General features: G+C 37.7%; 11 protein-coding genes across 23 annotated transcripts; 7 read left to right on the top strand and 4 right to left on the bottom strand.

Moving 5' to 3' along the window:
• The first annotated feature begins 367 nt into the window (after positions 1 to 367).
• Positions 368 to 5,007, top strand: LOC100890844 (tripartite motif-containing protein 45). Its single transcript, XM_003726588.3, has 2 exons — positions 368 to 778; positions 2,483 to 5,007. The coding sequence occupies exon 2, from the start codon at positions 2,498 to 2,500 to the stop codon at positions 4,382 to 4,384; it is 1,887 nt and encodes a 628-aa protein (XP_003726636.2). The 5' UTR covers positions 368 to 778; positions 2,483 to 2,497; the 3' UTR covers positions 4,385 to 5,007.
• A 4,209-nt stretch (positions 5,008 to 9,216) lies between these two features.
• On the top strand, positions 9,217 to 10,323 carry LOC100891513 (E3 ubiquitin-protein ligase TRIM56-like). Its single transcript, XM_031000446.1, has one exon. It carries the CDS (start codon positions 9,217 to 9,219, stop codon positions 10,321 to 10,323), a length of 1,107 nt encoding a protein of 368 aa, XP_030856306.1.
• Positions 10,324 to 15,411: 5,088 nt separating this feature from the next.
• LOC115930045 (E3 ubiquitin-protein ligase TRIM56-like) lies at positions 15,412 to 17,338 on the top strand. Its single transcript, XM_031000439.1, has 2 exons — positions 15,412 to 16,530; positions 17,123 to 17,338. Exons 1-2 carry the CDS (start codon positions 15,412 to 15,414, stop codon positions 17,336 to 17,338), a joined length of 1,335 nt encoding a protein of 444 aa, XP_030856299.1.
• A 3,965-nt stretch (positions 17,339 to 21,303) lies between these two features.
• On the top strand, positions 21,304 to 24,748 carry LOC115919188 (tripartite motif-containing protein 2-like). Its single transcript, XM_030972341.1, has 2 exons — positions 21,304 to 21,378; positions 23,508 to 24,748. The coding sequence occupies exon 2, from the start codon at positions 23,520 to 23,522 to the stop codon at positions 24,657 to 24,659; it is 1,140 nt and encodes a 379-aa protein (XP_030828201.1). The 5' UTR covers positions 21,304 to 21,378; positions 23,508 to 23,519; the 3' UTR covers positions 24,660 to 24,748.
• A 2,118-nt stretch (positions 24,749 to 26,866) lies between these two features.
• On the top strand, positions 26,867 to 33,263 carry LOC105439506 (tripartite motif-containing protein 2-like). The gene is made up of 2 exons (XM_011668591.2): positions 26,867 to 27,133; positions 31,618 to 33,263. Exon 2 carries the CDS (start codon positions 31,630 to 31,632, stop codon positions 32,992 to 32,994), a length of 1,365 nt encoding a protein of 454 aa, XP_011666893.2. The 5' UTR covers positions 26,867 to 27,133; positions 31,618 to 31,629; the 3' UTR covers positions 32,995 to 33,263.
• An 8,447-nt stretch (positions 33,264 to 41,710) lies between these two features.
• Positions 41,711 to 52,013, bottom strand: LOC115930042 (nucleolar protein 58-like; the record flags this gene model as incomplete). The annotated part of the gene is made up of 3 exons (XM_031000431.1): positions 52,000 to 52,013; positions 46,917 to 46,992; positions 41,711 to 41,785 (listed from the first exon to the last, which is right to left on the bottom strand). Coding segments are annotated over exons 1-3 (165 nt in total), but the record flags the coding sequence as incomplete, so codon positions are not given.
• A 52,478-nt stretch (positions 52,014 to 104,491) lies between these two features.
• On the bottom strand, positions 104,492 to 106,231 carry LOC115930039 (5-hydroxytryptamine receptor 1A-like). Its single transcript, XM_031000421.1, has 2 exons — positions 105,034 to 106,231; positions 104,492 to 104,499 (listed from the first exon to the last, which is right to left on the bottom strand). The coding sequence occupies exons 1-2, from the start codon at positions 106,133 to 106,135 to the stop codon at positions 104,492 to 104,494; spliced, it is 1,110 nt and encodes a 369-aa protein (XP_030856281.1). The 5' UTR covers positions 106,136 to 106,231.
• A 4,228-nt stretch (positions 106,232 to 110,459) lies between these two features.
• On the top strand, positions 110,460 to 170,593 carry LOC593418 (neurofibromin). Its single transcript, XM_030972198.1, has 56 exons — positions 110,460 to 110,581; positions 121,222 to 121,365; positions 122,734 to 122,817; positions 124,686 to 124,873; positions 127,577 to 127,683; positions 128,149 to 128,216; positions 128,725 to 128,800; positions 129,303 to 129,448; positions 130,328 to 130,567; positions 131,137 to 131,325; positions 132,330 to 132,449; positions 133,747 to 133,878; positions 134,873 to 135,069; positions 135,820 to 136,003; positions 136,478 to 136,664; positions 137,279 to 137,352; positions 137,836 to 137,997; positions 138,897 to 138,970; positions 139,338 to 139,433; positions 139,883 to 139,940; positions 140,525 to 140,784; positions 141,429 to 141,510; positions 141,809 to 141,942; positions 142,345 to 142,461; positions 143,263 to 143,444; positions 144,108 to 144,319; positions 145,198 to 145,281; positions 146,026 to 146,303; positions 146,948 to 147,072; positions 149,374 to 149,545; positions 149,947 to 150,093; positions 150,585 to 150,683; positions 151,154 to 151,321; positions 151,812 to 151,935; positions 152,523 to 152,657; positions 153,297 to 153,467; positions 153,807 to 153,908; positions 154,187 to 154,321; positions 154,973 to 155,038; positions 155,424 to 155,627; positions 156,686 to 156,783; positions 157,453 to 157,627; positions 158,311 to 158,427; positions 158,781 to 158,898; positions 159,394 to 159,534; positions 160,138 to 160,343; positions 160,637 to 160,698; positions 161,061 to 161,298; positions 161,934 to 162,074; positions 162,535 to 162,661; positions 163,137 to 163,224; positions 163,792 to 164,383; positions 165,090 to 165,187; positions 166,097 to 166,233; positions 166,663 to 166,709; positions 167,068 to 170,593. The coding sequence occupies exons 1-56, from the start codon at positions 110,522 to 110,524 to the stop codon at positions 167,437 to 167,439; spliced, it is 8,340 nt and encodes a 2,779-aa protein (XP_030828058.1). The 5' UTR covers positions 110,460 to 110,521; the 3' UTR covers positions 167,440 to 170,593.
• Positions 170,594 to 171,936: 1,343 nt separating this feature from the next.
• Positions 171,937 to 178,070, bottom strand: LOC100888450. Its single transcript, XM_030972188.1, has 7 exons — positions 177,926 to 178,070; positions 176,775 to 176,814; positions 175,835 to 175,943; positions 175,159 to 175,230; positions 173,275 to 173,350; positions 172,747 to 172,823; positions 171,937 to 172,076 (listed from the first exon to the last, which is right to left on the bottom strand). The coding sequence occupies exons 1-7, from the start codon at positions 178,046 to 178,048 to the stop codon at positions 171,998 to 172,000; spliced, it is 576 nt and encodes a 191-aa protein (XP_030828048.1). The 5' UTR covers positions 178,049 to 178,070; the 3' UTR covers positions 171,937 to 171,997.
• Positions 178,071 to 192,179: 14,109 nt separating this feature from the next.
• LOC756760 (ADP-ribose pyrophosphatase, mitochondrial) lies at positions 192,180 to 221,935 on the top strand. Its single transcript, XM_011675095.2, has 8 exons — positions 192,180 to 192,383; positions 205,701 to 206,323; positions 215,468 to 215,725; positions 216,366 to 216,464; positions 216,998 to 217,084; positions 217,555 to 217,666; positions 220,502 to 220,645; positions 221,493 to 221,935. The coding sequence occupies exons 2-8, from the start codon at positions 205,716 to 205,718 to the stop codon at positions 221,721 to 221,723; spliced, it is 1,539 nt and encodes a 512-aa protein (XP_011673397.2). The 5' UTR covers positions 192,180 to 192,383; positions 205,701 to 205,715; the 3' UTR covers positions 221,724 to 221,935.
• A 7,765-nt stretch (positions 221,936 to 229,700) lies between these two features.
• LOC105436972 (RNA-binding protein cabeza-like) lies at positions 229,701 to 250,366 on the bottom strand. 13 transcript variants are annotated; one of them, XM_030972108.1, is made up of 16 exons: positions 250,244 to 250,366; positions 247,231 to 247,261; positions 246,570 to 246,663; positions 245,838 to 246,021; positions 244,710 to 244,904; positions 243,270 to 243,326; positions 242,420 to 242,491; positions 241,805 to 241,873; positions 241,312 to 241,444; positions 236,668 to 236,708; positions 234,164 to 234,244; positions 233,656 to 233,759; positions 232,966 to 233,095; positions 231,817 to 232,054; positions 231,132 to 231,205; positions 229,701 to 230,816 (listed from the first exon to the last, which is right to left on the bottom strand). In XM_030972108.1, exons 1-16 carry the CDS (start codon positions 250,257 to 250,259, stop codon positions 230,548 to 230,550), a joined length of 1,788 nt encoding a protein of 595 aa, XP_030827968.1. In that variant the 5' UTR covers positions 250,260 to 250,366; the 3' UTR covers positions 229,701 to 230,547. The 13 variants fall into 13 exon arrangements, with proteins under 13 accessions (XP_030827968.1, XP_030827974.1, XP_030827984.1 ...); XM_030972114.1 differs by having other exon boundaries at positions 242,420 to 242,488; XM_030972124.1 differs by lacking the exon at positions 241,805 to 241,873.
• Positions 250,367 to 265,738: the final 15,372 nt, after the last annotated feature.

Genomic DNA, 265,738 nt, shown 5'->3' with positions numbered 1-265,738 from the left:
AGCTAAATCAACAAACCTCTTTGGCTTTCAGGGCGAAGTTCGAAATACTGGTTTTGAATCACAATGAGTATATACGGATCAACTCACATTCGACACACTATATTTTTGTATTGAAAAAAACCTTTCAAAAACTTTGAAAACTCGAGTTGAATTCAATGACATACGCAGCATGTAGATATGGAGACATTATACGCATACATATCTAGATGAGGGGGTGTGAGAGAGAGAGAGAGAGAGAGAGAGAGAGAGAGAGAGAGTAAAAGAGTGAGAGGTGTAATGGTGGAACAACGAGTGTTCGTGGGGGAAACCGAGCACGCAATCCCAGAGAGAGAGAGAGAAAGAAAAAAAAGAGTCAGAAAGAGAGAGAGAGAGAGAGAGAGAGAGAGAGAGAGAGAGGCGGAGAAACGACCAGAGTTCGTGGGGAAAACCCAGCAATCCCAACGTGTAAGAAGAACCCGGGGGGTCCGAAGTTCAATAACGTACATGTTTGCATACAGCTTTGATATGTACTGCCGATTGCACTCATGTGGAATCTCACTTTAGGGTGATAATAAATGGTATTATCATGTGACAACTACAGAACAAGTGCTTACTTTTACAATAGACTGTTTATCGTTTTGTATTTCGATATCTCGCCTTTGGACCTCTGTGCTTATTATAGCTAGCTGTAGCAAAGTTGCCTGTTCATAATTATGCACACGTTGATAACGAAGGGAAGCATTTTGAGAACTGCGATAGCTAAACAGCTGAACGTTCCTTAGACACTTCTTTACACACTGTGAGTATTAAACAGGATATGTTGCTGGCTTCTTGCTAAACTTAGGTGCCATTTTTAGGTCAATGTTGTACGGGAGAACATACGTGACGTACCAACAAGATAATCATGAATGGTTCGTTAATGCGGGGAACTATGTAGTGCAGGGAGTGTGTGCAATTACATAGCATGGTAGTATCCACGTCCCACGTATTCACTTCCATAGTGATAGAAGTACGGCCTCCTGCTTACCAATAGTTGGTCATCTTTCTGGTTATTAATCACTTACTCTGAATTGACATTGAACTGACATTGAACTGACATTTATTTCCATCATCATGACAATATAATTATACAACGATAACGGATCGAACATCATATCAGAAAGTGTAAGTGGAAAATGGTGCATCTGCATGTAAAAGCCAATAAGGCTTTACAATCGAATGCATCAACAACTAATAATAACGAATTAAAAGGGGGGGGTTGCATTTAGGTATGAGAGATGTGGTCTTTAAATAAATTATGCCGTATGAAGAGAGAGAAGATGTTTCTTGTAAAACCTTTAAAATGAATTGTTAAATCGAACAGACCACTAAAAAGCAGGTAGGGAATTCCAATGTTGCATTCCAATGATGGAATTTATCAGCATTTCTTGTGAAATGGGAATGGACCGCATTGACTAAATAGGGGCACAAGGTTTTTGAAGGTAGGGCGTTTGAGAAGAATCGTTGCATCAATGACACAATTTTTAATTTATTCATATCAAAAATAATTATGTAAAGTATTGAATCTTCTAAAATAATACAGGATATGAGGAAGCTATGGAAAGGGGATCTGAGCAAAGGTGTATTGCCTTTTTTTTGTTTAAGTCTCTGTAATTTGAGTAACTAAGAGGGATGTCTCGTCGCCAAAACAGAATTGCAATAGCCTATATAATGTATGGCAAAATAAATGCATTGTATAACATGAATAAAACACGGAGTGGTATAACAAGTTTTAAGTGAATATAATACCGACGCTCTGTGAAACCTTTTTTGGAATAGGACTATAATTAATAAGGTAATTCAAAACTCTACACTGTTCAATTAATTCATTGTTGATAGAAATGATAGACATTGTCATATATAGGACTAAGGTTTCAAGCAAAGTTGAGAATAACAAATTTAGTCTTGTAAACATTCAAAGACAGCTTATTGCAAAACTAGCAGTCTTATACATACTGTCATGTTCAGATTCAGTTCATGGATTAAAAGATCAAACTTTTTATCTGAACCAAGAATGGTCGTATTGTGTGCAAAAAGTGTGAATTTACAGAAAGTGAAACAATTTACAATATCATAGATGTAAATCAAAAATAACAGAGGCCCCAAAATAGAGCCCTGTGGAACGCCATATGATATTGGATTAAAAAGAGAATTATGGGAATTTACAGATGTAAATTGCTTTCTTTCTGCAAAATAACGATATATTGATGCAACATTATCATAATTCTCAATAGAAACAATCCAGTGAAAAATGTAAGTTTATTATCTGATCAAGTATTCTATATTTCGACGTGATTCAGAGATTTCTGTATTCCATTCACAGTTGGGTGAATCAGAGTCATTAGATTTTTGTGTAATTATTATATTACCCGGCCAAAGAAATTGTTTAATTAACAGACTTTATTGACAGGGAAAAGTCGTTGGCACATTTGCTCATTTCAAGGATTTCTTTGTTTCTTACCAGACACATATCAGCATAATGGCCTCTGCAAGGCAACATCTAACAGACAGTCTGCAATGTCCAATCTGCAAGGATCTTCTCACCAAGCCGAAGCTCCTACCTTGCTCACACACATTCTGTGAAGGTTGTCTGACGCAACTCCACTCAACTCAAGTTCTGGGTAATCGGATAATGTGCGCTGTGTGTCGCTCTGTTGCACCTCTGTCCAACAATAACGTATCCAATTTTCCAACCAATCAAATTGTCCAGTCCCTTGCAGAAGATTTCAAAGAGAGATCGGACAAGAAGAGAGCAACCGATTCAACGGATGGCGCTTCTTCCGGCCAACGTTGCACTTTGTGTGATGCTGATGATCAAGGACTTGCTACCTTCTACTGTCAGCATTGTTCAGAATTCCTTTGCGACTATTGTCTAGAGCAGCACAATAGGTTTACGCAGAATGGCCATCACGAGCTCGTTAGTGCTAGAGACATTGCGTCAGGGGAAATCAGAACACAACTTGCGTGTATAGAACATCCCAGAGAACTGCAGCAGTTTGTGTGTATCACATGTCTGGTTCGCATCTGTTGTAGGTGTTTGGAAGTGGGTCATCAGCCTGACAGGCATGAGGTCATCGGAATTGAAGAGTATGAAGAGAGCCACAAAGCAGCAGTTGATCTTTTGCAGGAAAAGATAGAACAGAAAACTGCTGTGATACAAAGCCATTCGTCCTTTGTGAAGGAGAAGATTGGCATGGTTGAAAATATTATCGGCCAACAAAGGCAAGAAATCGAGAATGTCTTTGAGGGTGCTGTCGAACGAATACGACGAAGGAAAGATCAACTGCTTGAAGAGTGCAACATCTATCAGAGATCGCTCTGCGAAGATCTAGAAGGTATCATCGAGTTCCACGAAGACTTCCTTGAGAACCTATCAACCAAGGTTTCTGTGGTCACCGAAGAGTCTACTGCTCAATGTGGAGACCAGTCATTGACCGAGCGCGCTGCACGAGTAGGTGAAATTGAGGCTCTCGTGAAAGGAGACAACCTTGATGCATCTCTTCCTGAATCTATAGCACTCCGTGCAGAATTCCTGACCTTCCAACAAGCTGCAGAGTCCAAGGGTCTTGACCTTGGAACTGTTCAGGTCAAGGAGTGGGAGCTTAGAGAAACGGTGAGTTTTGATGGAGGTGTGACCTGTTTGGCAGCGACGCCTAATGGACAATTGGCTATTGCAACAAGGAATGGAGACATCAAGTTCTTTTCGACCGAGGGACAATTGCTACAGACTACAGTTATGGAAGGTGTTCGCGGATTAGGTTTCTTAAAGGATGGAAGTTGCATTGTCCGCCAAACAAATAATAAAGTCACAGTGTACTCTCTACAGTGGGAGGAACTCGATGGACGATTCGAAACTCTGAGCAAAGAAGAAGATGGGGTCGGTGGGATCTCAGTAGACATTCATGATCGCATCTACCTAGACTACAAGAAGGGCAGGAAGATACAGATGTTCTCACCAGGAGGTGGGCAAGCAGAGAAGGAGATCCCATGCGACGGGTATGAACCATGGTATGTATCTGTCATAGGATCAGGCACCAGAGTCCTAGCTCTTACTCACAGCAACTCGGTAAGGATCATTGATGATGCGGGGGATAAGAAACACTTCATCACAAAGGAAGTGGGTTCTCACATCCACCCTTCTGTTTGCCAGGATGGTACCATTCTCTTGGCCTGTATGAATCACAGTAAGGCCGTGTTTAGTATCGAGCGGTACACTAGTGAGCTCGAGTACACACAGACCCTTGTAGCTGATCAGAAGATGGAGAAACCAGATGGAAAATGGTGCTTCTTGCAGGAAGTCATGAGTGGAAAGGTCGTCCTTTGTACTCCAGATAAGCTATACATTTACAGCAAACTGTTTTGGTGAAGATATGCTTACTATTTGATAGTCCCTCCATGTCACTCTTTGTATCTACTATTCGAAGTTTAAATTTGATCGTTTTGTTTTATAGTTGGAATATGCATGTAAGAATAAATGGTATCAAATGTTATCGTAATTGCATGTACATTCCCTGCATATCCCTCAAATTCGTCACTCATCTAAAAATTCCAACCATAGTATTGCTGCCAGATCTATGGGTTTGTACATGTACATGTTGACGTACACGGATCATTCAATGTTTTGTGCAAAGTTGCAGTTTTACCTGGCGTGGAATCGTGCATAAGTCTATTCCAACATTATTACTGTGGTAACACTCCGTAAAGCATATTTCTTTTAGTGTTTTTTTTTTCATTTAGTGATTGTTTCTGTAGTATCGAGATTTCTCCACTTAGGTTATGACCTGGTTTTGCACAGGAATTTTGTCATTATTCTCATTTAATGAATATCACTTATGAATGCAAAATAACAGCGTTCAAATTATATTAAGAGCAATAGACTTTTGCCTCAACATTTGTTTATTCATTATAGAATGCATTTTTGTAAAGTAACGTCAAAATGAGGTGTCACATAATTTGAAGCAAGAGCGGTTTAATTTATCTGGAAACACTGATATTAATTACCATTTGTACCATCGTACCATATTTTTTCAGTTGATATTTTTACTCTACACGATTATGTCACATAACAAACAGTATGTTGAATGAAATGTAAATTGTAAAATGTATCACTCGAATTATATTATACTCTATTTTATTGTAGGAAATGATCACACATCTATTTGTATTTATTATAGGACAATTGTATATACTTTCTTGTAATAGCTGTCTTTTCCCAAATGAAATGAAAAAGGCTTTTTTTCTATTAATACTCATAATGTCATAATATATTGCTTGTTTATTCATAATTATTTCAAACTATCATAATGGTATAATGATTCAAACTAATAATAATATCAATACAAATAATAATAATAATAATATTGATATTGATAATGATAATAGTAATAATGAGTACAATGTTATATTGTTTAAGTAATTACTCTGGATATAGGAACAATTATTGTCAATAATTTAAATTCAGAGAAAATATCTATATAATAAGAATGTTAAAGTGATATTTTTCTCTATATACTCGTTTTTATGTTGTATGTTTCATGTCACATGTACATGTTATCTATTTTCCCTGTGAATAATGCATGTAATAGGACAAATTTCCTTTTGGACCAACAAAGTTTGAATTTGAATTGAATTTATACATGTACTTTCAAAATTGGGAATGCAAAAAGTTCATGAATCAAACAGTTTTTATGTAAACATGAATAACAAAAACTTTGAATACACAGTGCCACTCTTTCGAACGTCAGTTTGATTTCTATGGATGTTGTCATTTATGATAATTGCGAAGTCTGTTCAAAGTTGAAAAATCAAGATTTAAATGCAAACACTGGGGATTCGATAAAGTTCAGTGTGGTATCATTTGAATCATGTGATATGATAAGTTAAGGCAAAAACACTCGTCCGCTGTTTGTGTGGGACAACAGTCATATAATATACCTATATTCGCATGATAAGCTATGTAAGTACATGTGTATGCTAAGGGTGGTTTAGAAGATAGCGTCAAATAACTTTCAAAGGTCACTTCATAAAGATTAGTGCAATGTTAAATAACCCCAAATAGAACACACCGTTCGATTCCAACAAGTTTACTTGTTCTCACTCGATTTCATATCGTGCCGACGGGCCAGACAGGAACATCTTTTAATATTAATGTGTGAATAATAATACTGTGAGGGATGAAAAACGGAACTTCGCACCGAGAAATCCATCGGTTTTTCATGAGCATCGTTCAAAAATAAAAAGTTCGTTCCTCTAGAAATTGAAACCCACTATCCCCAGTCACACCGCCAATCAGATTACAAACCGGCTTAAATCAGACAGATTTCAAGCCTTTCAGGGTAATACAATTGTTCGTTTGTCTTTTGACGGTGTTGTCAATGTAACTGGGCTAGTTGAAATAGGACGATCACCTTTTATCTTGTGACTGTCTGGTGTCATTCTTGTTGGTACTACCGATGATGGTGATAGGAATCGGTTATTCACCTGCATGCATCGCGCAACACATTTGTGCACGTATTTGACCGCGGGCAATTAAAATACGTCAATAAAGTAAAATCTCAAGGCACGAATGTACTGTTTTGAAGAATACTGAACTGAGATATCTAGCCTAAGTAAGAGATGGATTGTTCGTAAATGATAAGAGTTCGATGTAATGCATGCATGTAAAATATGATTATTGGTAGCATATTTATTATCTTCTACAAAGCAAATATCTGCATGTATTATAGCCTTTCTCGAAACCATATTTTGGGCTGATAGTCTCTCTTTCTCTTTCCCCGTCTCTCTGTCCCTGTTTTCCTTTATTTCAATACTATCACAATACGATTAGAAATGATATAATGATTGTATATTATATACCACAGATATACATTTCTTGTTTATATTGGTATTAAGGTAGATTTTACCTACCCCACTTTTTTCAGTACAGTTCAAATGTTCGAATGTATTTCATCATGATTTGTAGTTTTCATTAGCCTGGCTTGATTTCATGTTCAAGCTTTTCTGATTATACAAAACTGATTATTATAAATTGTACATCCATATGTATTACACTACAATATATTCAAATCTCAGTGCTTTCAGTGTTGGTCTTATTTCTTTATTGCTTGTGGGAGAAACTATTTCCCCCATTCTTTTCAAATGATGGATGATTTATTCTACCTACTTGTCAAATATCATAATCTTCGGAAGGTATCCAGGATTATGCATGCCCATGGTATAATGAATAAGGATGTACATTATAGTATTTTGTAGCTTAGATATCGGCTGGATCAATTCACATTCGACACAACTATATTTTTCGTTAAAAAAAATCCTGTCAAAAACTCGAGTTGTTATCAATGACCTACGCAACGGGTAGCGATGGAGACGTTAATAGAGAGAGAGAGAGAACAAAAACAGAGAGAAAAAGAGGGACGAAGAGAGACAACAAGTGTTCGTGGGGAAAACCCAGCGAACAATTCCAGAGATAGAGAGGGAAAGAGACACAGGTATAAAAGAGAAAGGTGGAGAGACAATGAGTGTTCTTTGGTAAAACCCAGCTGACAATCCCAGAGATAAAGATATAAGAGAGAAATGGAGAGACAATGAGCGTTCGTTTGGAAAAAGCCATCGAGGGAGGGTAAGAGGGAGAGAAATGGAGAGACAATGAGTGTTCGTTGGTAAAACCCAGCTGACAATCCCAGAGATAAAGATATAAGAGAGAGATGGAGAGGCAATGAATGTTCGTTTGGAAAAAGCCAATGAGGGAGGGTAAGAGGGAGAGAAATGGAGAGACAATGAGCGTTCGTTTGGAAAAAGCCATCGAGGGAGGGTAAGAGAGAGAGAAATGGAGAGACAATGAGTGTTCGTGGGGAAAACCCAGCGGACAATCCAAGCGTTGAACGATATCGAAATGGTACAATAAAGTCGGAGTTCGATGACGTACATGTATGACAGAAAATGGTATCATCGTGGGACAACTACAGATCAAGCGGCTGAGTTTTACAATAGACTGCGTACCGTTTTGCCAAAATAATTTTTATATTTCTATATCTTGCCTTTGGATCCTTTGTTCCTACAGCTAGCTGGAGTTAATTAGAAATGAAAATGTTACTTGATCATAATTAGGCACACGGTGATAACGAAGTGATTTTTTGAAGATTGAGATAGCTAAGCCGTTGAACTCCACTACATGGTTCCTCAGACACTGCACATGCCGTGAGTATAATGTTACTGACTTCCTGCTAAATATTAGGTGCCATGTTTTAGGTCAATGTTGTAAGGATGAACATAGGTTGACGTACCAACAATATATATCATAAATGTATTGTTAATGCGTGGGACTATGTAGTGCAGGGATTATCCAAATACATATTCTCCACGTCCCAAGACACCTTAAAGGGGTGTAAATTGACGAGAATATGTGCTATTCCGTGGCCTGACTCGGGGCCAATCGGGTATCAATTTAGACACGTGTGCAAACAGTGTGAATTTACAGAAAGTGACAAAATTTACAATATCATTGATGTGATTAAAAAATAACAGAGGCCCCCCAAATAGAGCACCGTGGGACGCAATATGATATTGGATTAAAAAGAGAATTATGAGAATTTACAGATGTAAATTCCTTCCAGCATAATACAAATATTGATGGATTATCATCATAATGCTAAATAGAAATTACCTAGTGAAAAATGGAAGACTAGTGTATCATTTTACAGAGATAACTCTTATCCAGTGGCGTACGCATGATTTTTTCAAGATGGGGGGGGGGGAGTTTAAAATCGGGCCCGAAAAATTTGCTCCCGAAAATGTGAAAATCGCGCCGGCCGAAAAGTCGCTCAGTGGGGGGGGGGGGGGGGGGGGGGGTAAGAGGACACTTTTTTTGGTCTCGAAATTTGAAAAATTGACATTTTGTTCCGTTGGGGGGGGGGGGTAAGGTCACCTTTTTTTTAGGCCTGCCATTGGTATAATTTTTCACAAAAAACCAAACACAAAACATATACATAAAAAACTCAAGGGGGGTTTAACCCCAAACTCCCCCCCCCCCCCCCCCCTGCGTACGCGCCTGCTCTTATCTATTTACTGTTATGTAAATTAGAGTCATTTGATTGATTGATTTATTGTTACATTAACAAACTTTATTGACAAGGATATGTCGTTGGCACAGTCGCTCATTTCAGGGATTTCTTTGTTTCTTACCAGACACATGTCAACATAATGGCCTCTACAAGGCAACATCTGACAGACAGTCTACAATGTCCAATCTGCAAGGATCTTCTCACCAAGCCGAAGCTTCTACCTTGCTCACACACATTCTGTGAAGGTTGTCTAACCCAAGTCCACTCAACTCAAGCTTGGCGTGATCAGATACCGTGCCCTGTGTGTCGCTCTGTTGCCCACGTGTCCAACAACAACGTATCATACTTTCCAACCAATCAAATTGCCAAGTCCCTTGTAGAAGATATCAAAGAGAGATCGGACAAGAAGAGATCGACAGACTCAACATCCTCTGGCCAACGTTGCACCGTGTGTGATGATGATGATGATCAAGGACTTGCTACCTTTTACTGTCAGCATTGTTCAGAATTTCTCTGCGACTCTTGTCTTGAGCAGCACAATAGGTTTAGGAAGAATGTCTTCCACAAGCTCGTTAGTGCTAGAGACATCGCATCAGGAGAAATCAGAATACAACTTGCGTGTCCAGAACATCCTCGAGAACTGCAGCAGTTCGCGTGTATCACATGTTTGGTTCGCACCTGCTGTAGGTGTTTGGAAGTGGGTCATCAGCATGACGGGCATGAGATCGTCGGAATTGAACAGTGTGACAAGTGGCTCAAAGAAGTAGTTGATTCTTTGCCGGAAGAAGTAGAACAGAAAACTGCTCTGATACAGAGCCATTCGTCATTTGTGAAGGAGCAGATTGGCATTGTTCAAAATATTATCGGTCAACAAAGGCAAGAAATGAAGAATTTCTATGAGGGCGCTCACAAACATTTACGAGAATGGAAAGACCATATGGTTAAAGAGTGCGACACCTATGAAAGATCGCTCTGCAAATCTCTTGAAGATATCATCCAATGTCAGGATGACTTACTTGATAACTTGCAAGCCAAGGTTTCTGTAGTCACCGAAGAGTGTACTTCTCAACGTAAAGACCCGCCGTTGTCTGAGCGTGTCGCACGAGTTAAAGAGCTTCAGGCTCTCGTGGTAAGAGCCAATCCTGATGCATCTCCTGCTGAATCTATAACACTCCGTGCAAAATCTCTGACCTTCCACCAAGTTCAAACCGTGTTTTGGCTGCCAGATCGATGGGTTCGTGAATGATGACGTACACAGATCATTCAATGTTTGTGCAAAGCTGTAGTTTTTCCTGGAGTAGAATCGTGTATAGGTCTATTCCAACACTATTACTGTGATAACACTCCGTAAAGGGTATCTCTTGAAGCAGGCACGGATCCAGGATTTCATAGGGGAGGGGGCCAACATTTCTTTATTTTTTTCGCTCCCGAAAATTTGAAAATCGCGCCGGTCTAAAATTCGCTCAATGGGGGTGGGGGGAGGGGGGGGGGGGGGTAGTGAGCACATTTTTTTTGGGGGGGGGTCCTTGAAAATTTACAATTTTGTACCCCCCCCCCCTCCCTTTGAGCGCCAGGGGGGCCCAACCCCCCAAAAAGGTAAAAATCACGTGTTTTTACATGATTTTTTTCTCAAGGGGGAGGGGGCGGGCCCCCTGGGCCTCCCCCCCCCCCCTGGGTCCGCCACTGTCTTGAAGTGAATTTTCATTTAGAGTTCGTTTCTGTAGTATCAAGATTTATCCACGTAGGTAAGGTCCTGATTTTGCACAGGATTTTTTATATTATTCTTATTTGATAAATATCACTTTTTAATGCAAAATAACAGCGTTCCGATTATATTAAGAGCGATATACTTTTGCCTCAATTGTTGTTGTATTCATTTAAGAATGCACGCTGGTATAATAACGTAATAAAGAGGTGTCACATAATTTGTTGCAAGAGCGGAATTCTAGAAATACTGATATTAATGACCATTTGTACCATATTACCATAATTGTTCAGTTGATATTTTTATTCTATACGATTATGTCACATAACAAACAGTATTCATACATGTGATTTCAACAGTAGGAATGCAAAAAGTTCATTAGTTATATAGTTTTTTATGTGAACATGAATAACAATTGTAGAGGTGTCGTGGACGAGTGGATATGTCACCGGACTGTGGATCACAAGGTCTGCGGTTCAAGTCCCACCGCGGCACTAATGTCCTTTGGCAAGACATTGATCTACATTTGCCACTCTCCACCCAGGTGTTAAATGGGTACCCGGTAGGATGCGAAAGCTAATGTTCTTAGATTAGCAAGTGTGCGCTTGTAAAAATGATGCACTGGCTGGAATGCTCCCCAGGGAGTGGAAAATGTGCATACATTGTGTGCGGGTAAGCCTGAATCCGATGACTGGGGTAATAATATGATTTCCCTCAGGGAGAACAGTACGAATACTGATGAGGCTACCCTGGGTAAACAAGACTATAATACACAGTGCCTCTTTTTCTAACTTCCTTTTGATTTCTATGGAAGTTGTCATTGATGATAATTGCAAAGCCTGATGAGCAAAGTTCAAATAATATATGTTTGCTATAAAAAGAAATACTCGTCCGCTGTTTGTTTTATGTTTGTGTGGAACAACAATCATGTAATGAACCACTTACAAGTCCCGCGTTCTCGGAAATTATGCAACATTTGCTCAGGGTGGCTTGGAAGAAAGTGTCAAATAACTTTCAAAGGTCCTTTGATAAAGATTAGTGCATTATTAAATAACCCCAAGAATGGAACATACCGTTCGATTCCAACAAGTTTACCTGTTCTTACTCGATTTCGTATCGGCCGTCTGTCCGAAATCGTTTAATATTGATGTGTAAATAATAATACTGGAATGGATGAAAAACAGAACTTTACACCGAGAAATCAATCGGTATCAATCAAGCATCGTTCAAAATAAAAAGTTCGTTCCTCAAGAAATTGAAACCCACTATCCCCAGTCACACCGCCAATCAGATTACAAGAACCGGCTTAAATCAGACAGATTTCAAGCCTTTCAGGGTAATACAATAGTTCGTTTGTCTTTTGACGGTGTTGTCAATGTAACTGGGCTAGTTGAAATAGGACGATCACCTTTTATCTTGTGACTGTCTGGTGTCATTCTTGTTGGTACTACCGATGATGGTGATAGGAATCGGTTATTCACCTGCATGCATCGCGCAACACATTTGTGCACGTATTTGACCGCGGGCAATTAAAATACGTCAATAAAGTAAAATCTCAAGGCACGAATGTACTGTTTTGAAGAATACTGAACTGAGATATCTAGCCTAAGTAAGAGATGGATTGTTCGTAAATGATAAGAGTTCGATGTAATGCATGCATGTAAAATATGATTATTGGTAGCATATTTATTATCTTCTACAAAGCAAATATCTGCATGTATTATAGCCTTTCTCGAAACCATATTTTGGGCTGATAGTCTCTCTTTCTCTTTCCCCGTCTCTCTGTCCCTGTTTTCCTTTATTTCAATACTATCACAATACGATTAGAAATGATATAAATAATTGTATATTATATACCACAGATATACATTTCTTGTTTATATTGGTATTAAGGTAGATTTTACCTACCCCACTTTTTTCAGTACAGTTCAAATGTTCGAATGTATTTCATCATGATTTGTAATTTTCATTAGCCTGGCTTGATTTCATGTTCAAGCTTTTCTGATTATACAAAACTGATTATTATAAATTGTACATCCATATGTATTACACTACAATATATTCAAATCTCAGTGCTTTCAGTGTTGGTCTTATTGCTTTATTGCTTGTGGGAGAAACTATTTCCCCCATTCTTTTCAAATAATGGATGATTTATTCTACCTACTTGTCAAATATCATAATCTTCGGAAGGTATCCAGGATTATGCATGCCCATGGTATAATGAATAAGGATGTACATTATTGTATTTTGTAGCTTAGATATCGGCTGGATCAATTCACATTCGACACAACTATATTTTTCGTTAAAAAAAAATCCTGTCAAAAACTCGAGTTGTTATCAATGACCTACCCAACGGGTAGCGATGGAGACGTTAATAGAGAGAGAACAAAAACAGAGATAAAAAGAGGGACGAAGAGAGACAACAAGTGTTCGTGGGGAAAACCCAGCGAACAATTCCGGAGATAGAGAGGGAAAGAGACACAGGTATAAAAGAGAAAGGTGGAGAGACAATGAGTGTTCTTTGGTAAAACCCAGCTGACAATCCCAGAGATAAAGATATAAGAGAGAAATGGAGAGACAATGAGTGTTCTTTGGTAAAACCCAGCTGACAATCCCAGAGATAAGATATAAGAGAGAATGGAGAGGCAATGAGTGTTCTTTGGTAAAACCCAGCTGACAATCCCAGAGATAAAGATATAAGAGAGAAATGGAGAGACAATGAGTGTTCTTTGGTAAAACCCAGCTGACAATCCCAGAGATAAAGATATAAGAGAGAGATGGAGAGGCAATGAGTGTTCGTTTGGAACAAGCCAATGAGGGAGGGTAAGAGGGAGAGAAATGGAGAGACAATGAGTGTTCGTTGGGAAAACCCAGCTGACAATCCAGAGATAAAGATATAAGAGAGAGATGGAGAGGCAATGAGTGTTCGTTTGGAAAAAGCCAATGAGGGAGGGTAAGAGGGAGAGAAATGGAGAGACAATGAGCGTTCGTTTGGAGAAAGCCATCGAGGGAGGGTAAGAGAGAGAGAAATGGAGAGACAATGAGTGTTCGTGGGGAAAACCCAGCGGACAATCCAAGCGTTGAACGATATCGAAATGGTACAATAAAGTCGGAGTTCGATGACGAACATGTATATATATGACAGAAAATGGTATCATCGTGGGACAACTACAGATCAAGCGGCTGAGTTTTACAATAGACTGCGTACCGTTTTGCCAAAATAATTTTTATATTTCTATATCTTGCCTTTGGATCCTTTGTTCCTACAGCTAGCTGGAGTTAATTAGAAATGAAAATTTTACTTGATCATAATTAGGCACACGGTGATACCGAAGTGATTTTTTGAAGATTGAGATAGCTAAGCCGTTGAACTCCACTACATGGTTCCTCAGACACTGCACATGCCGTGAGTATAATGTTACTGACTTCCTGCTAAATATTAGGTGCCATGTTTTAGGTCAATGTTGTAAGGATGAACATAGGTTGACGTACCAACAATATATGTCATAAATGTATTGTTAATGCGTGGGACTATGTAGTGCCGGGATTATATCCAAATACATATTCTCCACGTCCCACGACACCTTAAAGGAGTGTAAACTGACGAGAATATGTGCTATTCCGTGGCCTGACTCGAGGCCAATCGGGTATCAATTTAGACACGTGTGCAAAAAGTGTGAATTTACAGAAAGTGACAAAATTTACAATATCATTGATGTGATTAAAAAATAACAGAGGCCCCCCCCCCCAAATAGAGCCCCGTGGGACGCAATATGATATTGGATTAAAAAGAGAATTAGGAGAATTTACAGATGTAAATTCCTTCCAGCATAATACAAATATTGATGGATTATCATCATAATGCTAAATAGAAATTACCTAGTGAAAATGGAAGACTAGTGTATCATTTTACAGAGATAACTCTTATCCAGTGGCGTACGCATGATTTTTTTCAAGGAGGGGGGGGGGGGGTTAAAATCGGGCTCGAAAAATTTGCTCCCGAAAATTTGAAAATCGCGCCGGCCGAAAAGTCGCTCAGTGGGGAGGGGGAGGGGGGGGGGAAGCGGACACTTTTTTTTTTTTTTTTGGAGTCCAAAAAAATCGCAACGACTCAGCCAGCCAATAAGTCGCTCAGTGGGGGGGGGGGGGGGGGGGGGGGGGGGGGGTTATAAAAGGACACTTTTGTTTGGGGTAGGGGGAGTCCAAAAAAAATCGCAACGACTCAGCCAGCCGAAAAGTTGCTCAGTGGGGGGGGGGGGGGGGGGTAAGAGGCCTTTTTTTTTTTTTTGGACTCGAAATTTGAAAAATTGACATTTTGTTCCGTTGGGGGGGGGGGGTAAGGTCACCTTCTTTTTTAGGTCAGCCCTTGGTATAATTTTTCACAAAAAACCATACACAAAACGTATACATAAAAAACTCAAGAGGGGGTTTAACCCCACCCCCCCCCCCCCCCCCCCCCCCCCCCCTGCGTACGCGCCTGCTCTTATCTATTTACTGTTAGGAAAATTAGAGTCATTTGATTGATTGATTTATTGTTACATTAACAAACTTTATTGACAAGGATATGACGTTGGCACAGTCGCTCATTTCAGGGATTTCTTTGTTTCTTACCAGACACATGTCAACATAATGGCCTCTACAAGGCAACATCTGACAGACAGTCTACAATGTCCAATCTGCAAAGATCTTCTCACCAAGCCGAAGCTTCTACCTTGCTCACACACATTCTGTGAAGGTTGTCTAACCAAACTCCACTCAACTCAAGCTCTGGGTGATCGAATAACGTGCGCTGTCTGTCGCTCTATTGCACCTGTGTTAAACAATAACGTATCCAACTTTCCAACCAATCAAATTGCTAAGTCCCTTGCAGAAGATTTCAAAGATAGATCGGACAAGAAGAGAGCGACCAATACAGCGGGTGGCGCTTCCTCTGACCAACGTTGTACCGTGTGTGATGCTGTTGATCAAGGGATTGCTACATTCTACTGTCAGCATTGTTCAGAATTCCTCTGCGATTATTGTCTTAAGCAGCACAAAAGGTTTAAGAAGAATGTCTTCCACGAGCTCGTTAGTGCTAGAGACATCGCATCAGGGGAAATCAGAATCCAACTTGCGTGTCCAGAACATCCTCAAGAACTGCAGCAGTTTGTGTGTATCACATGTCTGGTTGGCATCTGTTGTAGGTGTTTGGAAGTGGGTCATCAGCCTGAAAGGCATGAGGTCATCGGAATTGAAGAGTATGAAGAGAGCCACAAAGCAGCAGTTGATCTTTTGCAGCAAAAGATAGAACAGAAAACTGCTGTGATACAAAGCCATTCGTCCTTTGTGAAGGAGCAGATTGGCATGGTTGAAAATATTATCGGTCAACAAAGGCAAGAAATCAAGAATGTCTTTGAGGGCGCTGTCGAACGAATACGACGAAGGAAAGATCAACTGCTTGAAGAGTGCAACACCTATCAGAGATCGCTCTGCGAAGATCTGGAAGGAATCATCCAGTGCCACGATGACTTCCTTGAAAACCTATCAGCCAATGCTTCTGTAGTCACTGAAGAGTGTACTTCTCGACGCTCAGACCAGTCGTTGTCTGAGCGTGTCGCACGAGTTGGTGAGCTTGAGGCTCTCGTGAAAAGAGACAACCCGGATGCATCTCTTGCTGAATCTATAGCACGCCGTGCTAAACTCCTGACCTTCCACCTAGCTGCCGAGGGTCTTGAGCTTGGAACTGTTCGGGTCAAGAACTGGGAGCTTGTGAGATTTTATGAAGGTGTGACATGTTTGGCCGCGCGCCTGTGGCAGCTTTTGCGTGTGATCTCTCGATTACTTGCTAAATTTGTACTTTTTATTAGGTGGTCTGTCTTCGACGGAATACCTATTGTTTTTGTTCAAATTTTCTTTCTTTATTTCTTTATTTTTATTTCTTCCACTTTTTTGTTCCGACGATAACTCAAGATCCGTCCAGTCAATTTCTTTCAATTTTAGCACAGTCATAGGTCATTGCCATAAGACGTGACAGGAACCTTTTCAAGGTCATCAAGTTTTCATGACGTCATCCAGGCGCCATTTTGTGTTTTTTTTTGGAAAATCTCAAATGATCATAACTTCATAACTGAAAGCCCTTTCTCATTCATATTTACCATGATCAAGGTCAATATCAGTCCGGTCAATTTCAGGTCAAAAAACGCGCGCGTACGCGTACGTCCGCGCGACAGTGCGCGCGCAAATTTCAAAATGCTCCAAATCGCCTCAAATTCATTTTGGATACGTTTCAGGCCATTTTAAGCATTTCATACACTTCATCACCAAGGAAGTAGGTTCTCACATTCACCCTTCTGTTTGCCAGGATGGTACCATACTCTTGGCCTGTATGGATCACAGTAAGGCAGTGTTTAGTATCGAGCGGTACACGAGTGAGCTCGAGTACACACAGACCCTTGTAGCTGATCAGAAGATGGAGAAACCAGATGGGAAATGGTGCTTCTTGCAGAAAGTAACGGGAGGAAAGGTCGTCCTTTGTACTCTAGATAAGCTGTACATTTACAGTAAACTGTTTTGGTGAAGATATGCATATTATTTGATAGTACCTCCATGTCACTCTTCGTATCTACTATTCAAAGTTTAAATTCGATCGTTTTTTTTATAGTCGGAATTTGCATGTGAGAATATATGGCATCAATTGTATTAATATTTCATGTATATTCCCTGAATATCACTTGAATTATAATTTGTTACTCATCTAAAAATTCCTTCCATAGTATTGCTCCCAGATCTATGGGGTTGTACATGTTGACGTACACGGATCATTCAATGTAATGTCAAAATGAGGTGTCACATAATTTGGAGCAAGAGCGGTTTAATTATCTAGAAATACTGATATTAATTACCATTTGTACCATAGTACCATATTTGTTCAGTTGATATGCTTACTCTACACGATTATGTCACGATTATGTCACATAACAAACAGTATGTTGAATAAAATGTAAAATGTAAAATCTATCACTCAAATTATATTCTTTTATATTTTATTGTAGAAAATGATCACACATCTATTTGTATTTATTATAGGACAATTGTATATACTTTCTTGTAATAGCTGTCTTTTCCCAAATGAAATGAAAAAGGCTTTTTTTCTATTAATACTCATAATGTCATAATATATTGCTTGTTTATTCATAATTATTTCAAACTATCATAATGGTATAATGATTCAAACTAATAATAATATCAATACAAATAATAATAATAATAAAATTGATATTGATAATGATAATAGTAATAATGAGTACAATGTTATATTGTTTAAGTAATTACTCTAGATATAGGAACAATTATTGTCAATAATTTAAATTCAGAGAAAATATCTATATAATAAGAATGTTAAAGTAATATTTTTTTCTGTATACTCGTTTTATGTTGTATGTTTCATGTCACATGTACATGTTATCTATTTTCCCTGTGAATAATGCATGTAATAGGACAAATTTCCTTTTGGACCAATTAAGTTTGAATTTGAATTGAATTTATACATGTACTTTCAAAATTGGGAATGCAAAAAGTTCATGAATCAAACAGTTTTTATGTAAACATGAATAACAAAAACTTTATTTGAATACACAGTGCCACTTTTTTGAACGTAAGATTGATTTCTTTGGATGTTGTCATTTATGATGATTGCAAAGCCTGTTCAAAGTTGAAATCATATGTATTTGCTATGAAGATAAGAAAAGTCTATCATTATATTAAAAAGATCCTTTTGTAGTAGTAGTAAAATCAAGATTTAAATGCAAACACTGGGGATTCGATAAAGTTCAGTGTGGTATCATTCGAATCATGTGATATGATAAGTTAAGGCAAAAACACTCGTCCGCTGTTTGTGTGGGACAACAGTCATATAATATACCTATATTCGCATGATAAGCTATGTAAGTACATGTGTATGCTAAGGGTGGTTTAGAAAATAGCGTCAAATAACTTTCAAAGGTCACTTCATAAGATTAGTGCAATGTTAAATAACCCCAAGAAGAACACACCGTTCGATTCCAAGTTTACTTGTTCTCACTCGATTTCATATCGTGCAGACGGGCCAAACAGGAACATCTTTTAATATTAATGTGTGAATAATAATACTGTGAGGGATGAAAAACAGAACTTCGCACCGAGAAATCATCGGTTTTTCATAAGTATCGTTCAAAATAAAAAGTTCGTTCCTCTAGAAATTGAAACCCACTATCCCCAGTCACACCGCCAATCAGATTATAAACCGGCTCAAATCAGACAGATTTCAAGCCTTTCAGGGTGATACAATTGTTCGTTTGTCTTTTGACGGTGTTGTCAATGTGACTGGGCTAGTTCAAATAGGACGATCACCTTTTATCTTGTGACTGTCTGGTGTCATTCTTGTTGGTACTACCGATGATGGTGATAGGAATCGGTTATTCACCGGCATGCATCGCGCAACACATTTGTGCACGTATTTGACCGCGGGCAATTAAAATACGTCAATAAAGTAAAATCTCAAGGCACGAATGTACTGTTTTGAAGATTGCTGTACTGAGATATCCCCTGCCCCCCCCCCCCCCACTCCGGGGTCGGAATGACCGCATGCGTGTTACCAAAATATCCGGTAAAGGGGTACTTTTCACGCACCAAAGTCCGGCTCGTACATACACAAAATTGACTTTACACAACGGGGGTGTTTTCAAAAGGAGGGAACACGTATATGCATACCCTAAATAACACTGAGTGGGGGGCGGGGAGATATCTAGCCTTAGTAAGAGACAGATTGCTGGTAAATGGTAAGCGTTTACTGTAATGCATGCATATATGCAATATGATTATCGGTAGTATATCTATTATCTTCCACAAAATAAGTATCTCTACTATAGCCTTGTCTAAACTATATGTTGGGCTGATGGTCTCTCTTTCTCTTTCTCCCCTATCTCTCTCTCTCCCCCTATATATATATATATATATATATATATATCCTGATTTCCTTTCTTTCAATACTATCACAAATATACGATTAAAAGTGATACTATGATTGTATATTATATACATATCAAAGATATAAATTTCCTGTTTGATATTGGTAATAAAGTAAATTCTACCTACCCCACTTTTTTAGTTTTGGCTCTTATGTTGTGAATATCTTCCCTTTGTATTAAACGGATCAATTCACATTCGACACAACTATATTTGCCCATTGAAAAAAGACACCTGTCAACAAATTCGAAAACTCAATGACATACGCAACGTGAAGATATGGAGACGTAAAAGAGAAGGGAGAGAGAGAGAGAGAGAGAGAGTAAGAAAGACGGAGAGACAACGAGTCTTCTTTTGGAAAACCGAGTGCTTAATCTAAGAGATAGAAAGAGAGAAAGATAGAATTTGACAGACAAGACTAGTGTTTGTTTGAAAAGCGCACAATCCCAGCGTTTAATGAAATCGGCTGTTAAGCTATGGTCACAAATCAGAGCAGCGACCGACCGATCAGTAGCCTGCTCGGTCGCTGCTGGAATTAGGCATCGCCCAGCGATTAGGTCGGTGCCCGGGCGGCGACCGCCCAGGCACCGAGCGTATTTTGGGCGGCGAGTGAAAAGTGAGCAGGCGCCGCCCAAATTTTAACTCCGCGCTAAAACTTCAGCGGCGACCGAGCGATGCCCTAAAAACGAGCGGTGCCTGGGCGGCCGCTGCTCGGTGGCCGGGCAGCCGCCGGGCAGAATTGGTTAAAAACTCGCCGCTCGGCCGCCGAGCAGACTACTTTTGGGTAATGTGACCATAGCATTAGGTACGGTCAAGGAGTTTTAAGAGCCTGAGTCCAGACTGGCAAAAAATTATTTCAAGCAGCTGCCGTTTTCTAAGGTTGCACGATAGAATCTACAGGTTTGCTGTTATTTTGCTCCATTTCACTTTGCTTGCCTCCTATAAAGGTAAGCCCTGCGTAATGCTCGTAATATCAGACGAGTAGCAGCGAAAGGTAATTATCATTACAAAAGCATATTTCCCTCTGAAAATGGCCGTTAGTTTGCAGCTAGGCAAGAATCTTTTGTCTAAGTATCTACATAAAGATCCAGATAAACACATGCCTGAAATATTTCTCCTGGCGGCATCGAAGATAGTACAAAGGGAATGAGCTCGATATGACTCCATCTCTTAGAACTCCTTGTTACGATAAGTCGGAGGTTCAATGACGTACCTTTGCATGCATATCTTCCGTGATGATAAATGGTATTATCATGTGAATACTACAGATCAAGTGGCTACTTTTATCGTTTTGCCAAAACGATGTTTATATTTCTATATCTCGCCTTTGGACCCTTTGTGCTAATAGCTAGCTGGGGTTAATTGCTTGATCATAATAATGCACACGGTGATAACAAAGAGAGCGTTTTGAGAACTGAGATAGCTACAGCTACGGTCACAAAGGTTCGTATGAACGAGAAATTCGTACGAATCTCCCTGTTTTTCCATTGTCTTCCCGAATTTCCATTGTCTGAAATTGTTCGTACGGCGTTCGTAGCAGTTCTTAATGGCATTTGTGACCGAGGCTTAAACCGGTGAACTCCACTACATGGTTCATCAGACACTGCACAAGCTGTGAGTATAATAGAATAATGTTGCTGATTACCTGTTAAATACTGGATGCCATGTTTAGGTCAATGTTGTACAGGAGAACATACGTTGACGTACCAACAATGTATATATATATCATACATGTATTCTTATTGCGTGGGACTATTTTGTAATACGTAGTCTCCTCATCCCATGGCAGCCTAGTTTAATGTCACTTCAATAATGATAGACGTATTGTCTAGGCAGGCTATCACACCCTTTACTACCGGGAAAGGGGAGGGGAGGGTGATTATGCAATACGTTGTTCATCTCTATGATATTTTTCTGATTAGTATTCATTTAATTTGAATTGATTGAACTGAAATATATTTCCATCGTCAAGACAATATGTACAAAGATAACCTATGGAACATCACAATACTATTTAGCTTTTATATAGCGCTTAATACAATATCTCTAAGCGCTTTACAAATATACTATTACCCCGGTCAATGGATTCAGTGCTTGCCCGCACACACTGTGTGTACACAATCTCCACTCCCTGGGGAGCATTCCAGCCAGGCGTTACTTGACCCTCTGTTTGACCAACAATGACGGTCGCATCCTACCGGGTACCCATTTTACACCTGGGGAGAGAGAAGCAAATGCAGGTTAATATCTTGCCAAAGGATATTAGTGCCGTGTCGGGATTCGAACCATCGACCTTCGCGTCTCCAGTCAAGCGCCTTGGTCGAGACCACTCGACCACGACACGGGAAACAATATCAAATTTACATATAAATTGACGTAATAACTTTCAAAGTATAAAGAACATATGGAGTATATACCATAATATATACAAGTGACACTAAATGGAGCATCCGTTAAATATATAATCAAAAAGGTAGGGGGTTGCATTTAGGTATAAGAGATATAGTCTATAAATAAGTTATGCATTATAAAGAGAGAGAAGATGATTCTTGTAGTTATGTCTTGTTAAGTCTTGTTAATGAATTATTAATTAGAACAGACTGTAAAAATGATAGGGAATTCCAAATTTATGAACAATATTTTATTTATTTATCTCGCTTCTCCTCTTCACATTCTCCACAATCATACATCCCCCACATACACACACATAACCCACACCCACGTGTCCCCAAATACGTGAGTCCATTAGTCAATAGTTGTCGCTTTCTATGCAAATTTGTAAGGGCCTACTCGAAGACGTACCGCATGCGTTTTTTGACGAAGCTTAACCCATATGTATTCGTGGTATTTGACCAGATCCTTTATCTACATAAATTGAAAGTATTGGCTTAAACGGTGCAAATTTTTCTTGAAATGGAAATAATTTATGAGTCAAAATAATGCTACGTTTGATTTGTACATCACGTCTAAATGAGGGTGCTTGTCCAAAAAGCGGGTTCATTAAAGGACAAATCCCGCTCTCTCAATCTGTTTTTCCTTTTCCCCATTTCAAGTAATATAGTCAAGGGAATAATGTCTCCATCTAGCATAATAATTGTATAGAGAAAATGCCCAAAGAAAGTGTTTAATGGACTGAGATTTAAAATAAAATTGAGAATAGACGTTTTCGTAGAGTGATGTGTAAACAAAATCTCACCGGTCGTTTATCTAGGGCACACATATGATCAAATGTCTTCTTGGAGAGCTGGCTCACAAAAAAAATCACAGAGAAACCGATCTGTGTTTTATCATAACCAAAAAATTTTACAGTTCGCATAATACCTTAAATTTATAATAATATCTTATAGAATTTTAAGTTTTGTTATTATATGTATATATAAAACATTTTGACACGAAGTTTATATTATTGTTTGTTTATTTTGTATTATGCCTAATACATTTTTTTTATTCACTTATAAAATTTGGAAAAATGAAGAATTCAAATCAAATCAAATCAACGATGATTATAAATTGTTGTTATAGTATCATTTCAAATGATATTGTCAACACTTTGCGATGCAAAAGATGAGATCCATAGCGTTCCCAATATCTTTTGAATTGAACGAAATCAATATAACCAATTTAATTCGTTTGATTTTTGTGTTCAGCATTGTAAATGCACCAGTGGAATATACAATTCAAATTGCATCCATATCAGAGATTGGTTAACAATAAGATTCTCAATTCTCCTTTTCTTTATCTAGGATCGGATTTAGATGCACAAGATGGCTGCGACCAAGCAACTATCAGATAGTCTGCAATGTCCAATATGCACGGAGTTACTCAGCAAGCCGAAGCTTCTACCATGCTCACATTCCTTCTGCGGAAGTTGTTTATACCAACTTCACTCTTTTAAAGGATTCACTGTCACAATATCTTGCCCAGTGTGCCGTCAGGTTGCTCATGTACCGAGGAATAACGTGTGCAATTTTCCGACTAATCAAATTGCAAAGTCTCTTGCCGAAGATTTCAAAAAGCAATCAGATACGAAAGCAAGGAGTGGTAAAAGGCATGGGGCATGTAGTGGCCAACCTTGCACCGTTTGCGATGGTGATGATCGAGACATTGCCACCTACTACTGCCAGAACTGTTCAGAATTTCTTTGCGATCATTGCTTACAACAGCATAAGAAATATAAGCGGAATACCTTACATGAAGTGGTAAAAGCAAGAGACATTCAGTCAGGGTTTGTCAAAATGAAATTCGCGTGTCCTGAACATCCACAAGAATTGCAGCAGTTCGTGTGTATTACATGTTTGGATCGCATCTGTTGTAGGTGTCTGGAAGTCACCCATAGGGCTGACGGGCATGGAGTCATCGGGATGACCGAATATGAAGAAAGTCAACAACAGACATTTGAGTTTTTGCTGCAGAAAACAGAACAAAGATCTGTGATTATTCAGAATCACTTATCTTTTGTAAAGGAAAAGCTTCAAACTGTGAAAAATAGTGTCAGTCAACGACAGCAAGAAATTAAGAATACATACGATGTTGCAGCTGAGCAATTGCGAAGGAGGAAATGTGAATTGCTCGATGAATGTAATACCTATAGAAACACGTTTTGTCATAAATTGGAAGATATAATCGACAGCCATAATGACTTTCTAGAAACTATATCTGACAAGGCTTCACTTGTAAACGAGGGAGTCAAAAGGCCACACCACCCAGACCTATCAATATCTGAGCATGCTGCGCGAGTCGATGGCCTTGAAACCATTCTCAAAGGAGGAGAAGAAGCCCTCTCCGCACTTATTCCTGAGTCGACATACATAGCTCACCAAGCGAAGTTACTGACCTTCAATCGCGCTGCTACCACCAGTGCTCTTGATCTTGGTAGGCTTCATGTTAAGGAATAAGAGCTTGAAGAAGAACCAGAGGGAAGTGGTAGAGAAACGACCTGCTTGACCCCGATAAAGGATAGAAAAGTAAGATGTGTTTCTATGAATGAACAAATCAAGTGGCCTTCTTTCCAGAGTTTGTCCCTGCCGCCTCGAGCAAGTGACAGGGCTCCTGTGTTCGCTATCTTTGCAGGTCTCTTCAAACGACTGAAGCGTCTTGGAACTGAAAAGTCAGTGGCAGTTGATCATATATAAGTGTTTCAAATTATCTTGAACAATTAACCAAATATTTGAACTAGTCACAATACGGTTGTGAATGATTTGTAAAATGAGGAATGGGCCAGCAAGACAGACAGCCCACAAGACCTACACTGTCAGTGGCATTGTAGGAGAATAGGGAGACCGACAGCCCACAAGACATTTAATATAACTGAAATGATTAGTTGTCAGAAGGCAACTTTGCCTTCCTCTTTGGCTGTCTGTCTCATAGCCTGTTGTCCACTATTATTTTTTCTACAGTAGTCTTTATGGACACTCTTATTTTGTCTACACTAGTCTTTGAGGACACTCTCATTTTGCCACAGTATATCATGAAATCATAATCATACTATTTGCAGATGTACGAGTTTATTAATCACTTTAAAACAATAATTGTTGTAGTAACCTAGAGTATGTGTTGAAAAAACAGCAATCATGATTACTCATTAGGAGAAGAAGCAGTAGTAAATTAAATTTTTAAAAAATATGTTTCATATTTTCTAAGTTACTTTCAACTGGTTTCTACTTTTTTTTCAATTTCTATGATTTCCTATTTCAAGGTTAGTTTCTAAAGTCATTTTAAATTTTCAATTTGTGTACACTTTTTTCTCATGTGCATTTTCAATGCACCTGTTCGACCTTACTGGCTTTGGCGTGCTTTTCATGCACGTGGGAAATGAAAATAAACTTTATGAAGGAAAAACCTGTCAAAACATGAAAGGAAGTTTTCCTCGAAATGTTTTCCTACATAATGTTTAATAATTCCCGTAACCTAAAAAAATGTTTATCTTATATTGGTTATTGTATGAGTGTCGTTATTACCGATGCTGCAGATAACAATCGGTTTTTCACCTGCATGCAACACATTTGTGCATGTATGTGACCGCGGGAAATAAAAATGCATCAATAACGTAAAATCTCAAGACACGAATGTACTGTTGATGATTATTGAACTGAGGTATTTAGCCAAAGTAAAAGACAACTGCTCAATAATGATAAGGGTTTAATGTAGTGCATGCATGTACAATATGGTTATCGGTAGTATATATATATTATCTTCCACAAACCAAGTATCTCTACTTTAACCTTTCTCTAAACTATATGTTGGGCTGATGGTCTCTCCTTCTCTTTCTTTTTCTCCCCTATCTCTCTCTCTCTCTCTCTCTCTCCCTATATATATATATATATATATATATATATATATATATTTATCTCTCTCTCTCTCTCTCTCCCTATATATATATATATATATATATATATATATATATATATATATATTTATCTCTCTCTCTCTCTCTATCTCTCCTAATTTCCTTTCTTTCAATACTATCACAAATATACGATTAGAAGTGATATTATGATTGTGTATACATATATATCAAAGATAATAATAATAATAATAGGCATTTCTATAGCGCCGTCTATCTAGATATACATTTTCTTGTTTGATACTGGTAATAATGTAGATTTTACCTACCCCACTTTTGTCAGTTTTGGATCTTGTGTTGTGAATATCTCCCCTTTGCATTAAACGGATCAATTCATATTCGACACAACTACATTTGCCCATTGAAAAAAGACACATGTCGACAAATTCGAAAAGTCAATGACATACGCCACGTGTAGATAGAGAACGGGAGAGAGAGAGAGCGAGAGAGAGAGTCTTCTTTTGGAAAACCGAGTGCTTAATCAAAGAGATAGACAGAAGGAAAGATAGAAGAGTTATAGAAATAGAGAGAGATAGAGAGAAGGGGGATATGGAGAGAGTTCGTTGGGAAAAACCCAGTGAGGGAGGGTGAGAAAGAGGTAGAAAGAGAAATAGAAAAATTTGAGAGACAATAGGTTTTCGTGGGGAAAACCCAGCGCACAATCACAGTGTATAATCAGGGAGGTGTTTCCTGGTATGATGAAATCGAGTGTTCGGTACGACAAAGTCGGACGTTCAATGACGTACATTATGTACGTGCATTTCTTCCATGATAATAAATGGTATTATCCTGTGAAAACTACTGATCAAGTGGCAACTTTTACAATACACTGCTTGTCGTTTGGCCAAAACAATGTTTTTATTTCTATATCTCGCCTTTGGACCCTTTGTGCCTATAACTAGCTGGAGATAATTAGGAATAAACTAGGTGCATGATCATAACGAAAGGAGCTTTTTGAGAACTGAGATAGCTAATACTTTGAACTCCACTACATGGTTCCTCGGAGGTTCGGACACTGCACATGCTGTGAGTATAATGGGATGTTGTACGGGAGAACATACGATGTCGTACCAACAATATATTTCATAAATTTTATTTGATTTGATTTTATTTGATTTATTTATTTCTGTTTGATTTTCTTTTTCTTTTGCATTTTTACAAATATATAACAAACAAATATTGCAAATTTACACATGACAAAAGAATATATGTAGAATAAAGTAAGGCTGGTATTCAATGGTATTTGGCCAGATCCTTTGTCGACATATACATTTTCAATATTGGCCTAAATGGTGCAATTTTTCTCTTAAAACGGAATTCATTTGTGAGTTAAAATAATGCTAAGGTTGATTTGTACATCACGTCTGAGTGAGGGTGCTTGTCCCCAAAGCGAGTTCATTAAAAGGACACAATTTAATTTCTAGGAAATTGCTTTTCTTAGCTCCATCTCATGCATTATGGGCAAGAGAATGAAGTCTACATGTAGGATACTACTTGCGTACAGAGAATGCCTAAACAGATGAGTGAATGTACTGAAAGATTTGGGTTTTTTACTTTTAATTAAGAATAGATGTTTTCCCAGAGTGAAGTGTTAAAAATCTTATCAATAAAGGGCACAGATATGATAAAGTAAAATCTTTGAGAGCTGGCTTACAAGGGAGATCGAAGAGAAACCAATGAGTGTTTGAACCCTTTCTCATTTTCGGAATTATGAACCCTTTTTTCATTTTTGGAATTATGAACCTTCGGAAATAAGAACCTTCGGAAAAAAGAATGCCCCACGATTTGTCAATGAGTAAAGAGTGCCTAAATGTAATTCTTTTATATTAGCCGTAACAAAATAATGAATTAAAATTTGTTTATTTACTAGTTGCCCAACAAGACTATTAATGAGAATGACTGTGCCATATTGAATATTAATTCCAGGTTTGATGTATGGATATATCAGAAAGTCTTTTTGGCTTGTGATATCATTGTACACGACGCCACTTTTATGCCATTATTTCCAGGTAAATTATTTGTTCGATGGTGACAGAAGTAATTACAGCATAGAATATTATTGGGTTATCTTATCTTAAGAAAATAGATTTCTTTTTCAATAATATATGAAATACAGCAGAATTCAATTGACATGGCTAACATGGTTAAATGCATTATTAAATTCTTGTTCAGAGAGAGAGAGAGAGAAGGGGTGGGAAGTGGAGACACAACTGGATTTTGAGTGGGCAGGTGACTCGCAAATATTGTGCATAGTAACAAAAAACATAGCTCTTTGTTTTGGGGATTTGGAGAATTGGGAGTTCAAAGTCCCTGATTACTTTGCATGCACGACTGCCATGTGAAATATAAAACGTGCCTTTAATAACGCGGAAAGGGTCGTTTACATGGCAAGGACAAATTTAACGACGCTTCTAAATATATGGTGGTTATAATTTCAACTGATATTGTCAACAAATATGCTACGATGTAATGTTTGAGAAGGGTGAGGGCAAAGCGCAAGATGCCACCTCTCCCTCAAATAAAGTTCACAACACACCACATTGCTTTGTCTAAGATGTTCTGTCCATGTCTTATGAGTACCTTCGATTAATTGGTTAACCACAAATGTTACATAACTTTTCTCTTATTTTAAATCACCTTTGAATGATCCTAGAAAAAAGTTCTTATACGATTGTCCAAGAATTTATATTATTCTTACAACATAGAAAATAATAAAAGTAACAATAATTTATTATGGAAAACTGTAAAGGAACTCTTAAGCAAGAAAAATACAGAAAGTAATAAATGTTTCTTAATTAATGAAAAACAAATAACAGATCCAATTAAAATTTCAAAAGCTTTTAATAAGTATTATATAGATGTAGGCCCTAATTTAGCAGCTAATATTGATTCAGGTGACATGGACTACAATAAGTCCTTGAATTTCCCACGTGAAAATTCCTTATTTCTTACTCTAACCAACGATTATGAAATTATTAATGTAGTTCAACCCCTTAATTCTACAAAGTCTAATGGCCATGATAGTATAAGTGTTCACTTATTGAAACAAATAATCTTTAATATCGTAACCCCCCCCCCCTGATATATGTATTTAATTTATCAATTTCAACGGGTGTATGCTCACATTTGCTTAAAATCGCTAAAGTGATTCCTATTTATAAAAAGGACGATTCCTCAGTAATAAGTAATTATAGGCCAATTTCATTATTACCAAATATCTCTAAAATTCTCGAAAAAATAATATATAAAAGACTTAACACTTTCTTACAAAAAAATAATTCATTGATTCCTAACCAGTTCGGATTTAGAATTGGTCATTCTACCGATTACGCAATATTGCATATGTATGATAAAATAATTGAGGCTTTTGCGAACAGTGACATATTTTGTTGGAGTATTTATGGACTTGTCAAAAGCTTTTGATACGATTGATCATAAAATATTAATTCATAAATTACAATACTATGGCGTAAGAGGTCAAGCTCTTTCATGGTTTACTAATTATTTACAAAACAGACAACAATAGGTATCTTTTCAAAACCATGAATCAACAACATTAACAATTAAATGTGGAGTACCGCAAGGATCTATATTGGGTCCATTGATATTTATTATTTATATAAATGATATTATTAAAACCTCTTCACTTTTAAATTTTAACATCTTTGCTGATGATACGAGTATTTCCTATTCCCATAAAAACTTTGATACGCTCATAACGCGGTTAAACTGTGAATTAATGAAAATTTCAAGGTGGTTTAAATCTAATAAATTGTCATTAAATCTTAGTAAAACAAATTTCATTTATTTTAAACAGACCAACGTACATGATATAAGAAATTGTAAAATTGAGATTGATGGCTTGCGTCTCGTTGAAAAACAATCTGTTACATTTTTAGGAGTCACTATTGACTCTCATCTAAATTTTAATGAGCATATACGTAATATACATACATCAATATCAAGGAATATTGGAATACTGTATAAGTTAAACAAAATTCTTTCTGAAAGATCTATGATTATATTATACAATTCTCTAATTTCATCACATGTGATATATTGTAATATCGTGTGGGGTAATTGTAGTTTAACAAGAATTAATTCCTTATTTTTGCTTCAAAAGAGAGCGATTCACTAAATCGCATTATATAGCACACACGGAACCTTTATTTCAGCGTTTAAAAACATTAAAAATACAAGATATTCACATTGTTCAGACATGCATTTTTATGTATAAATATTCTCATATTCAACTACCATCCCTATTTCACAATATTTACAGTTTAAACTCAAACATTCACACATACCCCACACGTTGTTCAACAAATTATCACTTAGAAAATCCTAAAATACTTTTAGCACAAAAGTCAGTAAGACATCATAAACCAGATGTTTGGAACTCCTTACCAAATTCAATAAGGCATTGTTCATCTCTCTATTCTTTTAAACCATCTCTCAAAAAACTCTTATATCGAAGTATCAACATAACTGATTTCAACATGCAGTAGGTAATTGTCAAATTTTTGCTCACATTGCAACTCAATTTTGCAAATTTTGTTTTCTATTTCGTATTCTTAGTTTCCTTTATTGTAAAGGCTGTATTTGTTTCCACTCCACTATACCACACAGAGCTACGTGCACTTCCACTATTCGTTACAAACACATACAAACACGTACGCTCGCGTGCACACGCACACACACACACGCACACACACGCACACACGCGCGCGCACACACACACACACATATATATATATATATTTACACTTGCACAACACACTCACCAACTCATACACAAAGATCGTTTAAACACTTTTTCATTTTAAGTTTTACCTTAAGATTTTTTGTTTTTGTTTTTGAGGCCGCCATTCTTGTCAAGCTCTGCTTATGATTGCGGTCTCCTGCACTTTTCCGATAGAATAGTTCGGATAATAAATTTATGATAATATGTTATGGAAATAATAAGTTTCGTTATTATGTACATATATTATGTAAAAAAAAACATTTTGACATGAAGAAATTATTGTTTGTTTATGTTGTATTATACTTTACATTTATATGTTCTTTGTTATTCAGTTATATTTTATTTGGAAAAAATGCAGAAATAAAATCAAATCAAATAAAATTAAAAAATGCGACATTTGTTCTGTGCTCTATTTGATAAGAATAGGAGTTGCCATTTTAGGTATTCACTTAAATTTGTGGAGTTAGAGTTTTCATTTAGCGTGAGGTTTAGGGTAAAAGTCAGAAATTTCCTTAGTGTAGCTATTCCGTAGAGGTATGGTCACCGGGGAATGTGTTGTATCGCTTTATATGGAGACTTTGCGATGCAAAAGATGAGATCTATAGCGTTCTCAATTTCTTTTGAATAGAAAAAATATAACCAATTTCGTACTGTTTTTGTTTATTTCCAGCATTGTAAATTCACCAGTGGAATATTTAATTCCAATGTTATCTATATTAACGATTGATTAACAATAAGATTCTCAATTCTCCTTTTCTTTGTTTAGGATCGGATTTAGATGCACAATATGGCAACGGCAAAGCAACTGTCAGATAGTCTGCAATGTCCAATCTGCCAGGACTTACTGAGCAAGCCGAAGCTTCTACCATGCTCACATTCCTTCTGCGAAAGTTGTTTAAACCAACTTCACTCTATTAGAAAATTCCCTGTGAATATATCTTGCCCAGTGTGCCGTGAGGTTGCTCATGTACCAGGGAATAAGGTGTCCAATTTTCCGACTAATCAAATTGCAAAGTCTCTTGCCGAAGATTTCAAAAAGAAATCAGATGCGAAAGCAAGGCGTGATAAAAGGCATGGGGCATTCAGTGGCCAATCTTGCACCGTTTGCGATGGTGATGATCGAGACAGGGCAACCTTCTACTGCCAGAACTGTTCAGAATTCCTTTGCGATCATTGCTTGCAACAGCATAAGAAATATAAGCGGAATACCTTACATGAAGTGGTAAAAGCAAGAGACATTCAGACAGGGATTGTAAAAATGCAATTCGCGTGTCCTGAACATCCACAGGAATTGCAGCAGTTCGTGTGTATTACATGTCTGGATCGCATCTGTTGTAGGTGTCTGGAAGGCAACCATAGGGCTGACGAGCATGAAATTATCGGGATGACCGACTATAAAGAAAGTCAACAACAGACATTACAGTTGTTGCGGCAGAGAACAGAACAAAAATCTGTGGATATTCAGAATCGCTCATCTTTTGTGAAGGAGAAGCTTCGAATAGTAAAAAATACTATCAGGCAACGAAAGCAAGACATTGAGAAATCTTATGATGTTTCAGCAAAGAAATTGCGTATGAGGAAAAAGGAATTGCTCGACGAATGCAATGCCTATGGAAACACGTTATGTCATGAATTGGAAGATATGATCGAGTGCCATAATGACTTTCTAGAAATTATGTCTGACAAGACCACACTTGTTAACGAGGGAGTAAAGAGGCTACACAAACCAGACCTATCATTATCCGAGCATGGTGCACAAATTGATGGCCTTGAAACCATTCTCCAAAGAGAAGCCGTCTCCTCACTTCTTCCTGAATCAACATACATAGCTCACCGAGCGGAGTTACTGACCTTCCATCGCGCTGCTACCACCAATGCTCTTGATCTTGGTAGGCTTCATGTCAAGGAATATGAGCTTGAAGAAGAAACAGAAGGAACTGGTGGAGAAACGACCTGCTTGACCCCGACAGAGGATACGAAAGTAAGATTTGTTTCTAAGAATGAACAAATCAAGTGGCCTTCTGTTCAGAGTTTGTCGCTGCAGCCTCGAGCAAGTGACAGGGCTCATGGGTACGGTATCTTTGCAGATTTCTTCAGACGACCGAAGCGTCGTGGCACTGAAAAGTCCGTGGCAGTTGAATGATCTCTCTTTATTTAAGTGTTTAAATTTTTCTTGAACAATGAACAAAATATTTGAAAAAGTCACAATACGGTTGTAAATGAGTTGTAAAATGGGGAATGGGCCAGCAAGACAGACAGCCCACAAGACCTACAATGTCAGTGGCATTGAAGGAGAATGGGGAGACCGACAGCCCACAAGACATAAAATATAACCGACATGAATTGTTGTCAGAAGATTCACGGGACTGAATTTGTCTTCCTCTTTAGCTGTCTGCCTCATAGGCTGTTGCATCAGGCGCGTACACAGGGGGTTGGGGGTTAACCCCCCCCCTTTGGTAATTTTGTGTGTGTAAACCCCCCCTTAATTTCTCTAAACCCCCCACCCCCTTTTGGATTGACCTCTTACCCCCCCCCCCCCCCGCTCTTATTCAGCGGCTGGCTGAGTCGTTGCGAAATTTTCGGCCCGATTTAGAAAATGTTAACCCCCCCCCCCCTTGAAAAAATCCTGCGTACGCGCCTGTGTTGCATACTACTATTTTGTCTACACTAGTCTTTGAGAACACCCTTATTTTGACACAATATATCATGAAATCATAATCATACTATTTGCAAATGTACGAGTTTATTATTCATTTTAAAAAAAATAACTTTGTAGTAACCTACGAATATGGGTTGTAGGAACAGCAGTAGTTTTTCATTAAGAGAAGTAGCATTAATAACATTATAATAGTAGTTGTAGAAGTAGTGATAATAACAATGATAAAGATGATGATGATGATAATAATAATAATTATAACAATAATTATGATGATAAATTCAACACTGTTGACCATAAAGTTGGAATAAATTTAATTTCTATCGTCATTTTCAGTTTACAATTTGTGTACAATTTTTCTGCCATTGTATTTTACTTGGATGTGTTTTTATTCCCTCTGTAAATTGTATATGATTTTTAAATATGAAGTTTCAGTAGCAATTCAACCGTGCAGGTAGCGAGTATTGAATGGAAGATATCTTGAATCTTGAAACAATGGGATAGATCAGAATATATACAAATATGTGAGGTTCTGATTGAAACTATGGGCAAGAGGTGACTCCAATAGTACTACTTACTGAGGAAGCAAATGGTACTATTGGAGTCCCCGAGTCAAATAGTTTCAACCAGTACCTCGAAAAGAAAGCAGTCTGCATTTGTTTTTGTTATATCCTGCATCAACAACAACAAAATTCGAAATAAAACAATCACAAAAAATTGTATTGATATATACATTTTTGAACATTTTAAACATTTCGAATTTCAATCAAATCTAATCAGTTTTTTAGCAATATCAAAACAAATTCAGACAAAATTTAACATTTTCCAGATTTAAAAACAATTTTGCTAGCCCTTTTTGCAAAATATTGTTTTTATTTATCACGTGAAGAGCTCTCAACCAATCAAAAACCAATAAATTGTTTATGCAGGAAATAAAGGCAATAATATGGTAACTTGATTAGATGTACAAGTTTACAATACATGAAAATCTGTAATAATAGCGTTGCTCTTGTTAGACACAAACACCAGCCGAGAGGATTCCTACATGTATACCTACAGACGTACAGACTTAATAAAAAAAGAACTGCCTTTATCATTTTGTAACGATTTTACTCTAAATAGAAACATTCATAACTACCCAACCAGACATTCTTCTGATTCCATTTGTTTACACCAATGAGTGCTTTAGCCCACAGATCAATTCAATATGTAGGTTCTGACATTTGGAACGCTTTGCCATAGGAAATACGAACTTGCAATAATCTTTTGTTATTTAACAAAAAAACTAAAGGAATTATTTCTCTCCAAATATGCTTGATAACTTTTGAGGTACATTATGTCAGTGCTATTTTTTTGTCAAGAAGAGGTTCATTAAGTGCATGATTTTGTATTTTGTTTTATTTTGTAATTACAGAATGTCTTATTTTAAACCTAATAATTACCAGGACGTTGCGCTTCAAACATTTTTTGTTTATGCATTGTTCCTACTATGTATTATTATTATATATTGTAACCGAATTTTATCATCTGTAAACAGTTATTTTACATGGTGAATAAATAAAACAAACAAACAAACAAACATACACAATTATTACATTATCTGAACAGTACGAAAGTTCCACGCCAAGGAACCCCACATGAGTGCCTTGGCGCGAACACGATAGTTTGAGTGACATGATGATGTGGGCGTGTCTCCCAAACAATTGATATTTAAGATTCAAGGTGGTAAAGATTGATCAAGTACATAATAATAACAATGTATTCTCTCCGCCAGTTAGACGCTCACTGCGCAAATGTAGATCGTTTATTGCTCTTTATAAAAAAAAATGTGATAGAAAACATCAATCATGGACAAAAGCGTGAAGCTATTCAGATTGATATGTGTCCCAAGCGATTTATTCTTTCTTTTGAGGGGAGGAGGGGGTCTTTGTGAGTTAGTGTCAGTGTTGTGCGAGATTACCAGTTCCCATGAATAGAACTGTTTCTTCCATTTGAAAAACCAGTTCGTCATGTTATGTTGTATAGAGCATTGTCATCGGGCAATTGCACTTTGTTCCCTTTCATCGCGTCAGGTCATATTTTGGCGGGAACTTGAGACAAAAAGGAAATTGAATCTATTTAAAAAGCAGACGACGATAACAGTTTAAGAACGCATCTGTATAGGGGATCGATCATGGTCGCTTAGACTCGCTCATGTGTTGAACGTGTCGTATGTTTGCTGACGCGACGTAATGATAGAATAGTCACGTTCGCTTTAGATTTGTAGCCCTTCTTATTCCGAAGAGCAGAGAAAAAGCCGTGCGTTCAAATCGTTTTGGCTGTCTTTTGATGTTTTTCTAAACGTCGTTCAAGAAATTACCGGTCATGAAAAGTATGTATTTTATTTAGAAAATAAATGAGACTCAAGTTTAGCTATCAGTATGATATTATTTTGTATAGCTTGAGCTAAACTGCGAGCCAGGGGCGAAGGAGCGTCTTTACAAGTGAGGGGGGGGGGGGGGCGCCAACAAAAAAGTGCACCTTCTGGGGAAAAGGGGCTTACAAAGGGAAACCTCAAAGCGAAAATATGCGATATTTTAGACATTGGTATATAACCCTACATTGTGATTATTAGGGATGATTTAAAGTTTGTTTCTCTCTTTACATGGTCCAAGATACTAATTAAGCATTATACTTTGCAGTTGGGTGTGATGGTCAAAACATTTATTTGCGAGCGAGCGAAGAAAGCGAACAGAAATTTGAAGATTACATATTCGACATATTATTTTAAAGAAAAAAACCCAGTCCTAATGGGGATTTTAAGCACAATCTAATCATGAAAGACTGAAAAGATCTTTAGTCAGAAACAAAATGATATATCAACATAAAATGCGAGAGAGCCTAGCGAGCGAGATTTGGGTTAAATTAAAGAAAAAGTTGCTCCTAGTCGCTTTATATTAGGAACACAATTTATGGTGAAAGGAAGAGGGGGCACTTATCCAAAAGAAAAAAGATGCTTATATTGCTCATAATTATATTGCTCTTGTGAAGTGATAGATGCATGTTTTTAGTATCAAGCAGTTATGTTTTTAAATTAATTCTCATTTAGAAGGGAGATTTTCAACTACTATTCTATTTTGTTGACTTTGCTTCACTTTTTAAAGCATCTGGTGTCGAAATCCTTGTCTTTCACATTTTTCAAGTTATTTAAAGGAAACAAAGCAAAAGCTTCTTGATAGAGCTACACGTAAATTATTCTTAGTTTCACTGTTTCCATAAAGATGTGGGTTTCTTTTGTGCATGTCTGTGTGTCTGTGTGTGTGTGTGTGTTGGTGCGTGTGTGTGGGTGCGTTTGCGTATTACTCCACATAAAGACAGCAAAATGATATTAATATTTCCGCTCTTTTTCTTTAATACAATGCTTGAATGCTGGTTGTATGAAAATAAAGTTTTCACAGATCTCACATAACCTTTATAATTAAATAAATTAAAATGTATTAAAGTTATTAAAACTTACGTTCGAGTACAAGATTGGAGTTTGTTATTGTGCTTTTATTGAAGTTGTTAATACTCATTGATTTGATAAATAAAGGGTTAGAGAAAGAGCTCTCCACGCCAACTTTGTAGACGCCAGTTGAAGTCTTAACACTCAAACACACAAGAATGGTCAAGAATCCGGCGTCGATCTTTCCGTGAAATTCAATATTCCTTTTAAATTAAATTGGCTGAATAGGCATTCACGCTTTGCCCTCATTGGGGATCTAACTTACCGGTTTCTTTTTCAAATTAGCTGAGAAGCCATCCGGTTATTTGATTCCCTTTTATTGCATTGAAGAAAAATAAAGTTTGCCTACGTCCGGGAAAGTCCCATATAATATGGCTGAGAATAGATGCATATACATTCCTTTTCAATCACTTGTTCTTCCTCGAGTCCATTATTAGGCCTACTTGCAAAATTATGCTATACTTTGATTTTCTTTTATACTGATTACTAAAGCAATTCGTCATATCCATTTCATGTAGTATTGTAGATGTCAGGATAACAAACAGAAGAAAGAAAAATTAATTAACAAAGAGTAGCACAGAACTAGATTAACACAGAACAATATCTAGCCACTTACATTTTGGTTTGAAAGTATACTAATTTTAGACATGTTACCCTCACATCTCTCTCAATTCCTATTCACACGAAATCAGATTCATGTACCTGTTTTCTACCGCTTTTACATGGCAAGAGTGGCCTGTTATCAAGGTAAACCTTCCCTCTATGTATTGAATCTCGAGGAAGAGAAGTAAAGATACAGCCACTGTAATTGATATCAAGAACTAGACTCAAGAATGCATGTGGAAAATGGCAATACAGTGTATGTATAGCCCTGGAGAAATGTTACGCAGTGGATATAAATAGTAAGTGCTTTCCTCAAACCTATTTTCTACTGTGGATTCAATAGTTGCCACATATTTTATTCATTCTTATAGCGAAGATCCACTTCCTGTTTCAAGCATTTGCCACAAAATATAATGCTTTTTGCTGAAAAAGAATAAACAACATCCCTTGGAATTTGTGAGTCATAGGTACACATATGATTTAACAAGTTTTCTGAAAGGGTGCCAATTCTGGAGGCGATTCTGAGGAGCTTGAATGACAAGAAATAGAAATGGTTTTTATTAAAAAGATCATCGCAGCCAATGGCTGAATTGCGATCCATTTCACAAGGTTATATACAATACAATTGCAATTCAAATTGAAATAACACAACATATGACATAAATCAATAATCAAACATATAGACATTTCATAAACATTCATTGATCAGATTCAAATTTTTGTTAAAAAAAGAAAGAGATAGGGAGAGGTGTAGGAGAGGGAGAGTTGGAGTGATGACAAAGAGAGAGAAGGAGAGAAAGAAAGAGAAAGGGGACGGGAGAGAAAGACGGAAAGAGAGAGAGGGTTGAAGAGAGGAAGAGACAGACAAAGGGTACCTTATCATTACAGATGAGGGGAGATGGCAAGAAATATTCAGTATTGCAGAAAATTAAGATAAAAACTATCAAAATTCATTCACATATTTCAATCATGGACTGTGAAATTCTAAAAATATTGATATTACATTTTATTCAAAAGATTTATAAAGTAAGGAAGAGAGCTACACTGGAAGCGTTTTGTTTTACATTGGTATTGTTTAAACTTTGATTGAGATCTTAGAGAATAAGTGCTTTGTTGTCTAAGAGGTAAACATTCTTTAAATTGTGGGTGTTTGACAAGTGCATTTGCAAAGTCTATACATAACTGCTTACGTCTTGCTTCTAATGAACATAGATTGCACGTTTCCAATGCTGCTTCATAATTTTCCTACTGACGTCCTAAAATGATTTTGCAAGCTCTTTTCTGAATACGTTCTAAAATATATACATGAGTTTTTGTTAAATTACCATTAAAAACCGGTACCCCATAATCTAAAATCGAACGAATGTATCCTTTATATATTAGTAAAAGGTCATCTACAGGCAATCCATACTTCTTAAGGCAACGAAACATAAATAACTTCCTATTACACCTTTTTGTGAGATCGGATACATGACTATCCCACTTTAGGTTTGATTGTAAAATAATTCCGAGGACTTTGGCTTGATGAACATAAATTAATTCTTTGTCGCCAATGAACATTGAAGTTTGTTCAAGTTTGACGAGTGTGTGGGCCCTCTAGCGGCAAAACCAGGACCATGGCTTTCCGGGTAAGCCTCCTCCGCTGTTAACTAGGACAGACTCCTCGGAGATATCACCTCATTCAACACCCCCCCCCCCCCCCCCCCCCAACCTCAAAAAAAATATCTGCTCTACTTTTTTTTATTTGCCTATGATCGATGAACGAAGCTCCAGGTTCCATGTTTTAGAGATATCGATGTCCTGGTTCCAGTAAACACTTCTTGCTTCATGTGCAGTGATAGGAAACATTCCTGCAGGGTTACTATGAAGATGATATAATGAAAAGGTGGGGATGGGTCAAGGGAGGTCGTTTAATCTAGGAACGGTTATATGGGAGAGAGAAAATAAAATATTTCCCGACTATTTGAGTCTATTTCAATACTTTTTGCCCTATCAATAAACATAGAATCATAGTAGATTTGATTTGTGGGTGGGGGGGGGGTACACCAAGCAGGTTTTAAACGTTGCATTTTGTTCCCCTTTCGTTTATGTGAAGTAGATCATGCATTGATTGGCTACAAAAAAACACATTCATCTCGTGATTCATGATTTCATTTCAGAAAAATTCTGCAAAAGGTCTGCAAATACGAAGACAGCTACGACCTTCACCTTCCTAAGCATAGGCATAGATTTATATAGGCAGGATGAGGAGTTGCGGCACTAATAATGATTAAATAAAGACTATTCAGCCGACGCCCACCTCATATTTTAACTAGATGGGACTTCGACTGCGCGCAGTCGAAATGATGCCTCCGTCATAAAGCAATTTTACAAACCAAAACAGAAGAAATTGTTCAAATTCAAGTTCAATTGTAATCCATTAACAGGTTCTCAGAATATCGTGATTACAAGCAATTTCTCAAATACATATATGACCCTTTGATCTTTGACCACATGACCCTAACATCTACTCAGTTCATTGGCTCTGCAAGATGTCCCGAGTTAAATAGTAATCCATCTGTCAGTTCTGAGAAAGCGTTCACAAGCTATTTTTGCATACATAATGAGCCGCATGACCTTTGACCTTGACCTCATGACCCCAAAATTTAATCAGTTCATCGGCTCTGCAAGTAACATACATGACCTAAGTTTGGCAGGAATCCATCAATCGGTTCTTGAGATAACGCGATCACGAGCTGTTTCAGCATACATAATGAGCCCTGTGACCTTTGACCTTTGACCTTTGACCTCGTGACCCCAAAATCTAATTAGTTCATCGTCTCTGCAAGATACATACATGACCTAAGTTTGGCAGGAATCCATCAATCGGTTCTTGAGATAACGCGATCACGAGCTGTTTCAGCATACATAATGAGCCCTGTGACCTTTGACCTTTGACCTCGTGACCCCAAAATCTAATCAGTTCATCGGCTCTGCAAGATACATACATGACCAAAGTTTGGCAGGAATCCATCCATCGGTTCTTCAGATAACGCGATCACAGAACGGGACGTACGGACGGACAACCCGAAAACATAATGCCTCCGGCTACTTCGTAACGGAGGCATAAAAATTGGGCGATTTCTCAGTAATTTTTCTATAAATCTTATTTTGTATTTTAAGACTAAATTGATAATTTAATAAGCAACGCCACCCCCCCCCCCCCCCCCCCCCCCCCCCCCTCGAGGCCTTGAGGCCAAGATTTTTTTTTTCCTGTGTTTAATCAATGATGTAGGATTTTTGTATGCCTAAGCTCATTGGTTTGATGTACTATCCTCTTGTTTGTATGGTGGCCCTGAAGGGACATCGCGAATAGACTAAATCGTGAAAAATATGCGATAAAATTCACGATATCGTCAATTTTATCGCATATTTTTCACGAAGAAATTCACGAAATTGACGATATCGTGAACTTTATCGTGAACTTTTCACGATGAAATTGACGATATCGTGAATTTTATCGTGAAAAGTTCACGATATAAAGTTCACGATATCGTCAATTTTATCGTGTACTCTATCGTGTACTCTATCGTGTACTCTCCTGACGGGCGCTTCGTAAACAAAACCAGCCCTAGCTGGGGAGACAGAGAGAAGGAAAAAATGGAAAGGGAAAGAGAAGATAAAAGGAAAGAAAGAATAATAAGAAGAAAAGAGGGAAACGGGGGGGGGGGGCGAAGGGCTCTTGCCTCCTCCTCACTCCCCCCCCCCCCCGCCAAAAAATAAATAAGGAGAGAGAGAAGGGAAAGGGAAAGGGAATAAAAAAGGAAAGGAAGAAGAATAAGAAGAAAAGAGGGGCTCTTGCCTCCTCCCCCCCTCCCGCGCCAACAAATAAATAGGAGAGAGAGAGAGAGATAGAGAGAAGGGAAAGGGAAAGGGAAAGGAAATATAAAAGGAAAGAAAGAAGAAGAAGACGGAAAGAGGGAAACGGGGGAAGGGCGAAAGGCTCTTACCTCCCCCTCCCCCCTCCCGCCATAAAGGTAAAGAGAAGGGAGAGGGAAAGAAAATATAAAAGGAAAGAAAGAAGAGGAAAAAGAATAAGAAAAGAGGGAAACAGGGGCGAAGGGCTCTTGCCTCCTTTCTTTTCTTTCTTTTCCTTTCTTTCCTATTCTCCCTCTTTTTCGTTTTTCTCTTTCTTTCTTCTCTTTCCCTTTCCTTCTCTCTCTCTCTCTTATTTATTTTTTGGCGGGGGGATGCAAGAGCCCTTCGCCCCCGTTTCCCTCTTTTCTTCTTCTTCTTCCTCTTCTTTCTTTCCTTTTATCTTCTCTTTCCCTTTCCCTTTCCCTTCTCTCTCTCTCTCTGATTTATTTTTTGGCGGGGGGGGAGGGGGGCAAGAATCCTTCGCCCTTCCCCCGTTTTCCTCTTTTCTTCTTCTTCCTCTTCTTTCTTTCCTTTTATCTTCTCTTTCCCTTTCCCTTACCCTTCTCTCTCTCTCTCTGATTTAATTTTTGGCGGGGAGGGGGGGGAGCCTGGAGGAGGAGGCAAGAGCCCTTCGCCCCCCCCCCCCGTTTCCCTCTTTTCTTCTTATTATTCTTTCTTTCCTTTTATCTTCTCTTTCCCTTTCCCTTTTTTCCTTCTCTCTGTCTCCCCCAGCTAGGGCTGGTTTTGTTTACGAAGCGCCCGTCAGAAGAGTACACGATAGAGTACACGATAGAGTACACGATAGAGTACACGATAAAATTGACGATATCGTGAACTTTATATCGTGAACTTTTCACGATAAAATTCACGATATCGTCAATTTCATCGTGAAAAGTTCACGATAAAGTTCACGATATCGTCAATTTCGTGAATTTCTTCGTGAAAAATATGCGATAAAATTGACGATATCGTGAATTTTATCGCATATTTTTCACGATTTAGTCTATTCGCGATGTCCCTTCAGGGCCACCATATGTTTGCATTTCTTTTCCAAAATGTTTCGAGTTATATATTCAAGTAAATTGGCTGTCTGCCAGTTTTTTTTCCCCCTTTGTGATAATCAACACAGTGTTCGCTAGAGGTTTTGTAAACCGTTACACTGACCCATATATCAGGTTACGTTAATTAAATTGGCTATTGAAGTGGAACGCTGTAAATTGAAGTCTTGGTGTTTTCCCAAAAAAATATTGAAGTGCAAAATGTGCAAACAAAAATAGCTACTACTGTGCAACTTAAAACCCATGCGAAGGTGAAGTTAGGCAATATCACATATGACTGAAGATATCGGCTAATTATTCCCTTGTGACTAATATTCGACGCCATCTCATAGGAAGAATAATGTCGAAATGTGAAGAATCGTTCACAGAAATTCGTCGCGCTCTTAACATTACAAAAAGTCATTAGCAATTAATATTTGACAGACTATCTTGATAGTACCCTATCGAGACTTTATCTCTTTACACGAATGTAACATTGATTGATGAATATTGAAAATGGAAAACTTTTTAATTATTCATTTGATTGGTCCCCATATCCCAATTGACACCTACACGGCGGCTATGAAGCACTCTTTAAGATATTCATCACCAAATATTCACGATTATGGTCGAGATATAAAGTAAGATTTGGTGACAAGCCAAAGCCATTGATACGAATCGTAGCTCTTATCACCCACGCTTAACATACTTACAGTTAATCGATTTTCGATGTGTTTTTGTTATTATTCTCATTTTTGTAATTTCCATTATTAATGAGTGTACAATTTCCCTGGGAATTGTATAATGTATTGAAGAGTATTACACAACAGACGCATCTAAACTAGTGGCTACTAGAGATTTCATGATATCCAATATTTAACATCCAAATTATAACTTTGATATCATTAATTTACCGCAGTTAGAATGCGCTATCGAAAATGACGTATGGTTAAACAGTGTGAAACAGTGTTGAAATATTCTGACAGACTATTTGCATGTTCATCACCCATTCAAGACCAACTTTTGTTGAATGGGCTACTCTGGCGAAATACAAATAAATTAATAAATTCAATATGTTGGACAAGCTGTATTACGTAGCCCATCTGATTATCTATGGGTTCTAATGATGTTTAAAGTTTGTCGCCACAATATGAATACAGTGTGTTTAAAGTACCAACACTATGGGAGTATTTCATTTTTTCTATCCCTTTTTTTTTCTTTCTTTCTCTCTCTCTCTCTCTCTCTCCCCCTCTATCTCTCTACATCTCTCTCTCACACACAACCTCTCTCTCCCTCTCTCTCCCTCTCTCTCTGTTATGTGATGAGTAAACAATACAATTTTCTACCGTGTACACTGTCACTTTGTTTTTGTATTTTCAACTCTTTGATATTTTACCTATTTACCTCGCGGTCATGTTGTTGTTAACACTTTCCTTTCCGACATTATTGATTATTTCAAGTACTACTCAAAAAGCATAGTTGTGATATGAAATTTATGCTAATTATTACCATTTTACAGTACTTGCAAAGGCCTACGATCAACAGTACACGATGACCGCTATCTCTATCTCATTTACTTACATTTTTTGTTGATGGATGGAAATAGGTTTGGGTGAATCTGATAATGTTTTGATTTCCATGAGAGTTTCTTCGTCGACTCTATTTCGTACACGCCTCAAGATTTAACCATTTTCAGGACCACATTATGTTTCAATACTACAATCGATATAAGTGGTACCTGCGCACACCTTTCCCTATTACTCCCCCTCAGTTAGGATACTGTACAAACGAGGAAAGAGAAATGGAACGAATTGTAATCTCAGCCACTGCAAAAGGGGCATTATTGCGATAAACATGATATCAATATCATAAGTATTATTCTGCGCTCAAGTCATATGGGAAATGATCATATAGGATATACCCAATTTTAGTTGCGTTCGAAAGGTTGTCATGCGTTGACGTAACGTAGGAGGGAGTGGGGCAAGTGGGCTGCAGCTCCTAAGAATTTTGAAATCACCCATTAAAATTCGGGCTTTCCCCTTTTTTTAAAAATTATAATATCTTCTTTCGTCCATTTTGATGAAATGTTATAAATTGTTACAGTACAATAATTCAATTCAATTCAATTCAATTTATTAATGTTTCCACAAAACATTACAAATCAATTATAAATATTTACAACAATGTAGAAATACATATTGGAAACAGAGGGGTCCACTAAAAAGCAATAATTCTGGTCGGCTGCCTCGCTTCTCTAGCAAAATTTCAAAACAGGAAAGGTCATAATGGAGCAAGAGATGTTTTTAGCCCGTAGGAGAAAAAAATAGGCCCTTACTCAAATGAGATCTTTACGCTAGAAGTTCAAAACATTGGACATCGAGGACAGAGGCAGTGATAGCACAACAAGGCGAAGGAAACACACATTTGGATGATGGAAAGGAGTTTCTTAAACCGATCTAGATTTTTTTTTATCTGCCCTGATTCTTTCTGCATAGTCAAGATAGGCCTATAATGCCATCTAGTTCTCATAAATTATTAATGGACGAGTTACTTGATGCTATCTAACTACGTCTGACGTTTTATTGGTGGCAAATCAGCTTAAAATAGGCATTTAATGTGGCCAACAGCACCCGGGAAAAAATAAAAGGACACCGCCATGTGGCACCTGCTGTATGGCACGTCGCCTGATTAGCGAGAAGGGAAAATATAAATAAGAGGGAGGGAGAGGGGAAGACAATGATAGAAACTGAGAAAAGGAGAAAATGTAAGAGGGAAAATATATATATATCTAGAGAGAGAGAGAGGACAAGGAAAGAGAAGGAGTGAGAATAATTCTTTTATCTAGGAAAGTTCGGGGAGATGGGCATAATCGAGTGTTTATCTTTGAATAATACATCTTTTAAAAGACCGCTTTTTGTAGAGGATAACAACGTGGAGAGTAGACAGGATTCTATTTCAAGCACCTGACTTTCATCATTGGCACTGGAGCACGTGTAGGGACCTCGTGCAATGTCGTTAGGATTTCTATGTTTGATATAGCAAGGATTTATGAAAAATGATATGTCGCAAATGAAGTTGTTAGGCGCTGTCAACTCCCGTTAGTGCCGTTATAGCCATTGTCTTCGGGCCTTTGATGCAGGATAAAGATTCACCTCATACCCTTGTTGAGCATCTAACGAGCGGGAGAGGACTGCTGCGCCTCCCTGGGAGTCATGCATCACCTGCTCGAGATCAAAAACCGGTCAGTTCAACCGATCATTAGGGAGGTGTCAATTAGATTAGAGCGAACTAGGTAGCAAACATGATCTCTTAATGTGGCCTGGTCTACCTGGAGCTCACACGTGCCGCTTATTACTTAGCCCCAATGTAATATTGAGTCAGTAGCGAATGTAATGTACCGACAATGCACACATGCTGCGGCAATATTCCATCTTTGCTTAAGAGCATTCCAACAACTTAAGTTATCAATTATCCCTAACTAATCTAATTCAAGGCGACCTAGATACATCGTTTAGTGCTACTTATTTACACCGCCAAACCGACTCCATACCGACTCCAAACCCACCGAGGTCGGTCTCCTTGGAGAAGATGGGGTATTACTTAGGGTTAACACCAGAACAAACAATGAACGGGTGCCCTTTGTAACTTCTGTATTTATCTAAAATGAGAAGGGTTTGTCTAACATCTATTTTTTTTAATATGTTCGTATAAGATCAAAGAATTATGGTTCTTATATTTGTCTAGTTCCCAGTTTATGACATATATAGAGCTCGAATGTAAAAGATTATTATCGTTTCGCATCTCTAATTCTCAGAAAAAAACATGGGTTATCATGAAATTCCCAAGATTTCCCTCAAATATATTCAAACGGTATGATTTTAATAAATGTTTGATAATAATAATAATAATAATAATAATAGCTCACATTTATAATGCGCCTAATACTTTGTTTTTAGGCGAGGAACATATTATTACCCCGGTCATGATGATTAAAGCACTTAATAATTACCTTTGTGTTTAGTGTGTGTTTGTTGTTGCATGTGGCGAAGGTATTTAAGAGCTCTTCACTACACATCGCCAAGATGTTGCATGATTATCACTTTTAAAGAACCTTCAAGGAGTCTACTTCAATAATCGACTTCGTATATATACATATTTGACACAGATTCGTACAGTGGTGGAAACAAATGGCATTGGTATAACAAGCGCATAAATTCCATTTGGGGGTCAACTAACTTATGTAGATAGAAAGATAGATAGATAGATAAATGATAGATTCAAAATCATCGACTGTCCTAAAACTATCAATTTCTTCTTATCATTGTGGTTCCTTTGTTCTTCTTCGTCTTCTTCCTCCTTCTCTGTTTCATCATCATTTCTTCTTCTTTATCTTCATTTCTTATTCTTCTTGTTTTTGTTTCTCTTTCTCGTTCCTTCTCTTCCTTTTTTTCATCATCTTCTCTTCTCCATCATCTTGTTCTTTTGCTCCTTCTTCGTTTCGTCTTCTTCTTCATCTCCATATCTTCTTCTTTTATTATTATTACTACCCTTCTCCTTCTTCTTCTTCATTTTATTCCACTTCTTCTTCCTCCTCTTCTTCTTCTTCTTCTTCCTCTTCTTCGTCTTCTTCTTCTTCTTCTTCTTCTTCTTCTTCTTCTTCTTTCTCCTCGATAGGTCCGCTCTTCATTGAAATTCATAGACTCTTGATCCTCATTTTCACCAATGCATTAGTGCATTCCCCCTCCAGGAGAAAGTGCCATCAATTACCGATGCCATCGTGTGCAGGAGAAAGCTTGAATAACAAATTACATGTGAGGTGTTGTGAGGGTTGTCTAAGGCGAGGTAAACTTACGAACATCCCTATTCAGGAAACTCGAAAATAGGTTAGGCGTTGATGAAGAAAAACAAATTAAGTTGTATATTGAGATGTTTTAACATCCTTGCATGTTGTTCTATGTTATTAATTAAGATGCCTGGGTAAGGAGTGGTCTTGGTAATTGATTGTGTGAATCTGAAGTGAGTAAAGGGGTGACCAACAGGTCATCGTGATTGAGTCTTTCACTGCTCTTTAATGATTGACTCTAGCAAAGAGTAATTTGTCAGACAATTTCCGCTCTGTACAGATTCCATCTTCTGAAGAAAGACCAGGGAATGTATGTAATAAGATATAATAGTGAAAATGAACAGCCAGAAATAGGAACTCTTGTCATTTATATTTTCGTAACGCATTGGATCTTCATCTTTTATTACTCGACATGCTCGATGAGTTACATGTAGATTGGTCAAATATTGATCACAAAATCAGGAAAGTAAACTATGGTTGTCATAGTTCGTGGAATAACGAGATTTTAAAAGTAATTCTCTATTAAAAGAACATAGCCCAAATAATTCCCTGAAGTATCGTTCGTTTACTTCTGAAATCAAAATGAGATCATACCTCTTCTGAAACGAATGGCTCATTATTTAGGATGAAGTATATAAAACGTTAAAGTATTTGTCAATTATGATTTGTGTCGATTGTAAATATGATCGCTGCAATAACATTTATGAGAAGGCAATCGCATGAATAGCATCTGGGTGAAGTGTGGGTGTGGGAGGGAGTGTGTGTGCTTTTGGGGAGGTTGGGGAAAGTAACGTGTGTGGGACTATACGAGTTTGAGATGAGGGAGAGAGGGAGAGAGAGAGAGAGCAAGACATTGATCGAGTGGGAAATATGGAGCCTGATATAGAGGGCAGGGGCAGGGGCATTTTAAAAAAAATCAATCGAGTAAATGATAATGATATGGTCTCATTTACCTAGATTAGCCTCAGCATTAGTAATAGAGTTCTACCTAATGGCGTCTCAATTACCATTAACCCAAGCAATGCCAGGTACCCATTGAATCAAATAAAGATATGACATACTGGGGGGGGGGGGAATGGGTTTGCAATGTCAGACAATAGAGTAGTTGTACCTGCCCAGATAAACATTTACAGAGGTAAACCTCAGCTAAAATGTTATACGTATAATCGATGTGAAATAAAGTGTATCTAAATCATGTTTGATGATAAATCCCAATGCTATGATCTTCTCTTGAAATGGTTGGTTGTTAATTATATTGAACTGATAATGATGAATACTTCTTTTTCCCCCTTTTCGTTTCCCTTTTGTCCTTGCCCTATCAACTGGTCCATTAAGTGGTACCATATCCCGATAAATAATATCCACCGAGAAGTCTAAAAATTTGAGGACATGTTTTCTCCCTAACTACATGACTATCATAAAATGTACCCTTCTGTTGACTCAGCTTTACACTTGGTAGCATAGACACGTTCATGAGACAATGTTATGATCGGTATGTTGTGTTGCGATCATTAATGGTTTCCGTAAAATACCCTTTTCAACACTTCTCGTTTGGCGAGAGACCGTGTCCTCCATTCTAAAGAGTTCTCTGTGGATATCAATTACCAGGACATGCATGGTTCAGGATGATTCGATGCGGGTTGAAGTTTTCCCAGGTGCTCAGAAAGCAATTAACAAATTAATCAGTGAAAACACAAATGAAAATGTGTTTCCGTACAACACAATGCAAAGGAACCATAGTTCGAAATACATTGTGCAATTCCGTCCTGATCGGCATAGTAAAATAGTATACCAAGCAAGGTCACTAGAATTTTCTGTACAGCAAAACGCAAAGCTTATAAAGGATAGAAAGAATGAGACGACAGTTCTACTTGGTATGTTAGGATGTCGGATTTTATTTCAATTTATTCCATCAAGTGTATACTGATTAGAAATCACAACTTATTTCTCAAATGAATCCCGAGAGCTGCCACAGTTATTTTACAATTCGACAGTTAGAAGTGGACTTTCTGATTCGAACTTATCCCTTTCTTTTCTTTCGTGTACTTTTATGGTTTCTTGTATATATATATATATATATATATATATATATATATATATATATATATATATATAAAACCTCGACGCGTGAATGCGCTTTACCACCACCTTATATGATGACTGCAGTTATGATTCCACGAATCTCCACAAATATTGGTATGTCCTTTTTTTTTTTTTTTTCCCTTTCTTACTTTTCCTCTTTCTCTTTTTCTTATTTGTTTTTTTTTTGTTGGCCAAACGCTGTTCCATTATGTATTGTTCACATGTTATGTACATATATTGTGTGAACATATAGTACTTTTAGCTTTGGTTATGACGAATCTTTTTTCTTTGTATGATTTTATGTGACCATTTTAAATAATTCATATATTTGTGATCATATGGAAAATAAACGAACATCAATAAATCAATAAATTGATAAATAATCAATTCATTAAACAAATCAAGATACAAACAAGTAGATAAATATATTATAATAGAAAAATGAATGAATGAATTAATTAATTGATTAATAATTGATCGATCGAAACACACACATTAATCAGTAAATAAACAAGTAAGTAAACAAATAGATAACCAAATAAACAAGTTAGTAAAGAAATAAATAATAGAATGTACAAACAAACGAATAAATAAATAAATGTTAAGCAATTAAGTAAAGCTACTTATATATCAAATAAATAAATGAATTAACAGATCAAACAATCAATCAATTAATTAAACAATCAGTCAATCTACCATTCAATCAAACAATCATCCAGTCAATCAAAAAATTAATCAACCAACCAATCAACCAATCAATCAATCAATCAATCAACTAACCAACCAATCAATTAGTAAATCAATCAATCAATCAGTCAATAATTCAATCAATAAATAAACAAATCAACCAACCAACCAACCAACAAATCAATCAATCAAACAAACAATCAACCAACCAATCAATCAATCAATCAATCAACCAACCAATCAATTAACTAACCAACCAACCAATTAGTAAATCAATCAATCAATAATTCAATCAATAAATAAATGAATCAAACAAACAATCAATCAATCAATCAACTAACCCACCAATCAATTAGTAAATCAATCAATCAATCAATAATTCAATCAATAAATAAACAAATCAACCAACCAACCAACCAACAAATCAATCAATCAATCAATCAACTAACCCACCAATCAATTAGTAAATCAATCAATCAATCAATAATTCAATCAATAAATAAACAAATCAAACAAACAATCAGTCAATCAATCAATCAATCAATCATTGGATGACTAGGCCCTTTTACTTTGATTTTTAGTTGTTGATGTTTTATTTGAATAGTTGCTTAGCTTTAAATTCAATTCACTTAAATAAAATTGAAATTCTGACGTAAGTCAATCGATGCTTCTTGGTCAAATACCTCATTTCACCATGTTTAAGTTCGAGTGGATTTGTAATGTGAACTTACACAGATCTCTCATCTAAGACATTACCCGGCATAAATCTCTCAAATTACAAGCTGTCTGATTCACTAAAGCTTTTCCATCCCGACCGTCTTATAGCATGTGAAACTTATATTAATATTCTGCAATGTCTTGTTCTCTGTTACTGAAAAACAATGTCAAACTCATGACAAACTCGCGACCATTCTCCTTCATTTTCATTATATTTGTCAGTATGTATCACTGATAGCTAAAAGGTACTATGTCCTATTTGCAGTAAGTAATAGTCTGATTTCCAGACCATTGTACCGAATGGTCATACGTTTAATACTGCGCAAAGATTCAACCAGTTTAATTTTGGCCATTACAAGAAGTGGGTTATTGATGTAGACAAATGCTCATGTTCCCTTTACAGCTCATTTTATGTATGTTATTACCAAAGAAGAATAAAAAGCCAGTCAGTCACCCAATAGTGTCTGACAGTGAAGTCTAGCAAGTAAACGGGTTTCTTTGCATCATTTGAATATTAGGACACTGCTAACGTTTACATTTCACAGATAGGACATACATGACATATTCATAATTTCTGCAAAGTTCTACAGATTTTGATGTTGGCTGCAAAAGGGGCATAGTATCTTTAATGTGGCCCGTTTTCATGATTTTGGTTCATACAAACAGGCGCGGATCCACGTGGCGATTTTCCGGCCTGCCCCCCCCCCCCCTAGCCCCCTTAAACTGTTAATAAAATACGATAATAACGTAAATTTAACCTTTTTTTACAAAAGAAACAAAAGCAGGCCCCCCCCCCCCCCAAAAAAAAAAAAAAAAAAAAAAGAAAAAAGAAAAAGAAAAAAAGTGGTTCTCCTTTCAATGGCCGGCTGATTCGGCGCTAAATTTTTTTCTCAAGATTTGGGCCCCGCCCCCCCCCCCCCCCTTGTCGCCGGCTGGATCCGCCCCTGCCTACAAACAATTCTTCGATTACAGAACTGCACAGGAAAAATTGGTGGGCTAAGCTGCCTTGCGTGGCATAATTATGTCAGCTGAACCCACCGATTTTCTAGTATTCGGTCATACCTGATCATAATACACAACTAGCTGCCTCTCAACAATTCAAAGAATGGAGAAGAAATTTGTAACCAAAGAGACCCACTTACCTACGGCTTGTCATCTTACACGTATAGATAACAAGCTATTTGAAGTACACCTTGGTTGTTAATATCAGACGTCGCTAATTGTAACCATACAAAAACGCGAAACGTTGTTGGGACGTAACTAAACATACTCTAAACAATCAAAGTTCTAAAGACGTTTTGCAATTGCATTGAGAACGTTGTGTGACTGCTGGAAAATGCCACGGCTGAAGGAATGTGTTCACTGAACTCAAATATGCTTGGAAATAATCAAACAATTTCAGACTAGAATTGTAATGTCAATCATGTCACCCATGATTTAAAGCTCTACATGCAACATATTGTGATAGAAGATGTGTATTTACATAATCACAATGTTTTTGTGGGCTTAATACCAATCCCTTGGTTATTGTAGCTGAATAAACCATGAAGAGCATGGGACAATTGACGTCATGCCCATCTAGATAAGATTTATGTGCTTTAATATTAACAACAAAATAATACTGAATCTGACATAAGTTTCGTGTTCTCAATATCTTACAACAAAATGTTTTTGGTTAAATAGTTATTAAGATGTGTTAAATGTTACGAGAGACTCAGATAATTTAGCCTGTTGAATACTGTATCATCCCTTTATCATAGATTTAATATAGGAAAATTGTTATTGGTTACGAGGAAAGGAATATATTTTGTATTCACCTGCATGTTCACAATCCTCCCTTAGGCTAACCCTTCACTTGCTCATATTTCATCTCGGTCAGTATATAGATCAGGATATTAAAATCAATATATAATTGTAACGACTTCTTTCAAAGAAAACTGTGTAGTTGAGTGGCTTGAAGTCCGCACGCCAAGAATAATGAGGGTCATGGGTTCTTGCGCTGGCAGGTTTTTACGACCCCTTTGTAGGACAATATGATATAATATTTGAACTGAGTTTTGTTTCACTCGACTTTCGCGCGGGTCTACTGCGTCAGTGCTTTGCAGCGCTAAGGGCCCTTTTGTCGCGTCGCGGCCCATATAATATGTCTATGAAAGATTGAAAATTAGGATGTACATGTAACATGTTCATGCGTTTAACATACAAAAAAAAATCAATCACTTAAGATGGAAGGGGTTGTTTTCTTCTCCAGTAATGCCGCAAGACCGAATCCAAACCGGAAGTTAACCGACGGATTCGGTGTAGTTGGCGGTTTGGTGTCGGTTTAAATGGGGGTTTTAATTATTCAAAGTTTTTCCTAAGCCGTGATCATTGATTCCAAGGTCTATAATGAATAACATTCGCTGAATATACCAAGAAGAAGCCGCAATATGTGTAGTGGTACACTCATAAGATAACTGTTATGACTTTGAAAGAGGAGAGAGGGGGAACTAGAGAGAAACAGAGAGAGGGGAGAGAGAGAGACAGAGAGAGGGGAGAGAGAGAGATAGAGAGAGAGAGAGAGAGAGAGAGAAGGAGAGAGTGGGGGGATAGAAGGTATATGAAGGTGGGTGAGTATGTGTGTGTGTGTGCGTGTGTGAGTGCGTATGAAGTAGAGAGATTGAGAAAGAGAGTAAAAGAGACGTAGAGAGGATGAAATAGAGAATAGAGACAGAGAAACACACATCCAAGGAGAGAGAGACAGACAGTGATAATAGATATGAGTTTGACAGATTCGAAGAGAGATAGTACATACATGGAATATATGAAAAAAGAGATTCCTGTATAAGAGAAGAAAGGGAGAGGGGTAGAGCACAAGAGAGGGAAGAAAGATAGACAGACAGACTAATAAACAGGGTAAGAGCAAGCATAAAATTATGATATACGTGGCATGCAACAGGCGCATTATTTTGTTCAAACTTAGTCATTTATTTCAAGTGAGAGAAAAAAAAGAAGAAGTTGGAATTCACAACTTTTTCATTTCCTTTCTTTCTTTATTTTTTCTCGTGAAAACGCCTTCAGGACCGGATTTGCAACCGGATTTGCAATGTTTTCTCAGTTACATTCGTTAATTTTTCCCTAGAGGGTACGGTTTTATAATAAAGTAATTAATATAAATTACAAAAATAAACACCCACAGACATTTACAATGCAATAATCTTTACGGATAAGTGCTAGAAAGTTGGTCGATCAATCTACGATGAATTGAAATGGATAATACCATCAAATCGTGCTTTATTCTGAGCAAACATATTATAAAAGTTCTTAGTATAAAAATGTGAATAATATAAATAAAATAAAAAGACACCCACAGGAATTTACAATGCAATAATCTTTACGGATAAGTGCTAGAAAATCGGCCGATTAATCTAAGATGATTTAAAATGGATAAAACCATGAAATCGAACTTTATTCTGAGTAAATATATCTTAACAGTTCTTAGTAAAGTATAGGATTTCCCGACCAAATTCGCGAGTTTGTCATTCAAATTAATTTGTCTTGCGTTCAAATTCGACGGTTTTAGTGCAGTCAGGTATATCTCGGGTTTTATTACCTTTTCTAGTTTTCAAATCTATGGAATTTTTGTTAGAATCTACGTATGTTTCATTCAAATTAATGAACAATGTGCTTCTTTCGCTATTTGGTCATTCGATTTGGCGCAACACGATTTTCTGACAACGCGACAATGTACTTTTAGCATTCTAATTCATTTGTAGCATTCAAATTAGCACTTTGTGCACTTAAATTGATGGTCAATAGACATTTCTCGTTTATTACACACTTTTTATAGCTCATTCTTTTTCTTTCAAGATTGTTTTTTTCATGTGAATTTCATCATATTTCATTTTCTTGCATTTATACACTTATACTTTATTTATCTGATATACATCAGCATTTAAGTTTGATTGTTAAGAATAAAAAAACGACTTGCATCTACGGACGTGATGGTCTCAGTATATTTGTAAATGTTCATGTAAGGAAGTTGTTTGTCTTATGTTTTATCATAAATTTATCATAATTTCATCATAATTTCATTATGAAGAAGGGTACAATATTGTGACTGGGGTAGGGACTAGAGTTAACAATTTGAACATGATTCATTATTTAGCCGTGTCTTTAGCCTTCGATCTGCTGGCGGGCAAGTAATCTATGAAACTCTTTAAGAAAACTGAGGGTTGTGCTGGGTATAAGAGACGATGTGAATTACTTTTGTAAAATTCCGAGTCTGTAGTAAAAAGGGGCGATTGAGGGTACCCCCACCTTTCCCGGGTATATGAACATGTCCGTACAGAAATGCCATATCCCTTGATTTCGCCCCTTCTTTACTTTATGTCTGACTACACCCATCTGCATTGTCGTGAAAATAAATAAATGGAATAACAGCTTAGACCCCAATGGTAAATCAAGCGTTTTAACTGCATTATTTAAAAACTGTACAAGTTTGTTGCAATTCTTCCCCCTAACATTTCTAACTTGAATAAAAATATTACGAATACGAATGACAGGTGTTAATTTGAATGATAAAAATTACGCTTCGACAAGTGAATATTAATTTGAATGCTAGTTGAGCAGTTTCTAAATTGAATGACAGATCTATATGAAACCCTTCGACCAAAATCCTAAATTAAATACAAAAACTGGAAAATTGACTGATAATTGGCATGGCAAAGCCGATCTGCGCTAACTTAAATGCAAAGTAAATGAATTCGAATGACAAACACGCGAATTTTGCCGGGAAATCCTATACTACCCACGACGTAGCATCATGAAAATGACATTTATAGTCTGTAGACAAAAGTAGGGCATACGTGCTAAGGTTGTCAATATGGGAAAAATCAAATAGTGTGATAACATGTAAGAGAAAACACAGACTTGATAATTTATTTCTGTATCGTCCTGAAAAGTACTTTCTCCTAAATGTCAAATTTACTTTGCTGTGATAGTTTCCCCTTCATAATCCGAGGAAGGTGTGTGAGCTCATGGCCTCACTAAAAACAAAACCACGAATGATCTCTATCCTGATCGAAACATATAGTTACAGCTCATTTAGAACTTACCAGATACCAGTCTGAACCAACTATCAACGAATCTCTGACAAGCCATCAATGTGTCATACTCTAACATACTGCTAACATACTGCTACGTGGCAGATCCATGGCCCTCTGGCTGGGGGAGGGGCGTACAAGTATCGCGCAGGGGCTATCAGTTTATGTTCAATTTTATTCAGAAATTCTCTATTGAATTCGGCAAAATGGTGCACATACTTCACTTCTCAAGATGTCTTTGTGGTTGTACAAATTCCTACTTGACGAGGGGGAGTGGGAGGGGAGGCTAATAATAGGGCATGTTTTTGTTCTACTTAACCCTAAAAAGGCCGGGCTATTTGAAGTCTTAGTACGGCCAGGGGGGGGGGGGGGGCATTATGGCCCCCCTTAAGATCTCGGCCGCGAAGAGGCCGATCGCCGCGAAAATTTGCACGCATGTCAAGTGAAGTGTATAGAATAATATGATAATTTTTAATTTTTAGAAAAAATCACTCATTTGCATATTTATGGTAATTTATGCAAATAAAGTCATAAAATCACATTTTTACCCATAAATCATATATTATTCATATTTAAGCATTCTTTTTCACTACATATATTCATTAGACCATTCTGAATAATAATATGACAAAAAATTTGGAAGAGCAAGCTTATTCCTTATGTTATCCCTTGTTTTGATAATTTCTTATGTATTTCACTGTTTTTTAAACTTATATATTTCATTGTTTTTGTTGTTTTATTGCATGTCTTACTACAATTCAACTATTTTGACTCCCAAAACAACCACCTAAACTTTAAACAAGACCCAATAACCCATGTTTGATCTGTTTTTAGGAAAAATGACTTTTCTATATGTTTGGTACACAAATAACGAAAATGAGCGATTTTCGGGCTGACATGCAAAGACAAAAGGTCACGTGACCTTGTAACCGTAGATCCGATTTTCAAAAAATTCTTTTAAAAGTTACGCAAGACCTAAAAAAAAAAGTCAGCGAGCGGCGGGGCGCCATCCATATGCGTTCCCGAGCAATCGGAAAAATCGTGGAGGGGGGAGCCATAATGCCCCCCCCCCCGGCCTTATTAGGGTTAATGTGTAATTAAGTTCTGTCGGATTTTGATTTGCTGGGCAACGAAACCTCGTACCCATTGGCCATCTTGAAAAACTCTATTATCCTTCAACTGATGTTCGCTTTTTCCATTAAAAGCCCAAATGCTCCTTACTTTTTTTTCAATCAATAGAGGGTGCATGTCATGTATTTGACATTAAGGTAGAACCCGAAATGCCCTGGAATGCCCTGGAAACAAAATAGCTCCTGTCACAAACACATTCACCTCAGGATGATTGAGTTACCAAATCATGTTTCTTCTCAAAGTCATGACTTAATCAAATGTCAACCCTTTTCTTTCTTCGACTTCAAATCGAGCTAGAAGGAAAAGAGTACTAACCTGTAAGCGATATAAGGTCCACCTACGTCTACAAAACTATCTCATTCGATTTGAGCAAGATTTGAGTGCATCGACTCTTTAGAGTGTGTCCATACTGGGTTTCTCAACCAATATCAGTGCACCAATGCTCAGAACGAGTCCATACTGAGACATCATTTAACATTCGTGCATCGATTGTAAGAATGAGTACATACGGAAATTCAATTATCTGATGTAATATTCGTGATTTGACTGCCAGAGCGCGTCTATAAAGCAATTTCGACTCTTTCATTTTATGTCCATTCATTAAAGGGCAATCCAACCCTTGAAATAAGTTGATTTGCATGCAAATAGAACAATAACGGAAACAGAATGACAAACATTTGAAATGAGTCGGACCGATAGTAAGGAAGTTATGAATGTTTGGCGTCTGTGGCGTCTATGGATGGATGTGGCTCTTGATAATAAACGTTCGGAGACAAAACGAAGCAGTAACAAATGAGCATCACCTCTTTAATTCCGTTTTAATATCCAATTCAATCTCTAGCTGAACTGGCACGAAAAAGTCTTTGTCGTACATTAATGAACAGAAGAACTAGACAAACAGAGGAACGTTGTTTATTTTAGGTATGTAACATGAACCGATGTGTGTTGAGGAAAACCAGCGGGGTGATGTCCCCAGGAGGTAACAGCCGTCAACAGCGTGCATGTTGATTGGGCAACATTCGCGGGTTTTTTTTCTTCTTTCTGTTCTTCGCGTGAATTTACGACTTATTATCAACAATTTTCTTCTCGCTTGTGATCTCAGTCGTACCATGGAGAGTAATATATTACACGCCAGATTCCATTTGCTTTCTGCCCAGGATTGTGGGTGAAAATGCTTTGGATTGGAGCGATCTATAAAGCAGTTGGGGTAAAAATTAAACATTTGCTCTATAGTGCTAGAGCATTTTCAGGTCAACCCCCCCCCCCTCTCTCTCTCTCTCTCTCTCTCTCTCTCTCTGTTTTCACTTTCAATTTTTCTTATCAAATCTTCGACCCTTGCCAATCTTCGTTATTTGAATGTCTCTTCTTCAAAATAAGTACTATTAGGCGGAATATAAATGAAATGAGAAGGAGTGTGCGTTCGAAAGTACAGAGGTAGATCTAGAGAAGGGAGAGGTAAAGAAAAGGAGGGACGGGTTACAGACAGAAAGGTGAATAATGAGGATGTGTGTGTGGGTGTGCGTGTTATCGTGAGTGTTTTTGGATTTGTGTGCATGTAGGTTCTGGCGTTTAGGATGTGTGTGTGTGGATGTGCGTGTGAGCGTGAGTTAGTGTGGATTTGTGTGCGTGTGTGTTTGTGTGTGTGGTTTGTAAGTGCGAGAACATGGAAAAAAGAGGGGAAATGTTAAATGTGGCAAGCATACAGATAGTGCTAAAGAACATTTCTTCCAACGAATCCAATCCAAAAGATATTTGATATAGCGCCTTTTCCTTGCAGTTACAAAGCGCTGCAAACACGAAGACCCTTCGAAATGTAATTAGCCGTATTCAAAGAAGACTGCTTTTCAGTCCTTTTCCTTCCCGTGTTCGTTATCAGTTTAGAAAATAAATGTTTGTTTTTAATGACGCAGACCTTGTTTTTTCCCCTACCCAGACGCGTCATAGTCCGACCTTCATTAAAAGAAAAGGAAAAAAAAGGTTGGAGTGAATTTTGAAACTGTATATTAAACAAACCAAACAAATATTGACACAAAAATTCCCGTCCGGAATTCCTTAATATCTAGCGACACTAATTAATAACATTATAGGACTTTCATAGAACAATTACCAACAAATATAGGGGACGGGAAACCACTCTATGAAATGAATAATTAAATTTACCCCAAAACCTTTGTTTAATGAGCCATGGGGCCCCTGGTAGCTTATCAACAAAATTGTTCGCCTAATTGCTATCTTAACCAGCCATCAGGTATAACAAACAATTATCCATCCAAACAATCATCCAAACAATCCATCCCCACCACCACTACCATCATCATTATCATCATCATCGTCACCAACATCATCGTCGTCGTCGTCGTCGTCATCACCCTATTACCATTATCATTACTATTATCATCACCATCATCATCACCAACATCACCATCACCAACATAATCATCACCAACATAATCATCACCAACATCATCATCATCATCATTACCATCACCATCGTCGTCGTCATCATCATCATTACCATCATCATCATCGTCGTCGTCGTCATCATCATCTTCGCCATCAACAACAACAACCATACATCTATAACTAATCCCATCCCTGTTTTATTCTGGTCACCGCTTAACCCTGATCATAGTCATGATAAGGGCGCTGAAGTGTTGCTTGTTTTTATCTTTCTCGTCAAAGACTCTCCATAATGAGGAACCACTGCATAAATCATCAGAAAGTACTTGTTATCCAGATTCACCCTACAGCATTGCCGAGGTGTTAATGATTCATTGCTCTGGTAAGTGTGTGCTGAGGGCGTTGCTACCTTGTACCAGAATCGATCTTCCGCTTTTTTTTCTGTCATCTCTAATTCTATCAAATTGAAGGGTAAAGGAAAATTTTCTGTATAAATCACTGCAAAAAACATGCTACTTAGAGATTCTGCCCTTGGGTATGTTAACAGCAAGGACCCTTTTACGTTAATAAGTTTAAATAGAACCGCGAACGATCCATCATGCATAATAAATCTATACTACATGGTTTATTCGTCCGAGCCTATAGAGTGTGGTCAGTTTAACGGAAATGGCAAGGTTTTCACATGCTTTAAGCAGTCTTCGACGATTCATCTTTAGTAAACATCGGCTTGGAAATTCGCATGACCGTTGAGAATTGTAGTTGTATATATAGAATATCAGAAGAAAACCGGGTAGAGGGCAACAACCCGTTTCTTTTGAGAGAAAATGAGAGAGAGAGAGAGAGAGAGAGGGGGGAGAAAGGGAGACACACGGGTTAAGAAAGGGAGAGAGAGAGAGAGAGGGGGAGGGAGAGAGAGAGACACACACATAGGGTTACAGATAGAGAGAGAGAGAGAGAGAGAGAAAAGGACCGGATGAGAGAGAGAGAAAAGAAGGAAGGCTTCCACGGTATCTGATGTGTATATTTCTCCCAATGTCCAATAACTTTTACTTCCCACTATCTATATGTACACAATTTCTTTTTTATATTACGAAACGTTCAGTTAAAGAGAAGGTTGAGTTCTGGGAAGAGGTGAAAAATAATTTGTGAACTTTATCATTCTTATTATGCAAGTGTGGAAGAACATCAGATAAGACATGTTCACTGAAAAGCATGGCTCTTCAAATGCCTTCATATTCTAAATATGTCATGTAACATCGTAAAACTCAGGGGGTAGGTTTTTTACGCCACGTGTTCGTGTAGTCCCATATACATCTTTCTGTGTACAGTGTTTGTAACTTTACCAAGACCTGGCCAAAGTTCTTATCATTTTGATGATTCCAGAACCTTGCAATGCACACGAATTCTTATATGCTAGATGATCAACCTTTTCTGGTTGATTCCACATCGTTTCTTTCACAATGCAATCGCATGACCAGAACTCAATTTCATCTTTAATGTTACATTTGTTGCTGTCATTTTATAGTTCTTGAAATCAAGAAACGGTGATTAACTTCACCCCCGACTTACTTTCAATATAATACCTGAACAAAATTGAACAGCAAAGTTTCTTCAGGGATACTGTTCTGGTTTCCCCTAAATCAAAGCTATTCAATTAAGGTAAAGGTATTTTCTTTTAAGAAACAGACATACTGACACATAATACCTCTCCGCTCACAAGAGGCCGTCTTTTAACCATTCAGTAATATTCGATAGATGCAAGAAATGTAATTGTCTGGAAATTTAATTGCTAACTGAAGGAAGAGACCTTGTTGAAATGGTTGTTTCATAAAATTGTACTAATGGTCACCATTTCCTGTCGCTACTTACAATCTTCGTCTTCAAGGATGCCTCTGTTTGCAGACAGTTATATATCAAAATGTTCCAGAATGCATATATCGATTAGCGCAGCGATTGCCGACATTTTGGAATGTTCTTAATTTTCTCAGTATTTATTTCGGGGTCACGGAGAATTGGATTTGCAGAGTGCATGCAATGGCGCGGGTGAGATTCTGAGATGTTCCAAGTAAATCTGATTAGATTTTGCTTTTAACATGTCCATGTGCTTATGCTTGTGAAGGAGTTTTATATATTCCAAGTAAATCTGATTACAGTTTATTGAGACGTATCTGGAAGCCCAGGTTGTTGTAAGATTCTAAGATTTTTTCCAAGTAAATTGGATTGTTTTTTGTTTTCAAAATGTTCACATCTTCATGAGATTGGTTTTCTCCCGGAAAATGAAAAATGATATGGAATGATTGATTTTTATTTTTTCCATTATCACTCTGATATGAAAGATGCACATATCTAGGTCTTCTTCCTTCGAACTACTCCCCTTATCAATCTGTTCAACCCTCCACTCTCTCTCTCTCTCTCTCTCTCTCTCTCTCCCTCTCTCCACTCTCTATCTCTCGTTCATTCTTCCCTTAACCATTCACCCTGTCCATCTCTGTATCTCCTTCTCTATCCATCCGCCCGTTTGTCTCTCGATTTTTTTTTATCTCAAATCATCTGTCATTCCCCCATTGTCATTCCCTCATTATCTGATATATTTTCTTTAACTGTTTAGAAAGGATAACTAGCCCTTGAAAATTTATGCTTGGAAAGAAATCTCCTTAAGTGTTTTTGAAAAGCGAGATTATAATGTGCGGTTTTCTATTTTGAAGGACATGGATATATGACATTCATCTTCAAATATCAGATGCGGATTCCGGGTCATGTGGATGAGGAAGGAGCAAGTATACTAGTACAATTAGGTGTCTGAGTATATCTTACAAACAACAACACAAAAAGGAGGGGAAGGGAAGGGGCAATTTCAATATCAAAATAGCATTTTGACTTTTATGTGTCCAGCTTTGATTTTCCCTTTATCCTTGCTCTGAAATTTAGAATTTATGAGGATACTGGGAGCACCCCTTGGTGTGAATATAAGACGTTTGCCAAAACTTTTTGATGCTATGAATGTTATTTTAACCAAAGGACACTAAAACATTCAGCACTCCTGAGAGTAAGATATTCATTACATCGAGATAATGCCATCTCTCCTCAAGAGGATAAATAGTAGAATCTGATTTTGTTGTTCCTTCATTCGATTAAAACAACCTTAGTGAAACAGTCTCGTTATACAATTGGGGGAAATTACGAACATCGCAATCCAGGCTGTCTACGGTGACTATTTAAGAGCCACGAGCCCGCCAAAATGATCTATAAAATCTTGAATGATTTTGCAATTGCCTTACTGTCACCATCTTGATTTATGTGTCAAGCAGATTGTAGCGGCTGTCTTGATACGGCTGCCCCCAAATCGCGCTCCAAATCAATGTCATCCTCAATAATAATATTAATAATAATAATAATATCGAATATTTAGGAGCGCTAAAAGCAATAAGTACCATAGCGCTTACAAATACAAATATATGAAAAGAGGACAAGAAAGTACAGTACAGGAAGTATATCACATAGATCATTGGGGAAAAAGGTGAGTTATGAGGGATCTTTTGAAGGTGGCAAGACAGGTAATTTCCCTTATGGAAAGAGGGATGCTGTTCCAAGTCTTTGATGCAGCTACTGCAAAACGTTTTTCATCTGCTGAGAGTCTAGATTTGGGAACGTTAGGTTTACATGTGTCGGTTGCTGAACGAAGATTACGAGTTGGTGTATATATTTGGAGGGTGTCATTAAGATATTCATTAATCCTGTCCTAGACCTAGGCGTCATAGTTACTGCATTCAAGAAACAAGCACTTGTAATATGTCAATTATAATTGATATCACGTAATTCAAATTAATTCAAAAGATTGATACGATATGTTAACTGGTTGGAATAGATACCGGTCCGGAAGAAGGAAATGACCATGTTAAATACTTTAATAAGATACATTCTAGAATGTCAGTTTGGGATTGTATTCCGCTCAATATCTTTTGTTCATGTTATCTAAAAACAAGAAATGTGTTTGATAAATTATTCAGACTTAGCGGAATAGCCTGCAAACAAGTTGTTCACAAGGGATTTAATTGAATCCAGCATCGGATGTCAGGCGAAGGTACGAATTCCGTCATTAATATTAAATTAAACATTACATTTTGAGCTGTTGCTTGAGGGCAACATAGAAAAAGTACAAAATTATTGGAACCGAAAGATACGCAGAGCGATAACTCTAAAATGTATTTATAAACACAATGCTTAAATCTGTAATTGTTGTTATTGCGATATTTAACATTTTTTTGTTTGAGAAATATTATACATTTATAATTTGCATACTGCTAGCTACCATTTTTGGAGAATTATGACGTATAAGGAGGCGCGATAGCTCAGTCGATAGAGCAGTGGTCTCGTATTCCGGTGACCCGGGTTCGAAACCAAGTCGATGCGCTAGTGCCCTTTACAGGTCCCTCGGAGAGTACCTAAAGCCGTCGGCCGTCTGGTTGTTTTAATAATAACAAGCATTTATGCTTAACACATTTAGAACCGATCCAGTTTGCGCTTAGGCCTCCGAAACTAGGCATGTGGTAAATCTTATTCGTATATTCTAAGTAGATGAAATGTCATCTAACGTAGATTGTAAAATACTCTCGTTTACTAAATTTTACAAGGAGAAAGTTTTGAAGAATGGCATAACAAGTTTTTGAGGCTATTAAAGAGTTACGGATCACAGGGTATTTTGTTATACACGGAGCACTTTATAAATACGTTGCATTGGTATAAGCAGGCAGGCGCGTACGCAGGGGGGGGGGGGGGGGGGGGGGGGGGGTATGGGGTTAAACCCTCTCCCCCCCCCCCTTTATTTTTTTTTATGTGTGTAATTTTTAGCAAACCCCCCCCCCTCCCCCTTTGGCGTTTTTTTTTTTTTAATTAAATAAATAAAATTAAAAATTAAAAAATTATGCCAATGGCTGACCTAAAAAAAAGTGACCTTACCCCCCCCCCCCCCCTACGGAGCAAAATGACAAATTTTCAAATTTCGAGACCAAAAAAAAAGTGTCCTCTTACCCCCCCCCCCCCCCCCCCCCCCCTTTTTTTTTTTTTTCTTGTAAACAAAACCGACAATGTCTAATATGAAATGTGAGGTATGAAAACAAATCGAACTGAGAATCCAACGTATTGGGGAACGTAGTTAACTGAGGTGATATACATCTTACGAATAATAATATTGTGATAGAATGGTCAAAAAGATGAATTTCATGAAAAGAGCTTCTTTTTTTTAATGAAAAATTGATGGATTAGAAAAGTTTACTTGTTTGCGTTTTTTAGTCGCGTCATACAACTTCCTTATGCTCGATAGCAAGATGACATTTCTTTCTTTTCATTCTCACGAAGCAGATCGTTTCTTGTAGCTCTACCAGCCCAGCCACTAGCAAACCGAAGCAAACCAACATTTTGCCGAATGGTCTATGCAGGTGTGTTTTATGAAAAAGCCTCCAACACCACTGTCACTGGAAATTGATCAGCATCCTCTAAAGAAATCCACGTCTATCAAATTGTTAGGAGTCCATATCCGCTGTGATTTAAAATGGAGTGATCATGTGGATTTCATGATAAAACGTGCAAATGGAAGAATACACCTCATTAGGATCCTGAAAGGTCACGGACTGCCGATCGAAGATCTCTGTACCATCTACACTGGTTTCCTCAGACCCCTCGTAGAGTATGCCTCGCCGGTGTGGAATGGAGGCCTAACTAAAGAACAAGTAGATCGACTAGAAAGGGTGCAGAAAAGAACTCTGAAAATAATCTTGGGACCTAATTACCAGCCATATGAGACAGCACTGAATCTAATGAATCTGTCTTCTTTGGCTGACAGAAGGAAGGAACTGTGTTTGAGTTTTGCAGAGAAACTGATATCAAACGAGAAGGTATCTTACCTCATACCTCCTTGTAAGAACATTAGAAGCCTACGCAAATCAAATACCAGAGAACAGTTAAAATGTAAAACCAAACGATTTCGTAACAGTCCAGTTCCCTACCTTATTGACTGCTAAATTCACAGTAGTGATCATGCACTTTGTCCACATTATTTTGTATAACATGTAAACTTATCCCCATAGTGACGAGGTAGAGGTGCTGTAGAATTATTTTATTTTATGTGAAATAGTATATAACTTTTTAACTAAGACGATTGTACAACCTTGATGATTGATTAATGAAAATGATAATATAATACGGTAAATCAAGATTACCATTGTTAACTTATGTAATGATTGAAACATACTTGCCACATATTTATCACAAGAAAAATCTCAAAATTACCATATTTCATGTCTCTCATCTGATTGCATACCTACCGGTCAATTTACAATACATGTTATCCATAACTCACCAATGAAAATGTAAAATGTAATTTATTAATTTTTACAACCAGTATTCTCTCTGTCGAAATTGTACTTTTTACCTTATTTTCGATATGTCTGATATACACTCTCATCCTCAGCATTATCTTTTATATATATCTCGCTTTGTCTCTCTTTCTATCTCCCTCTCTCCCTTTTTCTCTTTCTCTCCCTCTCTCTCTGTCTCTATCTCACACTTTTCCTGGGTCTCCCGTGCTGTCTGCACTATTATCCTCCCTACCTCTCTTCTATATTTCCCTCCAGCCCTATGATGATTGTGGAATAGAATGTTAAGCGAATTTTATGAATTGTATTAATTTGTATATATATATATATATATATATATATATATATATATATATATATATATATATATATATGTGTGTGTGTGTGTGTGTACACTGATTTGTTTAATTCATTCACTGCGTGATACAATGTATGTCTAAATACGTTTTATGTTTGTATAAATATTTATGTTTTTACAATGTACAAAGTTCTGCAATTCAACCATCTGGCTGCAAATGATTTTTTAATAAAACCATTACCATTACCATTACCATCAGGGAATTATGGAAATCAAGGAATTTCTCCTGACAGCGCGCAGGAAAGATGTCCGATCTGTGAAGATCAATAGAGATCGGGACAACACGAAGTTCAAGGTTCGTTACAGTCGCCATCTCAACACCCTAGTCATCTAGAAGGCTCATAAGCTCAAGAAATCTGTCCCTCCTAGTCTTCAAGTGAAGAATATCAAGTGTACTGCGCATGAGAACGATTCCTGTAAAATATAATGTATGGCATAGGGCAAAAGGCATTTTGAATCGAGCACACATACTGAACTACATACATTTCACGTATTTCATTTTTTATTTCCGAAAATGGGATAATTTTACAGAGAACAGTGATACAAAAATTAAACTACACTGCATAGTTACTATAACTATTGGTATTGTTTCTTTTCCTTCCCTCACATGCATTGACACTGGGTTGGGAAGAGGGAGAGGGAAGATGGGAATGGGGTGTATGCATTAGGTGCTGTGCTATGTGTATGCATGAGGGGTAGAAAGACGGGGTGTCTTTGTGTGTATTTCGGGGTCATTTTGTTTTTGTTTTGTCTGTTAAGTTCTTTGTTGGTTGATTTTAATAACGATTCCCTATACCCAGGGGTAGTACTATGTGTTTTATTTAAAGATTATTATAATTTTATGTACAACGTTATTAGAGTTTGATTTATTTTTTTATATATTTTTTTTGTAATAAATATATTAAAAAGTATGAACATTTTGAATATTGCTCTTTTGTATGTTGTTTTGAATGAAAAAGCAAATACACAAATTAAATTTTGACTTGTATCTCATTTCAAATGATGTAATTTGTATTTTACTGTGTTTTATTTTGCACTATTTTTATTACTGATGATCTTTGTAGGATTCTTACTGACAGCCTATTTTGGCAAATTATGCATACGATGCATGATAATGAAATATCTAACGCAGATATTAAAGTACTGACGTATGACTATAAGGCAATAAAAATATGTATAACTGAATAGAAGCAAAAGTTTGTTTGACTTTTTCATTAAAGTAACATATCTAAAGTAGATGTAATTACTCTCATGATAGATGTTGTTATTCCATCATCGTAATATTGATTACTGCAGTTACCTATGAGTATGGTATATGCCTCATGTAAGTCACTTTAAGCTTTCAATTTTCAGCTATTTCGCTTCCTCCAATTTCTATTCTTTCTACGACTAGCACTCCTAAGGCTAGTAATAACGGTGGTCTCTCTCTCTCCCCCAGGGATCATGGTCGCCTCCTTTCCAATCAGAAATATTTAGAAATTTGATCGACGATGAAATTCGATCATTTAATATATCTAAAGGACTTCGTAACAAAGGTGGAAGAAGTGAGGCTGAACATCTGTTAGAAAACATTGTCGCTAAAGTGGAAGCTTTGGTTAAACTTGTAATGACCATAGATGGTTGAGTATTCATCGACTCATTTTCATCTATGCGGTTGATATCTTGTCTTCCATTAAAGAGTGAAGAGTTTTGTAGAGTTCAGAAGAAACTGGAACGAATGGAGAGCTTAGGAGCTAACATGGACAACTATATTCAAGTTCGACAAACTCTCTCCCATCATTTTCTCGTTGGTGCCCCCCCCCCCCTTCTCTATCTCTCTGTAGAGGTGGGAAAAAAACATTATCAATAGTGTCTGAATATATACAATTTCGCCTATATTGAGAAAATCGTGTAATATATTGCGGGTGCATGTTCTGGGAGTGTTGACAAAATAGTTTAGTCTTTCTTCCTTAATCTCCATATTTTTTACAGACATAACACAAAGAATCAAATTAAATCGTAATAGTGCAATGCACTATTGCTTAGACAAGTATTCAAAGTTACACAAAACTCAAAGGGTAGCGAAAACTGCTGTTGCATGGCAAAGAATGCATACCAACCGAAAGAAAACACTGCTGTGCAAAATATGTCAGAGTATTACCTTGCACATGGGAAAAGATTAAGATTTTGAGCTGGGCATATCTCATGTAGGAAATGTTTCGAGACATATTTCTCCCGGGAATGGACCGTTACATTTCTTGCATTCCATCTAATGACCTACCGATTAATAGAAGTCTTTTTCTCGAACCCAGACACATTACATCGGTACCGCCCCGCACGCCTGTTTAGTTTTCTTCCATCTATAAATCAATTACATGTGGACCAAGAGATTCCTAAAAAAAAAGGGGGGATGGCAAAAAAAAAATCATAAGGTTAATACGTACATAGTACCCGTTTTGATTCATTTATGTATTGTTTGTCTCATTCATAATTATTGCACCCTCGAAAAGAATATTTTTTACACTTGTGAGCAAACTAAACACAAGGCTTCGCAAAAAGTTGTCCTCTCTTTGTCTCCTCCCCGAACACCTCCACTCCACCCACCCCCCCCCCACACACACACACACACACACTTACACACCGGGATAGCCAAATTTAAGCCAAAGTTAATTTATTATGGTTTTTCTAGTGAATACGTCTTCTGCGTATACATGTTTTTCAAAGATATTTGGTAGCCCATAGGAAATTTATATTAAAATGCGATATGTGCTAATAATAATTATAGATATAAAAGTGTCATACAATACTGCCTGTACTAACTTGGAGGATGATCTAAGCTTACCTGTTCCTTTCTACGTTAAAGTGCATTCTAATCAAATTCTAGACTCCACATAATCCACCGAAATGGAATTCAATAAGCATTACTGTTGAAATTTTTAGATTTTTGTCACGTCTTGCTAACTGCGAAGGCGTATCTGGAAATCCATTTGTGCGGTTAAACAACCACCACGCTCCTCACTTCTTGGTATATATTACCCGTACTCATCGTTCTTCTACAATTCCCTTTTTTCCTTTTCGCTATTCCCCCTATTCCTATTCCTATGAGTCTATACAGCAATCTTACATTGCTTTAATCCTCTAGGAATGGAAGCATTGATATTAGTATTTACACAGAAATCCAATGAATGCGGATTCACTGACTCAACTGAAAGGCAACACTGTGCAGTAGAATAAATAATTTTCCTACAGTAAACTTGAGAAACAATCGAACTTATAATGTATTTCAAAGTATATTTCCTCATACGTTCAGCTACCACCATATTACATTCCAACTACAATTTAGCTATAACATAGTTGAAAGAAACTAAAACATTTCTAAACAAACTATTCAATGGCGTAAACTTTATCAGGCAACGTTGCGGGAGGACCCTCCTGCATACACTCCTAGGACAAATGAAAGACATTTAAGTAAGAAATATACAACAGGCAATCAAATTGTGACGGTACTTATTCAACTCCACTCCCCCCCCCCCCCTACACTGCACCAAAATGGGAATACATCGGGTAAAGGAATGCGTGTAAAAGTATGTAAAAAACTTACGAAAAGAGAGTTACCTAATACAAACTTTACAGTGCACTAAATGACAACTTGAAACTATCCAGTATATATTTGAGTAAATATATTTTACCTTTAATGCATAGCAAGTCGTTTGGCCGGCCAGACGCAGTGGGCTGTATTACCATCATCTAAACTATTTCGGTAGACCAAGACAAGAACAATATATTTGCTGATGTCACAACCTATATCATAGCTGGGTATTAGGTTGAATAATGTGTTTCTATTTTGCGCACATGCGTACAAATTCTCATGTCACTCCGTCGCATGTCAGGCATCTTTCATATTTCAACTGTTTTTTTTTTTGCGAGGACGCAATCACTATCTATCAGTCAAGCAAAAACGTTCGTCTATTTTAGGTGACTTGGAGACAAGAGGATGTTAATGTATAAAGAGCGACATACAATGTACATGCATGGCCAATAAATAAAAGATCCCAGCGATTTTTTTCAAGAAACATGTGTTGTTAAATCATTTACAAAATTACCAAAAGATATTTCATATAATTGTAGTAGTAATGAAACGTCTTGATATCAGAGAAGAACCTTTTTTTAATTCTACAAAGGAATATCTTTTTAATTATACATTTCACCTATTTTAATTTTTGTATACTTGTTGTAAAAAATGTAAAAATGGTAATTTATAACCAAAACTTAGGTGAACCAGCGTAGTCTTAGTATCGAAATCCCACTTTAAAAAAAAAAGACTCTCTGTAAAAACGCAAGTTTCTGAATGACCCCTTTTGTATACTCACGAAACCCTGTTTACATATTTTACGAAGATACTCATTGATAACTTCGGTAAAGACCATTGCATATCATAATGAGCGTGCCTTTCGTATCAACCTGCACGAAAGACTACCTGTCTATACCTTTCTTGTACCTCCTGTATTTTATTTTTATTTTTCAATTGAAGCATGTACTAAAACCGTTTTTTCTTGACTCCTATGTTTCCCTGAACATTTCCGATTTTCAAAGATTCTTAGCATGGAATAAGGCGCTTTAAATCAGGAGAGCACTTTAATCAATGCATCAGAAAAACTGAATACAAAGCTAACGAGTAAGAACTTATATTAACAATTCTATCTCCTCTTTCCTTTCCCTATTTCTTGAATAATGTGCGAGGAAAATGACTTTATCCTGGAATTTATCGAATGAGAATCGGAATAAATCTGACTTTATCTTGTCTAAGATTGTAACATACCGAATGATTTATCATCAAAGAAGTAACATCTTTAGAATATTGAAGATTCAAACTAAGATCGATCAGTACATGTTCCATACCGTACAATTTATCAAAGATGACAAGTCTTGAGAATATTTTTGATGTCATGGTTTCTATCAAGCGTAAGGCGATGATGCAGAATACCCCAACCTTGAAATTGAAGATGCAGCCAGTAAATAACTCCAGTGCAGCAAACTTTCTATTTTTCTTCTTCTTATTCACGTTTTGTCTCTTCCTCTCACTATGTATACTCATGGTCTTACTTGTTCAGTCTTTACCCGATGAAAAGTTGATACCTAAAGGTGACAAGTTTGTCTTTCAATGATTTTTAACTTTTTTCTCTCTCTCTTGTGACCGGTGCTGTCATCAAACTTCCACATCTCCGCCTCCCCCACCCCCCTCTCTCTCTCTCTCTCTCTCTCTCTCTCTCTCTCTCTCCCTTTCTCTCAATTTCTCTATCTATCGTTACCTCTCTATCTTTATATCTCTCTCTCCCACACACACATATACTCACATACACGTGCACACACAGTCTCTTTTTCTCTTTTTTTTTGTTATCTGTGATTCTCTCTATCATGTAATTCCTTTTATCTCCTCTTTTCTATAAACAAATATCACAAACACCGTTTCGTCTTTGGCATTATTCTATATTAATTTTGAAGAAGAAAAAAATATAAACTTAGAAACGCATACTTTTGGAACACCAAGGTTCCCTCGAAAGTATCCAATTAAAAGTCTAAATCCACCATGTTGCTACTATAATTGACTTTATTCATAAGCCTATTTTCCTACTCTCTTACTGTATTTGTTGTGGCATACTAAGTCTAAATTTCTGCCATCGGTTTATATCCCACAAATTATGTCATCAGAGAATGCTTTCCTTGCCGTCCTTCCCCTTATACATTCATGAGGGAGGTTAATCTAATCAATTCCCCCTCACATCACGAATCCGATTATTTTGGTAACAATAGCCATTATAACGAAGCAATGAAGCATTAATCAAAGGCAAACAGCACTTTTGATTAAATGATATCGTCGACGTGCAACTATTCGACACCTTAAAGACCCTACGATATAATTAAGGCAGTTCATATTTAATTTGCAAACTCTGAGGTTGCTATTCATGGTTGTCGCCTGAAGCTGACCGCTTGACCTTTTGTAAAGTACCTACCTCCTCCTCCTACTCTGTCCAATCAGGGAGGGGGTCCAATAGGGACTTTTAGAATTGTCGAACGACAACGTGGATTGCTACGATCGACGTACTTGTAATGCACTGCCTTGAATGGACGTCACACGTATCAGTCCACGCAAATCTAAAAGTCCCTAATGATCACCGTGTGACCACTACATCCAAACGAGGCATCATTTCTAATGCACCATTCAAGTACATACAGACACGTTAATATACATGTACATAATTATATACAATCACCCGCAAAAAAAAAAGCACACATCTGCGCACACATACAAAGACACAGGCGCATATGTTATAAAAGCTCAAAATTATCCCAGACTTCTAATCATCATTGTTCTGTAATTAATAGTTTCAGGCAGTTGATATCACTTGGTAGTCCATAGTTTGTGATTTAAGTCAACGCAACACGATTCAATAACATCTGTCCAATCAATGCAATTGTTCTGATCTTGAAAAAAAATCTTTACATTACGAATTGTAGTATTCACAATCTCTCATTACCGGGGCGTATCCTTGTTTTTGAAAGGGGCACAATCTGAAAAAAAGTTTATGACAAGACGACACAGTTATCACAGTTTATGTGAAATACAAATTTGAATATCTAGACATCCAGTCTTATGATTATCAAAAGAAGTTCATCTGCTAGGGCTTATTTACCATACTTTATTCACAGACTCGTAAAAAGCGTTTACATATCTAAATACATCACGTTAATAAAAAAATTGGCCCATACCTTAATTATTTGCGTCAAATCTAATTATTGTACCAGCGAAAACAGGAATGTTATAGATTCAATTACATCTGTCCAATCAATGAAATTGTTCTGATTTTGAAGAAAAAAAATCCTTTACATTACGAATTGTATTATTCACAATCTCTCATTAAAAGTTAGCCGATGAAATATGGAGCATAAAGCTATGAGTCCCCGGGATACCTATGTCGGCTGCTCCCAATCAATTATTGGCGGGAACCTCAAAGGCCACATTCCGCTTACATAGCAACCTGTTGAGAGCAGACGATCAGGCAAAGAGGCGCCACCAGACGACTCCATTTCATTCATATCTCAGGATTAGTCTGCTTCTACAGACAGTGTTTATTATTGTCCCGCGCAATTTTCTCAAAATCATTTTATGACTCAAAATGTTTTAAAAAGTACAAAGAATTATGAACAAAAACAAAATCGTCACAAAGATTGTTAAAAATGCACAATGTTTAAAAGTAGCGATCCAATAATGTCTATTAAAAATGGTAGAAACAGCGCACGGAATAATCACATTTATCGAAATTTGATCATTTAAGTCACCTACTCATTAATCCTCGGTGACGCATGAGAGTTTATGAGATTATCAATTTAAGGTTTCATGAGCTCTGTTCCAATAAAAGGAGAGAAAATGAGGTGGGTGTAACGTAAATCAGAACACGTGGGAATAATGCGGTTTCTTCAATTGAAATTGGTCTGAAACCGAATATCGCGAAATGAAGCCGCCGAATAAAATTAAAGGAAAAACACGCCCTTGGGATTATAGTCGTAGTGGACATCGCCGGTATGTTCGATCAGGGACCCACCTCCCTGGTTCGATGTAAAGGTTAAAGGCTATCACCCACCTGTATGCCCGCTGTACCAGGGGCGTAAATCCGTACCGAGGAGTGGGGGGGGGGGGGTGATCGGCGATAGCCATCACATACTAGCACGAGCACACGCCCACACTAATTTACGCAAGCGCGCGCGATCGCGCACGCACAAACACAACACACACACACACACACACAAACGCACACGCACATACGCACACACGCACACACACACACACGCACTATTAGAGAAAGAAGACGATTCGTTGTACCGTTCTCGAAAATAATCCTCCTCTAAATTCAGTTCCCCCCCCCCCCCCTCCCGCGCGAAGCGCGGAAGCTTTTACGTTTCATAAAATCATTAGAGAAGGAAGACGATTCGTTGTACCGTTCTCGACTCTTAATCCTCGTCTGAATTCAGACCCCCCCCCCCCCCCCTCCCGCGCGAAGCGCGGAAGCTTTTACGTTTCATTAAATCATTAGAGAAAGAAGACGATTCGTTGTTCCGTTCTCGACTCTTAATCCTCGTCTGAATTCAGTTCCCCCCCCCCCCCCCCCCCCTCCCCTCCCGCGCGAAGCGCGGAAGCTTTTACGTTTCATTAAATCATTAGAGAAAGAAGACGATTCGTTGTACCGTTCTCGACTTTTAATCCTCATCTGAATTCAGTTTTTCCCTTCCCCCCACCCGCGCGAAGCGCGGAAGCTTTTACGTTTCGTTAAATCATTAGAGAAAGAAGACGATTCGTTGTACCGTTCTCGACTCCTAATCCTCATCTGAATTCAGTTCCCCACCCCCCTCCCGCGCGAAGCGCGGAAGCTTTTACGTTTCATTAAATCATTAGAGAAAGAAGACGATTTGTTGTACCGTTCTCGACTTTTAATCCTCATCTGAATTCAGTTTTTCCCTTCCCCCGCCCGCGCAAAGCGCGGAAGCTTTTACGTTTCATTAAATCATTAGAGAAAGAAGACGTTTCGTTGTACCATTCTCGACTCTTAATTTCTTTTAAGAGGGGGTGGGTTTTTTTTCTCTGTCTCTTTGGACTCCTGAGAAATGTAAAAAAGAGGTTATAAAATATCTTGAATATCATAGAAAAATTGATCAAATCCCGGGATCAAATTCCTGAAATTCCTGCTAGCTCATTCAGGATTATTTCATTTTGAAAAGTAAAAGCATTGGCCCCCAGTCCCCCTCGATCGACTAGAGCTCACCTGAAATTGGGGGGGGGGGGGGTGTGGTTCATTTAGCAGTGTTCCGGATTTTTTTTGGGGGGGAGGGGGGGGTCTCCAGGAAAAGCCAGCGAAAAGCCGGCGAAAGGGGGATTCAGAAATGTTGGCAGTCCTGAGATAGGATGGGGGGGTGCTTTCAAAGGGAAGGAACGAGCATACGCGTACCCTACATAACACTAAGTGGGGGAGCCGGGCATCTACTGTTATGATTGCACTTTTTAAGCGCTCGCGCGCTGGCGCACTTTACGTCTGGGCTATAATAATACCTTGCAAAATAACGAACAATTATTCTGAAGTTTATGAAGTGCTTGTTCGCGCACGTCGCGAAACTACTCTTAATGATCGTGACATACTGTATACGTGTAGGCTATACAGTTATACATACATACAAAAACTTAACTAATTTCTCATGCATTATGCTGAAATTGAAACAATCACATTTTTTTTCCTTCTTCTTCCTTTTTTCTCTCTTTGTTTTGTAATATCAGGGGGGGGGGATGATTGTACAGGCCACCCCCCCCCTACTTCAAGCCAGGGGGGATGCAGCCCCCCCCCCCACCCCCCCCCCCCCCCCGGGATTTACGCCCCTGCGCTGTACACTACACGAAGCATAATCTCTGTTGCGTTATTATGGAGGCCTGTGGAGGCACTTTGTAGTTGCGCCAGTTATTCATTATTATTAGGACTGTTTTAATTTAGGCATACACTTTGTACAAAGTCTCTCTGGTGCCCATAACACATCAAGAGTCATTGTAATTGCGCTATTACCTACGCTTAAAACAAATCAACATTGATCAAGCCAAGGCAGTTCGCACATGCGTCAGTTATTCAACACAATATTCGCACTGCGTATTGAGCTTACAAGTATGTACGAGATCGCTCTAGAATGCCTGTTACACGCGAGGCGTCATCTTGATTGCGCTATTACCTACGTTAATCCAACGTATGAAGGCAGCTTGTGTATGCGTCAGTATTCAACCCAACACTGTTTGCAATAATCATACACTTTGTTTGCAAAGTGACTCTCACATAGCGTGCCTAAAGGCAAGGCGAGTCATTGACGGAGGCTTACGTCAGCAATTAACACATCTTGACCATCTGGTATGTGAACGATAATTCAGTACTTGATTATTCATTTTACCATCGCAAAAAAAAGTTACATATCTCTTCTTTATTGAGTTCATTTCAAATACAGAACGTAACCGATCCGTGTTCGACTTTTTTTTTTTAATTCGATTTCCTCTTTATTTTTAAGAAACGCGAATCATATTACATTTTAAGCAGTGATGGTGGTTTAGATAATCCTTTTAAGGCATCTTTTAATCTATTTCAAATCAATTTAGATTCCATTACAACATAGCAAAAGCCTTATACAAGAGTTGTTGATTTGGCAGGTTTAAGTGTTTCTTTAGACTACAAAATTGCGTTTCGCAAACAAAGTAATTGGTGAGGATACTTGGTCTGTTCTTTTTATTCAGCATGTAATAAAGGAGTTTTTCATTACTCAAGAAGATGTGGCTGGAGGAGGATGCGGTCAGTGAAAGTTGATATTAATCTGGCTAATGCGACAATGGTAGCACATTTGTATCAACTTTCTTCAAGTAGTATTGATCGAAGAAGAACGTGCCTAGGGAAATGTTACATGTAGAAATGCAAGTATTCTATCTCCCCCCCCCCCCCCTTTCCTGCCCCCCCCCCCTCTCTCTCTCTCTCTCTCTCTCTTTTTCTCTCTATCTCTCTCTCTATCTCTCTATCTCTATCTCTCTATCTCTCCCTCTCTATCTCTCTATCTCTCTCTCTCTATCTCTCTCTCTCTCTCTCTCTCTCTATCTCTCTATCTCTCTCTTTATTCTTTATCTCTCTCTCTCTCTATCTATCTTTCTCTCTCTCTCTCTATCTCTCTATCTCTCTATCTCTCTCTCTCTCTCTCTATCTCTCTCTCTCTATCTCTCTATCTCTCTCTATCTCTCTATCTCTCTCTATCTCTCTCTTTCTATCTCTCTCTCTATCTCTCTATCTCTCTCTCTCTTTCTACCTCTCTCTCTCTATCTCTCTATCTCTCTATCTCTCTCTCTCTATCTCTCTATCTCTCTCTCTCTCTCTTTCTATCTCTCTCTCTCTATCTCTCTATCTCTCTCTATCTCTCTATCTCTCTCTCTCTCTCTCTCTCTCTTTCTATCTCTCTCTCTATCTATCTCTCTATCTCTCTCTATCTCTCTATCTCTCTATCTCTCTCTATCTCTCTATCTCTCTCTATCTCTCTATCTCTCTCTCTCTCTCTCTCTCTCTCTCTCTCTTTCTATCTCTCTCTCTATCTCTCTATCTCTCTCTCTCTACGTCTCATAAATGATTTGCAGCTCATTAATCAAACATCGATCAGGAAATCTGTTAATCCGATTTAAAGCTTTAATTCCCTGCTAGAAGTGCATCTACTAAGTAATACTCAGAAATAGCATTGTGATCGTTTTCCTTTTATGAAATATAATACAGGGCGGCTATATAGGCCTATAATTATTTAATCGAAGTCACTATTGCTAAATGTCATTATAGACTAGAGGCAAGATTTAGTTGCCTAGCAACGCATCTTTAGACGTAGGCAGTAAGTTGTCCTTGTGTCTGGGTGTTCCAAGCCTTTAATAAAGCACTTAAAAGAAATGAAGGCAAGATAAAGAGAAAGTAATTACATACCAAGTGGGTTTATTGTTATCATAGAAGGATCAGAGGAGACATCAATTCAATAAATGTGTTTATGACTTGTAAAGGTTAAGAAGTCTTCATACATACAAGCAGTAGGAGGAGATAAGACAATGAGTATGGTTGAGAAGAAATAAGAACGATGAAAATGTGATGAAAAATGGAGAAGGAATAAGGGAAGCTAAAAATGGCTGCCTTCTTGCTCAAGGACATTACATAATGACTTCATGTTGTGATTTAGGGGGTCGTGGTGAATAATTCAAATATGAGAGTGAGAACGGTGATGACAATCATTATAGCAATGGTGGTGATGACAAAACGACGACGATGATGATAACGATGTTGGTGACTACGTGATGGCGGAGATGCTGCTGCTGCTCCTGAACAAAGTGGTTTTGATAAAGCAGGTGATACGGAGACGGGGATTGTTCTATTCATTTTAAATTATCACATATTTGCCAAGAAGAGTATACATATACGTTCGTTTAAAAAAAAAGAATGCCAGTAAGATGGTGATGTCTTGAGGGGCGGTTCCAGTCGGCGGCAGGGGAGGTGGCCTAATTCGTGAGAAAATATTTGGCGGCTAAACAGCCGGCCGATAATTCGCTCAGTGTGAGGGGGGTGGGTGGGAGTGAGCACTAATTTCTTCTCCCCCCCCCCCCCCCCCTTGAGCGCCAGGGGAGGGATCCCATCTCCAAAAAAAAAGTAAATTAACGTTTTTTCCCCAGGGATGGGGCCCGCCCCCCCCCCCCCCCTGGATCCGCCACTGGATGTCTTCTCCATTCCACACTCGTCCTGATGGCGATTACGAATATTGACTTCATGAGATCAGACCCAGGGAATCGATGAGCACCTTGAGTCAACGCCCCAACCATTGTCATTAATCTTCGTCTAGTCTGCATTGCTGGAGGTGAATAAACACCATAGGAGAGCATTTGTAAGGATGAGAAACATGTTTGGCCATGGACATCGATCTTTATGGGACGATGAGGGTAACGAAGAATGAAACGGGCGAAGCAAAGCATAATTGAATTGTATTAAAGGCATAAATACGTGATGTAATGAAACTTAATTACTAATTCTCAAAAAGATATATATATATATATATATATATATATATATATATATACATACATAAATTGTTACATTATACAAATTACGCATATAAGAAATGGTATTTTTTAGTGGAGCATATAAGATTTTAATCCAGAAAGGTTCCTTAAAATGCATCATCCTTTTTACCTCTTCACAAGGATGCGAATCTAAACCAATATACAAAACTATGTTTCAATTTTGTGCAATTCGGAAAAGGTATATATATATATATATATATTATTATTACTCTGTTCAACAGCTTTTATGCTGTCAAGGTAAGTGAATTCGCGAAGAAGAGAGAACACCTGTGATTTGGTCTTCTCGTGTATCTATCGGATCTTCTTCTTCTTCTTGATTTGATTTTGTTTGGCAATCAGTCACAGTTGACTATTTTTGCCACACACTATTTTATGAATTATTTTATATATATATATATATATATATATATATATATATATATATATACATATGTACAATTTCATGTCATAAATGACTATTTTTTAGGATTCTTTCTCTTTCTATCCCCTTTCCTTCCGCTTATTTTCTTTTTAGACCCTAGACTATATATATTTTTTTTATAGAGAAAATTCAATTAATTAATAAATTTGGAAAGAGATGGCCAAGCCTAGCAAGTTGTACGTTGCACCTCTGTATGCACATGTTATGGGGGTTATTATCCTCACTCCAAGGCGTCATTGAGATGACAATGATACTCCTACTTTACATACACCTTGCAAGAAAGCTAGATCGAGAAGAGGTGACGCAAGGGGGAGGCAGTCCTCGTAGAATAGGGCGACGAATGGCATGTTAATATAATTCTCTGAAAGTATAGTGACATTTTGAAAATGACAACATAATTACGCACACATGTGAATCACATGAATGTAGTCGCTATTATTGTTTGATTGTTTTTGTTGGTATTTATTTCCCTATTCAAAAACCTGAACAGTAAACATAATGGAATTTAAAATTTATAGATTTCACCTGCAATGCCGAAAAAGAGCCTTTCTTACAAGAACATGCATAAATATTCATGATGCATTTTACGACGCTAAATCAGCATTTGCTTTAGCAACAAAATATAGCATTTGTATACAACAAAAATAGACACGAACATCTGAAAATCGTATAAGTCGGGTATCATATGAAGTAGGACGGTATTCGGTGTTGGTTTTATTCCCATGTTTGCATGTTGTACCTAGATAATCCATTAACCATTATACGGAGCGACATCGGTATCTCTCTGATGGTAATGCTCCAGGCCATCATTATCGTGATATTATTCCGATCCTCAGGATGATACGGAAATCGACTGCAATTTACTACCAAACTGGATTTACTTGAATCCCAAAGCGCTTTATCCGGGTCTATCACACTAACACATATATTGCAAAATGTGGAGAGCGCAAATAAAGGTAGAAGGATGTCTTTTTACAAAGATAGCAAAAACAACTTCGTTAACAAGAGATTTGATTATAGTTACAAATGTCATCGAACTAAAAGAATATGACGAACCTGATAAAAGGGAAGGAAATTTCATTAATGTGTTTGCCTGCTTTTTTAATACTTTAATCTGTCAAGTGGGATTATTCCATTTGGAGACCAAACTTCAAAGTCACGATTCCAAGGTGGGGTTCGAAACCTGGATCCGTTGTAGGAAAGAGAAGATTCGACCGCTAGACCAACTCACATCCCCTTTTCAAAGCTTATAATCATATCTGCTCAAACTTTCATGATCGATAGTATTTAGAGTTTGTAGGTGGTGATGATAATCGGCACATTGCTTGAATCAATGCCAAACACTGAAATCGGTAAATTCGTGATTTTTCTTGACTACAATCCTTAACAAAATTAGGATGAAATAACGGTGATGCCAGGAGAATAAAAATGCTGCAAATAAAAGTTGAGGCATCGTTGTACAAGATGAAAAAGATGACGTCAGCAGCACCACGTGATAATGATGAAAACAAGTGGCGTATCAAGCCTAGAGTGGAGCTGGTGTTTGTGCCCTCTCCCATTGGGGGGGGGGGGGCTAGAAAAAAACGATCAACTTTACACTGGGCATGGTTTGCAGTAGGTTCATGCAACGAGTCTATAGAATGTGGCAATTTCCAGTTTATCTCTCTTTACCTTCTAAAAATACATGTATGTTTCAATTCTGTTTGCGACATTGCGAGCATGCCTGCGGCTTATGTTCCGACATTCGCTCAAGGATGATTGCAAAATCTTCGAGAAAAGACGATAAATTTCGGAAGCTCCCTCGGCTTCTTTGCACTCATTTAAATGACAGTCATGACAACCGATCAATAACCTTTTGCTTGAATCAAGAAGATGTTGGGATTGCAGTCATTCAGAGATAGTGTTAACGAGACTCAAATGCAAACAACACCTTGTAAAGTCAATGCGGCGCCATCGATTTAAAGTTCATAAAATTAAGCCAGGCACTTCTGAAATTATGACACTTTTGTCTGTGAAAAGCTTCAACTTGAGTTTAATGAAAATCTCAACTAACCTTCCATCTCATCAACCGTTGTCTGGCAGGTTCTCTTCGACAGAATTCTAGTTCATCTGATATTATATTTAAAAATATAAAAATATACTATATACAATGCGCACGGTTAAAGTCATATTGTTGCTTAGGTATCATCCATCGACATATATCTTGGTCGCCTCTCGAGAATAGGTCACGCAGTTTTTTTTTCAGGGGAGTAAATTACGAGATCTCGTCAAACGAATCTTTATTATGCAACATTCATCATGTGGCTGAGCAAGGCGAAGTATTTGTGTTTTTTAATTGGGGATATAAAATGATGATTCCAGGATAATGATAACTCCCATTCTTCTCAAATGAATACGACCAACAATGTGTATATTATAAGCCCGTACTTGACCCGGTTTTAATCCAGTGATTCCTGTAGCCGTTTGATAAATGTCATATCAAACTAAGGCGTTGTCATAGCAACAAGGGCACTACTTGTCAGTCTACCTGTATATTTATTTTCACTGAAGACACGATTTGATCTGACTTTTAAAGTGAATGCTCTTTGTACTATTTCATTATTATGTTGATGGCTATAGATTTATTCGAGAAGCTCCACTTGTGAACAAACTGCAGACAATACTTAACAATAATTACTTGCTGTAGTATTGTCTTGATATTCCCAATGCATAGAAATACGCACACTGCTTTTCGCTGTAATCATGGTAATCAGAACCGGTACATTACCTTTTATTTGTATTTGTCATAATATCTTTTATGTCTGTTGTAAACATCTCCCTGATTAAAAAAAATCCATACAACAAATGTTTTATACAAATTTCTCGATATGATTATATTTCCACAACCCTGCAAACTGGATTTTATCTTTTTAAGTTGTGAGCATGATCGTATTAATAGATGTAATGATGGCCATCGTGAATGATGAGCGTGGTATCAAGAAGATCTCTTTATGTCAAAAAACTTAATTGTTGCACGCAAAGCATGTATGTTTCCATGACGACGAAGAGATGTTATATATTTTGTATTTGTATCCCTGCTCTCATTATGACTATCATGTGAATGCTACATGTATGTACTAATTCTTTACACGCACTAGCTTGGAGTCAGTTCGATTGATCGATTTTCTAACCGTATAACAATGTATGTGTCTTCCAATTATGATTCCTCTCCATCAGGAGTCAGCACTGAGAATTAGCTTGGCCGGGATGAGACATTAGGTACTTTTCGTTTTACACGACGAGAGCGTGGACTGCCGCGTGTGCCATTGTGTGAAGGCACTGGGCCGTGCCCGGCAGTGCCTTAAAAGGAAGTCACATTACCTTAAAAGGATGTCACACGTGGCGGTCCACGTTCTCGTCGTGTAAAACGAAAATTCCCTAATTTCTCTCCATGAGAAAACCGACTGATTAGACTTCTGGTTTACATGATGTTATCAAGGTCTTGTTGTCTCGTTGTAAAAGTTCAAGTTTCGCCTTTTGTTGAGCTTATTTCATCGCGATTGCAACAAAACTAGAATGATTGAGAGAGACTGGGAAAAACATGTGGAGAAAATGAGCAATTGGAAGAATCGTGGGGTTTGGAATAAGAATATCCATTTGAAGGATAAACCACATGACCGACAATCATGAATAATATAGGGTAAAATATATCGTCGATTAACCGAGATAATGTTTCTGTCTAATTCCCATGGAAACATGAATCATGAAACAAGTGTGAATATTATGGATTGTTGTCATGGTGATAATGAGCCCCATTGACTTGATGAGGTGATAGCAAAAGTTATGAAAGATTACTCTTTTTCTTTGCAATATTAACACGAAAATTGTTTTTTGTAATGCTTTTTATGCTTTCTGATGGGAGATGAGATTAGAAAGTGAAGTAAATATGAAGACTACGGTTACATAATAGGGAGCCGGGTAAAATGCAATTTCGAAAGAATCTTAGTAAACCTGAACAAGCATTCAAATATATGATTAAATTAGACAATGAAACCTAATCACCTCTTACTCCAATTCACGTATATCAAACAACTTATACCATGAACAATATTGTGAGATAATCTTTAAAGATAAACTTAAACCTAAATAAAGAGGCGAAATGTAGCGCAGATATACTGACGTACACCCATAGCTTCGTTACCTTCTTATATCAATACTTTTTCTATGTGATTTGTATTGTTCATTCATGATTTAAACGATGTTTTTGTTTTAAAAAAAACAGAATATTTTTAGGTACATGTATCAAAGATTATGGGAAACTTTGGGGAAAAATCCCGCAACAAAGGATTTGGTAAGATGCGAGCAATTACTGCTAGTGCTTTTGAAACACTAATGCAATTATCTGTGCTGGTTCTGGACATTCGCAGCTGCAGGCTGCACTGGGAGTGTGGTTATAACACACCTGCCACAGGAATCCCATAATGTTATTGATTTGATCTGTTTATAGTGTGTAACGTGAATGAATCGATGCATGCAGGGTGTTACCCCGTCTTTGATGATGTTAGTCAATACCCTTCTGGCTCTTCACTCTGGCTATTAGAGTCTTTCTTACTTCAGGTGTTCCTCGTCACTAAAATTATTCGTGTTTCAATTACTGCCGTCGTGTGAATCTTAAAATGTATGAGTCTCTTTTACAACGAATTATTGTGTTTACCTTTGAATTGTAAACGTTGTGTCAAAGCAGCCTCATTCATATCATAAATCAACAAGAGTGTCGAAATATTTGACAGAGGGGGTATAAGAATAAACGAATGAGCGAGTAAACAAGCCAAATTTATACTCCGAATAATTTTTCCAGTGCCAGAAAGGCAATTCAGGGGCGTATCAAGATATTGATAAGCCGATGGGATGGAAGTCTCTGCACAGGGCAGCCTAACATGACGGATATGGCTACTGCCAAAGAGACAGTCAGGCAGAGAGACCGACATGTCGGTCTCGCGAGCCTTCGGAAAAGTTACGTAAGGGTTCATCAGACCAAAGGTCCATGAGACTGACTGACACGACACTGACAAGTCGGTCTCGTGGTCCTACTCGTGGACCTACTGGCAAATTTTCTGCGGATTCACCAGACCGATACTGTTGGTTTGTCTGGTTGGTACTTGGTCTCGTGGACTGTCAGCTCAAAAGGATATCCCGGACATTGTTTTAATGCTAGTATTCATACTTTTCTAGGAATCTTCACAAATAGTATCATTTTGTAAAGCTGGGCCCGGTCTCTTTCTGGGAATGGGTGCAGCACATCACTTCGTTTGTACACCACTGTCTGTTCATGTACTTCTATTCCGCAAATTACAAGCTCTGCTTGTCAGTGGACCTTTACATTACACAGAATATAGATCAAGTTTCATTTATAGTTAGTCAACTTTTTCTGCTTAAAGGGTATTAATTTTTGTATTGATTTTTCTTACTTCAAATATAACAATGTATTGTATAATTCTTTCATTATCTTTATTAATATGATATTTGTATTTTGTCAGGAATGAAAATGACTTAAATTGAATGAAATCAAATATGGCATCCTTTCCTGGATACGCCGCTGAAACGTGACATTAAACATTATATAGCTTGAATGGTAAAAACGTGTTTTGACATGCTGATGTGTGTTGGAGGGTGAAAGCCAAGTCCATTGGATTACTGGAACTGATCCATGATCAAGTCACCGTTAAACCTTTGTCCTTGACTGTTATCAATGAAGTCGTGACTGATCTTCAGTTCGATGATGAGCATGAGAAGTAATTAAATTTAGATATCATATGAATACATCATTTTAATCTATAATGATGATCAGGATAGCATTTATCTGTAAAGCGCTTTAAGAAATCTAACATGACATTCATACAAATAGAGAATATTATCAATCGACATTTCTTCATTACTTATTATTCCTTATTCGGAGGGGGGGGGAGACGTGACGAAGAAATCTTTTCCGGTTAAAGCAAAGAAATAATGGGTAAAACAGTTTTTTTAAAACGCGATTTCTTACAGGTATTTTTATGCATGTTTAGGTGTTGATGACTAACTTTCTACACGAAGGAAAATGACTCTTTGCCAAAATGAACATGCTAAACTTTATTCATGAAGTTATTTGAATCCTTGCAATTTTACAATGATACGACTACGAAGCAATGGGTCCATATTTGAAAAAGCCGTTTTGCGATAACCATATTCTTATTATCTTAATATCGTTTGGGGTCAGACGGAGGGGGGGGGGGGGCAGAATGGAATGTAAAAGGACATCATGATGTCATAAGGTCCATCCATACATGCGTGTCTAGCTGCGTGATAACTGAACCCAGTTATAGACCTAAACGAATCCCATGTGATTAGACTTGGCGGAATCCTTCATCAAAAGAGAATCTCAAGATAATGTAAAATCGTGAGATGGACATGAAGATGAGAAGACATCTGGATCATCCAATAGGATTTACTCTCAATTCTCCGTGGGATCAAGTTTTGACGAAGTCTGGTAAAACTGCTTAAATGCTTGCTCGTTCGCGTGGTGATGCTTCATTTAGGGTTATAACAAAATCTGAGCCCTTACTAGGCCGGAAAGAAGTATTAATATTGAACTGGCCACAATGAGGAATATAAGACCAAAATACTATTATTAATTATAAGAACGGGTTCTTGTTTTCTCGAAGTGTTTTGTAAAAGCGTCGCTGGCCAAATCTGACATTACTCAAGTTCTCCCATGTTATTTAACATTTGTCATCTATTGATGCACAATCTCCTGAATTAAATTTTACTTGATGGAAATGTAATTAGGCCAAAAACTTTTCACGTTATAAGTAATTTTCATTTTCTTCTTGGCTGTTCTAATGAGGGCGAAAAGGGTTTGATATGACGATGATCAGTATGTGATACCCACGAATATATCTGAATTTCGGACATCATGCTCGCATAAATGTATATTTGGTTTGATTGATAAGATAGACAGGTAATGAGAAGGCTTTATAGAGCCTACCATGTTCGATCCTAGCGTTGGAACCATCAATCAGGATTATGATAGTTGGTCGGCAGGGGATGGTGTTGTCCGCTTAGCTAGAGCCATGTTTAAATCACATGTCATGAGAGATGGGTCGAACAGTTAATGAGAGGAGGATTTCTGGATCTAACTATAGATCATTCAAGAGCCAACCGGTATTCATCGATGGGTGGTGGAACCAGGGAACAAGGGACGCAACCCCCCCCCCCCCAAATGATGGCATAATACCCTACCTCCTGTGATAACAAGTGCACTATCTCCAAAGAAGCAAATTCCCTCCACCCTTGCGATGGAATCAGTGCCCTTCCCGAGGTGAAAAAAAAAATCGTTTCGGCGTAAGGAAATATTCCTCTCGTCATGGAAGTGGTGCCCCTTCTGACGTGTAAATCAGTTCTTTGTCACCCAATGTGTCATGAGTTTACAATCCATTTCTTCCTTTTGAAATTCCAACAGCAGAACCTGTGTGAGTGTCCATGGTTCTGTGATGTTTTCCTCTTCTCTTGAGTCAATGTCATTCGAAGAATAATAAAGACCTGCTTTTTGCAATATGTCCTTTCCTGTAAAAATGGGCCTGTTCTGTACATTTTCAACATTTCGCTGTATATGTATTGATAACTCAGCTGAGTCAACAATGAGAGCCAACAATTCACTGACTATGCTGAAAAATCTCAGTACAAGTGAATTTGCTGTGAGAGGGGAAGGAGACAGGGATGGAGGGAGGGGGACAGAGAGTGAATAAAGAGGAAAAAAGAGGAGAGAGAGAAATGGAGGGGAAAATGTATATCGAGATATAGGAAGAGATATAGAGAGAGAGAGATAGAGAGAAAGAGAGGAGAGAGAAAGACAGAGAGAGAAAGACAGAAAGAGGGAGAGAGAGAAAGAGAGAGAGAGAGAGAGAGTGGGAAAGAAGATGAAGGAGAAGAAGAAGAAGAAGAAGGAGAACAGGAGAAGGCAATCGGAAGGGCTTCTCAAGAGGTGTGATAATGACATCTCGCCTGTCATCATCACGAGCTCTCTCATCAGTTATCAATCTGTAGCACGTCACATGGCCAAGTCTCAGCCAATCACATTTTACTCATGTCAAGAAGTTGTACGTGAATAGTGGCGTCGATTTCTAGAAGATTCCCTTCTTTCTTTTTGATCGAAGCCTTTCATGATCAAACCCTGAGGTATATCGAAGATTGCTTTTAATCAAAAACTCGGCTTTATCTTGGCTTTGCGTCTCTTCTTGAAACTCCATCATTTATAGAAGCAGCAAAATCTGACATAGAAATATCAACGGCTGATTCAAACTACATCGTAAATTACTTTTATATAAACATTGGATTCCGCAGGCTGTTTTCCATGTGCCTCTATAACCCTATCTTAACATGGTTGAAAATTTGATTATTTATCGTGCTGATTAGATTCCATATACGAAGATGTACCGAAGACGGTTGGGTTTAATATTTCTCATAGATAAGAATTTGATGTCGGTTTCATGTACAAGACATGTACCTCAGTGAACTTAAACTTTATGATAAACAAGGGGGAAGGGAAAAACAGACGCTTTAGACTAAAAATAGACCTTATCCTGGCGAAAAAAAGTGATTAGTGCAACACGACTTGATTATTTCGTGGAGCGAAAATACAGCGATCGTGAGGCCTATTTCACCTTTTTATTGCCGATTAAACACAATTAACTTCTACTTCGACGTCACAATGACGTCATCTGTTGACATAGCATGTGCAGCGTTTGTATCATTACAAGAGAGAAGGTAACAGGTTTAATTATCGAGATTAGGTAGGATTGCACGCCATTACGCTATAAAAATGTATAATGACTGAGAGTGAGGCGTAATAAATATTTTGGAAAATTATAATGACATTAAATAGGGGGTGTGGTGTATGGCGTTAGAACATATATCCTAATCTGTGAAACAAACTACAGCATTGGAAATATACCTGTATATGTATGGATGAGATGCTAACAGTTAGGTTACTCAAATTGTAATGATTAAGAATACTATGAAATTCGAAGACTAAACCAAAGAAAAGAAAACAGATGCTACATGATTGTAGGCTGATTAGGGGGTTCACGTCCTGCTTTTTCCTGTAATAAGTTCGTTGCGATAACGATAACTTTAACTTTATCTATGACTTAATGTGTACGACCTGCCTCTTGATTTGGGTAAAGGTAAGCATAACGTGGTCTAATGCCAGAGTGCTTGAAAATAATACGTTCGAACGATTAAACCATTAGGATCATTGTTTCCTAAATTAAAAGAAAAATCAGCATGTAATGTATGTTTAATTTCTGAAAGCGTTTCGTAAACTTTCTCGGGAAGAAACGACTCCCGACCGTGTCGATGGACCTACAAAGAGCATTTCAGTTCAATATATATATCACTAGATGTTCGTTGTTTACTAGATATCTTATTTTCAAAGCACTTTGGAGGGATTATGGTAGGGGGCAGTTTCCATAAATAAAAAAAAAAAACAGAAAATGCAATAAATTTTCAATAATTTTTTGCATTTTACCCCGGTCCCCAACATAACAAAATCCTCTGGACGGCCATGCATTATGGCTCAAGGCATGGGCACACAGAAGATTTTTTTATGTTGGGAACCGGGGTAAAATGCCATAAATTATTGAAAATTTATTGCATTTTCTGGGGTTTTTTTAATTTATGGAAACTGCCCCCTACCCTAGCCCCCGCTGCGTACAGTCATGGTTCAGTGACAAAGCAATGGCCTCGTAACTGTGAGGCCCCAGGATCAAAACCGTGTCGATGTGCTATATTAGTGCCCTTTTGTGGGGCATTAACCCTCATTACTGTCATTTATGACTTGAGGGCGTAGGTCCCCTAGTTGATAAGCATAGTAGCATACACATGCTTTAGCAGTCCCGCAAAACACACGTTGGCAATTATTATTCAATAAAATTTGAGAATGTATACTATTATCTAGATCTATTATTTTTAAATTATTTTTAAAATAATTCCATAAATTGGGATTAAAAAAAATATTCCACCCTTATGAGCGACAGTGTATATAGTATAAGAGAGAGAAAGAGTGAGCGTGTGTATGATTGTGTGTGTGGCGAGTGCGGTGGGCGTCTGAGTGCTTGTGTATGTGTATGTGCGCGTTTGTGTGCGTGTGTGTGTGTGTGTGTTGTGTGCGTAAGAGAAAGAGAGAGAGAGAGAGAGATTTTATCAATTTAAACTTCTATAAAGAAACGATATAATAATGCGATCCCTACTCATTGACCCATGTGTTCATACCGAGCTCGTACCAATACTTCAAGTGACTAATAATTTGTCTCTGAAAACTCGCATCAAGATGACACTAAGAGGATTATTAATTAAGCCTCATTTTCCTTGACCCGTCGAGGTCTTTAGGTGATGTATTTTCATGGTTCGCTTCGTCTTTCTTCCTTCAATTAGTAGCCGATGACACATGGGAGCAGCCATCTTGAGAACCACACTCTCCAAGGCGCCACAACCTCGCGTTGCATTTGTGTGCGATCACATATGGTACTTTCAAAAGTCGCAACACCAAAATGAAACACTGTCATAATCATGAAGATAACATATTATTCATATAGAATAATGAATTCGAATATTGTGTGACCCCTTTTGAATAACAAGATTTTATTTGACACATATATCTGAGTCAAATTAATCTATGTCAATGATCTAAAATTGTATGACTGAAGCATGTTGTGAAATAGAGATATTTAATGCGAAAAACTAGGAGAGTACCAAATATAAACAATTTTGTTGACGAAACGGTAAACAAATAATTCAAGTAATACTATGCACTGCTTATTCGACAATGAGCTTTTTTTCCTTTCACTGCATGGCTTTCTTAAACTAAATATACTTATACATCTATCTATGCCTTCTGCCTTTTCTATTTTGTTGCATTTTATTCTCTCAAACATGAAGAATATGAACTTTGAAAGAGCCAAATTCCCCTTAAATTCGACTATGAAATTCATGACATTGGGGTTTTTTCTTCTAATAAAGCAACGTATAAGAACATCACACAGGAAAATTTTGATTGCATACCCTCTTGTTCATCGTTCATCGCGGTCAAATCAATTTCTGTCATTATGATCATAATCAATATTTATTTTATGAAATTGATTTACTTATTATTATTATCAACGGATTTTAAGTGATTCTATTTTTAGACAGTTGATATTTTTTTTGCTGTATACTTACGGTGGGAACACGAGGTCAATAGCCACCTGCCGCCCACTACTTTAATTTTCGTACAATGTCTTTGAAATTGACACTTTCTCATCGTAAAGAATAGACACCTTCTTATCTCATAGAGAGATGTAAGTTGGTCTACTGGTACGTTCAATTCCATGGTCACCTCTCTCTCTCTTCGCCTACAAATTGACTCAGACGGACCTTGGTTCGAAACTGAGTCACGTCTTTCAGATAGTGACGTTAAAGGTTCACCCCCATACGTAAACAATGATCATATCTGATTGATACACGTCTGTAAAAACCCAATTAGACACACACACGCACACACACGCACGCACATACACACACGCACACATCTTAAAAGCGTTCTGTTTGAGTTCTGGTAAAGGTGTAAAGAAAATCTGAACTTTTTCATTCTATTTATTCGAAGGTCGAAGAATATCCTAAAGCAGTGTCCCGTAAAAAGAGCTGCTTTTGAAATGTTATCCCGTATTTCAGATACGACTGGCATTGTCAGGAAAAGTTTCAAATTAGGGACCGAATTTGATGACATCTGTCTTTTGCAAAGTGTATGATCGGTGCTTATTATTGTTTGTGATTATCAGCAAGAGTCGATCACCTTCATAAATGTTGATGATTCTAAAATCGCAGAAGACACACAAACAAAACATAATTAGTCATGTGGTCACTTCCAGACACTTTCTTCTGCAATCAAATTGCAAGACTCGAAGTCACCTTTAAAGACAGCGCTGTATGCAAATATCTCGATTCCAGTCAGATTTTTAGTTCGAGGTTTTCTTCTCTAAATTGGGTATCGATGTTGAACACCTGCTCCCAGTCTGCTAATGTGACATCACATTTTCAACATGGGATGTACCAAAAAGTGACTTACGATGAGAAAAAAAATATCGACATATTGCGTTGTATAGAGTTTGATGCCTTATGTCATCAAGTAGAAAGGCCTAGAAGTTACAACATTTTCAATATGGAAGATTTACACTCTTCATTAAGTGGATCCGACACCATAACGGTTTAGTCCAGCGTGTTACAAGAGTCATCTATAATAATAATAATAATACAGCATTTATTATGCGCCATCGATCTAGTAAACTATTCTGAGGCGCAGAGGGATAGAATTAGAATGAGATACATAGAGAAATGAGACAGGGGAAGAAAAAAAAGAAGGAAAAAAAAATTAAAAACACTAACAAGATGTAGTCATTCCTCGATCGATCCTATTGAATGTTGATTTAAACATTGAACTTTTCGAGTGAACAATCCAGACAAAAGAACATTCAATTTGCTGCGCATTTAAGAAGGATTGGGTCCACTTTATATTCAAAATGAGACGGTAGGTCGGAATCATGGCGAATTTATTCTAGATGTTTTCAATCATGCAAAGTCATGTAGTGAAAATAATCACGCCTCACCGAGTGTTAAAAAACATTGCGGTTACAGAATGGTTCACGCTGTTTTGAGTCGGCCAATGTCCATGGTGTGGTAGGTCCATGGTATAAGGCAGACAAGGGAAATATAGGGCGTCGATTCACGGTGCAGTTACCCTCTTCATCCCCCTCCCGAAAAATTATTATAATAATAGCGTATTCAGAGTTTTCACAGCGAATCTGCACAAGAAAAACACTGAATAAAACACATTTGTGTTCGAAATCTAGACCGTCAATTCACGGTCGTTTTGGGAGTAACTTTCACTTCAATCAAGTTTGGTTTTATTTCAATAAGTTCAATAAAAAAATTTAAAAATAGGAATAATCATTTAAATACAAACTAGAAAATTACTAAAGAAATAACGGAAATCAATATGTGTTGGAAATATGAAGGCCAATTGACCTATCAAAGGTCACCCCCCCCCCCCACACACACACACACACACACACACACACACACACACACAAAGAAAAAGTCCAATGTAAAAATAAAAAAATTAAAATTAAAATAGAACAATCCCATTCTTCATCAAAAGAATCAAACTTCCTATATTATAGGTGATCATAAAAAAAGATAAAATGAATCGAACGCTCAATATCTCTAATCTAGTCGGAGTGTTGTTCGTGTCCAAATGGTGTTTGTCATTTCCCCCATTGATTAAAGGTGTTAAGTGCATGCCCCTTCTCCCCTTCCCCAATCCTGAAAATGGATCGAAGCCTCCTGGCTTATCGACAATGTTCCCGACATGTTTGCTATAGCATGTCTTAATACTAATGAAGGGTTTGGGGTGAAGGAAGACCGGAAATAGCTCGTTAGACATTGGATGACACCTGCACCTAGCCATAATTAATGTTTTTCGTATTTCACGAAAAGCTTCGTTTCAGAGGGTTTTGAAACACATTCAGCTAATCTTTAGTTTTGACAACGGAATTGAATTTCGGAGTAGGCTTGCTGGTATTAATTTTGAGTTGTTTATTACACACGATATGAGTTGCTTGGAAAAAAAGCTATACAAGAAAACGATGTATTTGACATGTTGGATGGAAATTACATTAATTGAAAAGTTTCCAAAGAGATCGCATACATATGCGTCCAAACTACACTAGCTGGATATCCATGTCTCTCTCAAGGCATACTCATTACCGAACTCAGTTTTTTCTTCTATATTTCTGCAAAAATCCTTTTAAGAGATTGCAATTGTAATCTTGAACATTAAATATAAGTTCTGTTGCCAGCTGGAATTTGTTTGGTTTGGTTTGCAACTGCCAGGAGACGGTGGAATGTAAATGATAAGTTAGGACTCTTCTGACTCTCAACAGAATGTCTTATCAGGTTGGGTCGAAAATACATTCAGAAAATTTAAGGGCGAAATGCGTCAAACGAGAATGCTTTTCATCTATAACGAAAGATGTATAATGAAAGGTAGGATACTCTTAAATCGTCAAGCCCCTCAACTCTGATACCTGTTTTTTGTTTATCCTGTCATTGCGTTTTGGTCTCGTTTGGCTTTCTCTTTTTCAAATTTGTTTGTTTGTTTGTTTTCTTTTTGTTTATGTAGTTGGTTTACTCATTTGGGTGGGGATGAACTCACGCAGAATTGCATGCGAATCGACATTATCTCAAGTAACTTTAACCAAAATGCAATGAAAAATTGTATAAATGATAATGTCAAGTTCCTGATTACATTAGAAATGTCAGATATGTGACGTCTCATCGAATTGAAAGGATATTGACCATCCGCGAAGTTGGAAGGTTCAAGAACTTTGGAAAGTCATCAGTTGTGATTTTTTCAGAACATAGACGAATATCGAGTGTTCCTATTGGAATCGTGCTAACCCATATGCCATTTTAGCAGTCTGGAGTTATTCTAGGAAAGAAATGGAGCGGGAAATGAAAATGTCTTCCTGTATCATTTTTCAAATGTTAAGTAATGAAGAATAAGAAGGGGTCGAAGAAAGAGTGAGGGCGAGAGACTGAGAGAGGAAGAGAATGGGAGGGGAAGAAAGAGTGAGGGCGAGAGACTGAGAGAGGAAGAGAGACTGAGAGAGGAAGAGAGTGGGAGGGGTAGAGAGGGAGACAGAGATAGATACAGACAGACTCAGAAAGAGAAGAATAAAAGAGAAAGAAAAATAGGTAGAGAAATGAAGGGGGCGAAATAAAGAGAGTGAGGGAGATGGTGAGTAGATGAGTTAATGAGAGAGTAACACAGAGAGAGAGAGAGAGAGAGAGAGATAGAACGAAGCGATCACGGGATGAGAGCGGGATGGGAGACATACGGAGGGACGGAGACGGTGGCACCTCTAATGGATGGTAATCTCGAGGGCCATTATTCTGTCAGCTCAGATATCGATATAACGTAATGACATCAAATGACACCACATTCGTCTCGAGACACAAAGAAAATACATGATAGCAAAGAATATGACAACTTCTTCAGGTTATCTACCCTTTCCCACATTAATGGGGCACGTTCCCGCCAGTGTAGTTATCGGAACATGCCATCTGCGTAAAAGCCGTATTCTGTTGGTGTCAATAGGCAGCTATATCACCGTCCGCCAGCGCGTACGTATTTTGAACGCCCTCTGAAATACGGAGAACATGCCCCTTTAAGATCATTTTGAACAATCCCTCACAATCCCTTCCCCTTTGTTTTTCTACCCTTGCGGGTTCTTTGCTCGACTCATGGAAGAATCTCTTCATTCTCATCTCATCTAGTCATGTGAAGATGCGATCCATTGGGCATGGAATCATCCGATGTAAAACGATATGACTGTCATCTGATAGGGATTGTATGACTGCTCACATGTCGTTGAATATTGTTTACTTTTACCCGGAGGTGAAGAATGTAATAAGACAGTTTCAAATTCTGCAACATTCTTTCAATCAAAGAAGATGAAATTCGTATTGACATTGGTGTCGACATTTCTCTGGCTCGTCGCGTTAAGTCTTATTGGTGGCCCAAGGCTGATCCAGGGGTAGACAAAAGACGGCCAGGGAGCGATTAGGGGTAGCACCCAGTTGATGATAGGATGCTCAGAGACCTTTATACAGCCTCTTTATACTGTTATCATGATTATTAGGACATGATAACTATGAACTTGCAATAAAATCGCCATTTGTACAGTATTCCGGGCAAGATGGACAAACTCCCTTCTCATCATTTCAATAAATTACTATTTTACAAATTAAAAGTACAATATACTTGACAGAAAGACTATGCAACACCATGATGAAACGAATTTACATGATAATCTAGTTTCATTTAAGAAAAGAAAGAAATAGGCTACACACCTTCGAGATCCCTAACCATGAACATGAAGGGCAAGGGGGTTATGGTCGTGACAATGTGTAGGCTTGCTATCCTATCTAGAAAAGCCGTTTTATTTTTATTTTATAGCAATGGCAATAAAACCATTGCAATCATCTCATCGTTGCAAAAATAACCTTTGTTCCCTCCCCAAGCGAGGTTGACAAAAAGCACAATTTCTAACTCTGGCATTAAATTAACACCGCAATTCTAAGTTATTCAGAAAAGAGAATGACAATTAGAAATTGGCTAGACAGGCTCTTTTTATTGAGTAAAAATGTAATGAATATCGATATTGAAATGTTTGTTTTGGGCGCGTCTAGTGTAGATCCTCTTACATGAATGTGTCTGGTCTGTAAACGATTTCTTTTTCTTTTTCTTCCGTTTTTTTTTTTACTCGTTCTAAGTTTAATCAAGTCCGATATCACTTTCAGGGTCGAGCAATGGTCACATGACAGAGGTTCAAGGACATGGTCACGTGACAATTGGCTGTCAATCTTCATGATTGGTGTTCAGGAGTACTACACAACAAACAGACTTCCTCTCTCTCTCTCTCTCTCTCTCTCTCTCTCTCTTTATGTCTCTTGTTAGTTTATTCTTCGATATCTCGCTTTCCCTTGTATTTTGTCGCCACCAAATTATTCATGTAGTAGCTTGCTATTTTGCTGATCATTCACAAAATCATCGTTGTATAATTTTCATTCCTTTGTAAAAAATTTAATTTTAGAATTGACTCTATCAATCTAAAACATACACACACAATTTTACGGATATGAGCGTCATTTTCACTCGTACTTGAAAGAAATGGCCCCTGTGTTTAGCCTATGATAATGAGATTATCTAGAAATAAGCGTGTTAACCTGCTGTCAGCAATTGCTGTTTTATTGATTAATAAAATCAAAGAAAGAAAAACCAAAGAGAAAAACGAGATCATGATAGCTAAGATTGTTGATCATAGCCATTCAAATATATCATAGACTGGGTACGGACGCAGCCTCTTGACGTAGAGGTGCACTGGCCTTGCGTCAAGCCCACAAGTACATGATGCGTTATTTTGCTGACGCAAGGCTGTGGCATCTATTTGGATGGTCTCTGATGCGTCATACGAATGTGACAATGCAAACAAAAGTGAAAGCTTAATTAATCAGTGAGTGAAAACGCAGCGCTGAAGTGCTGGCGTGGATGGGATATTTAACTTCACGGACTTCATTAGCGCAGCTAATCAAGTAACGAACGGTAAAGGTAAAGGACGGTTCGTGTGTAACAGGTAAGGTTTTGGTGTTAGTCCAGAAAGCGGTGTTGACGGGACGATGACCTCGTAAGTCAGAGAACCTTCCAAATCAAACTGCACACCGAACAAACCAAATATTGTGGCGGAAAACGTGGTTTGGGTTTGTGGGTGAGATGATGATGTGTAGCTGTCGATACGTAACTAGAACATGGGGCGAGTTTGCGGTGTGATAGAATCACAGGGGCGAACCTGGATATCGCATCGCATCTCATTCCATCGCCCTCATGGCAAACCGTTTTGCTATTTAAAACTATTTTTTGATATCACTAATTTCATTTCGTGATATCCCGAATTCGAATTTTTGATATCACGAAATGGAATTAGTGATATCAAAATATTATTTTAAATAGCAAAAACGGCTTGCCTTACGTCGTCATGTTTCCGTTCTCACACACTCCCCTTTTCCCGTTTTTGGTAGCAACAGTGGGCAGGAGATTAGTGAATTATAATTTATTATACGACTTTATGTTACTCCACAATGAGGATAATGAGACAATGGTTTATGGATAGCGACAGTATGCATAGGTTTCCATTGTCTAAGATTTAGAAATCCCTTTTATTGTTAACTTTCCTTTTGCTCTTGGGCTCATGTCACCTAGGGACAGTATGCAGAGTGGAGGTCTGAAAGTAAAGGGGTTAAACCAATGAAAATGAAAACTGTCCCTCCACTCTCGAAAGAGGGCTTCGTGCTTTAAATTGCATTCCGTCACAATATTTAAAGTAATCTTTATAATTATGTTTACCGTTTACTTTCCATGAATTCTTTTGAATTAAAGAACGATTGGTGCTTAACGTCTCTTGTGTAGCTGGCATCGACGTAATAAAAAAAAATGTAAGATCTTCATTTCTATCAAACCTTATACATCGGGGACGTCACACCAATCAACTCAAAACCACAACCTCCTCTCCAAAAATTAGGATGCATCAATGAATAATTATTTCTTCCTTGTTCATTACCTTACGTATACATTTCCTTCTTTGAAGGAACGAAACACAAATGAACGTGTACCTCCCGCAGCGAGCTAGCGATCACCGACCTCCTGCTTGTTTTCCCGCCATGATAAGTATTCCTGTAACCAACTGTCGCCTGTAATTGTTCTCCCCGAGCCAATCGCTTCTCTCTCCGCTCTCTTCCCCATCTTATTAATCTTATCTCGGTCCCTCGCTTCGTCTGGACTCCGTCATATCGATGTCACTTAAAGCCAGTATCACTGTCTTGTGAGTGTGTATTATCCGCCACTTATTCTTCTTTAGACTCTCTGATCAATCACATTAACCATCCCTTCGTCTTATCATCAGCCCTCTACAACAGGGCAGGTCTTGATGACGTATATTCAATTAGCGTTATATAACGTTTATTACCCAATAGTCATTGTGCTGTCATTCTGGGGGGGGGGGGGAGTTTCATGAAAAAATTAGTCGGTGGTTTTCACCGACTAATATCATGTTCACTGACAATTCTTTTGTCACCGACTATTTTCCAGGACTGTGATTGGTCAAATGTAGTCAGCACTGACTAAATTGTCGGTGAACATGATATTAGTCGGTGAAAACCACTGACTAATTGTTTCATGAAACGCCCCCTAGAGCATACCTCGCAGGGTCGCATGTAGCAGGGTTACCACACTTGTTTCATTTTCTGAAGAATGAGATGGGTCCTCGGAGAGGGGGGTGATGAGCAAGTAAGGCCTAGATCCGGTAGTTTGCTTATCTTCATGTCTTTTATCTTTTTCCCTGTTCTTAGTTGTCCGTATTCCTATCCTAACTAGTCGTCGTCCCGTCTGACGCCATCGTGTGTAAATGTTCTACTTATCAGCCTATAAAAATACGCAACTACTAAATTTATAAATTATGGAGTCCTCGGCCGCCCGTGGCCGGGTGTTGAAGCCAGGCGCGGATCCAGGATTTCTTAGGGGGGGGGGGGCAAATTTGAAATTGTGCGAGCCAAATATTGGTAGGTAATGGTGACCAGCAGTGCGTAAATGGAGGTGGGTGCAGGGAGGGGCGGGTTTTTCCCCTCCCTCCTCTGCGGAGCGCGGAAGCTTTGACATTTCAATACATTATTAGAGAAAGAAGACAATTCGTTGTACCGTTCCCAAAAATAATCCTCGTCTGAATTATGTTTCCCCCCCTCCCGCGCAAAGCGCGGAAGCTTTTACGTTTCATTAAATCATTAGAAAAAGAAGACGATTCGTTGTGTCGTTATCGACTCTTAATCCTTGTCTAAATTCAATTTCCCCAGGTCCAGTGTATGTATAAACTCTGTGAACAAAAACCCTACGGAGCGGATTCTTAAAATAATACAGAATAATGAAATTATAAAGATAATAGGCAGAGTACCGCATAAAGATTCATATATTGTTAATGTATCGAAATACCTAGCTTGTACATTAGATAAATATATATAAGAAACGGGCACAAATATCAAAACAGCTCCATAAAAGAAATATGGTCGTGTATCTTCATATGTTTGATACAGAGAGAGGCTTGATTAAAACATTGGCAACTGTTTTTAAACCAGATTCTGTTCACAAGTTGCTTACAGAATAGACACTCATGTCTTTGAGCACGGCGATTATTCATAAAGTCAGAATACTGTCTGTGATGTTATGTGTAAGGGTGCGTGTGAGACAAGGGGGGGGGGGGTCAGAGAAAAACAATGGGAGAGGAGAGGGGGTTGACAGAGGCCAAGGAGAAGAGGAAGAGAAAGAAAAGAGAAAGGGGGAGGGGAGAGAGCAAGATGAAAAGCTTCCACAGTGAAATATAAAGACAAAATATGCATGGGCATGTATTTATGGATGGAGACAGAGAGTGCCATTGCATAGGAAAGTCATTACATCAGTAGTAAACAAATTGTTATTTGAATATATCACCCAGTGAGTGAGTGTACATTGAACAGAGATTATACAGCGCTCATATTGAAGTCATCAGGAAAATGCTCAACTGAAACTTGATCCTAATTTTGAAATCATACACCACTGCTTGCATCTGAGATGAATGCCATTTTCTTTCAAGAGGAGAAACAGGTAAACATCAGATGAGAAAAATAAGAAAATCCAATGGAAGAGGGAAGGTATACAACTGGATATAATTTAAAATTGGACACGATATTGAACCACGCAACCTTTTATATCATGAAACATGGAAGAAAATAAGAGTCGATTTTCTGGTGATGTTTATAGATTATTTGCATTGACAGATAATGTAGTATTCTACCAATATAGCCAACGTCGGCAAAATAATGATTGGTTTCTTATTGTATTATATATATTGATAAAGTAACTCGGACAAACAAGATTCTACCGCCTATAAGGTCTGGGAGAAATACCAATAAAAGAAAATAGCATTATAATAGAGATGACCCGGGTTGCACAATATTGTCAACCTGTGCTTGCTTGAACACAACGAGGCTCACTTTATTTCTAATTCAAAGTTAATGAAGCTCATTTTATTCATCAAAATCATTACTACGTCTATTTTTAAGTTTTGACCTTCTCCATATTTCTGTTCTATTCACTTTGGATTTAAAAAAACTGCGGGGGAAGGGGGACACAAACACAAGTTTGTGCAATTTCTTCGCCGATTTTGCATAATGTTTCTTAGCCCCCCCCCCCCCTTTCTCTCCCTCTCTCTCTCTCTCTCTCCCTCCTCATATCTTTCTCCCTCTCTCTTACTTTTTGTTATCTCATTTACTCACTAATCGTTATTTTCTGGCTATACTGGTGCGTACGTTCCCCAATATCCCTTAACAACTCCACTGTTTTTCACTGCACAAGCTACATCAGGTGAGGTTGCACGAAACATGTTCAAATAAAAAGACATTCGCAAACATTCGAAAATATTCGCAATCTATCACTATCGTGCAAGCAATCCGATCTCTTATTTGGAGACGAACTCAAGACCTCATCCACCCCAATCCACTTTATGTCAGCACATCCATCTACTCTTCCTCTTTCTCTCTCTCTCTCTCTCTCTCTCTCTCTCTCTCTCTCTCTCTCTATCTCTCTCTCTCTCTCTCTCTCTCTCTCTTAATGGGGACTATAGGTCATTAGACACAAACATCGAAAGATAGTGATCAGTATGATGGGGTTGGTATTAATATGCTCAACTGACAAAAGAAGCATCCACATTTTGTTTTGCTATAACAGAGACGTCGCGCAGAGACGTCCAAATATGAACTACCAGATTGCATGCAGACGAGAGGGAAGCTTAGGCAGTTAACAGACTTCAACAAGACAGATATCTCAGGAAGTTAGAAGTCCGACCGATATTTATAAATGGGTAATCCTAAGGCATTCTAAAAGCAGAGTGATTCATCTAAACAGACTGGCGTAAATTCGTAGAGCTCTCCGAGTACATCGAGACACTCGGTGAAAAATAAGGATAGCAGATATAATATGTGGCCAATCCGCCCTTAATGAAAGCATCAGACATCAGAGGGGTTTGTTATTCTGACTTCGAAGTTCGTTCATTGCTTATAGCCGTAGAATGATGAATGGGTAAGGAACAGTGGCATGGAATAGGGATGTGTGGGGTCGCGTGTGCCCCCCCCCCCCCCCATCGAATAGGAAAGAAAACTGACAAATTGAAGGGAAGGAGGTAAGAGGGTAAAGGTAACGTAAAAAGGTGATATGATCCTTTCCTTCATCCTCCCCCAATCGATGGCCTTCTTCATTCACATTCATCCACCAAATAAAAGAAGCCCATTACCCCCCCCCCCCCCCCTCCCCTCCCCACATCGAGTCAGTGCATCCTTGATGTCTGGTCCTACGCTACGCCACTGCGGACTCAAGACATCCTTATCAAACCGTATGTGAAGCATCAGGGGTTTATTGTTCCAATATCTACATAAAGAGCATGCATGGCTCTTGGCTGTTGGATAATGAATGTGTTAGGGTAGGCCATCAGGCTATGGTGTCTGATTATTTTATTACACTTCAATCTCTTAAATCATAAAATGTATGCATTGCAAATGTTTTTCGTTTTCACCCCTATCATTACCCATGTACCATTTTCTACGTCATTTTTAATGCAAAATAAATCGAAGACACGGCTAAATTACGTTTAAATAGCCGGATAAAATGTGAGTATAACTCCTTCCGAAAAAGAAAAAAATTAGTGTCTTTTATCACAAAAGGTCACCCAAAACATATAGCACCGTCTCTCGCTTTCAGGGGCTTAGAATCACCATAAAGAAACGGGCATTAGGTTATAGATACATTTTTAAAATTTCTATTTCCAATATCTGATTCAGTCTCAATCTGTGATTCATACAATACTTCCATAGAAATTTTAGTAAATTCTGAAGCTTTGGAAGCATGTGGTTTGCACATGGTCCCATTATTTTTAGGTTAATGAGATGACATATGGTGACAGCCGAGAGTAATCATTGTACATCACGTGATGGATGAATGATTGTCCTCGCAAACAGGGTGTGTGGATTGATTCAGAAACATGGAGAGATAGAAAGGAAATATAAGGGGGAAGAAGGAATAGAGAGAAAGAAAAAAACGAAACACAAAATAAAAACAGAATTTTCCAATGATCGAAATATGATTATCTGTTAAAAACAAAAACAAACAGATGTGACAGTAACAGTACAATTAATACTAGTAATAGCAGTAGAAGTAGTAGTAGTAGTAGTAGTAGTAGTAGTAGTAGTATAGTAGCAGCAGCAACTGTTTACAGTAAAATTAGTAGTAGTATAGTAGTAATTGTATCAGTAGCAGCAGCAGCAACAGTAAAATTAGTAGTAATAATAATAGTAATAGTAGTAGTAGTTGTAGTGTAGTAGTAGTAGTAGTAGTAGTAGTAGTTGGAGTAGTAGCAACAGTAGTAGCATCAGCAACAACAGCACATCGGCGATAGTAGTAGAAATTGAAGGATGAATATTACGAAAAGAAGACCGATCATCAACACATAATGAAAAAAACTTACTCCTGTTTGGGTAATACTTTAAATTCATAATAATATGTTATAGAAATATCAAGTTTCGTTAAATTATATGTACATTTTTTTTTTTTAAATGACATGAAGTTATCTCATAATTTGTTTGTATATCTTATATTATACCTTATGTTTATATGTTCTTTGTTATTCTGTTATTATATTTGGAAAAATGCAGAAATAAAATAAAATCAAATATCTAATATTTGCAATGCTTGTGTGTATCATGATTGTGGCATATCCAGACGGAGCTAGGATTTTGAATCCCCCCCCCCCCTCCCCCTCCCCTTCCGAATCCCCTTATCGGAGAATCTTGGTTCCCACCCTTGGTATAAAATTACCTTGAATCGTGTTTCATAATAATCACGTGATTACACAGTACTGCTTCAGTAGATGTGAACCTGTTATAATGATGATGTCTTGTTGAGATGTGATTACGTCACCATTCACAACTTATTTGAAATGGAAATTAGTTTTCATGGAATCTCGCACTCGAACGTACACCTACGTGGCTAGACCTATAATCTATTGAAAGCCATGATGACTTTAAAGCCAGTTATTTAATTGTATATCTAATGACAATTTGTCCCGCAGCCGTAAAACTGGATTGTAGTCCCTCAAACAATTACAGATGAAAATAAATCCATATACAATAACACGTAACGTGAGCAAAACAACATACTTAAGATGATAAAACTGTATGCAATTAGGCATGGTAAAGATGACTTAAGTACGTTTCTCCTCCAATAATTGTCTCATTTTCCGCCCGAATGAAAAGAGAGAAAGAAAAAGAATAGCCAGTGACGTAGTGTTTGTCCATCCACGGACTCGATTTGGGGGGGGGGGGGGGGAGGAGGGGCATTGATGGAATCGTGGACGTAAGTCTTGAAAGGCAAATGAAATGAGAATGGACAATACTTTCGGGTAGAGTGAGTGTGTAAACGGGTATGAATCACAGGGTTTTACCGCTATAGCCCTTTCTTTCTCTTTATTCTCTCAGGTTTCTCTTCGTTTACAATGTTAACTTTATTTCGCTGTTCGACTAGGAAACATAATACCCCTTCCCCCCCCCCCACCATTAGTTACGCGACAAATGATATCAGTTACAACTGCATATGATGAATAATAACAAGAAATCTGGCGGACTAGGTACATGTAACTGATGCACGAAGTTACATCACATTGAGTTAGCTGAGAAGATTAAAGGAAGCATCACCTTAACGATCCTGCTCATTATGGCCCGAATTCACAAAGGAGGTTTGTCGACAAACCGAGGTTTATGTGCGTCATACGACCCGTTTTTACAAACCTTGGTTTGTAAAAAAACAAAAGGAGGTTTGTCGACAAACCTCATTTGTGAATTCGGGCCTATATGTCTATTCAGTCTCTCAATCTATCACTCAATACAATCAATCGTTTAAATAAGCCGTTTGCTCGTGTGACATTTTCTAGTGTGACATATCTACAGCTCGAAGAGGGAGCAGTGATACAAACAAACATGTTTTGCTCATTAGCGTTAGCCTGAAATGTTTGAGGGTGATTTAATTGCTACGATCAATTAGGTTAGAGATTGTTGTTGAGATTCAACGCGTTGTTATTTGTATACAGAGAAACGAAAAGAAAGCACTTAATTGTGATGCTTGGATTTGTTACCGAAATATTTATTTAAAAAATGATGACTAGACTACTGTAGATAATGGGTTAGTGATTTCGGTTTTACTCAATAAGAACCGTATGAGTATACGATGCAACTGAAGAAAAATTAAACTATTATTTACATTCTTTATATATTTGTATTTTTTCTCTGTACCTCAGTCTCTCTCTCTCTCTCTCTCTCTCTCTCTCTATTTTTTCTCTCTGTCTCTCTGTCTGTCTGTCTCTTTCTCTCTCTCCTTCTCTCTGCAATTCTCTCTCCTTCCCTCTCTTTCCGTCTCTATCCCACAAATGATCTTAAGAAGAAAAAAAGTCATGATAAAGAAACGTTATCCGTGTCCTTCGAATTGAAGTTGGCTCTTAACATGCTAAAAACGGGAAAATAATTGCAAGGGTGTATAGTATTGCGTAATTAATACAGAGAACACAAAACTGTCCCAAGGCATAATGCAACCTGGTTATTTTTTTATCCCCCGTCTAGTGGTGATCGATGTCGTCTGTTTATGCTCAGCCTGATGAGTAATATAAATTCGATGATCTTCCAGTACTCACAAGGTGACAGCGGTGGGATATGATCCAGTGCCCTCACTTTGACTGATGGCTCAAATATCAGCTAATCACAGTAATAACAATGATGTCGTGTTATATGTTTCCAATACGACATAGGTGGTTTATCATGTTTTTATCCAAAAGCAATCATGAAACGAAATAAACATGATATGGCAATTTGAATAAGACGGTGGTGTTACCAGAATAAATCATTTAATTACTAAGTTGGCATATCAAGAGGCTTTCATTTTGAATGATATAAATAAGACCTGACTGGCATACAAGATATTATTGCAAGAAATTAGTACTAAGTAAGTGCTCTGAATAATGCAAGAATGACCTTGATAACTTACCTAAAGTTTTGACCGTCTTGACCTCAGTAAACCTCTTCTTGTTGTCACATCGCCCTTGTGGATGGAATGTAAATATCGAGGTTCGTACTCTCCGTAACACTGGTTTAGTCACTTGCACATCCTCAGGTTTCGAATATCCTGTGCAAGCAACCTCAGCAGATGCCGCTACTGTTGAGTTTGCCCTTCCGGTACAACGTGAATTGTGTTCCATCCTGTATAGGTCTGGTCGCCTTCTTGAAGGGGGGCAAGAATGGACCTGGTCGTAGTGGGTGCGTGTTTGATAGAGAGACTGGTTATTGATCTTTTGTTGATTTTGTTGGTGGTGGTCATTTAGTTGGGGGGCAGAGTTTCGCCTGAATTCGGCGCCTCGTCGAGACACTTGGTAAATCCTAGTGTAGACAATCACCATGACTAGAAGTGGTATAAAGAATGATCCACACGACGAGTACACAACGTAGAGTTTGTCGACATCATACTCACAGAGTTGCGCTGATCGATTTCGGGAATGTGGCCATCCGATGAGGGGAGGACACGCAATCAAGAAAGATGTTATCCAGACCAAAACGATCATGACCGCTGCTCGACGAAAGGTCTGTTTCCTGACGTAATGGAGCGGAGACGTGATCGAGCGACAGCGGTTGATTCCTATGGTACACAGATGTAGGATTGATGCAGTACAACAAGCAACATCGGTGAAGATAAAGAGATCACAAACTCGAGGCCCAAGATCCCATTTTCCGCCTGATAGCTCTACCCGAACAGACAACGGGAGAACCAACATAGCAATGGACAAGTCAGCAATTGCAAGCGAAGCGAAGAAGAAGTTTTCAAAGGTCCTTAGCTTCTTTTCCAAACACACTGCTAGGACCACGAGAGAGTTTCCCAGCGTGGTTAAAGCAATCATCAAACACAAGATGGCTCCTTCAAAGATCTGCTCGGCCGTATCCAGCGAGGTCCATTCTGATCCTGTGTCATTGTCGGATCTGGCTGTGGTGATGTCCAGTGTGATATCTGACATGTCTGACCATAGAGCCTCGGTGTAGGAGACCGCTAGGCCAGGCTTATTGGTGACGGCCAACAGGGTGGGTGAATCCATTGCCATGATTGACGATCATGCGTTACTTGAGGAAGGTAGTAATGGATGGAGCAATAACTAAACATGTACAGAGGTCATCGTGAAGGAATCATCAATATTATCCCTTTGAGATAGACTCGGGTGGCTAAGAAAATTAAATGTCAACAGCACTTCTCTATTCTGATCACAATCTATTCCATCTACATTACGTTATGTTTAAAAGAAGTAATCATGGTATCAAATACCAGGAAGATTGGACTATACTATAAGATCTTTTCCACCTCCATTTACAAAAGCACTACTTTACTAGATAATTGTAAACAAACAACACAAACCATTTTCCTTGGTATTATGAAGACGATCTGAGTAGGATATGAAAAGATTTGATCTCCTCCGAACACATCACATCAGTATTTCGATTAATTAGTCTAGGCTGCACTTCAATATAAGAATATATGAAGATAAGTACTGGCATTAACTCCGAAATGACTCGACCTAATGGCAATGGACCTCAAATGTTAATCATCCACAGTAAAATTGATGATTATAGCGAACGAATCACGGATGAACACAGTTAGTCGTTTTATTCCTTTTGTATGTCCTGCAATAAATATCTACACAGTAGATTAACATTAATGTTCCTCTCTTAAGACTGTAGATAAATCAATTCGTGAAGATGGATGTATATTCTGGCGCCAAGGAGAATGCTAAATCTAAAAATACGCTTTCTGGATAACTTTTGTCACGAAAGACTGAGCGGACCTCGTTTCACAATGATGAGGAAGTTTTGATGCTGTTTTTGTTTGGTTCCTATTCACAAGTCATGTAACTCATCCGTCTTGACTTATCGACTGACTAGCGTACGTGGTTGGTCAGACATCTCGTTGATATGACGACCAAATACCTACCTCCTTCTCCTCCTCCTCCTCCTCCTTCTCCTCACTCCGCATCATTGATAAGCATGAATGACATTATACACTGCGGATCGAGCAGACGATGAAGCCGAGATTTATTTTATGCAAGAAAAACTACAGCGTGTTGACCCGCTCTAGGCAAGGACCACCATAAGTGTTAAGATCTATCCAGCGCCCTCTTTTGAAAGCAAAAACACAATTATATGTGGGAAAGAAAACTTTTTAAAAAGGCGTTTTATAATCCATAATCTGATTTAAAATTATCGATGATTTCGTTTCCTCTTGCTTATTTTGCATTTCCCTCCTTCTGTAGTAATTGCGGTCTGTTAAACCGTCTTTCTGCGAGCTGTCTGTTTTCCCTCGGGGGAGTGGGGGGGGGGGACGATGTTTCTGTCTCCCCCGTAGTGGATAATAGTCCCTTTGTGGCAAGGTGTATTTTCATCATCATTAATTGAACACTCTCTTCTTCACCACCACCATCTTCATCATAATCTTTACCATCATTACCTTCATTATCATCATCATCATCATCATCATCGCTTTCATTATCAATATCACCATCATCATAAGCATCATCGTCATCATCATCACCGTTATCAACGTCACCATCATTATCACCATCATTGTCTTCATCATCATCACCATCAACGCAATCATCATCGTCATCATCATCATCGTTATCACCATCACCCTCATTATTCCCATCATTATCATCATTATAATCATCATCATATTCCTTATAACCATGATCATTATAGTCGCCATTATATTCCCGTCGTTCAACCGATCAGGCTTTGCATTGAGACATTTTTAGTCGTATCATCCCTCTATCAGAAACTGGTTTAGAAAGAGGATGACTGCGGGAGATTGCGGGAGGCAGGTCCGTCACTTTGGCATCCTTAAAGACTTCGGAGCAGGTATAACAACAGGTGAAAATGTTAAAATATCAAAGAGAGAGGGGGGGGGCGGGTCTTCATTATAGGATGTGAGTAGCAGAGTAATAATCATTCTATGTTCCCTTTAGCAACACCTTTAGTGACAGGGATAGTGTTTTTTTTTAACCCGCTCATAGATTTATTTCCTTTTCTGAAATCAACATAATCGCAAAGACAAATTGAAATGAATTGTTGCCTTTAAGTCTTCCTTAAATCACAGTTAAGCCCACTTTTCAATAATTATAGATAAGTATTATGGTTCAAGGCATGCATGGCCACACAGATGATTTTTTTTCTGTTGGGGACCGGGGGAAAAGGACGTAGGTCCCCTAGTTGGTAGACATATAGTAGCATACACATGCTTTAGCAGTCACACAAAATAAACACTCGCCAATTATAATTTAATAGAATCTGAGAAGGTATACTTTTATCTAGATCTTTTAGGAATAAATCATTGTCAAAATTATTCCATAAAATTGGGATAAAAAACACAATTTCACCTTGATAACCAACAGTGTATATAAATGATATTGCTACTTTTAAGAGCACGACACATTTGACCAAGAGATGGCGACATTCACCGAACATATAATTGTCATTACAGACCCTCTGTCAGTGAATCGAACGACAAACAGGGTTTTTTTTATTGATCAGAGGGGCGACTAGAATTTGAGTGTTAAGAAAAAGGACGGAAAGGACATGTATCTTAGAAATACGCCATAATTAGCTTAATGTAATGATATCGCACTCAACTATAAATCTGTTAATTCATTTTAAGTGTATTCTTTTATGTCATGAATATTTTAAAGAATGCTCTTATTTCATTATTTTTGGTTATTAATTCATGCTTCGAGATTCCTCAAGATTCCATCAACATTCATTTCCTTCTTATAATCCAACTGAAAATAGAATAAAATGTATATTTACAATTTTAGAAGGAGTTTTTTTAATTTCTTTATTCATTTTATTTCCATTTATGTTGTTCTTTCTTTTTGGGTCGATTACCAATGTGTGAATAGATTTTGAATTGCTAATCATCCATTGTCGTTGTTACGTGTGTATTAATATATAATAACAACAACAAATAATCAAGAAAAGAAAGAAGGAAAAAAGAAAGAGAAGATAAGAAAAGATGGGGTGCCTCGTAAGGTAGATTGGCTAGGCCCCGCCGCCTGTTTTTTTTTTTGGGGGGGGGGGCACCAGTGGCATTGGGGCCCTGGTCCCGACTGGTCTCACTCGATGGATAAAGATAACAAGGCTGGTGATTGAATGTGGGGATTTACTTTACCTTCCCCTAGCCCTCCCGCCCCTAAGCGAAAACTATATTTATAGGGAAATTTGAATAAAATACTATGCTCGAAAAAAATCATTGATTACAAGCTCTTACTCAGATTTTATTGAAGTCAGGATGGACTTTTATTATTATTATTATTTTCTCAATTGAAGTCTGTTTTTAACCAAAATCGACATAGAGACGTAGACATAGAGGCATGTTTCTAAACTGATAGCCACCAACGTAACATATACTGTTTGCAAGCCCGAACTTGTTGAATGTAAAACATGGGAAGCAAGTTAGCTACCGTAGCTAAAGGACGTACCCCAGTGGCTAGTTTCTTCTTCTTCTTCTTCTTCTTCTTCTTCTTCTTCTTCTTCTTCTTCTTCTTCTTCTTCTTCTTCTTCTTCTTCTTCTTCAATACTGAAGATTCTTGCAGATGCCGTGTACTCGGCCTGTTTGGGGTATGCAGGTGGACCATTACACCGGGGTTTCCCCCTACTCTTACACGAATAGTGCAATGGGTTCTTAACGTGCAAGGGTGGTGACTCTCCTGTACACGGGGCCTCCATTTAACGTCCTATCCGAGGGTCGGAGTGTTTTCCACTTGACATAACCTGCATCTATGAACAAGGGAAGGGGCACGTTAACACACAACGCAGGCTTCAGTCATCCGCCTGGGTGGGAGTCGAACCCGGGATCTTTGGTTTCGACAGGCAGACGCTTTACCGACTTAGAAACATGATTAAATAATATATTAACCACCAGGACGTAATATATTATACCCTATTTTCATAATATGTTCGTGGTATAGACTACAGGCCCGTAGCCACGGAGGGGGGGGGGGGCAAAAAAAAATTCCAAAATCGGTTGAACTTTTTTAGACCCCTCCCCAGGGCGTCGATCAATTACATGTATGTGCCTGGCCCATCCACTCCTATTCAACATTTTGGGACTTATTGACAAATAAATTACAAACTGAATTATGGCTGGGTCCACGGAGGGGGAGGGGTGGGGTGGGAGGTATGTATCTCCACCATTTAAATTTGTTTATTTAGGTTCCTTTTTTTTCTTTTTCAGAGAACATTCATTTTCGCTCTTTGCACTTCCCCTATAATCTTTTATTAGGCAAAATCGATTTCTCAAAAGTTTCAAGATCAAGTCAGGATTTCACTTCCGAATACGATTCCACTTTCAATCACAGAGGGCGCTTTATTCTAAAAATAATTTTTCTGAATGAAATCACCGCTGCGCTGTCGCCCATGTAGAAATTCGTCAAAATTACCACAGAATGGCCGCCCAAAGGCCGATAGATTGGGTGGCACTGCTCATTCTACGTTTTGAAGATCAGGTAAGATGATTGATTGTATTTATAGTTTGATTTAAGGGTACATTGGAAAACTGATTTTATGTTAATTTAGTCGACATCTTTTTCAGCTACCAATTTGCATTGGACATTGCATTGCCAGTGCAATGAATGGATAGCATCTGCATTGAGATTGTGCACAATCCTGGTCGAACTGACTACACATCATGACATGGACCGTGCAGTGCAGTGCTAGTGCTCTACTCCTGGCTGTAGATCTAGTAAAAGTAATGTTTCAGCTTGCTATGTACAGGGTAAATTCTGCTGCTGGAGTCTGCAGACCAATAAGTCAATGAATGTTAATTGTAAATGACAATGACAATCATTTGATTTGAGTGTGAGTGCAGTGCAGAGAGTGAGAGTCATGATGAGTATGAGAGTTCACGCGTCCTGGGCCGGCATAATCAAACGTGTAAAATCAGACGATTAATTTAGATTCAGAATCCTTCTTTGCTCCTTGAAAAGTATAAAATTATTGGCATTCTAATGAAATTAGCCACCCATCATCGACTCTGTACAGTAAAAATTCTGTGCATGCAACTATATTGTAAGCTTACAACACACAGTTCCATGCTACACGCAAAACGACATGACTAAATTATCTTTTTTTTTGCATTGCTGTGAGCAAGGGAAGAACATTAACCTTCTTTTTAATGCCAAGCTTTCATGTAGCTTAAAGCTACTTTCCCTGAATATGTAATGTCGGATGTTTCGTCAATTATTTTTAGACAAACATTACAAAACGGCAAGTGTGCTTGCAATTGAGCGAGCAAAAAAAGAAATTAAAACTAGGGTGTCTGAACGATTTTTCAATTTTCAATTTGGGATCGTTTTTCACCATTTTTGTTTGATATTTGAATTAAAAATGTAATCAGAATAATACATTTCAAATTTCAAGTCTCGCCGATGTTTCTATCAAAAGATACAGCCCCTTCAAAACGCTGAAATATTCATAGCATTTTGCTCAGAATCGACGAAAAAGACGTACATGCAGAGTTATGTTGTTTTGCTAAATTTAGCCAAACAGCTGTATCGCGCGATATGCAAGCGTATGCATATCGTACGCAAGTTGCTCAGCCAATGCGCGACTTGCAAGCTTGAGCTACGCTGTCTCCGCGACACGTGCCATTGACTAGTATGGTTAGCGTTCGTCGCACAAAAAACCCGGAAGTGAATGCACGTTATAGTCAATGGCAATATCGCGGAGATGTCTCCGCGATATTGCCATTGACTACAACGTGTATTCACTTCCGGGGTTTATAGTGGGAACGGCCATCCATACTTTCATTCACTATAAGCGCACATGTTACGCGATGTAACCATGGTTTGGACTGAGCGGAGCTCACGCCTCCCTAATTAGCTGATTCCAAAAATGTGGGAGGGTATTTTCAAACTGTTATAACAAATGATCCCTTGGGGCTAGCAAAAAAAAAAGCATCTGGATATTATCCTTACGTCTAGCCCTGCTTAAGCCGCGGGGCGGCAGCTCAGGAAAGTGGCAAATTTTGGAGCTAGGATGCAAACAACATTTCAATCGCTATTTTGACCAAGATATTTTTAGAATTCTGGGGGTGGCCCCCGATGGGGAATATGGAGAAAAACCTGCTCTTTCATATGACACCTCATTTATTGAGTTTCACCTTCAGGATCATTTGTTATAAAGGTTTGAATTTCAAATTTTTTCATAAAATCATTGACCAATTTTGGATGGTCGCGCAATGCACGTAGACCACATAGGGAAGCGTACAATCTCTATGGGAAGGGTTTTAGCACACAACATTGGGTGCGCGATCAGACACCCTATTAAAACATTTTATCAAGATTATATGGTTTGGTTTCTTTTCCTCACCTCTTTGCACAGTCTTCTCATTTGCAATGTGTACTTTTGAACAAAACACTGGACACTCGAGTAGGCCTACGATTTCTCGTACTCAAATACTCGGCCGCCATTTTTTTTTCTCGCCCGTACACCTGGCACTGTCCAGGCCAACGCTTACCCATGCCCAGCGCCCAGGTGAGCGCCGGCATGGTACCGTGGGTAAAAATGTTTCTCAGCTCAATCACTGTCAACTCACCACTCAGAAACTGGGACCAAATGTCAGGATTTCTGTTTGGACTCGGAGGAAAATGGGTTATTCCGTCATCTTTAGTTTTTAAAACAGCATTGTTTACTATTATTATTGTCATTAAAGTACATGTAGATATTCATTGATTCAACAAGCTTTTCAAAATTCAATGCTTGGAAACATTCGAAGTAATGATTATTATAGCATATTTAACTCTACTCATTTACTCATATTTACTCGTATTTTACTCTACTCTACTCTACTCTACTCATTTTACTGTAGCATATTTAACTCTACTCTTGATCTTTTTTTCGTTAATTCTTGACTTTGACATAACCCCCTTTATCCCTTTTCTTTTTTCTTCTTCTTTCCAATCTGTACATATTCCTACTTGACCTCTGCACTCAGAGAGCAATAACTCATTGATGTCTCGACTTGGTGTCAGCTTGGGTTTGTCCACATTAGATCGCCCTCTAATGGGTGGGTTGGTTTTTTGCACATAATTTTCACACACATGGTGAGCTTGTTAGCTCACCCGGTGTGATGGGGATGTGCGCATCTTCAGGTATACTTGTTGTTGTCATCCATGCTGTGGTCAATGCATCGTTGGGTAGTTGTTCTCTGAGATTTTTTTTTTAAATAGTTTTATATATTCCATATTTGTTGTTGTATTCATGAATAAGTTATCTTTGTCACATCATATGAGGGGGCCTTCATAACAAGCTGTGCTTCAACCAAGGTCTCCTCGTCTTCCTTTATTCTACATTGTACTGTTATGATTATACTCTATTATATTTTGTTACATGTGTTTTCTGGAAGACAAATAAACTTGATACTTGATACTTGATACTTGATTATAAATTACAAAACGCTTAAATAACAGTTTTTAGTGATACATTAGTTGACATATTTGTGATTTTCTTTGAATTCTACCTTTACAATCAGCGCCTTCAACTACAAATCGAAGTAAATCGCGTGAGTTTTCGGAGACGGACCTGGGATACTGCTGCCCTAGTATGGTGGTGGCAAAAAAAACCCCAAAAAACATGGCGTCCGAGTATTCAAGTATTCGCCTGTAAGCCTGGGAATGTACTCGAGTACCTCATTACATGACATGCACAGCCTTAATTAAAATAGTGTGCAAAATAACCTATTTCCAGCCTTGTTTCGCTCTATGACAACCTTTTTAAAACCGTATAGAAATCTTCCATTGGAAATAATTAAATTATCCTGAAGCCTTTGGTATCTAGGTTATAATGAATATGAAGTGACACAGGGACATTATTTGTGTGGCATTCAACTAAGTTTACTAGAGCTGATGTTGGCCAAAATGTTTCGTCATATTGAGAAGAAAAAAATCTTTCTCCTTGTCATGCTAGACATTGATGTGTGCATGGCTCAGATACATTTACTACAGTGTAGGTATCTTCTTTATAGAAACAAAATAAGTCTCCTGCACATAAAAACCATGACATGAAATGGTGAAAAATACTTGTCTACTTTGACCATCTTTTTCAAATTGTGAAGAATGAGGGTGATTTGAAAAAAAAAAAAAATGTTAGTCTCCTTGTCTCTTTTCTTGTGGAGTTGTTGTTGGTATGATTTATAGGTATTATGAGAGCAATGGTAATGGCTTTCTCAGAGTAAAAAAGAAATCTTTGCAATTCAATATTTTCATACAGAAGTAAACCTCACACGAAAAGAGAGAACACTCTGTGAACACTAATAGTGTCTGAGGAGAAAAAATATCATGATCAATAGCAGCACTGTTTTATAAGATATTTAGTCCCAGGTGTTGGGAAATGTGTTTGGAAATAAAGGTCTGCAAAACAACTACAAAACAGTTGTTGTGAATTGAATCAGAAAGTAACTAAAAGAAGATTTTTGACCGACCGCTTTTTAGTGTCCCATTGTCCAATTTGTTATGATTGAATTCCTGATAAAAGAACATCTCCAATATTACAAATTCAAACCTAAGTTACAAGAGCAATGAGCATGAATGAAAATCATCGCAATGTCCTACCTGTACATCCGGGAGTTATGAGCATATCCAAAGTCCATGTTATCAACAAAATTCAAAGGAAAGCAGATTTGCCCATTCTTTGGGGTCAATGTGGAAGATTTAGTACATGTAATGTACATTGTAGTCAGCAAAGTTTTTTTCTCCTGATATACATGTAAGTACAGGTCTATGTGAAGTAATCAAAATAAATGACAAGAACATTTAAGAGGACACCAAGTTATTAGCATGTCAATATAAGTGAAAAGTTTAGTTAGGAGAACATTATAACTATTTGTACCTTTGTAATGCAAGGCACTACAGGTTTGAAATTCATGTGCGAATCCTTTGGAGCACACCTGTACATGCTGCTCTTTGGCAGATAATTTTGTATACTCTACTACATGTATATGAACTTCAAATTTAACCTAATATCTTGTTGTCCTACCTGTACTATAATAATCACTTTGAAATACAGCAAATTTTGTTTCATCTGTAAATGTAATGTTTGCAAGTTACTTGTGAGCAAGTTAAAGTGTTGATAGGGTGTCTGAAGGCACCTTCAAAGATCCAACATGCACAGTGGGAACTGACATCCTGCATAAATGTACATACTAAGGCTGCGACGAGTTCAAAGGTCAAAGGTCACAGGGCTCATTATGTATGCAAAAATAGCTTGTGATCACACTATCATTAGAAGTTTAGAAGTAATGGACAGGTTACTTTCAAACTCAAGACATGTATGTATCTTGCAGAGCCAATGAATTGATTAGATGTTGGGGTCATGAGGTCAAATTTCAAAGGTCATGGGCTCATTATGTACATGCAAAATGGATTACAATCAAACTTGAATTTTAAAAATTGCTTCTATTTTGGTTTGTAAAATTGCTCCATGGCAGAGGCATCATTTTTGACTACGCGCAGTTGAAGGTCCATCTAGTTAATGTTTGGTTTGCCCTTCATAGGGCTCTTGACTTGACTTGACTTGACTGACTTAAGTGCACAGGACGGAGTGTCCCCTTGTGCTCCTACTGGTGGTCTGCCTCCATTCATTTCTGTCCTGGGCTTGGTGTTGGGCAGCCTCCAGGCTTAATCCAGAGTCTTGGCGGATTTGGTCTTTCCACCTCAGGGGAGGACGTCCTGGTGGCCGTGGCACAGTAAAATCATTGGTGTGGACTTGTATTGGTAGGCGTCCCTGTAGCATATGCACCACATGTCCAAACCATTTCAGGCGGCGGTTGGATATTTCCTCATTTATTGTCTTGGAGATCTTCAATGACATTCTGATGTCTACGCTTCTAATTTTATCTAGAAGATGGACTCCTGCTATTGTTCGCAGACATCTCATCTCAAAGGTCTCCAGTTTATCCTGGTCAGTTTTCCTTAGCGTCCACGTCTCTGACCCGTAGGTGGCTATAAGACGAATGAGGGCTTTTTAAATCCTGACCTTCAGGGCTCTTGAAATATCTTGGTTGGTCCATATTGTTTCTTAGTCCGCCAAATGCCCAGGAAGCTAGATTTGTGCGTCTCTTGCCATCTTTGGTAACCGAGGGGACTACATTTCCAAGGAAGACAAAGTCTCCTATCTTCTCTATAGGGTTGCCATATATTGAAGTTTCCTCATCGTCGTTTGTCGTGATTCTGCATTTAGCTGTGTTGATTTTCATTCCCCATTTACCACAGACTTCCACCATCTTGTTTGTTGATATTTGGAGTTTGTCATAGATGAGTTCGAGTAGAGTGGTGTCATCTGCATAGCGGATGTTGTTAATGCGTATGCCACCCATCTGAACTCCACTGTCTAGGTTTTTGACATCTGCCATCACGAACTCTAGGAAGATGTTGAACAGACTTGGGAAAAGAAGACAGCCTTGCCTGATATACATACTTAATGAGGTCAATCAAGTTCTTCTCAACTCCTATTGAAAGAAGGCACTTCCATAAAGCACCCCTCCAGACAGTATCAAATGCTGCTTTAAAGTCCACAAAGTTCAGGAGTCCATAAAGTCCATAAGGCTCTTGAATTATCTCAATGTATAATGCAAAATTTGTGAAAGGATATTTTCTTTGGAGATGCACAGTTTCTGGTTCTACAGTATTATTAACGGCCTAGTTTTCTCATTATTAGTACAGTATACAATTTGCTTACCATTAACCTGTAAGGAGGCAGTGGATTCACTGAACTATTTATGTTTACATGTAGTAAATCTCCTTGTATAAGGCGCACCTGTGTATAAGGCGCACCCCTATTTTTGAAGACACAAACAAAAAAAACAAACAAGAAAAATTGGGGGAAAAAGAAAAAAAATTCTGGAAAAAAAAATTCTGTCATCTTTAGTTTAAAAAAAAATATTATTACTAGGTCTAACTTAGTTCACAATTACTTCAACTGTGCCTCGTAATAAAATGAAAGTATTTTTGAACACTGAAATGAGAGCCGATCTGATCTGGTTAACTAAAAGCCAAAAAAGCCACTCAAAAGCTTTTGGGGCTGTTTTGGCTTTTTGTTAACCAGATCAGATCCGCTCTCATTTCAGTGTTCGAAAATAGTTTCATTTTATTACGAGGCACAGTTGAAGTGTTTGTGAACTAAGTTAGACGTAGTAACAATGTTGATTTTAAAACTAAAGATGACAGAAAAATATTTCTCGCGAGTCCAAACAGAAATTTGGACAGGCTAGTTTTCATGAGTGAGCTGCATGATACAGGTGAGTGAGCTGAAGACACGGGAGAGCTTCGGCCGGCAAAGTGCTTTGTGAAGGGGCATAATTTATCGTGACTGAAAAAAAAAAAAAAAAAAAAAAACTCTCTTCCCTTCAAATTAGGAACGTACTTTAACTTCAAATAGTAGATCCTATTCTTTATTTGCATTATGTAATTCATGTTGAGACACAGAGTTTCTCGAGAACCATTAAAAAGTGGCATTTTGAAGACTCTAAATATTCTGTACCTGTGTATATGGCGCACCCCTGACTTTTGATTTTTGCCGACGGAAAAAAAGTGCGCCTTATACACAGAGATTTACGGTACATGTACATGTACATAATGGTATGTACAGTGTAGGCCTAAATATGTTTATACATGTGGGCTAATATGAAGGCCTTTTAAGGACTTTAAGTTTGCAACACATTATTATTAACTATAAAATATCCTGCATCATACTGTATTTAAACATGTTACTTTCCTTCATAGTACTCACAATCTATTATCCATTTCAACATCATTTCATCCTTCCTCTCTACTCTCTCATTCTGTCTCTCCTCTCTCTCTCTCTCTCTCTCTCTCTCTTTCTATCTCTCTCTCTCTCTCATCCTCAATCTCCCCCTCTCTCACTCTTTCTGTCTTTCCCTCTATCTCTAAATCTCTCTCCTTCTCATCATTCCTCAATATTGCTACTGCTTCTGAATCTATTAATCATCTCATTATCCCTTCATCCTCCTTCTCCCTCCCTTCCTCCCTCCCCCTCTCTCTTTCTCTCTCTCTCTCTCACTCCCTCTCTCCCCCAGATCTCTCTCTCTCTCTCTCTTCCTTGGACTGCACATTTCCCACAGAGCCTGTCAATTGACAGTCGTTAGCATTTGTGTAAACATCCGGCAAATGTCACGTATTGTCCTCTGCGACGACCCATTTCCGCTCTGTATTCCACCCACACGCATGTTCCAATGTTTCGCCCACTTGAAATTAACTACATGGTAACCGGTCCTCTTGCGTATAGCATATACTATGTGCATATAGATATAATGCACTTGCATGCTGTGTGCAATGACTGTATCGAGCAGCATTTTGTACAGAACATAATACAGAAGTTATTAACTTATTATTTTACAGAAATCCACTTGAACAGATTTGCAGCTGGACACAGATATTACTGGATTTACGTAAATGTTAAATGTCCACTAACATTCTGTATCTACTCGCAGATCTATGTAAATGATTGTGTAGCATCTCGTTCACAGTTCTTGTGCCCTTGCAAACTGCATTTAGGTGAACAGTTACAAAAAAAGAGAAATGTCTATATCGGGAATGCACTTGTACAAATTGTAGTATGAGTTCATTAATGTACAATATGCATCAGCGGTGCTTGTTTAGTAGCATCTACAGTGTATAAGCTAATTTACGAAGCCCCCTTCCATATTTTAATTCAGTAATTAGATCTACTAGGTCCTATATTGTTAAAGTCAATCAAAACTACATTTGCTTCAGTCCATTACATGAACATGTAATACATTGCAGATATTATTTTTGATCTTTATCATATTACTAGGTTTTAAATTCAGTAAATTGATATCGAATGCATGTTTCCTTTAGGGAATAACAAATCATAGTCATGTACATATGTACAGTACAGTATGTAGCCTATATTTGAATGTACATGTGTAAAGTATGTTCTGCACATGGTTTGTAGATTGACCTGCTTCAATTTTTCTTGGCCAATTATCATATAAATACATGCACATACAAAGATGATAATCGAACATTTTGTAAATGAAATAGTAATAAGTTAAATTTATCATCTGTACGATGCGCATTGAGGTGAACTTGATCATGTCGTTTTCATTGAGCTTGGCTAAAGGTACATGGGTGAATAAATAGCGCACTTCCCGTGTCCTTGGGGGATTGACGATGCCATGAGGGAGAGGGAGAAAGAGAGGGGGAGTGAGAGAGAGAGAGAGAGAGGGAGAGAGAGAGAGAGAGAGAGAGAGAGAGAGGAGGGGCGCTTGGATCATGACAATAATAGTGCAACTGTTACCCCCCTGTGGGAGCCGGAAAGCCACATCAATGGAATACCTTGTTGCAGCTGTATTATGCCAGGAATTTGAGCCATGATCACAAGTCAGGTCAATGAACTCTGTCACCTCTCCCGATGGCAATATACTGTAGCACTTGAGTGTTTTGGGTCACGGTGATGTGATACATGTATGTTGTACATCAATATGCTTTGATTATATATACATGTACAGTATGTTGATTGTTTAACATACATGTACATTAGATGTCTTTTGTACGTTACACAATGGTCATAAATACATGTATAACATGTTATTATTCTGAGTCCCACCTTCATCTCCCTTATGTGATAAGATATGGTTCATGTAATTTAATAGTGCATGAGAGTCTTCATTCAAACTGTTTTTTTAAAGAATTTAAAGCCACTTTTTATACAGATGATTATACTCTGTACATTTTCTCCAAATGAGGTTTATGCATGTACATAGTACATGTGTACATTATGCTTAAAAGATCTAGTGCTTGTTATTACATTTTGAAATTTTTGTTATTTTGCATTATGAAGTTTGAGCATCCAGTAGGACAGTCATAAATTGCACACAAACTGAGAATATTGTATTTGTTTTAGAATATTAAATATAATTTCAGTTTAATTTTGGCCCTCCCTCCCCCCCCCCCCCCTCCCCTCCTCTCAACAAAATGGAAGAAAAAAATAAAGGGAAAGATAAGAAAGGGAGAGAAACAAGACAGTAAAGAAATGATATCACACTTGTGTACCTTTGCCGAAATATCATAATCCATTCATTTCTGATCTACTATTGGGCTTCTGTACATATACATGTATGTAGTTCTGTTTTTGTCATTCCTACTGCGTAATTTAATTGATTACGGTATGGATCATACAATGTCAGTTGTAAGTCTGCTTTTAAGATGACGTGCAATAGACATGGGGCCAGTTTCTCGAAACCGTCATCAGTCTAAGTTTGTGGAAATCCCATACATGTAAGATTGCATGTTTGTTTAATAACACACGTTTCAATGGGATGTCCAAGAAGTTAGACTTATAATGGTTTGGATAAACGGCTGTTGATTACTAATTGATACATTCGTCTTGAACAAAGATTTTCTTTGACAACTCAAAAGCTTGCCAGGTATAGTGACAGCTATTGTTTACAAAGTGGATTCCATCTATAGAGATGCCAGTACCAAAGGTTGCTGGTACTAAACAACAGAGCCTGTGCATGAGGTTTACCATGAACTCATTCAAGCAACAGACTGGAGCAGGGCAAATTCAATGTGTGGATCTGGTGTGATCACCACACCATTGTTTAAGCACGAAATAGTTTGGACCAGCATCCTTGACAACTTGGCTAGTAAGACGTCACACTTTGGTACTCTATACATGTAGCAGGTGAATTAACAAGTTTATAACCAGGGGGTTCTTGAGAGAAACATGCATATAAACACATTAGTAAACAAGTTTCGATAGAAATACTAGATTGTAGAGGTGTCGTGGTCGAGTGGAAACGTCGCTGGACTGTCTATCACAAGTTATGTGGTTCGAGTCCCACCGCGGCACTAATGTCCTTTGGCAAGACATCGATCTACATTTGCCACACTCCACCCAGATGAAGTAAATGGGAACCTGGTAGGGACCTTGAAAAGCAGCACGCGTGACAGCTGCGATGCTACAGCCAGGGTCATTATGCTGCATTGTTGTAGAGCGCTTATAGACTTCTGATAAAGTAAGCGTTAGGTGCTATATAAAGCAAATATAATTATTATTAATGATTTAACAAATTTCTTCCACTCTACATATATTTTCTCTTTAGCTTCCCGGTCGTCCTGGGGGTCAGGCAAGCCATGCCAGACAGGACTTGGAACGTAACAAAGAATGTCTGATCAGAGTCAGCAAGAATCTCTTTTCTCAGGTCATCAGTGGCCTTGCAAACATCCTCAAGAACCTCGCTTCCATTGTAAGTTCACAATCTTTGCATAGAACTCTTGTAGTAGTCATTGGTAGGATGTGTATTCAATGGGATAGATGAGGGATGGGGAAATGAAAAAGGTTTAGGATGTGACAAAAAGAGCTAGATCAAGATGATAATCAGCAAGAATCTCTTCTCCTGGTCATCAGTGGCCTTGCAAACATCCTCAAGAACCTCGCTTCCATTGTAAGTTCACAATCTTTGCATAGAACTCTTGTAGTAGTCATTGGTAGGATGTGTATTTAATGGGATAGATGAGGGATGGGGAAATGAAAAAGGTTTAGGATGTGACAAAAAGAGATAGATCAAGATGAGAATCAGCAAGAATCTCTTCTCCTGGTCATCAGTGGCCTTGCAAACATCCTCAAGAACCTGGCTTCCATTGTAAGTAGACAATCTTTTAATAATAATAATAATAATAATAATATTCCGCTTTTTCCACTTCCGGCTGCTATCGACTCAAGCATTCTTGCTTATGATAATTGGCCTCTGCATTTATCTTGATTATTTTTACTTACCTCCATACTTTCAAGCTTTCAATTATGCATTTTTTTATATTTGTGTGTATTTCAGTTGTCACTCTTTATGTTAATCAATTATATTATATTCTATTATTGTTATTTGAATGTTTTATATTTGATTTATCAATAAATGCAGAAACATCTGCTAAAAAAAAAATATTTCAACAAAAATTTGGCGCCCAATACATCGATACAACGATGTGCCTAAGCGCTTTACAGATATATTATTACCCGGTCATCGGATTCAGGCTTACCTGCACACAATGTATGCAAATGTTCCAGTCCCTGGGGAGCATATTAGCCAGTAGCCATATTACAAGCGCACACTTGCTTATTCAACCACATGAACTTTTGCATCCTACCTTCATAGAACTCTTTTATTTTAGTCATTGGTAGGATGTGTATTTAATGGCATAGATAAGGGATGGGGAATGAAAAAGGGTTTAGGATGTGACAAAAAGAGCGTGATCAAGAGTATCCCTAAGTATCCCATCTGCTGTAAGTTAACAATTCCTCTTTGTCAGGGAAAGAACAGTCCACTATGTGGTATTCTCTCATTGCTTCAATAGAATTGGTGTGCTAGCACTAAAGTTCCAGTTTATGAAATCTGCAATACACAATGATGCACACATACTGTAGATATACAGTACAAGTGTGTCATGCACAAACATGTAGATTCTTCAAAATCCATTTTTTTTCCTCCTCTAAAATATGCTAGTAAATGTTTAACAAAGTTTTTATGTATGTACACTGTTTAGGTAATGTACCCTCTTTATCTGTACATGAAAGCTATAATTCTCATTTTTCTCTCTTTGTTGTGTTTTTGATATTGCAGAAGGGGCTTAATCCAGACCAAGAGAAATGCCTTTTTCAGTCGCAGCTCATCATTCTGGATACACTGGAAAAATGTCTCTCAGCTGTAAGTTCTCATTTCCAGTATATCATTTTACCACAGTGTACTCTTGCCCCTTGTCCCTCCGTCTTCTGCCCTCCCATCTTCTCCTCCTCCCTCTCCCTTTCTGCCCCCCCCCCCCTTTCCTCCCCTCCCTCTTCCTTCCCCTCCTCTCTCCTTCCCCTCCCTTCCTCCATCTCTTACCCTCCCCTCTCCTCCCAGATCCCTTCCCCTCCCCGTCTCTTCTAATTAAACCCACAACCAATGACCCTCTCATTAATTTCCCCAGTTTTTACTCAGTTCATTAGTAGCATTAATTTGGAAACATTATTCAGAAGTATAAGTTTTCAAAAACTCTCAATATACTGTAGTATAATCTTGCACTTACAATATGCACCATGTATTATGCTTATATTGTTTTATGATAATTCAGATTCATGATCTATTTTAGGCAATAAACTGGTAATTATCTTATATGGGGCACTTAAAACTAAGAATTCAAATATTGACATAACTATCTTTGGAAATACATAACATATAAAGTTAGCGATAATACATCAAGCTTCTGTTGACAAATAATACAAGTCATTCTTTCCTTGTTCCCTGCTTGCAGAATGCATTCAAATGTAGTAACTAATCAAACTCATTGCATCAGTGATAAGTGATTGTAATCAGAGAATGGGAGGGAATAAATTGATAGATGATGAGTAATCTGTGACCTTGAATCAACAGTGTACAAAGTTTTACAAAGTGAAACTTAGAATACTGGGAATTCCCCCTTTGCTCAATAATGTACTTTACCATGGCGCCATACTCTTAAACCAATAAACATAACCACAATAATTGCACACAACTCACTACGAAAAGGAAACTATTATTTATTTGAAATATGATAATAGCACCGAGTGTTATAATTTGAATATCAATTGATACTCGCTTTGTAAACAGACTTTGTACAACAGTTTTGTATTGATCTAACCTATTAAAATGTATGTGTACATATAGAAATATACAGAAAATAATTCTTGTGATATTTCATTTAAACTTGTGAATAAAAGCAGCATGTTATTGGTCTTAGTTGCTCAAGAAAATATATCATTTATTGAAGAAGAAAAAAATGTTTTTCAGTCTCATTTCGTTCCACTATTATTGCCACCATAAAGACACTTGGCAATAGATGTACATGAATACGTATGTAAATTGTGGAGTTTATGAATTGAGATTTGAAAAAGTCAAAATATTATTTCTGCTTCCCCTCCCTTTTCTGCATTTTTCCATTCTTTGCATCTGTTCCCCTTTCTTACATGTATATTCCTTTTATTTACAATTGTAATCAAATTATTTTATCTACCTCCGTAATGGAATAGAAGAGAAAAAATGAAATCCATCCCCAATTTGTTTTGTATACGGTAACACCTGCTTTAGCCACATTTCTCATTTTCCTTGATCATGCTCTTACTGAATATAGCTGAACATACGTGTCAAGACCATCAGCTCTTAAAGACTGCTTTTCTAGTCTATCTACAGGTTTGACTGTATCTTGTATCCTATAGCAACCCAAAGATGCATCCATCCCAGAAGAAACTATGATGATCAAGACCCTTCTGCCCAAAATCTACATTTATGGCTTGTGGTATCTTTATTTCTATCTAACACCAGTAGTGCCATTATGAAAACGCTCTTTTGGAATAAATGTAAACGTAAATTATTGTCATTTCTTATTGAACCTATAGCAACCCAAAAAGACATTGCGTTCAGACGAGACAATAATAGACAAGTCCCTTTTATCTGTATTTTCTGCGACTCCCGTACATCAGTCTTTCTATGTTAAGTTATAAAAAACACTTTTGCGTATAAATGTTAATCGTTCTCATCGATTCTAATTAAACCTACAGCAACCCAAAGACACATCCCGTTCGGACGAGACAATGCTGGTCAAATCCCTTCTACCAGAAATCTGTCAGCTTCTGAATGTTATCTCCGAGAATCCTCTAACACATCAGCTTCGGACATCTGCTTCTAGGGTCCTGTTTGCCCTCAGTCTCAACAACTTCAATGCAGTCTTCAGCAGGATATCAGCTAGGTATGTAGAACTTAAATTTGCTTTAGAAATCACCTGTTTAAAAAGGCCATTCTTTTTGTCACCCTTAAAGATAAAGTTGAGTTCTGGTCATGCGATTGCATTGTGAAAGAAACGGTGTGGAATCGATTATAAAAAGTTGACCATGTAGCAAATAATTATTGGTGTGAATTGCAAGGTTCTTGAATCATCAAAATGATAAGAAATTTGGCCCAGTCTTGGTAAAAGTAACAAGTACTCTACACAGAAAGATGTGGCATAAAAAAATGAGACCCACATTTTTAAACTGTTACATGTCATATTTAATTATGAAAGCATTTGAAGAGCCATGCCTTTCAGGGAACATTTTTTCTCTGATGTTCTTCCACTTGCATAATATACAATAAAAACGCTCACAATTTTTGTTGTTGATAAAAACTCATAACCCAGTTTAGCTACATGTTATTATTCCCATTCAAGTACATAACCATCAATACTGTTATTATGAAGCACGGAGAGTGAGAAGGAAATGGATTGACTTGTATTGCGATCATGTTGCTTGTGTATTCGTAATGATACGATACTGTGACTGTGAATAGATACTGATGTTTATTATGAAATTTAATATTTCCTTTCTGCACAAGCTCAATGTCAATAACTAGTATTACTCATATTCTAAATGGAAATGGAACTATATATACATGTACATGTATCTCTCCTCTAATGATTTTGGCAGATAAAAAAAATTGACCAGATGCTTTATTTAATATCACCCATTTATTAGTAAAAAAGAAAAGAAATAATTAAATATATGTGATATCAGGTGGAACCTAACAGTCAGTTCTTTTATATTTTCAATGCAATGAGATACATGAAAGGCAGTTATAATTGTGAAAAAAATGAAGGCTTTGTATCGAAACATGAGTTATAGATAGAGAATGACATAGAGAGAAAGAGGGGTGAGAGAGAAAGAGGCCTCTCAAACATCTTGGCAACGTTCTGTTTAGATATCTGGTCTTCCTGGTAACAGGGAGGTAACTGTCCACTTTGAGGAGCAGTGGATATATACTTGGAAGGCTAGTAAGGGTAATGCCTGATTGATTTGGGAAGCTTTCATTTATTGTCAGGAAGGAATCAATGACCGATGATGGTGATTTTATGAGCAGATCATGAGAGGTTTTAGGATGTGCGCTTAGAGCGCTAAATCAATGACCGATGATGATGATTTTATGAGCAGATCATGAGAGCTTTTAGGATGTGCGCTGAGAGCGCTGAATCAATGACCGATGATGGTGATTTTATGAGCAGATCATGAGAGCTTTTAGGATGTGCGCTGAGAGTGATGTCAACTCTCATTATCATGTTCTAATTTGTAATCATGATAAGTTGATATCTTATATCTGTATGTGAAATTGTGTAGGGTTGTTCAAGTTGTTATTCAGGACACTAAAAAAGAGTTATAGGAGTAGAGATTGATTTTGTTGTGGAAAGCTCACTCCCCTCCCCACCCCAAAAAAACTGAACGATTTTAATAAAGAGGGGGGAGGAGGGAATCAAATTGTAAATGTGTTTGTTGATTTTGTTCATGTTACATATGGGAGCTCTCGTATTCTAAATAGAGATAATTTTTTTCCGTCCATTATAAAAACATTCAAAGATTGTGACAACTGTACACATACACATATCGTCCTTGTTTTCACGAAGTGACGGTAGTGAGGAAAATCGTAACGCAAAGTGAATGCAATTTTTTTTCACTACCGTCACTTCGTGAAAACAATATGATGTGCATGAAGGAAACAATGCATATAATTATTAATGCATTATAATACATGTAGGCATGGAATTTAATCAGAAGGAAGGAACAAATGAATACCGGTACATTTAAAATTCTGAAAACAAGTTTGAATACATGTGGTTTTGATGGAAGTGTTTTGTTGATGAAAAGGAAGGAAACAATGGCCTACTTTAATGCTTGGTTTATTGATAAATTCTCTAAACCTGTGGTAGAATTAGGGATGCTTAGGGGATGATCTCATAGGTTTATATCTGATACAGGCACTTCCTCTTTCATGGTTAGAGTATTCATTTTGTGCATTCTTTGTTACAATACAACACACAAAGATATACATGAAAATGCAATGAATATAATATGTACATGTAAACAAATAACCCTTAGGACTAGAAGTTTATGAGTTTATATTAAATAAAATAGCATACCGATAGCTGTGTATAAAACTCCATAAACATGTGAAACTAATGAACAAACATTCTTATTATTTTATGAAATATATTGTGTCAGAATTAAGTTTTGTCCTTATTGTTTGAGTTTTGTTCAACACATTCCAATCAGTTTGGTTACATACATTTTCTTTTGAAAAAATAAAATTAATGTGGTCATGACAATGTGTATTGTTAAGTTAATATGAATTTGAATTCATTGCCTTGAAATCTCCACTCATAAAATATGTCTTTATGAAATTAAATATGGTAATTAAATGTCTTTATGAAATTAAATATGAAATTAAATATTTATGAAATTAAATATGGTAACTTTTTAGAGGGTAATTGTTGTTTGCATACAAAATCAGTGATGTGGATGTAAAGTTTTAAAATGATTAGATTTTATCGTACCATTTGAAAATTGTGTTTTTAAATCCTTTTCTTGAGATATATAATTTGTTTCCCCAAATCTCTATTTTCTTTTCTTTGCCTATTGATTTCCTATAGATTGGATGCATTGAGTAAATCCAGTGATGAAACATGTGATGAGAGTGATATAGAGTTGATACAGCACATCAATGTAGATTGTGCCAGACTCACAAGGCTACTCAATGGTAAATATACTCCAAACCTACTTTTTTTTTTCCATTTTGAAAATTTGAATGCACTTTAAGATAAAAAATAATACATATTGAGATAAAACGATGGTAAAAAATATAAATGAACAAAATCAGTTTCAAGTTGAAATTGGAATATACATGTACATATTTGGTATGCATATTCATTTTGGAGAGAGCCCACAGCAAGATGTTCCAAGAGTCTTTGATGAATGGCACCCAACATATAATGAATAAAAAAGTATATACAGTACTGTATAGACAAGTGCTATTGTAAAGGTGTCTATTCTATTAAGTCAATTCAGATCTTTCATTGAACAAGATATTACAAAATAGTTTCATGATGTGATGATTACAATATTTATCTCTGGTAAAATGCTCAATATGTTTGTATTTTCATTATTTCAAAGTATCAAGTGATCATTGTAGTTTTTATTGTTTTGTGTGTTTTGTTTTATCCAGAAATCATCAGTAAATTCCACACTTTGAAGAGAAATGCTATGACTGTATTAGCACAGAGCCTTGAAAAGGTAATCCATCATCAATCATTTCTTTGGTATTTGCTACTTGTGTAATATTAAAGAGTAAATGTTTGTAGATACTGGCATGGAATACTTTGATTTAAATGAAAAGAACTTACTAAGGAGGATTTATTCATGTGAAATTCTATTTCTCTTATATTTGTTAATGGTACTGTTTATTGGGCAAAAACAAAATCATGAAAGCAGTAAATACAAAAATGTTAAGTTAAAGAGAGTTATAATAATGCAGGGAATAGAAATGGATTAAATAAAGTTAATCCAAAAGTCTTCTTTACGAACCTTGACACTAGACATATCAACACTGACAGCTGTAGTTTTGTTCAGTCTCCCTCCCCGTCCCGCTTATTTATACATTTATTTTATGCTTCCCATAATTCTGCATTCATTTCTTGTTGTATAATTATGAGTGATTAACAAAATAGGAAGGGGTATTTTTGTTGATGATGTGAAAACATTTTCTTTTATATTGGTTTGTTTGTCTTATTACATGGTACAGGCCATCTGGAATTGGATGGACAACTATCCTGTGGAATTCATGCAACTTCAAAGGTACCAACACAGAGACAGTGATGGTAAGAATCATCTTTTATACAGTGAAACCTGTCTATAAAGGTTACCTAAGAGAGACAAGAAAAGTGGTCTTTGTAGACAGGTGATCACTAAATCAGGTTTGACCGTAGATGTATATTATGAAGTGTAGGGTAAATGATTGATGTAAGTAAGTGAGTGAGATGATTGTAATTAAGGCACCATTGTTTTCTTTAAATGAAGAAAAAAAAATGATTGTTATTAGATTGAGTATCATTGACAGTACCTGAAATTAATGTATCAGTTATTATTTGCGTATAATGGTAGAAAGTAGAGAAGGAAAACAAATTAATTGGGAAGAGAGATACTTAAACATGAAAGCAATTTTTCTATTTCATGTATATTACCCCTGCTTATATTAAATTTTGTAATGTAGTCTTAATCCATTAAATTATCGTTTGAAATAAAACAACAAAATTAGTAGAATAGACCTAAGAAATGTAAATTCTCAATTTTCCTTTTTGATTTGCTTCATTGATCTTACAGGTGTGAACTCTCGGCTTGGACTTACCCCACACCACTGTGCAGAGTGCTGTGAGAAACTCTTTGACTTAGCAGAGAGTCAACAGGAATCAGCCAAACGAAAGAGCTCTATGCTTCTCCTACAGGTTATGCTGCTAGTATTATGCCCTGTAAGTAATACTCACAATTCTCATCAGTTCTCTAACGCATGCTCTGGAAGCTGTTGCTCTGCTTTCAATTTCCTGGACTAACTGAATTCCTAAATGTCTATCCTTGGCCCAACTCTACACCTAACCCTTGACCTAAACATTACCTGACCTGACCTGACCTGACCAATCACAAGCATAAACCCATACCTGTTTCCTGCTGAAAGTTTGCTCAGAACAAGTTGCTGGAGGGAAGGTCCCATTACCATCTTTTTTTTTAGAAAGATCAGTTGTTTGCATATGAAACACAAACTTTAGTTGACTATGTTGATATTAACAATCTTTCCAATAGAATCTAACACTTTCTGATACTAAACAATTTTATTTGAAGGAGTAATCACATTTAATGACACTGACAGAGAGGGAAAGAGTGATTTCAGTGATATTCCTGCAGTCTATTCTAATGGGTGCTTCTGTCGATGAAATGCGTCTGTTGATGAAGTGCTTCTGTTTTTCTTTGTTCAAAGCTCTTCTATAAAGTAGTATTTCATGCATGCCACTTTTCATGTAAGATCCTTAATTTCTGGCCCTTGCAAGTGTTTTCATGTTGTATTTAAGGCCTTTCTATAGTATAAGAATGGTCATTGTAGATGATTTCCAGGCCCTCTAATTACTTTTGTAGATTGCTTTAAAAATGTCCTCCAAACTTATTTGCTCAAAGCGGCTTTCCAGTAGATTTACTTTCACTTTGTTGTTTCTTCATTTTTTGTGTATTTTCGTGTGCTTGTACTTTATCTTCTCCATTGCGCCTCAAACACATTAGTTATGTGGGGTTGGCGCATTACAAATACTCTATATTATTATTATTTATTATTATTCTCTTTCCTCTTCTCTCACTTTCAGGGTCCATTAGCTGAAATCCTCCATTCAAATCACTTGAACCTATCACCGAAGCAAATGCAGAAGAAGCAGTTGCTTGACTCTTTACGTCGCTGGCTTGAGTCTCCTAGCAGCAGCAACAGACAGCAGATGGAATGGGCTGTGGTGGCGTGTGTCAAGCTCTGTAAGGCTGCATCCTATCTGCAGAACTCTGAAGGGAACGCACTCTATGATTGGGTGCTCAAGATGCTCACAGATCTAAATGTTAGTAGATGCAATTAAGGATGTACCTTTTGAGAAATGCCAGAGGATATAGACCTACTTTCTAGCATTTTTAAAGAACAGTTTAATCCTGTTATAAAAAAAAAAAATGTTTTTAGTTATGCCAATGAGTTTTAAAATTTAGGAACCAAATGACCGTTTAGGGTCCCATTCAGTGAAAAAATATATATATATTACGGGGTCTCCATTTCCAATGTTTTGTAAATTTCAGGGGCTACTCTTTTCAGGGGCTACTTTTTTCATAAAGCTTCTTCTCAATAACAAAGGCTAAAGTTATACAACAAATTTGCTGTCAGCCAATACAATGCAGTGATTTCTGTAGCTTATAACTGTGATTGATAAAAAGAAATTATGAAACAGGGACATGGTCCAGGTTTCCAGATTTCTAAAGGAAATTATTATCCACTGTATTTGATTAAATCATGCAGTTAATTATTTACTCTGTGTTTGCTGTTAAATTGTACTTGTGTATCATTGAATAGATGTTAATCTTTTTGTTTGAATCAAAGAAAGCGCATTGACAATTCACCCTCTCTCTCTCTCTCTTACAGCTCCAACTGTTCTGCCCGTCACGTCCCCTACGCTCTCAGGTAGATGTTGAGCTGCTGATAGACAGTGCTGTAGCTTGTTACAGACTAAGACCATCGGTACCGGAACATTTCAGGACCTGTCTCCAGGCTCAATCACCTACTGTATTCCATCTGGTTCTGGTCCAGTCTCTTCATACTATTGTAACAAAGGTATTTATGCCAGCTTATTTAACTTTCAAAGGCTGTGCTTGTATATAGATGAGGTGTCAAATCACACTAGACTCTTGTTGGTAAATTTTAGATAAAGTGTTCATAAATCTGGTGGAAAAGGGTTAATTTGGAGAACCAGCAATATTCAAAAAGTTTAATGATCAAAGTATAAGAAAAGCATTCGCTTCCTTAAACATAGTTGAAACTTGAAGGTTATTCATAGATTTTGTATGACCGTTGTAGACCGTATTAAGAGTTAAAGATAAATTTGAGTTCTGGTCATGCGATTGCATTGTGAAAGAAGCGTTGTGGAATCGATCAGAAAAGGTTGATCATCTAGCATATAAGTATTGGTGTGTACTGAAAGGTTCTGGAATTTTCAAAATGATGAGGCCCAGTCTTGGTAAAGTTACAAGCTCTTGGGGGTGTTTCACAAAGCTTTTAAGTCGAACTTAATTCTGAGTTGGACTTAAAAATTATGGAAAGCCGTTAACATCTTTGAAAATATTTTTTTAAATTCATTTTAAAAGGCATAAAATGTTGATTCATAATTTTCTATTATCAAGGAATTTTTATGTTCTTGATGTAGAATTTATGAAAAGTCGAAAATACTTGAATGTTTGCTTTTGAATAAATTATATTTTAAGGCTACAAATGGATCTCCATAATATTGAAGTCCAACTTAGAGTTAAGTTCGACTTAGGGTCTTTGTGAAATACCCCCCTGGACACATAAAGATGAATTTTAGACTACACGAACATGTGGCATAAAAATCTGTACCGATTTTTATGATGTTACATGTTATATTTAGAACATTAAGGCATTTGAAGAGCCATGCTTTTCAGGGAACATTTTTTATCTGATGTTCTTCCACACTTGCATAATACAATGATAACGCTCACAATTTTGTTTAACCTCTTCCTAGAACTCAACCTTCTCTTTAACTCAACAGTTTAGAATTGATGACACTTTTCTTGTATGTTTGTTGTTTTATCTTTGCCTAGTCTCACATGCCTTGGTGGCCCAAGATTGCTCAGCTCTACTGCTTCTCTGAGAACCTGAGAAGATTGTTTGAACACTATCGCAAATGCAACCAGAACCACAACACTGCAGTCAGGAACCCGGTAAGTCCCTTCAGAACTAAACTAGTCTTAGGGAGTGTTTCACAAAGACTAAGATCAACTTTAAGTTGGACTTAACTATGGCAGGCTGTTAATACCACTAATTGCTCTCACTATTGGTCTCTCAATTATGATCTTTAGATAATATTTTTTCCTACAATAATGAACTATCAAAAAATGTAAATCCTGTAGATTTCTGACCACGATTGGGATGTCCCTTGATAAACCAATGCCAATAATAATAAGAGAAAAAAGTGGTATGAACAGCTTACCATAGTTAAGTCCAACTTAAAGTCAATTTTATTCTTTGTGAAACTCTCTCCTGGGGATACAATCAACAGTGGTGGTGGATGTGAGGTTGCAAAGGCAAGAAGATGCAGATTGGGATGAGTAGAGTTTAATAAGCTGGCCTCGATCCTAGCTGCAAAAATAAAAGGCAAGATCTAAAAAGCTTGTGTTAGAACAGGGATGGTGTATGGTTCAGAAACGTTGAATGTGAAGACAGATGAAGAAAGTATCTTGGGGAGAACAGAAAGAGCCATTGGAGAAAAAGAGAGAAATTTTGAAAGGTGTCAGACGAGATCAAGCCAATGATATAAATATGTAGTATGTTCACTTCCAAAGAAAAATAAGCTCATAGGAGCAAAATATGGAGCACCCTGCCGGTGAACATTATATGATGTTTTTAGGAATCAAGGAAGCAGATGACATACTGACATGCATATTGTATCTTTGCCACATACATGTACATGTATGAAGATATTGAGATAGTGGGTAGCCATGCTCTATATAGCTCCTTAAACTGCTTAAAATTTTATACATATTCAAACTATTTGATATGGGCAGAAAAAGGATGACTAGATGCATCTATTATCTCTTATATATCAATTAAAGAATTTTGAACAGCTTGTATGGTCTGTATGACATGTTATTGTCAGAATTCCTCAACCACGTAAATGACCCACTTTGATTGACTTCCCTATCAAAAAATGAGTAACCACATTTGCTGATTTTTAAAAAAACACATACATTGCTCCATATGGAGGCATTTTATCTATGCTGTACATGATCTAATATTGTAAGTATGTATTTTATTTTATGTATTTTCAGATGTTTGGCATTTGTGAAGAAATAAATTGAATTGAATTGAATTGAATTGAATTGAATTGAATTGAAATTGAAATTGAAATTGAAATTGAAATTGAATTGAATTGAATTGAATTGAATTGAATTGAATTGAATTGAATTGAATTGAAATTGAAATAGAATTGTCTTTCCTATATTATTGTACCTGTTACAGCCAAGCTTGACAACACTGAAATCCAAGATGCCAGGATGGAAGTCAAGAGACAAGTCAAGTGAAGACTTCCCCAGCGCTGTCTTACTCTGGCTTGTCAAACTAGTCCATGCTGATCCAAAACTCATGCTGCATGTAAGTCATATGGTTAGACTGATAGATGGGTGGAGATTGGCAAAGGTAGACAGCAGCTTGCCAAAGGACTTTGGTTAGTGGTTATTTTACCTGACTGCTAAGAAAGTATAAATGCTTGTAAGTGAGCAACCAGACGGCCAACGGCTTTAGGTCCTCTCCGAGGGACGTGGTAATGAGGATTAATGCCTTACCAAAGGACACTAGCGCACGACTTGGCTTCGAACCTGGGTCACCAGATTAAGACATTACTGCTCTACCGACTGAGCTATTTAGTAATAGCTACCTTAAAACTTCATGATAACTGAAATTAAGAATGTTGGCTTTTAATTGTTTTTAGTGGTGTATGCTGAAATGAGGAGAAAACAATTGCCAGTTGATGATATTTCCTTTTTTGTGTTGCAAAGTTTTGTGACGACTGCAAAGTGCAAGAAATTCCTGTTGCAATGAATTTATCGAGACCATGACCTTACAAAACGTTTTGTTATAAGTGAAGTGTAAATTAATAGGATCCACCTTTGGATTAGTGGTAAATATCACTCCGAGAAACATTGATTTCCCTTTGAGAATGTGGGATATTGAAAGAGGATGGGGGAGTGAAAGAGAAGGAGCAAAGAAACAGAGGCAGGAACAAAATAGGGAGTCATGAGGCCAGATATTATACAATGAATCTGGTGGTGAGTTATACAGGATGATATTCCAGTATACCCGATATTCACAAGGCAATGAGCATAACGTGTCCATATCCACTAATATCCTTTGGCAAGACATTAATCTACATTTGATATACTCTACCCAGGTGAGGTAAATGGGTACCTGGTAGGAAGAAATTCCTTGAATGCTTGAGCACCTTTTAATGGTAGCTCGGTTATAGCCGGTGTAATAATATGATTGCAGAGCCCTCGGGAGAACAGTATGAATACTGATGAAGCTACCCTGGGTTAACAAGACATACATGTATTATTATTATTATAATTATTATAACCTCCTTCTACAGAGCCATGGATCAGCAGGACATGTCATCCAGAACAACACATACCAGCTGATCACAGGACTAGTAACTCTCATGTGCCAGTATTCAACCATTCCTGACATCTCAGTAGAAGCTATGAAAGCTCTCCTTACACTCCATCAACCTGGCAATGTAGAGCTATGGAACCCTGAGGCACCCATCGCAACGTTCTGGGACATTAGGTGAGTTGTCTCTCCTTTTTAATTATTCTAAACTTGTAGTAGAAGCTATGAAAGCTCTCCTTACACTCCATCAACCTGGCAACATTGAGCTCCGGAACCCTGAGGCACCCATCGCAATGTTCTGGGACATTAGGTGAGTTGTCTCTCCTTTTTAATTATTCTAAACTTGTAGTAGAAGCTATGAAAGCTCTCCTTACACTCCATCAACCTGGCAACATTGAGCTCCGGAACCCTGAGGCACCCATCGCAACGTTCTGGGACATTAGGTAAGTTGATTCTTAGTAAATGTTCCAGTAGAAGCCAGGAAGGGTCTTCTTACGCTCCATCAACCTGGCAACTTAAAGCTCTGGAACCCTGAAGCACGCATTGCAACGTTCTGGGACATTAGGTAAGTTGTCTCTCCTTTGTAACTTTTCTAAACCTGTAGTAGAAGCTATGAAAGCTCTCCTTACAGTCCATCAACCTGGCAATGTAGAGCTTTGGAACCCTGAAGCACCCATTGCAACATTCTGGGACTTTAGGTAAGATGTCTCTCCTTTGTAACTACACATATCTACATTAATATCAACCTCATTTGCCATCCGTCAATCAAGTTTTTGGTTCAAAGTAAATTTTTTTGTTGGTCATTGAATTCATATTTTGAAGTAGATGGGTGTCACCAAAGTATAATCATGCAACAATAACCAATACTATAACCTTCTGAAGAAGCTTTACACCAATGTGTTTATGTTGCTGATTGTCTTGTTGCAGCTCTTCAGTGTTGTTCTCAGTGGCCCAGAAGCTTCTCACCCAGCAGATAATCAACACCACTGAGGTTCTCAAGTGGCTCAGTGAGGTGCTCTCCTTGAGAAACAGATTCCTCAACAAATACAAGGACCATGCGACAGTAGATTCAAACATTCCAAGAACAAGAGAGGCACAGAACAAGCTAGAGGTATGTTATATTGAAATTGGTTAAATGGCAGGCAAGCAGTAAGGAGTTTGAATTTCACTTCAGACTAGTATTTTGGCATCACGATTCTAACCAATATCACTCTGATTTTCCTCGATCGGGAAGTAACTGGACTTAAGGAGGAAACATTCAATGGTTTTCTTTTATCAGGAGGGGGGGGGGGGGTCAAATACAGAGCAGCTTTGCCAAAGACCTGTTGAGTGTTTATAACAAGCTTCCATTGGTCTCTTACTGCTCATTGATTGTCATGCCCAGTCATGTTATCCCTTTATTTCATACTTTTTCCTTATTGTTTGTCAAGCCCACTGTCCTTCTTTGTACCAGCATCTCTGTCACCAACTCTCTTACTGATTCTCTCTCTGACGCCGTTTTTATTTTCTCATGATTAATATGTTTGTGTTTGTAAATGTACCTATGTTAATATGTCACTGTCTTTCCTTCTGTTTGTCTTGATAGTGTGTATTCATCATGAACCTGTGGAGCTGCGACCAGGAGGCTACATCCACTGCCCTGTCCTGCCTGGGCCAGCTGTGTGAGGAGGCAGAGATATGCTGTGGTACCGATGACTATGCCCTCACTCAGGTCGTACCAAACTATGGTGTCTACACAGAACTAGCGCGCCTCCCACAAATAGGACCACAGGGTAATGATGTGGTAGGGGGAAAATGGTGGAGAGGATGATGATGATAGTAATGGTGATGATGATGATGAAGATGGTGATGATGATGATGATGATGGTGGTGATGGTGGTGGTGATGATGATGATGATGATGATGATGATGGTGGTGGTGATGACGATTATAATGATGATGATGGGGATGATGATGATGATGATGATGATGATGATGATGATGATGATGATGATGGGGATGATCATGATGATGATAATAGTGATGATGATGATGATGATAATAATGATGATGATGATAATAATAATAGTGATGATGATGATGATGATAATAATGATGATGGGGATAAAGACGATAGTGATGATGACGATTATTATGATGACGACGCTGATGATGATGACGACGATGATGGTGATGATGATGATGATGGTGAAGATGATTAAGGTGATGATGACGAAGATTACGATGATGATGATGACGATGATTGCGATGATGATAACAATGATGATGGGGATGAAGACAATAGTGATGATGTTGATTAAAATAATGACAATGATTGCAATCATAATCACCATGGTGATGATATTATGACTAACTTTCACTCTCCTCTTTTTCCTCTCTTTTGCAGAAAAAGGAGCTCAGAGGAAAAGAATATTTGCATCTTTGAGGAAGATTGAGTATGTAACCGATGGCAACAGTCAGGTAATTTATGTTGGATGTTCTTTTGCTTGAAAAAAAATCACCAAATTCCTTTGTTTCTTCCGTCTTTAATGTTTAATATAAATATTTATTATAATTTCATATTGAAAAACTAATCACATATGTGCACCTTGGTTTAATCGTATAAAATTGTACACTGTAGAGCATCTGAAGTTTTAAACCAAAGTCAAATTTAACAGTAATTGTAGAGATGTCTGTAAATTCCATCATATACTATTAAAGTACATTGAGACAAGAGACTGAGATTGCAGAGGTTGAGTTCTGCCTGTAAAATAACAACAAGGAAGTCAAGTAATCTAGTTTGTCTCATCTTCAAATGAAGTTTATAATGGAATTGTACCTTTTTTGTTGATACAGTTATCGAGAATGAAAAAGTTCTCTAATCATTAACATATTGAGTTAGGTTTGTATTATGGTATTAACAAATCTAAAACCTAAAATGAATTTTTAAAATTCTTTTGACAGGCGTGGGATGAGACATATTCCCTTTGGGAGACCTCGACCAGATCCTTAGGATTGTACAAGGGTAAAGGAGAGGACAGTGCATCACTGGATAGTAAGAGGAACATGAGACGGGATGGGAAGGCATCACACATTGTGCCACAGCCAAGAGAACAAGAGTTTGATGTAAGCCATCCATTGGTCGTGTACCATCATTGTGTTCTCATTCAACAAAAACATGTTATGGTGACCGTGCCTTTTCATCGATAGCCCCCGCCCTCTGGAACAAACGTCCACCCCATTTTCAAAATGCCACATCCATTAAATCATCCAAAACCCTTCTCAAAACCCACGTTTTTAATCAGTTATAGTAAACTGGAGGGGCACACAAGTAATTAGTTCCATTCAACTGAATTGTATTGTATTAGTAATATTTTATTCTATTTTGTTCCTTTTAAGCTATTGAACATGTTGAATAATTATACTAAGTTAGATAGCACCACCTGTGCGCTTAGAAACGCCTGTATAAAGCACCCTATAAATGTAATTATTATTATTAATATAAGAGTGCTGACAATAGCATTGAATAGTGACAATTCATGAGTAAATCACATTTTTAAAATTCAGCCAGAAAAATACTTTTTGTATCTATTACATAATTGCTGGTTCCACATTACCATTTTTTGTGTGCATATTGCATTTATTGTCTAAAACCATAATTTTAAGATGGCTGCAATTTTTCTATTCAATGGGATAGCATTCATAGATATTGAGACTGGATTACATGAATCCCAATGAATAGTCATTGGTACACAAAACTTTCCAATTAATGTGCTGTATCATTTTTTATCGTGACAGTAAAACACAAACTTTGCAACATTGGCGTTGAAATTCATAGCTATGACTAAACCCAAAACATACACATAGTTACTCTTTAAAATGGCAAAAGGTTTATGTTTGAATTCTGATATAATGTGGTAGAAGTAGGAAAGCAATTATATGCTTCTTTGATGCGAATGCTACGATCATTTTGAACCATTTAAGGTTAAAGTTGTGTTCCTGACAACTTCTGGTTATTGTTACAGGAATGGAAGAACATGACTGGTTTCCTGTGTGCATCTGGTGGTATGTGTCTCAAGTCAAGGAACAGAAGACCAAGGTATGTATCTTCATTCTACTGTGTAAAGATATGATTCGAGAATGAAATTATTGAATTGTGAAAATTGTTGAACAAAAAGTACTGCTAACATTTACTCCTGTGGGGAGCATTCTAGCCATTAGGCATTTTCAAGGCAGGCAGAAGCAAATTCAATCACACTAACATTTGTATTAAGTTACTAGTTTGACATGTGAATGAAAAAGGCAATATTGATAGAATGCCTTTCTTATGGACAAAATTTCCCATTACCTCTACATCCAGAGAAAAATGTAAAATGATCAGAACTTTATTCTATGACAACTCTTTGATGATTTATAATTCAATAGGCATCATTTTTTTCACCGTTGCCATCTGTATTTTTTCTTAGGTTTGATTCACCATGTGAAGCTGGTCCAAGGCACATAGGAGCCCCAGTCCTCTCATCATCTCCAGTCACTGAGGAACCTACAGATCAACTCAAGAAGTGAGTCAAATTATTTGATTTTTGTTGTTGTATTGTTGTTGAATTTTCTCAGGCATGCCAAATGGTGTTCTTATAAGTTTCATTGCTCAAGAAAGAAGTGAATAAATTTCACCAAAGAAAGTACTTTGCATGCCAGTGTTTTTTAAGTCAGTCTGTGGTTCAAGCAGTGCTATTAGATTTCATTTACACAGCTGGAGAATGTGGGTAAACAAAAAGTGCACATAGGAAAACATGTGCTATGAAGTATTGCTTTCAATGATATCCCTTGCAACCTGGTTAAAAGTACAATTTCTTACAACAAGGTGTTTGATGTGTTTCATTTGTTTCATTTAAATGCATTTGAAGGTGATTCCCTGTATAAAAGCTTGGGCCCGGGTTTCCTACCGGTTTTGTTTGTTTAATTCAATCTAATGAGTTTTAACCCAATTCATACCTTTTTCTTTCTTCAGCTTCATGGCCAGTCTTCTGAGATTACTTGTGTGCAATAATGAGAAGCATGGTGCTAAGGTAAGCCATCTAAACACCTTACTTAGTTTCCCTTTTCTGTCCTCCGTCTACCTCCCATTGTGGTTAGACTCACTCTTTCCCTTTTCAGTTCAATCTGTACCTCTGCCTCTTTTTGTTTTGTTGGGCTTTGTGACTCATCTTCATCTGTCTCCTTGTGTTTCCTCACCTTGATGACATTTGTTTGTTTTTAAATACATTGCAATTAATGAATAATTGGCTGTCAGCCATCATATCAATGTCATGCATATGGAATATATATAGAGTACAAAAGCTGTGACATCATAAAAATCTATTTTTACAATTTCTCAATTTGAACTTCATTTTCCGAAAAAGCATGAAATATAATGTCCAAATGTCGAAAAACATTTGAATATGCTAAGTATTGGCTGAGATTTGACCATTCAAATAAATAGAGTTCAATAGGAAATCACTGTTATTTTGCCCTGGTTCATAACATTACAAACTGTTGAATGTATTTTTTTTTCTCACCTGTTTGGTCGTTTGTATGATGTCATGGTCTTCACACTTGATGGTAATCTTATCTACATCACTCAACCTCATATTTGTTATTATCCTTAATCTAGGCTAGAGACTGTGTGAAGGAGATGATAGGAGAGGAGCTTGATCCAGCGCTCTATCCTCAACTCTTCCAGCAGATCAAGGAATATGTGGATAAATTCTTTGACAGTAATGGGCAGGTTGAGACAACAGAGATAAATACATTGTTCATCAAGCATGTGATTCAGGTGCTACGTCAGGTCCTTGAGAATGGTCATGAAGAAGAAGAGGTGGCTGAACATCTAGGCATCGTCAGTATAGAGGGTCTTATACTCTCTATCACAAGGTATTACTGGATGGTAGTCATGTTAATGATAATGATGATGGTGATACTGGTGATCTTATTGCTGATGACTGTGATGATGATGATGATGAGGATTATGACAGTGATGATTGTGATAATGATGGTTATGATAACGGTGACAGGGATGACAATGGTAGTGATGGTGGTGATGATGATACACTGATATAAGTTATGTTTAATAATAATAATAATAATAATAGTGGGTTCTTGTATAGCGCTCATGTTTGTCAGACTTGACACTCCTGGCGCTCCCGATTAGGAGGATGATTGCAATGAGGATTGTGATGATGATTACAATGAGGATTGTGAGGATGATTACAATGAGGATTGTGATGATGATTACAATGAGGATTGTGATGATGATTACAATGAGGATTGTGATGATGATGTTAATGAGGAGGGAGAGGAAGCTAAAAGGGAGAGAGTGGGTGAGGAGGGGAAGGGGGAAGGGGATTGGTCATGATTGGATGTGGTTATTCTAAAATTGAATCTTATTTGATAATGGTAGTACTGTTATATCGAGGTGATTTCACTTTGATTAAAATAGTTAGTGTGAAAATTTGATTTATAACATTCTTTAACCCAGAGTTTTCAAAATAGATTAATATATCTTTGTCATCATGCAGGTATGTGAGGAGACTAGACCCAAGCACTGCCAATGAGAATGTAGTACAGATCAAAGTCCAGCTATGCAAGCTTCTGTCCATGGTGAGTATATATGTATATACCTAGATAGCATTTTAAATTCTTTTTTATTGACTGGATGGCCACATATTTTTATTGAATTATTCTATGCAAATCACATTTCAACTGTCATTACAAAGAAGACTGTATTCATGGGCTTTGTGATTTATGGTCATATCAATTCCATCCAGGTGCACTCTCCAGGCTATTGTACTCACAGATTTATTTTATCTGACAAACTTGATGAATTATTCATGATGACAAGAATATGATGTAGATACCATCAAATGATTTTGTAAATTTCTTTGATTGTCTTTAATAGATGATGAAGAGGAGAGATTGTTTATCCTTCAGGCAAGAGATCCGTTTTAGGAACAAGCTTGTAGACTATCTCTCTGATTGGATCTTAGGCTTCTCAAATGATGGTGCCACAGATGAAATCAAGTCACTCACAAGGTAGGTGTCTTCCGTTTGTAGATCCGTTTATGGTACTGGGACTATGCAGATAGTGACAAAACTATTCAAGGATTTTCATATTAAGTAGATTTGTAATTAATTCTTTGAATGGATGTCAATTTTGCTTAATACGGATTATCGTCTCTAAGTGCTTTACAGATATTTTTATCCAGGTCATTGGATTCAATTATGTACAATGTGCACCATCTCTACTACCTGGGGAGTATTCCTACCATATGGTCACTGTGCGGGTATAGGCAATTACTTACACAAATGCTTTCATCATCCTACCGGGTCCCCATTTTTCTCTTGGGTAGTGAGTGGCAAATGTAGATGAATGCCTTTATTACAATAGCAATCAATCAGGAATGAACATGATTTGATATTTTTTGATGTTTGCAGAGAACTTGATGAAGCTAGCATGGAGGCCATGGCGGCTTTATTAGTAGCACTCCCTCTACAGCCAGAAGAAGGAGATGCCGGTGATATCATGGAAGCCAAATCAAAACTATTTCTGAAGTAAGTTTAAAGTCTAATTTGAAAGTGATTCCCTTTTGCCAGATCAATTAATAATAAAATCCAATATATGCGAACTTGTTTTAACTCATGAACTTGACATTTTATGTATCACAGAGGTTATTTTAGCGCTTAGAGACTTCAGAGGAAAGGGCTTTATGAGCACCATTTTATTATTATTATAATTTTTATAACACATACTTTTAATACATAACATTAGTAGCTTGTCTGAGATGTATGTGTTTGTTAGGTCAGTGTATCAGAAACAGTTTAGTACTTTCAATGCAATTGCCTGTTTTACTGAAATTCATTTCACATGGTTGCCTACAAATGTTCACAGTTGTAGGGCTGTATGAAATCAAACTGTAGAAAATTATATACTCTCTGATACCACACACTTTTGCATCCATGCATATTTGATTTTCGAAAATCCCTGAGTGGTCAAGATTCACAAAAGTTTCATGCCATTTACTATCTGAAACAAAACACTGATTTGTTGAACAATTTGTGATTATTTTTTTTTAAACAGTACTTCTCTCATAATCCTGATAACTGTAGAGAGTCATATTGTATGGATATTATTTGGACAGTGATACTTTGCATTGTATATCGATAAGGGGCACCAAATCATTTTTATCTGCTAATAGCCATTATGATAACAATTACGGTTCCATTTCTTTGCCAGATATTTCACATTATTCATGAAGCTACTGAATGATGTGATGGATAAGGGTTTCAAACATGTTGGTTTATTGAGTCATAGCTATAATAATGTTCAACACCTTTTCTTTCTATCCTTGGCAGATATTTCACATTATTCATGAAGCTGCTGAATGATGTGATGGATCGAGAGGAAGAGAAGAGCGTTGAATCAACAAGGTCTCCTACTGAGACTAACAATCAATCATCACTCAGGAAATGTACTATACAAGCTATGTCCAATCTGCTCAGTGCCAACATAGACAGTGGTCTTAGACATTCCATAGGTAAACCCATCCACCTTTCTCATCATTTTAATATCCATGTAAGGTTGAAATATGTACATTTACTGTCTTCTCGATTTTCCTGTAATGCTGTTTTCTCTCTTGTTCTTTTTTTCTATCTGTGCGTAGATTTTAAACTGTTGTGTTTATCAATTCTTCTGTGAGTGATGACGACTTGCAGTGCTTTAGATAGAGAGCAAAGGCTTTTAAACTCAGAATGTTCACCTCAAATTTGTTTTTAAAGTCTTCTTTACTTAGTGATCATGATGGTTATGGATGTTGGAAGGAGGAGTAGGGGTAGAAGGAGGATACTTTGGATGGACAGTCTGCAGAAATTGTTGGAAGAGAGAAGAGTGAAAGAACTGGGAGTGGTGGTAATAGCGATGGGTAGGAATCGAGGGTTGTGAAACAGCATGATCGCCAAAGTCAATCGATATGGCACTTAGAGAGAGAGATGGATGTTGTATGACTACAAATATTCAATGTGTTTCATTTGTGAGATTGAAAACTACTGTGATGAAATATGCAGTTGTCTTACCTGTCTGCAACTCACTCGCAAACATAATATACAACATATTTGTACATTAATTTCTGTGTACCGGTACTTGTACAATATGTGCTTTCCATATATCTACTGCATCCTCTTTCCATTGTATGTTCCCTTAGAACTGGGCTATCACCCTGATGTCCAGACGAGGGCAGCATTCATCGAAGTCCTGACCAAGATACTCCAGCAAGGGACAGAGTTTGATACCCTAGCTGAGACTGTTCTAGCTGATCGGTTTGAGAGGCTAGTGGGTCTCATGACCATGCTGGGTGACAAGGGGGAACTCCCCATCGCCATGGCCCTGGCTAATGTCATTGCTTCATCACAGATGGTAATGTTCTATCTTCCCCACACAAAAATTAGTTTAAAAAAACTCACTTTAGATATCAGATTATTATTGATAACTAGCAGTACTTGTAAGAAGAGTCCCACATTTAAATGGTTTGATGCTGCTCAGATGATTTTGTAAGTCTTTATTGTAATATTTCTTTCTGCTTCTTTAAAAAAAAAGTTAAATAATAAAACATCTCTATGACATTAAACTAAAGAACTTTATCGAGCGCACAATTTTGGAATGTTTAGATGTATACTTGTATTGGAGAAAGGTAAGATTGCATGGTGAAGAAAGGGACTGGATCTTCTCCCTTTAACATTTATTGACATGTCGGACAGGTACATGTATGTGGCAGTGGCTGGAAGAAATAGGGATGAAAATCATCCTTAATGATCAGATTCATACTTTCTTCTGTCCTCAGTTGATGAGAGTTTATCTAATCCGTTTTCAAACTGTTTACAATCAAACCTGCTTTAGCGACCCCTGTCTACAAAGGCCACATTCTTTTTGCCCTTGAAACTATAGGCACCTGTACATAAAGACCACCTGCCTTTAGAGACCACTTTTCTTGTCTCCCTTAGGTCTTTTTAGACAAGTTTCACTGTATTAAGATCCCATGTTAAAGAGCTACCTTTATCTATTTGTAGGATGAGCTAGCCAGGGTTTATGTGACTCTGTTTGATGCTAAACACTTGTTAAAGAGCTACCTTTATCTATTCATAGGATGAGCTAGCCAGGGTTTATGTGACTCTGTTTGATGCTAAACACTTGTTAAAGAGCTACCTTTATCTATTCATAGGATGAGCTAGCCAGGGTTTATGTGACTCTGTTTGATGCTAAACACTTGTTAAAGAGCTACCTTTATCTATTCATAGGATGAGCTAGCCAGGGTTTATGTGACTCTGTTTGATGCTAAACACTTGCTCTACCAGCTTCTCTGGAATATGTTCTCAAAAGAGGTAAAGGTATATACTTGATGTTGAATGGAACTAACTCAGGTTGAGTATTACATGTTCAATGTGCATGAATGTTGGGTAACTAGAGGAGCCCTTAGGGAGGAGGGGGACGGTGAAGGGGGAGAGGGGGAGGGGCATTTCATGATAGCATAAGAATTGAGCAAGGAATATGGCATTTATAGAGACTGCTCTCCTCTAGATTTCTCCTAGTAGCCATTTATGAATCTCAACACATTTGATGTAACTCAAATTCTATGTTTCTGATATACATGTTCATTTTCCTACATCCAATACCTCTTTCAAAACCCACCAAAAAAAAAAGACAAAACCTAACTAATTTGACTGAAGGGTAGGTTTCCTGGAGGTTATTAATAGCATTGAGTGAATGAAGGGAACCTGTACTTGTATTTGATAGTGATTGTATTGTGTATATATGTGCGTTGTTAAGGTTGTAGAGCATAATAGCTGGAGGGGGGGGGGGGGGGGTAAGGCCTACAATCAAATAGATTGCAACAGTTGTACCTAGATTGCATGCAAATGTGAATACTTGTGTAGTGTTTGTTTTGAAGAGAAATTATCAAGAAGTGAATATGACATTTGGATTTCACTTTTGATATTTTCTTTTAAATAATTACTCAGTGAAATCAGACGAAGACATTTCTCATCCCACTTCTTGATAATACCTCTGACAATCCAACCTACTTCTGAGCACATTTAATGATACATAACTCACCCACCATCGTGCAGGTTGAGCTAGCAGACTGCATGCAGACCTTATTCCGAGGCAACAGCCTAGCGTCCAAGATCATGGCGGCTTGCTTCAAGATGTACGGTCAGAACTACCTCAAGCTTCTACTGCATCCCTTGGTCCAGGAGATGATGACCGGTCCAACCAGTCACGTCCGCTACGAGGTCGACACCGCTCGTATGGAAGCTCATGAAGAGGAGAACCTTCCTGAGTACCAGGCGAGCCTCATGCAACTGGCCAAGAAGTTCTTCAAGGCCATTATAAATTCTGTTGATCAGTAAGTGTGGAGTTGAGGAAACTTGAAATATTAAAACAATGAAAAGATATACGCATCTTTTCAGAGCGTGAAAGGTATTAACACTATTATGTGAGTTACTTCGCATCAGGCCTCAATCATATGAAATATTAGAACCTTATGAAAACGTCTGACTTACTCAAAGGATTAACCCAGATGAATTAAATGATTTCTGGTAGGAAGACATTCATTGACTATCATGATGCCTTTTTAGGGCAGCAGAGCTATAACCATTTTGGCAGAACATTTCTATAGAGATATATGATATAATGATGCAAGAACAGAATAATGTTGTTTTGTTTTTATTTGAGGAATCACTGTTCTATACTTCTATAAACAAGTGGGAAGATATATTCTGCAACCTCTAACACATCTCTGATTTCAGTCATTCAAATGATTGAGTTTCTACAATCAAACCTGCTTTAGTGACCACCTGTCTACAAAGACCACGTCTTGTGTTTCCCTTGGGCAGTAGCTATAGACAGATTTGACTGTAGTAGCTTTGATTTCTAAAATTCTTGTCAGACCATTATAAGATTACCTTACAGTATTATTAAAAACTACAAGTTGTGTCCCATACCTGTGTAACAGTAATTTTGACTGATCATGTTATCATCCTTCAATAGGTTTCCACCACAGCTGCGTAGTGTATGCCATTGCCTGAATGAAGTCGTAGCTCAGAGGTTTCCAATGAACTCCTTGGGAGCTGTGGGAAGTGCAATATTCCTCAGGTTCATCAATCCAGCCATTGGTACGTTACCCTGTCCTGGGGGTTGTTTCATAAAGCTGAGCGTAAAGTTACGAATGACTTAACAAATTATTTGAATATGAAGAGCCAAACGGGATGCCCAAAGTTTTTCCTGACATTTTCACAAAGTGTGACTGTATTTCCCATAATCTCAATTAAATTGTAGCCCAAAATACACTTTGCATTAAAATGTTTTGTTAATAATCATAAGGTTAATCTACATCTGCATATTTGAACTTTAGCTTATGCAATTAAAAGGATTTGAGAATTCCATTAAGCTCTTCATATTCAAGTCATTAGTAAAGTCATGCGCAACCTTACACACAGCTTTATGAAACTTGTCCTGTTCGCTTTGTGTGTACCTGTCTGGGTATAGGAAGATAAAGATTTATAAGTATGATCTATTTAATAACAGATTCATCTTTTGTTAAAGTTGATACTCTAAGACAATCCCAAATACTGAGATAATTACATAAATAGAAAGCTTTTAACCTCCATAATAACATCAAATGGTGTCCACCCGACAAAACAAGTTTAGAATAATGAATTTATTCGAGTAAACTCTACCAAAATATCTAAGTCTGAAACCCGGAAGTGCACGTAGAGTCGGGCCTCTATCCGTGACGTCACGAACGGGAGTCATGGGCTCAGTGAGAGTGAATGGCAGTGATATCCCTACGTAAATGCTATCCTGTCAGAGCTTAGATTTGTTGTTGTTACGGAGTATATTTGATGGATTTTCTGTTTTCATTTGAATGAAGAATAACGAAGCAACATTTTCCAGTCGCTGATTTTTTTTTATATCCTCATATTCACCTATTTGGTAGAGATTTAAGACGAGTTTACTGCTTAGGAATTAAAGTTAAATCGTGCACTTATGAATAGGCGGATGCATTATATTGTCATCAGATGTACATGAGCAGTTTTGTAAAACGAATATGTCTAGAACTATGATAGTACTTATCATAGATGTGTGTGACTGCCTCAAAAAGGATACAGTACCAGTTAAACATTTTATGTTGTAAAATATCAAACTTGAACGAGATCATGCAAGCGCGCTTCCTCTATAATATTTTGGCGAGTGATGCGGCTCTTGCATGAACGTTCGTGGAGCGAGCAGAATCGGGAGGTAAGACCAAGCCGCTGCTCTAGGCGCTGCTTGCTTGTGATGGAACGTACGTGCGCTAGTTATATGTTTATCGGCAATTGCAAGAGAATGAAAGCGACGTTGCCAGCTAAGAAAAACAACTAACAAAGACTTGCTCCTGACAACCGGTGTCAGAATTGGTAGATGAAGGATGTTCAGGGCCAAGGAAGGCGAAAGACATGGGAAAAAGGAAGAAGAAACCATCGGGAGATCGCTGTAGTGTATGGTAATGAACTGTGCATGGGTAGACAGCTACTGTTTACTCCGTGCCTGGGCCGATTTCAACACCAAAACAAAAATTACATTGTGAAAATATCGACTAATAGCACATCGTTGGCATGTATATGTCATAATTTTTAAAAGGGGAATTGATATTAATACTATGAAGTACTAGGGGAAGGTAAAGAATTGTACATAGAATTATGATTTATTAGACTTTTCAGCCTTTGAAACAAAAATATGCAGAAAATCGTATCACTCTGCACATGTTTGCTATGGAACATCCGGGTACGTGAATATACTCTCTCCCGGACGTGAGGTCATAAAAAGTAGACCAGCGTCGTGACTGATTTTCTATGCAAAGAGAGGCGGATATTTTAGACATTTCAATTGAGGATTTCGAGTAGACAGAATTTTTTGTGATATACTAAGTAATTGAAAAACTTAAAAATAACATATACTTGCCGTAGGTAACAAATTAAGGGACATTTATTTGCTTAGAGTATCAACTTTAAGCAGGTGTTTGATAAGATGTATTTTATGCTTGAAATCTGATAATCCAACGTTTGCTCAAGGGTTTGATTCATCAAAGCAATGAGGTAAGGGTAAACGTTGCAATGGTTAGGGTTAGGTGTAGTGTCCAAGAATTTGAATTACATGTATGTCAGAATTTCACCGAGCAAATGTCATCAGAGCATGGGGGTGTTTCATAAAGCCTTCTTTCAATGACAAATGACAAAAATCAGTGACAAATCTGCTGATAACCAATCAGAAGCAAGGATTTCACTTGCTTATAACAAGAACTGTCATTTGTCACTGATGACAAGTTTTGTGAAACATCCTCCATGTGTCACACTTTCATACAGTCCATACATTTTGTTTGAATGTTGTATAACTTGTTTTGATTTATATTTTTGTTTGTATTGTTCATTCCCCAGTATCTCCCTATGAGCATGGGATTGTAAACATGAAGCCATCGTTGAAGGTCCAGAGAGGTCTGAAGCTGGTCTCTAAGATCATGCAGAATGTTGCCAATCAGGTCCAGTTCAAGGAACAGCATATGATGCACTTCAACAAGTTTCTCAGTGAGAACGCTGGTAGGGCGATCAGGTAAGCTGTGATCCACTGCAACAATGCTTTTAGTTATTCAGAGTTCATCAACAATTATGAGAAGTGCATGTAGAATGTAACAAATAGTTTAATGTGGGCAGGTAAATAGGCCCATGAGATAGACAAAGCCTGCAATAAATATAGTTACTGCAATAACTTGTGGTGTTTGTCGCTGATGCTGCTGCTGCTGCTGCTGTTTTCATTGTTGATGTTGTTAATGTTGATTTGTCATGGCCTGGGATGGGAAAAGGGACCTTATTCAATGTGACCCTCGGTCTCTCTTGAGGGGTAATGAGACCAACATTTTCGATCTTGTGGGCTATTATTTCTCTACAGTGTTCCCAAGCAGGACAAATCAACAACTATTTGTTTTCATGTTTAATCATTTTGTTCTCCTACAGATTCTTTCAGGACATAGCTTCTGACTGTCACACCATTGAGAATGTAAGCAACACCCCTTCCTACATCTCTGATGCCAACGTTCTTGCCCTTCATAGATTACTATGGAATCATCAAGAGAAGATGGGTGCATTCCTCTCCAGTAGCAGGTAAGAATCCGTTAAGAAATCACTTAAGACTCTTAAGACTTTTAATCTCTAAACAAGAACTAAACTATCAAAATGTCGTTCTAACATCTTTGTGTCAATAATTACAGATGTATTTATTTCATTAGTGTATGTTTAGTCATTTTAAGTTGCATACATGAAAGAACGAAATAAAGAAAGAAATTGTTTTAATTCCTTTAATAAGATCATTACTCTCTTTGCTTACACTTGCATTTGCCCTTCTAAACATACTAGATTTCAGATAAAGTGTTTTGTGGTTGTGCCTGATATTTTGTACATCATTATAATTTCCTTGTTTTATGCAGAGATCATAAAGCAGCAGGACAAAGACTTTTTTATAAAATAATTGCTCTCTTGCCGTACACTTAAATTTATCCTCCTGGACATACCAAATTTTTGGAGAGAAAGTGTTTAATGATGGTCCTGATATATGTTGTAATCCATATTCATTTTCCTTTGATTGTTACATGCAGAGATCATCGAGCAGTGGGACGGAGACCGTTTGATAAGATGATCACCCTCCTGGCTTACATTGGTCCTCCAGAACATTCCAGACTGGTCCTTGACTCACAGTAAGTCTGTCATCAGGGCCCCATTTCACAAAACTTGTCATCAGTGACAAATGACTGTTTTTGTTATAAGCTACTGAAATCCTTGCTTTTGATTGGTTATCCGCAGATTTGTCACTGATTTTCGTCATTTGTCATTGAAAAAACGCTTTGTGAAACAGGCCCATGAAGGATAACATTGTAACAATGGATGTTACAAGTAGAGTTGAAAAGGACAAAATGAAAATTTTTCAGAGCTTACACTGGAATAGAGAAAGATTTGATAAAGATGTGGTGGAAGACAGAGCATTACATAGCCACTCTATTTCATATCCAATGTAATACCTTGTAGGTACTCACTGATTTATATTATAAATTTTAAGAAGGAAGGGCTTCATAATAAATTGTAATAGCTGAAGCAATCTGAGCCAATCATATGTCTATACCAATGTACTCCATCTCAAAACTGTAACTGTCATATGTTTAATTATCAGTTTTGGGAGCATGGACCTGACAAGTAGCAGCTTTGAGGAGATGATGGCAAGAAGGAACATCTTCAACGAGGAAGACTTTAAGCGTCTTAAATCTCTCAACATCTTCTATCAAGATGGCATCTCAAGAGCAGGCAATCCGGTCTTCTACTATGTAGCAAGGAAATACAAGTGAGTACTGTAAAAGTAGAAATATTTGCAGTACATTTATTTTCGCGGATTTTGCGCTAAATCGGCAAGCGCAAATTTTAGAACTCGCAAAAAATATAAGCAAGACTTCTTATGTGTGTTATAAACGGGCTGAGGGTCGCTCAACGCAAAAGTAACAGTGTTTACAGTACTCAATCTTATCATTTGAGCAAAGTATACCTTTTCTCTTCCCTCCCTCTCTCTTTCTCTTGTTCTCATGCCCTCACTCACTCTGTCTTTCTTGCCCTCCATATACATGTACATGTTTTTTGCTCTCTGTCTCTCTCACTCTATCTCTCTCTCTCTCTCTCTCTCTCCCCCCTCTCTCTCTCTCTCTTTCTCTCACTCCCTCACAAATAAATAGTTTGCAGGTTGTATATTTGCTTTATATGTAGGATATTTATATCAAACCATGTTGAATTCTCTTAACTTCTGACAATTCTGCATTGTTTTTCTTTTCTCATCAATGCAGGTGTTCTGAGATAGACTTTGAGCAGCTCATGTATCATATCCTCCTCACTCTCAAGCCGTTTGATAAGAATCCATTTGAGGTCGTTCTGGATTGCACCAACTTTGGTCCTGACAACCGCTTCAAGGTACGTCATGGATTGAGATTAATCATAATGATCGTAATATCAAGTTCTTGTATAGAGCTCATGTCTGACATGATGCCACACCTGGTGCTCCATTATTAGTAAGCGGCTTTACCAAGGCAGCCATTACTGATTACAGCGCTCAAGCATCTTACCTTGTTAACTTATAATTATCCCAATCCCATAGACTTAACAAAGGAACCACTCCGTTCCAGGATGCAATGGGTTCAGAAAGAGTATCATGAAAATAAAGCATGTTCACATATTCCATGCTAAACTAATACATTTTTATATTTTTTTTTTTTAAATAATTGTTTGTACTAAATGAATGGCAAGTGGGGATTAAAAAAGCTGCATTCATATGAAGAAAATTCATTGAGGACTTTAAAAACATACATGTGCATTTAAGACATACATGTACAATGACTGCACATGAGAACTGCATAAAGATTGGTGTTAGTGTTCATATGGAGGTGATTGTATTGAAAGAACAGGGTTATTCCATATTTCTCATCAAGATTTTATTAATTTTTGTGTCATTTTAGTATCATACAAAGGTTTAATAATTGATATCTTGCTCGTCTCTCCAGCCTCAAGTGCTCTCCCGTGGTGTGCGTTTCCCAGAGCATGTCACTCAGAACCTGTCTGCTGTATATGTCTACAACTGTAACTCAAGACTCAAGGAATACATCAAGAGAAATGAAAGGGTCTTCGTCCTCCTCAAGGTAAATGTTTACTATATAATAATAATAATAATAATAGGCATTTCTATAGCGCCGTCTATCTAGAAATTCTATTCCGGGGCGCATTTATTATTACCCCGGCTTTAGCTTAGCTGCCATTACAGCGCTCCAGCATTTCAATGAATTAATTTCTGCCAGGCACCCATTTACATCACCTGGGTTGAGTGTGGCAAACGTAGATCAATGTCTTGCCAAAGGACATTCGATCCACTCGACCACGACACCTCTACATGGTAACAACAAATTGAAATTGGCTACATTTGTTTTGTCTATATATCCATCCCAGGGGATGCTCAAGGTGCCTTATTACCCTGGCTTCAGTTCAGCTGGAAGCATTCAAGATATTTTTCATTTAATATCAGATGATTTTATCCATATGATTATGTGTTTGAGACAGTTATCACTAAGTCCTATTATCAGTAATAGCACTGAAAACATTATGTTCACACTCATCCTGCCTTTGGTTAAAATCAGAAGATTTAGAATCAACTGGTGTTATAATATCTTTGTGATATACTGAAGTTGAATGTAATATTTAATCTGATTTTTTTCAGTAACTGACTATACAGATTATTTCATACAATGCATTATTAAAACTGTCATATTATTGTATTTTCATAGGGTACTCGTCGGATCATTTTCATTGAGTCAGTAGCTAAGCTGGGTGAATACATAGAGCCTGATCAACAGAGGTTACACAAAGCTACACTAGGATTGGATGAAGATCTGAAAGTATTCAACAATGCTCTCAAACTATCAGACTCACATAAGGATATCAAAGTAGCCATCAAGGTAAGGAGAAGACAATGTTTGGTCTTGTTTTTATATATTAGCAGTGCATGATTATCCCCTTTGTTATGGATCAGTTTATACAAGCCTTCTGTTGAGAGGTAGAAAGATGTTAACCCTTTGCAAATTTGACTCCAAGCAGATGATACAAGCATACAGGTGGATGACAGATGTGAGTTGGCTGTGGAATAATAATAATAATGAATCATTGATAAAGCATTCACATCAACTTGATGAGGCTACATGACATGCACTTTGCCATGAAGGTCTTTTACAACATTGTTTTAGCCTCTAAGAAAAGAATTGACTGTATTTATAATGATGATCTATTTGTTTTATCAGGTTGGATCCAGTGCAATCCATGTGACATGTATGGAGAAGACGAAGATCCTTGTCCAGCCTGTCTTACTCAATGACATCTATCTAGCTTCAGAGATTGATGAGGTAAGCACTATACAATGCTAATGGATTTCTTGCAGTAAAAAGCGAGTTGATAAAGCAGCATGATAAATTCTACTTGTGCTATATGATTTTACAATTGTAAATTTCATCATGACCTTTGTATAGTTATCTGTATACTACAATTCCAAAACCTCATCTTCACCTTTAAACAAGAAAAGTGTTGAAATTAATTGATGAATCAGGTACCCTTGTTGATTTGTATGGACAAATGAATGTAACTTATCCTGTGGTCTCTATTCTTTCAATCAATGTATTGATAGGTTGCTTTGGTGGATGAGAACCAGTTCACAGTGACGCTGCAAGAAGGTCGTCTTTTATCCTTCATGCATCAGGAGTGTGAAGAGGTCGCTAAAGCCATCCAGCATATCAGAACAAGATGGGAGAGATCACAACCAGTAAGACGAGAATTCAGTTCATGCAGAATGAATGAAATAATATATTATCTATTACTGTACAATATTAGATATCATTATATGTCGAAAGGGACAGCTGCGCCTCAGCAAACATTAGTTATGAAGTAGAATTATCACAACCAGTAAGACGAGAAATCACTTCATGCAGAATGAATGAATGAAATAATATATTATCTATTACTGTACAATATTAGATATCATTATATGTCGAAAGGGACAGATGCGCTTCAGCAAACATTAGTTATGAAGTAGAATTATCCCATTGGTATCTTTTATTTATCAAATGTGAAAAGTTAAAGTACTCATTTACGTAATTTTTTTATACAAGTTCACTCTGCATTGATGCTACACAAATGTACTCTATAATTCTGTATATTAACCTACGGAGCATTAATCCTGAAAGAACTCTGGTTTGATTCTATTGAAAATGTGCGTTTTCTCCTAATCAAATAATGTTCAACATGAAATATAAACTATTCAGACACAAACAAAACACATGTATATTTAAATACCCATGCAACAAGATTGTGAAAGCTTGGATGATGTCATCACTTTAGAAATATTATTTGAAGACACCATTGTGGTTTCTTGTATGTGACGAACATTCTTTGTTACATTTTGTCATTCTTACAGCAAGAGACAGTAGCAGTACATTCCAAGATCAAACCCATGGATGTTCCTGGCACCCTCCTCAATATGGTATGTCAACAGTATTTCAATTTTAGAAACGGTCAAACCTCATAAATTGTACATGGACTTTTATAAACAGTAATACCCTGTTCTCAAATCTGATTGATTGTTGTCATGCTTATTTTTGTATAATCTTGTGTTTATGTGTAGTCATTTAAACTTTATAGACATGGGCTTAGTGTTATCAGTCATAGGGGGTTTAGAATGATTTTACTTTTATGATCTTAGTTTGGACATGAGCAAAGTCATATTGTTTGCATTGTGTAAAAAATGAATTTCGGGAAAAAGCATTTTGTTGTTAAGAGCCAAAATACTTTCTGAGAAGTCTTATTTAAAGAAGTAATTTCTTTTCCATATTACCTTATTAATATTTTGTCATCATGTTTACGTATAGGCCTTACTGAACCTCGGTAGCAATGACCCCTGTCTGAGGTCAGCTGCCTACAACCTGCTGTGTGCTCTGACGGCAACCTTTAACCTCAAGATCGAAGGTCAGCTGCTAGAGACGTCTGGTCTATGCATCCCTGCAAACAACACCATCTTCATTGTGTCTATCAGTAAGACACTGGCTGCTAATGAACCTCATCTCACACTAGAGGTAGGTCTAAACTCCGTCCAGATTACATGTTGCATTTAGAAATACTAATTGTCATCTTGTTTTCCAATTTTTGAGCCCTCCAAAGGCTATTTATTAATAATCTTCACACAAACAAACAAATCAAATATATCTCCATTTTTAAACAAATGCAAAATAATCTTTCTACACAAACAACAATTGTACTTGTAGCAACTGCCACTTTACAGCAAAATGTCTTTCCATTCCAGATAGACATACAATATATTTTTCATCTTTATAATATTGTTAAACTTTCTTTTTCAACATATCAAAAAGCGGAACAAATACAAATTATGCCTTGAAATGTTGAATATTTGTTATGCTGCAAGTCTCTCTCGTAGTCTTCTCTGCCATGAACATATCAGTTATAAGGCTCTCTGAAGCAGTTGTTAGCAGTATGACAGTGAAATTTCAGGTGTTGGTATTCATATTGTTTAAGTGTCATATTCAAGGGTTCTCGACTACAGGATCATATTAAAAGTATGTTTGAGTCCATTTTATTCAGAGAATGATGAATGACTGTTTACCCCGGCCCCCCCACTCAGAGGTCGGAATGACCGCATGCGTGTTGCCAAAATGTCCGGTAAAGGGGTTCTTGCGACAAAGTCCGGCCCGAGAATTGTAAAAAAAGGGGTGTATTTGACTTTTCACCCGGAGATTTCTTTAAAAAGGGGGCGTTTTTTCTTTTTTTCTCTCATCTCTTTGGACTCCTGAGAAATTATTCTGAATTTAGGGGGGTACATTGAGCATTTTTCCTGATTTAGGGGGGTCTCCAAGGCAGGAAAAGCCTGCGAATTGCCCGCGAAAGGGGAGTTCGGAAATATTGGCAGTCCTCAGATAGGGGGTGCTTTCAAAAAGAGGGAATGAGCATATGCGTACCCTAAATTACATTGAGTGGGGGGGGGGGCCGGGCTGTTTACAAGACGAATGATTTTAAAAGAAAGCTCTGACATGTTCCTATTTCTTATTTTATGTATTCCTGTACGTACATATACATGTATGGATCTTTGATCATTACATTGTTATTCTATTTGTTACAGTTCTTGCAAGAGTGCATCACAGGATTCAGTAAGATCAGCATAGAACTGAAGCATCTGTGTCTGGAATACATGACACCATGGCTACCAAACCTTACAAGGTAAAGCTCTATTCTGTAGGTTGAAGTTTATGTGTAGTAGCCAAGAAGTGTGCTCATTGGAGGGAGGCTAGCTTTTCAAGGCATTTCACAAAGCCTTTTTTCAATGACAAATGACAAAAGTCAGTAACAAATCTGCTAATAACCAATCAGAAGCAAGAATTTCAGTAGCTTATTACAAAAAAAAACGTCATTTGTCATTGATGACAAGTTTTGAGAGACGCCCTCCAGGAAAAGCATTGCAAGATGGAAATTTTACAAGAGATCTTCCTATTTCAATGATATTTTTCAAACATGTAAATGTATTTTTATAATGGCCATGTTGATATAATAAAGAAAAGACAATTGTGAAAAATCCCCTCTGGTAAGATTTATGGTATTTGTGACATAGAGAGTATCATGAAATATTTATGAGATTAGAATTATACACATGTGAGGATCAGTAGGCAATGTAATACCTCTTCATTTATCTTTAATACTTGGAATACTTCGAAGCATGTTGCAGGGATGCCAGTTTTCAGGCAATAGCCTGAACTCTGGCCCTGGCAAGTTATTTTCAGACCATAGTTTAGGCTTTTTGGGGTACAAAGTAGCACATTCAGGCCCTCTGATCAATTCTACCTGGAATCCCTGATGTTGATTATCGTGTCCTTTGCACTTTTCTTCTTCCAGATTCAGCAAGAGATCTGATGAGTCTAAGAGATACAAACTGACTGTTGTCCTAGACAAGCTGATCCATATGACTATCACAGAGAAGCAGATGTATCCATCTATCCAAGCCAAGGTTTGGGGAAACATCGGCCAGGTTGAAGATCTCATTGATTGCGTCCTGGATAGTTTCATCAAGGTAAGTACATGATTGTACATCAATTAATATACACAGTGTGTGTGTAAATGGGTTTTTACAGACGTGTATCAATCAGATATGATTATTTACATCTGGGGACCGACCTTTAACGTCACCATCCGAAAGACGTGACTCAGTTTTGAGCTTGCGTCCTCGGCTGAATCAGTTTGTAACTTCCATTTTTAGCTGGATTACAGGCGCACGCCACAACGCCCCGTTAACAGTTGGTTAACAGTTTATTTTTATATGTACCTGACTGCTAAGAAAGCAGCATTACCTTAGTCAAATGGACTCCACACCAGCCGATTTTTGGATACTAGTGGTAATGCAATTTTTAGTTTGATCTGTTGTTATTGTGACTGGGGTGTAAATGTGTAGGTAAGGTTGTTGTTGTTGTTGTTGTTTGGTATTATCAGCATTTCATTCTTTTTTAGAAATATTGACGCTGATCTCTTTTAATAGGAGTTTCATTTGATTGATTGCAACTCTTCCAATAAATCACAAATGAGTAAGAATTAGTAAGTCATTGAAATTAGCTCTATGCTATCAGAAAACAAATGTTGCATGATACATTCTGTTTTGACATATTGCTTATCCAAAATGAATACTTGTTTCTTTGTATTATCAAAATCACTTTGAATTGTTATTTATTTATGTTTTGTTTTTGTTTGTTTGTGTTTCAGACGAGTGTGTCAGGTGGAGGTCTACCCAGAGCAGAGGTGATGGCTGACACAGCAGTGGCGCTAGCATCGGCCAATGTCAAACTAGTATCTGCCAAGGTCATTGAGAGGCTATGCAATGTAAGAACAATTACCAATTGTTATGAAGCTTCATTGTTCTTGCGTACGTTTTTTTTCTTCAAAATGTAATCAATCAAAACTTCCTGGGATATACATTGTCATGTGGTTACAGAGGAGAAGGAGCAGTTCATTTATTGTGTGTTTTATGGCAAAGTTCTCCAGTACAATGAAATTGATATCCATTTTCATAACATGACATGACATCAACTAAAGGTTTTAGAGCTGTAGATGGAACCCGTTACAGAAATACAATCTGTGATTGAGCTGTGCCTCCCTTCACTATAAAGATTATGTGTCCTTGCACTACTGAACTTATAACTTATGTCCTTGGTGCTTAACCTTATATTACTCAGATCCTAGAGAAGACATCCCTGTCACCCACAGCAACCCTTGAGAAACATCTAATGTGGGATGATATTGCCATCTTGACTCGTTACCTTCTCATGCTTTCCTTCGACAACTGCTTGGATGGTGAGATATTCAACCATTCTTTCCCTCTTTTATTTTATGGGAATTTGAAAAGATTTAAACATGTTCAAATCTGTTTCAGTGTTGATAGATATGAAAGTGGATAAGGGTGTTTGTGCCCTTGGGTTTTCACAGATGTGTATCAATCAGACAAGTTTATTTACATCCCTAAATAGGCGTTTAAAGTCACAAGACGTATATATAGTGATATAACCCTGGCTGGAAGGCCAAAGAGTTGACCTCTTGACCAACTCACATCTATTGAGAGACATTGTTTGCATTTATATACCTCCAACAGAAAGCAACAACCCAGGCAAAACAAAACAAAGACTGGAGTTTGACAAGAATTATTTTTTTAAAGCTTTTCATTATTTTGTGTGTGGTGCATTTCTGTATTTGAATAAGCAAATGCAGTTTATCTTTGCACAATGTTTGAATTGCCCTCATTCAAATCTAGGTTAAAACATATTGTATAAATCTCTCCTTTTTTTTCTTCAGTTGCCAACAACCTACCAGCTCTGTTCCACATCATCACCATGCTGGTTTCAACTGGACCACTAGCCCTGAGAGCCTCCATCCATGGGCTAGTCATTAACATCATCCACTCTCTCTGTACATGCTCACAACTCAAGTTCAGTGGTACGTAATACCAGTACGGTAATCCAAACCGAATCTACTGTAGAGTAGGGTTGGCATTTTCTGTTCATTTTTAATATTTCAAAACCATGTGTGTTGTAAGACTCAAATGTGTAGCATGTAAACCAATATTCCAGATGAAACATATTACAGCAATTTATTGGAGTATTAGCATTTATTCTTCATGTTTAGTATTCAAAACAAAGGTATGGTGTATGGCTTGGTGCACACAAAACTTGCTTTGTTATCACAAAATTGGCAAAATATTGTCCACTTTTAAGTCCAAAAGCTCTATTTTCCTGCATGCAAGGGCATTGGTGTCTGAACCATGACAAAGTTGAAATCCTAGTCTCTCCTCCCTGAATGAATATGGCTTGGATGAACAAGTGTATCTTTGATTGCCATACACTTTGTTTTAATGGGGATTTTCCCTAACTAAGGACTTCATTTAACATGTCATGTTATCGCACATGCATGTACTTACAATTTAGAACTTTGAGTTCATGTTTAGCATTACGATCAAAGTCCGTAAATGCACCTTACTTGAAACCGATCAGGGTTAAAGATTTGAAGTAATGTTAATGATTTATTTGTTTATTCTTGCAGAGGAGACGCAGAAGGTTCTCCATCTCGCTCTTACTGAGTTCTCTCTTACACGCTTCAAGAAGATGTTTGGTATCAGCAAGGTCAAATCAGCTACCGTAGCAGCCTTCAGGTCGAGCTACAGGGAAAGACCTTCAGGACAGCAGACAGAGATCATGCCTCTGAGTAGCTTGGAAGCCATCACTGATGCTCTGCTAGAGATCATGGAGGTGAGTTAGAAGAGGGGTTGAAGGGAGGAAGAGAGAGGGGAGGGGGAAGGGAGGGGAAGAAAGAGATGTTGTACAGTAGGTGGGAGTTGTTCAGGACTTAGGGAGGTAGGGTGTAAAAGGGGAAGAGGAACAAAGGAGAGAACACTTGAAAGCTGACAGAGAGCATGAAGGCTCAGTAGTGTGGAAGCCATTACTTACAGTATATACTACTAGATGCACTTTTATATATCATCATCGTGATTCTTTGACATACCCAGTAATGACTTTGAATTTCTTTCCCTTGGTTTGTGCAGTCTTGTACGAAGGATATCCCAACGTGTGAGTGGCTGAAAGAATGGACAGAACTCACCAGAAAGTAAGTATGATTATGATTTATGTAACATACATGTATTCATTTGTAAGGTGCACAAAATATACCATTCACAATATCGGTATCATTATTTTGTAAGTCTATAAGGGTAAAAGTAACATGTCTCCTGAACTAGGTATAAATTGATTTATATTCAGAAAGTGACTTTGAACCCCTTCTATGCCTACCAGTCTTTGATCTGTTGTCATAAATTAACTTTTGATATGCAATGCCACATTTCATTGCTAAATTTGGCATTAGATTACCTCCATTGAAACAAAATTCTCAGTTTGCCATTGCCCATATTAAAGGGGTTAATCAACTCTACCAATCATTTGAAACTCTTGTATGTTTCTCCATCCTACCAGGTTTGCATTCCAGAACAACCCAGCTCTTCAGCCCCGAGCCATGGTAGTCTTTGGTTGTATCAACAAGTCAACATCACCTAAAGAGATGCGTAGTCTCCTGCTCTTCCTGGCTCATGCTGTACATAATGCCATCAATCAGAAGGATTGCTACGGGACGGGGATTCAGCAGAATAGCTCGCTGCTCTACATTGAGTCTATCGTCATTGCTATGACCAGGTTGCAACCTCTGCTAGAGAAGGTAAGATTGATTTACTCATCTTTAAATACAGCATTGTTCATACATCACATTGTAAACTGCCTTTTTAAAAAAAAGCCTCAACAAATGTCATAATTAACATGTACAGTCAAGTCACTTCATAAGCAAGAGAAGTGGAGAAAGAGATTATCTTAATTAAATTAGATCGGTCTGATAGATGGTGGGTTTTTTCAAAAGTACTGAACTCCAACCAATGGTCCATTGGTAAAGTCTATTCATTTTATAATCTCGATACAGGATATTGTGAAACATGTGGTGGCCGTAAATCTCTGATATAACCCTGAAGATTAAAATCGTTTCTGTTGCTTCTCTGTTGATTTTACAAACACAATTATTCACATTGAGTACTTTCAATCAAACTGGGCACTTAATATAACAAATTACAAAGTTTTGCTTTAAAGGCCGTATGTACTAGTTTGGCCAGGAGGGATGAGACCACACATCAAAGTCACTGACAGGTGGTTATCTCATCAACTCAGCTCTCAATTAACATTAGAAAAAGAGGATCATGGGGGACCAACAGGCACTGATTAGGAATTGTTTTCTATATAGAGGGAGCAAGTAGCTACAAGTACAGTGGGGCTTTAATGTATGATTATTTGATATGTTCTGTTCAGGATTCTCCAATGCACAAGCTACTGTTCTGGGTATCCATAGCCGTTCTTCAGCTAGAGGAAGCAGCTCTGTATGCAGCTGGTATGGCCATGTTGGAGCAGAACCTTCACTGTCTAGATGAACAAGGACTGTTTGAAGACACGGTAAGCTCTCTTTCGAGTCAAACTCTGACCTTGAAACATAGGAAATTTAGTCAATTAATCTTTTTCTTTCTTGCATGTGAGGTAATATTTTAACTTGTCAAATAATATGTGATATAAGGACTTTCGACTTAAGGGTCAAGTAGAGATGAAAACACATATAGCATGAATTATAGTCAGATTGAAACGTAACAAAATGTTAGTTATTTTATATTCCCATTCTTTAAAAGAATTTGTTGGAGGTTTGTCTTACATATTTTTAGTCTAGTAGCAATGATAACTTTTGGTATTAGAAACTTATACCCTTTTTCTTTATCAGCTTCTATATAGAGTTGTATCATCCCTTCTTCTCTCACTTAACTTAATTTTAACTGTCAAGATGAAATCAGGTGTAAAGAAGTGTTGATAGTTCTTGATGGTTAACAAATGATGACTTAGTTTACTCATTTATGTCTTTAAACAGAGTCCAGAAGTAGTCCTGATGGCTGTTAGAGAACCTCTTGATTTCCAGTTCAAGCAGATGGATCTAGCAGTTGGTCTTAGCTTCAAGTATAACTTCAACTTTGCTCTAGTTGGGCATCTACTAAAAGGTATGCAACATCAGTTTACCCCATTCCCGTGTATGAAAGAAAAGTTATCAGACTGATGCTTGACACATAAAAGCAAACGTGTATAGCATTTCTTTGATAGCCATTGAAGCATCTGTTGATTGCTTTGAAAATCTTGCCATGAACGTGCCTGGAATTGGCATTAAGAAAACAATGGATGATGTTAAATCACAGAAGAATGATGGATTGTTCACCGAATTGATTTTTTTTTCTTTCAGGACAACTGCATCCTTGACTACCATCACTCTTCCCTAAAAACAATTAAAACGTATATGCTACAATTATAAGTGATTTGGATAAGTTATGTATTGCATAGATCTTGGAATTTGGGGTAATATATTTAATGAAATTATCTTGGAATTTTTGATAATGTATGTAATGAATATATCTTGATAGATCTTGATTTAATAATGAAAAATCGTTTCTACTATGTTTCTCATTTCACATTGTGCTCTAGGTTTCAGGCATCCTACCAGCGCTACAGTGTCAAGGACAATACGCATCCTCAACCTGATGCTAGACATCGTTTGCAAGCACAGAAATTGGTAAGAACCTGTATGTAGTTTTGACTTATCTGTGTGACCTTGCAGACAATAATGATAATAATAATATACATATATAAAGCACAGAAACGATGCAAATATATTCTACTGTGCTAGCAAGAGCACCTGGGCCCCGTCTTATAAAGAGTTGAGATTGATCCAAATCAATTGCAAGTCCTCCAATCAATCACAAGTTTGCAGTCTCCTATCTCTCATGTGCGTAGTTGCCATTGATATCAATCACAAATAAGTTGCGATGTATATCAATTCTTTATAAGATGAGGCCCTAATGTCCATAAAGTTAAATGAATAGATTTGTTGTTAGAGAGTGGCATTGGAATTTACCTTTTGCCTTTCTGTTAGGTAAAGGTATGATTTTTAGGGTTTTTGAGATATAATTAATTTATATTCAGTTCCTAGCAAATGAACATAAGATGGCCTGCATGATATTGCCATCAAACTATCATGAAAACAATATAAAACTATTGAAATAGATTCTCATTTTCCAGCATAGGTTTGCTCACTTGTAATTGGTCTTTCTATTTGATGTAATATTGATTCCTCCCCTAGTGACAAGTTTGATGTGAACATGGAATCAGTGGCCTACCTAGCAGCCCTCTTACCTGTATCCGAGGAGGTGAGAAGCCGCTGCAGCATGCGTCGTAACTACCCTAACCTATCACCAGAGGCTCTGGAGCTAGACAACTCCGTCTTCGTCCAAGTCCAGTACGTCTACCATCCAACGCAACAACAGAGATCGCCCTCCAAGAAGCTACGCTCCCCGCACAAGACTCCAGGCATCACGAATGCTGCCGTCAAGACGCAGCGGAGCCTGGATTCAGCGCTGAGGCAGCAGCAAGGGACGGTAACGATTGACAAGTCGCCGTTGAAACAATACAAGAGCTTGGATCTGCCGCCCCACAGCACTGGCAGAGGGGTGCGCAGTCCTGAGGTGGTGGTCAGTGGGGCGTCGTCAGGAGGTAGTGGTGAGGGAGGGGTAGGAGAGAGGAGAACGAGGCATGAGAGGCGGACCAGTGGGACAGGGATGACCATCCCTCAACCTAGGAAGGAGCGGAAGGTCTCCACACCATCAGAGAATGTGCTTCTCAATGATGAGGTACTCACCGAGTCAGGTGTACAAGCTCTGCTTCTAACGGTTCTGGTAAGTACATGTATTTAGTAATTACATAAGTCATAGCACATAATATTTGCTTTACTTGTATCTCCCCAAAAAACATTCATTGTGTTAACCCTTTAGCAACTAAACCGCTCTTAACCGCCCCTCCTTTTACTCACTGAACTGCCGGAGACAGCTCTTTCGTTTTCGTCCGCTTTCAACGCGCTGTAGTATCATAATATTGTCCGTGCGTAATCCTTACGATATCTACAGTAGGATTCTGCATACAAAAATAGCGCATGTTTCATATTGTTCAGAACAATGTCAAAATGAGAGCAATACTGCAACATCTTCCAGTGAGTAATAGGCCATTTTTACAAAATCTCTAGTTGCTAACGGGTTAAAGATGGATAGTTTCAATTTGCAAGCCTACATGTATGTGAGCCATAATACATACCAGCGCATTCTTTTTACTGATTCCATTCTAAAAACAAAGAATGAGGCCAATCTTTTTCATTGTCTTTGTTAATTATATTGTATTTTAACTGGTATTATTTGAAACAATTGCGAAAGAAATATGATATGTTTTTAATTGTAAATTGTCATGCAATTCAGCCCAGGCTGCGAAATGATGATATTAATAAACTGAACTGAACTGAATAAAATCTTGTTTCTATTTCTTATTAGTTCAGACATTATTTGTTTCAACTTTGTTTAATCACCACACTGCTTATGTTCTTACCCCTCATAGGCTACCCTTGTACGTAACATGAATGGAGGAGGAGTGGGGATCCTCTATGAGTACTTAGCTGAAGCAAGCCAAGTCTTCCCACAAGTGTTTCCAACTGTGTAAGTATAAAGAAGATGTGCTTCTTACGTATCTATACCCCAGTCATACCACCAGACGCACTGCAAAGACACCAATAACTGACAATATGATGGCCATTTAGAGTAATTCAATTAAATTTATCAATTAATTTCATAAAATACAAAGATATAATTTATAATAAAATTGTGCCTGGGAAATCAAATACAGAATATAAACAAAACACAAAACGAGACGAAAATCATTATCATATTACAAACATTAAACAAGTAAAAAAAAAAAAAACATTAAAAAAACATTTATAAATTAATATATATTGTCAACGATGGAAAAAATTTAGAAATATAGTAATCATTGGTTCATTCCATTGTCATTTTAGTGTCATTGCGTTATTGTCTCATTGATGTGACTGGTGTATTGGTATTGGAATATGGTGTACTGTGTGTACTCTATTTATAATGAAGTGAACCTGCAATAAACCATGTCTGCATTTTGAGCTGATGAATAGATCCATGTAGATTTCCTCATGTACTTCATCATTGCTATGATAAGGTTTCTTTATATTTCAAATGATACCAAGAATGATTGACAAAATTTCACCTTACTTGACAGTGATTCTACCCGGGAAAGCTTTAAAAAGTACTAAAACTGAAAAGGTGCTCCAGACATAATTTTTGTTGTTAACGGAGGCAAGATGATTGGTCGAAAAGGTAGCTCAGTCTGAGGCAAAAACTATATGCATCCCGTTGAGCAACATACCTAGGATTCCTATGTTTCTCTAAAATTTAGTTTGTCCGATATACAGTTGGAGCCTTATGACTCTCATATATTGAGAGTCATAAGGAAGTGATTTATTAGCATTTTACATAAAGTTAACACCATTTTGGAACTAAGCAGATTATTTAATACATGATTTCGATATGTCATTTTAGGTATTCGCTACTAGACTCCAAGATCAGCCATGTTTTGAGAACATGTGACAACCAAGCCATGTTGGCAGCTGTACAGAGTATAATCCAGAACACATTAGCCAGTGAAGAAGGCCAACAACAACCTACGAATCTACAAGGTAAACCTCTTAACACAGTATAAGGAATTCTTTGATGGGCAGGGGAAGGGGTAGGGCAGATAAAAAGTTCTGTGTGGATGTAAGGGATGTATCACCCAGAACAACTTGGCTAGTGAAGAAGGCCAACAGCAACCTCTGATCCTACAATGTAAACCTCAGTATAAGAGATTGCTGTGATAGGCTAGGGTAAGGGGGTAGGGTACGAGTCAGCGATGTAAGGGATTTAAGGGATGTATCCAGTACACATTGGCTAGTGAAGAGTGCCAACAACAACCTACTACTCAACAATATAAACTTGACTGTAAGATATTCTTTGGTAGGCTAGGGAAAGTTGTTCGTATGAGATCACTATTTTAAAGTTCTTTCAATTAACTAATATGTGTTTAAATTTATACATCTTTTTCCTTTTTTTTTTTTTTTTTTGGACAGGCATTGGCTTTGGAGGCTTGTGGCGCTTCAGCAGTCAGTTTCCACAGGTGAGTAACATGCATGTACATTAAGCTTCATAGAAAAATATAAATTATCATCACCATATAAAATAAGGTATCCACAAGACATTTGAATCCTATTAAATAACTTTTGATGTCACATGCAGGGGCATAAAAATAAAAAAAAATTGACGACAGGAAATACTAGTAGTACATCTTTACGACTGATTTACTTGAATTAGACTGTATTTTTAGCTTGAGCTATACTGCTATAGAAGACACAATTATTTGTAATTATCTACATTGTATGCAATGATTTTTATAAGTGATTAATAATTTTCTCCTGCAGTGTTTCTTGGCACCTGATGTAAACTTTTCTCATTAATTCCCACTTTTTTATTTCCAGAAATCTGAGATCCGAGGTACATCTGATCACTTTGTGAAGCTGTTACAGGCCATGGCTGAGCAGTGTCGTACAGGAGATGACAGTGATTGGCTGTCTGTACCAACCCTTGAGTTCTTCTCTCTAACCACACCCTCGGTGATAGGTAACCTCTCAAACTCCATGTCATCTCTCTGCTCCTCACACTCTGCATCAGACGTAGAGCAGCTCTCATCATCTCACAGTGCTCAGCTCTTTGCAGTGCCAACCCAGCGGCTACGGCACTGCTCTGACCATCAGACCATGCTGACCTCTACCAGCTTGACCGGGAACGTCCAAGCCAGGCCTCATCATCGGAGCAGCTTCAAGAGAAAGAAGCAACCTTCCAACAGGTAGCACTCATCTAGCACCAGATGTCTATATTTATTCAAATCATTTCCCTATTTAAAGACGTGTAGATATGCTTCTGCACCTATTACAATTTACAATTCTAATGAATCTAGGATTTCAATGAATCAAATGACATATATATATAAGAAAATTTATTTAAAATTACAGGAAGATTAATGGAAGCTCTCCATAGCAGTGCACTGTGGTAATGTGAAAAAGAAGTGAGCTTTATTTTTAAAAGACATCAAGAGTATGGCGTAATTATGTATTCCAGTAATGACGAGGAGAATGGAAAATGTGTGTGTTGAAAGCAGGATTTTATTCATTGTACTTATCTGCTAGATTAATTTTGTATTACTTTTGCAAAAGTTTGTTCTGAGTTACAACCTAGTTCCCTTTTGTAGTAGATGGTATGCAAGCCAAGATATAACAAGCCATTACATCGGAAGTACAGAAATTACCAATTGAATGGGGTAATGAGAATTGGGAGTCTTGCTTACATGAAAATAAATTGCATAGGTCTGTGGTCTGAACAAAGTAGCTTACCACAGAGGGGAACTTCATTTTCTGTTTGTATTAAAAATACATATTCTAGCAATCATAACACAACTGCAACCTGTATGTTCCCCAGGGGGGTCACTCCCAACATGACTTGCTAAGCACCCGTGTCCAGAAAAAGCGGCGAAAGGGTGTCATTTTCAGCTATAGGGCGGCGTTGTCAACATTTTCATTTAAAAGGGGTCGTTTTTCATGCACTGATCGCACAAAAAACAAATAAAGGGTACTTTTTCAGGTTCACAGGTGTTGATGCTTTCTTAAAAAAGGGATCATTTTAGAAATAATGTGATATGCCATTAGGGTCCATTTCAGATGTTTATGGACACAGGTGGGTAGCATTTGTGTATGAGAGTGACCCCCTGGGGTATGAACATGTACATTCAGTCTTACAATGCAGGCTTATTTCATCAGTAGATTTCAATCATTGTTACAGTAATAAGTTTAATGACCACTGCTGGATTATGGTGCTTGCATTTATTTGCTCTTATTTTGTGAATTTCATATTATACTGCCCGACACTTATACTGCTTCTATTTGAAATCATGACTGCCTTCCTGTTTATCAGAACAGGGTTTTATTTTAAAACGGTGTACAGTAGGTTGAGAAAGATAGAAATGTTTGGATGAGCTTAGATGGTCCAGAAAAACCTTCCAAGTAATCCTAGCATTATACATCATTCCACTAGAATGGCAGGAGCTCAGTAGCACCTACATTTAACAACTAAATTATTCATACTCTGACCAATTTTGTAATTTTTTCTGATTGTGTTAAAAATTTGATTTGGCCGATTTATGTTTCCTGATAATATGACAAATTAAAGCTTACATCTATTAGAAATTATTCAACAAAGTCCTTAATTCAACTGGTCCACTTGTCATTCTTGAGTTATGAAAGACACAAGAAACCTCAAATTTACAAGGGGTATGAATAATTAAGTTGTTAATTGTAAATGTGTTCGGACCCACAGAACTGATAACCCATGCCTTAAACACATAAATGATAGGATAATAGCAGAGAATATGAACTTATGCTGTATGAACACACTTTTTTCTTTCTTCTTTTTTCTTTTTCTTATTTTTGGTTACAAAATAAGAGAACGCACATAGGATTTAGAGAAATTGAAATATTATGTTTTGGTATGATACAGAGTGAGATGACTTTTTTTCTTTCTCCAGATGTACATGTAGTGAAGATACTTAATGGAAGTACATGAAGAAGCCCATCTGCACTGTAGACCTTTGACCTTTGTTAGATTGTAGGATACATGTATGTACAAGGTTGTAGAAAATGTATTGTACAAAATGTGAATATATATATTTATGTACAGGGCCATTGCTACTGGTTCAGAATCTTCATTGTACAATTTATTGTATATACTTGTAGAATTGAAAATGAATTAGAAGACAGGAAAGGAAAGAAATTGATAATTTGTACAACTTGCCAGAACTATATACCTACAGTATCGTTATGTATTTTTAAAATGTTTAATATGAATATGCTTTGTTTGATATGCAAGAGTGTGGATTAATTGTATGGGTCCTTGATAATGTGTTGAAGCTACATGTATTTGTATAAGGTAGACACGTATTGTAATTTCTCAGCACTAAATAACCTGTCCGATCAATGCTTTCCTGCTTGTGTAACTTTTCTCCAATCGCAGATTCCTTCATTCGATGTACAACCTATGATTCAATCTCAAGTCATATATTAGTTTGTCTTATATTGGTTTCTGTGACTCATTTTTGGTTCAAGTGTTCAATTTCTTCACATTTTCATTCTTGTTCAAGACATCGAGATTCTGTGTGACAGAGCTGTGACTGCCTTTAATCATGTTATTGATTTAAATTTATCAAAATTACAAACCAAATCCTGAAAATTGAAAGTCATATGGACAGAGAAATGCAGGAGTGAAAAGAGGCAGGCTTCATTCAAATCCTTTCAATTCATTACCCCCACACCTATGGATTAAACATCCTGCATTTCTAAGAAATATTACTTCACTTAACTTCTTCATAAACAGCTGAAAACATACCTCTACAATTCTTTATAGAATAGAGGACAGCACCTTGTTTCCTCTGGAAAAGGTGCATCGTAATTCCAATTATTATTAATAACTACAAATTTACTTCATGGTTAAAAGCTTTGGAAATTCAGTTATGGGTGTCAGATTAAAAAAATCATGCTCAAATTATTTTGAAATCTAAGTTTTCTTTCATCGATATCGTGCTGTGGTATTTTTCAGTTATAACTCACTTCATCAGTCTCTTCCTGTTCAAAATCATTTAAATTTGATAAACCAATTACATGTACATTTATTTTGATTGTAGCACTCATCTCTTGGAAGATCAGTTAATGTATTGGTGATTCACCTCTTAAATGCCAATGAGATGACTAGTGTATAAATCCTTAGTATTTATACAGGATAATCAATATCCTATTCATTTTGATTTTACTTGTGATCATATACCTGTTGTATAATGTCTTGTTAATTGTACACAATTCAATGACAACTCCCACACAAACTGTCCACTTTGTCAATTATGATTATATATGAAAATGGCATATATATTTTGTGCTTATTAAATGAAAAACAAAACTAAAATGTTTTCTTGCTCGTTGCTCTAATGTTTTGTGTGTCCGTTTGTCTGTTTAAAACTTCAAGTGTGAGATTTTGATTCTTAATGTTTGGGAGTTTCAGAGGATGTAGCAAGGGTCTTGATATTAGGAGGTCAATGGTTCAAACCAAATAATGTTTGCGAACATCCCTAAAAATTGAAGTGCCACCACCAAGGAGTCGGGTTTCTAGTAAAACCCAATCTGACATATACCTTAAGTACACCTGAAAATATGGTAAACCTCTCTTTAAGTTTCTCTTTCATCTTTATTTATCTCCGTGTCTCTTGTTTCTCTCTTCTTTTTATCTTTTGGATTAGAGAATATTTGGACTCCCTCTATCAATACTGAACTAAAAATGGTACTATAATGAAGCCTTGGCGTTATTTATTTTTAAGTTTAAAAATTTTCCTAATCAATCGGTCAATTTCATTGCATTTACATGCACATATTCATAACCTTTTTTTTGGTAAGATTTTGGTAAAACCCTTTGAGGGTTGGAGCCATCTCTCTGCTTAATAATTTTTTCAACTTAAAAAAACATCTACAGAAAAAAAAGACTGAATGACACCAACATCAGTGAAATGTATCAAACACAGAGGACTTCATTATTTGAATGTACAGTCTTATATTTTAATATACAAAATCTACACATAATACAATACAATTCACAGAGACATGGACATTTGTACATTATTCACAAAGCAGGATGAAAGAAAATGCCATGCAATTGCAGGTCATCATATTTACATTTTAGTTTGCTTAAATTATTTTCCTTTACTTCTATTTTAGTTTTTACATTTTATTTCAAACAAGTCTACATTCCTAAAATACTTCTTGTGACAGTCTGTGGCATAGCAGTGTTTGAGGGGGGGGGGGGTTAGGGAAGGAATGACAAAACAAAGAAAGAAAGAAATCAGTAATAAGGGGAGAGAGAGAGAGAGAGAGAGAGAGAGAGAGAGAGAGATAGAGAGAGGGGGAGAGAGAAAGGGGGTAGAGGAGGAGTTCAAAAGGGGAAGGGGGGAGAAAGGGAGAGGGGGAGGAATGAGAAAAGAAGATGCTGTAATACTCCCCTCCTCCATCTAAGCAGTATCCCTGTATAATCCCATTCATGCATCTACCGTGACCAGAGAACATCCTGTGAGAGAATTTAAATTAACTACATATCTACGCCTGTCAAATCTGTTGTGACCCATTTTTATCATTCCACCATCAATTACTGATCGTTTGTGTTTATACATGTATATGTAGTATGTACTGATATATATTACTTTGTTAATACAAGTTTTTCAAGTCATGTGACCTACATGTATGAATTTCTATTTTTTAAACTTTGTGCTCATAGGTATTTAAATATTAGTTTTAGAATGTTAAACATAAACTCTGTAACATATCATAATTGGGACTTTTTCTTTGTTTTGCTGGCAGCTTTTTCAAGTTCCTCCAAGATTTCTTCCTTTTCTTGCACTGTCCTGTAAGTGAGAGAGGAGGGGAAAAGAAGAGACAGAGAGAAAAGAACAGAGATAGAAAATTAAAACAATTGTAGCAATAATCAAATTCATGGCATAATAACTTTCCTTTATATTTTTAGAAATGTACATGTATATGACCAAGCCAAAGTAGCACACAATACGACTGCATTCACTGTCAATACCTGAAATACAGTAATTTTCTTAAATTTCCCTCATACAAAGCCTCTCTCTGACACATTCCAAGCTTGTTATCTACCATTTCTCACAGTAGTTCCTCCCTCCCAAGCCTGTCTGGGTTTATACAGTCAAACTTGCTTTAGTGACCACCTGTCTACAAAGACCACATTTTTAGTTTCCCTTGAAAATGGTTTCTTATTGAAACATGTACTAAAGGAGCCTGCATACAAAGACTACTTGTTTAAGTTCCCTTGGGCCGTTGCTATAGACAGGTTTGACTGTATATCTATTTTCTTACTTTGCCATTTGTTTTACCATTTATTTCTGAAAGTCGCTCCTTGAAATGTGATGTGTCTACACCCCCTACCACCCCTCTCATACGCCTTTTGTTGTTAACCCATTGCCTATGGAAACTGGGAGGTCCCTATATTAAGCCTATGGTAATCACAGAATTCAGTAGTCAAGGGGTTAATATCCTTGTCCTGCTTCTTACCTTGTCATCTGTTCCACCATCTCTGATAATTGTTCCTCTTGGTTCAATGCTTCTACCACTTCACTCTCTAACTTTTGCTACAAGAAATACAAAATACCAAGAAGCATGAAAAAAAAGCAATAGTATTGAATGGCTGGACTACTGAAACAGTAGATAATGGATAACTATGGAATGATGAGAACTGCTACAGAACCATTAATGTCTGGAACAATAGAAGCAATCATGTTGGCTAATCCAAAAACGTGAAACATAAATGCGAAGTTTAACACAGCTTACTACACCTTCAATATGTGTATTTCATATGGTAGTACACATCAGGCCATTACTAGAATTAATCGCTAAATCAAAGGAAAAATTCATTAATGTTTAACTACATCTAAAATAATGACATAATTCAAATTCATAAAGTAGGGGTCTATAGCTAGATCAACACTCTCTTGTTAGCATTTATCCCTAGCTAAAACTGGAGACATTTGAAAACTCAATCAAGATAAACAAAATAGTCAATAAAGATAGCATGAAACTCACACAAGCGGCCTCCAGTGTGTTGAATTTAGGGCGTTTAGTTGCAGGGGCCTTCAGATTCCTGGACTTGTCCAGTATCCTGTAATAATAATAATAATAATAATAATAGATCACATTTATAAAGCGCCTAATACATTGTTTCTAGGCGCAGAGGTGCTGTTGTCCCAGCAGCCATTAAGTGAAGCAATGTCCTTACACAAAATAAAGCCGGGACGACAGCACCACGAATACACAATATTATTTAGTAAACTAGATGGAATTCGACTGCGCGCAGTCGAAAATGATGCCTCCGTCATAGAGCAATTTTACAAACCAAAACAGAAGAAATTTTTCGAATTCAAGTTCAATTGTAATCCATTGACAGGTTCTCAGAAAATCGTGATTACAAGCAATTTCTCATATACATATATGACCCTTTGATCTTTGACCTCATGACCCTAAAATCTACTCAGTTCATTGGCTCTGCAAGATGTCCTGAGTTAAATAGTAATCCATCTGTCAGTTCTAATGAGAATGCGTTCACAAGCTATTTTTGCATACATAATGAGCCCATGACCTTTGACCTTTGACCTTATGAACCAAGAATCTACTCAGTTCATTGGCTCTGCAAGTAACATACATGACCTAATTTTGGCAGGAATCCATCAATCGCTTCTTGAGATAACGCGGTCACGAGCTGTTTTTGCATACATAATGTGCGCTTTGGCCTTTGACCTTTGACCTCATGACCCCTAAATCTAATCAGTTCATCGGCTCTGCAAGTAACATACATGACCTAAGTTTGGCAGCAATCCATCAATCGATTCTTGAGATAACGCGATCACGAGCTGTTTTCGCATACATAATGAGCCCTGTGACCTTTGACCTTTAACCTCGTGACCCCAAAATCTAATCAGTTCATTGGCTTTGCAAGAGACATACATGACCAAAGTTTGGCAGGAATCCATCAATCGGTTCTTCAGATAACGCGATCACGAGCTGTTTTTGCATACCTAATGAGCCCTGTGACCTTTGACCTTTGACCTCGTGACCCCAAAATCTAATCAGTTCATCGGCTCTGCAAGATACATACATTACCAAAGTTTGGCAGGAATCCATCAATCGGTTCTTTAGATAACGCGATCACAAGAACGGGACGTACGTACAGACGTACGTACAGACGTACGGACGGACGGACGGACGGACAACCCGAAAACATAATGCCTCCGGCTACTTCGTAACGGAGGCTCTGCAAGATACATACATTACCAAAGTTTGGCAGGAATCCATCAATCGGTTCTTTAGATAACGCGATCACAAGAACGGGACGTACGTACAGACGTACGTACAGACGTACGGACGGACGGACGGACGGACAACCCGAAAACATAATGCCTCCGGCTACTTCGTAACGGAGGCATAAAAATTACAGTAGGCCTATGTTACGCCATGTTACGTTAAAAAAATCAAAATTACAGAAATTATAAAAGCAAAATTCCAGTCATCTAATCTAAGGTTGTAAGGAACTATGAAAAAGGCAATCCACCCTTAATAGCAACTTGACTAATACGTTTTTTTATAACTGAAAGATCTATGGGTCTGAATAATCTCAAACAATATTTGAGCTATCCATGATATATCATTGGGTATATCTCTCAAGAAAAGAGAAGAAAAAAAATCATATTTTGGTATGAGGCAAATCTGAAAGTTGTTCTTGATCAAGTCAGTTGAGGTTCACATATGTATGTTTAGAACTATCAACTTCAATCATAACAAACTTTCTCTTTTTTGTCCAATTTTGTTTGGTATAGTCTTGTTCAATCTTTTTCACCAACCTATTTATTTTTTATTTTTTCCTTTTCATCCAGTTTCCTAGCATTGATATGGTGTAGTTGTTTCTTTCCTTACCTTTTCTTCAGATTATTTAGAACATCTCGCACATCTGAATATGCCACAGAGCTTGTCTCAGAAAGCACCGATCTGAAAGGTATTAAGATTTTCAAATGTTATTACAAGGATAGACAGCTGTTACATGAGAATTAAGAATTATGTTACCCTAAAAAGGGTGAAATTTTCCTTTGGTGTTTGGAATTCAGGTACACCATGAAAGAGTTGAATAAAGTTCTCTTTGAGCCGAGACCTAAACCTGTAAGCTTAATTGTTGTTTTTCTGTGACAACAGCAACGTTGCATGGGGGGATTGGGGATTGCTTTAAAGACCCCAACAAAGTCAAAAGAGGAAATATAATTTTAATTTTTTTTTTTTAAAGGATATTGAGTTATAAAAATGCTTTAGAAGGACTTGCATTAAATTCAATTTTAGGCTAAATTACCCCCCCCCCCCCCCTCTGCTAATAAAATCAATCATTTATTCTTTTTGACTATCAGACAAAGACAAACACTATAAGACAAAGGTTGTGATGAGAATTATAATGATGATAATAAAAGTGATAACTTATACGACAGTGATGCACAATGATAATGAGAAATGATACTGGCGAAATAGAAAATACAACAAATTGCTGCAGAAAGAAAAACACTTTAATCTGCCAGTAAATTGTGTTGAGTCCCCTAGCTATACTCACATGATGGCGCTGTCGATTGTTTGAACAAGTAAAGCCTGAGATGATTTAGTGATGGGTTTCCAATGTGAGAAGGTCCTTGCAGATACTGTACGCTCCTTGAACATTTCATCTGAATAAATTTTTTTATTAAGAAAAAGAAATCATAGATGATAATCATTTCATTCTTTTTTCAATTAAAAAAAGAAAAATCATTTCAATTTTTCTCCAGTAAAAAAAAAAATCATTCCATTCTGTATTTGTATGTTTTAAATTTGTATAAATAGTGTTGAATAAACTTTGAATTTGAATTTTTATATATACAATATATATATATTTTGTTGAAGTTAGAACTGAACTCCCGTCAATGGCATATAGTGGAACATGCCCCTACATCAAATGGTAAACATAGGTTAAGAGATAACAGTAGAAAGAAGTAAGAGGGAGAAGGCAACATGAAAATAAAATAAAATCCTTGTATATCTTCCTTGAACATGTCACCCGAATGATTGCCGAAAATCAGAAGGATGTTGATTCAAGACAGTGAATTCTTACAACTGGCTAATGCAATACGTCCACCCAATAAATAAGATTGCCGCCCCCCCCCCCTCCCCCACACACACACACACACAACCTGCCATTAAACAGGAAATGCAATTTTCTTCTTCTGCTGCAGTGCTGCCTGTCTTGAGCTTTGACTGATCATAATTGATATCAGGGCCCCGTCTTACGAAGCTTGATATTGATATCAATATCAAGCTTGGTCCTCCAATCAATTGTAAACTTACAAACCCATATCTCTTTAATACACACAAGCGATAGATTTTTGAAGTTGCAATGGATTCTAATCACTGACAACTCTTAATAAGACAGGCCTTGTAAAGACAAAAAAAAAGTAAAGCATACTGCAGGTATAGCTCTAAGAAGGAGGAGTTTTGAGAAGATCTAGCTTCAAGGGACTTACCATCACCGCTTCGTGCTTTCTTTCTTTTTGGTTTGGAAATCTGTACAATGGGAGAGAAAAAAAAGGAAACATGTCACTGTTGTCACATCATCTTCACAAAATGAAAAATTCTCACTTGCACTTTATCATGACCATAGGCATGCAAGGACACAGTGGAATGTCTGCATAAAATGTGTGACCCCCCCCCCCCCCCCCTCCCCTAAAAAAAAATCATTCCAATCACCAGAGCTGCCAACCTTGTGCGACCAAAAAAAGGAATCATGATGGCAAAAAAAAGGAATTTCAAGCCAAAAAAAGGAATTCATAAAAAGAACCTTACAACCACGCGCGACACACTTCCAATGCAGAAATGTTTATTCATCATGCTGTTTTTTCCATACAAGCAGGTAATTTTTTTGGTGGTTATTTTGGTATTATCGGCATTTATTTTCTTTTGAGAATATTTTTCTCTTCAAGTATGTTTTAAAATAAGTTTTCTATTGAATTCGTGATCAAATCACCATTTAAGGGCAGTTGTTTGACGTGTGGTATGTAAAAATAAAAAATTTAAAATTTTTTTTTTTTTAAATCAAAAATTAAAAAATTATTAAAAAATTATTAAAAAACGTATTTTATGAAGAAAAAACGTAGTACCGTAATTTGGAGGAAAAAACGGAGTAATTCCGGCACAAACGGAATGGTTGGCAGCTCTGAATCACCCGTCTCTTACACTCAATTATCTATATTACACTATAACTTTGAAATGTGTTAACTAATGTACAAAAATTGAGAATGATCCTATCTGTTTGGATTGAAATCAATAAAGTTTGAATTCTAATTTGAATTTTATTAAACGATTCTCGTTTTGTAGATTCATATTTAGTTGAAACATTGACCACATGTCAATAAAAAAATAGTTTTTTATTAAAAAATGTATTAAAGGCACTTGTACAATAGTTAAATAGTAGCAGAAATAGTAGTAGTGATAGTAGTAGTACAGAAGCGGCAGCAAAAGTAGTAGCAGCAGGAGCAGTAGTAGTAGATCTTTCTTAGATAATTTGCTTAGCAACAAAGCGTATCTGTTACAAGGTCCAAAAAGAGGAACTGCCCCAAAACAAGACCACTTTCCATCTCCCTTGTGTAATTTTTATCTCTGAAATAAAATGTATTACCTGGCTGACATTAACAGCTGTCCTAACGATAGGACTGTCACTGCGATTGCGTGATCTTGACGTTGAAGCCTTCTGATGGGATTTCTTGCCTGTGCTTGTTGTCTTCTTAATAACCTTAGGCATCTTGACAACAATGTTCTTCCTTTCTTCTGAGACAGAAATCTAATGAAGATTTACAAAGGCATCTATGAAAGGAGAGATAAAGAATAGGATATCTTCTGTTATTAATAGAAATTAATCATTTTCTCATAAATGCATTCATACATGTGACCGAGCCAGACTCAACACAGCATATTTCCAAATGAAACAGACTTAATAGCCCATGTCTGCGATACAAGCATTATCAAGATCTTCCTTTGTAAAGTGAACGAGGCACTAGTTTTTTGTTTGTTTCCTTTTTTGCTACCCAATTTTGAATAGTCTACCTGCACATAGAGAGGAGTAGACTATGAACTACCGTCAGTTTCAGCAAGAGTTCGTGCACAAATATACTGAACAGAGCTCAGTTCATGAGATGTGGAACTGTTTCAAGATCAGCCTGCTAAACATGATGGACAGTCACGTACCAGCGAAAATGACATCCACTCGCTTTAGTCAGCCATGGGTCACAAGGTCGGTGAAACGGTCATCAAGGAGGATAAGGCGGGCCTTCAATCATGCCTTAGCGACTGACAGACAGGAGGATTTCAACAGATACCGTGAGATCAAGAAATCAACTCAAGCAGCCTGCAAACAAGCTTACAGTGAATACATCAACAACATCATCAGCCCCGACTCCAAGGCAAACCCCAAGCGATTCTGGAGTTTCATCAACAGTAAGAGGAACGACCGTACTGGAGTAGCCCCACTGAAAGACACCAATGGGATTACACATTCAGGCAGCAAGGAGAAGGCCAACATGCTGAATCACCAGTTTGCATCAGTGTTTAACAGGAATGAGGACATGTCAACCATGAAGGATAAAGGACCAAGTCCATTCCGGGACATTGATGAAATCCAGATCTCACCAGCTGGTGTCTACAAACTGCTTTCCTCTCTCCAGGTACATAAAGCTACTAGGCCAGACAAACTGCCTGCACAACTACTGAAGACGCTGTCATTGGAAATAACTCCAGTGTTGACTATGCTTTTTCAAGCTTCACTGAATCAAGGAGACGTTCCAGAGGACTGGAAGAAGGCAGACGGAGTTCCCATCTTTAAGAAGGGAGAGCGGTGCCAAGCAGTCAACTACAGGCCAGTGTCACTGACATCTATTATCTGCAAGACACTGGAACACATCGTATGTAGCAGTATCCTTGAGCACCTTGATGACTTAAACATTCTGTCAAATGCTCAACATGGATTCCGGAAGAGACGGTCTTGCACATCCCAACTTCTCCTCACTATTCAAGATCTTTCCAGTGGAATTGACTCGAGAAACCAGATAGATGTAATCCTGTTGGACCTATCAAAGGCTTTTGATAAGGTTCCGCATGGAAGACTCCTCCATAAGATCCACTACTATGGAATCCGAGGTAGTACCCATAACTGGGTTGAGGAATTCCTTACAAGACGCTCACAGAGGGTATTGCTTGATGGATGCACTTCTCACACCTCTCCCGTCCTGTCGGGCGTTCCCCAAGGCAGTGTAGTCGGGCCTCTTCTCTTCCTGCTGTTCATCAATGATCTTCCTGACTGCATATCAGTGAAGTCTATGGTTAAATTGTTTGCAGATGACTGCATATTGTACAGGAAGGTGTCTAGTGCAGATGATGAAGAAATGCAGAATGCCTGCAGAAGGACTTAGATGCACTCCAAGAATGGGAAGCAGACTGGCTAATGCAATTCCACCCTCAAAAATGCCAGGTTATGCATGTCTCTAGTAAAAGGCAGACATCCAAAGCCTCCTTTCCTTACTTCATCCATGGAGAGCAGCTACATGTAACAGAAACTGCAAAGCACTTGGGGGTCCACATCCAGAGCAACCTGAAATGGAATCACCATGTAAACGTCACCGCCAAAAAAGCCAACTCTGTACGGTGCTTTCTGCAAAGAAACATGGGGGCCTGCCCACAGAAGACCAAGGAGTTGCTGTGCAAGACATTAGTACGCCCTGTGATGGAGTATGCTGCAATAGTGTGGGACCCGTCCACCCAGGAGAACATCAGAAAGGTGGAAATGGTGCAACGCCGTTGTGCACGCTTCGTCCTGGGTGACTATCGGCGCACAAGCAGCGTCTCAGCCATGCTGAATCAACTTAAATGGGCAAGTCTGCAGAAAAGAAGGGCTCAGCAGAAAGTAGGCATGGTTTACAGCATACTCCATGGCCAGGTTGATCTTCCAGTCACCTACATGTACTTCATACCAGTTGTTGGTCCCAGCACCCGTGGAAATCCACAGAAGTTCCATGTCCCCTTTGCCCGAACTCTGCTATTCCAAACCACATTCTACCCAGATACTATCCGACTGTGGAACTCCTTAGACCTTACCATCTGCTGTCATTGATTGCACCTCTTTGGAACTTTTCAAGCAGAAGGTGCAACACATCAAGCTCCGTTTAGCTTCAGACTGTTTTCAGCTGCACATAGAATTCTTGTAGAGCCTTTTTACTTGCACTGTACACTCGGCACTTGCGAGCACAAGGTACGATAATACGCCATCCGCGGACAGTACTATAGACCACACATAGGAGCATCACTATCCTGGCTGTGTAGTAAAATCTGTGCTTTGATTCTCAACATTTCAAACACCACTGTACAAAACTCAACTGATTTCACTCAAAATCGGTAATTTAGTGACAATTGATGACACCTAAATAGCAGTAAAATACATTTTTTTCAACTTATGGCGGTGTGACCAAAGTTCGCGCGTGACCAAAGTTCGCTTTCTCAAAAAATCGGTAAGATTTCGAAAATCTGATATCACCAATGGAAAGAGGGTCTTAAAATTACCCAAAAACGAAATTTTCTTTAGAATTGGTTGCGAAATTGTGAAAATATTGACAAAAGATCAGCAAATTTTGCAGTTATTTGCGTCCGTTCCGAAAAATTATCAACTTACCGATAAGGGTCTGGAAATCTTCATTTTGAGATCAGAAATCCTGAAAATTGTAAGTAAAGAGTGGTACGAACTGATTGTACGATATCTTGCCTTGCAAATTTTGATATTACCTTATTTTTGATGGATCACACTTTTTGATAAATCAACTGTAAACCACCGTGCGTGAAGTTAGGTCTCATTGTTTTTATGACTTTTTCAGATGCAGCGCGCACGCACGATCGGACATCGAATTTTTGGATCGCGATATCTCCGAAATCCTTTGACGGTAAATTTTTCTAGTTAAACAAATCTGTAGTAAAAAACTTTGCCGTCCATTTGGTAATAATTGAAATAAATAAAGTTGTGTAGAATGTGAGAAATCACAGATCGAATATCACATTTTTTAATATGTTCTCAAATATCCGCGAACTTTGGTCACCCCTTCATACTGATGTTAAAAAGGATAATTTAAAAATTCAAATTGTAAGTCTAGTAGTATCAAACTTTGCTTACAGCTGCATCGACATGATTGTGTACAGTCTATGCGATATTGTGTGGTATGTGTATTTGTGTGTAAACTAATAAAATAACCTCTTGCCAATCAATCATACACCAATCTTCCAAATCACTGCCCAACTCACAAGTCCTCTCTCCTACTAGTACTATAAAATCTCTCCTACCTCATGCCCACAGAGCTCTAAAAATAACACGTCTGACCCAGTATAAGTCCTGTCCAGCTCTGTCTCAGTTTTATTTAACCCAGGCTGTACATGTGCCTCCATGCAAATTATATTCAAATATAGCACAATAGAATGTAAGGATAAAACTGAATATTTATAAGAACAAGGAGAAGAGAACCAATGATAAGTAAGAAGTGGAAATATGCAAATGAGAAGAGAACATACCACCTGTTCTAGCTTGAAGAGTTGGTATGTGGTGGAGATGAATGGTGGAGATGAATGGTTGAGATGAATGGTGGAGATGAATAGATAAAATGCAAATGATGTGAAATGGATATGTATGGGAAGAAGAGACTAGAGAAACAAATAGTAATCGTGACAAATAAAAGTAGGGAATGAGTCTAATGTTAACTCTTACATAAACTTCCCTTTCAACTAAAAATGTCCTCATCTTTTGTAAAGAGCCAATACATCAACATTTAACACCAAATATACAATCTTAATCTACACAGATTCCCTGTGTCATGTACCTGAGGTACATGCATCATAACAGATAACCAGAGAATATTGTTTAAAAAAATTCTTTTTTTAAATTGTTTCTTTTCTCCATGAGCCTGGTTCTTTATAACGGCTCTCCATCCGAAACTTCTATCCTCAAAATTTGGAATTACATGCTTTAAAAAAAAATTAGTCTTTCAAAATCAGTCTATCAACTTTTCCGAGTCTCCATTATCTGAACTACAGTGTATACCTGTATAAAACAGAAAGAGAAAAAAAAATTGTCATGAATTACTGGGAATGCTATCCCGCATACACTTGTAAAATACACATTGTCATAAATATACTTCCGTAGGTCAAATTCAAATCCCCAACTTTGTGTTGTTGTTTTTTTTCTCTAACCAAATGAAGAAGAAAAAAAAAATTTCTTTTCTCGTCTTCCTCTATTGTTTGAACATAATCATGCTTTTTGTTCTTGTCTGAAGATTCCAATACCTTTTCCTGTGGTGATTTGTTTTCAAATAGAAACATAATAAACCCAACCAACAATACCGACAACTGTTGGCCTATTTCCAATACATAGGAATTTCTTACTGTTGGCATTAACCATAAAATAACAAAAGTGCATCTGTCAATGACAAAAAGTATATAAAATTGATCTTATACGGTACTCATTTCCGTTACCGATAATAAATCCATCTTCTCTTTCCTTGCGCTGTTGAATGATCAACACCACAAATTTAAATCAAATCCAATAGACAGGAGTTGCATCTCAACAACAACAAAATGTCCACTCCATAGCTTTGTGTTATAAAAATCTAAAAAAATACATACTGGAACTATTTTTGTTGTTGACAGTACCAATTTTGTTAAATATAAATCGTTATACAAGGGCAAATTAACATTTCCGCACAAATTGTTGACCTGTTGCCAATTTACAGATCTATACCTAGCTCAGTGTTTGGAAAAATACTAATCCTTTGTGACCAAACATCATGAATCAATAAAAATAAAAAAATAAATAAATATAGCTTTTTTTTTCTCCATGTCTTTAAAATATCTTTCCTTATCATTATCAATATTATTGGTGCTAAAGATTCCACAATCCGTGTAAATACTCTGCATATGTGCAGAACATGATAAGTCACACGGAAATGAAACTGACAAAAATCAGTTTTTTTCTTCTTTTCTTTTTGTCTTTCCTCCCAATGCTGGTTTTCAGTATACCCAAAATCGATATTCAGACATAACAATTTAATTTCTAACACAAGAAATACACACTTAATGATGAACAATGTCAGCTTTATAGAGACATCAAATTTGCACTTTTAAACATAGGAGCCATTGTATATATTTTCTTCCTACAATTTGAGGTAAGCCCTGTCTATTTAAAATAAATCATCCTCTTTTGTGATTCAGTTCCAGTTGAACTATCTTGAACATATTAACATTATCAATCCAAATAAAACTAGTAATAAAAATTAACATACTGGCTCTATGAAAAGTACTGCAAACTCATTGCCCTACAAACATCATTCAGATACAAAATCGCGATACTTGGAAGGTCTCTGAACTAGGCGACCAGATCTCGTTCTCAACTGTGGCTGGCCTTCTCTGTCAGGGGGTAAAGCATCTCCGTCCGGGGGTAGAGCATCTCCGTCCGGGGGTAGAGCATCTCCGTCCGGGGGTAGAGCATCTCCGTCCGGGGGTAGAGCATCTCCGTCCGGGGGCAGAGCATCTCCGTCCGGGGGCAGAGCATCTCCGTCCGGGGGCAGAGCATCTCCGTCCGGGGGTAGAGCATCTCCATCAGGGGGTAGAGCATCTCTGTCAGGGGGTAGAACATCTCCGTCAGGGGGTAGAGCATCTCCATCAGGGGGTAGAGCATCTCCGTCCGGGGGTAGAGCATCTCCGTCCGGGGGTAGAGCATCTCCGTCCGGGGGTAGAGCATCTCCGTCCGGGGGTAGCTGAAGTCCCTCGGGATGGTGATTCAACTGGCCTCCACTCCATAATGGTGGGAGGGAGCCAGACAAAGGCGTGACGAAAGGATGAGAGGTCCCAACATTATCTTGTTGAGTGAAGGTAGGATGCCTATTTGACAGATATGGGTATTTGGTGTGAGGATGATCATTTGACAGATGAGGATACTGGAAGTGAGGCAGACCATATGAGTTGGGTGTTTGCTGGTTCCACTCAGATCGATATGGTTTGATGCGGTTTTTGTGCACTACCATCTCTTTCCTGTCGTCGTCAAACAGACTTTGAATCTTGACTGTGAGCTGAGATGGTGCTGAAGAAAGAACTCTGTAGGGCCCTCTCCAATTAGGCGCCAACTTGCTTCTGCTCATAGCTGGATTGTTGACCCAGATCAGATCTCCTGGTTGGTACTGTACATCTCGTTCTTTCCTGTCGTACGTTGCCTTCTGTTTGGCTCGAGCCTTATCGTTACATGAGGTAGCATGCTGGAAGGCTCGATGTAACCGGGAACGTAGGTCTTGGACATACTGGTAAGGAGTGTTAGCTGATCTCAAGTCACGGTGAGGTAGAGAGTGAGGCAGACGTGCTTCTCTTCCATATAGCATGAAGAAGGGAGTATACCCAGTTGACGAGTGTACTGTTGTATTGTATGCCAACTCGACCTGTTTGAGATGTTGATCCCATTCACCTCCTCTTTCCACCATGTATTTAGCAAGCTGGTCTTTGATGACACGATTGGTCCTCTCCACTATACCAGCACCTTGGGGGTGATATGGAGATGAGCGAGTTTTCTTGATACCAAGCTGTTTGCAAAGTTGGTGAACAAGAGTAGACTCAAATTGACGGCCCTGATCGGTATGCAGCACGTCTGGTAGTCCATGTTCTCTGACATAGTCTTCAAACAGGTGTTTTGACACAGTTGCAGCTGTTTGATCCTTCATGGCATACATATTGATGAATTTTGTAAAGTGGTCCACCACCACAAGGATGTAGCGAAAGCCACTAGAAGAAGGAGGGAGCATTGCAATGTCAGCATACACCATCTGGAATGGGTAGGATGTGGAGACGCTTTGCAGGGGTGCTTGGTGACCTGGTGTTGGATTTCTGAACGATTCGCAAGCTGTGCATGTCTCACAGTGGTCCATAACATCCCGATGCATGAATGGCCAGTACATATCATTCTCAGCTCTGGAAAGTGTTCTCTGTGCACTGAAATGGCCAGAAGTAGGGTGACTGTGGAGCAGTTGGAGAACTTCATGTACCAAACTTTGAGGGATAACTGCTTGGTACAAAGTGGTTGACTTCTGTCTGTCTGTCTTTGTGCGATAGAGGATGCCATCTTGTGTGGTAAACCGATTCAATTGCCATAAGAAGCGTCGCATTCTTGGTGAGTGCCGACGAATTTCTTTGGGACTGAGTCTGACGTTCTTCTCCACCATGTGTTTGATGGCCTGTATATCCTCATCTTGTTGTTGGCGATGAAGAATCTTGGGTAGTAGACCCTCATGAGCAACGCCTGACGTTGAAGTAGGAAGGGATGGTACATTGACAGAACTTGCTGAGTTCGAGGATTCTGGCTCACGTCTCGTTGACTCGGTTTGTGTACTAGTGGAACTTGTACATGTAGGTCCAGTGGCAATCAGGGAGCACAGATGCGGAGATATCGAAGAAGGGAGATGTGCGTCACCATCAGAAGGTGATGGATGACGGGACAATGCATCTGCGTTAGTGTGAGATCTGCCACGGCGATGTATGATCGAAAATGAGTATGAGTGCAGTTCCACCATCCAGCGAGCTCTTCTTCCAGTTGTGTCATCTTGGATGGAAAGTTTCCTGTAGCTTAGCAGGGGTTGGTGGTCTGTGACAACAGTGAAGTGCTGACCTCGAAGGTAATGTCTAAAATGCCGGACAGCCGAGACAATGGCCCATAGCTCACGATCAAATGTTGACCATCTTCTTTGTGTCTGAGTGAGTGTAGAACTATAGTAAGCAATTACTCTCTCTCTGTTGTCGTGGACTTGTGATAGGATGGCCCCAACAGCGTCACTTGAAGCATCAGTAGCTAGTCTGAATTCCTTCCCAAAGTCTGGGTAGGCGAGGAGTGGTGGACTGACTAGAGCCAACTTGAGCTGGTGAAAGGACTTTTCACAGGCATCAGACCAGACGAAGGGAGTATTCTTCTGAGTTAGTCTGTTAAGTGGTGCGGCAACTTGCGAAAATCCAGTAATGAATCGTCTGTAATACGACGCTAAACCCAAAAAGGCTCGAACTTGTGTTGCTGTCCTGGGTGTAGGCCAGTTCTGGACTTTTGCTGTGTTGCTCGGGGCAGGTAGAAGACCATCTGGATTGATGCAGTGGCCAAGGTAAGTGACCTCCTTGCTGAAGAACTGACATTTACTTGGCTTGAGCTTCAGTCCAGCCAAGCGGAAACGCTCTAGGACTTCTACTAGGTTCTTCAGGTGTTCATCGAAATCTCTGCCGGTGACAATGCAGTCATCAAGGTAAATGAGACATTTCGACCAATGTAGGCCATGCAGGGCGACTTCCATTAGCCTCTGGAAGGTCATCGGTGCATTTACCAGTCCAAATGGCATCACATTAAAATGATAAAGGCTGGTTCCTGTTGTAAAAGCAGTTTTCTCCTTGTCATTTGGGTGGAGAGGAACTTGCCAATAACCACTAGAAAGGTCCATCACACTGAAGAAGGAAGATGAATTCAAGGCATCTAAGGAGTCATCTTGTCTTGGAATAGGGTGAGAGTCCCTTATCGTAATAGCGTTGAGCTTCCGATAGTCGATACAGAAACGAAAGGTGTTGTCTTTCTTGCGGACCAGTACAATAGGACTTGACCACGGGCTGTGGCTCTCCTCGATTATGTTTCTGCCAAGCAAGTCATCCACTTGGCGTTGAATCTCAACCTTAGTAGCAGGTGATGTACGGTACGCCCGTTGTCGTATCGGAGTCTCAGTACTCGTGATGATGCGATGATAAGCTAAGTGTGTGCTACCAATATCATCAGAAGAGGTGCTGAACACGTCAGAATAATCCGAAAGTATCTGTTCTGCTCGTCGATACTGTTCCTGTGTAAGATCAGAAGAAGGGAGAAGGTCAGTGACCTTGTATGGAGCACTGGATGCTGAAGCCACTACTGGTTCAATCAGTTGGTATTCTTCTTGGTGCTTGCCTGTCACAGAATGAAATTGGCCCAAATGTGAATCCGCTGGGAGTTGAACACTGTCTCCTGATGGATTAATGAGACAGACCATGATATGTCCATTCTGAACAGTACATAAGGACCTCGCAGCAGCAGCAGAAAGATGCTCTCGAAGTTGGGGCTCAAACAGTCCTTCGTAACCATCGGGAGTAAAACCATGTTGAGAAAATATTCGAGCTTGAACATTAATCTCACACATCGGTGGAATGGTTACACTGTCAACTAGTAATGCATTGCATCGTAGTGGGGTTGCAGCTGCCTTGTCTACCAATGGAATTGACGTTCCAGGCATGTCAAAAGTTGCTGTCACTGATGATATAGAAGCCTGATGTTGCCAAAAGAAATCCCAACCTATGATGAGTGAGTGACTTACATTTCTTGCCACATGGAATTGATGCTGAACGCTTCTGTTGCCAAGATGGAGGGAGAGTGATGCAAGTCCCACTATGTCAATGCTCTCTCTTGTTACAGAAGTCGCTGCGTAGAGGATAGTCTGAATAGGTCCTCGTTGAGTATTGGGTATATCAGACCAAAGTTGATGGCTGATGAGTGAAATGAAAGAACCGGTATCAAGGCAGGCCATGGTGTAATTGGACTCCACGATGACCGGGATGTAAGGAAGAATCTCAGTCTTGGGTTGAACTCGGCCTTGCACATTAATTGGAGCAGGTGGAGGTGGAGAAGTTGGTGGTCGCCCCTTGTCACCAACTAGTAGCGGTTTTCCTGATCCTGGGAGAAATGTACTCTGCGAGGATCATAGGAGCTGGGGAAGGAGGGAGAATCAGACCGTGAATTATCGACTCCTGCGGGGTAATGGGACCTCCTGTCTGGGCTTGGCGATCGCCGGCGGTAACCGTCAGCATAGCGTTGCGACATATCGTGCCTGTAGTCCGGACTTGGCGAATCAGGACGAGGACGATGTGGTGAATGATTGCGCCATGTATCTCGTCTACGTTCTGGGGTAGGTGAACGATGTCGAGAAGAAGGGCGTTGCCATGTATCTTGTCGACGTTCTGGGGTAGGTGAGCGATGTCGAGAAGAAGGGTGTTGCCATGTGTCCTGTCGACGTTCAGGGGTAGGTGAACTATGTCGAGAAGAAGGGTTTTGCCATGTGTCTTGTCGACGTTCTGGGGTAGGTGAACGATGTCGAGAAGAAGGGTTTCGCCATCCATCGTATCGCTGGTCTGAGGTAGGTGAACGAGAGCGAGAGGGAGAAGGATGAAGATGGATGGTTTTAAATGTCTTCTCCATTTCGTCCAGTCGAAGAAGGATGCGCTCCAGCACATCTGACCCCTGAACAGCGGCAACCGTAGCTGGCGAAGTCAAAGCTTGGGTGGTCTGCCCCATGACATGAGCTCTTTCAACCCGTATAGCAATGTCAACTGCTTCCTGAAATGCCTTGGCCCCTAACTCGTGAACGCGAACTTGAAGAAAAGGACTTAAGCCCGCGACAAACCTCCTAAACTTCTCTCCTTCCTTGGCAGAGCTGCCATAAGAAGGGAATGCCTCCTCCACCAATGTCGTGATGGCAGCAGCATACACTGCAATTGGCTCCTCTGGCTTTCTCGGTCTAGCATTAATACATGTCTGAAAAGATGCCAGATAATCCGACCGACCAAATACCGCACACAGCTTCGTCTTCATTGACTGAAAATCCTTCTGCTCACTAGGGGGGAGACTCTCCCAAACCGTGAAGGCTGAGCCGGATAATCGGGACGGCAATAGAATATGCAGCTTGTCCGCAACACTGGAATCCGCTGCAGCAGCTATCTCAAACCTTTTGACCCATTGGCCAAAGTCTTTCCCATCCTCCCCAGTAAAAAGTTCGGGCAATTCAATGCGGAACATTGCGAAGCAAGTAACATGAAAACAGGCGAAACAAAAAAATGAAGGAGGGTAATACAGTACTAGCTCGGGTATCTCGCACTGGGGAAAAAAACAACAACAGCAAAATCCGTTCACACAACTGAACTACCGTAGCTGAAAATGAAGGAGGGGACTATCACAGCAAATTGCAGTAGAAACAGCACAAATACAATCTACCAATTGACGTAGGGCAAAACAGGGTATAAACTGACAGACCTACAACGATGGAGGGAAACCACCAGGAAGTAGCAGGTAGTAACAATGAACAGCACTCAGCAGAGCTAACTCAACAACCGATGTAATACAGCTGTACTGTACTGTACCTATCGAACACAACAATCACACCATAAAAAAACAGCAATGTCGAACTCGAACTTGAAGGGAGACAGTAGTCAGAAATAGCTAAAAAATATCACAACAGCAGAACTCACTCACCAAAGAATGAAGGGCGATACAGTTAAACTGATATGTACATGTAACTATGCTGACTACGAAGGAGAGGTGAAGAAGGACGAAATGAAGCTTGCAAATTCACACCTAGTAGACCGAGGGGAATACAGATGAAGGGCGAAAGCAAAGAGGCAGTGAAACAAGTGCAAGGGTGTGCAGCAAGAAAATCAAAGATGGCGAAGGTGAATCAAAATTCCTGGGTAGAACACAGAAACACCGCTGCCACCAGTGTAAACTAATAAAATAACCTCTTGCCAATCAATCATACACCAATCTTCCAAATCACTGCCCAACTCACAAGTCCTCTCTCCTACTAGTACTATAAAATCTCTCCTACCTCATGCCCACAGAGCTCTAAAAATAACACGTCTGACCCAGTATAAGTCCTGTCCAGCTCTGTCTCAGTTTTATTTAACCCAGGCTGTACATGTGCCTCCATGCAAATTATATTCAAATATAGCACAATAGAATGTAAGGATAAAACTGAATATTTATAAGAACAAGGAGAAGAGAACCAATGATAAGTAAGAAGTGGAAATATGCAAATGAGAAGAGAACATACCACCTGTTCTAGCTTGAAGAGTTGGTATGTGGTGGAGATGAATGGTGGAGATGAATGGTTGAGATGAATGGTGGAGATGAATAGATAAAATGCAAATGATGTGAAATGGATATGTATGGGAAGAAGAGACTAGAGAAACAAATAGTAATCGTGACAAATAAAAGTAGGGAATGAGTCTAATGTTAACTCTTACATGTGTATAGACTTCTAGGTCCCTGCCTCACAGCATGTATGCAGTGCTAGAGGTCAATACGCATTGGCATTGACTCTCTGTGCTTTGCTGGAGTGCTATAGACTACTGGAAGAAGAAGAACTATAAATATTATGGCCGATGCTGACAAGGTGACATACATGTATGGTATTGGTTAACTGCCCGTCTATGCCTTATGGCCTAGGCTAATGGCCCCAAACTTAGACCAGGGTCTTTCGGGTCTCATCTCTACAGGTTTTTTAAATTGGGTAGACTCTAGGCCTAGCCCTAGGGCCTAGGCCATACCCACTCCAGCAAAGCATAGAGAGTCAAAGCTGTCCGTATTGACCTTTAGCACTGCATCTATGCTGTGAGGCAGGGACCTAGAAGTCTATACACAAATATACACACCACACAAAACTGCATAGACTGTATGAAGGGGTGACCAAAGTTCGCGGACATTTTAGAACAGCTTACAAAATGTGATATTCGATCTATGATTTCTCACATTCTACACAAGTTTATTTATTTCAATTATTACCAAATGGACAGCAAAGTTTTTTTACTACAGATTGGTTCAACTAGAAAAATTTACCGTCGAAGGATTTCGGAGATATCGCGATCTAAAAATTCGATGTCCGATCGTGCGTGCGCGCTGCATCTAAAAAAGTCATAAAAACAATGAGACCTAACTTCACGCACGGTGGTTTACAGTTGATTTATCAAAAAATGCGATCCATCAAAAATAAGGTAATATCATAATTTGCAAGGCAAGATATCGTACAATCAGTTAGTACCACTCTTTACTTACAATTTTTAGGATTTCTGATCTCAAAATGAAGATTTCCAGACCCTTATCGGTAAGTTCATGCTGGGTAAGTTGATAATTTTTCGGAACGGACGAAAATAACTGCAAAATTTGCCGATCTTTTGTCAATATTTTCACAATTTCGCACCCAATTCTAAAGAAAATTTCGTTTCAGGGTAATTTTATGACCCTCTTTCCATTGGTGATATCAGATTTTCGAAATCTTACCGATTTTTTGAGAAAGCGAACTTTGGTCACGCGCGAACTTTGGTCACACCGCCATACACAATCATGTCGATGCAGCTGTAAGCAAAATTTGACACTAGAGTCTAGACTTACAATTTTAATTTTTAAGTTATTCTTTTTAACATCAGTAAGTTGAAAAAAATGTATTTTACTGCTATTTTTTATTTACAATTACAGGTCTAGGTGTCATCAATTGTCAATAAAGTACCGATTTTGAGTGAAATTAGTTGAGTTTTGTACAGTGGTGTTTGAAATGTTGAGAATCAAAAGCATAGCTTTTACTAGTAATACTACACAGCCAGGATAGTGATGCTCCTATGTGTGGGCCCTACCCTAGTACTAGTAGTAGTAGTGAAAAAAGGAATAGGCTAGGCCTAGATCTAGACTAGATCTAGATCTAGACCCTAATCTGATAATAATAAAAAAGAAATGCATCATCACAATCACACTCATAATCATAGATCTACTCACCGCTTACAAAGATCTGTTGTCTTGTGTTGAAAATGAGATGAAAATGAACTTCTTCTTCAATTCTTCTTCTTGTTGAATTCCTCCAAATTAGCTTGGCCTGGCGAAGAACCGAGCTGTGCGCTGTGTGGGAACTAACGGGAATCGCAAGCTAGGGGCCCGGGGCGCGACGGGGGATCGGAACGGGCTAGTTCCGCGTGTTAGCAACAACATCACTGCATATATAATATCTGTGTAGATTCGTTTTCGGCGCCGCTGTTAAAATGATTTGTCGCCCTCATGCGCCAGATACATTGCAGCAAATGTTTGTTGGACCGCCCATTTGGAGTTTCTCTGAATCCAAGGAATTAATCAAATTACCCTTTTTCATTTACGAGGCACTAACGTCTGATATTTTAAATACGTATACAGTATTCGAGCTTGAAAAACCCCAATTTTGACGACAACCTGACCGCCAGATCAGCATCATTAGTTCCTTAAAAAGGTAGGTACCTCGATCAGTGTGTGTGAAACCTGAAAGTGAGTTTCCGTTTGCATCAACCTGATGAATGAATGGTAAGCGCAGCGGATCAAACAGCGAGCTGGAGCTGGAGCCAGGCCAACCGATTAGGCCAGCGCAGGCCACAGTTGTGGTCATGCTCATGACATGGCAGCTGGCCGTGCTGGCAGGCTATACGTTTAGTACTTTAAGAGAGTAGATTTGTAGCCAAAGGTCTAGGGCTAGGGCTAGTCATAAATTAGCTTTTCCACATTGCCCATGATGTACTAGTTTTGCTATATCTGACGTAGACTATTGCCATTTATGGAGAAATCAAATTAGATTCTATTATTTTATTAATATTAGTCTATTTAGATCTAGTCTATGGACAGTGACAGTAAAAATGATGGTGTATGATTGGCATTGGGTGACAAAAGTTCACAGATATTTTTAAAGATATTAGGTCTAGTCTAGACCTAGATCTACTCGTACTTTAAGTAGACCCTATTAGGAAATGTGATATTTGATCCATGATTTCTCATATTCTACACAAAATTTAGTTCAATTATTAGTATATTACCAAATTGACTGCAAGTGCAAGGTTTTTATTACAAATCGGTGCAAATAGAAAATTTATCTTCAAAGAAATTTCGAAGATATCGCGATCTCAAAATTTGATGTCAGATCAGAATGCGCTGCATTTTTAGAAAAATTCATGAAAAAAAGAAGACCTTGATTCACGGCGTTTCGCACACTGAAGTTTACATCTGATTTATCACACAAAGTGATATATTTAAGACTTGAAGATAAAGACCAGGGGCCCGTTCCTAGAAACCGTCATAAGTCTAACTTCTTGACTATCCCATTGAAACGTGTGTTATAGAATTAACACGCGTTTCAATGGGATAGTCAAGAAGTTAGACTTATGACGGTTTCTAGGAACCCGCCCCAGTTATGGTCATGCGATTGCATTGTGAAAGAAACGTTGTGGAATCGATCAGAAAAGGTTGATCATCTACATGTAGCATATAAGTATTGGTCTGTACTGCAAGGTTCTGGAATCATCAAAATGATAAGAAATTTGGCTCAGTCTTCGGAAAGTTACAAGCACTGTACACAGAATATGGGACACGCCGATTATCTCTCACATCCCAATAAATAAACTAATTTACCAAATATATCAATTAGTTGGTGGTTTCCCGGCAAAATTTTATCGTCATGTATTAGTCAAAACATATTCTTTCACATGATTGGTAAATGGTAATAAGAACTTCCATTTCATTTTTTGAAATTGGGGCGTTTCCAATACTGGTCTTTACCTTTAAGATAATTGCATATTTTGCAAGGCGAACTATACAATGAGTTGGTACCACTTTTTTCATGACATCTGCTCTCAAAAAGATTTCCAGACCCTTGTCGGTAGGTTCATATTTTTTTCGGGACGGACGCAAAAGACTGCAAAATTCACCATATTTTCATAATTTCACACCCGATTCCTTAGAACATTTTGTCGCTAGGTAATATTATTGTTAGGTATCTCTTTCCAATGATGGTTTCAGATTTTGTGAGAGAGCGAAGCAAGGTCAAGCTCAAACTATGGTCGCACATCACACTCATTGTCACACCACCAATACCGTACTTACTAGAGTCATAATTAGTAATGTTGTTGTAACAAAGTACTATTATATTTATTTACTTTTACTTGTTTTGTTTAGATCTACTGTATATTACTTATGAGGTCTTGTAGATCTACAAATATAGTGACTGTTTTTTTGGACACAATTTTTTTTCTGCTACAAGTTTAAGCCTTTATTTTGATTTTCATTGTAGATCTAACGTTACAGTGAGCGGCATCACAGACTTTGCAATCCTTGATATTGGCTTTGGCTTTATTAAGGTTCATACAGTACATGTAACTTCATACTCATTTACTGACTTGATTTTCCAAATCATTTTAGATCTACATTTGATCTAATCTATTTTGTTTGTACAGTAGATTATTATCTAGCAATTTCAATCAGACAACATTTTTATCAATTTTCTTGTTCTTCTTCTTCTTTGATATAAATACAGGCCACCGCCAGGTGTATTCTCGTATACTCTGTAACTTGCTTTGTTTTAACTGATAATTTTATCTTGAAATTCCTGCTCATGGAAAGTTATAAAAGGTCACCCTTAGGATTTTACATCCGCAGTGGCCTATTGAACATAATGGGTTTTATTAAAACACAAAACTCATTTAAAAGAAAATCTGGAAGTGATTACCGGTACTCATTGGTATGAAAATTTGAATGGTGCCCTTGTCATTGCAGTACGTGTCAGTGTTGAATGTTGATACAGTATAATTATGATGTCAATCTTTGTGTATTGAATTGCCACCTGTGTGTGTGCATGTACATGTATGGCTATCTCATTAGACGTTGGAACAGGAATATTAGTTAAACCAGTTATGAGAGATGTACATGTATGAGAGCTACACCTAGAGGGAGACATTGATCTTCACAATGACAATGAAATCTATTAATGCATAAGATGTGCCCATGGTTTGTGCTAAATTTATTGTGTGGGGGATGTGAATAATCCACATTGTACAATGTATGTACATGTACGTAAACAAAAGCATGATGACCAAATAAAGGAAATCCTTAGTGAACTATTTCTTCTCCTCCAAAAAAGAAGAAAGATGGTAATTAGATTTTGTTGAACTAGTTTTAAAGCATATTTGTATTTACCATTTAAAAAGTCATAAATTCTCCTTGGAATTTATGTATTCACAATTTCTTGATCAATTTTCTTCAGTGTACAATTACACAATTGATATTTCACTTTTGGAAATGGCTGTGAGAAGAACTGTTCTTGAATGGAAAATTTCCTGATCTACTTAATTTTTGTTTTATAGGTTTCTATCTGAGTGTTGGTAAAATGCAAATACAGTACATGTACTGTACTTGTAGTTTCTACCTGGAAAGGATCCATAAAACGCTTCAATATGAGGCCAAACTACTATTTTTATATACACTGTATGTGTACATACATTGTACAAGCAACATAAAATGAGAAAGTCATTAAAACTGCAATGTATATACAGTGTACATTGTACATACATGTACATGTAAAGGTGTACTTTCATGTCAAGTAAAATATTTGAAAATCAAACAGTATATAGTACAAAGCTCAGCTTCATGTACTGAGCTAGCCTGAACATGACTGAACCACTTTATATTTTTGGAATTGGGAGGACTTGCTCTATATTTTCTGTTTAATTCCTGTAGAGGGCAAATTCAATGTTTAGCACAAAATGGTTTGGAACCAGCATCCTTGGCATCTTGGCTAATATGACGTCACACTTTGGTACTCTATACTTATGATGTCATGAGGGAAGCAATAGTTAGCAGGATGTGCTCGTCTTTGACGTCATCAAACTTTAAAGAACTTGCTCTCTATTTTCTGTGTAATTTCTGTAGAGGGCAGCCTAACACAGATATGGTACGAGAATGTCCAAATTAGGCACTCTGTTTCAAGATGATGTCATGAGGGAAGCCTGGTTAGCAGACAGGATGTACTTCTTTTTGACGTCATCATACTTTGACGTAATCAGTGGCGATGACTCGAATAGACTTTGTTAAATGATGTCATTTTTCAAAACGTATCATGATGTCATACAGAGGGGCTTCCTATTTATGAAGCAGTGTTGGATTGACGTCATAGCATGAGGAAGTTTTTGGTTATAAGTTAACCACCCTGCTCAAAACTGTCTGTGTGAATGTTGGAAGTGCTAATAAGGTTAACACTGCTACTCTCTGCTCAAGGCTTAAACTCTGTCCTTTAAAGTTTTTTAAAGTTTTAAAGCTCAATATTGCCGTTCTTCGACTTACAGCTTCAGATATTCAGAGTGAAGTCAGTGCATGTAAATAAAGCAGCAAGATTGAAGTGACTGCTTTCTTTACTATTGTCAAGTGTGAGTATATTGAATGACTGGATATTTTCTTATTTTATGGAACAAATCACATGTATATAGAAGTAACTGGTATATACCGGTACTACAGTGTTAAGAAACAAAATCATCCCAAAGTTCATGATACTATCAAGCAGTTAAAAAGGATTAATGGGCATACATGTAACTGGGAAAATGATTTTAAGTATCATCTGTTGAGAGCCAGAAGGGTGTTAAGTCTCTGTTAAAGTGTAGGAGTTAATGCCCTTCTGGCTCCATGCAGAATATCAAGGGCACCATGGAAGTGAACTCACAGCCAACTTCTATGCAGTCACATGGAAAAGTGCACCAACTTCTTTACACACAAAGACATAGTTTGTGTAGCTTAAACACCTTTACTGGTAATTAAAAACATCCAACTTCCGATCTACGTCATCTTCTTCAGATGGTTAAAAAATTCTTATTTTAATCATTGAAATCTTGGAGAATTAGTTTTTAAAAATTCATCATTGCTCCTCCTACAACTCACTCAAAGATCACATAACGAACTTGTCTGACTCTGCAGCCTGCAGGGAGGTGCGTAAACAGTATCCTGTTTCGATGTGCTCTTGTGGGATCTAATCATGAATACCATTTAATAGTTTAATAGAAAATTGTCGCTAGGTTGTGGTGTTGTTTACAGGGGCCATAGCTATCTGTTTTCACTGGATGTTTTAGTCTGCACTCTGCAAGCATTAAAAGAGTTGGTGATGGAGTACTTTGACTGTCAGTCAATAAGATGATGTTGTACCAATAGTTCCTCCTCTTCTTGAGCTCTACTATTCCAAGGGAAATCCCCCATCAAACTCAATTTTCTGGAGGTCACTGAACTTCTGAAGAAAAAAGTGTATGGTTTAGTCAATCATTTTCCAACTGTTTTGTCCAGTCTGGTGTGTACATGTATGTGCATACATGTACATGTATTGTGAACTGGGAGTAGATTGGTAGAGGGATAGAGATTTGTCTGCTAGTGACAGTTACCAACAGTTTCCTGTTTTTCAAACTGCCTAAAATACCAGACTATACTGAGTTGTATTGTTTTTGAAATGTTATCTGTATGATGGGTTAATAGAGAAGTCACATGACCGATCAGGAGGGCCAGGAAGAGGGAAAGTGATGTCATGACCCCAATCACGTTGAGTATCAGTTGTCAAACCTTTAGTCTCATATTTCAGATAGGTTTCCATCATTGTGGACTATTTGCGCTGAGAAATTAATGTTGTCTTTGGCAAGTTATGTTTTATTTATAATCCGAATTAGTTTGGTATACATGTACGTTTCGGCCTACATATGAAATACTTTTTTTCCCCCTTAGTTGAAACCGAATCAGTAAGCTGCCTTGGCCTTCCTTTCTTTAATTTCAACGCTTTGGTCTAGTTGATCTTATCGAGCTCCAAACTTCTATCAAGCGTCTTAAATTCCAGTAGTGCTTAGACTATTTGGGTGTCTGCCAGGCCAGCATGCATCCCGCCTGGATCATGTCTATCATATTGTCATTCCTCCCTGCCTGAGATATCTCATACCAGTATATGTCAAGGTAACGATCACATGCATCGACATAAACTGTTCTGGAGTTCGGTTTAGTTGTGATACGCAATACAACAGTCAAGTACATCTGTCTGCGGTGTATGGAAACATGCATACATGAATCACATTCGGATGAAAGCTGTTTTGTAACTACTGTACATACAGGAAGATTTACATTCTGTTTTGGCTGGCGTTGACATTTATACAGTCGAAACCTGGTTTTACTGTGATGTTCTAGTGAATGAAAGTCTTATTTCTGAGGAGAACATTGCACTTTGGAGAACTTGTGTCAAGTTGATTGGAAGTTTTTCAAGGACATAGTGGAGTTTGTAAAGTGGCAGGAGTTTCTTGGATCATCATAAAACCAAACATCATGGGATGGTGAGTTCAGATCAGTCTTGACTAGTTGACATCTTTAGAGCAGAACATGTACTAACAGTCAAATGTTTCTTGCTGGATATAACTCGTGATGCTTGGCTGCCCCAGACCTCCACTCTCATGCATGTGCTTCTCCATCTTGCATTCTTGGATAATTTTTGTGTGCTTGCACAGTGTTGGTATGTTATTGGTAATATGGCCGTTATTTGGTGAAAATATACTTCTCCTTTGTGTTTAATGATGAGTGACCAAACTTTTATAAAGTATTGTCATCCTTTGCAGTTTGCATCCTATATCCTTGTTTTAACATTACTTTGAAATTTTATCATTAGAAATGAAAAGTGTTAAACTGTGAATTGTAACTTTGAAAACAATTTCCATGAGTTATTGGTAATTTATATACATTATGCTGGTACATTGTATTAACTTCCAGAACATGTGATGTGACATCAATACCCTCTGGGTGTACCTGAACATGAACTATGTATAGATAGTTAAATGAAGGTTTCAAGCAGTTAATATCCTGTGTCTCAAGGGCACTTCAGCTTTGTAAGGAGGGAGAAAGTACTGGAATTTAATTTTTCCGCTTGCAGGATCAATGATGGTCAGGTTTCTAAGCTTTTTCAAATACCGGTAATCGCCTGCGGATAGTGTATTGAACTCTGAATATCTGATTGTACTATTTTTGAGATATGGTCCAGAAATGTATGCTTTCTTTCAAGTTTCTTTGAATACATATTTACTGTAGGTGGCTTCAGGTTATTAAAAGAGTATTTTAATATGATTTCAGGTGTTAATTATTTCCATTGTTCATTTGATCTACATGTAAATTCATCCTTCCCATTCCAATTTTGTGTAGATTGCAGTTACATGTACATTGATGTGTATTTCAAGTTTTTATTAGATTATTTCATGCCCATCAATAAGAACAGCTGTAGTAGACTAGGAAGTTCATGTACAGTATAAGATATGCATATTCAGTATTACTATTAGACCTTGATGAAAATAGAAGTCACTGGCATAAAAAGCTCACATCGGAGTTTCAGAAAATTGATTGGCATACCAGTGCAAATTAACCAAACAAGTCAATCATCATGCACAGCTGCTACCACAGTGTAAACTGAATATGAGAGAGAGAGGGGGGCAGAGACATTGAAGTTGTTTACATTATCAACCATCAACATCTTGAATTTCAATAGGAGGAAAAAAACATTTACTGTGTAGGCGACTAGGCGTAAACTCACCAAACAAAATTCTTTTGAACTTGAATCACACATTCCAGTGTACTGGTTGGCTTAAACTCCTACATGTACATGCCTACTGAAAGCTAGAATGGCATCAACTATGTCAAAGAATGGGCCTACACACCCACCTGTCACACCCACCCACCTGTCACACCCACCTGTCTCTCATCTGTAGTTGGCATTCCTTTTTAATCCAATTTGCCTAATCCATTTACATGTAAATGTCCAATGTACCTACATGTATCAGGCTATCAATCATCTGTTTATTCTATTTTATTCTTTTTGAACTATTTTAGGGGCTGTGGGTTGTAGAAAGGGCTGCATGTGCAAGATTGTGTGTAATATTTTAAGCGTACCTTATACATGCATGCAGATGAGAGTCTCGACTCTCAAGTATTGAATCGTGAATACTTTCACTCAGTTTGGCCCATGATAAGGCTCTCAGGTCTTCTCTAGCCTAAATCTGTTGAATAATACTGATGTATCTGTTTTGAGTATTAAAGCAGTGAGCTCAAGGTTGTACACTGTGTGCAGGAATCAGGACTGTACGTTTTTCCTTTTTACATGTCAGGCCTATGACTGGTATGTACAATGTAACTCTGATGGCAGTTTGGTCAGGAGATCATGTCTTGTTGGCTTGTCTTGTACATCATCAAAAGTTTAACTTTGCACTGGTGATATTTTGACTTGTGAATTAGTTTCCCATCTTGCTCTGACTCTGAGTTCATTGTGATGATCCTACAGTGTATTTGTTCAGTGAAGCTTCTTTGTAGTCTGTTACATGTACTTACGTGTACATCGAGGGACCACCCTTAGCAACAGGCAGCCATCTAGCTTCCAGAATTTCTTTAAAACTACAAAAAGTTTGAGTAAACTGACTTACTCAAAACTGACAACTTGGTGTTTGAAGGTGTTCTTGAAAATCGTTTGACTCTTTCTTTACTCAGTGTGTAACTGTATAAAGTACATATTGATATGATGCATCATTTTAGTATAGATCTAATGTACATGCAGCCATACATACAAAATGTAACAATGTGTGTAATACATACATGTACAATTGTACATGTACATTACAAGCCTTGTAATACCCAGCGGCAGTAAATTTGATAGCTCATATGAGTATATACATGTATTACTCCATAGGCATTACATCCCAGGCATCAAGATTGTATCATGTTACAGGGAGCGTTGTATCATCATGTAGGCATGCATTGAGTAAAGTATGTCCTCAAGTGACATGTATTACATGTAGGCTCACATTGTGTACAATGTACAATGTACCGTGTAATTGTTCATGTAGGTGAAGGTGGGGCCTATTGACTTTGGGTGTTATTAAAGGCACTGTGGTATTTTTCTTCTAAGAAAAATAAGTAATGTTTATTATGGGAATAGAAATACCGTACACCCCTGTATTTACTTTACTAACAATGGCACAAATTTTGCTCATAATATACTGTCTGTACTATTGAGGGTCATAAGGGCATCACCTTTGTGTTCAAGTATGCATGGCTCTCGACAGACTTCAGATAGCTCTGGGCCCCGTCTTATAAAAGAGTTGATATCAATCGTAACTTATTTGCGATTAATATCAACTACATGTACATGTATGTACATACTGTACATGTATGTAAGAGATAAAAGACTGCAAACTAGCGATTCGGAATAAAGGACTTATGATTGATGTGGTTCAATCGCCACTCTTCATTAGAAAGGGGCCCTGGTATCTTCCTCTGTTTTGTTTCGTATAAAGGTGCACATGTTGGTTGCTAATCATACATGTATGCCTAAAAGAAATAATACAACATCCACAGTGGGTAATTAATTTCATTGTTTTCCTTTGAAAGCGATACATATTCTTGCAAATGTGTCTCAGTAAAAGGAGTAGTAATTTGAAAGGAAATCGTTGGAAATCATAAAATCATGTTTTTTATTACATTTTTGGCATTTGTGTGTTTCTTCAAATATTAACTTCATTTAATAGTACCATCAAATGCAAGGCGTTTGACTCTCCATGTACCTGTACATTGTAAGCCTATGTACCGGTATGCATAAAATATTGGAAAGTGAGGGGGGCTGGTTTTTATTGACACCACTACTTAAATTGGTCCTACCTGGCTTCACAAAAGGACTTTTGTTCAATCTAAATATCAAACATTTGCTTTCCAGGCTTCCAGCACATCACTCATGTGGTATTGTATAGATTGTATTGATCACTAGAATTATGAACATTGATTGCACGGTATCTACCGAATGAAAAATAAACACAAGGCATTCAGATGCAGATGAAGGCATTATTCAATTTACTAGCAAAACACAGCTCATGTTATTTATACAGGTGTACATTTGCTTTTAGAAGATTTTATGAGTTACCATAGTGTGTCCTGTATGACATAACGCTATGCGTTTTATCCATACATGATTTTATTCAAATATAAAATCACTAGATATAACTTTTGAAATAAAGTTTTTTTTCTGGTATCACTACATGAACTGTACCACAAGTCAGTACTCATACATGTATGAAGAGAATTTTCATTTCCATATGAAATAAATGGATCAAGGTCATATGAAATATCATACCATAGGACATACATGTATGTACATGTACTGCATGAAATCGACCCTTTCAATGAAAATGTGACAAAGATTATTGAGAAGATTCATCCCATCTAATTTTTGATGCAGAACTTAAGTACTGCTCTGAGGCCACCTTTTTTTTTAAAGGTATTTTATTTCAATCTTTTCAGATTTGCTATTTTGAAAGCAGAGATTTTCCAGAGCTCTTTTAGGAAGTGCCAGAAATAAAGTTGTCTTGCAGTTGCAGTTCTCTCAGTCCTGTTTTATGTTTTTTTTTCTTCACTTGGCACATATACAGTTTTGTTAAACAAGGACAGTTTTTTCAGAAGCTTTTGAATATTTTTGGTAGAATTTTTTTTCTTCAACACAGCAAAGTAGAATATATTTATGTACATATAGTTGATTCACTATGTTTTTTTTAATTTCCATGTAACTATTATTATTATTATTATATGCAGGCCTGTATGCCAATGTTAAGAGATCTGCCCATATAATACTACTGTAGACATGTTGCACATGATACCAACCAGCATATTGATTTTATAATCAATCACTGGTTCATACACAGAATCATTGTGGTTCTTATTTCATACATTTTTCAATGATCAATCAATGTTGGGGCGTAGTTTCCATCTACTTACATCTACATACACGTATTTCAATAAAGACACAAAGAGTGGAAGCCTACACCAGTACATATCGTCGCTGTTTTCACGAAGTGACGGTAGTGAAAAAAAATAGCATTCACTTTGCGTTACGATTTTCCTCACTACCGTCACTTCGTGAAAACAAGGACGATATAGCTGCTCTTCAAAGCTCCAAGTATCTCTGTTTATGGGTAAATACTTCTTTTTTCATTACTTTTATAAATCTGTGAGTATTATAAAAAGTCATGTTGAACTTAAATATAGACAATAAAACAGTATTTTTAGATTTCCAGTTTTCATTCTTTGTAATGTACATGTAGCTGAAGTAAATGTTTGTGAAGAACTTACTCTGTGGGTAATTTATACCATTGACCCTAAAAAATGGCAGCATTTATCATTTATTACTTCTGTTTGTATGATCTGGGCCCAGTCTTGTAAAGAGTTACGATTCATTCCAATCAATTGCAAGTTTGTAGTCTCCTATATCTTATGTACATAGTTGCGATTGATATCAACTCTAATAAGATGGGACCCAGGTAGTGACAGATTGAAGTACATGTACAATGTACATACCTGTGCATGTGTATCATGCATCAAAATAGTAAGCAAATATTAATCGACTACGAGGGTAATGGTATAGTATTAATGACTGCTTTGAGAGAAATAGTTGTTTTATTACGCTCAAGGGAAGGTTAGAATTGTGCTATTCCCCGAGGCTTGCCGAGGGGAATAGCCCAATTGTAACCTTCCCGAGAGCGTATGAAAACAACTATTTCTCGAATATTAAAGCAGTCATTAATACTTTTATATGCCGAAAAAAAATAGACTAAAAAATAAAAAATAAAAAATAATTTTTTTTTTGTCGAAGGTGAGAGTCGAACTCTCGCGTACACTGAGTGATGAATCTTACACCAACGCCTTACACCACTCGGCCATCGCGCGCTGTTCACGAGCTTGGCAGTTTTGTACAATATATACATTAAAGTGGATTGAAACCGGCTTCGGCGTGATGAATGCTTCGCAAAAGCACCCTTCTTTTACTTTTGCAATGCATATTGGCACGAACTTAGATCAAGATCTATCGGCAGATGTTGTTTTTTTGTTTTTGGAACTTTATTTTCGTCTTCATGTCAACAATGCAAGATAAAATTGTCGGTAAGATCGATCGAGATTCAATTGTATTGAAATTACCGACCAATCCTTCGCACACATACGGTATCCTCGATCGCTCAAACCATTTTTTAACATGTAAACCTATGGGGTAACCATGGAGGCTGACCTATTTTTTTAATAACCATGGTTATTAAAAATAGTAAATGTTTTATGCATGGTTACCGGGAATTTTACAGGAACAGTTGAAGTTTATGAATGCAATTCGACCAATCAGATGGCTGGATTTCTTAAGTGAGGTATATAATACAAACTATCATCGTCTAGGTGATCTCGGGGCTACTATCTTCGCGAGCCGCAATGAGATGGTAGCCCCGAGATCACCAAGGCAATAAGGTCTATTTAAAGTGAATTTTACATAATAATAACTGATTCTGCAGACAGTTTAGCTTCAGCTAGATTTTACAAAGCACAACATGCATACTGTACATGACATACAGTCGATGCGCGCTCATTTGACTTTGACATTTCGCGTAACCTACTTTGCTATGCGTATTCAACGGGCAAGGGTGGGCAAGTGGGGTAGCAGCAAAAAATTACTTTACAAAAAGACCTATCTCAGGTAGATAGTACTTATCTATACCTTTTTTGTGCTCTGTACAATCGCAATGCAAACAACTATACATGAGGGATATAACAAATATTAGATGAGAACCTACATTTTGCATAGCGGCATCTTGTGTACATGTAGAATTTTCTCATGATATAGGCCTATACATGTACATAACATAGATTGTATAAAAATAATTATGATATATATGAACACAGCTTATTTTATTTTTGTAGAGGTGGCAGTGATGTGTATATTTCTAGAACAATACAAAACAACAGGAAATATTTGTGAAGAGCAAGCAAATCTCAGAGTTTGGTGAATAATTTCAATATTTTTATTGTCAGGTGACTAATTCATGTGATTTCCTTTGTGAAAGCTTTGCCATTGTATTTGAGCAAGAATAATAGGCACGGGTTGGGGTTATTTCCTTTTCTTGAAGAACACAATAAGGGTGGGTAAAATGTAATATTTTAATTTCAGAAATGACCTGTGAACAAGAACAAAGGAGTACACAATAGTTTATGTTTATATTCATTTAGGAGAATGTTTTCGGATCAAAATCAAAATACATTAGAAAACTGCAAAAAAACAAAAATAGCTACGACTACATATGATTGATGTTGCATATCATTATAATGCATGCAAACGTGTAAGTTGCCTTTCGTTGTATAAGTTAACGTTTCCACATTTTGGCAGCAAACAATGGGTATTTATGACATTAAACACATTATATTTATTGGCAGGTGGTGTACGGACTGAACCTTAGCCTAACCGATCAGGAAATCGCGGTTTCCTGGTTTCTATCTTGTTTTCACCCACAAATCCTAAACTAATCTAGTATTAAACAGCTTCATTGATCCATGAAGAGCCTACTCTGTCCTGATCAGATGACAAATGCGATATCATAATTCAGTTCAAACATGATATTGATAAAAACAGATTGTCTGAAACTGTAGAGGTAGAAGCTGTGCTGTAAATGCATCCTTAGTTGTAACCTATCACATGTAATTTTTGATATAGCCTTTAGTCTAAGTTCTAAAAATTGAAATTCATTAAACTCGGTAGGTTCTGAAACTTCTGATATACATGTATATAGCAATTTATTGATATTGCTTGCATGCACTTTACTGCTATGTAGAATCAGATTGTTCAAACTGTCTCATAATTGTAACAGTTTGATAGTCAGTAGTGTTAGCACTTTATCTCATTTCTTCTTGGAATTCTCCTCTCCTTATATGATCTTCATCATAGTCAGATCAAGACATCATGAAGACCCAGCGTAATACCCGAGCTATGGCTAAGAGACAGCAGCCAAAGGACTGTAGGAAGCGCCCTGTCAAGGTCACCCAATCCTTGACAGGGGACATAGTGGTAGCTGCTATCACTGCCCTCAGGAATGCCAATGGTTCCTCTGCTCAATCAATAAAGAACTACATCAAGACAATACACGGTGACATCGGTGAGACACCTTCCCTTGGTCGTGCTCTCAAGGCAGCTTCCAGGAGAGGCGAGATTGAGCTAGTAGCGGCAGGGGGTGGTCTATTAACCTACAAGTTGGCTAAAAAGGGCAAGTCAAAGACCTTGCGGGCCAGGGGAGCTGCCAAGAAGAAACCTAGGGCTACCAGTGCCATGCCCAAAACGAGGAGCGAGATGCTTGCTACGAAGAAACAAGCTGAAGATGCTAATAAACCTGCCAAGAAGGGTATCAAGAAGGTTTGCAAGGGACCCACAGCCTTGAAGGCAACACCATCTAAGAAGGCCTCTGCCAAGAAAACAACAAAGGGAGCTCCAAAGAAGCAGGGTGCAAGGAAGCCGCTCAAGAAAGCTACCAAGAAAAGAGATGATGAGGAGACATCAAGTGACAGCAGGGAAAAGTAAACATTTCTTTCCTCTTGTCTTGCAACCTTCAACATCATATTCTTTTGAATCATTTGCTTCTATTTATTAGAATGTGCTTGTTTAAAATTTTGTTTTATAGAATATTCTTGGTTGCTTCTGTCATGGGCAAATGATCATCTTAGTTAATACTTAACATGGATGCCATTTCTAATGGTTGCCAGCAAATGACATGAAAATTGCATGCCTACAGGTACCTACTTTGTAAAATTATGATTATTCTGAATTTCTTACAACTTGAGTTTGACATCAATCGCAACTCTATAGAGCATAGGGAATTGTAACATTGTGATTCAGATTCAGATTCAGATTAATTTCTGGTGAATAGGATGACTCTGCAACTCATTAGGGATTAGTCTTGGCATACACATACATGTATATGTAGTTTGCAAAGCAGCCTACTTCACGGTGTATTCACCAATCAAAGACATTTCTTTCATATCTACTAATGAGACTTCATCAGACATTCAAAATTTTGTTAACTTTTTCTTTGCCACCAAGTTTACAAACATGCATCACAACTTAGGATTTCATTAGGCTGGTACGTCATTGTTCATTTTTGTCATTTTTTCATCTTGGACTCGTAACAAAAATCTTTGTCTTATTTGTGTATGAGATAAAGTATAAAAATTTGAATGGTTAGAATGGTCTACATGTACCGGTACATGTAGATGCCTCTGTAGGTATCGACCTGATAAGGTTACGCTAAGACTGCAAAAGGGGTAGAACTGGTCCATATAACAATAGGATTAGCTCCATCTCAATAATCTTTCATAGAACAAATTATGCATATAATTTATTTTTGTTAATCATACATGAATCATGTGCATGTAAAGTAAATGAATCCATCAATCATATGATACTCTCTGAATTTATCATTAACTCATAAAACTACTAACTTGTGCATTAGCTGCATGATGCATGGAATGGCATTTCAGTGCATGTATACACAAAGGATTTCTTGAGTATTGGTATGCAAATAACCTATTTCATTTGCTTTTTGATTGTGCATATATGGATAACCATATGCACAATGTCAATGAGTTAGACCAGTTGAAGTTCTGTTCCTTGACTGAAAGTTGGTGGTTGACTTGGTCAAGTTGGTGCACTACATAAACATCAAAGTTTGTCATCTCAAACTTGACTGTTTTTTATTCCTACTAAAAATTACAGATGTGGCTTCTCTTTTTGTGAAGCACAATTTCTAGCTTCAACTGTGATATCTCATGACAAAAGTGAATACATAGGGCCAATATTTATAAGATGGGACACCAGCATGGCACCATAAATTAGTAAATTATTTACTCTGTACAGAATGTTTGGGTAATTCAGGAGTTAAAACAATTTAACAGCATTCAATAATGAAACTACATTTATGTACATATCACATAATTTAACACAGAAATTTACTAGCCTGACCCTCGCATTAGGATTGGTTTCAGAGGCAAAAACAAGAATTGTTTTGTTAATTTGAAATAAGTTTCACAAATGTTTGAGGATTGTTCAGGTCATGTGTCTTACATATCTCATGAACTTGTGACAGGAAGTGGTGTCTAGTGTCAGGTCCAAGTTGCAGACATTTTGTGCTGATCTCTCTTGATGTCTTTTCCAGTGCGAGCTCAGTCGCTAGAGCATATATAGCCTTTAGAGTCGGTGGGTTATTACATCCAGTGGTTCGGTGGTCATAGAATGCACTCTTTAGGCCTGTCTACATCAGCTCAAGTTGGCCAAATAGCCTGCTATTTCTGATTCTGGAAATTAGCCCGATCAGGAAATAGCAGGCTACTTGGCAGGTGAAGACGCAAATATAGTGAGCCATTTGCTCATGAAATCTTTCCAAGATATCTTGGGCTAGTTTGCCAAATCGCCCTCTATTTGTCCGGTCCATCTACATGTAAACCAGCACCAAAAACTCGCACTTTGCGGGAAACACTGACCAAATTTCTTGAGCTCTAGTTTCTAGCTGATGACGCGATTTATAACTTCAGGCTAATTTTCCAAATCAGAAATAGCAGGCTGTTTGGACAACTCAAGCTGATGAAGACGAGCCTTTTAAGCATGCAGGGACTTTGGTTCCATTGCAAGTCACTTTACTGCCCTATACCTTGTGGGAGAAGACTTTGTCTTCTTCTTTGATACACGTACGGTATGTCAACAGACTTGCTATTCCATGTAGATACTACAGAGACATGGTTGATGGTCACGTGATCATGGACCAGAATGATCTTTGTTTGATATATTTTAGCGTTTGGGTCTTAAAACATATATATTTATCTCGTGCAAGTTTAGGCTTTTTGAAACCAGTTGTTAAGTCATCAGTAGACTCTCGTGCCAATATGCTTATGAGGAGCTTGGGATAAACTTTATTTTATGTTTTCAAGGGAAAGTAGATATTTACATACATGTACATGTATGTGACAGCAATTTAGTTACTATGAAACCTTAAGCAGCTGTTGCATATGACAGAGCCACATTTTATTTCATAATTTGTGGTCATAATACAAGGATGACATCACACGTCTGATCTTAAATGCAAAGTGTGGAATGTAAATCACTCATGTTTGTCTCATCTGTGTCAATAGCAATATAATTAAAAGGTTAATTCATAAACCGACATGGAGACACCCACCTTTCTAAGGCCATTTTAGACCAGATGGTTACCTACATAGATGCGAGTGCGTATCTAATTGACATACATGTGTGCCGATGATTTGGCTTTGTAATTAATGTGAAAGCTCTTAGTGGGTTTTCCGCTAATTGGGATCCTGAAAAGTCTATTAATTGCTATGGCAACCAATTTAGACAGAAGAGGCTGTGGTTGCATGCTTTCATTGCTAATATGAATGAATCATACTCTTTCATCTCTTTGCACAAATATAATCCCATATGTTACGTTATCCTGACTGCTAAGGAAAGAAACAAGGTTATTAATACAAGCTTGTAGGCAAGAAGGAGACCTTCAGGCTACACATATAGCTTTTAATCTGATCTGGGGCGCAAGAAATGTTTGTAATTGCTAATCAATGCCTTTCCATTGGGCAATGGTACATTTACTTGGTTTCAAAATTGGGACCTCCAATTAGTACAAGAACACTTTTCTCCTCCAAAGTCATCATAGATTAAGAATAAATTATGCAATAATTAAATATCTCTTTTGTTCATCATGCGATTGATGCAAGGAATAGCAATGTAGTTTTCTGCAAATATCTCCACCCCCCCCCCCCCCCCCCCCCCCCTCCCATCCGGACAATGCTTTTATCAGGTAAAATACAAGTTCTGCTTTGCATTAATAAGACAGGAGAAAATTAGAATAATTGAATGATTGCGTGATAGAAAAACAGCTTGAAATTTCACCCATCAGGCTTCCTCAGGAAATCAAGCTGTTTCATGAAGTATGGCATAATACCAACTGGATGTGCAATGATTTTGTTTTACATTTCCCAAGCAGCGAGGAATCATGGTGCGTAGCTGGACTTTTTCCATTGTTTCTGGGGAAGGAGAAAGGTTTCGTAAAACACCGGGGCCTACATCACATTGTTTTGAAACTCTACATCCTGTTTCCCCATCAAAGGACCCATGTGGATATGAGTCATGAATGTACTCTGAAGAACATATCAGGGAGCTATTGCCATGTGCATAATAAATATATATTGTACAGCTGTACTTGTATTCAAAAAATTCTCTGGCTTGGACTATGGTTTATGGAAGTTGTAAATAGTAGTTTCTTTATGCTGGACTGCCTATTGTTATTCTATTGAAATTGAGTGTAGACTGTCTATATACCTGTATTGCACTTCTCGTCTGTGTCGCTGTATAAGGGCATTACCTCTGGGTCAAAGTACATGAGTTAATGGTAATACCATTCCTGCTTTAAAAAAAACCCATTTCTTGTGTAGTGATGCTTGTCCATGATTTTGAGAGCATATGACACCCTATGACTGTACATGAACCTCTAATAATACTCCCCATTTACATTTTTTGTTTATTATTCAGTTGTTTACACTCTATTTAATATCGTATTGATAAGTCCTTGATTCTGCATACCAATGGTATTGACCATACATTTTTTGTTTATTTTTTGTTTATTATTTATTTGTTTACACTCTATTTAATATCGTATTGATCAGTCCTTGATTCTGCATAATGGTACTGACCATACATTTTTTGTTTATTATTTATTTGTTTACACTCTATTTAATATCATATTGATCAGTCCTTGATTCTGCATAATGGTACTGACCATACATTTTTTGTTTATTATTCATTTGTTTACACTCTATTTACCGGTAATAACAACTCTTTCGGTGGTATTGATAAGTCCTTGATTCTGCATAAAGGTAGTGACCATGAAGGACAGGTGCATGTAGATGATGTCTGTTATCACTTCCTGATCAACCTTGATGAACCCGGAGACTCAACGACATGTATACATGGTCAGTGTAGGCCTAGGGTGCGTTCAAGCGATTTTTTGAAGCTAGAATCACAAACATGAATCACAAATTAAAACGCAGTTAAAAAACATGGTTACTGCGGGAGAGCGTTCAAGCAATTTTTCATCAACGCTGATTCTCGCTCATTTTAAGCCCAGCCACTGCTCATCACACTGCAGTTTGACCCAAGAAGTTTAGGTCCACTTCGCCGCATGCTTTCTGTCTATGTGTGCTTACGGTTGACTGTCGGTCAAACCGGAACAGGCCACGATAATGACGTCATAGAATCATGATTGAGATCTCCGTTCATTCAAGCGAATTTAAGCGACGATACAAAATGCATCTTTTTCAGCGTTTCATGTTTGTGTTTTTAAACACGTTTATTTTTACAACCGACAAAAAAAATTGCTTGAATGCAACCGTGTTTTAAACTAAACGTCTTTGAAAACAGTGATTCTAGGGTGAAAAAGTGTCAGTTGAACGTACCCCAATTCACACAAAAGGATAAACGTTTTGAAATACGGTTTAATTCCCCTGGTTTTTGCACCTGCTCACACACGGGATATAAACACAATTTCCTATTCTCACTTCAACTGACCTCTGATGTCGCACAGCTACTGAACAAATGCCATATACATGTAAAGACAGCTTTACAAAAAACACTATTATAGTGCAATTTGAATTGTGGTCCAAATCTCACTCATTACTAATTACTGCTACTTCACACACATAAAGTAAGGTTTTGGTTGGACTTTAAAAAGCTATCTTCTGGCAATTTTTAAATCACACTTCTTGTCCTTGTGTAAATGGGCCTTCCATGATCATTACATGGCGGTTGATGAACCAGATGTGGAGGGATGCACATGAGTGGATCTACTATTGACTGGTTGGCTGGTTGGCCTCTGCTAGCCTACAGAGTACTTGTCCTCATTTCAGGGTTGTGCACATTGTAATATAGCTTCTATTCAATGTGTTTCCCCATTTGTCTGTCTTCAGTTCATCATCTGGAATGTATATTGTATTGAATTTGTGGAAATGCTGTTGATGTCATCTCCCATAGGAAAGAAATGAGCCTGCCGCATACTCCTGCGGCAGACTTGCCGCAGATCTGCAGCAGACCTGCCGCAGACAGTCATCTTTTTCACATGCAAATTAGTTTTGCCGCAGACTTGCCGCAGACTTGCCGCATACTCTTTCAGTATGATGAAGAGTCTGCGGCAGGTCTGCCGCAGACTTGCTGCAGACCTGCCGCATACTCTTTCAGTATGATGAAGAGTCTGCGGCAGGTCTGCCGCAGACTTGCCGCATACTCTTTCAGTATGATGAAGAGTCTGCGGCAGGTCTGCCGCAGACTTGCCGCATACTCTTTCAGTATGATGAAGAGTCTGCGGCAGGTCTGCCGCAGACTTGCTGCAGACCTGCCGCAGAATATTCATATCTCATATAGACCTGCTGCAGACCTGCCGCATACTCTTTCATATCCAGTACGTGGCAATAAAGTATGCATGTAGAAGAACCAGTGATCAACTGATTGATACTTCATAATCGATATTGGCAATATCGATATTACCAATTAGGTAATACCAATATGTATGTCGATATTACCAATTAGGTATATTCTATTCTCAATTGTATTAACTTCATCACATTGATCATTTGAAGAGTATTCAAGAGTAACATTTAAAGTGACACAGGCTCGTACACATATATATACTAAATATGTATATTGTTTCTTGGTTAGTAATCATAGTTTCTTGGTTAGTAATCAATATATCTATTGCTTAAACGTGAATGTAATTGTAACATGATCAGACAAAATAATCTATTGGTTAATAATGGCAAAAGGAAAATAGAAATCACAAAAATGATGTGCATTGTCTTAATTTGCTTAACAAATCATGATAAATGTATTTTTCTGTCACACGTGTAAAGTAATAATGAATATGCATGAGATGATTGGTTTCAATTGGCCCTATTAGACTTTAATGGGATTTCCTGTGGCAGACCTGCCGCAGACTGTTCCTGTGGCGTACTGGTATGCGGCAAGTCTGGAGCAAAGTTTCATCCTGCCGCAGATCTGCCGCAGACTGTTCCTGTGGCATACTAGTATGCGGCAAGTCTGCAGCAAAATTTCATCCTGCCGCAGATCTGCCGCAGACTGTTCCTGTGGCGTGCTGGTATGCGGCAAGTCTGGAGCAAAGTTTCGCCCTGCCGCAGATCTGCCGCAGACTGTTCCTGTGGCATGCTAGTATGCGGCAAGTCTGGAGCAAAGTTTCATCCTGCCGCAGATCTGCCGCAGACTGTTCCTGTGGCATACTAGTATGCGGCAAGTCTGCAGCAAAATTTCATCCTGCCGCAGATCTGCCGCAGACTGTTCCTGTGGCATACTAGTATGCAGCAAGTCTGGAGCAAAGTTTCATCCTGCCGCAGATCTGCCGCAGATCTGCCGCAGACTGTTCCTGTGGCATACTAGTATGCGGCAAGTCTGCAGCAAAATTTCATCCTGCCGCAGATCTGCCGCAGACTGTTCCTGTGGCATACTGGTATGCGGCAAGTCTGCAGCAAAATTTCTTTCTGCCGCATACTTCGGCATACTCTTTGCCGCAGACTTTTAGTCTGCGGCAGGTCTGCGGCAGATCTGCGGCAGGTCTGCGGCATACTTTTCACTTTCCTATGGGCTGTGCTGGACAATTCAAAGAGTCTCTTGATACTTGGTAATAGGAGTAGAAACACAGGATCCAATAGCTTAGTAAGTACATTAATTTATCAAGGTTGAGATTCTTTGATTGATTTGTGGATGAAAATGATAATTTTGACTTGAAACAAGCTTAGGCCTCACTGTACAAAATTGCTGTGTTGAAAAAAATTCCTAAGGAATACCATGTACCTGGTACTCATGAAGGGTTTTTTTTTTTTTTAATAGCAGGGGTGGTGGGTGGGTGAAGAGGTAGTTTGTTTATTTATTTTTTACTTTTTTATCTTAGCTTAAAAACCTCAAATTTTCATTATTTGTACGTACTGTAGGTCATAATTATTGGATGTAATTTGTTAAGTATACATGTACTGTACATGTACATGTATTTAATTTCCTTTCTGTAATTTACATCCATGTATATGATGCATAATTATGTTCACAAAATTGTTATTGATGTTTTTTGTTTTGTTTCTGTTTATTTGGAGGAATAAAACATGAACCAAAAAGTGGGTGTTGGTGAGAGAAAGAGATAGAGAGAGAGGGGGTGGGGGCGTGGTGGAGGGGAAGAGTATGAGGGTGGGGTGCATGGAAATTTCAATCGCTGATGCTGAGTTAATTTTCATGGTTATAGATAGAAGAGCGAAGTCTGTTTTCAAGTTTGTTTCATAAGGTTTCTTGTCTCACCTTTCCTGCTTCCGGACAGACACTATGAGGAAGTGTAGTCACGATTCTTGGATAGTTGATATGTGTAGCTCTTTCATACTTAATATTTTACATAAAGAGGAGTTTGCAACTTCAATGAAATATAAGACACACTTATGATAATTTTTCACATACATGTAAATGTAATTCATTAAATGTCTTAAAAATATTGCTTTTTAATCTAAAGGAGAAATGTTTAAGTGTATTTGTTAAACTGAATCCTCGATAGGAACAAAGCATAATTTATACATTTTTACAATACAGATGAAATCAGGCATTCAAATAGGGAAGTGGTATTTAAGTTACAGTGTACATCTCATGCATGAAGATTTGTCAAGTTCTCATTATCGGTAGATGACTAAACAATAATATGACCAAATAAGGAAGTTTTGAAGTAGAAAAGGCAAAGTTTTGCTAATGCAAAAACTGAATCCTCAATAGGAACAAAGCATAATTTTAATTTATATATTTACAATACAGATGAAATCAGGCATTCAAATAGGGAAGTGGTACTTTTAATATTTACATGTCATGCATGAAGATTTATTATTATTATTTATCAAATTCTCATAAGGTGGCTATTAACAATAATATGACCAAATCAGGAAGTTTCAAAGTAGAAAAAGCAAAGTTTTGCAAATGCTTGCCATTTTCCACAATTTGCTGATTGTTTCAGGCACACAAAGTATTTCTAACGAGAGGAGTGTTATCAACAATTACTAATATGTTTATTTGTTAATCAAACATAATTTCTAGGAAAACTGAATGATAATCCCAATCTTGAAGCACTACTTTCCGTTACGAGGACTCCACTTAAATTTCTAACGGGATTGTTTTCAGGAAATGACAAATATAAAAGAGTTCCTGGTTCCTCCTAAAGACAGTATTGTTGGAGCTTGTCCTTGTGTATCATGCGTTTTATCACAGTTTGCTTCTAATAGTTTGCTTACTGTGTGTTTGAATCACAAAATCTTGTAGGTATTGATTGCTCGGATTCCTACATATATGCCTTGTTGCTTGGACTCCAACACATCCAGGGATTGTGTGAAAAGCATCCAGTTTTTCAGGGGAAAAAAGTAATTTGAAGAAAGTTCACAGCTTGGACAGTCATTCTTTCATTGTTACATATGATGCACATTATTGGTAGATGCCAGACCTGCTCTTCCGTCATTAAAAAGTTGACAAAAACTGGAAGCCTTTAGTATTTTAGATGGTTATTTTCCCTTAGACCCCTGTTATTGTATATATTGCTCTAATATTGACTTCATCCTTCATTTTGTTTTTTTCTGCTGCAGCCTCTTCTCTTCCGTTGGCCTCTGTGGACATTACTTCCATCTTCCGAAGGTCACCCGTGGTGGGTCGTCCTCGATCACACCCGCCACCATGATACATACCAAGGCTAGACACACCATCTATCCTAACTCTACGGTGGGTAGGTTACCAGTACCAGATGATAAGGTTCCTTGGAAGGTGGAATGGCTGGAGTATAGCCCTGTCAAATACACATCAGATCATGTCAAAGCTGGACCTGTCTGGGCAGATCCAGATATCATGTGAGTACACAAATTCATCCTTTATTTTGTGTTCATTAAAAAATATTTTTTTAGTTATTATCATTTCTATTTCATTTCATTTTTTGGAGGGGGGAAGTCGTTTTCATGTAATCTGTGGACTAGAAAGAACTATCAGTAAGGTGAAAAGCAGTTCAGAGCAGATGCTCAAGAATTTACATCTGTTCTCAGCCTAAAACTTGATGAAACTTGTTATAGTGAACGTTACCCAGACCTTAATTTATGCAATATAATAATGTTATTACATTTGTATAAAGTATTTGGCACCACCCGAAAGAACATTCAGATTTCTTGAGATGGCCACAGTGTTAACGCAGAAAATAAGCAGAAGTACCATTCACTTTGAATGGTACATGTATGATTATTAAAACAAATGTATACATGTATCAAAATTGAAATGTGGACTCATATAATGTGATGTACTGGTATGCAATCTTTACCTAACTGCAATGTTCACACTCTTCAAAATACACTGTGACGCATTTATTTATATATGGATGCTTGAATACAGGTGAAGGTTATGCATCTGTTTGTGTTAGCTTAGCATAATGTGTATCATTTATCAAGTTAATTGTGGATTTTTATTCTCTCATTTTGTTTTGTTTTATTTCTACCTATCTAGGCAAAAGGGTAGTCCATCATTAAACTTCAACAGTAAAGATGGGAAAGTGAATCGTCGTAGCTACATAGGAGACTATGGTTGCGTGGACGGAGTACCAAGGTATGCAGTCATTTAGACAGGAATTCATGGTTAAAAATGCAGCCGGCAAATTTTGTTGTCGTTGAAATTGTAAATGCATAAAGGCTCATTTAAGCATCTGTAGGTGTTTGCTGCTGTTTAAAAAACTGGTGTTGCAAAATGAAAACAGACAAGCATAGAGTGCTTCACATTTGCTGAAACTTATAAAAAACATATGATGGAGTATCGTATGGAGCCTTTGTTGCACAAAGCTATACATTTGTATTACTTCTATTTTTGTTGGTGGCCGATATGCCTCTACATTGCACCTTGGTCTAAATGATAACTTTTTAAACAGTACCAGAAAATGTTTCTAACAATGGGTTGAAAAATAGAGCATCCCTGATCATAATGGATTGACTGAGAATGGTATAGCTCCTTAATTTGTAAAGCCTCAGTGAAAAATGATGTCAGCAGGTTGTATTGTAAAAGATCTCTGAACATCACAGTTTGGAGTACATGTAGCCCTCACAAAGAAAAAGATATATTTTATTCCATTTCTCATCTATCCCCAGGAATCCATGCGGACGTACTGGAATGATGGAGAGAGGTTTATTAGGGAAATGGGGACCGAACCATGCAGCTGATCCTATTGTAACAAGGTAATATTATGATTCTAATAGTGGTGATGGTGATGATGATGATGATGACGATGACGACGACGATGACAAAGACGACGACGATGATGATGATGATGATGAAGATAAAGATGAAGGTTATGTTGGTGATGATGCTGGTAGCTATAATAGTGGTAATGGTAGTGGTAGTGGTGGTGGTGGTGTTGATAGTGATGGTGATGATGATGACAGTAATTATTGTTGTGATGGAGATGATGGTGGTGGTGGTGGTGATGGCGATTGTGATGATGAAGATAATTGTAATGGTGTTGTTTTCGATGAAGATTATGATAACGCTGTAGCTGATGATAATTGAAATGTTGAATACCTTACATAGAAGTTCCAAGATATCCAAGAAAGAATTTGAATTGGACACAACTTGCTTTTCCATTAACTTTGTCTTCTTTAGGCATTTCCAAATCATTGATGATGTACTTCATGTCTTTGTCTTTCAGGTGGAAGAGAGATTCATCAGGCAAGAAAGTGTTGCACCCTACCTCAGGCAAACCCATACTTCAATTCATCTCAATCAGGAGGAAAGATTCAGGAGAGTGGGCGATACCAGGGGTAAGTGGGTCATTAAGAGCACCGTTATAACAAAGGTTAAAGGTCTATAAGAAGGTGATTGTGGTAAGGGGGTGAGAGAGTTATAGCAGGGAGGTGTAAGATCTTTATAAGAAGGTTATTCCAGAGAGTAAAATGAAAGAGCTGCATTGTGTAATAGAGTCAAGTCACCTATATACCGGGGGAAAGGATCTATACCAAGGCTAAGCATACTATGAAGGTTGTGTTAGGATTAAAACAGTGTATGGGAGGGTTGTAACTGGGATAGAATATAGAGGTGTCATGGTCGAGTGGATATGTCACCAGACTGTCGATCACAAGGTCTGGGGTTCAAGTCCCGCCGCGGCACTAATGTCCTTTGACAAGTCATTTATCTACATTTGCCACACTCAACCCAGGTGATGTAAATGGGTTCCTGGCAGATATTAATTCCTTGAAATGCTAGAGCACCGTAATGCCGTAATGCGTTTAGCCGTGCTAAAGCCAGGGTAATAATGAGGAGCGCCAAGAGTGTCAAGCAGCGCTCAAAATACACGGGGGCGATGGGCGATTCGCCCCCGTGAGCTCCATAATCACCCCCGTCAGGTTGCTCACGGTGGAATTATAAAATAAAGATTATCTTTTCTGATATAACTTTAACACAATATTGAGTATCAATTTTCAAACCTTAAACCAATGAAATGGAACTTAGATGGCCCTTTCTCTCCCATCTCTATGAGTATTACCGATACAAACAACAGAAGCTCGCAGTACAGCTAGTGCGGCCCTCAGCAGTGGCTATACTGCGCCGGTAGTACCAGTGTGCACGCTGACGCCCAATATCTGCTGGAGCTGGAGACGATCGCGCAAGGACTGAAACATGGAGAAGTTTTTCGTTGTGAAAAGTGTGAATCCTCTGAAATCTGGTTATTCTAAAAGGCCAGCAAATAATGTAACTTGACCAGTAAATCAATATTGAGAAGGAGATCACCAAAGATGTTGCAGGGTGTAAAGTTTTGTAATGTTTTATTACACGACTTAACACAACCCGTGTTTAAGGAGTGAACCATTCAATGTTGTGTAAAATGTGTAAAATGACCCCCTGTTGAAGTAAATCTGAGATTGTTCATTAATATTATGTTTTTAAATACAGTTTGCAAAATCATCTGTAAATAACTATGTTAAGCATTTACAGTCTATAAAAAATAGTTCCATAAATTAATATATCTCTGTGTTTGGATCAAGCAAAACAAATGCGTTTCCGGAAGCGAGAAAAAAAAATATGGAAAGAGGGGAAGGTCGAAATCTGTTTACGTGCAATACTTTTAGTGCACCGCGAGGACAACTATATTATGTCAAAGTCATGTTAATCCAGATAAGGTTATTCGAGGAATAAACTTTCAGATTCATATTTAAATCCCAATAAATAATATGTAGTCAAAATTAAATAAAGTAAGGTACAATCGACATGTCTACGGGTGCTTCCACTAAACGACATGACTTGAAAAAATAATAGAAAAGCACGCACGTGCAACGAGGACAAAATAAGAATAAGATAACATCCCAGTATATACATCATCCATCTTTCGAAACTAACAACGAGGGTGGCGCTAATTTTCTCTTTCGATTCATAATTAAATAGAAAACAGGATGAGCTCAGAGTTTTTATGTCAACCATTACCATTAAAACCATTTTTTTCTTCTTCCGCGAAATCAGGGGGGGGGGTCTGGTCTAGGTCTCTACTTTTCTGAAGAGGAGTGTTAATTACTCTTGTGTAATAAGATTGACAAGGTATTCATGTCTTTTGTCCTTTCTGCTATTTATTCTGAATAGTGTAGTTGTGTTTTGTGGCCAAGTTTCTATTTCGACATTTCGACATGAGAACAGTGACAACATATATTTTCGAGCTCAAGTACTTCCTTATTTCAGCTTTTAATCAACTACAAAGGCGATATGGGCGCGACAAAAAAAATTAACAAAATAGGCTAAAGTTCAGTCGATTGCAACGGTTTTTCCCTCTGGCATTCACGAGTGTTCATAAAATTATATAATACTTGTATATGTTTAAGAGAACTAGTCCTAACGAACAAAGGAAACTCCAATTTGACTATACTACATTGCGACGATCATATCCACTATACAGATTGAGTAATACGTATGTATACGGGCTTGGACCAGAAATTTCGTACAAAGGGAAGAGATCTGACCATTAGCTGCATGTTATAACTTGTAAAGTTGTAAGAGAAATAATGCCGACTATTAATGATAATGATGAAATAGCAAATAATTTAGGAGTTTCATGGGTACCACCAATTCAATGGAAAAAGAGCCCCCGTGAGAAGGCTCACGGGGGCGCTTTTTATTTTGGAAGAGCCCCCGTGGACAAAAAATTAATTTGAGCCCTGGTGTCAAGTCTGACAGACATGGGCGCTTTACAATATTGTTATAACAGGGGGGTAAGAATGTTATGCTAGAGGTCAGAGTGCTATGTTAGGGGTAAGAAGGACTGGACTCTGTAGGATGTAAGAGAGGGGTTGAGATGAGGGGGCTGAGAGGGGGGCCATACTAGGGTGGAGGGTTCTACACTGGCTCTTGGAGTAATCAAACATAGATGACCTATAGGTGAGTGAGTGAGTCTGCACTTGTAAAAATGATGCCTGGCTGGAATGCTCCCCAGGGAGTGGAGAATGTGCATACATACATTGTGTGCAGGTTAGCCTGAATCAGATGACCGTGTTAATTATATATCTGTAAAGCGCCTAGACACATCGTTGATGTATTAAACGCGGTATAAAAACCAAATATTATTATTATTATTTCATGTGTCTATTTCTCTTTGTCTTGTGTGTTTATTGCAGGGCATGGTGGATGCTGGAGAGAAGGTATCACAAGCCTTGAAGAGAGAGTTTGGTGAAGAAGCGATGAACTCATTATCATTACAGGACAAAGAATGTAAAGCTGTAGAGAAAGCAGTAGCTAACCTCTTCAAACATGGTGTTGAGGTGAGTGAATGGGACCTATCAATCTAACTACCCACATAGTTAGTAAAAAGATGATTAGGGTCATCTCTTAAAGGGATCGTTTAACAATTTTAAATCTGAGATGCACTGCCCTACGTGTTATCAGTGTCTGTGATATGGTGTTATGTTGAAGCCTTAAAAAAATTGCACTTCAAAATGATCACAAAAGTAAAAACCTTTGAGTGACCGGTTTTACCTTACTTGTTTTCCCCAATAGACTGTAGTGTTACGAAAACCGTTTGGCAAATGCCAAATTTGATTTTGATTTTCAATCATAAATATCTTGATATCAGACAGGCGATCGGCTTGTAAAAGTCATGGGGTTCCTGACTCACCTTAAGACAAAGTTACCGGATCCCTTTAAAGGAGGGGTTGTTTTCTGGTGTACATCTACTTGTTGTCCGAGGGGGTGGGGGGTTTGTTTGGGATACCGGTAGTTGTTTGAGTTTGATAGTCTAAGGGATAGTTGTCCCCAATTGTGTATGTGAATTAAAGGTATGAAATCAATGGCCACTGAGGAGGAACCAGAAACAAAATCAGGGTTACTTTAGGTAGTAACGTCATTTATAATGTTCTTAAAAATGCAGAGAATTGGAGTTGGTGAATTTTTTGGACACAGCGCTATTTCACTATTCCAGCATTGGTTAACATTTGGAACATGCATAAAGCCTGCTTTTGTCAACATATGCCAATTGTACAATGTTTATTGAAAACTTTCTCCAAATAATTTGGCACTCTTGAGTTTAATTCATTTTAGTTCATGGCAAATAAAGAGTAAAACAAGTTTCATATCCATGTAGTAAAGTGACCCTACTTGATTTGTTTCTAGGTGTACCGAGGCTATGTAGATGATCCACGGAACACAGACAACGCCTGGATGGAAACCATGGCTGTCAACTTCCATGACGACCAGGGAACAAGCGTTGCTAAGTTCTCTCTTCATGCCGGTGATGATGCTGCTGCAGTCCAATGGCACGATGTCGGGTCAGAGATGAAACTCTACGCTAGTCATTCGTCTTTTATTGAAATGGTCACAAAGAGAGTAGGGGCTCACTGGTAATACACTCTGCTAATAGATCTATGTCATAGTTTTTTTTTACTGTGTCTAGTGGATAGTCCAAGTGCTGTATTGTTCGGGTCATTTTTTAATAAAAAAAACATATTCTGGTTAACCTTCATGAAATAATCCTTAAATAATCTTCGATATATGAATACCAATAAGCGTGTATACATTACTTTTTTCACAATCGTAAACAATAAGCATTTTGCAAACTAAGTTAAAAAAAATATGCAGATATTAATGAAGATACAAACCATAAGATTACAATCTTGATGTCAAAGTAGGTTAATTTTAAAGACATTTAATGAGAAAAAGTTTCCATTAAATTGTCATGAATTTGACATTACCGTTTAAACTATAACAAAGATAGAATGTACATGCATGTTTTTCAAAATAACAGAAATCATGTCCTTGAGACTCACATTACATGCAAGCATTTGCTTGTCACATTATTTCTTAAGTTTACTTTTTTAACAAGTGGATTATAACTTTGAAATAGGTCAATTATCTTCTGCAATATAGTTGCCTTCCAACTGATTTGTGTACATGTATGTATATATGGGTGCCGTGAAATATTGTCTGGTATTAGTGTATAAGTACAGTTTTGTTATGTGTACGATGACAATGCAAAGCTGATTAATGTATTGTTTATAGTTCAAATTCAGAATGTGCTTCAAATTTAGACTGAATATCTAATTGTGCTAAGCTTGAAAGAGACTACAACTTGATAGTACGTTACTCTGAGTGACTGCAGATAGATCAGAGGAACAAATTGGCAAAGATTCAAATGAAATCGAACAAATGGTAAAAAAGTTTGTATTTTTGAAATTTGAGATCACTGTTCATATTGGAACTTCAAATCAACAAATTGGTGACGTTACTCCGATGTATTGTCAGTCACATACAATTGTCTTCTTTTTATGCCTCCGTTACGAAGTAGCCGGAGGCATTATGTTTTCGGGTTGTCCGTCCGTCCGTACGTCCGTACGTCCGTACGTACGTACGTACGTACGTACGTCTGTACGTACGTACGTCCCGTTCTCGTGATCGCGTTATCTGAAGAACTGGTTGATGGATTCCTGCCAAACTTTGGTCATGTATGTATCTTGTAGAGCCGATGAACTGATTAGATTTTGGGGTTACAAGGTCAAAGGTCAAAGGTCACAGGGCTCATTATGTATGCAAAACGAGCTCGTGATCGCGTTATCTGAAGAACTGGTTGATGGATTCCTGCCAAACTTTGGTCATGTATGTATCTTGTAGAGCCGATGAACTGATTAGATTTTGGGGTCACGAGGTCAAAGGTCAAAGGTCACAGGGCTCATTATGTATGCAAAACGAGCTCGTGATCGCATTATCTGAAGAACCGATTGATGGATTGCTGCCAAACTTAGGTCATGTATGTTACTTGCAAAGCCAAAAAACTGATTAGATTTTGAGGTCACGAGGTCAAAGGTCAAAGGCCACAGGGCTCATTATGTATGCAAAACGAGCTTGTGATCGCGTTATCTGAAGAACCGATTGATGGATTGCTGCCAAACTTAGGTCATGTATGTTACTTGCAGAGCCGATGAACTGATTAGATGTAGGGGTCACAAGGTCAAAGTTCAAAGATCACGGCACATTATGTATGCAAAAACAGCTCGTGATCGCGTTATCTCAAGAACCGATTGATGGATTCCTGCCAACTTAGGTCATGTATGTTTCTTGCAGAGCCTATGAACTGAGTAGATTCTTGGTTCATAAGGTCAAAGGTCATGGGCTCATTATGTATGCAAAAATAGCTTGTAATCACAATATTCTGAAAACCTGTTAATGGATTACAATTGAACTTGAATTCGAAAAATTTCTTCTGTTTTGGTTTGTAAAATTGCTCTATGACGGAGGCATCATTTTCGACTGCGCGCAGTCGAAGTTCCATCTAGTTTTTAGTAGAGCAGCATTTCTTTTTATTGATGACCCTTGTGAACATGAAGTAGTATTTATTGAGTACCGTATAGCATTCAGGGAAAAGGTTTATCAAGGGGAAAATGGAAATTTGTTATAGTTTAGTGGACGACAAAGGAAGAGTATTAGTCACAAGCGACCAACCGAACTGTGCCAGTTTAAAATTCACATTGATTAAGTGATGTTCTCTTTGACATTTACATCATCCTGTTTCTTGTATTTTTCTGCTTTCACACAAGTCAACTGATACAAAGATTGGATTGCCCTTTAAAGATAAAGTCAACATTATTATTCAAAGGATTCATAGCAAAATTGACCAAGATGAAATAAATTTGTGATATTCTTTGCTAGTTCCACATGATATGTACACATGGGCATGGTACTTAAGCAGATTTGTTTCATTCATTTGATATTATTATTATTGATTATATATTGATTATATCGAAATAGGGAAAGCAGGCACCGAATGTTGTTTGATTTATAGATCAGTCAGTTTGTCCACTCAGAAGCTATGAAGAGCATTGAAAGCTCTAACAATTTATATGATGGCTCAAGGGGCGGTATACTTTGTCATTTTGAGATGGAAATTGTGAGCAAGTGGGTATATAGGGTGGAAAATGGAGGAATGCATCTCTCACTTCTTGGTAATTGGAGGCATGGCTACTTTCTGTTGATTTCTCCCTTTCTTTCTCACTCTCTCTCTCTCTCTCTCTCTCTCTCTCTCTCTCTCTCTCTCTCTCCTTCTCCCCTCTCTCTCTCTCTCTCCTTCTCCCCTCTCTCTCTCTCCTTCTCCCCTCTCTCTCTCTCCTTCTCCCCTCTCTCTCTCTCTCTCTCCTCCCTCCTCTCTCTCTCTCTCCCCTCCTCCCCCTCTCTCTCCCCCCTCTCTTTCTCTCTTTCTCTCCCTCTCCCCCTCTCTCCTGCTTTTAATAGACGTACATGAAACAGACATAAATGTCTCTTCGAGTACTAAAAGAACGTGGGCTTATGCAATTTCCTTAGAATGCAATGATACAGTGTTTCTGATTGGATAAGAGACAAGCACGAGCAGTATTTAACCGAGTATTAGTTGGACATGAGATGCAGGGAGGATGTTTTTTTTACTTGATTTGAAAATGTTTTAAGATCATTTCAGTCTGTTGGTGTGTCTTTCATGAGTATTGGGACTATTTGATGAAATCTTTGGTAACCAAGGGAAGAGAAAATCTTTTTTATTAACTGAATTCTCTTTTTTATTTACTGAGTGCATTTGATAGTGATGAAAAGCTGTTTTTCAGTGCCAAATTGTTTGTTAGACGTGTGATACTTGTCAATTTAGATAATACAAAGAAGATCGCTCATTTTATAACTGAAGTATTTCCTTAATTTCTTCCAAATATTTGGAATATATCAGTGTATCAGTTGTGTAGAACAAATGAGTCAGTATTGTGGTACATACATGTGACACTGTCATACATATTAGCGTCTCTGTTCATGTGGGTACTAGAGTAGATAGAGTGCTGAGGTGACTGTTGTGCATTCCTATTAAGCATCGGGAATATCTACAAAACAAGACAAAAATCATTAATTTGCAAATATTTTCAGATCGGGTATTTATTGGAGATTTCCTTTCATGAATGCAATTGGTTGTATTTACTTGTTTTGTTTATTTCAAAATGAACATGAAAGGTTTGATCATGACCTGGTAAACCAGCTTTAGCAAAAATGGCACAGTATTATGAAATGAAATAAGTTTAGTTAGACAGAAAAATCTGTCCCCTTGGAGGAGATTATTTACTCATAATGCAAAGTGCACTTGTGGAGGAGGGTGTTTAGTTTCATGCAGCTACTGTTTTTTACCCCCTTACGAATACGGACACTGCGCTGCTGCAGTTTGTAAGGAGGTTTATTGCATCGTGTTGGATTCAAGCCTAATATAACATTTGATAACATAAGCACACTTGTATAGGTATCTAGTGTTAACAGTGTAAGCACTGAATGGAGGGATTGTGACAAATGACCATATAAATGACCAATATTAATATTTTAGGTAATTTTTAAAATATTTTATCTTATAATTTCAAGCAAAATGTTTGCCCCTCAATCAATGGACAATGTAGGATGTTTCCTAGTCATGATCACCACATGCACAAGAATGTTTTAGATGGAAGAAGCATACCTGTTGTGTATTTTAAAAGTGTCTTTTTAATTGTTTTCAATGTAGTATAATTCTTAGTATATAAACATTATGGAGGAAAAATGTGATCTCCTTAAAGACTTGTTAAACATTAGAGATTAAAAGTCTTGATTATTTTTATATTCTCAATTTGCAGTACTTTCAGGTGTGAATAATCTTTTTAATTACTGTTTTGATGTTAAAAAATGACTTGTCGTTATAAATGGTTAATGTTGAACTACCAGAGATTGTGATGACATACGGTACATGTATCATGTGAAATGTATATGACTGTTATAGTACACACATCTATGCTAATTGGCAATTTCTACTCTGTACTAGTTAGTATTCATCATTCAAGAGAGACTTCAGATATATTGTGAAGTGGTTCCAGTCTAGTAATGTATGTACTAATTGCAAGAAAGACGTACGACATATTTGTGGTCTCTGTGCTGTTATAGAAAACAGTTAAACTGGAGAAAGGAAAGATCCATGTACACATGTAGATGTGATATACCGGAAGTCAAGCTGCAAGTACCGGTATGAAATACATGTAGATGTCTTATAGATTTTATATTGTGATTTGTGTACACTATTTGTTCCTGTTTGTGTTTATGCCATCATGGTCTGGATTTTGAAAGGAAAGGATAAAGTCTGCTTTAACCTCAGCCATCCATTATTTTTTCCAAAACGGAAACAAATCCTGTAGGATAAATACTGTAAGGGCAGATGTCACGATGACAAGGAAAAGAGAAAAAGCATATCGCTAGTTCAATGCAAGAAGGACGTTAACTCTATCTTAATATACATGAGTTACAAACGTTTTTCTGGCTCCACACACATGATATGTATTAACGACCGTATTGCTGTTGGCAGACGATATGTGCTCTGTATAGAGACCAAAATGTAGGCGACATTTTGATGGAATTTAATGTTTTACTTGTAGCACCGTGATGAGACATATTTACATGTGTAAGCTCTACAATACAACATAAATGACTAGTTGTTGAGTGGCATGCATCAAGCTCTATCATTTCATTCTTAGACAACAGATTTTCATCGAACTAAAGATGATATTAAAATTGTCTCGTTCATGTTTGCCATGTCATTATGATGTGTTGTATAATGAGCGATCACTGCATCATGGACACTTCTGTGAAATTAAAAGATTTTATGTGGTCAGATCAAATGTAATAGAGAGAGAGATATATTTATATAATGTATACATATATATATCTAAATATATTGTATAATCCACAAATCCCTTTTTCTAAAATCCTGATCATTTGCAATTGTTGTACTTGTAGATATTACATAAACTACTTGACGGTATGGATTGTATATAATTGTTAGCATTACACAAAAATATTGGTAAACATAGATTTATGGACAATTTTCTGTTTCTTGTACGTTGAATGGCCGACCCCATTGAGTGGCCAACCCCATTGAGTGGCCAACCCCATCGAGTGGCCAACCCCATCGAGTGGCCAACCCCATCGAGTGGCCAACCCCATCGAGTGGCCAACCCCATCGAGTGGCCGACCCCATTGAGTGGCCAACCCCATGGAGTGGCCGACCCCATTGAGTGGCCAACCCCATGGAGTGGCCAACCCCATCGAGTGGCCAACCCCATTGAGTGGCCAACCCCATCGAGTGGCCAACCCCATTGAGTGGCCAACCCCATCGAGTGGCCAACCCCATCGAGTGGCCAACCCCATCGAGTGGCCAACCCCATCGAGTGGCCAACCCCATGGAGTGGCCGACCCCATTGAGTGGCCGACCCCATTGAGTGGCCAACCCCATTGAGTGGCCGACCCCAAAACTTGATTGCATAAAAATGCTGTAACAGGGTGCATCATGATTGGATAATTTGCTGCCTTTATAAGTGTGCATGTACAGTGTATATTTTAATAATAATACTACTGGTAATTAGAGTCAGATTTTTAAGGGCAATTTCATTCTCCACTTGTTCATTACTGGTACTCATTTTGTTACGGTTACTAATGCCAAGGATTTTCTGAAATGCTCTTATATAATTCATAGGTCTTGATAATACATGAGTACTTTGTTTATTATCCCAAATTACAATGTACACTTTAACATTTCTGAAGACGTTCTTTGTCTACAAGATGATGAAATTATTTTATGGCATCTATGTGTTGCTAGTGACAGAAAGGCAAGAGTAAATGTTGATATGATTTTTAAGGGAAATTAATGTACATACTTTATTTATCAAATATTATACTTTATGATTTTGGCAAATATAAATGTACATGTATGTTACTTATATGTGGTCTTTTTCATCTAATAAATACTTCAATTTGTAACTGCTGTTTGTTTGAGGCCTTATTCTTTTGTATGATTGTTATTTATTTGCTGTCTTTACTCGTTTACCAGTGTTACAGGGGATACCACCCAGTTATCGAGTCAATTTCACCAATGCCAGAAGATGTAAGGAACTTGTGTAAAGTTTGAAAAAAGAAACTTTATAAGAAAGTAAATGAAAAGTTAAGGTATATCAGAACATGAATTGACAACTTGATTAATGATTGCAAGCTACTCTTTTTTGTTTTGTTCTCATATCAATTTTCTCCAAAGAAAATGTTCCCCAAACATTTGTTTTCCAACACACTGCCCAATCATTTTGCAAGGTTCTAATAAGCATATTTTGGATTCAAAATTTCTGTTCTACATAGTAATGATAAATATGTCCATACATATAGCAGTTACCATACATTAGTACTCTACTGTGTACGAAGTAGTAAAATGAGTACCATAGCTCAAGTCGAGCTGCTGTGATGTGATGAGCAGTTAACAACTGAATTACTCCTACCCTTACCAAGTTTTGAGAATGTGACAAAGCTTTAAGCTACTAAAAATATTAAACAAAGGCCCCGATTCAACCATTCTCGAGTTACAAAAGTCACAAAAACATCAAATTTATAAGGGGTTTGAATAATTTAGTTCTTAACTGTATCATACCAGGGCCCACCTACGCAATCATACGCAACTTTTTGTATGTTGTATAAAGGCTTGTACATGTATGTTACATATAAACAATCGCAGTACATGTATTCATAAAATGGTACCTATCAGAAATATTGATGCACCATTGTCATCTTCAATTGATACTCTTACCCTCAATCTCTCTCCTCATTTTTGTATTTCTTTCTTTCATTCTCTCTCTGTACTTCTCAATTGAAATTCTTATCTTGATCTCTCTCACTTCTCTTCTCTGCTGCTCTCATTTTTTTCTCTCTCTCTCCGTCTGTATCATTGACCAGTAAAATGTCCCCCCCCCCCCCCCCCCCCCCACCTTCTGCTCTCTCTCTCTCTCTTTGGTCTTTCATATATGCAATTTTCTTGTTCCACACTTCAATATCAACTCAATTCACAAGTGCGTGCGAGAACCAAACCTTTCATCTGAACCACAGACACTTGCTTAAAGACAGTCAATACTACTGGGCCAGAAGGGATTAGACCACCCAGCCAGGTCACCGACAGGTGGCTATCTCATTAACTCAGCTCTCAACATAAGAAAAAGAGGATCATAGGTGACCAACAGGCACCGATTGGGGAAGTTTCCTATATAGAGGGAGCAAGTAGCTACAAGTATGACAGTGGGGCTTTAATATAATGTAAAGATTTGAGCGATTTAAAAAGCAAAAGTGGGTATTAAATAGGCTTCTTGTAATTACATTGCAGCCAGATCATCTAGATTTGTCTGCTAGATATCTTTAATCTAATTATTTTTCCACCTGAGATGATTGAGACTAGACCATTTATCAATTTAACATTTTGTTGACCAACTGATGGCAGGATTTGGGAAACTTACAAATTCTCTTCCACAAATTCAAAATTAGAATGAAATCACAAAATCACATTTTCCAGGAACATCACCTTTTTATTCTATTTTACAACAATGACAAAGACGTAGCATTAAAAATAGGCAGAAAAGCCACTACAGTATACTTACAATATAGACATGAAATACAACGCTTAACAAATGATATAATGAAATGAAATTTGACCCAAAAGAAATTGATAAAAAAATCAGCACTTAATTGTGGCATTCCTTAAAATGTGGTTGATGCTTGTTTTGGAAATTTGAAGACAGCTTGCTTACTTTACTCAATCCCAATAATTGGCACTTAAAAAGATTCAATTAACTTTATCCAGGTTGTGTGTTGCTCATGCAAGAGAAAAGCTTTCTTATAAATTACCAACATTCAAAGCATTCACCTTATTTATAAAAAAACACTAGTACAATATTTGATAACAGGGAGTTAAACAAAAAGCACAATGCATACAAAGTGAGTCATTTCTCCAGATATCTGTTCAATTGTTTAGCACAGAACTCAGAATGGTTTTGTTTGATCAGTGCCAATTTCTATGTGCATGTGTGATCAGCCTTACATTTAACAAACTTGGGTTAAACTTTCCTGATAATAGACCATGATTAAAATTCCCCATGCACAGACCGATTCTAAATCACTCATTTACATCAAGAATAGATCAGTTTAACTTTGAGATAATGAAGCTACACAAACAAGAATATTTACAGCCTCAACATAAACCTCCTGATATCAAAAGAGTTCGTGAACTCACGCAACACTGGCCAGTTGACAAGTCCATGTGAGATTAAAAGTTAATTTCTATCCATTAAATCATGACAACGATCGTTTGTCTGGTGTGCGTCTGTATACATCTAAACCCTTGCTGAATCTAATAAGGCCTATCCCTTCTATCTCGCCTATCTCCGCCCATCCTATCTCCACCCATCTTAAACCCTCCTGGACCACCGGGTCCACCTGGTCCTCCGGGACCGCCACGCCCACCACGGAATCCACCACCTCGTCCTCCTCCAAAACCTCCACGACCACCACCGCGATCACCAAACCCTCCACGTCCACGATCACCTCCACGATCACCACCACGACCACGGAATCCACCTCCACGGCCTCCCCTCATGCCGCCACCCATGTCGGGACCACCTGTGCACAGAAAGACAAATCAATCACAGTTAATGCAAAAATCATCTTTATTCCATTTGCAACTGATCAGTTCCACTCTCACTCTGCAACTCTTATGTGCAGTTATATATACCTTTTGAATTCCAATCTTGCATCACAAAATGATCCCTATAACAAAAACCCCTCTACAAAGTTTGTCAATCTTGGTATCATTTTTCATGTGAAAACATTCTCCTAACTGCTGGTACCAGTGAATATGACTCCACATAACGGGAAGTAGGCTATTCCCTTTTATTGGGTCACCAAGTATTTACAAAATTTGCAATTTGAACTTACCATCACCTCCTTCCTTTGCTTCTGAGCATCTGTTACAGTTCTGTCTCCATCCAAAGTTCTTGTTACCACACGAGCTAAAATACAGAAAAAGAGATGAATTATTTTACCTTGCTGCTACAAAAAAATAATACACACTTCTTTGAATCAATAATATTTTAGTTTTTATATAGCGCTTAATACTAATGTCTCTAAGCGCTTTACAAATAAATATACTATTACCCCAGTCATTGGATTCAGTGCTTGCCCGCACACACTATGTGCACAATCTCCACTCCCTGGGGAGCATTCCAGACAGGCGTTACTTGACGTTCAAAAACTGTTTGACCAACAATGACGGTCGCATCCTACCGGGTACCCATTTAACACCTGGGTGGAGAGTAGCAAGTGCAGGTTGATATCTTGCCAAAGGATATCAGTGAAGATTGGAGTTGAAAGGAGTTTGTCTAAGAGCTAGAAGGCGAATTGGAATTGTTTATGTGATATTATATCACATATTTTTTTTGTCATGTTCCTATCACTGCAAATAATTTAAAAAATTTTAAAGAATCCTTTTGATGATCGTGAATTTTCTGAAACCGCACAAATTTTGCAGGAAGCCAGGAGGATGTAAACTAAAAGCACTTTGCTTACAGTTAAGTTACAACCTTCTCGCATTCCACAGACAACATTTAGATGCTATACTTACGAGCATTCCCAATCTCCTTCACGGAATGATCCACCACCTCCAGGTCCTCCGCGTCCACCTCCACGTCCACCACCACCTCGGCCACCCCTGTCCATGCCACGCCCTCCACGTCCACCTCTATCACCACCCCTATCGAAGCCCCTTCCACCACCTCCACGACCGCCGCGACCACCACCGAGTCGGTTGGCTGGACGCTGGGCTAGTTCTACCTTGATGGTAGCACCATTGAAGGGCTTGCCTGAAATACAGAGAAAATAGAGAAATAACATGAGCACCTTTAGTGTCACTACATGGTACACAGGGACCCATATCACAAAGCCTTTTTTCAATGACAAAAATCAGAGACAAATCTACTGATAACCAATCAGAAGCAAGGATTTCAGTAGCTTATAACAAAAACTGTCATTTGTCATTGATGACAAGTTTTGGGAAATGCCCTCCAGGTTTGCACAAGAAAACACATATTTAACATCTTTGTAGGTGTGATATATTGAAGAATGATGTTTGATAGAGGACGTACCAAAACTATTGCCAGGGTTGGAGTTTGACAATGTCCCAAGACAGATAACAATATGTAATTTCACATTTCCTTGGACTTGCAAAATACCAATGAGACCTTAGAATAGAGTTTAATAATAATCACATCCTGGGTTTATGTAGCGCTTCAAACATCTACTACCCTGGTCATTGGATGCAGGATTGTTCGCACACAATGTATGGACATTCTCCTCTCCCTAGGGAGCATTCCAGCCGAACGCCATTTTACAGATGCTCACAATGCTAAGCGAACTACAATGATTTTCATATCCTAACAGGAACTCATTCAAAACCCGAGCGGAGAGAAGCACTATAGATAAATGCCTTGTTCAAGGACATAAGCACTGTCCCGGGATCGAACACACGACATCCCCATCTCCAGACAAGTGTTTAAAGCCTGTCTGCACTAGTTTGGCCAGGGGGTATTAGGCCTCCCTGCATGGTCACTGACAGGTGGTCATCTCATCAAATCAGCTCACAATTATCAGAAAAAGAGGATCATGGGGGACCAATAGGCACCGATTAGGCATTATTTGCTATATATATAGGGGCTGCAAGTAGCTATAAGGAGTGCAGTGGGGCTTTAAACCACTTGAGCATTCCTCTACTCACCATTAAACCAATCAATAGCTGATGTAGCTGTATGAGGATCTTCATAGGTCACTGTAGCCTCTCCTGTAGGTTCATGTGTTTGCTTGTTCTTATAGATCCAGATCCTATCCTTGTTCGTCCTCTTATCAAGCTAATGAACCAATCAAAGAAAGAACAGGAATCAAAGCTGTTAGCAGTGATGCCAACCTCTTGACACAAAAAAAAACAGACTGATTATCCTAAAAAATCTGATTTTGGTGAGAAAAATCTTTTGTTGGGGTTGCGGGGGTTTACTTGTACATGTTTCTATGCGATTCCACTGTTTTTATGGAGGGGGGTTTGAAAGAAAAGATGAAAAATCGTATTTTAAGATTTTAAGATCGTATTTCACTCTTTATTATCGTACTAAATACGATTCAATTGTACTGGTTGGCATCTCTGTGTTAGATCATCACATTCATCATCACACGCTAGACAGGACCATCACAGTCTCTTAAATTTGTTCTCAATTTGCATATCTTTGTTTTTCAATACATCGTCTGTTCAATCTTGATTCGACAATACTATTAAACAAGCCAAAGAAATTATTAACTATAGTCCCTCAATGGGTTTTGTATTTGTCAACAGTAAAACCAATATCAGTTTATATAAAATGTGGGTCCAGAACTCAGAACTATCAAATCAAAGTATAAAGATAATTGAATGCGTTACCTTGACGATACCGATCTGTCCGAAGTGTTCCTTGATCTTGTCTTCATCGACACTGTTTGGCAGCATTCCGCTGATGAATATGGTATCGTGTTGTACTTCCATCTCTGCGCAAAAAGATCAAAGCAGAAAGATACTCCTACATTCTCCATTTTCACTGCCTCAACATATCATCTGCTGAAACCCAGAAGGCTGTAATATCTTTTGAAACTTTCATAAAGTAAGGCCCTTCTGCAATGGCCAATGTGGGCATAGACTTGCAACTAATTATTTCACACATATACAATCAACCTTTGAAAAGGTACCTTGATAGATACATAGGGATCAAAAATTTTAACTTTCAAACAACTATACATGTGCATTTTTACTATTTGGTGCGAGATTAACAAGTCAACGCAAAGCGTAGCATCCCCTCGCAGGGTACAAATGGCCTATATACATCAGAACAACTTTCTATTTATGCACGATTGTTATGGCCCCCAAAAAAGTTGAGATTTTACAATTCCCTTACCTCCACCTCCTTTGTTGTATCCATTGTCAGAGTCGCGGCCGAATCCACCGCCGCCTCCTCCTCCACCACCACCGCCATCACCTTTAAATAGAGCACAAAAATGAACCTTGCATTAATAACAGAGTAACATGTGATCAAAATATATTTGCTGCGTCACTTCACATTGAGTTCCTTGCACAGAACCTAGAAGACAGTAATACAAATCTATGGTTAGTAGTGTCTGTGATATGATACTTCATTTCCTACGTGTTTTGTTTTTTAAATATTTTTTTTCTATTTTTTAAAACCTTTCGACAGTGAGAGGGTATAGCAAGATATACACGCACCTCAAATCACGTCTGATAAACCGCTAGCAGTTTCTACCTTGCAAGTTCTACTTCAAATCATTATGATCTACCTTGCTTGGTAAAAAATGAATACTTGTTTAACTTTCATTCAGTACAGTACTTCCACCAAATGTTTTGCTATATCTTGTGCCGGGTACAAAAATCCCATCAATACAATTGAACCGTATCATTTAGTATACTCCATGCTTTGCATGCTGCTGCTGCGTTTTAGTTACTTTTGTACCAAGATTTTTTATTTTATTCTAACTTCACATATACGTTAAGTCCCGTACGTTCAAAACTGTGTTAGTAAAGTTACTGTAAAGCACAGTTTGTAGCTTAACAGATATAACATAAATGTCATGTTACAGCTGTAAAACCGAACTACACTGTATAACATGCTCAAACCCCATGTTTTACATTTTTATTTCATGACATGATATGCAAAAGCTTGTGTATATGTGTATGTATGAACATGCTGGGCACAACACTGTTACTAATCCATGAATAGATTTTTCATGACGAGTTTCTTTTTAACACAACCTTTTTAAAACATTCACATCCCCAACCATCGTCACTTGCATTTTCATGATACTCGTAGGCTGGACTTGGAGGGGTACTACCTCTTTCGATGTCAAAATTATCAAACTTTACTGTTTCCTAGCACCTTCCGCCGTTGACCTGATTTTTTTGCTTTAGAAGTATAAACCTTTTTTTCTTTAAATCAATGCTCTACAATTGCACAGCCGCGACATGTACATCACTAGATTTTCTAAAAATTCAAACAGAAATATCCTGGGGAGAGGGAGTTATGTGTTCATTAATGATATGAAATGTGCTTTGCTTCAACTCTTGAATTAACTTTTTGAAGACTATGTATCATCTTCTTACTGGACCAGACTGATTTATATTTCTTTAATTTCTCCTTCCAAGCTCATCCTTAATTTATGTGTTAATAACCTCTTTGTACCTTGCCACAATGAAGTTCTTAAAACGGGCAAAACTCGTCACACAAACCCAAATATTGTAGTACCGCGACTATGTGTTTGTTACAAACCATTTGGTACATCCCACCAACTCAACACAAACTGAGCAAGAAACCTCATGTTCAGCATAAATATGCAGTGGGGAAAAATGCCCACTTGACTTCCCATAGACTCTAATATTGAAGATCTCAACTCCTGTATGACTGCATGCCTTGGTAATTTCCTTTTACTGATAGGATTATATTTTTCAGAGACTAACTTTGCTGCAACTCAGTAAAACATTACCGCCATCAATGCTTTATTTGCTTGATAAATTACCATAAGGACACGCTAACTTGCATTGTTTACCAACTCCTGGACACACTTATTATCACATATTGGCATTTTTCTTTATATTAAAGTTCCTGTTTCATCCCATTTCGATGGTACTGATTTCTATCGCGCACTGTCACAGTGACAACTACACAACCAAGTATGCAAGTTTGCAGTACAACTCATTTTACTACCGACACTGCGCTCAGTGCGCTGTATGCTTTGTTGGTGAACACCATGTAAAACTTTAAGAGTATGTTTGTATATGAACCATTAGTCGAAGTATGAACGTTTATGAGCAGTGTCTGCTTCTCCTCGATTCCCAACTGCTGCAAAAGAATAACATTTCATAGGTACATATTCATAAATAAGAACATTCACATAACCACAACCTAATCCCCCACATCCATGATATATTGATCCTTTTTTGTGAAAAATAACTCTTCAAGTTGTTTCATCAGTCTTTGAATTTGACCTTGGAATACAAGTTACTACCCAACTAGCTCTTAGCTAGTGTATCGTTTTCGAGATTAAACACAACATTCCACAGGATACTCCAAGTTAAATAAAAGAAGGGGAAGGGCAGATGCCATCAACTCTTTAAACACAATATATTATTTTTCTTTTACACGTAAGTTCAGAAGTACATTCAAAGATTGAAAACCAATCCTGTAAATAACCCACCTTAAAGAAAAGTTTGAAAGTTGAGCCCCTGAATGAATTTACCCATCCAAACAGAAAATGCTTTTACGTTTAGAGCCCTTTCAAATAATGCCACTAAGGGGGTTTTATCCATCTATTTTTTCAATAAGAATAAAAACTAAATAAATTTAGAACACATTGATGATCGACACACCAGAGATGGGTGACCTAAACTTACCACCGTACTTATTGAATCCACCCCTTCCGCCACCACGATCACTGGTTGTATAGATAGATAGAGGACAAATAAAAGGGCAAGTTGATTTGAGAACGAGCAAGCCAAGAGCTTAGGAGAGAGGGAGGGGGCATTGCAGCCTTCCCTGATCTCACTTTAAGCCTCTTTACAATCTTCATTATCTTCTTGTGGATACCGGCTAGTCAGAAGGTAGATCCACTGTTCAGGACTAATCAGGCAATATTCAGGACTAATCAGGCAATATTCATATACACATGTACATTTTACACGACTATAACTAGTAGTCCAGAGAGGTTTATTCTTCCTAACACATGCCCTGCTTAATCCGTAAAGCAAACTGTTTTTCTTCTTCTCTTCTAGGATCTTAAATACACCCAAGGCACACATTCAATTGGCTTTGAATGCAAGCGTTAATGTCCGACAAATAAATGACCTCTTCTTTGGAAATAATGGTTCTCAAAAATAAACCTCTCTTCACAAATTCACCAAAAACATGAATTATGACAACATGCACCTGAAAAAACATGTTTCTAATTGCAATTGCAATTTCAATTTTTCTTACCACACTACGCAATAAAAATTAAATAGTATGAAAAAAAGAAATAAAATAAGATTTTTAAACGGAAAACTATTCTGCATTCCTTATTGTCATTCTTATATAATGTATGTATAATCAGAGTACTTATCAAGACTACTTTTGTAAGTGATAAAAACAGCATCATTCTGCTCCATGTTTATATGTGCAATGCTATTACTACCTAAAATATACACTTTGGTGTATTTTTAAAAATGCACATTTTCAAAAAATGTTACACAATTCATCAACAAAACCCTTACTTAATTTTACATTGACATCACCATATACACGGTTCAATATTCTGAGGAAAAACTACACCACTTAATTATGTTCTCTACCACTTCAATAAAATGTTTTAACAACATTCTGTAAATTCAAAAATTATTATTTCTTTTTCAAATAAAAAAAAATACAATAAAATTACAACACTCCATTCACTCACTATCAAATATAATGGCTAGTATCTATACACATTTTTTTTGTTTTCACTGCTGTGGACAAAACCAAACAGATGGAATAATTCTATGAAATTGCAACACTTTGAGCAACTTGTAATACACTAAACATATTTAGAAATATATTCTTATTATCCTAGAACTGATCAAAACCCAATTCCCTCAATGTCTGTTCTGAACTGAACAGCTCTTCATCCCTTAACGGTGTCACCTAACAGACTTTTGCTTAGCACAAGTGCTGTATTGACATACTATTTAACCTACAGAAACCCTTCATCAAAATACAACCAACTTCCTAGTGTTTTATGTCAGCAAAGATATGCAGCAACTGTGTAACACTTGGAACACAAAACTACTTGTTAAAATCGTGAAGTAAAAATATGACTGATTATATAAAAATATATTACATATTACAGGGCTTCAAGAATAACCATTAACCATGCAGCATGACTTCAGCCTAATCTCATATACAAAAAGAAACTATCTACATCTTCATCCTGGTGTATTTTTGGTAAAAGAAGGTGCCATATTTGCAACATCACAAATACATTTGATAAGGGAAGGGGGTAACATATCTCTCACACTCACATAATGACACATATTCAAATTTGATTCTATCCATATAAATGAATGGATTAAAGAAATACAAACTATGTTTAGAAAAGTATTTATTAAATACATTGACGGTGTGTGAACAGGAAGAAAGAAGTACCGTTTACCACTTATTTTTTCACACTATATAACCATATCTTTTCTTAGTAGAACCAGCCAGTTCAACACTTCTTACAATCAACCCTGAATCATTTCAACTCCTGTAAAGAGCTTCTTTTTTTCTCCATTTCTTAGAATACCTCTGGTAGATGGGTCAGTATACCATAGAATGTAGACACAAGCATAGATGTAGTTTTATTTCTTTCAACATGCTGTTTAGGCACTTCCAAACTTAAAGGAAGACGGTCCTCAGTTTTCATGGGCATACATACATGAAACACTGAAGGTTAATCCTGGTGAATCATGACAACAGCTGTTATTGTTAACACCCAAACTGCGTTGAATTCCCCATGAGAGTTTTCATGGACATACATGAAACACTGAAGGTTAATCCTGGTCAGTGACAGCAGCTGTTATTGTAAACACCCAAACTGCGTTGAATTCCCCCATGAGAGCCCACTCCTAAGCGTCTTTAAAAAAGAAAAGTCTGAAAGAGTGAAGATGTATCATGTAAAGTCATTCATGACAACTATCACTACTTAATCATATTTGCAACTCTCGCTCAGTCCATACAACTACTTTGAAGTTTTGTTTTTTTCGCAAAGAAAAACATGAGTCAACCGATAGATGAGTGGTCAAGTTATCATTGAAGCTGTCACATGTACTGAATAGAAACTATATGAAGGTCCTGTCATGTAATGCCTTTACCTCAGATGATTTTTGTTAAAGTCCTCATAAGCAACCACCAAAGTACCCAAAGGATGTCATACCCGAGTGTGTAGGTGACAGAGGATGAATGTCGTACATTACAAAAGGGGGAAACAGATTTCATTTGATATCAAACCAGATACCTTTCTTTCCTTAACACCATGATGACATGCTTCTTCAATGAATGCATTGATAAGAGAGGGCGTTTTTGTTTTTTTATAAATATGTATAAAGTGTAATTGCAGCTCTTTATCGTACAGGAAAAAGACAAGGAACGAAGTGGAAAGAGAAGAGATTGAGAGAGATAGAGAGATGACATGACCTGGAATAGGAAGTTTAAAAAAAAGAAAAAGGTTGATTTTGTGTGGTCTTATTGATAATAGAGTGCTGTACATCAATGTAGTTTATTCTTTCAATGTCATAGTAGCAGTCCTATCACATCTGTTTCCATCTTCAGCCGACTTGAAGTAGGGTGATTCAATTCATCAAATCCACAAGAGAAGAAAACAACAATAAGACTCATGCAAACACACCTGGAATCTTGCTTTCTGGACCACCTGTGACATAACAAATTACTGTGGACCCCTGGCACAGAAATTAACAAGTTTTTGGATTTCCTGCTGCTCAATGGTGCTCAGCTCATGATATCACATGGTACAAGTTCAAGTGAGTGCTTCTTGCAGTAATCAAGAAATCTAATCTCCATCTACTAATAACCTCACAGAGAGAAGATTTTTTAGCTTCCATACATGAATGTGAGTGAGATTCACACACTATGAACTAGATGACGGACAAAGAAAGCGGACAAAATATACAGTTCCTCAGGTAGATAAAGAAACATCCCTTCACTGCTATTATGTAAAAATGTATAGAATAGGTGAATATGTATGTGATACCTGTTCTACACATTTTTACATAATAGCAGTGAAGGGATGTTCCTTTGTCTACCTGAGGAACTGTTTATTTTGTACGCTTTCTTTGTCCGTCAGGTTCATAGTGACATGAATTTTATTGTCTATTGTACGACCAGTTCTGCTCTAAGTATGAGGAATATATCTCTGCCCACATGTCAACTAGAATTGTAGAAGTGATTAAACACCAGTCAAATACACACCTCAATACCTCATAACCAAAACACATCTACTACTGACCCATTACCAATGGAGTTCTATGTATACCTTTTTACACTACCAATACATGTACATATGGTTCCAAAATGACCAGTTTCTTCCTTCTCGATTTTAAACCCATGTGCATTTATTTGTACACTCAAAATTCCATAACTACATCATATATTGTATTCATGTCTTGTCTGAATAACCGAAACTCAGGAAAACGTTTACTATTTGTCTGAAACTTGGCTGGTTCTTTACAAAACATATAAAAATATGAAATAAGCAAATAAATTGTTTTACTTGTAACAGTTTATATATTCTTACAACTACTACATATTTTCATACTTTGGATGATATCTGAAACGAGAAACCATGGCATGTAATGTTGTTAGAGAAACGGATCAAAATGTACTGTTCATTATGAAAATAAAATACACCATTGCCACCAAATAAATATATAGACCAAGTCCTGAACCAGAACTGATGAAAATAGGGGTGTATTACTCTTAGCTTTAGATCTACATCGGCTTTGGTTCAACAAACACTACACCCAGATTTATAAAAATATAATGGCTCCGTGTGGAGGCACAAAAAGTGATGTACCTAAAAAAACACCCAAGCCTTTGCACATCGTAATATGTACCATAAATTATTACTTTACTGCCAGTGCAATATGAGCCTTTCATTATTCAAGACACCACAGGCTACAACTTGCGACAAAAATTTACTTCTAGAAAACTAATAACCTGTCGCAACCTTTTTACTTCTTAAAACTTATTTTCTGTACAACTTTTTTATCACAGCTTTACGAATCACTCAATGTATAAGTTCCTATGTTGTTTCATGACAAGGCAATGAAAATCATATGTAGCACACTACATCAGAAAAAAATAATAAAGATATGAATAAATGAATAAATTAAGATATAGATGTAAAATATATTACTACCAAAGATTTGTGTATATGTCCTTTTACTTCTCATCAAGAGCCACTGTATGTTTTAATAGGAACCATTAAAACATGTGCATTCCATGAATATCTGTCTATACTTGTAACTCACCCGAATCCTCCATCACGACCCCCTCCTCCTCCTCCACCTCCTCGTCCTCCCCCGAAACCACTGCCCCCACGGCCTCCATCATCACGACCTCCTCGGTTGTATCCTCCTCCTCCTCCACCGCCACTTGGTCCACCTACAATGGTATCAACATATCCAATGGTCAAACATGTTTATCCACTGGTCAAAAATTGTTCATACATGCGGAAACAGGACTAAAAATGGATTATCAATTTATTAGAAATTACTTGAAACACTGACATTACTAAGTTGGAATGTTACTACTGTGTTTAAAGTGAAGGGAAGGGTGATGTTATCAATGATAGTATGTAAGTAGCTATAAACATGAACAACTTAATAAAATAATCTAACTTGAAGTGTACCATAATACTCATACAGTTCCTTTTATCGGGTTGATGTACTGTACCTAACCCTGCAGATATCTTACTCTATAATGACTCTGACTTTGACGCATTACTCCGTAGTTGTGACTTACCCTGGGGAGGGGGTCTGTATCCTCCCCCACCTCCCTGTGGCCCAGGCCCTCCAGGTCGCTGGTTGTACCCTATAAAAACACCAAGAATTAACCACAAGCTCTTATCAGGGTTCACGTTACCTCTCTACTTATCTTTCTAATTCTACATGTACAAACATAGACAATTGACCATGCATACACCTGGCATTCAGCAGAATTCTTTCCATACACCCTCTTAATTTGAACACGCCAAGGCAGAACTTTTAAAGAATAAGTTACAACACCTGCTTGTTACATATCATCTTGATCTTTGTCTAATACCGGTGTGATATTAAGCACACTACTTGCATACATGTTCATTACCTTACTTAGTTTCCTTTGTATCTGTTAAGTACATCAACACTAGCTTTCTACTTTTATCTTTAACTTGAAAATTCAACTGAAAAATGGGACCACAATGCTGTTTAGTAGTACATCTATAGGCCGGAAAGCCTCTATATCTTATTACCACTCAAGCCTGCACTTCAGCAGTGTACTTTGGAGTCTACTTAGTCTTAGATACACACAAGACAGCCTACACATGCTCATTTATAGGATACAGTACAGTATATGTCTAAGGATGATTTTCAAACTCACCTCCACCTTGCTGATATCCACCTCCTTGTCCACTGCCTTGTTGATAGCCACCACCTCCACCACCACCACCACCTGCAAAACAAATATCATTCAGATTGATAAACTCATATGGCAAGTCTTCTTATCAAGTGCTTACTTTTACTCAAGTGGTAGACATTTAGGCCCAAATTCACAGAGGAGGGTGTCGGCAAACCTAGGTTTGTGTGCGTCATATGACGCGTTTCAGACCAAGGTTTGTCTGAACCTTGATCTGAAACGCATCGAAACGAGTCATATGACGCACATAAACCTAGGTTTGTCGACAAACCTCCTTTGTGAATTTGGGCCTTGCTAGGTGAGCAATGGTGGGAAAATTTCCTTTCATGACTCTGAGCTTCATTTTGACTGGAGTAGCACAAAGTTACTAGGTGTGTGAAGGTTCATCATCATTTCTCTTGTAACACTCTTTCCACTTCTACGGAGTGAGTTTTGGAGGAAAGCGAGGAATCCAAGTCAAGGCAATCAGTTAACAGACTTAAACTAATTCAGTCAAGTCCTTTAGAATATGATAAAGATACATGCAATTATTTTTTATTCAACTGATGACACACACATGTGACTCATCTCATTTATGTCATTTCATAGAAAGGACATTTGTACGATCAACAGATGACGTGTTGACATGTCACAAGTGCTCTTCGACTTATGCGTTGATCATGATGATCATCGTCATAGGATGGATACTCTGTTGTCCAATGGAATCTGCAAATATGAACATGTCTAACGTTATCCAAAGCATAGAATGTGTGACGATTAACAAGATCCACTGAAGGAGTGGATGGATGGTAGCAGAAGGGACGTGTGAACAAACCTGACTGCTGGCTTTGTGGTTGACTGTAGCCTCCAGAGCTCGGGTGCTGGTAGCCTCCTGGAAAGGAGAACATTGATAGAGATAGATTAAATAGTGTGCAGGCATGGGCTTTGTAGCTGCTCCTCACAGCTTCAGGTTATCAAGTAAAATATATGAAAGAATGGTTAGAACAGGCAGTTAGACGTTGGTATAGAAACATCTGTTGATAGTTTCATCTGAAGAACGAAGCTCAGGATAAGGATATATATATGGGCCAATTTAAATTCTTGCAATATGAAGCTTGACATTTTTTATCCAGAAGCTTTTGTTACCAGCTTGACAGTTGAAGAAACACAATCTCTGATCTAGCACATTCATTAATTTAACAGTCAGCAAATAGTACATGTAGGGGAATGCTCCGAACAAACTAGTGCAAATTAGTAATCACATAATTTCATCTTGAACCTGGAAGCACACTTCAATTTTTATCTGGTAAGAAATGATAGCATGTTTAGAGGTTTACAAGAAGATATCATCGTCATGACTGAAAGCAAACAAGCAGATACTTTAATGGCTTTATGCAGTGGAAAATCTCCAAAAAGCAACTGCTCTGTTTCCCTAGTAGACTGGGCGAGAAAACCCATAAGCAATTGAAAATGTGCAGATTATGTCAAGTTGAAGTGCGTTAAAAAATGTGAATTTCCTCACATATATCTACAGATGCACAATCTCTGGGCTTGAGGTTGCCATTGCAGTTCTCACGACTGCTCTAGAGGCTAAGACTCACTACAGGGAAAACGGCACATGAAAAAAGGGGGAAAAAGCTAGATTCTCTAGATGGGTCCTCAGCATCTAAAGGGGATTCTACAAGGCTATATGTTAGTCAAATAAAATTGAAAAGTTAGAGAAAGAAGCAGGTCAACCATCTACGCATAACCGTGAAGAAACGAGGTTGATAAATAAGATTTCTGGGAAGCAAGACACTGTCATAATTAATTGGCAATACATGAAATGAAGACTGGTATACCATCAATATAATGCTTTGGAGAGAGAAACCCTTCAGCAATCAGAAGTGCGCTCGTTTTGACAGCCAAGGGAAGTAAATTCATCTACCCTTGAGAGAAGCTAGTTCCTAACATCATAAACACAGAACTGTTAACAGAATAGAAATTGTGGCTCTTTGCAAGTCATCAGTCTCACTTCACTGACATCCAATTAAAACATGGCGTTTCTTTTTTAAGCATGTTTCAGTAAGATGTCTACAGCCTTCAGCTTATGACAGAGTCTTGCACCAGGCCCTTGGAATGGAGGCTACAGCACGGCCACTATTCTCACCTTGTCGCTGGTCTTGGCCATACTGTCCACCCCCACCACTCTGGTATCCCCCGCCGCTACTTGGTGGTTGTCCACCTTGTGAGTAACCCCCACCACCACTACCACCACCACCACCAGCGGACTGACCTTGGTTGTAGCCTCCTGGTTGACTCTGCTGCGGCGGCGGCTGCTGCTGGTAGCCCTGGGATTGCTGCGGCTGGGCAGGGGGTTGGCTGTAGTTTGACGGGGCGGCTGCAGCTGGCTGGCTGTATGATGGCTGAGCTGCAGGAGGCTGGGCGTACCCTGTGCTGGGCGTGCTAGCAGCGGCCTGCTGGCTGAAACCTGAAGATAATATATATAAACAGTTCAAGATATGTTTGTGTTGCCAACAATAGAAACAGGGCAATAGCCAGATTGTGTTTCGCCTACCTTTGACCAAAGGACATGAATGTCACCAAAGAGCAATCCTGGCCAAAGTCTGGATGTACTTGGAACAATATAAACAAACTTACAGTGATAAGAGAGTATGTGGGTAAAACCTTCATATTTAACCTTCAACTATCTGACCTCAGTTCAATCATAATTGATTTTGAGCCAAGGCATATATGCTCTCGGGACTCTTCTCAGTTATAAGGCCTTCATTAGAGTATCTTCACATAACGTGAAAGATGAATTGGTGAAATGGTATTGTACATGCACTTCGTCATGTCATCCACAAATATCTAGACGACAAGATAGCGGTACATGACATTGATTTACGCAGCGGGAACGCCAGATTAGTCAGTGACATACTTATCTGGAGCAGGCTGTTAGCCTGATCTGCGAAATATTGTGGAGGCCTAATCTTGTAAAAGAGAATCTTAATGTAGCTAAATACTTCCAAGGCAAAAGATACAACTACAGATCAAAAAGTGTCTCCGTCTCTCTATTCCATGTAACTTCCCAAGGAAATATGGTTGTTATATATCATCAGTTTGAAGCCCTGAATGCCTTGGCACCTGAGCGACAGTTTGACAGAAAATTATCACGTTTTCCAGGGCCATTTTACATCGCTAAACTGGGCCTAGTGACATCAATCCATTTACAACCTGTTTTTTTTTTTGGTTTTAACTTTTAAAAACATTTATGAGAGTTTTGATTTCTTTTCCTGTATTTTGCTTTTTTGCGACGGATCTATTTTTTCCTTCAAACTTCTTTTGGAGCTTTCCAGATTCCAGGACTAAATTAGGCTTCAGTCCCAAATTTGACTCTTTCAATTGCAGACTATATACTAACCAGCTGAATATGCTTGTGGTTGCTGCTGTGCGGCTGGTTGACTGTACGTGCTAGTTGAGTAAGACTGCTGACCTTGTGGCTGACTCTGTTGTTGAGAGTAGTCATAGCCAGCAGTAGAGGCCTGGGGTGCTGCGGCTACGGCTGCTGCAGGAGCAGGAGCGGCTGCGGTTTGACCATATCCAGGCTGTAAATAACACAACAGGTGAATAACAGAACAGGTGAATAACAGAACAGGTGAATAACATAACAGGTGAATAACATAACAGGTGAAGAGTGATAGGGATTGGACATATCAACATTTATCGATAACAGATTATTTTATAAAACTTAATTTTACTTCCTTACTCTGTTCCCTCAGAAGCCACGATGGAATCAGGAGTCATACGGTAATTCCAGCTATTTGTAAGGCATTTCATCATCAGGATTATTCAAATGCAAATTTCTTATCAAAGGTACTTTTAAAACAATATACAATTATTCATGCCTTAGTTCCTTTACAAATCCAATCCTAAAACTTGCAACACATATTTCCAGTTTGGATATGGTAGCCCGAATGCCAAAAACAAATATGAATAGCCAAATAAATTAATATCTGTAGACCACAATAATATTTTACCACTACAATAAACAAAACTTTATTTTCCCCTGCTTTTCTAATTCACAAGCAGCCACTTTCAATTCTGATTTTTTTTTTTTTTTTTTTAAAGATCCTAAACTGTAGAGGTTGCTTACCGTTCCATACTGAGCTGCTGGTTGTTGGTAACCAGTGCTAGCTACAGGTTGAGCTGCAGGCTGTTGATATCCAGCAGTGCCTCCATACCCATACCTTCAAAAACAACAAATACAAGCTCCAACCTAAGCATTTCATCATGACAAAATAATGGAGGATTAAAGCAATCAGAAAGCATAAAAAATTACATAAAAACCATCAAAACAATGGTGTGAAAAAACAAAAACAACTTTACCACTGCCCAAGGTTCTCAGGCTTAGCATACAAATTGTTCACTACACATATCAACATTTATCAAAGGATCAATAACGGATGATTTTATAAAACTGAATTTTATTTCTTAACTCTGTTCCCTCAGAAGCCACGATGGAATCAGGAGTCATACGGTAATTCCAGCTATTTGTAAGGCATCTCATCATCAGGATTATTCAAATTAGGCCTAATTCAAATGCAAATTTCTTATCAAAGATACTTTAAAACAATATACGTTTGTACATGCCTTATTACTTATAACCTTTACAAATCCAATTCTAAAACTTGCAGCACATATTTCAAATTTGAGTACAGTAGCCCAAATGCCAAAAACAAATTTTAATAGCTAGATAAAGCAATATCTTCTACCCCATTCGTCTATCAATCAATTAAATAAATATGACTACTTACGACTGTTGGGTGGCGCCATAACCAGCGTATTCTGTAAAGAGAAAAAGGAAAAAAAAAATTCTGAGAATATAGAGAAGCTCAACTTCCTAAACATACAGTAAATAGTTTCAATTTACACAGGCAAAAAAAAAAGAACTGGGTTAAGCAGATGGGTCAATGCAAATATTCTGTTTTTAAGTAATTTTCAAAAGGGCTTCTGAATTATTGGTTGTGAAAAGTGATTTGATTTCAGTCTTTTTAAACTCTTTCCTCAGGAGCCATGGTAGAATCAGAAGTCATACGGTAATTCCAGCTATTGTAAGGCATCTCATCATCGGGATTACTTAAATCATTTTGAATGAAAATTTGCTACTGAAGGTAGTACTAAAACATTACACATGTACATGTCTTCTTTCCTTTCAAAGCCCAAATCTAAAACTCGTAACACATAATTCCACTTTGGTTATGGTAGCCCAAATGACCCATAACATTTTTTGATAATCAGATAAAGTATTCCCATAATCCTACAGTGTTCCAAACTGAGCTTTTCAATTCACAAATACCAGCATGTCTTTTGTGTCAACAGTTGCTGCAGTGAAATTATGTTTCGTTCCACCGACAAGTGCCATACCTCACACTACCAAGATTATTTGGGCTTTCTATATATATTCTATGGAAGTTTGGAACTACAATATTTTATCTAGAATCTGTAACTTTTTCTTTTATAGTCTATCACTCCTGTACATGTACAGTATATTGGGATATTTGTTTTGTTTGTTGTTGTCATTTTACAAAGTCAAAGGGCAATGATAGGGCATCTTTCTAGATCGAAATGAAACATGGCGAAATTGAGCTCATATGTCATTATAAAATTTAATGTAGACTAATTGCCATTTGTTTCAAAACGCCTGTAATTTGTTACCATCATCGTTTACCAAACAAAACAAAGTATGAGTCTGACTCTAACTCAATGAGAAATGTTGTCTTTAAAATAACTTTGAACTCTTAAACTCCTATATTGAGCTCACGCATTCAGCATGGATGGTTGGAAACTATTAGAAATAAAAGTATCATGACAATTTGCAGTACAGACCATCAATCAGATTATCAGACTGTACAATTTAATGTGATAACTATTAACATCAATCACCATGACCTCCAGTTTAAATTCCACTAGACCTAGGAATCTTTTGGAGGAACAACCAAGTACCACAGCATAAGGCAGGATTTATAACAAAATATGCTAAGTGCCCCGCCTGCTTCCTTTAGGCCGATGAAAGTTGATCTCATGGTTCTCGTCAGCGCCCGCATCAAATTTTGCTCGCGCACCAAAAAAGTTCAACACTCATCGCTGACGAAATTCCCGCGTCAAAAAGTCCAGATATGAAATTACCGCCTCAAAAAATCAACAATATTTTCGATTGGCTGCCGCGCGTGGCCCATGTGACACGCGTCCATGGCGATTCTGCCAAGTCGATCGCTGATTGGTCTAAAGTATGCCGCCCGCTACTTTAGCTGCCTATCGCGTAGGCCAGGAATAGTCTGCGGCTAGACAGGGGGCGAATGTTTTGCCTCACGGCGTACTCCAGCTTCCCGCTACCGTACCGGGTGGGAGCTAACGCGTATTAAACTGTTCAGTGCATTGTGTACGTTGCCCAATATACTAGCTCAGGACAGCAATTCATCTGTACTATTTATCAATCGCTTTTGGCCGCACTGTCAGTCAAAATGATTCTTTCACTTTGTGTGACTCAGGGCAGCAGACTGCTTGTCAATTGGAAGATAGTTTGTGTAGATAGTTTTGATGAAACCTTGACATTTGAAAGGTTTTTTGAGTCTGTGAAAAGAGGGGATGTGCTCGGCGTGCCTCCATGCATTGAGTGGCCACACGGGCCAGGCCACGATGTACATCAGCAGCAGCCCTGTGAAAAGTTTGACCCCGCGGTTGACATCAAACTTGCAAAGGTGTACATGGGTATTAAGAGCGTTACATGTATAATGTACAAGACTCGATACCCTCGACAAGTTCTATTGGTTTGTATATGAAAGATGAATTTGGATCAAAATCCCTCATTCAAATTCCAAATATGCCCGCGAGAACATGAAATCAAAGTCAGATGAAAGATGAAAGTTGATCTAAATCCCTCATCAAAATCTCAACAATGCCTGACGAGAACCATGAGATCAACTTTCATCGGCCTTAAGGGGGCCACGTAGCACCTGCTTTTTTTCTCCATGTTTTTAATGAAAAACTCCAAAAACTTGATGTTTTTCAGAAAAAATATTAAATTAAGGTCTATAAAAGGTGGCGGCCATTTATTAAAAATAGGCGTGCCGGACGTCTTGAAAAATGCGCTGAGCGGCCATTAAGGGAAGCCATGAAGCCGAAATTAATGTTCTCACCAGATGCACCCTACTTCTTCGTACTCTCCAGTTTACATGTCTTCTTCTGCACAATGTCTGGCTTCTTTTACTTGCACGCATCACGCACTCACACACTACCACTATTACTCCACCCTGGACAGCTGTCAACGTAGCTTTTTGGGTGCAACAAATTCAAGATTCAAGATCCTTTTTCTCTGACCAGAATTCAGCAAGGGCAAGGCCAAATTTTCTTTGTTCAAAAACGACAAATCATCATCATCATCACTTAACAATGGCACTAGGGTCTAGTTGCAGTCATACATTTCAAATATGTTTCAGAAATGCTTATACGAACACTGATAAATACACATAATACATAAATCAAGTCACCAAAATCTAAATTCACGCACAATCACAATCACAATCACATTGCATGCACACATGGTCATAGCACACTCGCAACACACACTAAGTCAATGGCAATCGCATGTGGCACGCCAAAGCACACAATAAAAAACTTTCGGGTTAGAAGAATTTTCGGTATCCATATTACGGATTATGAGAAATCAGATGTACATGGAAAGAATTGCAAAAGAATCTTAAGATCTTTACCGATTCATCTATCATGCAAAATAGAGAGGAAAGATTGTAAATAGTTAAATTTTCTTACGTGAATCTGCCGACATGATGATCTGTTCTGATATCTATGGACAGGCGAGGTCGGAGGACGCTATTTTGCATAAATAATTGACACGTGATACGACGTCATAATCGGCGCCAATAATTAGAGATGGCGCTAGACCACAAATAGACCACAATCGAGCTAAGTCGAGTAGAAACTTTTATGAAAGACGGGGGCTGGGTATATTTAGCTGATGCTTTTCATTATTGGTGGAAACCTAATGGAGGGGGGCGACTTGTCACTTGAACAGACAAGGCATGACATACAGTTCCCGTACGACTTGGGTCTATTATCACGCTAAACCAATCATCTTTTTTGTCACTAAACATTAACAGCCAAAATGTGCTAACCCTTCAATAGACAATATTGAGTCGAGACAATCAATAAAACTAAATGTCAACTATTTTTCAACTGCTGGTAAAATTAAGTTGAGACGCAGTGGGTGTGTCATTAAGTTGATCTTTGACGAATCGTAGAACCAGAAGGTAATTAAGGGTCTTTGGTAGTATCCTCTAATGAATGAATTTAATACCTGCATGTTGAACCTTTAATTCATTTTTGCTAAATCAAGTAAATACTTATAGTTTCTCTATTCCTCTTTCTACACTTTTTTTTAAAACCCGCTTTGAATTGATTTTGATTTTTCTTGTGGGGGGCTTGGGTATATATATTATGTTTATGAAATTAGAATAAACATGTATCTGAGGACATTGTGACAGCTAGGTATATATACCCCTGAAGTGCGTGTGAAATTAAATTCAATCGATTAAAATTTGTAATCAAATTGACATTTTCATGTAAATATCTAATACAAAGAACCCCCCCCCCCCCCCTTGCCCCTTTTGCTCCTTTTGACAAATCCGGACGAATTAGCAATAACTTTTACTTTGCATTTTTAAGGTTGTCAGATAATAAAAAGCGCAGTCATATTCAGAAGAACCAGAAAATAATAGCCTGCATGCAGATCGAAGCTGGTCATTTCCCCGGCCCCCCCCCCCCCCCCACTCAGGTTTCAAAATGACCGCATGCGTGTTGCCAAAATGTCCTTTTCGTAACAAAAGAAAAAGGTCGAGCCGTATTGACTTTACACACATGCTGAAAAGGGGGGGGGTGCGGAAAAAGGCTCGTATACAAAAGAAAAAGGTCGAGCCGTATTGACTTTACACACCGGACTTTTGCTGAAAAGGGGGGGTCGGTTGGAACACGCATATGCGTACCCTAAATAACACTGAGTGGGGGGGCCGGGGTCATTTCGCATTTTGCATTCTAGCGACATTTTCGGAAAGTCATGTTTATCCGTTGTTGATATTATTCTTTCGGGTATTTTTTGTTTTTTTCATTCATTTTTCAAAAATTCTGGGGGTGGAGGGCTTTACCCCGCCCCCACCGGATCTCCAACCCCGATGAGTTGGAAGGAGCGGGGGAAGGTACAGACGTCTTCTGTAAATGAGGGCCTACCATGCACCATGATTATTAATGGCTCTGCATGGGCAGGGGCGGCGATCCCGGGAGGGACGGGGAGGACGTCCCATCAGGCCCCTCATTTTTTCTTCCCCCCCCCCCCCCCCTCCGCAAAATTTGAAAAAGTGCAAAAAGAAAATGTATAGCAAATAACTGAAGACCGCAACACACTTTTAGGCTCTACGCTTCCTCACAAATATTTCCTTCGAAATGCACAAGTAAATTTTGTAGAATATCTGCATTCCGTTGGTATCACCGTGAAACCCACTGGTGTACTGATGGGGGCTGGGGGCAGTTCCCCCAATATAACTAACGTGGTTTATTTCTAATTCGTACCAGTGATTAACAAATGTTCCTCCCCTCCCCCTCGAAAAAAACATGATATATTGTTTCATTATGCCACTGGTGATGCCAACGGATTACAGATTTTCCTTCGCATTTCGTCCCCCCCCCCCCCCCCCCACGGTTATGAAAAGAAATCGCCACCCCTGACTCTGGGACCTACATACTTGCAACGCAATCATTGCATAGTGGATAGAGGTCTCTGCATGCAATATCGATGATCGGTACTATTAAAAGTGACGTTTTTATTAGATCAAAATTAAAGAATGGTTTTCCCCCTTTTTTTACACAGATAAGCCGATATAAAGGCAATGATTGAAAGAGATTAATAATTATCATAGCCTCTTCCCAAATAGGTTTGACAGCATGACAACACATTATTTTTATGCATGTTGAAGGGCAATTTTTACAAAAGGAACAAACGTTTAGCTCTATGAAAGAAACAAGATGTGTACGTATAAGTGCCCCTTATCAGTTTCGAGAAGTGCCCCTGGCACTTTTGAAAAGTGCCCCCTTCACCTCTGATAATTGCACTATTCAAATCTGAGAGGTGCCCCTTTTACTTTGACAAGTGCCCTTTTCCTTTTTTTTAGAAGTACCCCTTCCCCTTTTGATAACGACCCCCGTTTTAACTGGATAAGATCACCTTATATTTTCACATGTGCCCCTTTTCAATTATAATAAGTTCCCCTTTTCCAAATGAAAGTACCCCCATTTAAAAAAGAGCCCCTTCCCCTTTTCATAAATGCCCTTGTTCATCTCCGGTAAATGACCCTTTTCAAGAACGAGATGTTACTCCTTTTCACTGTAGATAAGTGCCCCTTCACCTCCGACAATTACCCCTACTCTAATATGAGAGAAACTCGTTTTTACTTTGACAAGTGCCCCTTTCCCTCCTGTATGGTGTATAAAAAGAAATTATATTGAATTCATCCTTGATAATATATGATTACAATGTAGCGGAGTATACCAATGTCTAGAAAATGTATATTTGCGCCTTGAGATTTCCCTTTGTAGGTGCCCTTTTTTCTCCAGAAAGTGCCTTTTTTGTTGGTGCCCCTCCCCCCCCCCCCCACTTTGGAAGTCGCTCTGCCGCCCCCGGATCAAGAACTTCAATACTTGGAGTCCAGTCTCCACACTGTTATACTTAGTTGCTGCCACTAAAGTCGGACAAGCCTCAAACAAGCTTTCGGGTTGTCAAAAACACAGAATACTTAAAATTTGAATATGTTGTAAACCGGCCTATTGACCTGGTCAGGGGTCATGAAGTTCGTCTCAAAGGAACACCGTCATTATAACATGAATCTGTTATCATATTTTGGATTTAAAAACAAAGTTTTCGTAAGTTTGGTTCTTACTTTGGTTTAAGTTTGTTATCAGTTTATCAAATACTATGTCCTGTGTAAAATTGGAGGTAACCAACCGGTCATTTATTTAATTTTGTTTGTTGTTGTATGTTGGAGGCTTGGCGAATAAAATCAATCAATTAATCAATTTGGTATAGTTCCTCCTGTCCCGAGTTCTTCAAGAAGTTAATTGCTACCAGGGTGAAGAGTAAGCAATTAAGAAACTGAAGATTTGCCCCTAAAAAAGCGTCTTCGGCCGTATTGCCTAAATGAGGGGAATTAACCATTCATGTAAATTGATTTATACGGTATAGATCTATATGTTTACAGAATATTGATGTGTTACATTCATAGAGATATTACATTACATTGTAAATTGACTTAATATGACATATATTTGTCCAAACAACTTGATTTGTTATATTACATTGTAAAGTGATTTATATGTTTATAAACAGAATTTTGATGTACATCGATGAAGTTTAATAACTACAATACAATACAATACATGAAGGTTAATTAGGTCTACTTTTGTGAAATCCGAAAGCCCTATTACAGCCTTGGGTCTTTGGATTATGTCAACATAATAATTATGAAGAGCGCATGCGCGTAAAGTCTGTGGCGCGCCGTTTTCTAAATCTGTTTTGAGCATGGTAGCCTCTAATCGGGCACATCTACAAGGAGGTCAATGAATATGCATATGAGTGACGTCGTGTCAATTCATGAATATTGATGTTCTTGACTGCGCGCGTACGTACGTACGTGCGGAATTGGGGTCATGTACAATGAAACTAATTCGTGCAACTCAGTGGCTAGCTCCGTCAAATCAGGGGCAAAATCTTACCATTATACAGTTGGATTGTCCGTGGTTATGAGGTAGAAGTGTTTGAGTGTTAAGTATATTTATTTAGTGTGGATTTTGATACCAAATTTAAGCAAAATTGGCGATTCTTTTGGTCGTTTTTTAACTCCAAAGAACACGTGGCCAACTCGATCGTCGGCTAAACTACCTCCCTGCAGGTGCGCCAGCTTTACCTCTACAATCATGTGCCCGAGGAGAAGGGAGGGTAATAAACGAGTACAGCTAGTGTCATGTCGTATATATATCGACTATTCTAGATATGTAAAGGATGTTATAAAGCTTGCTAAAAAAGTCTAAAATACAAATGAGTTTCACATGTATCAATTCAACTTCTTAACATTAATTTTCTCTGGATTACACGTGTCTTACGTGGTCAAACATGCACCTCCCTGTAGATGTGCCCGCCTACCTCTACTCGAGATAGGGATCGAGTTAGTGTAATAAAATAGTATTCTATATTCAATATCCGAGAGATAACGGATTTAACATTAAAGCTCCCTTATATATGAGTTTACAACTATCAATTCAACATCTTTGCATTGATTTTCTTTGAGGTATACGTGTTAAACGCTGTCAATATACATCACCTCCCTGTAGATGTGCCCGCCTACCGCTACATGTGCCCGAGATAGGGGATATGTAGTAAGGCATACAACTTAGTGTTGTATATTGAATTTCCGACATTTCATGGATTATAATAAAGCTTCCTAAGATACAAATGAGTTTCACATAATCAATTCAACTTCTTAACATTAATTTTCTCTGGATTACACGTGTCTTACGTGGTCAAAACATGCACCTCCCTGTAGATGTGCCCTCGAGATAGGGATCGAGTTAGTGTAATAAAATAGTATTCTATATTCAATATCCGAGAGATAACGGATTTAACATTAAAGCTCCCTTATATATGAGTTTACAACTATCAATTCAACATCTTTGCATTGATTTTCTTTGAGGTATACGTGTTAAACGCTGTCAATATACATCACCTCCCTGTAGATGTGCCCGCCTACCGCTACATGTGCCCGAGATAGGGGATATGTAGTAAGGCATACAACTTAGTGTTGTATATTGAATTTCCGACATTTCATGGATTATAATAAAGCTTCCTAAGATACAAATGAGTTTCACATAATCAATTCAACTTCTTAACATTAATTTTCTCTGGATTACACGTGTTTTAAGTGGTCAAAACATGCACCTCCCTGTAGATGTGCCCGCCTACCTCTACATGTGCCCGATCGAGATAGGGATCGAGTTATGTAATAAAATAGTATTCTATATTCAATATCCGAGAGATAACGGATTTAACATTAAAGCTCCCTTATATATGAGTTTACAACTATCAATTCAACATCTTTGCATTGATTTTCTTTGAGGTATACGTGTTAAACGCTGTCAATATACATCACCTCCCTGTAGATGTGCCCGCCTATACCGCTACATGTGCCCGAGATAGGGGATATGTAGTAAGGCATACAACTTAGTGTTGTATATTGAATTTCCGACATTTCATGGATTATAATAAAGCTTCCTAAGATACAAATGAGTTTCACATAATCAATTCAACTTCTTAACATTAATTTCTCTGGATTACACGTGTCTTACGTGGTCAAAACATGCACCTCCCTGTAGATGTGCCCGCCTACCTCTACTCGAGATAGGGATCGAGTTAGTGTAATAAAATAGTATTCTATATTCAATATCCGAGAGATAACGGATTTAACATTAAAGCTCCCTTATATATGAGTTTACAACTATCAATTCAACATCTTTGCATTGATTTTCTTTGAGGTATACGTGTTAAACGCTGTCAATATACATCACCTCCCTGTAGATGTGCCCGCCTACCGCTACATGTGCCCGAGATAGGGGATATGTAGTAAGGCATACAACTTAGTGTTGTATATTGAATTTCCGACATTTCATGGATTATAATAAAGCTTCCTAAGATACAAATGAGTTTCACATAATCAATTCAACTTCTTAACATTAATTTTCTCTGGATTACACGTGTTTTAAGTGGTCAAAACATGCACCTCCCTGTAGATGTGCCCGCCTACCTCTACATGTGCCCGATCGAGATAGGGATCGAGTTATGTAATAAAATAGTATTGTATATTCAATATCCGAGAGATAACGGATTTAACATTAAAGCTCCCTTATGAGTTTACAACTATCAATTCAACATCTTTGCATTGATTTTCTTTGAGGTATACGTGTTAAACGCTGTCAATATACATCACCTCCCTGTAGATGTGCCCGCCTACCGCTACATGTGCCCGAGATAGGGGATATGTAGTAAGGCATACAACTTAGTGTTGTATATTGAATTTCCGACATTTCATGGATTATAATAAAGCTTCCTAAGATACAAATGAGTTTCACATAATCAATTCAACTTCTTAACATTAATTTTCTCTGGATTACACGTGTTTTAAGTGGTCAAAACATGCACCTCCCTGTAGATGTGCCCGCCTACCTCTACATGTGCCCGATCGAGATAGGGATCGAGTTATGTAATAAAATAGTATTCTATATTCAATATCCGAGAGATAACGGATTTAACATTAAAGCTCCCTTATATATGAGTTTACAACTATCAATTCAACATCTTTGCATTGATTTTCTTTGAGGTATACGTGTTAAACGCTGTCAATATACATCACCTCCCTGTAGATGTGCCCGCCTATACCGCTACATGTGCCCGAGATAGGGGATATGTAGTAAGGCATACAACTTAGTGTTGTATATTGAATTTCCGACATTTCATGGATTATAATAAAGCTTCCTAAGATACAAATGAGTTTCACATAATCAATTCAACTTCTTAACATTAATTTTCTCTGGATTACACGTGTCTTACGTGGTCAAAACATGCACCTCCCTGTAGATGTGCCCTCGAGATAGGGATCGAGTTAGTGTAATAAAATAGTATTCTATATTCAATATCCGAGAGATAACGGATTTAACATTAAAGCTCCCTTATATATGAGTTTACAACTATCAATTCAACATCTTTGCATTGATTTTCTTTGAGGTATACGTGTTAAACGCTGTCAATATACATCACCTCCCTGTAGATGTGCCCGCCTACCGCTACATGTGCCCGAGATAGGGGATATGTAGTAAGGCATATACAACTTAGTGTTGTATATTGAATTTCCGACATTTCATGGATTATAATAAAGCTTCCTAAGATACAAATGAGTTTCACATAATCAATTCAACTTCTTAACATTAATTTTCTCTGGATTACACGTGTTTTAAGTGGTCAAAACATGCACCTCCCTGTAGATGTGCCCGCCTACCTCTACATGTGCCCGATCGAGATAGGGATCGAGTTATGTAATAAAATAGTATTGTATATTCAATATCCGAGAGATAACGGATTTAACATTAAAGCTCCCTTATATATGAGTTTACAACTATCAATTCAACATCTTTGCATTGATTTTCTTTGAGGTTTACGTGTTAAACGCTGTCAATATACATCACCTCCCTGTAGATGTGCCCGCCTACCGCTACATGTGCCCGAGATAGGGGATATGTAGTAAGGCATACAACTTAGTGTTGTATATTGAATTTCCGACATTTCATGGATTATAATAAAGCTTCCTAAGATACAAATGAGTTTCACATAATCAATTCAACTTCTTAACATTAATTTTCTCTGGATTACACGTGTTTTAAGTGGTCAAAACATGCACCTCCCTGTAGATGTGCCCGCCTACCTCTACATGTGCCCGATCGAGATAGGGATCGAGTTATGTAATAAAATAGTATTCTATATTCAATATCCGAGAGATAACGGATTTAACATTAAAGCTCCCTTATATATGAGTTTACAACTATCAATTCAACATCTTTGCATTGATTTTCTTTGAGGTATACGTGTTAAACGCTGTCAATATACATCACCTCCCTGTAGATGTGCCCGCCTATACCGCTACATGTGCCCGAGATAGGGGATATGTAGTAAGGCATACAACTTAGTGTTGTATATTGAATTTCCGACATTTCATGGATTATAATAAAGCTTCCTAAGATACAAATGAGTTTCACATAATCAATTCAACTTCTTAACATTAATTTTCTCTGGATTACACGTGTCTTACGTGGTCAAAACATGCACCTCCCTGTAGATGTGCCCGCCTACCTCTACTCGAGATAGGGATCGAGTTAGTGTAATAAAATAGTATTCTATATTCAATATCCGAGAGATAACGGATTTAACATTAAAGCTCCCTTATATATGAGTTTACAACTATCAATTCAACATCTGTGCATTGATTTTCTTTTCTTTGAGGTATACGTGTTTAACGCTGTCAATATACATCACCTCCCTGTAGATGTGCCCGCCTACCGCTACATGTGCCCGAGATAGGGGATATGTAAGGCATACAACTTAGTGTTGTATATTGAATTTCCGACATTTCATGGATTATAATAAAGCTTCCTAAGATACAAATGAGTTTCACATAATCAATTCAACTTCTTAACATTAATTTTCTCTGGATTACACGTGTTTTAAGTGGTCAAAACATGCACCTCCCTGTAGATGTGCCCGCCTACCTCTACATGTGCCCGATCGAGATAGGGATCGAGTTAGCTTTGTAATAAAATAGTATTCTATATTCAATATCCGAGAGATACCGGATGTAACATTAAAGCTCCCTTATATATGAGTTTACAACTATCAATTCAACATCTTTGCATTGATTTTCTTTGAGGTAGGCCTATACGTGTTAAACGTTGTCAATACATCACCTCCCTGTAGATGTGCCCGCCTACCGCTACATGTGCCCGATATAATTATGTAGTAAGGCATACAACTTAGTGTTGTATATTGAATTTCCGACATGTCATGGATATAATAAAGCTTCCTAAGATACAAATGAGTTTCATGATAGCAATTTATCTTCTTTGCATTGATTTTCTTTGAGGTAGGCCTATATTTGTGTTTCAGTTATAACAACTTTAAAAAGTTAATGAATTTACTATTTTTAGTCGGATATTGGTCAAACTTACACTAATTTTATTCTCTCATTTTTCTGCTTTTGGTAAAACCAACTAGATATTAGGGCGCACTTTCCCTTTAAACGAACCATCATTTTCATGAGCAATGCACGCATCAAAATAAAATTTTGTAACAAATGACATTATCAGGAGGCCGACATTTTGCTTCATGACTATTTTCTTTAAAGTGTTACAAAATGATCTTCTAAAATCAAGTGTGTAAAAATCTATATAGGCTTGATTTATCATTTTGTTGAACTTCATATTGACCCAGATGATAACCTAAACTTTAAGAAGTCATGACATTCTTATGAAACAATTTTTTTAATCGAAATACATAAGAAATTAACAAAACCATGATATATATATCATGATAATTATGTAGTAGAAATTCTCAATGTAAATTTCACCAAAAGTTACATTAAACATGTAGCCAGAATTTCATGAGGTTTTCCAATTTAATGCTAATAATGCTGTTAAACTAATTTAATGCTAATAATGCTTTAAAACTAATTTAATGCTAATAATGCTGTAAAACTAATTTAATGCTAATGATGCTGTAAAACTAATTTAATGCTAATACGGTGACTAATAACTACACGTGATTATGAATCGCTATTTGCAGAGATACTTTTAGTGAATTTGAATGATTTTCATATTGTTCCTGCCAATTTCTCTTCTTAACTGTCGTTTAGGAGAATTTCTTGTCATATGAGTGGATATTACTGCCTGTATGGCAGAACAGCCATTGGGCATCACTAGCAGCCAGAGTGACAACCAGAACTGTCACATTCCTAGACTCCATCCCAAATGAGGCAAGAAAAGAGTCATGCAAGAAGTTCTGGATGTGAGTATTCATGTCTGTCCTTCCACTAATATTGCTTAACTTTCATTGTATAGTTTAAAAATTAGTTTACGACATAAAATAAAGAATTGTATCAATTAATTAAACTTTTGTTTTTATCATAATACATTTTAAAAGAGAATGTGCATGTACAACATTAGACAGATCAGTATTATTGTACTTCTAGTCCTTCTTGTCATTTCAATATTTATGAAGTAGTGCTAAAGGCATTTCTAGTTGTCAACATGTCAGTCCATCCAGGGAGAGTTTAAACTCACATCTTCCTGGTTCATCTGTTCATAACAAATTCACATCTTGTTACCGCAATAACTTGAGAACTGTTAAGAGGGATTCCCTTTTATAAGTATGCAAAGATTGACAGATTAGATTTAGGGGGTAATAGGTCATATGCCATAGGTCAATAAAGGTAGAGAATCTATTATAAAATAATATGAATATCCATTAACCATGATAACTTTTGACCAAGTCCACGTGCTAGTGCCCTTTGGTAAGGCATTAATCCCCATTGCCAAGTCCCTCAGGATACCTCTGCGTGCTTACTTAAAGTATATACTTGATTTCTTAGGAGTCAAGTAAAATAAAAAAGCAATCTATTGATCAATGAAGATTTGTATATAATTAGTTGAAGGCCTACTGTGATCATACTCATATTCATTGAGTTTTTTGTATGTTTGTTTATGTTTGTGTGTTAGGTCCTTCATGCAGAAGAGGGAGGAGCTCAAGAGTGAAGGATTGGGTACATGGGAGTACACAACTGAATCTAGCAATGAACAGACCAACTCAACTTCATGTGGAGTGCATGTCCTTATGGTAATATTAAATTTTCCCATTTTTTATATAGACACCCAAAAACTTAAGAAACTTGATAAAGGTTGTGCATCTTTCCTAAACAGAGGGTTGATTTTGACTATGATTTCCATCATTCGTAGTACATAATGCCACAGTAACACAAGAGGTACATCCTGCTGCCACCTTCCTAAAACAAAAAAGAAAGCTGCCATCAACAACAAGCACTACTAACCAAACACTCCAAAGTTGTAATAACAGGTTACCTTGTATTGAACAAATATTATCCGATCCTCAAAGATTTTTTAAGGTGAGAATGTTCGTTGATAGTTGGTAACTTCGCAGTAATTTATCGATTTATCAGCAATAGTAAACAACTGGTTGGGACTCAGTAATCTTATGAAGATTACTATTGGAGGGGGAGGGGGATATGGAGCTGTGACTGAAGTGGAGGCAGGAGTCTCCTCTGTGGCTTGATGGAGCCACCTTTATGCTCCTTGAATTTGAGGCTCTTTTCTCTCTTCCTCCTCTCTTGCCACTTGTTTGGATTATGGGTATCATCCTACCAACACTGTCCATGTCCTTGTGGCCTCGTGTTACACTTTTGCCCTTGGCATTCCAGGAAACTTCTTTTGGCATGCCTTGAAACAGCAAACTTGACACAGCAGCATCATTTTTCTTGCTCGGTAAACAGCAAAGGAAAGATTTACAGTTGACACTGTCCTTTCAGGTTGTCCAAGGGCAATAGAAAAAAGTTCAGCGACGTTGCTGTTGGTTGTGGGATGGAGAACGTTTGTCAAATGGTCACAACAGATTGTTTATTTGTTGCCAATTTGTTAGCAAGCACTTGACAAATCTTGACCAAAACTGATGGGGGACAGCTGCGAGCAACCCGTCCGAAATTAGTCCAAGACCAGGTAGAAAGCTGTCATCCATCCTCAGACAAACCAATTAAACACAAGAAATGCTTGAACAATCACTTGCCGAAGACACAGACAACCTTTTACAGAATGCCCCCAAACCGTTCTACAACCTTTGACAACCAACTGCCAATCAGTACTTGTTTGTCGGAAGTCGGCAATAATTTGTACCTCTTGTGTGACTTTAGCTTAAACCAAAAATGAACTTATTAGATTTTATGTGATATCTGTTCAGAGTCGATGTTAGTGGTTACCAATTTTTTTAACATTAAGTTTTGTTGTCGAGCTATTTCAATAACCATTTATTTTATCAGATGAAACTTCTTAAACTATATTACTTGTAGCTAAAACAATAAAATACAAAGGAGTTGTTTTTAAATTGATATGCTTCTAAAAATTAAAATAATCCATGCTCATCTACTATATGCCCAACACGAATATACAGTATATCAGGATAACACGAGGTTGAATTTGACGAGTTGGCAAGTGTATATACTTTCAAAATAATTAATATTCATATCTAATAAAATGGTTGCGTAAGTATCTTGTGACAATTTTGTCCCTATTATTTTCTTCAAGAATGCAGATGCTTTGACACATGGATTACCGCCGGTTATCATGAGACCTTGCCATGTGAAGAATTACCGCATTTTCGTTGCCCAAGAACTTGTGAAAGCAGGACGGACAATGAAGAAAGATGCCTTTTGTTCACTTCCATTTTGCAGTAAGCCATCTGGAGATGAAATCGATTGGGTAGAATGTGAAAGTTGCCAGAAATGGTATCATCTTGTATGTCTCAGAATTATAAAAGAACTACCAGATAGTTTTTCTTGTCCCTTTTGTCTTTGCTTGTAAGATCACAGGAATTCACAGTTCTATAGTTTCACCATCAGTTTATTCAGGTCATGCTATGCTGAGGTGTATTATGCTATTCTTCCTGTCTCCATTCCCCTGAGATCTTAGCAATGGAGTGACAACAATTTCTTAAACTTGGCATGCAGATAGAGCATCTTGTAATGAGCCTACATAATTGCATACCTTTATTTCAAACGGTTTTGGAATTATTGCAAATTAATTACAAAATGAATTGAGGAATTTGAAATCTTCTAATTACAGGGATTCCATGCAGTTCCAGTTCAGTGAAATATGGGTGATCCTCCAGATATTAAAAGTGTTGTACACTTTTTCTCTTTCACTTAACCCAAGATACTTATTACGACTCTAAATAATATAAATAATAAAGCCGTTGGTGTGTTCTTTTGTTTCCTGTTATTAAACAGAAATCCTCTGCAAATTAAAACTTCGGCCATCTAAATTATAACAAATAATGTCTATTGTCTTTCCAAAAATCAATTATTGGATTACAGCGTGATTGTTGACTATAAATGATTGTTGACTATAAATGATTGTTGACTATAAATCGACAGTAGTGTTGTGATGAAACAGTTTCAATATTGGTACTGGAACATACATGTACATGTTTACCCTCCCCTATAGATAACCAACTTCTAATTCGTTTTGTCTAAAATGCTCAGTGTTTTGGGAACACTAATTTTAGAAACATCATATAGATTCCTGTAATTTTAATGTCTTGCGCAAAGAATGCATATTCAAGACCAAATGATCCAAATATGGCATCCGACTATCTCGGCTTTAATAAGGTCAATACACAAGATAGGTCAAGGTTGTGATATAAAAAGATTCTGTTGTGGTTTTTGTTGTTGTCGTCATAAACGTCCATCCTAAAGTAAGATCTCATGTAAGACCCTCTCTGACAAATATGTGTTCAACCCTTATTCAAATTGCAACAAAACATGGAAAATGGGGGTGCACTGAGAGGAGTTGTAGTTTAAATGATAAGGTCAAGAGTAACTTGACAAAGTCAAATATCATATCAGGTCAACTGATGAAAATGAATAGAGGTTGTGACAAGAACAATAATAATAAAAAAAGAACAAATACATGTAGGCCTACATGTAAAGTATTCCGTCAAAATCCCCAAAAGCAATATCTGCTGATGCCCTCCACATTAGTATTCATGGATTTCAAACATATTTCTAATTTTGGAAGATGAGTATGCTGTTGATTAAGGCATCAATTTTGCTTTCTAAAATGATTCGGTACAATTTGCATTTAATAATGCTAAATATTGAATGCGAAACATACATGAAACTAAATTCCTTTCAATTCTAGTTGGAGATTAAACTTAATTTCTGCAGTGTCTGCTACAAGGAGGGGTATGGGATAGGGATTCATTGGACTGATGTAGACACCTATATTTTTTAAAGCATTTCCTGACGTTTTATTTTCAAAGCTCCAGGAAGCTGAAGGTATATCAGTAGCGTTATCTCTAGATGCATGTGTTCTTGATTTATAACATTGGCTTGTTGATTTTACAAGCACAAAGCATTCAGGCAGCAATACAAAATGACTTGGTATCACTGAGTGGTTATTAAATATATTGTATAATGGTCATTATACTGTTACCACAGTTTAGTCATCTTTTTATGGCAATCCCAGATCCTTCAGCTAAGTTAATGAAAACCATAAAAGTTAAGTTCTTTAACTTTATATGCAACAATAAGCCAGATAAAGTTAATAGGAAACAGGCTGTCGGCACATATGAAGAAGGGGGACTTAAAATGCCAGATATTGAGTTTTTTAACATGTAACTAAAGTTAACATGGCTTCGAAGAATGGTTTTAGGAACATTTTAACAAAACCATTTGTATTATGGTTTGGTGATAAATATTTTCGGCATTGTCTCATGAAGTTGCTAATCCTTTTTGGAGACATGTGTTTCACGCTCTGTCTATGTTGAGTCGTATAGAGGGAGATGATTGGTTAACCGTACTTATCCGTTGAGGAGAAACAGCTCAATAAAAATAGGACAAAAATCTGTATTTTTTAAATATTGGTATGAAAAAGGCATCAGATGTATAAATGATTTGATTGATGATAAGGGAAAACTTCTGACTCGTGAGCAATGTGAACAAAAATTCTGCTTGAAACTGAATTATTTGTCTTATTATTCAGTAACTCAAGCTATAAAGTGTCGATATCGAATGCATATTGAAAAATGTGAAAAAATGGAGTAGATCCTCTTATGCCGTCACATATCAAAATATTAGAACATGACATAAAAGGTTGTCAATATCTTTACAAAACTTTTCTGGGAAAAACTAATTGTGTTAACTCAATATGTCTGAAATGGGAACGACATTTAGATTATGTCTAAGAATGCAGAAATATAATAGAATGATATTTCGTTATACTCCAGATATCGGTTTAAGATATTTTCAGTATAAGATAGTAAATAGGATTCTTTATTTGAACAAGCAACTGTATAAGATGAAAATAGTGAGTAATGATAAATGTTCGTTTTGTAAAAAAGAGCTGGAAGATATTGTACATTTCTTTTACAATTGTGAAATCAGTAAATCAATCTGGAATGAAACGGTTAAATGGATAAAATGTTCTCGATTACAGATAGAGTTTAATTTAGAAAATGTAATTTTTGGTTTTGAAGACAAAAGAAACGATGCTTTAAATTGCATGGTGACTTTGATTAAGCATCAACTATTTTTTCAAAAGCTTAATAACAACATTCCAAATTTTAGTTCTTTGAAAAAGAATATTATTCAATATCATGAAGACGAGAGATATATTCATTCTATATCTGGTATGTTTAACAAATTTTTTACTAAATGGCAGTCACTTCAACATTTGTTTGTATTAACAACAAGGCATGGGCACACAGAAGATTTTTTAATGTTTTTTATGTTTTTTGGGGGTAAAAGCAATAAATTATTAAAAATTTATTTCATTTTCTATGTTTGTTTAAATTATGGAAACTGCCCCCTAACCTAGCCCCCGATGTGT

The sequence above is a fragment of the Strongylocentrotus purpuratus genome, unplaced genomic scaffold (assembly GCF_000002235.5).
Source record: "Strongylocentrotus purpuratus isolate Spur 01 unplaced genomic scaffold, Spur_5.0 spur5_contig_862, whole genome shotgun sequence".
NCBI lineage: Eukaryota > Metazoa > Echinodermata > Echinoidea > Camarodonta > Strongylocentrotidae > Strongylocentrotus > Strongylocentrotus purpuratus.
This window is presented reverse-complemented; position numbering and strand designations above follow the sequence as displayed.

What these genes read in the sequence shown, in the direction of transcription:
- LOC115919188 (XM_030972341.1), top strand. Translation starts at nt 23,520, where the DNA reads ATGCACAAGATGGCTGCGACCAAGCAACTATCAGATAGTCTGCAATGT.
- LOC100890844 (XM_003726588.3), top strand. Translation starts at nt 2,498, where the DNA reads ATGGCCTCTGCAAGGCAACATCTAACAGACAGTCTGCAATGTCCAATC.
- LOC100888450 (XM_030972188.1), bottom strand. Translation starts at nt 178,048, where the DNA reads ATGCCTAAGGTTATTAAGAAGACAACAAGCACAGGCAAGAAATCCCAT. An exon ending in CAGCTGTTAATGTCAGCCAG is followed by an intron (nt 176,815 to 177,925) that starts GTAATACATTTT and finishes CCCATTGTACAG; the next exon opens with ATTTCCAAACCAAAAAGAAA. An exon ending in CTAAATAATCTGAAGAAAAG is followed by an intron (nt 173,351 to 175,158) that starts GTAAGGAAAGAA and finishes TTATTATTACAG; the next exon opens with GATACTGGACAAGTCCAGGA.
- LOC593418 (XM_030972198.1), top strand. Translation starts at nt 110,522, where the DNA reads ATGGCCGCCCAAAGGCCGATAGATTGGGTGGCACTGCTCATTCTACGT. An exon ending in GGGTCTTCGTCCTCCTCAAG is followed by an intron (nt 152,658 to 153,296) that starts GTAAATGTTTAC and finishes GTATTTTCATAG; the next exon opens with GGTACTCGTCGGATCATTTT. An exon ending in CTGGCACCCTCCTCAATATG is followed by an intron (nt 155,039 to 155,423) that starts GTATGTCAACAG and finishes GTTTACGTATAG; the next exon opens with GCCTTACTGAACCTCGGTAG.
- LOC115930039 (XM_031000421.1), bottom strand. Translation starts at nt 106,135, where the DNA reads ATGGCAATGGATTCACCCACCCTGTTGGCCGTCACCAATAAGCCTGGC.
- LOC115930045 (XM_031000439.1), top strand. Translation starts at nt 15,412, where the DNA reads ATGGCCTCTACAAGGCAACATCTGACAGACAGTCTACAATGTCCAATC. An exon ending in GGGTCAAGAACTGGGAGCTT is followed by an intron (nt 16,531 to 17,122) that starts GTGAGATTTTAT and finishes TCTGTTTGCCAG; the next exon opens with GATGGTACCATACTCTTGGC.
- LOC105436972 (XM_030972108.1), bottom strand. An exon ending in TATGGCGCCACCCAACAGTC is followed by an intron (nt 246,664 to 247,230) that starts GTAAGTAGTCAT and finishes TTGTTTTTGAAG; the next exon opens with GTATGGGTATGGAGGCACTG. An exon ending in CAGCAGCTCAGTATGGAACG is followed by an intron (nt 246,022 to 246,569) that starts GTAAGCAACCTC and finishes TGTTATTTACAG; the next exon opens with CCTGGATATGGTCAAACCGC.
- LOC100891513 (XM_031000446.1), top strand. Translation starts at nt 9,217, where the DNA reads ATGGCCTCTACAAGGCAACATCTGACAGACAGTCTACAATGTCCAATC.
- LOC756760 (XM_011675095.2), top strand. Translation starts at nt 205,716, where the DNA reads ATGAAGACCCAGCGTAATACCCGAGCTATGGCTAAGAGACAGCAGCCA. An exon ending in TGCGTGGACGGAGTACCAAG is followed by an intron (nt 216,465 to 216,997) that starts GTATGCAGTCAT and finishes ATCTATCCCCAG; the next exon opens with GAATCCATGCGGACGTACTG. An exon ending in TCTTCAAACATGGTGTTGAG is followed by an intron (nt 220,646 to 221,492) that starts GTGAGTGAATGG and finishes ATTTGTTTCTAG; the next exon opens with GTGTACCGAGGCTATGTAGA.
- LOC105439506 (XM_011668591.2), top strand. Translation starts at nt 31,630, where the DNA reads ATGCACAATATGGCAACGGCAAAGCAACTGTCAGATAGTCTGCAATGT.